At 39.9% G+C, this 253,976-nt stretch overlaps 1 protein-coding gene, 1 non-coding gene and 1 pseudogene across 5 annotated transcripts; all 3 read left to right on the forward strand.

Moving 5' to 3' along the window:
• The first annotated feature begins 5,549 nt into the window (after positions 1 to 5,549).
• Positions 5,550 to 235,994, forward strand: DIP2B (disco interacting protein 2 homolog B). Of its 4 annotated transcripts, none has more exons than XM_068560083.1 (38): positions 5,550 to 5,796; positions 122,374 to 122,445; positions 145,443 to 145,571; positions 161,858 to 161,983; positions 172,099 to 172,311; positions 175,062 to 175,217; positions 175,700 to 175,822; positions 179,733 to 179,930; positions 181,376 to 181,467; positions 183,174 to 183,284; positions 184,937 to 185,060; positions 185,673 to 185,782; positions 188,946 to 189,048; positions 190,230 to 190,294; positions 192,366 to 192,459; positions 192,929 to 193,048; positions 194,508 to 194,622; positions 195,441 to 195,580; positions 196,231 to 196,367; positions 199,587 to 199,667; positions 202,231 to 202,358; positions 204,101 to 204,215; positions 208,367 to 208,568; positions 214,416 to 214,525; positions 214,663 to 214,743; positions 217,985 to 218,108; positions 219,681 to 219,802; positions 221,006 to 221,117; positions 223,445 to 223,554; positions 224,045 to 224,175; positions 225,786 to 225,954; positions 226,768 to 226,938; positions 227,954 to 228,015; positions 229,242 to 229,299; positions 229,838 to 229,912; positions 231,658 to 231,835; positions 233,713 to 233,836; positions 235,466 to 235,994. In XM_068560083.1, the coding sequence occupies exons 1-38, from the start codon at positions 5,697 to 5,699 to the stop codon at positions 235,716 to 235,718; spliced, it is 4,734 nt and encodes a 1,577-aa protein (XP_068416184.1). In that variant the 5' UTR covers positions 5,550 to 5,696; the 3' UTR covers positions 235,719 to 235,994. The 4 variants fall into 4 exon arrangements, with proteins under 4 accessions (XP_068416184.1, XP_068416186.1, XP_068416185.1 ...); XM_068560085.1 differs by having other exon boundaries at positions 183,174 to 183,266; XM_068560084.1 differs by having other exon boundaries at positions 175,700 to 175,819.
• LOC137775141 (small ribosomal subunit protein uS5 pseudogene) lies at positions 27,191 to 78,408 on the forward strand (annotated as a pseudogene).
• TRNAD-GUC (transfer RNA aspartic acid (anticodon GUC)) lies at positions 124,472 to 124,543 on the forward strand. Its single transcript has one exon. It is a non-coding gene; the product is annotated as a tRNA-Asp (tRNA).
• Positions 235,995 to 253,976: the final 17,982 nt, after the last annotated feature.

Raw genomic sequence — 253,976 nt, forward strand, 5'->3', positions numbered from 1 at the left:
AAAATATTACTATGAAGTGTTATGAATGTTTTGATGGTATTAGGAATACACATTCAATGGTGGTCAGCTCTGCTGGGGTTGGGGAGATAGGCATTAACTTCCAAAAGGATTCATGATCAATATGTGTTGGCTAGGTAGGTGAAGGAAGAATGAGCAGCATACTGACAGAGTGCAAGTAAAGGCAAAGAGGCATGACCATGGGGCAAATTCAGTATAATTTGGAATGGGTGGAGTGTAGGTTTCAGTAGAGTACGGCAAGAGAAAAGCTGAATTTACTTTGCAGTCAAATCATGACCAATCGTATGCTAAGAAAATGACTTCACTTGATTCTGTAGGGAATGCAGAACCACTGAAAGTCTTAAGGAGAGGATTATGGTCAGATTCGAAATTGAGAACACAAAGCTGGTGGCTATGTAAATAGTTTGGGAATTGTCCAGGTGAGAAAGATGTTTGGAATTAAGGGAGCAGTAGTTAAAACAGTATGAGAGGTTGAATAATCTCTCCCACAAAGATGTCCACATCCTAATCTCCAGAACCTGTGAAAGTTATTTATCCTGCAAAGGGGATTTTGCAGATGTGATAAAGTTAAAGATTTGGAATGAGGTTTTCCTGGATTGTCCAGGTGGGCCCAATATATTCACAAAGGTAAGTCTAAGAGGCAGGAGATGAGTCAGTAGTACTATAGTTATGTCTTGTGATGAAATACTATATATCACTTAAAGTGAATGAACTGGAAACAGCTCTTATGTGTCAAAATGTTGAAAGAGCAAGTTAGATTGACATGTAGAGTTTGATACCTTTTATTTATCGTTTTTAAATTACTGTTGTTTATGGATACATCTAGTAAAAGTATAAAAATGTAATAATATACTTGGGAATGATACCAGCTGCAAGATGGTGGATACCTTTTAAATAACCATCTTTGGGGAAGGAGGAAGGGAGGTAAATAATACTAGGGATGCATGTATAGGGCCTTCAAATGTATCTATAATGTCTTTAAAGTTCTGAAGCAGAAATAAATGGTGAGATAGGTACATAGGTATAATTCTCTATACTTGGAAATATTTTCAAGTAAAAACACTTTTTAAAAATGTAAAAGAAGGCAGAGGAAAAGGAGTTCCCAAACAATACTGGCATTAAATGTTCTAACAAGAGAAGCAGGAGAAAGAGATGTTAAAGAAATTAAAGGAGGAGAAAATTTCAAGATGTAAAGTATAAATGCCACGTAAGTGAGATGACTGGAGTCCATTGGATTTGACAGTTGGACGGCTACTGGTAACCATTACCAAACTGATTCAATAGACTAGTAGTGGAGGCCTGATAATAGAGGGTTGAGAATAGGTTGGAAAATAAGTAGAGGGAAGCCAGTGGCTTACTTTAAACGTTCAGTGATGGAGCTGGATCCAAGTGCATGATCAATCTTAATCTAATCCCTCTCTCTCCTCTTCCCTCACCTTTTTCCCACACCTTTCCCTCCCATGCCCAATCTACTAGCTGTATGTTGGCTTCTTCCTCAAGTGCGTTCTCTATGTGACAGGAAAGATTGGTCAGTAGCAGTTACAGGTTTACGAGGTCCTTGCAGCAATTTCCAGATGAGGAAAGAAGTCTCTTCCCCTGTGTCCAAATCTTTCACACAACAGGACAAATCACCCTCAAGAGTTTTGGGCTTTTATGATCCTGTAGCTTATGATCCTCAGCCATCAAGGGAAGGGATACACCCAGTATCTATATATAATTTAGGTACTTCTTATCTGTTATTGCTAAAATTATATTTCTTTGATTGCTGGTAAGTTTTTTAATGTTTTTATATCCTTATTAGTTACTTTTTCATTAGGTGGTCAATTTTTATTTACTGGTAGGGCTCTTTTTTTGTAATCTATTTTTGTTTGTTTTTTATAATTTATTATTTATATTTGGCTGCGTTGGGTCTTTGCTGCTGCGCAAGGGCTTTCTCTAGTTGCGGCGAGTGGGGGCTACTCATTGCAGTGCGTGGGCTTCTCATTGCGGTGGCTTCTTTTGTTGCGGAGCACGGGCTCTAGGCGCGCGGGCTTCAGTAGTTGTGGCTCGCGAGCTCTAGAGCGCAGGCTCAGTAGTTGTGGCGCGCAGGCTTAGTTGCTCCGCGGCATGTGGGATCTTCCACGACCAGGGCACGAACCTGTGTCCCGTGCATTGGCAGGCGGATTCTTATCCACTGCGCCACCAGGGAAGTCCAGGGCTCTTTTTTATGTTCTGGATATTTCACTGTCTGTTAAATATACTGGAAATACATTCTTATTTGTAATTTAAAAAAATTTTAACGTGTATATCAGCGGTCCCCAACCTTTTTTGACACCAGGGACTGGCTTCGTGGAAGACAATTTTTCCACGGACTGTGGCGGGGGGGATGGTTCAGGCAGCTTGGGGACCTCTGTTGTATATGGTTTCTTGCATTTTAATTGTTTTGGGGGCCATATCTATCAACATTCACCTGTACAACTTGCTTAGAAAGCCCTGCCTATGCTGAAGTTATTAAATATTTTTCCGCTCTTCTAATACCTTAATTTTTTTCTTTAAATTTTAACTTTTAAATACATTCAGTTTCTTTTGGTGCATTATGAAGTGTCACTCTTATTTCTTCTAAATAGTCATTTGTTAAAAGGCAATTTGTTAGATACTTGATCTTTTCTCCTTGATTTGAGGTGCCGCCGTTATCATAAAGGAAATTCCTAGTTATGCGTAAGTCTGTTTCTTCAGTATTTATCAAATTCCTTCTATCCTCTTCCTGCACTAATAACACCCTGTTTTAACTCCAGTAGCTTTTTAGCATATTTTGTTATTTGAAAGGACAAATTGTTCCCATGGTTTTAAAATTTAGAATGTTTGGCCATTCTTGTGAATTTTTTTCTTTAATATGAGCTTTAGAATCACCTAACAAATTTTGTTAAAAAAAACAAAACATTCTGTTGAGGATTTTATGGATATTGCATTGTACTTACAGGAAATTTTGGGAGAACAGACTCGACAAAAATTATGAGTCTTGCCATGAAAGAACATGCATGTTTGTCTTATCTTTCATTATTCACAATCAGTATTCCTTCATGACTTTTTGGTTTTGAGGCTTGTTGATTTTTAGTGTGTTTTGATATCTGGTCAGGCAAATTCCTCTTCTAAATTTTTTATTTTTAATTTTTCTTGACTTTCCTTGAGCATTTAATCTATTTAAACTTTAGAATCTGCTTGTCAAGATTTAGAAAATTACAGTAATATTTTGATGAAGATTGCATTAACTTTTATAGATTAATTTTTGGAGTATTGATATCCTTATGATATTGTGTCTTCCCATCTGGGAATAGGAACTGTTATTTAGGTTTACAGTTTTCTTCATATAAATCGTACACATTTCTTGTTAGGTTTATTCCTACTTATGTTTTGCTGTGACCGAATGGATTTTTCTTTGAATTGTCTATTGCTCTAAGACAGGAAAGTTATTTATATTTATATGTTGGCCTAATCTTAAGCCACTTCATAAAACTAATAATAATTCTGATAGAACTAAACTAAGCTCCGTGAGAGTATAGACCTTTTTCAAACACTGTATTCCTAGCACCTAGACAGTTCCTAACATGTTACATTAACTCAGTATGATTGAATGAAAGAATGAGTGAATGATAGTATTTTAGTTGATTCTCTTGGATTTCTGGGTAGACAATATTTCCAGTTTTTCAACTGTTATAATTATGAAACTTTTAGTAAAGATTGCTTTGTAGATTCATGTTTTAAAGTACCCATTCTCTTACATATATATCAATATTAGAAAAAATAGAAAAAGATACAATTACAAAGTTATGATCTCCTGCAGAAATATTCCCCTGTACTTAAAAAAATGTTTATTTATGGAAATTTTAAAATATATACAAAAGTAGAATAGTATAATCAAGCTGCATATTCCCGTCACCCAACTCCTTCTATGATCTCGGCCAATATTCCTTCAGATATACCTCTACCTTCTTCTCACCCCACCTTGCATTGGGTTATTATGAAGCAAATCTCAGGCATACCATTTCATCCATAAGTATTTGAGTATGTTTTCCCATTAAAAAGTACTATTTTAAAGTTATATAATCACAATGTCATTACCATATGTAAAAATATGACCATAATTCCTAAATATCTAGTGTTCAAATTTTCCTGATCCTCATAAATTTTTTCTTTCCTTTAAAAATCTCTTATTTAAGGGCTTCCCTGGTGGCGCAGTGGTTAAGAATCTGCCTGCCAATGCAGGGGACACAGGTTCGAGCCCTGGTCCGGCAAGATCCCACATGCCGCGGAGCAATTAAGCCCATGCGCCACAGCTACTAAGCCTGAGCTCTAGAGCCCCCGAGCCACAACTACTGAGCCTGCACACCACAACTACTGAAACCCACGCACCTAGAGCCCGTGCTCCGCAACAAGAGAAGCCGCTGCAATGAGAAGCCTGCGCGCTGCAATGAAGAGTAGCCCCCGCTCGCCCCAACTAGAGAAAGCCCGCGCTCCGCAATGAACGCGCATCGTAGCCATAATTTAATAAATAAAATAAAATTTAAAAACTGCCATAGTCCTCATGTAAACCAGAAGACATACATACATATATTCCCACAGATTCTCCTTACATTGTTGCAGTTAAACGGAAATTTCAAAGTCTACTTCCCAGTCAGCCATGATATTACATTCCTTTTTTAAGCTGAAATTCTTTCCTCAACCTAAAAGAAAAATTTTTTTCCTTTCCAGCGCATGAATGATATAATACTGTCTGGGAACTACTAAAGAACAGATGCTGAGGCCTTACTCTCAAAGGACCAATTTTGGATCAGAATGGAAGGGAAGGAAAAACACTGGAATTCCCTCTAATTCTGCAGGGGACTTTTGGCGTTTAAAAAAAGATTCAATACTACTAAAGAAAGACTATGAATGACAGTTTAAGGCATCTTCCCCAGTAGTTCCTGGTAAAAACACACACATGTGTGGATCCTTATACTGAATTAAAATATTAATACTTTTGGAACACCTATTAAGTCATACACCGAGGAGGATAAAAAGATAAAGAAGACGAAGTTCTCCTGTAAGTGGTTAGACGTCTAGGAAGGGGGAGGCAGATTCTCCCTCCTTTGTCTTAAATGCTAGAACTGAAATACAAAAAAAAGAGCTCCTGGTAAATGCAATCGGGAAGCCCCAGTGAAAGAACGGGCCTGAGTTCAAATCTTTATGAATCGGAGGTGTCAATCAGGAGGAAACGGAAGAAGTGACAAGACAAAGGGATACACTACTAAGTGAAGAGAACTGGAAAAAGCAAGGCCTGGGGCCCCTGAAAACTGCTTGGTCGTGAGTTCGTAAAAGGTAAAGGCTACGTGTCCCGGTGGACACCAACACCGTTAGCGTATTTCGCGTTGGAGAAATCGGGGCGGCGGGCTTGGAGTCGTCGTTTCAGAAGTTTCCCAGTAGAGGGCGCCATCAGACCGCGAGTGCTCAGCCTGACTCGGCTTCGGAGGCGGTGCATCCTCGGCCCGGGGGCGGGGTTGCCGCGCTCACGTGACCCTCGCTCATGGCGGCGGCGGCAGCGGAGTCGCTGGCGGCGCTCGGCGGCCGGAGCCGGATCCTGTAGCCGGGGTGTGGGCTCGCGTCAGTCCGTCCCTCTTTCGGCCCCCTCGGTTGTCTTCCGGAGTGTGGCTGACAGAGCCGGGATGGCGGAGCGAGGCCTGGAACCCTCGCCGGCTGCGGTGGCGGCGCTGCCGCCCGAAGTGCGGGCGCAGCTGGCGGAGCTGGAGCTGGAGCTCTCGGAGGGTAGGAGACGGGCGGGGGAGCGGGCGCCCGGGCGCCGCTGCGGATCGCGGCGAGGGGAGACCAGGTCCTCGCCGCGCGCCCTGGTGGCCGTGCGGGCAGAGTGGAGGAGGGTGCCGGAAATCTGGCCCGGGCTCTGAAGGGTCGCTCCCCTTCTCTCTCAGCCCGGGAAGTGGGTTTCCGTGTGATTCATTGTGTTCCCTGGGAGGGGGTGAGCAGAGGCTTGGAGGAGAGGTCCTCCCCAGGCCCGGGCTGCTTCTGCGCTCCCTGCCCCCCAAAACCCGAGACAAAGCTGTGTCCTCCCGCTTCAGGCTTCTGCCCGGGCGCCGGGGCACGGTGGGGGCGGGGCGGCGGTGAGGCCGCCAGCAGGGTGGCTGACAGCTTTCTCCTGTCCTCCTCTACCCTTTTCCAGGGGAGGGCCCTAGCCTGTTTCAGCTACCCTTCCCCCCGTTCAGAAAAAGAGAAAGACAGGGGAAATCCGCCAACATTTCTTCTTCCTTCTTTAACAATGCGAGATGCCTCCCCAGTGACAGGAGAGAGATGGAAGCGGGTTGGGCCGTAGAGGGTCCTAGGGAGGCCAGAAGCAGTGGCATTAACACACAGACACACAGGGCTGCTTTTAGACCACCTTTATCATAAGGGTTTTTTTCCTGGTGCCTGTATTCGGGCTGAATTGTCCGCATCTGATCACCTTGTGCAGTCTTTGAAGAGGGAAGGAGAGAGGTGGCTACCGGTTACATGGAAATCCTGGCCGGCACCGTCTTTCTTTTGTTAATGGGTTGCTACAAGGAGGGTTGGATTGGTATTGAGAATTAAAAGAATGGAATAAGTCGAGCCACTATTATTAGAGAAGTCCCTGGACAACAATGAGAGAAACGTTGCTCTGTTGTGGGCATGTGATCAGGCTTCTTGTGCAGTTGTGATCAGTTCTCCACAAAGTTCCTGTTTTTATCACAGCCTGCCTCTGAGACAAAAGCAGCATTTTCTCCAAGCTTGATGTCAGTACTGTGGTGGTGTCCCCTGAGTTGCATATTCTTATTGAGTTCTTTGCCAAAGGCCCTCTTCGCTAGCATTTTTCAAGTGGATTAAAAACTGTTGGTTGGAAAAGAAGAACGTGATAAGTTCCCAGGAGAGTTCTGACTTTGTTTACTTATCAAGGCATTCTCTCTCCCACCCCGCAATCCTTTACAATGAAAAACCAGAAGTAGATTTGAGTGTTATAAAGCCAGTTGGGCATGGAGGGAAATAATTATTTTTAATAACCCTGTTAGGTTTTCTCAATGTATAGGGAGGTGCTGTTTTCATTTGCACTTAATTATCAACATATTTTTTTTCAGTTAACCAGTTGGGAAGTTATTCTTTGTCCAGTCCCCAGAATCAGTTGTGGTGGGTGAGTTTGTTTCTGTGAAATGTTTAGGGCATTGCCATCTTGGTTCTGCCTCTCAAAAAAACTCATTCTTCTAGACTAAAGCATTGTCATTCAATCTGTGATGATTTGCATTCAAGTCAGACTTTTAAAAGTTACTTTATAGTATCACATCAGCTATCTTTGATTAGCCAGAAGGAGAGAAGTTTGGCTGGATGTTTGCATCAGAATGAGATTAAAAATAGGAGTTGATTGCTTTTACATGGAGAGGGAAATCCTGGAAGCTCTTTATTCTTGATATATCTACTTCCAGCTGATTATCGTTTACTTCTCTGGGTGTTTCTAGAGATGATTCCAAGGAACTATTTCTAGGACTCACACTGATTAGCTCACTTTTGTCTCCTTCAAGAAAGTGTGAAACTCCTACAAACTGTATTGCCAAGCCTTCAGCATTTTTAAGGACAAGTGCATGGTTTGTTTTCCGATGCAGGGTTGTTTTGGTTTGGCGTGTAACTGAGTTTGAATTGGTTTCTTAAAGGTTTATACTACATTATCCTGTATTTCATCTCTTTTAGCGATGGAAAAAATATAGTTGAAAAACCTCGGGCCTGCAGTGTCAGCATCTTGGCCATCTGTCTGTCTCTCTTGCTTAAAGTACAGAGGATGGTTGACTGGAGGAGTAGGTAGACATTTTTAGGAATTCAAGTGAAGTTGAAACCACCAACAACCCCCAGATCTATAGCATGCTATTTGTGATGTCTGTATCATATTTTGAAGGGACCTTTGTTTGTTTAAAATTTTCTCTACAGTTACTGCTCTGACAAAAGTACTTTTTTCTTCTGGAAAAAAAAAGGTGCTTTTAACTATGTGTTCATTGTGTGTTGTTGGCTTTGATGCACTCATTCCTCCATTTTATTCATTTTTTTAGGTTCAGGCTGTAGTTGGTCCTAATTATAGCGATCGTCTGAGCTGTATGCCATTAAAGAATTTTCTTTGTGCTCGCCTGTATTTTCAGCTGCAGGCTCTGGTCGCAGATGAGCCAGCTGTGCGCTGGAACGCAGGTTGTGCCACCCTGGGCTGTTTGCCGCAGAGTGCGTTGCAGAACCCAGTGCTGTGGCTGGTGCTTCATTCAGGCAGGTCACCGTGGACTTGGTGCTTAAAGCTGCCTGCTTTTGCACCAAAAAGAACAGCCCAGCACTGTCCAGAGAATCATTTAAAATTGAAATGACACCTAATCATAAGCTTTTCTGTAGACTAATTGAATAGGCAGGAGGTTTCTGCAAGTATTCCCATAACTGAAAATTTTTTCATGATTCACATGTGTTATTATATTTATTATGTATTTGGTAATAAGCTCTGTTGTCTGAACTTGAGTCATATGTTTTAGTCAAGTGTATGCACATAAAATAACACTAATGAGGGGAATTTGTTTAAATCTGTCTGATAATTCATTGTATTTGTGTCATGATCTTATGCATTATGTCATTTGAGTCTCACTGCAACTTTGTGATTAGGTAGTACAGATGTTATTAACACCTATTAATAGTTTTTTGTTGTTGTTTTAGTTTAACAGAAGGGAAAACTAAGACTCAGAAAGGTTAAGTATTTTGTCTAAAGTTGCTCACTAATAAGTGCTGTTATCTTAAGCTGACATGTAATTATGGCATCTGTTACCATCGAATGATTTAAATATCTTTACGGTTATTGCACAAGCTATTAACTCTAATTTTTACTCTAAGCAAATTCTATGAAATAGTTGTATGCCACAATTCCAAAGAGTCTTGTTGATTCTCTTTCTGAAATCTTTTTTAAATCTATCGTTCATTTATTTGATTCAGCAGACATTTATTTTCTGCTTACTATGTGCTAGGGATACAGAGGTGAGCATGGTACTGTGTTAGCTTTCAAGGAGCTCTGAGTCCGGTAGGGAAATCACTTAAAAATACCAACAAAACAGTCCATGAGACAAAACAGTACATGAGGGTTCTGTACAGAAACTGCCTTCTAAGAAAAGAGGAAGCTGTCTGCTTTGTCGTTGTGAAAAAGGAACAGCAGAGAACCTTAAATACAAAACTGGATGCTGGTAGAGAGGGCTGTGATTTAGCTCGTGCAGTTCAGTCATTAAGTGTGAAGGAAAGAAGGCAGTCTGTGGCAAATTAGAAGGGGTGCAAGTCTTTCAGTGCCTGAAAACAGTCCCAAGATGACAACTGGAAAGGTATTTAAGATAAAATAACACTTACAGGAAGGGATCCTCCCTTTTCTTGTTTGAACACTTCTCTGACCACAAACACAACAAACCCAGTCACATCCTCCCTTTCTCCTGTCTATTTCATCACGTATCTCAGGGTCCTCAAAGAGTGGTACAGGTCTACCTTGAAGGTGGAGGGGAAAGAGGCAGCTGCTTCCTAGGAGTTGAAGTGAATCCTCTTTAGGAGTTGGGCAGAGGTGGGGGAGTTGAAGAGGAAAAGGGGGAGATGCTGAATTGAGATTGTATTTCACAGTGTTCAAAGTGGGCAATTGGAATTAAGCCACCAGAAAACTGGTAAATCCTTCTTACTTTACTTATAATGGGAAAGTGGGCCACTTCCCCCCAAATATGTAGCATAGTCATTAATTCATAAGAAACACCTTTATCAGAAAATTATGTCTAAGCAGTTGTCATTCCTAGTGTTAGGAGTATTAAGGAAAACAGGTGTGTGGGTTTTTGAAAAACCAAAACTGGGCATTATTTGAGTGATTTATTCTCTGAAAGTTGCATATCTATATTTTTGGTGGGCTATACCCGCCTTATGTTGGAACTCATCTTTAGGAATTGCTTGTCAGAGCCTGTGACACATTCCTTTGAAAATCCTCATAGTGGCAAATTTTAATTCTTTGAGGGTAGAGTTTCATTTTATAGGTTACTTGGTGTCAAGTAGAGAAAAGCTGTTTGATGTTCTTCTGGAGTCCAGACTAGCTGTGAATGAAAAAATTAGAGTGATTATAAATGTGTTTTATTTGTGACTGTCAAAAAATTAGAATGATGGTAAACTGGTTTTGAGGGTAGTTCCAGAAGAGTAGTGACAGGCAAATTCACTGGAAGAATGATTCACTTTACTGTAAAGGATAGCGCTTGTTTGGACACCCTAGTTCTATGTATTTTGAAAAATTAATCTTGTTGTTTGACAGTCCATAACACTGAGCTGGATTTTTTTTTAATATAAATTTGTTTATCTATCTATTTATTTATTTATTTATGGCTGCGTTGTGTCTTCCTTGCGGTGCGTGGGCTTCTCATTGCGGTGGCTTCTCCTGTTTTGGAGTTTGGGCTCTAGGTGCGCGGGCTCAGTAGTTGTGGCTCATGGGCTTAGTTGCTCCACGGCATGTGGGATCTTCCCGGACCAGGGCATGAACCTGTGTCCCCTGTTTTGGCAGGCGGATTCTTAACCACTGCACCACCGGGGAAGTCCCTGGATTTTTGAATAAGAGAAATCTTTAACCCTTCACTCTCAGTCCAGCCCTTGGTGGCTGCTTTCTTTCCTGGCCTGTGTGAGGATTAGCACTTCAGGGTTGAAAGTTCAGATGATTGGCTAAAAAGGGCCTTCACATGTATTTGTATTTTAATGATTATAGTTCTTCATGGTTCTCTCTCATGATTAATCAGGAATGGTCTTTGAAACACTCCTTCCTGCTTGTCTGCACCATTTCTCACAATTCTTTAAGAGTTAGTTGAAGTTCTACCTTTTTTCTAAACCTGCCCCTGAACACTGTGAGCTCTCTTTCTCCAAACCTTATAGCATTTACAGTTTATATCATTTTTACCATTCATAGATTTTGTAAATATTTAAATTGTTTTTCATTTCACCTCCATGTAAGCTCCTACAGAGGTCATTCTTTAAGTCCTTTAAACAACTGCTCAACAATTTCTTTCTTGTATTGTTTTAGGAGTGCAATAAATTTTTGTTCACTTCAGATTTCAATTGAAGCAAAGTCTCTGTCTTCGGGATTTGATTTTGGCACAAGGGGTGGGGTTGTATGATCATTTGAGGAGCATAGGTTTTGGCATCTGGTGGGCTTGGGTCCAAGTCCTGGTGTCACTTAGCCCTGTGACCTTGGATGGACTGCCTAACCTCCCTGGTTTTAGTTCTTCAGTTCTTAAAAAAGGAAGGACAACCTTATTAGAGTTGTAAGGAGGTTTAAAATGAGATCGTAGGAGAACAGCTGAGTGTGGTGTGTGCGTGTAGTAAGTGCTTGGTATGTGTAATCTTTATTGTTTCTGATAGTGAATGGATGCATAGTGACTTGGCTGTTTTTAATATCTTGTTTTACTTAGCAGAATATGATTACATATGACGTGATGAATGGAATCAATTAGTGTAATTCTTTTTTGCAAGTAATACTTGACTCCTCCATCAGTTGCTCCTGTCGGCACCCTCTACCCTAGTTCAACACGTGTTGGGTCAGTGCAAGCAGTTGACTAGAGCAGAAAAGAGTAGCTGGTTTGTTTCACATAGACATCTGGCATGTGTGCATTTCTAAGCCTGTAGGTTCCGGCAAATGGCTCTGAAATTTAAGCATGGTTTCTTAGACTCAAGCATCTTCAAGCTTTGTATGAAAAGGCACATGTGGATGCTCAACCTTCACATGGTTTTTGACTCTTCCTTTTCCCCCATTTGTCCTTAGTGAACAACTCCTTTTGGCTCCTCGTTCAAAAGTTTTCTTGCATCCGTTTTTCCTTTAAGTTGCATTTACCACCAGCCTTGTTCAGTCCTCTATCTTTAGACCTAAGGGTCAGCTCTAGATTGATAAAGATCTTTTAAAAATACTATTTTTATCTAAAGGCGTTGCTAAATCCAAGGCTCTGTCACTCATTGTCTTTATTTTATTTTTTATTTTTTAAAATATTTATTTATTTATTTATTTTTGGCTGCGTTGGGTCTTCGTTGCTGTGCGCGGGCTTTCTCTAGTTGTGGTGAGCGGGGGCTACTCTTTGTTGTGGTGTGCGGGCTTCTCATTGCGGTGACTTCTTTTGTTGTGGAGCACGGGCTCTAGGTGCGCAGCTTCAGTAGTTGTGGTGTGCGGGCTCAGCAGTTGTGGCTCGCGGGCTCTAGAGCGCAGGCTCAGTAGTTGTGGCACACGGGCTTAGTTGCTCCGCGGCATGTGGGATCTTCCTGGACCAGGGCTCGAACTCGTGTCCCCTTCATTGGCAGGCTGATTCTTAACCACTGCACCACCAGTGAAGTCTAGTCTAGCTTCTTTTGGACTATGTCATGGACATTTAAGTAAGGGTTTTTGTATATTTGTGTTTATAATGAATAAGTTGCCTTCCGTTGTGGATGCTCTTCTGTGAACAAAATATTTTCTGAAAGGCCATTTCTTTGGAATTTTATAGCATCACAACTGACAGAATCTTTGGATACATGGGTTGGCTTTAGTGGACCTGGAAACTCTAAAGTCGTGTGTAGAATTTTGAGTGTGAGTGCTTATGTGCCTTTTTGGGGAGGAGAGTCTCCAGCTTTCATCAGTTTCTCAAAGAGGACTCTGAAGCAAGAACCAAATCTGTGTATTACCACTTTTCATTCTTACTAGCTTGTAAGGAAAGCCAGACTCCCTCAGCGTCCCTCCTCAACACTCACAAACTTACCTATATCAGTTCCCACCCTTATCCTCTTTCCTTCTTTTCTCAGAGGAAGAACTATCCCCCTCCTGTTCCGCAGTGCGTCCCTGTGACTATGATCTCAGTCCCATCCCTTCTCCTCTTCTGGGATCTTGGGATCTTACTTGATTGATCCATCTATTCATTTGTAGTCTTTTGTCTTTTTTTTCCCTCTCATCTTTAGCCTCTCACTTAACACTTGGCTCTTGGCCCCCTCCCTTCAGCCTATAGGTACGCTGAAGTTTCTCCCATCTTAAGAAAAGTATCTTCCCGCGATCTTGTATTGGAACCTGTTTGCTTTCGTGTGCTAGCGTTCACTCCCTCTCATAGATCCTAGAAAGTAGAGCCTACATTTCCTTTATTTTATTTCTTACCTTTGCTCACTCCTCAGTCCGTTGCTTCTGTCTCATCAAGCCTCTGAAAAAAACGTCTCCAAGGCCACCAGTGACTTCTGATTTCAGACTGAAAAGTACCCACATCTTTCTCTGCATCTTTCTCTGCAGCATTGGATACTGTGGGCCAATATCTTTATAAACTCCCTCCTTCCTTAGCGTTTATGGTATCATTTCCTTCCAGCTCCCTACCTATTCCTTCTGCTCTCCCTTGGGCTTCTTTTTCTCTTTCTTCCTCCTGGTGTGGGTGTTCCTGGTATCTGTCATTAGCCTTCATCTCACTTCACAGACACTTGCTAAATGATCTCATCTGTGCCCAGGGCCTCAGCTGTCAAGGCTGGGAGACGACTCCCTAGTCTGTATCTCTAGCCCTGACTCCTCTCTGCTCCAGACATCCCATTTATTCTCCCCAGACAACTGTAACTTAGTAGGTCCAAAACTGTACTCCTTGTTTCTGCTCTGCAAATACTTGGGGGTCATCCTTAACTTCTAATGGGTCACTGAGTTCTGTTGATTCTGCTTCCTCCCCTCCATTCACATTGTTTCAGCCTTTGTTTAAGCTCTTACCATCTTTTGCTGAGACCATTACAGTAGTCTCCTAACTCGTCTGCCTGCCTTCAGTCTCTTCTCTCTGCAGTTCATCCTTCTCTATTCTGTGATGGAATGATCATTCTGAAACACAGATCTAATTGTGTCCTTTTCCCTGTTGAAAAATTTTCACTGGCTTCCCCTATCCACAGGATAAATTCCAGGCATCCTTTGTGTAACAAGACCTGCCTGCCTTTTTAGCCCCGCTTCCCGCGCCTTCCATGTTTTTGCTGTCTTCTCTAGCCATGCCGAATGACTTGTATTTCCCTGAATGCATGGTGCTTTTTCACTTCCCTGCCTTTGTACATGTTGCCTTTCTCTGAGAAATGCCCACTCTGGCATGTTCTTCCCCTTTTTCTGCGTCTTTAACTTCTGTTCCACTCAATTTCCTGTAAGAAGCCAGCCTTTCCTAAGCTCTCTTAAGAAGTTAAGATCTCTGTATAAGTAGCCATCAATTATTGAGTGCTTATTATGTAACAGGCCCTGTGCTTAGCACTTTGTATATCCTGCCTGACCAGTAAGTAGGTGCTGAATAAATTGCTCCTATTATCATGATGATGAGGGAACTGAGCTAGCAAAAAGCAACTGAACCTTGAGTGGAACAAAGGGTGTGCCAGATCCTGCCCGTCACACATGACCTGATCTTTCCCTTTTTCCCTACCAGGAACAGTAACGTTCTGAAGTGAATGGCAAAGGGGAGAGAACACACTTGAATCATTTAGAACTGTTTCTGCTGCTTACTGTATGATCTTGGACAAGTCTTTGAAGTGTGCTTCTAATCCTAACAACTCCTAAAGATAGGTGTGTCATTTCCATTCTGTAGAGACTTGTTAAGGAACGTGAAGCCTGAAAGTAAAGTGTGCTAGGGTTGGAAGCCACCTCAACTTGGCTCCAAACCCCACGGTGTTTCCACACTGCCTCCATCTCCCTGAATCACGTTTCAAGTAATTTCAGCAAAATTCTTTTCCATCTTAACTATTGGGCCCCACTTTTCTTAGGATACAGCTTCTGTCTTTGGAGTTTTGGAGGTAGGGCTCCCTGGAGAGAAAAGAATGGGAATGTTCTATCCTATTCTAAGAGAAATGGCTAGCAATTGGAGTGAGGTTGGTTTTTTTGACCTCGCTTTGCCAGAACCAGCACTCCAACATATATTTGGAGGATTTCATTTATATCAGCTTAACTTCTGGAAGGGTGTGACTTCTTTTTTTCTAAAAAGAACAAGATATTGGGTAAAATCCTTTAAGACTGTGTATCTGTAAAGTAAGAGATAATTTTATGTACTTACATTTTGATGTGAAATTAATTTTTCTTCCTTGAATTGAGATGGGGTTGATGAGAAGCTGAAAGGGGAAAATCCAGAAGGATAATATCTTGGATGCTACACAGGACAGCCCTAAATGAAAATGCACAGGTCTGGTGTCTTTGAAAGGTCCTTGCTGTGCCCTGGACTTGAGCTTCTGGGCTACAGATAGAGTATTGTGGTTACATTCTGGTTCAGAAAGAGTTTTTTGTTTGTTTTGTTTTTTCCTTAGGATATTTAATGTTTAATTTAAAAATTAATGTTTAAATTAATGTAGATATTTCTGTAAATGACATTTACTTTAGTTGATTTTTCTTGGAGTTATTTTTTGTCAAAGAGTAGTACTCTCATCTCTCTTTTTTTTTTCCAGAGGACTCTTGCTTTTAGGGGTAAACTAAAACAGCTGTAGAATTTTTTTCTTTCTTTTTAAGGACCTTGGGTTATGTTTCAATTTATTCATAAACTGGAACCTTGTGGGTTTTAATTCAGGTCAGGCATGAATGCATTACAGTGCTGGCCAGTCTTGTCACTGAATCTCCTTTTTAAAAATGAACCCAGGGGCTTCCCTCGTGGCGCAGTGGTTGAGAATCCGCCTGCCAATGCAGGGGACATGGGTTCGAGCCCTGGTCTGGGAAGATCCCACGTGCCGCGGAGCAACTAAGCCTGTGAGCCACAACTGCTGAGCCCACGTGCCACAACTACTGAAGCCCGTGTGCCTAGAGCCCATGCTCTGCAACAAGAGAAGCGACTGCAATGAGAAGCCCTCGCACCTCAACAAAGAGTAGTCCCTGCTCGGCGCAACCAGAGAAAAGCCCACATGCAGCAGCGAAGACACAACACAGCCAAAAAAATAAAAAATGAAAATGAACCTAGCAGGAATTGTGAGGAGAAGTTTCTGATAGTTTCTTGCTTAGTAAATCTGTGACTGAGGCAAGCAGGCTGTCTTAGATTTTTTTTTTTAATCAAAGTATAATTGACATACAACGTTATATTAGTTTCCGGAGTATGACATAATGATTTGATATTTCTATATGTTGGGAAATGATCACCTCAATAAATCTCATTAACATCTGTCACCATACATAGTTACAATTTTTTTCCTGTCTTAAAATTGTAAAGAGTTGTCATTCTTTTTTTGGCCGCTTTGCATGGCATGCGGGATCTTAGTTCCCTGACCAGGGATTGAACCCGTGCCCCCTGCAGTGGAAATACAGAGTTTTAACCACTGGACCGCTAGGGAAGTCCCAAGAGTTGTCATTCTTACTTTATTGGACTTCCTTTCTGGTTTGGAGAAACTTTCATTTTTAAATTGAATGTGTAGCAAAAGCATTTGTGAGTTTTCCTCCCATGGTTCTTTGCTTATCGTTTTCTTCAAGGAGACCAAGGGGAGTCCTAGAAGAGAAGTTCCTGTTAAAAAAAAAGACAACTTCCTCATTTGTTGGTTCTCTGAGCTCTAATCTCTAATGTTACTCCCATATTATAGTTATTTTTCAAATGACCTTAAAGTTATTATATGATCATTTGCATAAATATTCTCATCTCCCTTTGTAAGCTGCTTGAGGACAGCACGCAGCATCCTTCAGCATAAGTGCTTTTCAGTACTTATTCAACCAGTGAATGAATCTAGACTCTTGTCATCAACCTCCTTATCTATTCTTATTTCCTTAGTAGTATCTGACAGACTCTTCTATTACAGTCAGACTGGTTTCCTCACTTTTTCCTGACTGGCTCATTCTCATCTGTTTGCCTTGGCAGCGATTGTTTTCTTTGTCAGGACTACCTTTTCTCCTAGTAAAATTTACCTGTGGTTTCATGGCCTGGTTGATGTCCTTTGATCATGAAACCAACTGACTACTTTAGTCCTTATTAATCTCTTCTATTTTTAAGCTATTGTTGTATTCAGTAACAGTTTAACACTTAACTGACAGCTGTTTATTTGTTTTGTTTATGTTGTTTTTGCCTCCTCAGTTAGACTTTAGATTTTGTGAGTGTAATGACAAGGTCTTCTACCTTTGGGAACTTGTACGGTGCTAAACATATCAATATAGCAATAAAGGTGTATTGAGCACATTTATTTACAAGATCTATTGAGAGGGTGAGAGATGCATAGAAGGCAGATACCCTGCTCTCAAGGAGCTTTCAGTCTAGTAACTTCTCAACAAATAGCTGTTTGGGCTTTAAAAATATTAATTTAAAGTAATTGTCTTTTGAGTGAGCACTTAGAAACTATTTTATACTTGAGTGATAAGATAGCCTTTAAACAGTCCCATTTGAAATGATTCTGGGAAAATGGCAGTTTGAGCACATCTCTGCTGCCCTCTTTTTTTAAAACTCAGTTCAAGTAAAATAACAATTTCAAAGCTGAACAAAAATACTAAGAGTTGGAAGGGGAACTTATGAAAGTCGAAGGACTTGGAGGATAGATCCAGGAAACCAAAAATGCAGATAACAGGAATTTTAGAAGGAGGAATAAGTAATAGAAGAAAAATTCCCTGCGCCAAAAAAAGATTGCAGATTGAAAAAGACTGAAGATTGAATGAGTTCACTGTGTTCCAGGCAAGATCGATGAGAAAAGGCACAAACCTAGGCATATTCTGATAAAATTCTTGAATTCAGTGATAAAGAAAAAAAAAAAAAACTTACAAGTAAGTTCCTAGATAGAAAGATAAAGATACAAAAGAAAAGAAAAGGTTAGAAAGAGTCAAAAGAAGATAAAGATACAAAAGAAAAAGTTAAAACTACCACAAAACAGACTGTTCTCATTTGCAACACTATAGTGTTAGTGTAAGAAGCAGACTCTTTAGAGAAAAGGTCCACTCCAAAAAACTTATAGGCAGCCTAGATACTATTCACCTTTCAGGGAAAAGAAAGCTCTGTGTGGGTGTGCAAGGATTCATATTATATCACCCATAGACTCTAATCTGGACAGTATACTCTAATCAAACAAATAATATTTCCTCTCCTCCTTCCAAAGTAGGAAGAGGAGAGGAAACAGTGATAGACAAAGGACTTTGAAATATATATATATATCATATATTATTGTTACTCTATGTTACATGTAATATGTATATCGATATAATTACATATATTGAGAGTGACAAGGAATGTGTGATATAAATGCTAAGTAAGGATCTTTGAAATTGAAGACACATATTCAAAGAGAAAACCTTGCTGTCTGAAGGAAATATTCTAAATGATTCCAGCAAAACCTGGACATCGCAGGACAGGGTAGTGTGTGGGTGAGTGGGAACTAAAAGCATTCTTTGGTATCATTGGGATGTTGGCAGGGGAGGTATGGCAATGAACTGCCTTTGTGAGGAGAAAAATACTTCATTTATAATAGTGCTAAAAAAATTGTAAAATACTTAAGGGAAAGTATCACAAGAAAGGCACAGGATCTGTGTGAAGAAAATTGTAAAAGATTAAGGATGATCTGAAAAAAATGGAAATATATACCATGTTCCTGGATGGGAAAACTAAAAATATGTAAATTTAATGGAAATTAATTATAACTCCAGTGGAGAATTCTTTTGGGGGTGGGGAAATAGGTAAAACAATCTGTGTTCAGATAGAAGAATAAATGTTTTAGAATAGCCAAGAAAATTTAGGCACAGAATAGTGAGGTGGTCCTTGCTTTACCATGTATTGAAACAGATTCTAAAATGATCATACTCAAAGCAGTGTGGTATCAGCATGTGAATAAGGATGAGCAAACAATAAAGTACCCCAATCCTTGTATATGTAAGAAAAATAATTGTAGAAACATGAAGGTTTTGCAAGCTTAGACTCTTTCTTTCCAATTGTCTCAAATTAAAAAAAGATCTTAAAATAAGTTGGCCAGGGCTCCATAGGACATCAGAAATACTGATATTGTATTTATCCTTGATACTCTATTTATCCTGCCAAGAGGAGCACACTGGAACCATTCCTCCTGCAGTGTCTTTCCAGTGCCTCTACAAACAAAGCTTAATATTGTGGCATCTGGCAAAGGAAAAATATTTAAAGGGTTCATCTTAATTTTCACAGAGTAGGCAGTGAAGGGGAGATTTGGAGCTGAGAAGCAATAAATTGTTAACTGACACATTCTTGATTCCTCTCTTTTCTTCAATCCAACGGCCCATATCTAGTCCATCAGTAAGTCTTTTTGGTGCTACCTTGAGAAATACCCTTGCATCTGCTTCTCTCCATCATTGATCACTGCCGATCATCACCTTGCCTCTGTTACCTCATCTGTAGCTTCATAGCGCCTTATCTAGTGTCCCTGCTTTTTTCTCTCTAACCTATTTTCCATACAGCAGCTACAGTCAGCTCTGTAAAATACAAATTAGATCATGTCGCTTCCCTGCCATTGAATTTCCTTCAGTGGACTTCTGTCTTTTAAATAAAATTCCAGGGACTTCACTGGTGGCACAGTGGTTAAGAATCCACCTGCCAATTCAGGGGACATGGGTTTGATCCCTGGTCCAGGAAGATCCCACATGCCGCGGAGCAACTAACCCTGCGAGCCACAACTACTGAGCCCGCGCACCACAACTACCGAGCCTGTGCTCTAGAGCCCACGAGCTACAGCTACTGAGCCCATGCGCTGCAACAGCTGAAGCCCGCGTACCTAGAGCCCGTGCTCTGCAACAAGAGAAGCCACCTCAATGAGAAGCCCGCGCACCGCAACAAAGAGTAGCCCCCACTCGCTGCAACTAGAGAAAGCCTGCACGCAGCAATGAAGACCCAATGTAGCCAAAAATAAATAAAATTAAAATTTAAAAAAAAGTAAAATAAAATTGCAGCTCCTGTTCCATGGTCTACAAGGCCAGCACTCCTGTTCCCCCATCTACTTTGCTTCAGCCACACTGGCTGACTCTTCTTTCCCTCCTTTCTCTTTTCCTCCCTCTCTCCTTTTCTTTTTTCCCTCTCATTCCTTTCCTCTCTTCCTTCTTTCTCTTCCTCCCTCCCTTTCTCTTTTCTTTTCCTTTTTACTTATTTAGCTACTATTTACTGAGCGCCTACTTTATGCCACATAGGTACAGGCAATACAGCAGTGATTAAAATAACAAAAATCCCTGCCCTTAAGGGGCTTACATTCTGTAGGAATAGACAGAAATGAATAAGTAATTTATATTGCCTGTCAGATGGTAACAATTTTAGTGGAGAAAAATCATGAAGAGCAATAGAGAATACTGGGGCCGGTCAGTGGATACAATTTAAAGTAGGGAGTCAAGGATGACTTCATCATAAGATGGCACTCAAACAGAAACCTGAGGATGGTGAGGCTTTTTCTCTCCTTTGAGCTCACCGTGCTTGTTCCTGCCTCCAGACCTTGTTCCTTGCTTTTCTTCTGCTGAGAATGCTCTGCTCCAAGTGCTGTGCTTGGCTGGCAACTTTGCCTCCTTTCTGTCTCAGCTCAAAAGTGACCTTCTCAGAGATGCCTTCCCTGACTGCTGAGTTTAAATGAGCAGCTCCTCCCCACTTTCTCCATCTCATCTTTTTATTTATTTATTTTGAAGTCAAAGTGATTATTTATTTATTTATTTTTGGCTGTGTTGGGTCTTCATTGCTGTGTGCGGCCTTTCTCTAGTTGTGGTGAGCGAGGCTACTCTTCGTTATGGTGCGCGGGCTTCTCATTGCGGTGGCTTCTCTTGTGGAGCACAGGCTCTAGGTGTGAGGGCTTCAGTAGTTGTGACCAGTGGGCTTCAGTAGTTGTGGCTTGCGGGCTCTAGAGCACAGACTCAGTAGTTGTGGCACACAGGCTTAGTTGCTCCGTGGCATGTGGGATCTTCCCGGACCAGGGCTTGAACCCGTGTCCCCTGCATTGGCAGGCAGATTCTCAACCACTGCACCACCAGGGAAGCCCTCATCTTTTTTTTTTTTTCTGTTTAAAATTTTCTATTTAATACCACCATTTGAAATGATCTTGTTCGTGTATTTATTATCTGATTCCAGTAAAATGTTAGTTCTGTGAGAGACCTTGCTGCCTTGCTTCCTGCTGGATGCCAGGACCTAGAATAGAAGACACTCAGTAGACACTTGTTCGCGAATAGATGGACTTTGCAGGGAGAAGATTCCAACAGGATTCCTTAGATGGTGATAGCTTTACAGAGTAAAGAAATGTCGGCTCTGTCCCAGGGCCTCTGCTGGGAAGGGACAGGGACCACTGTGGAAGCTGGCCAGGGCTGGAACTCAGGGGCCCATGATGTTTCCTGGCATTTGGTTAGTTTCTCATGTTTGTTTTTCTTTTGTTTCCTTCACCTATTTATCTGCACGCTCTGATTTTCCATGTGACTTTTACAGTTGGGTGGTGTGTGACAACTTTCCATTTTATCAGCCTACCTGGCTATTTGGCTCATACATTTCAGTTCAGCTGATATTTATTATGCAGAAGTGTATAGAAGACACAGTGCCGAGCCTGGTAGAGCGCTTGCATGAGAGCCAGAGCTGGAGCCAGGCCGCTGAGTACCTCTGCTCCCCTCATGGAGGGACGTCAACTTCTGTGTTGCCTTGTACTTGCCTGTGCGTTGATTCCCTTTTCCTCTACCTTGACCAACTGTATTACTCACAGGATCTGATCTGAGGTGTAAGCTCATTGGGTGAGTTTTTCTTTAGAATAGATAGTGTAAGCAACCTTGTTTTGGTTTAACTGGTCAGTCCTGGTTGGGAAAAACTAAATATTTCCCATGTTTGGTTTTCCAACATCTTTTCTTGGCCACATTACATCTTTTCCAAAATGTTGGAAAACCAGGGAAGTGAAATATTTAGCCATATGGTAAATATTTGGTTTGTTGAACTGTCACACCTTTGGACAATTTATCGTAGTTTATGCAAATTGTGTGGCCAGCTAGACTTCTGAGGGCATTCACAGGCCACCCATAATGTGTCCACCTGTATGCATACAACACTTTTATTTTAGGTCCTAATGTTTTCTCTCAGGTGCCTCTTTGAGTACCTGTGTCCAAGATGTTGTTCAGACACTAAATTTATTGTAGTTTTACACATAGGATAAATATAATAAAAATCTCAAATATTCCATTTATTTATTATTCTGTCATCAACTTGAAGTTTATCTTTGTGGCTGAGAAACAGAACTTGTGAAACATCTTAATAATTAAGATTATCCTATTTCAGCAAAGGTTGAAAGAAATATGACTTAGATGATTATGTTGAAAACAAGACTAAAGTATTATATGTTTATCAACCAGAGATCACCATTGCCAGAAGTAGTAAATTGCTCAGAATTCTGAATTTGATTTGGTTATCTTCTAACTTTTCCTTACAATTGTAGAAAAAAGAGTTTTTCATCAGAGGTGGAGATTCTTTCCTGCCTTCCCCCCAACCCCCCCGCCCCAGTCAGTTTTAGTTGTCTGTTTCCTTACCTATAAAATGTGGCTAAGAATGCTATCAACCTTATAGGATTGATGTGAGAATTAAATCAGTTAATACATAAAAATACAGTGATTAGAACAGTGCCCAGCCAGGAAGTCCCTGACAGTAGTTTTTTGTAGTTATTTGCAGAGATAAGATATTGCAAACAGTATCTTTATTGCATAATAAATGCCATAAGGAAGGCATGTACAAATACTGAGGGTGCTCAGGCGAAGGGCGTTCATGTACCTGTGGTGTTTCTGGGGAGGAGTATCACTCAGGCTCAGAGTCATCAGTTGAATAGGAGTTCGGTGGGAGGACAGACCAGGGAGGAGGATAGTTTAGGTTTGGAGAAAGACATGGGTTTGTGAATCACTGGAGTATGTTGGAGGAATTACGATTATGTAGTAGTCATTGCTAGAGCATAAAGAGTAAGCTCAGTAGGTCCAATAGCCTGGACAGGTGGGTAGGTCTTAGAATCTTAAATTTTATCTCGTAGGTTCTTGCTTCTCAGTAGGAAATGTGCCAGGGTACTCAAAACTGTAGGATAAACATGGTACATCTTCTTGGGGTATCCATTTAATTGAATTTGGGGGAAATTATTGCTATATTAAAACATGAATATATTATAATACAGGATTTAAAATCCAAGGTAAAATATAATTTTAACATTTTAAATAAAAAAATAATACATTTTGCCTTAGTTGCTGGCTTCTTCAGGCTGTGCCTCTTCTAGACCCTCCATCCCCCCCATCACTTTCTTCAGGTGAAAGTTTAAAGAGCACCCATATAGGTCATGGGGAATCATTGAGGAATTGTAAGCAGGAGTGGATGACATCTGTATTTGGTGGAGATCAGCCTAGAGGAGGATGGTTTCAGGCTCCTGTGTCACACAGTCAAGGGTCACCATTCACAAAGAATACAATGCGAAATACCTTAAGTAGATAAGGACAGGGCAAGAGGGCAAGACAGGACATGGAGAGTTATAAGGTGGCTACTGAAATGAGCTGGTGGCTTCTGCAGTGGGATTGGGGAAGAGGGAATGAAAAGAGGTGTTTTAGGAGATAGAATCGAAGAGACTCGTGTAGAAGAGGAGAGCGTGTGATGTGTTGGAAGAACCTAACTTGACACCTAAGAAACTTAAATTTCTGGCTTAGCATCTTGAGGGAAAGAGGGCACCATTTTCTAGTACAAGGAATAGCAGAAGAACAGTTTGGAGTACAGGAGGAGATAAATTCAGTGTTCCTGAATTAGAGGGGTCTTTGGGCCATGCGGGTGAAGGTGCGTAGCGGGCAGTTGGCTATGTGTGTGTGGAGCTCTTTAGAAAGGCCTGTCCTGATGACACACCTTCAGTTTTCCTGAGTGGCCATCACTGGCAGTGAGGCCCACGGGCATGACTGAGGTGGTCCGAGGGAAGCACAGCGAGTGAGAAGAGGCTAAACAGAGAGCTCTGGAAGTGCTGCCATTTAAGGGAGGAGGCTGAGGGAAAGGAACCTGAGAAACTCAGAGGTATGTGTGGCCAAAGAGGGAGAAGAGCAAAGCAGCAGGGAATTTCAAGAAGTGCCTGTCGCTGCAAGAGAGTTTAAGAGTAGACTGGGAAACGCTGTCCAGATTTACCGGTGGAGGAGGCCACTGCTGGTGACCTTTGCCTGAGCTGTTTCAGTGGTGTTGGGGGTGGGGACTGCAAACCTGTCCGGAGAGGGTGAGGCATCCAAGGCGGGAGAGGAAGTAGAGGCAGGCTGCACACGCTGCTCTTGGGAGCCTGGATCTGTGAAGTGGAGGAGAGGACAGTAGCTAGGATGCTTATACATTCACCTCCTCTTTCTCTCCCACTGGAAAGTAAGTTGCACGAGGGCAGGAACTTCGTTTTATTTACTGCTATATCTCCAGGGTAGAAGAGAGCTCCTGGCACCTAGTAGGTGCTCAATAAATATTTGGTGGCTGAATTAATGTTGTTAAGATGGGAGAGACTTGAGCATGTTCATTTGTAGGGTGGAAGGGTAAGAGGTCTTGGAGAAGAAGGTTTGAAGGTCTAGAGGAGAAAGGATGTGATGGAACATGGTCTCCATGAGTCAGGAAAGTTTGAGATTCCAAGCCCCTCTGGAGTGACTATCCAGGATACCAGGAGTGACTCCTTTTCTGCTGAAACTGAAGGAAAGGAGGAACGGATGGGAGCAGAGGCAAATGTTTACAGGTGGTGGAGGAGGAAGTTGAGGGAGTTCTCTCCTGATGGTCTTATGAGTATTCTCTAAGTTAAAAATAAATTAAGAATGAGTATCATGTGTGTATCCTTGGAAAACATTTTGTGAAGACATACAAAAAAGCCACCCCTATTTAAGCAGCTGTGCTTGTGGGGAGAGTCATAGACAGGTAATTGTAGGCACACACAAGGTTGTGGTCAGTGATATAAAGGGTAGATGAGGTAAGGATGCGCCCAGGGGATGAGTAAGTAGGTGAGACAAGCGGTCTCAAGTTTCAGACGGGAATGCAGGGAGTGCCTGGGAGCTGGGAGGAGGGATCCATACGCAGTGTGCACGCCGTTTCATCCTGCCCCAGGAACCTTCTGTCAGTAGGAGACTGTCCTTGGATCATGGGGAAGTGGGAGGAGAGGCAGTGCATGAAGCTCGGTCTTTCCTCTTTGAGATAAAATGAACTGAAACCTGAGCCTTGAGGGAAGTAGAGTCACTCATTGTTAGTAACTCTTCTGGTTCTAACCAGGCTGGTTTTCCAGTGATTTATTTCTGATTCATTTGATAGGAAACTGCTTTCCCAACTTTTGACAAACCTGTTATCTTAAATGATTTGTCTGTTTAGAAGCACAGGTAGTAGTGAGAAAGGATATGAGAGTGTCGCAGTGAGTCATTAAGAACAAGACATGACCATATTTATTTACTACATCAGGCTTTAGCTAGAACTAATTTAGAGAATATTAAAGTGTCCATTTTATTTTAATTAGCAATTGTTTAGTAATAAAGTTTCACTTGTTCAGAATTCTCTATTTTCAGTCTATTCGAGTTCAAGACTACTTACTTCTCAGAAACTTTCTGAAAGGGAAACTAGAGTAGTAAGGATGGGTCTTTTAGTCTTCTAGACTTTCGTTGAAATTAAATTACCCAGTGAAGCAAATTTTGTTTTTATCTTTTGCTATTAACCTTAATGGCCATTATTGCAAATCAGTCTCTGACAGCTAAGCAGTATGAGGCAGGGTAGAGTTGAACTTGAGTCCTGGCTACTTCTGTTCTTGCATTTCTCACATGTTAAAACACGTTCCCTATAAAATGAGCAGAGGATCTTTCAGAAAGGGATCTGATTCTAAGAGTTAAAGGGGTTTTGCTTAGAACAAGTTGCAAATTCTAATCACTTATTTAACTGCCCTATCAGGGAAGGCAGGTTTATGGTGTAAAAAGCACCTGTCAATTTTTGGAGATGGAGAGAAGTACCTTTTTTTCTCTTGACAGGAGGTGAAATCAGAGTTTGACTAAGACATACTAATTGGAACTTGGTATCGTCTCAGTTGGCTCAGTACTTAGAATTCATTTTCTCTAAGCCAGTGGTCCCCAATCTTTCTGACACCAGGGACTGGTTTCGTGGAAGACAATTTTTCCACAGATGGGGTGGGGGAGGGTTCAGGTGGAATGGGGGCGACGGGGAGCAGCAGAGGAAGCTTCGCTCGCTTGCCCGCCCCTCACCTCCTGCTTGCGTCCCGGTTCCTAACAGGCCGTGGACCGGAACCAGTCAGCAAGGGCTGGGGACCCTTGCTGCAAGCCATCCCAGTTCTGATGGGGAATGGGGGGGAACCCTATGTGCCTCCACCTCATTCCCCCCAATTCTAAGTTTTTTAGCCATTAGTTGAATAGTTAGAACTCCAGTTAGGCCTTTATTTGGGGAAAGAAGAATGACTTTATCAGCATTTGGGGGAGAACCTAGGGGACAAGAGAGTCTTCAGGTCAATTTGGCATCAACAAGCTGAGGACCTATTTCTCATTTTTACAGAGAACTAAGTTATAGCCAGATCCCTATTTTCCTGGAATTTATGTTCTGTGTGTGTGTGTGTCTAAGAGAACATGTTGAAGACTTTTGAAAGAGACCTGACGTCTGGACCCTCTTTACAGATTCTCATTTTTGTTGCCTTTTACAGGAATCAACTGGGAAAGCATTCTGAGATGAGGCATGTCAGAGGCAGTGAGTGAGGTAACAGGGAAAAAGGTCACTGGGTTCTGGTCCCATTTCTGCTATTTACAAGCTTTGTGACCTCAGGCAAATCATTTAACCTTTCCTGGCCTCTGGGAGATGAAGTGGCTAGATGAGGGAATCTAGTTCTTTCCAGCTCTTAATTCCTGAGATGACCTGTGAGTATGGTTTAGGAAAATGTATGAAGAAAAAATCATATATATATATATATATATATATATTTTTCCCCCCCTTGGCCGTGCCACACCACGCAGCATGTGGGATCTTAGTTCCCCGACTAGGGATCGAACCCGGATCGAACCCATGTCCCCTGCATTGTAAGGCGGATTCTTAACCACTGCACCACCAGGGAAGTCCCCCCTTACATTTCTGTTTATCCTTCCCAGAGGCTGGAAATCATGTCTTATTCGTCTTTACTTTCCTTATTGTAAAACATTGAGGGGAAGAAAGGTAATATGTGAGGAAATAGGTAACAGCAGGGTCAAAGATGGCCCAGATTTTAATTTGGGGTAATGGGAGAATGTTTATGTTATACGTAGAAATACCTGAGGTGCTGGTTTGGGGAGAAGACGATGAATATAATTTTGGACATGATGGAATCTGTGGCACTGGCAGGACATTCAGGTAGACTGTCCAATAGGCAGTTAGAGATGGTGAATTATATCCTGGAGCGGTTGGAGGATTTGAGCACCATCTTCATGAGGTTCATCAGGGTGAGTCAGATCTTTGAAAGGGAAAGTGAAAAATGAAGCTAAGGGGGAATGCCTGTATTTAGGAAGCTAGAGGAGAAAGAAGAGTCATCCAGGCCGCCAGAGGTGATCGCAGAAATAGGAGGTGTACTGGGGTGCGTAGTAAGTGGCTTTTATGGAGGTAAATACTCAACTATGTTAAAGCTACAGAGAGGTTAGGAGGATTAGATGAGGGAATACAGATGATTGGATTAGTCAGTTCCAGTCCTGTGGCTGGACCAGAGGCTACATTAAAAAGCGATGAGGACACAGAAACAATGAGTCTGTAGGCTTCTTAGTTTGAAGTTGGGAAAAATGAATTAAAGAACAAGGGCAGGTTCAAAGGAGTGCTTATTTCTTTTACTTTATTCTTATTTTTTAATAATAGAGGATACTGAGAAATCTTTATAGGCCTGGGAGGCTAAGAATGGAGGCTAAGAAAAGATTGTGTTGGCTAGGGAGATTTGGACACAGATTAGATCCCTGGAGGGTAGATGAGGGTGAATTTGAGAGCAGGCTGCCATCCAGTTGGAGGAGGAGCATCTCTCTGAGACAGGAAGAATGGTTTGGTTGAAAAAAATGATTTAGGGAGAGGAAATTGGTGTGGGTTTAAAGGGAAAAGAATATTCAGAAAGATGGAAGCATGGGGTTTTGAGAAATGTGAAAAGAATTAGAGCAGCAGCGGCAGGGGAGTTTGGGAGGAATTAATGAAACAATGAAAGCAGTGCTGGTGCTCGTAGGCAGACAGAGTGTGGTCAGCATGAATTTGGAGGGGACACAGTTGTGATGCTTGCGTCCAACTGTGAGATCAGGGTGTCATACAGGTCGTCAGTGTGAATGACGCTGGCTACAAGGACAGTGACAGGACCTGGGGTCTGGGGGGAAGCAAAAGAAACCAGCGGTAAAGATGGAATGTGCTCTGGGGGCTTCAGGACTTCAGTGCCCTAACCTGGGCTTCATAGTTCAGAGCAGCAGCATTCCTGAGTCCCTGTGTGTTTGTGTTTATGAAGCAGGAAAAAAGATGGTCTTATTTAAGGTTTATTGAGGTGGAAATGAGGTATGAGAATACTTGTAAGAATACTGTGCATATTTTTCCTATTAAATTAAAAAAAATGGCATGGGAACATTGTTGAAAAACTCCATGAAATGGAAAAATAGCCTCCCTCCTCCCCCCGCCCAGCCCCATCCCACTTCCCAAGGTGCAGCCATTTTTTATCAGTTAGTAGTATAACTTTCAATATGTTAAGTCACCTTTAGGAAGCATGTCTTGATTCTCCGCTATGAACAGTTGAGAAGTGTACTCATTTCCAGTACTCTTTCCTTCTGAGTTTTTTCAGTCATATTAGTGTTCTTTTTTAAAAAAAAAAACCTTTTTTTTTTTTTAAGTCTTTATTGAATATGTTACAGTATTGCTTCTGTTTTTTGTTTTGGTTTTTTGGCCTCCAGGCATGTGGGATCTTAGCTCCCCAACCAGGGATTGAACCCACATCCCCTGCATTGGAAGGTGAAATCTTAACCACTGGACCACCAGGGAAGTCCCTACTGGATCTACTTTTACTTTCGTCTCTGCTTTCTATGTTCCTTCTCGGTCTTACTCAGCTGCTGTTGTTTCTCATACTTTGTCATTTTTCTTGTATTCTTCTTAAAATTTGGAGTAGTTAGTTTTGATATGGGGTGCAAGAGAGTTAAACTTTTAAGTCCTTGCCTTTCAGTAACGTCTTTATCTCTCATTTGATTGTCATTTCTGTGAATGTAACTTGTTTTTATACTCTGGACGGTTTTAGGGTTTGCTTTTCGTCTTTGGAGTTCTGATGTTTTCCTTAGAGTGTGTCTAGGTGCCTGTCTTCTCCATCATCCTGTTTGGGAGTTAGAAGACTCTTTGAATTTACTGGCTGTCTTTCTGGAGCTCAGGGAGAATTTTGTTTTATTACTTCTTCCCTTCCATGTGCTGTGTTTTAAAATCTGTTTTGTGTTTGCTGTCTTTCCTCTCTCTCTTTTACTTACCTTCCGTTTTAACAGCAGGTTTATTCTTAATTTTTATAGATGTGATATCCTCTTGAATCTCTCTGAGCATGCTAATTAGCATTTTTTTAAAGTTCTCTTTTAATTCCTGAAATAACTCATATTTCCTTTGGGGCATGTTTTTCCAGAGGTCCATCTTGGTCTACTTTTCCTGTTCTGTTGGGTTTCCTCAGATGTCATTCGTGGTTGTTCACAGTTAATGTGTGACTAGGTTGGTTAGGTAGTTGGTGTGGTTTTCTTCTGGAGTTGAATAGGTCTTACTAGCTATTTACATTTTTATTATGGAATATCACATACAAAAGAGTATATGTTATGTGTGTGCACAGTTTAAGGAAAAACAGCAAATTGTCCATGATCTAGTTTAAGAACTGAAACCTTAAAATACCTCTGAAGGCCCGTTGGGCCTGTCCTGTTACTTTCGCCTCACTCTCAAATGTAGCCATCATCCTGAATTTTGTTACTCATTCCCTATTTCTGCTTTATAGTTTGTATGTATCCCAAACAAAGTATTATTTAGTTTTGTAAGTTTATGAACTTTAGGAGTGGAATCATGCTGTGTATATTCTTCTGTGACTTGCTTTTTTTTTTTTTCTTTTGCTCAGCATTGTTTACGAGGTTCATTCTTGCTGATGCAGGTTACTGTAGTTCTTTTTATGTTTTCCTGCTGCTCTAGCATTCCATTGCATGAATTCACCTCATTTTATTAGTTCATTCACCAATTGGCAGATATTTTAGTTGTTTCTAGTTTTTTGCTGTTGCAAATGTCATTGCTATGAACATTCCTGTGTATGCCTTCTACATTTAAATATATATATATGTTTATACCTTTAGTCATGGATTCGCAAATGCATATATAAAAGTCTAGAATTAAACAGAACAAAATCTCTGGATAGGAAATTGTGAATGATTAAAAATGCTTTTATAACCTTTGTATTTTCCATAGTTCCTTACATGCCCTTAATTTTATGGTCTGGAATTTAAAAAAAATCAACTGAACATACACACTATTTTTCTTTGGAAAACACAGAAAAGGATAAGAGTTGGTAAGAGAAATTTGCATTAATAAATGTGGAAAAATTCAGTGCCACTTTCATAATGTTAACTATGGTTTTTTGCATGCTTAAAGGTTTTGTAGAGTCATTAACAATGCCATCTATATCAAGTTAGTCTATTTGTAAGTACTTCCAGGCTTGAATTATAGTGTTTATGTCAAGTTTGTAACCTTTTAAACTTCTTTTCTGTTACTTTCCTTTTCATCTACCATCAGTCACTCACATTTCCTTTTTCAGCATCATGCAGGATAAAGGAGACCTATCAAAAACATTTGCTATCCAAGGACAAAGAATATTTTTGAAAGCATTCAAATAATTTAAGAGATTTATTATAGGTTAATTGAACTTTTGAATTGTGAAGATTTTGGTTTTGGTTTTTGTTTTAGTGGTAAGGTTTCTCAGAATGAAGCGTGCCAGGCTTTTGATAATGATTTTTGATACTCTAAACAACACATACTCACTTGGGGTAACAGTTTTTCTATATTGCCTCACTGACTCAGAGCACCAGGTGATTGAGCAAATAGATCATTCAAAACAACTGATCAGGACTTCCCTAGTGGCGCAGTGGTTAAGAATCCGCCTGCCAATGCAGGGGACACGGGTTCGATCCCTGGTCTGGGAAGATCCCACATGCCGTGGAGCAACTAAGCCCGTGTGGCACAACTACTGAGGCTGTGTGCCACAACTACTGAAGCCCTTGCGCCTAGAGCCCGTGCTCCGCAACAAGAGAAGCCACCGCAATGAGAAGCCCGGGCACCGCAACGAAGAGTAACCCCCGCTCACCACAACAAGAGAAAGCCTGCGCACAGCAATGGAGACCCAACGCAGCCAAAAATAAATTAAAAAATAATAATAACAAATAAAAATTTTAAAAAAACCCAACTGATCACAGAGCTTGGGAAATTTGTGTTCAATTTTCATTGATTGGCAATAGAACTGATAAACTTGGCCTCAGACATAAGGAAAAATCCATTTTATATACCAGTAAACTTTGTGGAACAGTTTTGTTTGACCTTCCTTTAAAGATGCACCTCCTCTGATAAACATCACTCACAGGCCTCTGGAGTTCTTACTCTAAGACAAGTGTCATTCTTTGAGTGCTTCCTGAAGTACAAAACATGGTAATACATCCATTTAAACATATTATGGGAGTTGGTTGAAAATTTCTGATGATCACCATGGTATTAAATTTGGATAATGGAACTTGCTTGATGTAAGCAGTTTTCCTCAGTTGGTTTATGAAAGGACCTAAACCTCAAGTTTTGGAGGAATCCCAGAGGTCCTCCTCACTCGCACCACCTCTTTGCAGCAACATGTGCTGTACAAACTTGAGAAAAATTGGCCGTGATGCCAGTTTTAATTCAGGAAGGTCAAGTTTCAGAGTTGAGTGGAAGAAGAAAGTTGATAATAGCTTAGACTTGTGTATGGCTTAGGAGATTAGAAAGTGAAAATTGGGGTTGATGCAACAACCTACTTAATGTCCATATTAACTCCTAAAATGTGAGCACTTTGTTTCTTATATCATCTCCTTTTCATATTTCACCAAACAAAATACTTCATGATCTCTGTGCCCTACCATGGGAAAGCCTTTTAGAAATTTTATTTTGGTCTTGGATGATTTAAAATATTTGTGAATGTATTGTAGAGAAATGTTAGTTTTTCCCATACAGAATGTGATGCTCTTATTTATTGATTAGTCCCATCTTAACAAGATTTATAGAGTCTGGAGGAAAAGATGGGGAGAAAATGACCCAAATATTGTATTTAATATTTTAGTTATTTTTAAGGTAAGTTAGTAAGGGAAAGGGATCCATGTGTACTTGGTTTGAATGAGAGTCAAAATCCCTAAAAGTGCTTAGGGTGTTAGTAATAGTTGTAATTCCGGTTTGAAATTTGCATCATCGCAGTATAAAAACTGAACTGATGTACTGACAGTTGGAGGGGAAATTTCTTTTTTTTTTAATCCGTGGTCACAGACAACTTCTGTTTGGAGAACAGAGAGAAAGGCAGGCTAAGAGAAATACAAATAGAAAATGTTTAATCCTGTGTTGTGGCTTACTGTAGCATTTCTTATTGCCTTAAATTTTGGACTAGACTTCTACTAGAGTTCTGTGAACTTGAGTGGTATGTGTGATTGCCAGCTGTGTGACCTTTTGAAGTTTGGAACTTTCTGGAATCTTAATTCCTTGTACTCTCCAACCTGTAGTGTGGGAAGGTAACACGCATACACACACACACACACAATTAGGGCAAGCTAGAGAATCTCATAAATAAAATGGTAAAAGGTGACAGTTGTCTTGGAATTCATAAACATGTTTAAAAGTTCATTTTTTCATCTTCGTAGATGTGTATTTCAGTAAGTTTTTCCTCTCTTCATTTTCCTTCATAAAAGGAAAAGATTTTTTATTCCTGAGTTATCACTCTCCTAAAATCTACTGTTTTGCTCAGATCTGTGCTATGTATAGAGTGTTATATTCCTGCCCACGTCTGATGTGGAAGGAGAGACACAGAGAGGAGAGTGGTGACTGACTCAGAGAGATGTAAATGATCTTATTATACTTGAGCTGCAACCACACCTAGAAACCTTGACAATAACAGGGTCTGTGTTTGATATTCCTTACTTGTTAAATCCTGTCTGGATTTTATTATGTCACATGTGTGTTCATCAGCAAAGTCGAACGGGTGCTAGAACAATTGCAAAGCCTTTATCAGACTCATGATTACACTGTTTCTCACTTTGGCCGTACAAAGAAAATGAAACACATAACCAAAACAAATTTCTAGTTGTTTCTGGTATTGTTGGTCTGGTTCAGTGGTTTCAGTGCTACAGATCCTATACCAAGATAGATTTTCATGGGTAAATTCATTAAGGTTAAGATAGTCTCAATGTCTGTGGCAAGCCGTTAATGTTTTTAAAATAACTTTTCCCTCATTATAAAAATAACACATGCTTTTTAAAAAAAAAAATTATTTATTTTTGGCTGCATGGGGTCTTCGCTGCTGCGTGCAGGCTTTCTCTAGTTGCGGAGAGCGGGGGCTACTCTTCCTTGCAGTGCGCGGGCTTCTCAATGCAGTGGCTTCTCTTGTTGTGGAGCACAGGCTCTAGGAGTGCGGGCTTCAGTAGTTGTGGTGTGCAGGCTCAGTAGTTGTGGCTCGTGGGCTCTAGAGCACAGGCCCAGTAGTTGTGCACGGGCTTAGTTGTTCCAAGGCATGTGGGACCTTCCCGGACCAGGGCTTGAACCTGTGTCCCCTGCATTGGCAGGCAGATTCTTAACCACTGAACCACCTGGGAAGTCCCACACATGCTTAATTTAAAAAAAAAAAAAAAAAAGGAAACTAAAGAAGAAAATGACTATTTCCTTAAACCTAACACCCAAATATAAACACTAATACTATTAAGTAAATCTCCTTCCAGTCACTTTTCTATTTACATATCTTTTTAAAAAATCGAGGTACTACAGTAAATTCAGTTTAGTTAACTTAAAAAAAAAAACTATTTTGAACATTTCCTATTTCATCATTCTTTAAAAACATGACTAAGTAATATTCCATGGGTTTGGATATACCATAATATTTGGATATTCACCTACTGTTGGAATTATAGGTAGCTTTCAGTTTTTTCCAGTAAACTGCTTTCAAAGTAAACTTTCAGGGAATTTCCTGGTGGTCCAGTGGTTAGGACTCAGCGCCTTCACTGCCAAGGGCTGCGTTCAATCCCTGGTCAGGGAACTAAGATCCTGCAAGCCTCGCAGTGCGGTCAAAAAAAAAAAAATTATAAAGTAAACTTTTAAATTGAAGTATAACTTATACAAAAAAAGAGTCCAAATGATAAACATATAGCTTAGAGAATTTGTAGTGAATTTTTATAACATGAACACACCCATGAAACCACCCAGATCAAGAAAGAGAAAGTTAATTACCAGCATCCAGAAGTTGTGCCCCTTCCCGGTTATTACCTCCCCAAAGTTAACCACTACTCTGGCTCCTTTCATCATTGATTGGTTTTGCCTGATACGAATTTTACATAAATGGAGTCATATATATGTTCTCCTTAGTTCCTGGCTTCTGTTACTCAACATTGTATCTGTGAATTTCATCATGTTGTTACTTACAGCAGTAGCTAATTCTTTTTATTCTGTACAGTATTTAATTGCATGACTATACTACAATTTATTATTCATTCTGCTGTTTGTGGACATTTGGTTTATTTCCAGTTTTGGCTCTTATGAATGTTCTTCTGTATGTCTTTTGGTGCCGTACATTGGATATATACCTGGTAGTGGAAATGCGTGGTCATAGGTTCATACGTTCAGTTTTCATAGATATTATCAAACGGTTTCCCAAAGTGATTATACCAAATTCCCATCAGCAATGTATGAGAGTTCCGTTTGGTCCTATACTTACCAGCACTTGGTATTGTTAGTTTTCTTACTTTTAACCATTCTAGTAGATACATAGTAGTAGTATTTCCTAGTGGTTTTGATAGTGAGCACCTTTTCATATATTTATCAGCCTTTTGGATATGCTCTTCTGTGAAGTACTTGTTCAGATGTTTTGGCAGTTTTTAAATTGTGTTTGTCTTTTTATTGATTTATAGGCATTCTTTATATATGCTGGGGATGAGTTCATTGGTTGCGTACATTGCAAATATCTTCTCTCTGTGGCTTGATGTTTTACTCTCTTAATGGTCTCTCTTGATTACACAGTAAACTTTAAAAAATTGACAGTGTTATTTTGGTAAAAATGTAGACACATCGTGCCTTGCCAGAGGTTACTTACTTGGAGGACAGTGCATAAGGGGGTAATAAAATCAGAAGTTCTGTTATAGTTAGCTTTGTCCAGCATAATGGCCATGGTTTGCCTCCCCAGCAGTGCCAGCTCTCTTACAAATAAATGTGGGCCCTTCGTTGCAGGGGGAAGCAGCTGAGCACGTGGATGGATCGGTGAAATTTCTCTCTAACCCTGGGAGACTACTAAAAGCTCAATTCCTTTTATTATTGGCTTAGTAGAACCATGTTTTTATACTAAGTATTGAACATACAAGTTAATGCTTAAATTGCACACAGTGGCATAGGATCTTGATATGTTTTAATCTATCCATTTGAAAAGTAGGGATTATATAAAAGAGTAAAAGTTGACTTTATTTTTCTCCAGAGTTAGAAGAAAATAAGAGCTGCAAATCAAAAGTTAAAAATATAGGTACCGAGGGCAAAAAGACAGAAAGGAAGTATTATTTAGTGGTTAAGAACTCAGGTTGGAATTCTAGCTCTTCTGTTTACTAGTTTGGCAATTTTGGTATGGTATTTAGCTTCCTTCAACTTTAGTTTCCTCATATTTGAAATGCGGGTAATAGTGAACCCACCTGGTAAGGCTTTTGTGAGGATTAAATGAGATAATTGATGGCAGGTGTCTGTGGCCCATAGAGCTCAATATATGTTTCTTTACTATTATTAGGAAGTAAAGGATAAAAAATAAGATTAAAAACATTTATTTATTTGTAAGGACAAACTGAATTTACATATGCTTTTGGGAAACCAGAATTTTTTTTTTTTTTGGCTGTACCACGCAGCTTGCGGGATCTTAGTTCCCCCACCAGGGATCAAACCGAGGCCTACGGCAGTGAAAGCACAGAATCCTAATCACTGGACCGCCAGGGAATTCCCGAGAAACCAGAATTTTTAAGAGAGCTAGAATAAAGATATAAGTGATCCTAAAGGTTTATAAATGCATATATTCAAAGATTGTTTTATCCCACTTTTCTCCTTTTGGGTTCAGAGTCATATCTGGATTTGAAACTGCCTCTCCTGTTTAAGCTTTTGTCCTCTGGAGGTAACTCTTCCAATCAGTGTTTGGCAGTAGACACGAGGGGTTCAGTTTATACAGCTCAACCACTTGCACTTTTTAAAAAAAATAATTGATTTTTTAAAAAACACATAATACTTGAATTGTTTTTTAAAAAGTTTTTCTTTGCTAAAAAATTAATCTCCCTCTAAGAATATAGTCATAATTTTCTGTGTTAAACCATCCTTTGATTCCTTCGGAAGACAATGAGGGAATCCTAAAATGAATTCTCTTCTTTAAGGGTAGAGAAGTAACACATAGGCATTGTCTCCTGGTTAAGAATTCATTCTATCCTTTCTGTGATTTGAGGTTCCAAAAAGAAAACAAGATATATCTGTAATATCTTATAAAAACAAAGGGAACTGGAGACTAGGTAGGTTTTAAAATATTTCTTCTGCCTTGGATTTCTAAACGAACAAAAGGAAAGAATAAACTTCATGAATATTATTCTCTACTGTTATAGACTGTCTAGGTTAGTGCTTAGTAAAAAAACATTTTTTATTATGGAATATCTCATTCATAAGAACAGAAAGAATAGTATAACAAATCCCTATGTACCCATCACCCAGTTTAACAATGATCAGTTTATGACCAGTCTTATTTCATTTATAACTCTATTGTCTTCCCCCTGCCCCATACTATTTTAAAGCAAATCCCAGCTATATCATTTTATCCATAAATATTTTAGTACATATCTCTAGAAAATAAAAACAAAAACAAAAAGCTCTTAACCAAAAACAAAAAAAAAAAACAAAAAACCTCTTAAAAACAAAACAAAAAAACCCCATTATACCATTATCACCTAAAAAAAAAAATTTTAGTTTTGTCAAGTATACAGGCATGTGTTCAGAATTTCCCCAATTGGCCCATTGATTTTTCGTCTTTTTTAACTGTTTGTTTGAATTGGGTGCTTTTTGGCAGCTGTCCTGTTCCCAGTGTGCTGTATTTTGACATTGTATTTCATGTGTGGATGTTTTATAACCCTAGGATGTGAAGGACGGTGGGGTAGGGGACTAACAGAAGTTTAAGAATCTTACACGAGTGTGTGAGTTAGTAGGCCAGTCTGTGGCTCTGATTATTTGAACAGGAGGAACGTAATCAGTGCAAATTGGCCAATAGGCAGCTGCCGTTCTCCTTTAAATTTCACAAAGGTGTCTCTACATTTGCTGTTGCCACTCCATTCTCCCTACTGTGCCTTCTGCCTTCCTCCTTCCCTGGACATGTTCAATCTGTATCTAAAATATTTTATGCTCTTTTGTTTTAAAACTTGTTTTTAACCTGTGTTTGGGTCCTTGCCTCACTCTATTGTGATTATCTTTCTACTTGCTTTCTTCCTTATCTCAATGAAAACCCCTTGAGGACAGGTACTTCCTTGTTTACAGTTAACAATTCCAGTACCTAGCACAACTTAGAGTTAGTGCTCAGTAAATGTTGTGGAACTGTAACTAGGTTTTCCTTATTAATATTAATTGTTATAATTTATTACAAGACTTCAGATCTATTATAATATTTACCTCTTTGTATTAAAATAAGTCATGATGACTGACAGTCTTCTGTGTTGGGCATTGCCCTTGGCCCTTTACATGAATTTTCTTTAATCCTTATAGTAACTAATGGATAGATAGAATCCCCATTTTATATTTGAAGAAACTGAAGCTCGAGAGGTTTATTAGTTTTCTTAAGGCCATACACGTCCATGCCTCTCTGGCTTTTAAGCCAGTGCTCTTTCCATTACATCACATCCCCAAAAGGGTTGATGTGTCTGCATGGGGGAGAGAGGGAGAGACTGATATGAAACTTAGGACACTGCCTTTGCCTCCTGAAATAGTATTCAAGAAGAGTAGGCAGGACTTCCCTGGTGGCGCAGTGGTTAAGAATCCGCCTGCCAATACAGGGGACACGGGTTCTAGCCCTGGTCTGGGAAGATCCCACATGCCACGGAGCAACTAAGCCCACACGCCACAGCTGCTGAGCCTGCGCTCTAAAGCCAGCGAACCACAACTACCAAGCCCACGTGCCACAACTACTGAGCCCATGTGCCACAACTACTGAAGTCCACACACCTAGAGCCCATGCTGTGCCGCAAGAGAGCCACCGCAATGAGAAGCCTGCTCGCTGCAACTAGAGAAAGCCTGCGTGCAGCAACAAAGACCCAATGCAGCCAAAAATAAATAAATAAATAAATTTTTTTTTTTAAAAAAAAAAGAAGAGTAGGCAGGACCAAGTCAGAGGTCAGTTATCAAGAGGCTGTATAAAAAGTTTCCATGAAGGGACTAGGGAGATAGGAAGTAGACCAGGAAATAAATTGGGAGGGTCAGAGCAGGAAAAGCTGCTTAGTTAGACATCAGACTGAAAGGCCTGGAGGAGATAGGAGGCTGGAGAGGCAAAGAGAGAGACAGAGAAGGGACAGGGTACAGGCATGTCACAAACTGGTTTGAGTCAAATCTCACAAACGTGGAGTCCTTTAGCGTAAGTCCCCTTAAAGCACAGTTTGACATTTCTTGCTGGGCTAGGGGTGGGTCCTCAATGTGAAAGACCAGACTGAACAGAGCATGAGAGCCAGGAACCAGGGATGCCTAATTAATATTCTAAGCTGCTTTTATGGTGCTGACACATAGTAAATACTTAATACAGGCTTTTAAATCAATGATGAATTTATTTCTAATCTTTTAGAGTTGCTGACATGGAAGAGATGCTGAGAACACTGTAATTTTGTAAAAATACATTTTACGTTCAACCAACAATGTTCAAAAAGGAAAAAAATAGCTCAGTTTGAGATTTGGGGCAGAAATTTGGGAGAAATACTGAGTGACATGTTCAGAAAAGGAAGACCTGTCATACTTGGACTGAAAATAAAGAAGGGGCAAGGTAGCTGAAGTTAATGACTTGGTACTTGGTTATCAATATAATTGAATTCAGTGAATGCCTTTTGAACACCTATTAATGTGCCAAGACAGTGTGCCAGATATTATGCCAGGCTAGGGATAAATTAGATAGCCCTCTCTTTGGGAACTCCCAGTCTAGACTAGAGGAAGACAGAAAAAACAGTGACAACGCTTATCATCAGTTCTATTGTGAGACATATGTCACAGGAAGTAAGGGAACACAGGGAAGTTCTGTATTAGAGTTGCGTTCAGCTGAGATAGACAGAAAGCCCAAATTAACAGTGGTTTATGTGAGGTAGAAGTTTGCTTCCCTCTCACATAAATGCTTACTTAGGTGGACTGGGGGGTGGTGTGGTATTTCATGGTGTCAGAGTATCCATGCTAGTGCTCCACCATGTGTGGCCCCAACCTCACGGTCTGAGATGGCAGCCTCTTCATTCAGGCAGTAGGATGGGGAAAGGAATGAAGAAGAAAAGGCATAGAGCTGTCTCTTAAAGAAGGTCCATGGACACTTGTGCTTATATTACATTGGTGAGAGCTTCATTATATAACTACCCCTGTAGTTAGCTAAAAACGGGGGTCCTACCCAAGTGCTTAGCTAAAAATGGGGGTCCCCTAACTTAGAAGAGGAGGATGAATTTTGCAGAACAGCTAACAGTCTCTGTCACTAGAACCAAATTTTACCTTTCGGAGAAAGTGATGCTTAACCTGAGACCCGAAGACGGTGGGAGTTAGCCAGGTGGACAAGATCAAGGAGGGCAGAAGGAGGCATGGCGATGGAAGAGACATTGGCAGTTTGTGGAACTTCAGGTCTTAGGTTTAATTCAGCATTGGGTAGGTAAAGGGGAGCAGCCTCAGATGAGCCTGAAGAATCATTAAGAGCTGTGTTAGTCATTTTAATAAGTTTGTATTTTATTTTGTAGTCAGTCAGAGCCATTGACCAGTTTTAACCGAAGGAGTGACTTGATGAAATTTCTATATTAGAAGGGTAGCACATGTTATTTGAAAGACAGATTTTGGGTGTGGTGAGCCCACTTTAGCTCCAAGACCACTTAGAGAGTTGTTACAGTGGTCTAGGGGAGAACTAGTGGTCTACTTTTAGTTCCCCAAGCATGCCAAAATATTCCCTTCCCTTCCCCCTCTTCCCTTCCCTCCCTCCCTTCCTTCTTCCTTTTTTTTTTGTTCCTCAATTTAAAAAGAATCAAGTTCACATACCATAAAATTCACTCTTTTAAAGTGTACAAATCAGTGGTCTTTAGTATGTTCACAAAGTTGTACAACCATCAGCACTACCTAATTCCAGAACATTTTCATCACTCCAAAAGAAACCCTTACCCGTTAGCAATCACTCCCTGTTCACCCAGCCAGCCCCTGGCAACCACTAATTACTTTCTGTCTTCATGGATTTGCCTATTCTGGACATTTCATATAAACAGAGTCATATGATATGTGGCCTTTGTGTCTGGCTTCTTTCACTTAATATGTTTTCCATGTTCATCCATGTTGTAGCATGTATCAGTACTTCATTATTTTTTTGGTTGAATAATATTCCATTGTGTAGATATACCATATTTTGTTTATCAGTTTATCAGTTGAACGTTTGGGTTGTGTCTACTTTTTGGCTATTATGAATAGTACTGCTGTGAACATTAATGTGCAAATTTTTGTGTGGACATGTATTTTTAGCTCTCTTTGGTATATATCTAGGAGTGGAATTGCTGGGTCATATGGTAACTCTGTGTTTAGCTTTTTGAGGAATTGGTAGACTTTTTCCCAAGTGGCTGCACCGTTTTACATTCCCACCAGCAACGTATGAGGGTTCTAATTTCTCCACATCCTTGCTAACATTTATTATCTGTCTTTTTGTTGATAGCCACCCTAGTAGGTACGTAAATGGGTTGTTCGTCTCTTTATTGTTGAATTGTACGTTTATTTTATATTGTGGATAGTAGACTCTTTTCAGATACATGATTTGCGATTATTTTCTCCCACTTCGTGGGTTCTTTCTTGATAGAACAAAGAGTTGTGAACACAAAAGTTTTTTATTTTGATGAAGTCCGGTTTATTTCTTCTTTGGCTGCATGTGCTGTTGGTGTCATATCTAAAAAAAATGGTTGCCTAATCCAAGGTCATGAAGATTTACACCTATGTTTTTCCTCTAAGAGTTACATAGTTTTAGCTCTTACCTTTAGGTCTCTAGTCTGTTTGAGTTCATTTTTGTATATGGTGTAAGGTAGGGGTCCATATTTATTCTTTTGCAGATGGACATCCAGTTGTCACAGCACCATTTTTTGAAAATTCTTCTTTCCTCCACTAAATTGTCTTGGCACCTTTGTCAAAAATCAGTTTTGAAATTGGAAAGTGTGAGTCCTCCAACCTTTGTTCTTTTTTTTCAGGGTTGTTTTGACTGCCAAATTGTTTCTTGCTTTCTATGCCAAATTGTTTCTTGCTTTCTAGCTATCTATTCTCTTTGTCTAAAAGACTTATCTTGCCCTTGTTCTCCTGGAGAATTTTACTTATCCTCCAAGATTCAAATCAGCACAACATCTCTGTGAAGCATTTTGTTTTTGCCTTTGCAAAACTGATTGCTCTCTCCTTCAAGCCACTACTTTATTTATCTCAGTCTTCCCAAATGCAGGAAATGAGCAAACTAGGGCCAGAAGACCAAATCCAGTCAGTTACCTTTTTTTTTTTTTTTTTTAACTGACCCAGGAGTGAAGAATGGTTTTTCAGTTATCAGTGTTACATTTTAAATGGTTATATGAGTACCTACATAATAGTCTTGATTTTGCCTTTGGCCAGTAAAGCCTAAAATATTTCCTATCTGACCCTTTAGGAAAAAGTTTGCTAACCCCTGTATTTATCGTGCAAAGCATATGTAATATTTTACATGTCTTTCATACTAGAATGAGCTTTTTAAGGACAGGACTGAATCTTGTTCATTTTTCTGTTCCTATTGTCTACGAAAATACTTGGTATATGGTAGGGGTTTAGTGAATGTTTTTTCGATGGATAAATAGTGTGACACCAAGTTATTTTTAAATTATAATTTAATTACTCTTATAATATCTTGCTTTTTTGGGCTTTATGTACTTAAGTTTTATATACAAGTGTGAATTGTGTAGATTTCAGAATTCCTTTACACCTTAAGAAAGACTTACAGAATATAGTTATGGAACACCTTTTTAACAGAGAGAAAAATTGGAGTACAGATAAAGTAAGATTTATTGAGGAATTTATTAGCAACGAAAGCAGGATTCCTCCTCTTGATTTTACAGTTCCTTCTATGGAAACGATATGAGTACAATTGAATATAGCAGGCTGCTATGCCTGTCAGCTTTGTTTCCACTCTGCACTGATTCCATCATCTTACCCTATCCTAGGCCAACCAGATGTGCTTCCTTTCTCAAATAAGATGAAAACGGTTCATTGTTTATGCACACTTGTGCAAATATGCACAAATATAGCAAAAGCTAGTCCTGCCCTTTGGGAAATCCAATGAACTAGTGTTAAGTGAGAAGCAGCATGGTTTACTCCAGGGATGGCATATAGTTTTAGGTGCTTACTCCTTCCTGTTGGTTGGAGGTATGCGCTGTGGAGAATCTGAGGCCATGCCTGAGATCACTGAATAGAAACCTCTGCTTTTGTTGCAGGAAGAGGACATGTAGGCCACATATTTACCTTCCATAGGTGGTGGAATAAGGCACAGTGTGGAACCTGACTGATTCAGATATTTCCAACACTTATTTTTAGACAAGCTATTTTGTTCTTTGAGAGTCTCAATTTTCTTATTTGGAAATGAGTCCAGTAATACCTTCTTCACATACTTGTTAGGATTAAATAGGGTAATGCATGTGAAGCATCTACCCACTGTTTTGCAAATAATAGGTGCCTAACAAGTGTTAGCTCTCAAATAGGGATACTTCTGAACCAAGAATGATCACATCACGGCCCTATGTCTCAATTTGCAGGGGCTAATGTAGTAGGCAGTGGAGAAAGAATTTTTAAATGAGATGTCTCTTTTGAACTTATAACTGGTTTTATGTATAAATAATTTAGAAATGCATTATTTACAAAACAATTAAAAAAGATACCACTTCCCATTAGGCTTTATTCCCTTTACTGAAGCTGCTTATTCAAAGGTTAACAATTTACCTTGGCTTATTTTTACTCCCCTTCCTCCTTGACATTCACAGCACTGTTAATCACAAACTTAGATGAAGCCCTTTCATCCCTTGGCTTTAGTGAAAATACCACTTTCTAAACAATTTCACTCTTTTTTGGGGAGGAAGGGACAAACTTTTATGTTTAACTTTAACCATTGATTATTGATTCGATTGGTAGTTAAAATTAAAGTTTGTCTCAAAAGATTGAAAGCTATCTAGGAAGTAATAATTTCCCTGTGTAATTTTTTTAAAATTAATTAATTAATTATTTTGGCTGCATCGGGTCTTAGTTGCGGCATGCCGGATCTTTTTTTGCAGCTTGCGGACTTCTCTAGTTGCAGCACGTGGGCTTAGTTGCCCCGCGGCATGTGGGATCTTAGTTCCCTGACCAGGGATCGAACTTGCATCACCTGCATTGCAAGACGGATTCTTAACCACTGGACCACCAGGGAAGTCCTCCTGTGTAATTTAATGATGACTACAACCCTAGACAAAGAGTCATTTAAAATGCTTAATGGAAATATTAATTGGTACCATCTTTTCAAGAAGATAATTTGGCAGTAACTCAGAGCAGGGTTAACATTCTGTAATTTGGGATCCAGCACATTCCATGTCTAGCAATCTCTCGCACAAAAATAATAGCAAGAACGGTAAAAATATATATCGTGAGATGTTAATCTAAGCATTAGTCTAAGAGCAAAAGTGGGAAACAAACTAAATGCTTGTCAGTAGAAAAATAGTGAAATTGTGATTCATCTTTACTATTCATTCATTTAAAAAAATGAGCTATACATGTACTGAGCTAAAAAATGTCTGATATATTAAATGAAAATAATCAGGCTGTGACACAGTATGTATAGCATGATTTCATTTTTGTTTTAAGAGAAGTGTGTATATGTTAAATTTTGTGTAAGCGTAGGAAAAAACTCATTAATCTTAATGATTTCCATTGGAATTGGGTTTAGAGAGGCAGAGTAAGGAGCTTTCACTTCTTACTATGGCTGATAATTATGGGTGACTTTTACATTTTTTGTGTGTACTTTTCTGTGATTTTTCAAATAAAGCAACCTTAAGAAAAAAGAAAAATTGATGGAGAACAGTAAGGGGGAGATATGGATCCAGCTAGCTACTCTTAACAAGGGTGCCCTTTAAAATTGTATGTATTTATATGCATACTCCTGTATGTATGTATTGATACATAAATTTATGTATACACACACAAACACACATACAGAGTGAGTACAGTTGGTCATTCAGTTAAGCTGCATGATGCATTGTATTGACATGCATTTTAAAGTGCAGGACACAAAGAAGTGTTTTTTCAAACATCACAGTGTACAATAATAGTTCTTAAGTTCTTTAAGAAGTGATAGGATTTGTTCTGGGAGTGTACAGTTTTCTAGTGTTGCAGTAATGTGTGTTCACGTTTCCTCAGTGCAGGTTACAGCTTGTTCATGTCTCTTAGTTAAAGTTTAAATTTTATGGTAATTAACCAACTGCATGACCTTTGAAACGGAGCAAAGAAAGTACTCCAGAGCAATGGAACTCTCAGTACAACCACTCTGGGTTTGGACTGTAAGTTGGAATTCTCTTCCAGTGACCAAGTCAGGGATGAGAGTGGGGTCTGTTAAGAAAGCTGTGTGTTGTTCATGATTTCCTGTTTAAATTTATTTTATAATGATCTCCTTTACATGTAGAAATATTTAGCTTATGTCTCTGTGCTCTTAATTTTGTTTTCTTCTGAATAATTTTTAAAGAATTGAATCTTGTGACTTGTTCTTTTTTAGATATGGAAATTTAAGCCCCGCATGTAACAAAGGAAAAGTCCTATTCCAGATTTAATAATAAAAATACCTAGTTGTATCAGATTTGGAAATTTTCTTAACCTTCCCTTCAGTGTCACTGGCAATTTTAGATTTTCTAGAGACTCTTCAGTTTGCAGGTTATCTGTGCTTCTGTTTTCCTCCTTCATTCCCCCGCCTGCCCCCTGGAACAGCAGCCATATGCTCTGTGTTAGTTGTTTGCCTAGTGAAGGCAAAGGAGATGCCTAGAAACTGTGGATTTTGTTTTTTTAGGCCTGACTAGTTTTGTGTGTAATAGATAACATTAAGTTTTGAAAATTTCGATGAGATCTCTTGGGTTTTAAATTTGGGATTAATACCAGCTTGCTTTTTGAGACTTGAAGTTTCCTGAAGATTTGGCCAGTTTCTTCATTGATATTTTTCTCCGTCCATCTTTCTCATGAGACTGTGACATTCACAAGTGAATTGAGAAATTGAACTACTCGGAATCTAAGTATGAATATTTCATGAGAGACACCCTGTCTAAAAGAACGATTAGCCTCTAAGATATTCTTTATAACCATTGGTATATTACTAGGTCTGTAACAGTTTACCATATTTCAGGATTCCTGAGGGGAATGGTCTGGAGAACCTAACAGGCTTTTCCATCTCTCACGATTCATTTTACTTTATTGAAAAATTACCTTAAACATAAGGAAGTGAATAGCTGGTAGAACTGGATTCTGAACTGTGCAGCTTCAGTGGGAAGGGAGTGGTTTGTCAGTCAGTGCTTGCGCTGGCTGTTAATCTACAGGCAACACACTGGCCAACTTCTGTGCAGTTGGTAAACACTGCTGTAGGCTGGTGACAGGTGCTGCTTACACACATCTCAAAGCAAGTGACAAATTGCTCTTCTTCTAGGGATTCTATTTAGCCACAGATTTAAGGTTTATCAGTAGTGTTTACGGAACACAGTATTTTGAGGACCAGATTCTGTCAGTTCTTTGTTTTGAAGTCTGTAGTCAAAGCAGCTTACATAATGTATACATTAACAATAGCTTCCATTTATTGAGTACCGCTTTGTGCCAGGCACTGTGCTAAGTGCTTTACATGTATTATTTACGCAAAAACCCTGCAAGATAGGTATTGTTATTTTCATTTACACATGAGAATTAAACACGTGAACCTTTTTTTTTTTTTTTTTTTTAATTAAAAATTTTTGGCTGCGCCACATAGCTTGCAGTATCTTAGTTTCCCCGATCCGGGATTGAACCTGGTGGGCCCACGGCAGTGAAAGTGCCAAGTTCTACTGCTGGACTGCCAGGGAATTCCCAACACTTGGACCTTTTATCACACTTCCTTTTGGTCAACTTTTTCATTCTTTCCTTTACCTCTTTTTTTTTAAAATAACAGTGTTATTGAGATATAATTTACATGCCACAAAAGTTCACACTTTTATAGTAAGTGTACAGTGAATTTAGTGGTATTTACTCCCTTTACAAAGTTGTGCAACCATCACCACTATCTAATTTTAACATAGTTTCATCATCCCATAAAGAAACCCCAAACCCATTAAAAATCACTCCTCATTTCCCTCTTGCCCTGCCGTAGGCAACCACTAAACTTCTGTCTCTATGGATTTGCTTATTCTGGATTTTTCATATAAATGAAATCATATAATGATATGTGGTCTTTTGTGACTTCTTTCACTTAACACCTTTTCTTTTTAAGGTATCAAATATTACATCAGTCAGGGTAGTTGATTCAAAAGAATAAAGCAGTAATAATATGGTAATAATTCTTTTATTATTGTTGAGTAACATGGTATTTTGAATACGTAGATTTCCCAGATGACTGATACTTACCATAAGCACATTTGAAGAGCAGAAGCTATTCAAATTTGAGTCAGGGATGATGGAAGTCAACCTAAATTGCATGATATATTTTCTCTAATTTCTTAAACATAGCATAGTTAATAACCTGGGGTTCATTATTTTGAATGTTTATTGCCCTGTACTATATTGCTGTGGTGTCCTTGGGCATTGGAGCTGTGAAAGACTGTTCATCTCTATACTGAATGGCTTCTGATTGTTTTGCTTTAACGGTTTCTGATACTTCTGTGTGAGATCAGTTCATTTATTTTAAATTTGAATTTGATTAAAATTTGTTCTTTTTCCCATACTGAGCAATATATACTCATTGTAGGAGAAGTAAAAAATCATAGCTAAGAAAAAACAAGATGAAAAATTACCCATGTACCACAGAGCTAACCATCGTGAATATTTTGGTATGTATCCCTAAAGTCATACACACATGCACACACCCACGCTTGCACATGCACAGGGATGTATACGTGTATGTAAGGACTTGATATAATTCTATATCTTTTTTTCTTTTTCTTCCTTTTTTTCTTTTTGCCAAATGGAATCATACTCTTTTGTAATCTTCTCTTTACATTTCAATAAATATATTTTCACAACTTAAAAAAAATTAAATGAATTTATGTCAAAGAATTTTACAACCTAGTCAAAAGAGAATCCAAAGAGCAGGCACTTGTATAGGCAATCAGGAATGCTGAAATAAATTTACTAATAGATACAACACTGGTGTTTTGGGGGGCAGAGTGGCGAGAGTATCAGTTACATTACATTTTCTCTGGACAGAATTCATTTTCATCCTTATCAGTTTTATACAAGTTACAGAGTTGTGAAATAGCTGTCAGTGACTGTGAAAGCCCCAGACTCCAGTAGTTTCAGATAACCCTGGAAGGGTGTGCCTCTATTCTATTGAAAGGACACTGAGTAGTCTTTTTTACAGAATCATTTTTACTTATTTATTTAAAAAATTTTTTAAAAAAAATTCTTACTCATTTTTTTATACAGTAGGTTCTTATTAGTTATCCATTTTATACATATTAGTGTATATATGTCAATCCCAATCTCCCAGTTCATCACACCACCCCCTCCCCCCCCCGCCAGTTTCCCCCCTTGGTGTCCATACATTTGTTCTCTACATCTGTGTCTCAGTTTCTGCCCTGCAAACCGGTTCATCTGTACCATTTTTCTACGTTCCACATATATGCGTTAACATACGGTATTTGTGTTTCTCTTTCTGACTCACTTCACTCTGTGTGACAGTCTCTAGATTCATCCACATCTCTACAAATAACCCATTTTGTTCCTTTTTATGGCTGAGTAATATTACATTGTATATATGTACCACATCTTCTTTATCCATTCGTCTGTCGATAGGCATTTAGGTTACTTCCATGACCTGGCTACTGTAAATAGTGCTGCAATGAACATTTGGGGTGCATGTGTCTTTTTGAATTATGGTTTTCTCTGGGTATATGCCCAATAGTGGGATTGCTGGGTCATATGGTAGTTCTATTTTTAGTTTTTTAAGGAACCTCCATACTGTTCTCCGTAGTGGCTATATCAGTTTACATTCCCACCAGCAGTGCAAGAGGGTTCCCTTTTCTCCACACCCTCTCCAGCATTTGTTGTTTGTAGATTTTCTGATGATGCCCATTCTAACAGGTGTGAGGTGATACCTCATTGTAGTTTTGATTTGCATTTCTCTAATAATTTGTGATGTTGAGCAGCTTTTCATGTGCTTCTTGGCTATCTGTATGTCTTCTTTTGAGAAATGTCTATTTAGGTCTCCTGCCCATTTTTGGATTGGGTTGTTTGCTTTTTTGATATTGCGCTGCATGAGCTGTTTACATATTTTGGAGATTAATCCTTTGTCCGTTGATTCATTTGCAAATATTTTCTCCCATTCTGAGGGTTGTCTTTTTGTCTTGTTTATGGTTTCCTTTGCTGTGCAAAAGCTTTGAAGTTTCATTAGGTCCCATTTGTTTATTTTTGTTTTTATTTCCATTACTCTAGGAGGTGGGTCAAAAAAGATCTTGATGTGATTTATGTCAAAGAGTGTTCTTCCTGGGTTTTCCTATAAGAGTTTTATAGTGTCCAGTCTTACATTTAGGTCTCTAATCCATTTTGAGTTTATTTTTGTGTATGGTGTTAGGGAGTGTTCTAATTTCATTCTTTTACATGTAGCTGTCCAGTTTTCCCAGCTCCACTCACTGAAGAGACTGTCTTTTCTCCATTGTATATCCTTGCCTTCTTTGTCATAGATTAGTTGACCATAGGTGCATGGGTTTATCTCTGGGCTTTCTATCCTGTTCCATTGATCTATGTTTCTGTTTTTGTGCCACTACCATATTGTCTTGATTACTGTAGCTTTGTAGTATAGTCTGAAGTCAGGGAGTCTGATTCCTCCAGCTCCATTTTTTCCCTCAAGACTGCTTTGGCTATTCGGGGTCTTTTGTGTCTCCATACAAATTTTAAGATTTTTTGTTCTAGTTCTGTAAAAAATGCCATTGGTAATTTGATAGGGATTGCATTGAATCTGTAGATTGCTTTGGGCGGTGTAGTCATTTTCACAATATTGATTCTTCCAATCCAAGAACATGGTATATCTCTCCATCTGTTTCTATCAGCTTTAATTTCTTTCATCAGTGTTTTATAGCTTTCTGCATACAGGTCTTTTGTCACCCTAGGTAGGTTTATTCCTAGGTATTTTATTCTTTTTGTTGCAGTGGTAAATGGGAGTGTTTCCTTAATTTCTCTTTCAGATTTTTCATCATTAGTGTATAGGAATACAAGAGATTTCTGTGCATTAATTTTGTATCCTGCAACTTTACCAAATTCATTGATTAGCTCTAGTAGTTTCCTGGTGGCATCTTTAGAATTCTCTATGTATAGTATCATGTCATCTGCAAACAGTGACAGTTTTACTTCTTTTCCAATTTGTATTCCTTTTATTTTTCTTCTCTGATTGCCATGGCTAGGACTTCCAAAAGTATGTTGAATAATAGTGGTGAGAATGGACATCCTTGTCTCGTTCCTGATCTTAGAGGAAATGCTTTCAGTTTTTCACCATTGAGAATGATGTTTGCTGTGCGTTTGTCGTATATGGCCTTTATTATGTTGAGGTAGGTTCCCTCTGTGCCCATTTTCTGGAGAGTTTTTATCATAAATGGGTGTTGAATTTTGTCAAAAGCTTTTTCTGCATCTATTGAGATGATCATATGGTTTTTATTCTTCAGTTTGTTAATACGGTGTATCACATTGATTGGATTGCTTATATTGAAGAATCCTTGCATCCCTGGGATAAATCCCACTTGATCATGGTGTATGATCCTTTTAATGTGTTGTTGGATTCTATTTGCTAGTATTTTGTTGAGGATTTTTGCATCTATATTCATCAGTGATACTGGTCTGTAATTTTCTTTTTTGTAGTGTCTTTGTCTGGTTTTGGTATCAGGGTGATGGTGGCCTCATAGAATGAGTTTGGGAGTGTTCCTTCCTCTGCAATGTTTTGGATAAGTTTGAGAAGGATGGGTGTTAGCTCTTCTCTAAATGTTTGATAGAATTCACCTGTGAAGCCATCTGGTCCTGGACTTTTGTTTGTTGTAAGATTTTTAATCACAGTTTCAATTTCATTACTTGTGATTGATCTGTTCCTATTTTCTATTTCTTCCTGGTTCAGTCTTGGAAGGTTATACCTTTGTAAGAATTTTTCCATTTCTTCCAGGTTGTCCATTTTATTGGCATAGAGTTGCTGGTAGTAGTCTCTTAGGATGCTTTGTATTTCTGCAGTGTCTGTTGTAACTTCTCCTATTTCATTTTTAATTTTATTGATTTGAGTCCTCTCCCTCTTTTTCTTGATGAGTCTGGCTAATGGTTTATCAGTTTTGTTTATCTTCTCAAAGAACCAGCTTTTAGTTTTACTGATCTTTGCTATTGTTTTCTTTGTTCCTATTTCATTTATTTCTGCTCTCATCTTTATGATTTCTTTCCTTCTGCTAACTTTGGGTTTTGTTTGTTCTTCTTTCTCTAGTTCCTTTAAGTGTAAGGTTATATTGTTTGAGATTTTTCTTGTTTCTTGAGGTAGGATTGTATTGCTATAAACTTCCCTCTTAGAACTGCTTTTGCTGCATCCCATAGGTTTTGGATCGTCGTGTTTTCATTGTCATTTGTCTCTAGGTAGTTTTTGATCTCCTCTTTGATTTCTTTAGTGATCTCTTGGTTATTTAGTAACGTATTGTTTAGCCTCCATGTGTTTGTGTTTTTTACGTTTTCTTCCCTGTAATTGATTTCTAATCTCATAGTGTTGTGGTCAGAAAAGATGCTTGATATGATTTCAGTTTTCTTAAATTTACTGAGGCTTGATTTGTGACCCAAGATGTGATCTATTCTGGAGAATGTTCCGTGCGCACTTGAGAAGAAAGTGTCATCTGCTGTTTTGGGGTGGAATGTCCTATAAATATCAATTAAATCTGTCTGGTCTATTGTGTCATTTAAAGCTTGTATTTCCATATTAATTTTCATTTTGGATGATCTGTCCATTGGTGTAAGTGAGGTGTTAAAGTCCTCTACTATTATTGTGTTACTGTCCATTTCCTCTTTTATAGCTGTTAGCAGTTGCCTTATGTATTGTGATGCTCCTGTGTTGGGTGCATATATATTTATAATTGTTAAATCTTCTTCTTGGATTGATCCCTTGATCATTATGTAGTGTCCTTCCTTGTCTCTTGTAACATTTTTTATTTTAAAGTCTATTTTATCTGATATGAATATTGCTACTCCAGCTTTCTTTTGATTTCCATTTGCACGGAATATCTTTTTCCATCCCCTCACTTTCAGTCTGTATGTGTCCCTAGGTCTGAAGAGGGTCTCTTGTAGACAGCATATACATGGGTCTTGTTTTTGTATCCATTCAGCGAGCCTGTGTCTTTTGGTTGGAGCATTTAATCCATTCACGTTTAAGGTAACTATCGATATGTATGTTCCTATTATCATTTTCTTAATTGTTTTGGGTTTGTTTTTGTAGGTCCTTTTCTTCTCTTGTGTTTCCCACTTTGAGAAGTTCCTTTAGCATTTGTTGTAGAGCTGGTTTGTTGGTGCTGAATTCTCTTAGCTTTTGCTTGTCTGTAAAGCTTTTGATTTCTCCATCGAATCTGCATGAGATCCTTGCCGGGTAGAGTAATCTTGGTTGTAGGTTCTTTCCTTTCATCACTTTAAATATGTCATGCCACTCCCTTCTGGCTTGTAGAGTTTCTGCTGAGAAATCAGCTGTTAACCTTTTGGGAGTTCCCTTGTATGTTATTTGTCATTTTTCCCTTGCTGCTTTCAGTAATTTTTCTTTGTCTTTAATTTTTGCCAATTTGATTACCATGTGTCTCGGCGTGTTTCTCCTTGGCTTTATCCTGTATGGGACTCTCTGCGCTTCCTGGACTTGGGTGGCTATTTCCTTTCCGACGTTAGGGAAGTTTTTGACTATAATCTCTTCAGATATTTTCTCGGGTCCTTTCTCTCTCTCTTCTCCTTCTGGGACCCCTATAATGCGAATGTTGTTGCATTTAATGTTGTCCCAGGGGTCTCTTAGGCTGTCTTCATTTCTTTGCATTCTTTTTTCTTCATTCTGTTCCGCAGCAGTGAATTCCACCATTCTGTCTTCCAGGTCCCTTATCCGTTCTTCTGCCTCAGTTATTCTGCTATTGATTCCTTCTAGTGTATTTTTCATTTCAGTTATTGTATTATTCATCCCTGTTTGTTTGTTCTTTAATTCTTCTAGGTCTTTGTTAAACATTTCTTGCATCTTCTCGATCTTTGCCTCCATTCTTTTTCCAAGGTCCTGGATCATCTTCACTATCATTATTCTGAATTCTTTTTCTGGAAGGTTGCCTATCTCCACTTCACTTAGTTGTTTTTCTGGGGTTTTATCTTGTTCCTTCATCTGGGACATAGCCCTCTGCCTTTTCATCTTGTCTATCTTTCTTTGAATGTGGTTTTTGTTCCACAGGCTGCAGGATTGTAGTTCTTCTTGCTTCTGCTCTCTGCCCTCTGGTGGATGAGGCTATCTAAGAGGTTTGTGCAAGTTTCCTGATGGGAGGGACTGGTAGTGGGTAGAGCTGGCTGTTGCTCTGGTGGGCAGAGTTCAGTCAGAATCATTTTTAATAATTGCATGCTGTTTCATAGTATGCTTTAACATAATATATTTAACCCATCCCCCATTCTTGGACATTTAGGCTCTTCCTGTTTTTTCAACTTTATACACCATGTGCATTGCATAGTCTTAAACACTGTATCTTTTCTTTATTTCTTTAGAATCAGTTCCTGCCCCCTGCCTGCCTGCTTCTCTAGTCCTGTAGTAACATTTGTGGGTCCTGTAACAAGTTGTGTATTTTACATCTCTTTTCTTTTACACAATTCACTTTTCTTGCCAGTGTTATCTTTTATGTCACAGTTCAGGTGACTCCTTCCCTTATCACTCACTCCCAGGGCTGGGTTCTAGGTGCCTTTCATATGCCACCTCTTAGTTCCTTTTCTCAACCCTCTTGTAGCATTTCCCACACTGTTTTGTGTGTTACTTATCTGCCTCTTCCGTTAGACTATGAACTATGGACTATAAGCTCATTGTGGGCAGTGTTGGCATCTTCTCTCTCCTGCATTGAAACATTGCCTGACACATGATATATCTCTTTGCATTTTTATGCAGGTGTTTTTTCTATCTTCATTTTAGGAATCAAATTCTATCTTCTCTATTCCAGTACAGCACTTTTACACTTACAGTCTAGAGTTTACCATATACTGCTTGGTATTATGGTTCAGAGCCCAGTAAGTCTTCCCCAGCGATTGTCAGTTATTAGGGCAGTCCCACTCATCTTTGTCACCTCCAGAGAACCTAGGGCAGTGCCTTGTAAGCAGCCATAAATGTTTACATTGAATTGATTCATATGCTATTCATTAGGCCTCTCTTCCACTCATGTTTCCTGTTAACCACTTGTTTCCTTGTTTCTCACCTAAGCTTTTTTTTCTTCTTAATTGTGGTAAAAAACACGTCTCATAAAATTTATCATCCTAACCATTTTTAAGCGTACATTTCAGTAGTGTTAGGTGTATTCCACTGTTGTGAAACGGATCACCGTAACTTTTTCATCTTGCAAATCTGAAACTCTGTACCCATGAAACAACTCCCCCTTTTCCCCCTCCTCCTGGTTACCGGCTCCTGGTTACCAGCCTCTGGTAACGACCATTCTACTTCCTGTTTCTATGGGTTTGACTAGGTACCTCATATAAGTAAAATCATACAATATTTGTCTTTTTGTGACAGGCTTCTTTCACTTAACATAATGTCCTCAGGGTTCATCCATGTTTTAGTATGTGTCACAATTTCCTTCCTTTTTAAGGCTGAATGATATTCCATTTTATACACACACACACACACACACATCACACTTTATTCATTCATCAGTGGACATTTAGGTTGCTTCCACATCTTGGCTATTGTGAATAATGCTGCAGTCAACATGGGAGTGCACATATCTCTTCTTCGAGACCCTGCTTTCAGTTCTTTTGCATATATACCCAGAAGTAGAATTGTTGTATCATATGGTAGTTCTATGTGTAATTTTTTGAGTAATCGCCATGCTGTTTTTCATAGCAGTCACACTATTTTACACTCCCATGAACAGTGCACAAGGATTCCAGTTTCTCTGCATCATTGCCAGCACTTATTTTCTGTTTTGTTTGTTTTTGATAGTAGCCATCCTGATGCGTGTGAGGTGATAAGTCACTGTGTGGTTGTTTTTAATTGAACTGTAGTTGATTTAAATATTGTTTTAGCTTCAGGTGTATAGGAAAGTGATTCAGTTATATATATATATATATATATATATATTCTTTTTCAGATTCTTTTCTGTTATAGGTTATTACAAGATATCAGATATAGTTCCCTATGCTATACAGTAAATCCTTGTTGTTTATTTTATAGTGGTGTTTTTGAAGTCACTGTGTTTTTGATTTGCATTTTCCTGATAATTAGTGATGCTGAGCCTGTTTTCATATCCTTGTTGGCCATTTATATATCATCTTTAGAGAAATGTCTAATCAAGTCCTTTGCTCATTTTTTGATCAGGTTATTTGCTTTTTTAATTGTTGAGTTGTGGGAGTCCTTTATATAGTCTGGATATTAACTCCTTATCAGATCTGTGATTTGTAAATACTTTAAAAATTTTATCTTGGGGCTTCCCTGGTGGCGCAGTGGTTGAGAATCTGCCTGCCAATGCAGGGGACACGGGTTCAAGCCCTGGTCTGGGAAGATCCCACATGCCTCAGAGCAACTGGGCCCGTGAGCCACATTACTGAGCCTGCGCGTCTGGAGCCTGTGCTCTGCAGCAGGAGAGGCCGCGATGGTGAGAGGCCCGCGCACCGCAATGAAGAGTGGCCCCTGCTTGCCACAACTAGAGAAAGCCCTCGCACAGAAACGAAGACCCAACACAGCCATAAATAAATAAATAAATAAATTTAATAATTAGAGAAGTGACATCAGGCCTCTATTTAAAAAAAAAAAATTTACCTTTATTGAGTTATAATTGACATATAAAATTGTAGGATATTTAAAGTATACGTTGTAGTAATTTGGAAGCATACACATTGTGAAAGGATTTCCCCCTCTGGTTAATTTTTTTTTAAATAAATAAATAAATTTACTTACTTATTTGTTTATTTATGGCTGCATTGGGTCTTTGTTGCTGCACGTGGGCGTTCTCTAGTTGCGGCAAGTGGGGGCTACTCTTCGTTGCAGTGCGCGGTCTTCTCATTGTGGTGGTTTCTCTTGTTGAGGAGCATGGGTTCTAGGCGTGCAAGCTTCAGTAGTTGTGGCACATGGCCTCAGTAGTTGTGGCTCGTGGGCTCTAGAGCACAGGCTCTGTAGTTATGGCACACGGGCTTAGTTGCTCCGCGGCATGTGGGATCTTCCTGGCCCAGGGCTCGAACCCATGTCACGTGCATTGGCAGGTGGATTCTTAACCACTGCACCACCAGGAAAGTCCCCCTCTGGTTAATTTTAACACACTTATCACCTCACATATGCATGTATGAATTTAATTAATTAATTAATTATTTTTTTCTGACGAGAACATTTAAATTCTCTTTTAGCTACTTTAGTTATACAATAGAGTGTTACTAGATACAGTCACCAGGTTTTACATTAGATCCTCAGACCTTATTCATCTTACAGCTGAAAGTTTTTATCCTTTTACCACCTCTTTTTTTTTCTAGCCCACAGCCCCTGGCAATCACTTTTTTACTGTTTCTATGAGTTTGACTTTTTAAAAAAATTCCACATATAAGTAATACCATGCAGTATTTGTGTTTCTGTCTGACTTATTTCATTTAACATAATGCCCTCAAGGTTCATCCATGTAGTTGCAAAGGGAGATTTGTAAATATTTTCTCCTGTTCTGTAGGTTGCCTTGTTACTCTGTTGATTGTGTCCTTTGATACATGGAAGTTTTTAAGTTTGATGCAGTCCCGTTTGTCTACTTTTGCTTTTGTTTCCTGGGCTTTTGGTGTTATATCCAAGAAATCATTCTCCATTCCAATGTCGTAAAGCTTCTCCCCTATGTTTTTCTTCTAAGAGTTTTATAGTTTCAGGTCTTACGTTTAGGTCTTCAGTTATTTGGGGTTGGTTTTTGCAGATGGTGTAAGGTAAGAGTCCAACATCATTCACTTCCATGTAAATATCCAGTTTTCCTGGCACCATTTGTTGAAGAGATTGTCCTTTCTCCATTGAGTAGCCTTGGTACCCTTTCACTCAAGCTGTTTTTTAAACTGTCATTTTATTTGCGAGATCATTTGATTAAATCTCTCTCCTACTATACTGAAGTATCATGAAGGCAGGGATTGTGACTGTTTTGCTGACCTTTGTACCCCAGCATGCAGCACAGTGCCTCACACTTAGTATAGGCACTCAACATTCATTTATTGAGTAAATGAGTTAAGCAGTTTAGCAAGAGCCAGCACGTATATTGCAGGTCAGTTTGAGAAATATTGCCAGAAATGTTGCCAGGTAGGACTGCATTACATATCTGATAGCACTGTCCATTTTATCTAAATAGGATTGTTATTCTGACAGCCAATATACAGTCTTTTAAAAAAATCTCCTAAAAGAGGCCTTTGGTTCATTTCTCTTTTCCTTTATAATTGAATTTTTACTGAAATTTTATTTGTATTGAAATTTTATATGCACGTATTTCAAAGTTAAATAATTTTATAAGATTTCACCACAAACAGGAGTCTTCTGCTCATCCCATTCACCCATTTTCTTTCTCCCTAGAGCTTTTAGCTGATTCTTTTAGGTTTTACTTTTATGCTTTTATGTAACATGCAGACATTACTTCTTTTTGATTTTCAGTTTTGGTTTTTTTTTTTTGCGTTATATATTAGTTCCCACCTCAGGCACCCACCTACACTTTCTGTACCACCTTCCTCTCCATATAGCATAATTGTGGTTAAATGTTAGGTTGATATTAAATGTTCACATTATTATGACTATGTAAATGCTATTGACACTAAATATTGTGGTACACCATTAATATTTCTTCTTTCCTGCTTAAATTTGTTTTCTTTGGAATTGTTCGATTTTTTAATTTGCTTATTTTCTATGTATATATCATTCATATGTCTCCAAACTCTCCCAGTTGCCTGAGTCTCCCCTTTATGTGATCGTTTACATTAAGTATTCTGTCGGTTTCACCTTCTCGAACAGGTCCATCCTGGAGTCTTCTGACCCACTCTGGTGTAGATGGGTTGATCTGGTTGTGTGGCACAGCTGTAGAGGGGATCACCTTTCTCTAGCTACCTCGGGATTGCACTTGCTTTTTGTGTTGCATCCTCTGGTTTCTGGGTTCCATGTCTTTACCTTGGGGTTTACTCCTTCACTTTGGCTGAGTGCATCTCTGAAAGACATCTCTACATGCCTCTTACTTTTTCAATACGGGGTCCATCTCCTCAACTGTGCTGGTTTCCCCCATTCTAAAGATGCTCTATTTTATCTTCTAGATAATAAATCTGTAGTCTTCTGCTAGGGTGAGGAAAGGGCATTCTCTTGGCTGCATGGAGGAAGGGAGAACATCTGCGAGTCTAACTTTTCTTAAACAAACTTTCAACAAATCTTCCTATTTGTAACCTACTTTCACCCCCATTTCCAGAAGGAACTGGTCCAGCCCATTCCTGAGCCTTTTGGATTTTCACAGTGTAAATTACCCTGCTTCCCCATTGCCACTTAGGATTCAGCTTTCTTGGGTCTGCTCAGTCAGCTATCACTTTATCCTGCTTCATGTCTCTTCAACTTCTCATCGACTTCTCATCTTTATACTAACTACTCATCTATTGATATGTCCTCCTCCTTGCAGTTTTTGCCACTAGGAAAACAGGTGTTTACTTGTTATGTAGAATAAACATGAATAATAGAACAAACATATTAGGAAGGCTGAGTTTATTATCCTAAATGATAATACATATTGTGAGACTTTCTGAATTGCTAAGTCTTGGTTCTTTGTGTATAAAATGGGGATAATAATCTCTTCCTACTTTACGGGACTTTGAGAGGCAAATGAGATAGATGGAGCGAAAGTGTTTGGGAAGCTCTGAAATGGTATGTAATTTTTGTGCTCGTCTTGCTTTCTACACGTGGTTCAGGCAGAGGTCCGGGAGGTGCTTTCCGAGTGTGGTGTGTGTGCAACAGTGGGACTTAGTAGATCCCTGGGGGACATGGCTGTGACTTGGGTGGTATCTCCACTTTTGGGTGGAAGCCATCGCTGCTCTGTCCTCTTAGCTTGGTAGATCTGAAGCATTGGTTATACCATTCCTGGTAGGGACACTGATGTTCTCACAGCAGTTGCAGGGCCTCCCTAGGCAGAGGACACTGCAAAGATGCATGATGGTGGCTGCCCCCTGCTGAACTGTGGCTTATGGGCTGCTCTGGGGGAGATACTCCCTGAGGGATCTGCTGGAGCCCATAGTGGGCAAAAGCCAGCGAAAATTTATTACCATTACTGTGACTACATCTATATGCATGGCCAGCGTAGCCCTGGAAGAATTTAAGTTACATAAGCTTTGTGAATCTTAGTAAATAGAGTCTAGCATTCTTGTTGTTCCTCCTAAGGTTGAGCTTCCGTCTCTGCCATATGATTGGCATACTTCCTTGTTTAACTAACCATGTTTCCTTTTCAAAATAAGGAAAACTAAGTACATAAATGATAGTGTTATAGATAGTAAAGAGTGAACATTGGGACTTACCTGGAGGTCCAGTGGTTAAGACTTCGCCTTCTAATGCATGGGGTTCAGGTTCGATCCTTGGTCGGGGAGCTAGGATCCCACATGCCTCGGGGCCAAAAAGCCAAAACATAAAACAGAAGCAGTATTGTAACAAATTCAGTAAAGACTTTAAAAATGGTCCACATCAAAAACAGAAAAAAAAACAGTGAACATCAACACAATCCAATGTAAATTGTCACAAATTTCAAGATTTATAGGGTTTTATTAAGTAAATTAACTCAATCTAGTTCAAAAATTTTTAGAGATTGCATTGTTTTGATCAATCTCCTTTACCCTTAGAGATAACACAAATAATAGAAAAAATTAAATAGTTCCAGATACAGCAGTGCTGGCTGAGGATATCAAGGTGATTTAAAAGTTTCTGTGCTTCTGCCAAGGGTATCATTGAGAACCCTACACTCTAGGATTGAAAGGAACCTTAGGAATTCTCTGTTCTGACATTTTTTATAGATGTGGAAATTGGGGTCCTGAGAGGTGGGGTAGTTTGCTTGAGGTCACGGAGTTGGCAACACTGTATTTCTGAACTTGTTTGTTACCAACAAGGAGCATCTCAACAACAGTTCAGAGAGCTTCCAGTCAGAAATGGCCAAATTAATATGCCTAACAACCTCTATTCTTTCTCATACTTCAATTAATGTCAGTAAAGAAAAAAAAGTTGGGCTTCCCTGGTGGCGCAGTGGTTAAGAATCCGCCTGCCAATGCAGGGGACACGGGTTTGAGCCCTGGTCCGGGAAGATCCACATGCTGCAGAGCAACTAAGCTCGTGCACCACAACTACTAAGCCTGTGCTCTAAAGCCCGCGAGCCACAACTACTGAGCCCACACGCCACAACTACTGAAACCCACGTGCCTAGAGCTCGTGCTCCACAACAAGAGAAGCCACCGCAATGAGAAGCCCGCGCACCGCAATGAAGAGTAGCCCCCACTCACCGCAACTAGAGAGAAAGCCCACGTGCAGCAACGAAGACCCAAAGCAGCCAAAAAAATTAATTAATTAATTTTTAAAAAAAAAGAAAAAAAAAGTTAAACATTACCTCACAAGGGTAAAACAGAAGTGCAGAAGAGACAACAGCAACAAAGTTCTGAAATTTGCAGAGCAAGTGGATAAGTGATAGCTGACTGAGCAGACGCAAGAAAGCTGAACCTTGGGGCTTCCCTGGTGGCGCAGTGGTTGAGAATCTGCCTGCCAATGCAGGGGACACGGGTTCGTGCCCCGGTCCGGGAAGATCCCACATGCCGCGAAGCAACTAGGCCCGTGAGCCACAATTACTGAGCCTGCGCGTCTGGAGCCTGTGCTCCGCAACAAGAGAGGCCGCGATAGTGAGAGGCCCACGCACCGCGATGAAGAGTGGCCCCCACTCACCGCAACTAGAGAAAGCCCTCACACAGAAACGAAGACCCAACACAGCCATAAATAAATAAATTAATTAATTAAAACAACAACAACAACACAGGCATGCCCTGGAAACACGTTAGGAAAAAAAAAAAAAAAAAAGGAAAGCTGAACCTTAGTGGCAATGGGGAAGCAAGGCGACTGTGTAAATCCAAAAAGCTCAGGAATGGGCTAGACCAGTTCTCTCTGGTGATGGGAGTAAAAGCAGGTTACAAACAAAGGTTCATTGAAAGTTTGTTTAAGAAAAGTTAAGACTCGCGTATACTCCCTCCATGCAGCCATGAGAATTCCTCATCCTAGCAGAAGACTGCAGATTTATTTTCTAAAGAGGGTGAAATAGAGGATCTCTAGAATGGGGGACACCAGGCACAGTTGAGGGCAAAGAGGGCATGCTGTCAAGGCACTTTCTACTCATGTGTAATTTCTCTCCATACCTAGTATCATATATCAAAGTTGATTTAGTTCCAAATTTGCGACACAGGTGATTAGGTGACCCCCCACCCCCCCCACCCCAGAAAGGGACAGACTTCTTACTAACCATTCTCCCACTGAGTGAATCCTTTAGGGTTTTGGATAACATTTCATTTTACCTTTTCTTTCCTCTCCTGTAATTTAGAAGTTAATCCTCACAGAAAAGAAGAGGATGATATAATGAAGTTTAAAAAGTCGAAGGGTAAATATTTTCTTGGTATTATACCAGTTTTGTCCTAACAATTGGACTAATCAGCAGTTGGTGCTTTAGAAAAATATTATTTTATTAGTCCATAGATGTTGCAAGTCACCTTAGATGTTTTGGCCACGGAGGTGGGGATGGCGTACAAAGAATCCTAAGATGTATTCTTTGCTCTTGTAGAAGGGATGAGATTCAGCACACCAAGTTCAATCTAGTTGTCATTGTGTAAAGTGTAAGACTGGGTAAAAAGTTTAAAAAAAATCTCGTTCCCTACCCTCAAAGGGTAAACGGTCTTTCTGCCATTTGCAGGAACATGGATGGACCTAGAGAATATCATGCTAAGTGAAGTAAGTCAGAGAGAAAGGCAAATATTATATGATATCGCTTATACATGGAATCTAAAAAATAATACAAATGAATCTATATGCACAACAGAAACAGACTCACAGACATAGAAAACAAACTTATGGTTACTAAAGAGGAAATGGCAGGAGGGATAAATTAGGAATATGGGATTAATAGGTACAAACTAATATATAAAAAATAGGTAAGCAACAAGGGAACACAGGGAACTATATTCAGTATCTTGTAATAACCTATAATGGAAAACAATCTGAAAAAATATATAAAATGGAATCATGTTGCTATATACCTGAAACTAACAATATTGTAAGTCAACTATACTTCTATTTTAAAAAATAAATTTAAAAATAAAATTGTCTTTCTTATTATATTCTAATATCTCTTAATCTCAGGTATTCCATCTCTAAAAGATTCAGTGGTTTGAGATTCACATAAAACAGTATCATATTAAAGTGTTAGGCAGGTGTCTGGCAAATAAACTGTTTCAACATTTTTATGGCTCAGTATTCCCTAAATTTATTCTATAGAATAAAACTTTTAGGAAATAGCAACCCATGTAAGAGCACATACCTTTAACTGCTGTGCAAATTAGATTGGCGCTGAATTGTATTTCATTCATCAGCCATTTCCCCCCTATTTACTCAATATAGATTGTTTATGAAAAGTTAGACACCCCATATCCTTTTCCTTCCTCCACTCAGCCAAGGGAATTAATATTGGTGAATATTTGAGATTTTATTTTCATTGTCCTTCATTAACTATGCTTAGGGGCCATCATTTTGAATTGGAGACGTTTCCAGGTTCTTAAAGAAGGCTGATGAGTGTGTTTTTTGTTTGTTTTGTTTTTTTAATATAAATTTATTTCTTTTTGGCTGCGTTGGGTCTTCGTTGCTGCACGCGGGCTTTCTCTAGTTGCGGCGAGTGTGGGCTACTCTTCGTTGTGGTGCGCGGGCTTGTCATTGTGGTGGCTTCTCTTGTTGCGGAGCACGGGCTCTAGGGCTCTAGGCGCGCGGGCTTCAGGGGTTGTGGCTCGCGGGCTTAGTTGCTCCGCTGCATGTGGGATCTTCCTGGACCAGGGCTCGAACCCGTGTCCCCTGCATTGGCAGGTGGATTCTTAACCACTGTGCCATCAGCGAAGTCTGAGTGTGTTTTCATATTATGTATTCTACAGTTTGTCATTGTATTTCCAGATTCATTAAAAGGCAGGGAATCTTCTGTGGACATTTTCTAATGCTTCCATATGCAGACCTTTATTTTTCATCCCCACACATCTCCAGTTGCGACTTTTACATAGTTAAATTTTTTTGTTTAAAGAGAGCTACACATCTGTCCGTCTGTTTTTGTTGTTGCTGTTTTTCAAAGAGAGCTACCAGTAGCTTCTGTGGAACTCTTCAGAGTAAATAAGTTAAATTAGCATACCCATGAACACATTGCATCTAAGATGACAGAGTACCTTGGTTTATGGAAATGATATTCCTGAGAGGTTGTCTATAAAGTAATTTTTGTATATATATATTTGTTTTTGTTTGTTTGTTTGTTTGTTTTTTGACTGTGCTGCGTGGCATGCAGGATCTTAGTTCCCCGACCAGGGATCAAACCCATGCCCCCTGCAGGGGAAGCATGGAGTTCTAATCACTGGACCTCCAGGGAAGTCCCTATATATATTTGTTTTATTATATAACTGAAGAAATTAATTGATTCTAACGTAATACTGTTCAATCTCTTTTGTAATTATTGGTCTGTTTCCCTTTGAGGGATTCTTAATCTACTAGTAAGCGACCAAGTTTTATCTCTGTATTGTGAGATAAGTCCTTCTTGATTGAATGAAAGAAAATAAAATAATATAGTGTCGTAATTCAGATATTTGGAATCACTTTCCAAAGTGACATGTGAATTGTTTAGTTATCTCAACTGACCTTGACTGCTGGGTACAAGCTTCTGAATAAAAAGAGGTGGTAGAGGAAGGGAAAGTGTCATGAACTGTTCTTCCAGATTTTGGATCAGGTCTTAAATAGTGGTTATACCTGATTCTAGAATAAAAAGACTATAGGGCATAGTAAGGGAGTATAGATGGTAATAAGGACAGGAAGGAAGTTAGCATTTAGGTCTCTTCTGTACATAGGGTTGGAGCAAATGCTTAAAAGCATAGCTTTTCCATCCCTTTCAGCAGTGCTATTTGTTTGTTTGCTTATTCATTCATTCATGCATGCATGCATGCATGCTGCACTGTGCAGCATGCAGGATCTTAGTTCCCTGACCGGTGATCGAACACTCGCCCCCTGCAGTGGAAGTGCGGAGTCTTAGCCACTGGATTGCCAGAGAAGTCCCAGCAATGCTATTTATATTGAAAGTTATGGAGTTAATTTTCTTTAAAAATATCCTCAGGTTATTTTATGGTCAGATTAATTTGTCACCTAAATACAATTCATTAGTATGACTTTATGGCCTTTGGGTGGCCGGGGGTGGGGTAGGGACAGACTGATTGTAGTACAATATGAAATGTAAGCCAAATAAATACTTAGTCATGTTGGTACCAAGGGAATAATTGTAACTCTTACGAACCGCCAGATCCATTTTAACTACCTTGTAAAATCAATATCTCAGTTGACTTAGCTGCCACAAAGAAACCTATAATACTTTAATAAAATTAGGTATAAAATAATTCTTAAAAATTTTAAGGTTATAAAGCATAGCTTTATTTACTCATGGAACCAGAAAACCAGTGCACCAATTTTCATTCAGTTCATTTGTTTGGGAGCTGCTGGTTGTTTGGTTTCAACATATGCTGAAGTCTTGTTGAGATGTAATTTCTTACACTTTGTTTCCTTTCCTTTTTTTTTTTTTAAGCTCTTGTTCTTTGTACCTTCTTTGATCCTTAAGTCTTGAAGCATTGACATGACATGTGGCAAATTTATTTTTCAGTCCTTAGGTGGCGAGGATTGAGTTAATCATGTATCCCAGTTCATGGCACACCATTAGCACTGGTCTGTGCAAGTCTTCTCTCTTAGCTTTCAGAATTAATTAGAATTAATTAATTTCTCTTTTGCCTCCACTTTCCACTTCTGTTCTCAGTCCCCCATAGTTAACTGTTCTAATGTGTTTGATGTATTTTTGTAAATACATAGTAGGGTTTTTTTTGGTGTGTGTTGTTAAATTTACCTAAACGGTGTGCTGTAGTCTTTGTTCTGCTTCTTATCCCCCTCAACCCCTGCCTCCCTTCCCCCCTTTAAGGACTATTTTTGTTGCTGTGTATATATCTAGTTCTTTGTTTCTAACTGCCATCTACTGTCTATAAATGATTTGTTCTCTCAGTAATAGACACCCAGATTACTTTCAACTCCCCACCACCACAGACAATGGGATAAACAGCCTTGCACTTGTTCTCCTGTGGTCCTGCGGGAGAATTTTCTGGACATCTGCATAAGAGTGGATTGCTGCACGTACTTTGATTAAGCACTGCCAGATTTGGGCTCTTTGTCAGTGTGCACAGTGGATCCTGTTTCTCCATCTTCCTGCCAGCACTTGGCTTTATCTACCTTTCTAAGTTTTGCCTATCTGATAGGGGTAAAGTGGTATCTTAATGTTGTTTTAATTTGCATTCTCCAATTACTAATGACTTGCAGCATCTCTTTGTATACAGTTAATCCATTTTGAATGCCCCTTCAGTGAATTACCTGTTCATATCTTTCGCCCATTTCTTTAATTAGAGTTTCTGTCTTTTCTTGGTTGATTTGCAGAAGTCTTTTATCTAGTTTAGAATATTAGCCTGGTATTTGCCTCTTCCCAGTCTGTGATAATACGTTAATTTTGTCAGTGGTGCACTTTGTTGAGCAGAAGCTAACCTTGATGTAATAAGTCTATAATTTTTTTTACCTTATGGCTTTCTGGGTCTTGTTAAATATAATAAAGATATTCTGTAGTTTTAATTATATATTTTTATAATTCAGCTTTTTACATGAGGTCTTTAATCTGTCTGAGTCCATCTTTGTATATGGCTTAGAATAGTAATTTTTTCTGCATGTAGTAAGACTGTTTCCCCAACCCCGTGAACTAATTTGTGGTACCACTGTCCTTATATATCACATTCCTATGTTTTCATGGCTCTCTTTTTTAATAGTCTTTGTTTTTTAAGATATATTTGTTTTTTCTCACATGAGTACCAACTGGTTGTTTTTTTTTTTCTTTCACTCAGCTTTGTGCTGTCTTAAAAACTCATACGGTACATAAATTAAAAAGATGTCATTTCTTTCTCAAATTAATCTGTAAAATCAGTGTAGTCCCAATTAAATTCCATCTGTTTTTTCCCTTTAGATTTGGCAGACATTTACAAATTTGAATGGAAAAGTAGAGGTCTTTTTCAAAATTGATCTACCACTTTCTGGTCCTCTTAATGCTTAGTCTGTCTAAGCTCACAACTTTTCTTGTGCCAACTTTGGCATTTTATATTTTTCTGGCAATGTATCCATTTCATTTCTTTTTTTAAGAATAAAATTTTTATTTTAGAACAAGTTTAGTTTTACAGAAAAATTGTGGAGATAGTACAGAAAGTTCCCATTACTACTGACAAATTCTCTTAGCCTTTCTTCATCTTTTTTTCACCTTCATTCCTGAAGGATATCTTCACTGAATTTATTATAGAATTCTGAATGACAGTACTTTTCTCTGAGCACTTTAAAATTATTGTTCCACCATCTACTGGCTTCTATAGTTTCTGATGAGAAGTCTGCATTTATTTAGATTATTGTTCCCCTATGTGTAATATGACTTTTTTTTTTTCTGGGTACTTTTAAGATTTTTTTTCAGCTGTTTGATTATGATGTGTTTGGATATGATTTTCTTTAAATTCCTCCTGTTTGGGTTTTCTTCAATCTCTAAATTTATGTCTTTCACCAAATTTGGGAAGTGTATAGCCATTATTTCTTCAATTATTTTTTCTACACCAAGCAATTTCTTCTCTCCTTCTGTGATTCCAATGACATGGATGATAGTGTTTCATAGTTCTCTGAGGCTGTGTTAACTTTTTTCAGTCTCTTTCCTTTTTGGTCTTCATATTGAATCATAATATTCATTTGTCTTTATGGTCATTGAGTTTTCCCCCTGTTATCTCAATTCTGCTATCCTATCCAGCCCATACTGTGATCTTTTTATTTGACGTACTTACTTTTCTGTTGTAAAATTTCCATTTGGTTCTCTTAAAAACACTTTAGAAAAATATTTTATTTTATTTTTATTTATTTATTTTGGCTGTGTTGGGTCCTCATTGCTGTGTGTGGGCTTTCTCTAGTTGCAGTGCGCGGACTTCTCACTGCAGTGGCTTCTCTTGTTACGGAGCATGGGCTCTAGGCACGCGGGCTTCAGTAGTTGTGGCGCACGGGCTTAGTTGCTCTGCGGCATGTGGGATCTTCCTGGAGCAGGGCTTGAACCCATGTCTCCTGCATTGGCAGGTGGATTCTTAACCACTGCACCACCAGGGAAGCCCTTAAAAACACTTTTATTTTGAAATAATTATAGATTTATAGGAAGTTGCAAAGAAACGTGCAGAAAAGTTCCATGCACTCTTTTCCTAGCCTCTCTCAGTGTTAACATTTTGTGTAACTATCATACGTTATTAATAATAAGAAATTGACATTGGTACAATCCATAGAGCTTATTCAGATTTTTCCAGTTACACATGCACTCGTGTGTGTGGGTACATGTATGTGGGTATGGTTTTATGCAATTTTATCATGTGTTGTATCATGTAACTACCACCACAGTCAAACTGCAGAACTGTATCATCATCCATTTGGATTTTTTTCATTGTTTCTACTTTTCTGTTGAGAACATCAGAAGCAGAACACCTTTCAAGAGTGTTTACCTTTACCTCATGGAGCATGGTTATAATAACTGCTTTAAATTCTCTGATAATTCTAATATTGAATATCTGTTTAATTTTGGTTTTGGAATCTATTGATTTTTTTTCCCCAAAGAATCAGTTACATTTTCTTCCTTCTTTGTATGTCGAGTAATTTTGAATTGTGTCATGGACATATTGAATATTATGTTGTGAGATTTTGGGTGCTGTTAAAATCCTCTGGAGAATGTTGAGATTTTTTTGTTTTAGCTGACAGTTGACTTGGTTAGGTTCAGATCTTAAGTTTGGTTTCACCTTCTGTGAGTGGTGGTTCCAGTGTCATTTCAGTTCTCAGCATTTGCTATGCTCTTTGGAACTACACTGCCCATGCACGCACTAATCAGACTTGGGCAATGTCATATTGTAGTTCAGGCTCAAAGCATTTGCTGTCCTTCTTTGGATTTATTCGACACATGTGAACTTGGAGAGCAGACAGACACCGTAGGGGATGGACGCAGGGGAGAAGGACTTAGCCCAAGACTTAACATTTGTTTATATGTAGAATTGGGGGTCCTCTTTCCAGTTTTTTCTTGTTTGGTATATCCCTACATTCTTGGGCTTCCAGGGGCCCCTTTCCCATGTAGTTCTGTGGAGAAGGAAAAAAGGAAAAAATTTACAGTGTACTCTGGCTTGCTTTGGCTCTTTTTCCCAGTCCTCTGGCCAGAACAAGAAAGTTTCTCTCAGCACTTTTAGAGAGTGTGTGTGTGTGTGCACGCGCGCATGCGCCGTGCCATTGTGAATTGGCTACCTGGACAAAGCCATTCTTGGGTCAAAGCTGGGTGGTGAAGGAATTTAAAAAGAAAGAAAAAAAAAAAGGCAAGGAAATTCACTGGTACAGTAATTTTTCAAGTTTTTACTTCCCTTCCCTACTTGCCTGTTATTTATGTACTTTTCTCCATCCTCGGGTAGTTAATGGCATGGATTTGTGAAAGCAGAGAACTATCGGGTACTGAATATAATTTTTCCATGGAACTGCTTCTCAGTCTGGGAAGAGTGTTGAGCTGTTAGAATCCATCAATGTGTTAAACCTTGTGGGGGAATTTGAGTAGTGAGCTGGGGGTGCAGTTATGCTTTGTCCATTTTTTTGTAGACCAAACATATTAGGTTGAAGCATATGCAATTGACAATATTTGACTGTCTTTGACTTACAAAAACAGCATTTTCTCATGATTTAACCTATATTTAACTCTCAGTTCTGCAATTTGAAGAAAGAAAATGAAACCTCAAGTTTAAATATGATCTGTATTGTTAAGGTGATGCTTGATGCTTTAACAGACAAATCCAAAATCTCAGAGGCATAACACAGTCCAAAATGGACATTCCTGTTGTTGGACAGCGAGTGGGGGAAGCTGCTCAGTGAGGTCATGTAGAGACTCAGGATGATGAAGGCTCCTCCATTGTTCATACATGGCTTCCAGATGTCCTGGGGGTTGATATCCAGCCAGGAGACTGGGAAAGGGAAAGGGTGACAAAAAGAGAGGGTAACAGAACTTCTTAATCTTAGCCCAAAGTGGGTATGGTGTGTTGGATTGGTGAGAACCAACCTAGATGTGGGGTGGGGGGTGGGGTGGGGGGTGGGGTGGGAGGGCACGAAATGTATTCTGTATTTGTCAGCTGCTTTCCAGCACCAGTTGTGATGGGAAACATGAAACTCTGGTGGGCAGCTGGCCATCTCTGCCATACTACTTCTTGATCACTTGGAGAACATCTTTTTGCTGTGTGCATTAGTTTGCTAGGGCTGCTGTAACAAAGACTAACAAAGACCACAGACTGGGTGGCTTAAACAGTAGGAATTAATTTTCTCACAGTTCTGGAGGCTAGAAGTCCAAGGCCAGTGTGTCAGCAGGTTTCATTTTTTCTGAGGTCTCTCCCCTTGGCTTGCACACAGTGCCTTCTCACTGTGTCCTCACCTGGTCTTTTCTCTGTGTGTGCTCATCCCTGGTGTCTCAGTGTGTCCAAATTTCCTCTTTTAACAAGAAACCAGTTCGATTGGATTAGGGCCCATCCTAAGGGCCTCATTTTAACTTACTTACCTCTTTAAAGGCTCTGTCTCCAAATACATTCACATTCTGAGGTACCGGGGGTTAGGGCTTCAATGTATGAGTTTTAAGGGGACAGAATTCAGCCCATAACACACATTACTCTACATTTATAACAAATGAATACGTTTTTACTAAAAGTAGTCATACTCCATTAAATAAAAGAAGAAAGTAATGTTAGATATATGTTATAATTATACTTTTACTGGATCTGTAATAAATTTTAAATTATACACATTAATGAAGATTGCCAGTGTCTCAAAGGCATTTTTCCTTATTTATTAATCAAGGAAAAAAGTTTAGTGATGAAGATAGTTTAGTTTTTAGCAAACGTGATCGTTTTTCTCTTCCAGAGTTTGTAAGTGATCAGTTCTTATTGCAGCTTATCCAAGGGGTATGTTAATTACTGAGATAGTAAAGAGAGTTACTAAACATGTCTCCTATAAGAAAATCACCACCCTCTACAGCGTAAAAGTAAATCTCTAAGTGTATATTGGACATTTTAGAATTTTGTCTTGTTGTGACTTGCTAAATGACATTTTGTTACTGAAAACCAAGGCGATGTTACGTGGTTGGTAATATCCTTTTTAGCCTACCGGACACTTGAAGGTGGAAGAGAATGTGCTTGTGAATTCCACCATCCGAACTGTTGGACCCCTTCCCTTGGTCTGCTGTTTTGTCACTATTTCCAGTGTGTTGGAGATGAAGCTCTAAGGCAACATTCCCCAACCACCTTTTTGGCACCAGGGACCGGTTTCGTGGAAGGCGACTTTTCCACAGATGGTGGGGGGCGGGGTGGTGGGGATTGTTCAGGTGGTAGTGCTAGTGTTGGGGAGTGATGGGGAGTGGCAGATGAAGCTTGGCTTGCTCGCCCACTGCGCACCTCCTGCTGTGTGACCTGGTCCGCAGCCTGGGGGTTGGGGACCCCTGCTCTAAGGGAAGGATGAGGCTCTTAACCCTTTATGTAGGTGGCGATTAAAGATTGTGTAGCCTCACTGTCGACTGTCAGACCCTTTTTTTGACTTCTCAGGGTTACCTTTTACCAAATAGTGGCTTGAGATTCAGCTCTCTTTTATAAAACTATACTCCACCTTTATAGATTTCTTTTCTTTTTCTTTCTTTCTTCCTTCCTTCCTTCCTTTCTTTCTCTCTTTCTCTTTCTTTCTCTCTTTTTCTCTCTCTTTCCTTCTTTCCTTCCTCCCTCCCTCCCTGCCCTCCCTCCTTCCCTCCCTGCCCTCCCTCCCTCCCTCCCTCCGTGTGGCTTGCATGATCTTAGTTCCCCAACCAGGGATTGAACCCAGGCCCATGGCAGTGAAAGCGCCAAGTCCTAACCCCTGGACCTCTGGGGAATTCCCTACTCCACCTTTAAAGGAACTATAATTATGATTTGAAAAGTTATTATATAAATATCAGGTAAACATTGGTCTCTTTAGAGATTTTGCTTTTATACTTGTTTTCGTAATTACTATTTTAAAAGTTATATAGATATCAGATGAATACTGGTTTTTAAAAAGATTTTGTTTTTACATGTTTTTATATTTATTGTGAAACTAATAAGTTTAAAAATCTTCTAGCTTCCAAGAAGGAGTAACAACTCAGCTTCTGTGTTGACATTTGCTGCTAGTTGTTAAAGTGAGAAATCTTTTGCAGTTTGGTGTAGAAACTTGTCACCTCTATGAATGAAGTTATCCGATTCCTTTGTGAGAAATTCAGTAGTCAGACTGGTTTTTTGCTGTGTCATGATTCCTTTATCACTTCTGAAAATCAACTCTAGAAGATTGTCCAAGTCTTGGTTAAAAATGAGAAAGTTCCATAATTTTCCCTTATATGTTATTTAACATGTTCGTATCTTGAAAACAGATCTAGGGAATTCTGTAGTATATAATATATATATTTCCTCTCTCTCTCTTTTGCTTTCTCTCCCCCACCTCTCCCCGACCCTGCCTCTCTTTATATATATATGTATTTAAACACCTACAGTGTTCTACATGTATTAATTGGACCAGTAAATATTTGAGCACCTACTAGGGTCAAACATTGTTCTGCATGAGACAGTTGCTGACTGCCTAAAGATATAGGCAGCAATATGTGGCTATAGGATGTGTTAACAATTTTTTTCAATACCTTGAGTTACTTGAGGTCTTCCTTTCAGTGAGCAGCCTTAAATTTGTAAAATGATAGTCTCAGAAGTTTTGATTTCATTCTTTCAACAAAACTTTTATTAACTGCTTTACTATTTTAGTAGATTGTAGGGATAGCTAAATGACTCTGACCCAGTTCTTGTCCACAAAGAGCTCATAGTCTAATCAGGAGCTGACTTGTAATGAAAAGGAAATTAAAGTTTGATTCTATGTTGAGGTAAATGATAATAGAGGTATGAAAAGAAAATGCCATGGCAACATAGGGGAGGGGTTGGGGAAAGGGTTTGCCAGGAAAAGCCTCACAGAGAATATATTATTGTTGGCAGCCCGGTGAATGACTTTGGCTGTAAGTAGATGGGAGTTCAATTCTCTGTGACCCTTGGAACCTAGGCCTTTTAATTATTCATAAATAACTTAAGCATACATCTAGGACTGGGAATTTAAAAGATGCATCTGTCTTTCTAGTTTAAGCTTTAGTTTAACTAGTCCTTTAGGAATAGGCATTTATGGATGCAGCTGTATGGCAGCATTACAGATGTTTGCTCTTTCGAGTCCTTATAACACAGTTATAGTTATCCTGCTTTGCTTAGGTTGCCCTTTCCTTTTTAACAAAAAATATTTCTCATTTGTCTTCATTCAGTCCGTATAAACAAAGCAAAACTTTTTAAAAAAATCACAAACTTGGATCTACTCTACTTTAACATCCTCATGTGTCTTCCTTTTCTCTTCAACACTGAGATGTCCATCACAGGCTGATGCACAGACATTACCCCCAGACTAAGATCGTAGTCGTGTCAAACTTTGCTGAGTAATATATGGCTCCTTTTTAAAAGAAATATACCTTTACAAAGGAGATTCTGGTTTTTTTCATTTATATATTATGAAGTTAAGATATATTTCCTAGAAAAAATATTTTGCTGTAAGCAGAACTGAAAGCATTTGCTAGGAGAGAGTTAAGGGTTGCTAAACTCGAGGCATGCAGGGTTAGTGGTGAGCCGAGAATGCTTTCACAACAATTTGATTCAGCAAACATTTACTGAATGCTGTGGTCAAAGCACTGCTGCTAGACCCTCTGACGGGTAAGAAAATGAACATAGGCTCTGTTTTGAAGGATCTTCCAATTTACTGCACTGTTTCTGAGTCTCCTCTGTTCCATTCTCCATCTTTGCCATTTCCCAGATAATGAAAATTAGAGCTCTGATTTATCAATTCTGTAAGCTGGAAAGGCTATAAAATTAGTTTGCTTAAAATGTTGGTTGCTGGTTCTCCGTAGTGCTGCCAGTATTTAAAATAATGGAAAATATTTGGTGTCTCCTTCCGCAAATTAACATTTCCATGAGTGGCTGCTTTTCATAGAGCATCTTGAGCCAGCCCCTCTCGTGCTGTGAGTCTTCATTGACAGTATTAAATCAGATCTGAGCAGCTCTAGGAGACAGTTGAGAGTTTGAGAATATGCCCAGTGTCAGCATCTTGGCTAGAGTGTGCTGTGAAACAAAGAAAACTCTTGGCACCCAGTAAGTGGTTAGGCATGTACCATTCTGTGTGTGAGCTCCAATAAATAAAGCAACGTAGGGCATTCCGTGCTTTCATTTGGGCAGAACTAAATGGTTAAGTGTCCTTTTAGGCTTTCCCCTAAGTCTGTCCCAGACAGTCAGCACATAATCCAGAAGATGTAAAATCTTCAAATACAGTCACTTATCTTTATTATGTAGAGCTCTGTGCTGGGTGCTTCAGGCTGTAAAGAGACAAGACTGAGTACCTGTCAAGTAGCTTACAGATTGAGTAGCACCCTGCTCTAGCTGTTCCACCTGTCATCCCACTGCAGGTCCATTTCTTCCTGGACTACCCTGGTCTGTAGCCACCTACCACTTGGTGTTGACCCATCCTCATTCAGTATGGTTATTCCAACACAATCTCTGTAACCTATCCTGAATGTAGAGTGGATATTGGAAACAGTAGAAGAGATGGGCCTTGATCCCTGGACAGGGTCTGCAGTGATTGGTGAAGCCCATTGTAGTGCTAATCACTTGAGGTACTGCTTCAAGGCCATTTTATTTTTCTGATTGAGTCCCATGATTGTCATAGAACAGGCAGACCCCAGATAGGAAGCAGTCTTTAAAAATGGTTAGCCCAATTTTGTTTGCGTTTCCTTTTTCTACAGAGTGTGTGTTTTTCCTTCCTCAGACTAAAAATGGCACAATGTAGTGTATAATAGTGTGGGGTTATTTGCATGCAATCACTAAATTCATTTATTCAAATAATTTGTCTTCTCAAGTATTTTTAAAGTGACCAGGGATAAATATTTATGAATTACATTTAAGTACTTGGAGGGTATTTTGGAAATGTGTTTTTCTTAAGAATAGATTTGTGCTATGATTTCCTTGACTATGTTTGATGATATTAAGAGTTCTTGGAAATTTTTTCCGAAATCTTGCAATCTGAAAGTGGATGGAGCGTTTGGAATTAATTTCAGCTGTAATTATATCTTTAATGGTGGTAGTTTCTCGCCTGTTTCATATTATAACAAATGAGAAGTGCAGCACCCTCATCATCAAAATACTTGAGAAACTTCCATCTAAAAGGAAGATGGGGAACTAATACAACCTGTTTAAAAGTCTTGAGTTATTTTACTATGATTACACTAAATTAGATTAATTAGATTATATTTATCTAAAGTTAGGTTGTTGTTTACTTAAACCTGGTGTTAAGATCTAGAAGGGAGGGGAGAGCAATAAAAGCACCTTTCTCCCCCACCCAAATTTTGAATAAATTGAATAAAAACTAAAAGATTAGCAAATGGGGGCCATAATATTACCTTTATTATTGATAAAGGTGAAGGTAAAGGAAGCAGCTTAATATTAGAGCCAAATTGGCTTGCTAACTAAGTTCCAAAATTAGGCAGACCTACCCCCTGGTCACAAGTAGTGCTGGATTACAGAAGGCAGTATGTGGTATACAAAGCCTCCACCCAACCCATTTCCTATAGGCAGCTCACTCATATGAGGAAGAAGGGCACAACTGGACCATTTATTTTTCCCAAATTTGCCAATCAGGTCAGTTGCTTCCCTCCCCAGGACAGAAGCATCTAAGTGGCAAAGAAATGCCAGAGATGTTACAACTGGTAGGGCTCCGTTCACAGAAGGGGACTTCAGAAATGAGGAATAAGCACTCCCCAACAGCATTTGGCTTCTTCTCCTATGCATGGTTTCTATGAAGAATGGGTTGGTGCCAGGTTGGAAATGGTAGCATAACTAGGCCAGGAGCAAACCTTTGTTTTGGGGAAGAGGCCTTATAACAATTGCCCTCTTGAAAATTATAGCAAACGTTTGTTTACCAGAATCATAGAAATTGTCTGTCCTTAGGCAGCCCTTGCTGCCTTTCTGAAACATCTGTGATTTAGCATTCTTTCCTGGGCATTAAATGAAGGCCCACAACTTAGTTTTCTGCTGTCCTTTAGCATTTTAAAATATACTTGCTGTCTGTCTCTTCTTTGAGTTTTCTTCACAGACTCATTTTGTCTCCTCCCCCAAACCCTAGTGTTTCCCATGATCGTAGCCAACTTTCTTCTCACTTGACACTCTCACCTTGGCTGTCAGCCATTTACACAGTTTTAACTGTTTAGTATCTTGATGATTTCCGAATCTTTATCTCCACCCAGACCTCTGTTCTGAGCTCCATATTTATACGTCCAGCACTCTATTTAACAGTTCCACCTGAGTCATGTAAAACTGACTTATTCTTCCCACACACTCTCAACTACCACCAGTCAGAAATCCTTGTCTTTTGTGTTGTGTCCACAGTCTTTGTGAGTGGCATCTCAGCCTATCCACTAGGTTAGGCCAGAAACCTGGGTGTCACCTCAGCAGGCTCTTCCTCTCCTTTATTGCTTACCTCCCAGGTCAGGGGTCAGCATCTGGCCAGAGACCTGTGAGCCAAGAATGGTTTTTACATTTTTAAGTGGTTGTTTAAAACAAGCGTATATGTGTATTTGTTACAGAGACCCTATGTTGTCTGCAAAGACTAAGTATTTACTATCTGACCCCTGTCCGAGGCCAGCAAGTCTTATCAGTTCTCCCTCCAAAACATCACTTTTAATTGATTCTTTCTATCCCCCCCTGCCCCCCAAAATCTCACCTGCCCTGTTTCTCCCTTGGCCTCCTAACTAAGTGTTGTCATATTTCTTTATAAAACACAGAACCTAATGATGTCCTCTCTTGTTTAAAATCCTGCTGTGTATTTTGCCCTTTTCTCCTCTGTTTTCTGCCTGCAACCTCTTCAGCCTGTAGGACTCTGCTCAGTTGTCACCTTTTCCTTAAGCCCACCTGCCTTCTTATGGAGTTATGCCCCCATTCCACCTGGTCTGTACTTCTGTTATTACACATTCTAGATTGTGTCCTGAGAATCCATTTGCCATTCGGTCATCCCTACAACACTGTGCATACCTGGAGGACAGGTTCCATTTCCTTTTTCATTTCTATGTCTTCTTTACCTAGCTGTATGTGGCATGTCAGAGGACTGTAATGAATTAATGGGTGCTTTGAGAAATAGTTCTTATTCCTAAGATATGAAAAAATATTAGTAGTCTAAAGATATCATTAATCAGTTTGAGTTGGTAGGCAGGATTTATAACGTCTAGACTTTTGATAGAGTCATGCTACATTCTCTTGATTTCTGTTTCATAGCTTTCTCAGTATTAAATTTTTTATTTTGAGATAGCTGTAGATTCACATGCAGTTATGAAGAAATAATACCAAGCTATCCCAGTTATCTTTTACCCAGTTCCCCCAATGGTAACATATTGCAAAACTGTAGTACAAGGTCACAACCAGGATATTGGCATTGATGCAGTCAAGATACAGAACATTTCCATGAACAAGGATCCCTCCTGTTCCCTTTTATAGCCACACCCACTTCCCCTCCCACGGCAGCTCGCCCCTCCCCCAGGGCAATCACTAACCTGTTCTCCATTTCTGTAATTGTCATTTCAAGAATGCTATCTAAGTGGAATCAGAGTATGTAACCTTTTGGGGTTGGATTTTTTTCACTCAGCATAATTCTCTAGAGATTCATCCAGGTTGTTCTGCGTATCGGTAGTTTTCCTTTTTGTTTCTTTTTGTTGCTGAATTTTCATAACTTTTAAAAGATGAAACTCTCCCCTATTTATATATCACTGCAGTTTTTTTTTTAAGGCTATTTACATTTTTTTCCTCTTGTTCTTTATCTGTAACAGTGGTTTTAAAACTTTGTACTCTTAAATTGAGACTCAAAGAGGCTTTGTTTATATGTGTATTGCATCCATCATTATTTACTTACTACATTATAAATTAAAACTGAAATATTTTAAAAATATTTAATTCACTTAAAATAACAACAATAAATCTATTACGTTCTCATAAGTAATATATTTTTATGAGAAACAACTGTTTTCGTAAACAAAAAATATTTAATGAAAAGAAAAGCACTGTTTTACATTTTTTGTGGCTCTAATGTCTGGATTCTCATATCTACTTATTCATTTAATCTGTTATGATAAATTGTTTTGGTTTAAGTATATGAAGAAAATCTGGCCTCACATAGCTATGTAGTTAGAAAAACCAGGAGTATTTTAATAGTCTTATCATATAACTGTGGATAGTCTTCTTTGGTACTACACCCAAACTCAAGTGATAGTTTATTAAAGATTAGTTACAATGTAGGATGTGAAACCAATAACTTTTCATACTGTTACATTAAAATTATAGTTTGAATGGATCATTAACTTGTGTATGTTTTTTTTTTTTTAACATCATGCATTGGTCATTTGGAAAATATTGAATCGCTGTGTTAGGTACATCTTCCAAATTATGACACATTTCATTATACATTGTCAAAAATTATATTTGTTAATCTCACCTTCAGTCTCATAAGAAAAAATGCTAAGTATGGGGAAGCTGTCAATCTCAAGTTTTCTAAAATTTCGATTTTTGCTTTGAAATCACTGTCAGTTCACTGAAGTTTATGATTGTCAATGCTGCCAGTAACAGTCTCACTTCGTTAATTTTTAAGAAAATGTCTGCCAGATACTCAAGTCTGAAAACCATAGTTTGTTCATCATTTCAAATAGAAATGGTGTTAAAGTAGAAATGGTGTTTGGGTGTTAAGTGCTCAACGGAGGTAGCCACTGACATTTGTGGGGCCATTTTTCTGGCCAAGCTCTCCACCATCCCCATGCGGTGAGGCTGCTGGGGGAACAAGGTCGGCAAGCCCCACACTGTCCCTTGCAAGGTGACTGGCCACTGTGGCTCTGTGCTGGTGCGCCTCATCCCTGCCCCCAGGGGCACTGGCATTGTCTCAGTCCCTATGCCCAAGAAGCTACTGATGATGGCCGGAATTGACTACTGCTACACCTCTGCCAGGGGCTGCACCACCACCCTGGGCAACTTCACCAAGGTCGCTTTTGATGCCATTCCCAAGACCTACAGTTATCTCACTCCTGATTTCTGGAAAGAGACGGTGTTCACCAAGTCTCCATATCAGGAATTCACTGACCATCTTGTAAAGGCCCACACCAGAGTTTCTGTGCAGAGGACCCAGGCTCCAGCTGTAGCGATCACAGAGTTTTATATGAGAAAAATAAAGTGAATGTAGCTGGTTTTAAAAAAAAAAGGCAGTCAGTTCAGCTCACAACTCAGTTGTGTAAGTGCTCTTCTTTGAGACATCACAGAATATTAGAAAGATGTGGACTCGGGTCAAAATGTAATAACACCAGTAACTTCCACTGTGAGTGCGTGGCTTAAATCATCAACTGTCTTGATTTGTGCTAAGGCTCCAGCCATTTTATTCTCCATTGCTTTTATACCATCAGAGCAAATAATTTAAAAGTGTAAAGTTTGAAATCCATTGTTATAGATAAAGAACAAGAGGTAAAAATTTAAAATAGACTTTCACACAGTAAAAATGGCAAATAATGTCTTAATATATTATTAAACTATTTTATACTTTGTGGACCTTCGTAAGTTCTTGGGGGACCCCCAGAAGCCCATGGACCACATTTTGGAGGACTGCTGATTTACAGTAATTTGTGACGACTTATTTCTTTCTCTTTTCTCAGATTTCTTCTGTTTGCCTTTACTTTTGCTGAGATAGACCCTATAGATGCACTGATCTGGGTTGAATACCATTACTGGTCAGAGCTCCACTCTGGACTGGCAGTCTCAGCACGGGCGCTAGGCCGATGCTAGGCCTGACCCTGGGCACAGAAGAGAAGACTAGTTCACAGCCTCACCTTGGCCTTAAGGGACACAAGCAACAATGAAGGGCCATAAACCTGCTAGCCTTGTTGGCTTGCTGTGTGTGCATTCAGAAACTGGTCACATCACATGGACCTGAGTCCAGAGGGAGACATTAACTATGACTCAAGTGCTTTCCTTCTGAAGGAGTCTTTCAGGCTCCAGGGCGGGAGAGATTCTCAGGCTAAAAAGGGCCCTCCATAGGTCTGTCAGACCTACACACTCTAGTCCCAAATCTTCTGAGTCATATCACAGCCTTTTCATTCTAATTATCTCCAGGAAAGGGCCTCAAGGTTTCCTGGCTGTAATAAACCTTAGGAGTTAAGAAGTTTTTCCTTATGAGTACTCTAGATGCTCCCTTGTATAACTTAAGTCCATTTCCTTTAGTTTTGTTTTTAATAAAAATAAAGAACTAATAACAGTGTTCCTCATGCTATTGCTTTATATTTTGAAGACAGTTTAACTGTCTGTATCTTCAGTCTACTTTTGCAATTTTTTTCTTCCATTTTTAACCCAGTTCCTTTAATCCAGTGGTCCTGAACTGGGGTGATTTTGCCCCCAGGGGACGTTTGGCAATGTCTAGAGACATTTTTGATTGTCACAACTTGGGGGGATGCTTCTATCATTCTAGTAGATAGAAATCAGAGAGCTCGCCTTCATTTCAGCAAAATCACTCATTGTGTTGTTACAGTAAGATTTTCACTGAATTTATATTCAGATGATAGGAGCATCCTACCATCCTACAGGACAGCCTCTATCAACTAAGAATCATCCAGTCCAAAATGTCAATAATACCAGTCTTAAAAGACTGTGCGTTAGTCCTTCCTTGTAATTTGTTAGCTTTTTATTAATTTATTTTTGCTGAATTAACAATTTGATTTTACTTTGCCTATTATCTAGAATTGTGGTTTTATTCAGAGAAAATATTTTGATTATGTTCAGAATAATTAAAGATTTTAGAGGTAGGTTACTCTTTTGAATATGACTTATGTTTGTACCTCAGGTTGTAATACATCATTAGTTTCTATACCTGAGTACACAACTACCTGATGACTTTAAAAAATTTTTATGGGCCCCAACCAAATCTTAAAAGAACTCTTCTAGAAATTCCTGTAATTAACCAGATTTGGGAACCACTGAAACAGATATGTATTGATAAGCTAAGAAACTTTTAGGACAGCTAGTGCAAAGAGAAGACGTTCTTTGTGGCTCTCAGAGATAATATCCACCCTCCTGGGCAACCAGTTCTGTCAGTGAAACCAGTCACGTAACCCTCAGATTGACAAGGCAGAACTGGAGCAGCGGTGTCCAATAGGATTTTGGTTCTTTCCAGTCATATGGTGTCCAGTTCATTTTATTTGCCACAAGTTTGGTTTTAGAAGGGGGTGGTGGTGAAAAGAGATGAGGGAGGCGATAGAGGAGAATTGCTAGTAGAATCGAAGAAATATGATCTACCTTATATCCCAGGAGGGGAATTACTCAGTGCTGACTTCTCCTCCGTAGCATTCATTTGCTACCCACATTCACCACAGTGGTTAAGTGTTCTTAAAAGCTACTTCTGGTATAAATTAACCTGACCAAGGCAGCAGGGGCACTGGGAAGCACAGAGGGCTGTCTAGTCCTCTAGTCCAGAGGACCGGCAAGGATCCTCTGGTCTTGGTCCTTTACTTCTTTTGGCTAAAAGAGAAGTTAATGAAGGTGAGCTTGTTTGTTGGGGTGGTTCCAAGAGCTGTGGAGATGAGACAGTTGTTGAGGAAGGAAAGAAAAGATGGTCACTTTTATTTTACTTTTTTCTTTTTCTTTTCATTTTTGAGACCGAAATGTTGCCTTTAATAGTGATCGAGGCAGAGCTTAGTGTGGGAGCCGGTGAGCCTGAAGCTGAACCCCCAAGTCGGGCAGTAGTGTACAGGCTGTACAGGGGGACCTGGGCAGTGGGGCAGGCTTGATCCAACAAAACAGACAAGAGAGAAAGGTGGTGACTTTTGAAATAAAGCGAATTTTGTTTGGAAGGATAATAGCTTCTTTTCCTGATTAGTTAGTTGTTAAGCAAACTAGAATTTTGGAAATGAAAAAAAAAAAACTATGAAACTTTGGAATATTAGTTTATATTGGAAGCATAAAATAAATATTGGTTGTATTTTAGTGTTCTGGATTTCTTTTACTATTTGTTTTTACTTTTTTAATTGGAGATTTTCAAACACATACCAGAGTAGAGAGACTAGTATAGGGAATCTCCATGTACCAATCACCCCAATATCAACAGTTACCAACACATGGCTAATCTAATCTCATCTATACCCTTACCTGCTTTCTCCCACCCCCTCCAATTATTTTAAAGCGTATCAAGCATCAGTATGTAATTTTGTCCAGAAATATGTAAGATATTCAGTCTGTGGTCACATTTCCCCTGATTATATAATTTTTTTTGTCTGTTTGGTTTGTTGTCTGGTCTGTTTTTTAAAGATGCTGGTGATCAGATGATTGAATCAAATCCTGGGAATGTGTAGAGAGTCCATAATATTCTATTTTGGTGAGGAGGGGCGGCATTTACTTATATTAGATCAGTGATTTCCAAAGATGATATTACAAATCTAATTCCTGGTATAAATTTGAATAATAAAATTGATTGAAGGAAATATTTACCATGTACAGAAAATGTTACTAAAATTCCATGTAGACATAACCCCAGCTTGAAATGGGCTTCATCACTGCTAGGAAGCCCAGCTGTTAAGTTTGCTTTCTCAGGTTCTAAGAAGACTATTTCGTACCTTTCCCTCAAACCTCATAGACTTCTGTTCTCTCAGCTGATGGCTTTGTTTGATGCTTCTCTGAGAAAATAGAAATCTGTCCAGAGGGACACCCTCATCTGCCCTCCACCACATCTAGAGATTTTTTGGCAGCTGGGCCCCTCTTCTCTCATTTCCCTCCAGCTGATTATAATGTAGCAAGCACTTGTTTCTCCCCCTGCCCCCGCCCCCCCCCCCCCCCCCCGCCATTACAGTCCTTTCCTTTGTGCTGAGTGTCCCACCTCCTTCACAGGGACCTTACCGCTTCTGTGGTCCCCCATCTCCCTCTTCCATCTTCAGGCTCTCCCTGTCTGCTAGAGCATCCCTGTTAGTGTACAGATACGCTCTGGTGCACTCTGTCTCTAGAAAGAAATTGTCCCTTGTTAAATCCACCTCTGTCGATACTTCGTGACCCGCTTTCTCTCCCCTTCAACAGCTCTTTTCAAAAGAGTTGTCTATTCTCTCTTCTACTTTTTTTTCTCTTCCATTCACTCTTTAAACCACACATTACTGGCTCCATTCCTCACTACTTCACTGAAACCATTCTTGCCAAGAGCACCCAGGTCCTCTGCGATGGAATCTAGTTGTTTTCTTTCTGTCTCATAGACCAGTCCTCCTTCTCTTTTACTGCCTCCCCTTGCTCTGTGTGACCTCTAAGTGCTGGAATGCCTCCAGGTTCAGTTTCGGGCCTTGCTTCTCTTTATTTTTACTCCTTCCCGCGGTGATTTCACTCACTCCCGTGGCTTTAAATACCATCTTTATGCTGATGACTCCTGAGTATGTATCTGCAGCCCAGACCTGTCCTCTGAATTCCACCTAGAGATCGGTAACCTATGACTCAGGCTTCATGGGTGCAAAAGACAGTTCTGGCTTTTCCCCTTCAATCCTTTTTCATTTCAGTAAGTAGATCCTGATACACCCAATTGCACAAGTCAGAAACTTGGGAATCATCTTAAATCCTCCCTGTCTCCATCCAGCCAATCAGCATGTCTTATCAAGTCTACCTTAGTACATATCTCAAGTACATTCACCTCTCTCCATCTGTGTTTCACCACTAAATCACTGTTATTTCTCAACTGGAAAACTACTTGAGTTTCCTAATTGGTTCTTCTGCTTTCATTTTTGTCTTCTATACACTATTCTCCTCACAGCAGGTACAGTGCTCTATAAAAAACACTTAACCACATCATGTAACTCCTTGCTTAGTCCTTAATGATGGCATTTCATGTAGAGTAAATTATTGACTCCTCACCATAGCCTTCAGGGTCCTGCCTGCTTCTCCAGCCTCATCTACTGCTTTCCCCTCCTTCATTATGTAGGGCTACCTTGTCCCTTTCACACCAGGATCTTTCATGCCCCAGGGCCTTGACACTCACTGTTCCTTCTGCATGGACTAATCTGTTGCTGGCTCTTGTCCTTACTGTTCTTCAAGATGCAGCTTAAATGTCACCTCGTCTGAGAGCCCTTTTCTGATCACCCTTCCCAAAGTGGCTACTTTCCCACCTCAGTTTCTTCTTTATCTGTTTTTTCCAGCAATATTTATTGAGTGCCTACTCTGTGCCTGACACTGTTCTAGGCACTGGGGAGATAGCAGTGAGTGAGGTAGACACACTCAGGAAGCTTCCATCTAGTGGGAAAACAGACAAACCACAAATATATCATATTCTGACTGTGATCTGTGCTGTGTAGACAAATGAAGCAGGTGGAGTGAAGTGAGGAATGCTGTTCTAGACAGTGGTTAGAGGAGGAGACATTTTGATAGGGATTCCAATGAAGTGAGAGAGTATCATCTTGGGTATTTACTTGCTTCTTTTCTGGAAGTATATCTAGAAATATAAGCTCTAAGAAGTCAGGGACCTCACCTGTTCACCGCAGTTCCTGAAACCTAGCACGGTGCCTGGCCTTCGACGAATACTTATCAATGAATGAATGACCTTTAGGTTCCCACATAATCATGGCATTCTGTGAACCAGTGCATTCTAGATGTGGCCCACTTACTTTGTCTCTGTGGGCTTCAGTCTTTTCATGTGTTCAGTGAGGGAATCCAACTCAGGGAGTGATCTCTAAAGACTGCCAACCTCACTGTGGATGCTGTGGATGATCATGTACTCTGTTCCTGCTTTCACCGAAATGGTAAAAAGATTGCAAAAGAGTTGATCATTCACATAAAAACAAGATTTGCATTTAAAAAGTTATGTCAGCTACAGTCCTGAGTAGAATGGCCTAGAGGAGGCAAGAGGGTGGATTATTTGGAGGATGTGGAGGGGCTGGGGCAGGTCCAGGCAGGAGCTGATGGTGGCCTGGACTCAAGAGGTGGCCACAGAGAGAAGGGAGAATGCTGAAGAAATGGTGGGACTTTCCCAAACTTGCACAGAATTGAGGCAAGAACCCAGACTTCATAATCCAGAACTTTCACTCTTCTCTTGATACTTAAAAAAAAAAAAAAGTCTTCGGGAATTCCCCGGTGGTTCAGTGGTTAGGACTCCATGCGTTCACTGCCGAGGGCCTGAGGTCAACCCCTGGTCGGGGAACTCAGAGCCCGCAAGCCGCGCTGATCGGCCGAAAAGAAAACAGTCTTGAAGTCAGCCTCATAGAAAAGTTGGAATGTATGAATATGTGTGATGCCAGTGAGTTATTTAAAACAAAGACTGCTTTTAAAAAAATATTATTATAAACATCTAGATCAGAATTTGCCTACATGAAAATGTGCTTTTGCTTATAGTATGTGCATCTTTGGGCAAATTCTCAGGAAAGAATTTGACTGGAAAACAGGAGAGGGAATGATATTTTCACTGTATGTATATCTTTTGTATCTTTGGATTTTGAACCATGGGTGAATGTATGATAAAAGTAAGTAGTAAGGCTTCCATGGTGGCACAGTGGTTAAGAATCCGCCTGCCAGTGCAAGGGACACGGGTTCGAGCCCTGGTCTGGGAAGATCCTACATGCGGCAGAGCAACTAAGCCTGTGCGCCACAACTACTGAGCCTGCGCTCTAGAGCCCGCGAGCCACAACTACTGAGCCCACATGCCACAACTACTGAAGCCCAGGCGCCTAGAGCCCATACTCCGCAACAAGAGAAGCCACCGCAGTGAGAAGCCCGAGTACTGTAATGAAGAGTAGCCCCCGCTCACCACAACTAGAGAAAAGCCTGTGTGCAACAACAAAGACCCAGTGCAGCCATAAATAAATAAACAAATAGATGGATAGATAAATAAATAAAAAGTAAGTAGTATACATTAGGTAAAACTGAAGCCTGTCTGCTCTGAGGTTTTTCTCTTCCAGATGCAGACACTTTGTTTTCACACGTGTGCACCTTCACTCCATTATTCACTCCAGTTGGAAGTATATGTAAAGCCAGCTGGCTTCTAGGTAAAATTGGAGCTTGACACAAAGTCAGGGGCCCCTTCTCTTTTCTCGTACCCTTTTCCTGTCCTCATATTAATGCATTTATTTAGCATGTACAGCGTGATGGTTTAATATATGTATTCCCTTGTCCTTTTAGGTTCTGTGGATGTTCTGTTATTGACTCTGCACAGCCTTTAGACCACCCTCTTGTTTCACCCTTCACTTGCTTATATGGACCTTATTAAAATATTTACATGATGACTAATTAAAGTTGCTTTTTACACCTTCTTATGACTTGGTAGGTCACCCCTCTCACCTCTTCCCTCTCCCACAGAGACCATCAGAACCTTGGCAGGTAGCTAGGGATTCCCTGGGATTTCGGGCAGCAGTGGGAGAGGGGGTGCCCGACCTAGGGTAGTGCTGACTCCCTGCTTTCAGCTCGCAGTTCAGCTCTGCTCCCCAGATCCCAGTGCCCCCGGTACCAGCTCTCCCCTCTTCATCCTTTTTTAAAAAAATTAATTAATTAATTAATTAATTTTGACTGCATTGGGTCTTCATTGCTGCATGCAGGCTATCTCTAGTTGCAGTGAGTGGGGGCTACTCTTCGTTGCAGTGCGCGAGCTTCTCCTTGCGGTGGCTTCTCTTGTTGCGGAGCACGGGCTCTAGGCGTGTGGGCTTCAGTAGTTATGGCACGTGGGCTCAGTAGTTGTGGCACACAGGCTTAGTTGCTCTGTGGCATGTGGGATCTTCCCAGACCAGGGCTCGAACCCATGTCCCCTGCATTGGCAGGTGGATTCTTAACCACTCCACCACCAGGGAAGTCCCTCTTCATCCTTGATGTGAAGGCAAAAGTGACTCCAGGCTTTCCACCAGTTCTTCCTGGTCCCTCCCACCGGGCCCTTTGTTCCTTATGTCCCCGTGTTTCTCTTCCTCTGCATCTTGGCACCTTTCTTCTGTTCAAAAGTTTTCTGTAAATTTTCTCTTTTTTCTTTCTTTCTTTAAAAAATTAAATAATTTGCTCTCAGTTCCAAAAAATGAACGAATGAAGAAAGAAAGGAAGGAAGGAAGAAAAAGAAAGAAGGAAAGAGAAAGAAAGGAAGGAAGAAAGGAGGAAAGAAAGTTACTTACTTTTTGCCCCCCCCCCCTTCTTTTGGATACCTGCCCTATTAGAGGTTATGGAGGTATCTTTGATGAGGAGGGAATATTTTTCATGGGACAGCTTGTTAGGTTCTGTCCAAAATAAGACTAACATCTTATTTTAATTAACAGAGGTGCCTAGAAGTGATTTATGCCAGATTGTGATCACCTAGGAAGTTGCCAATACTGTAGTACTAGTTCAGTCCAAGTCTCTCTGTTTTCAAGTTTTCTTCCTCTCCGTAGTGTCTCCTGTACTCTGAGATCTTATGTGGAAGCAACAACTCTAAAAATACTTTAACCGTTTCCAGTTCCTTTTTGAAAGCTAGAAATCCACATAAACCTTGCCTGCCACTTGTGCTTCTCTATTCTGCTCTTCCCACCGGTTCTCTTAAGTTTTCCAATTACTTGTCACATACTGCAAGCATTCTGCCTGCATTTCTGTTTTGAGGTCCATCAGAGAGTAGAAGGACAAGCTGTATTATACTTTAAACTCTGTCCTAGTTGTGTTTGAAAACAAAGTATAGGAAAGAAATTTTGAAGAAAATTATCTCTTGGGACCATGGGCTTTTATAAAAATGTAATCTATAGGCTTAGAATTTATTTTGGTAGCTACAGAATACTGATGAATGAAAGCAAAGCTAGACTTATATGTTCAGTTACCCTGACCCACCCCTCCCCCAAGAAAACCAACCTTGAAATAATACATTGGTGAAACAGCTTTAGAAATTGTTTTGTTAGTATTTCTACTGTATTGTGCTTACACAAGATATTCAGACTTCCAAATGGATGTACAGTAGTTATTTCCTTACTCGTCACTTCACTGAAGATCAGGAGGACCTTTTTTAGGGAATGCTATCTGAATGAGATACCTTTCTGTCCCCTGGGTTGTATACCTCTACTCTGTGGGGAACAGGCACCTGTAACAAGACCATGATAGCTAGAATTCCATCTTAACCCAGCTGCTGGGTTATATGTGTATGGCCTCTACTGTCCATCTGGATGTTGTGCCTGTTTCTATAGAATGTTTTAAGTGTAGAGGGTGGAGTGGGGACTGGTGAAGTCAAGTGATGTATAAGGGAAAATCTCTTAATGTTCAAAATTAGTATTACTTGTATTAAAGGTGAGGACCTTTAAAGTCATTTGATTTAATGAAGTGATTGGTAAGTGTCTTATTGATTTAAAATTGTGATAATCCTGCTGGTTGCCTTAAAATGACAAGTAATTGCTGTAGTGCGCTATTTTCCATGACATAAGGTAAAACTGATGGGTTATAGAGTGCTGTTTTCTCTAGGGTGATAAGAAACATTGTTTCTGAAAACGTGATAAGAGACTGAGCTGAGACTTGGAACGATGAGAGGGAACCATGTTATGAGAAAGTCTAGGGAAGGTGTGTTTCAGGCACAGGAAATGATTGGTGCAGGGATCCTCAGAATCGATGTATTTGAGGAACTGCAAAGGGTGTGAGGTTGGTGACTTAGAAGAGTGGTGATGGGATCCGTAGATACGGGTGAACAGGGGGCAGATATTGTAGGCTCTTTTGGGCCAGAGGAGGATTCTTCATGTTACCTAAATTTTAAACAGTTGAGTGATTTAAGACCTCCAGGAAGAAAAATTAGAAGAGGTTAAGAGGAGAAACTTGAATATTACAGTGCAAATATGTGCTAATCAGGAGCTAATTATTTTCTAAGATTCTCATGCTGCTCTTTTTTCTCTCTTTTCTTCCTTGCAACTGTTGAAAGTAAGGTGGTGGCGTAGATGGGCAGAGTAACATTTACAGCATGGTTTCCTTCTCTCTTTAAAGATGGCATTTGTCGCCCCACTGGAGGAATGATTGAGGTTCACGGTTGTGGCCCAAGGAGTGACTCATTGGGTTAATTGTTACAGCAGCTGCTACTAGAGGATCATTATTGTGATCATCATTTCCAGTGAAAGCATTTTCTTTAAAACAGGAATTTAGGCTTTAAAAGTATAGATTGATCAAGTTTTGATGTTATAAAATTTTAGCTTGTTTATGGACCAGAACTCACATAGGAAATTCCTTTTACAAGTTAGGTATACCATCTTTTCAAATAGTAGGAACTAAATCATTTGTCTCATTTCTCCATGAAGGCCAAGAAGCTGGGGGCTAAATTTAATGCCCAGTTGTTGAACCTGAAGCTATTCTAAGATTTTATTATATTGATTTTTTTTTCTTTCTGTGTATCCATCTGGTGTGTGTTATTTTAAATCTTTTTTTTTTTTAAGTGTTCTTTTTTTTTTAAATTTTTATTTATTTATTTATTATTTTATTTTTGGCTGTGTTGGGTCTTCGTTTCTGTGCGAGGGCTTTCTCCAGTTGCGGCGAGCGGGGGCCACTCTTCATCGCGGTGCGCGGGCCTCTCTTGTTGCGGAGCACAGGCTCCAGATGCGCAGGCTCAGTAGTTGTGGCTCACGGGCCTAGTTGCTCCGCGGCATGTGGGATCTTCCCAGACCAGGGCTCGAACCCGTGTCCCCTGCATTGGCAGGCAGATTCTTAACCACTGTGCCACCAGGCAAGCCCTCTTTTTTTTTTTTTCCCCCTTTCTCTCTTTAGCAGGCAACTAAATTTCAGTCTGAGCTAAACCTGAGTTTTACACTTCTCCTACAACCTTTCTCAACCTTTCTACTCTTGCTGGAATTAAAACCCATACACTAAGTAGAACTTATGTATAGCTCTAGACTTAATGCCCTGGCATAAGACCAGAGCTGAGTTTAGTCTTCTAGAAAGATCAAACATGTTGACTTTATGTTAAACTCAAAGCAGCAGCTCATTAAATATATGTCCCAATTTTACAAATGATTCCACCCATTTTGCATATGAAAAAAAGCCAGTCAGAGATTAGTGAATCGCCTAAGGTCACAAATGGAGATGATGTGAAGGCTACCCCTTTGTTTCAAGTATGAGATGCTGGAACACAAGCAACCTTCTCTGCTGCCTTATTAATTAAAATTAGAGCACAGAAGCAAATGTCATCCTAAGCTTGAATCTGAACCATGATATCTTTTGCTCTTTTCCATTTGGTCTGATTCTCACACCTGTAAAGATAGTGTTTACCTCAAGGGATTTTGTGAGAATTAATTTAGGTTTAATTTTTAAGTGATGAGGCCTCTAGATGGAAAGAAACTTCCCTTTTTTATTTGGCTGATGTTTAGACCAATTTTAGAACTTAGTAGAGTTTTCTTTAATTATATGAAGTAAACTCAGTGTATGTTAACGTGAAGCTTGGTACATATATTACCTCGTCACATGTATTACCTCGTGATATAGATTAAGATTCATATACTCAATCATTATAAGGCTTTATGGTAAGTGTGAAGCGGTTTAGTGATTGGATTATTGATCTAAGAACTCAACATTAATTGTCAAATAGGAAAAGGACATTAGAAATATTAAAATAATGTATTTAAGAAGTTGGCCCAGCTCAAATGTAACATAGGTATTTATAGTTTGATATGTGATAAAATGTTTTGTCTATCTTGGTCTTATATCAACTTAGGTGTTTTGCTGTTTTTATTTGCCTGACTGGTTTTTAGATTATCTGGTTTATTTTAACAATGGTAGAATAACTTAATGGTGTCAGCCCTGGGTGTCTTAAAGGGCTTGTCTTTCAGAATTGGTGACCCACCTTTCAGCTTTTTTGGGGGAGGGGGGGCCGCACCGTGCGGCTTGCAGGATCTTAGTTCCCTGACCAGGCATCAAACCCGGGCTCCGGCAGTGAAAATGCCAAGTCCTAACCACTGGACCTCCAGGAAATTCCCCCATCTTTCAGCTTTTAGCTGTCATTCGATTCTTTTAGTTTACTTTGACATTTTTCTCTTATTGAGAGGGAGGAGCTCTACTTTGAATAACTTGATATGTTAAAAGAATTATTTTATTAATACCATTAAGTTACACTGGCCGCATAAATTATCACAGAGCTTGGGTTCAAGGTCTAAAAGGATTAACACTTTGGCAGCTGTTGGCTCTAATGAGAGTAAAACCATGCCGACTCTGGAAACGCAGGTTAGCAAGATAGTGGTGCACACAGCTAGTAGGTTTCCTGTCCCTTTGTGTATTGGTAAATATATTTAGAACTGGAGAGTGAACTGGTAAGGTTTTTTTTTTTTTTTAATGTTATTTATTTATTTTTGGCTGCATTGGGTCTTTGTTGCTATGCGCGTGCTTTCTCTAATTGTGGCGAGCAGGGGCTACTCTTCATTGCAGTGTGTGGGCTCCTCATTGAGGTGGCTTCTCTTGTTGCGGAGCACAGGCTCTAGGTGCGCGGGCTTTAGTAGTTGCGGCATGTGGGCTCAGTAGTTGTGGCTCATGGGCTCTAGAGTGTAGGCTCAGTAGTCGTGGCGCACAGGCTTCATTGCTCCGTGGCATGTGGGATCTTCGCAGACCAGGGCTCGAACCCGTGTCCCCTGCATTGGCAGGTGGATTCTTAACCACTGTGCCACCAGGGAAGTACTGACTGGTAAGGTTTTATTAACAGAAAGCTTCAAGTACACCAAGATTATACTTAATGTGGCCATTGAGGAGAATACTACATCCATGTCTCTCAAGTATAGTTTTTTCTTTCTTTGTGACAATTAAATGTATTAACCAAAAGTCTGTGTATTGATTTACATTATAAAATAAGCCATTTATTCACAGAAGAAGAATCTCCAGATGGACTAAAGTAAAAATGAGAAAAGAAATAAGTGGCCTCTGGCACATGGCCTCCTGGGAATGTATTGAAGGGCTCCTCCCTTCTCCCGCTTTACTCTCACCCTTCCTTCTTCTACCCTCAAGGTGGGATTTCTTTGTGCCTTTGTGATCTCATAACTCCAGGTCAGCTTCTGGAACATGGTTTCTTTCCTTCTGTGTTTTTTAGGTATTTACAGTGTTCAGTAAAGCTGAATAATTCTATAGTACATTGCCAGTAGGTGCTACCATCTTATACACAGTATTCCAGCCTGATAGCTCCATGGCTTTAAGACTTTGGTTCATGTAAGAAGAATCTAATCTCATTTATCAGTGCTTTATATAACTTAGTATATAAAAGAAGACCTTTGGCAGGGATAGAGTTTGTTTTAGAAATATAAAATAAGAATCATAAGTAGAAATGAAAAAGGGAGAAATTGGGAGAGGGTCTTAAAGACAAAGTTTTGACCATATGAGTTGGATTGTGTCTGTTTTGCATGGTGGTAAAACAGGTTAACAAAAGCCATATATATATAGATAGTTGAGGATGATCATTACTGTGCATAGCCAGTCTGGGGCTAATTGAATCTTAGAGCTTTGACTGTGTCCAAGACCAGGAGACTTTCAGAGTGTTGACCTGGTTTGGATGATCCTGAAAAACACGGCTTTCAATTGGCACTAAAGTAGACTGAAGATTCACTAACTAAGGAGTTCAGTTACCCAAAGTATTTAGATAAATATGATTTGCATGTTTTAAAAATAGCTATGACTTGTCTCAGTTTTATTTCTTTGAAACTTGGTTACTTCTACTTTTTATGCTAGAATAGGTAATATTTGCTTTAAATATAGTCAGATATTTATACAAGATCAGTAAAAATTTCCATTAACTTCTTTTAAAAATTATCTAAGCTAGTTTTTTTGTTATATATTTAAAAACTCACATATTTCTCCAGTCTTTGTGAATCCTTCTATTAATTTGCCCTTTAGGCAAACTAGCATATACACACAGAGATGTACTCTTCATATGGAGGGGCTCCACTGTACAAAGTTTTCGGCACTTTGTTTTTCACTTAGTTACTCTCAGAGCACTTTCCATATCAACATATATTGATTTACTTCATTTTTTTTAAAGGCCTGCATAGTGCATATTGGAATGGGAAATCCATCATTTATTTGACAACATAACTTCTTAAATCACTGTAAAAGTTATTTTAATTTAAGCAAAGGTGGTTGAAAATCTGGCATCTAATTTAAAAAAAATTTTTTATTGGAGTATAGTTGATTTACAGTGTTGTGTTAGTTTCAGGTGTACAGCAAAGTGAATCAGTTATACATATATCCACTCTTTTTTTTTTTTAGATTCTTTTCCCATATAGGCCATTGAGTAGAGTTCCCTGTGCTATACAGCAGGTTCTTATTAGTTATCTGTTTTATATATAGTGGTGTGTATATGTCAGTACCAATCTCCCAATTTATCTCGCCCCACCAATCCCCTGGTAACCACAAGTTTGTTTTCTACATCTGTGACTCTACTTCTGTTTTGTAAATAAGTTTATTTGTACCTGGCATCTAATATTGAAATGTCTGGATTCTTTGTCAGCAGTATGGAATTTCATATAAATGATTTTTTAATTTATCCATTGTCCTCAGAGTTTACAGACAGAAGCTCCCTCACTATTCTGATTACTCTAGAGAGGGAAAAGGTTGAAAGTGAGAATGTTATCTTAATATAACAATATTAGGTAGTGCTGTGGCCTCCTGTTCCTGGAGGAGTATGATTAATAAATGAGCATCTCTTCTTTGAGTCAGTGGGCGGCACTGGGATGCATGATGACTGAGGGCGTCTGAGAGGAGGGAGGTCAGGAGAACTCGCCCTGGAATCAGGGAGCAGGGCTCTCAGACCTCTCCTGCGCAGTCCTGGACTTTGTCAAAGTAGCATGTATGAATGAATGCTGACTCCTGTTTAGCTGAAACAGTAGGGTGCTTTAATAATATTTTAGAGCTTCTCTTTTATAGTTATCTTTTCAGTCTTCTTTGTGAATATAAAGTTATGTTATATTAAAGTGAATGCTCACATTTAAGGGAGAAGGTTACAAATGAACAGTAAGGTTCTTTGGATGGTTTTACTCATTGGTTTAGTTGTTTTCAGCCCTTCAGAGTTTTCTTTATCACATTTGGCAAGTATATTTTTCTACCTCCCACTGGCATGAAGTGAACGCTCTTGCAGAACATGGTCACACTTAATTCTGTCAGGTTGGGTCCAAAGCAGACATGTGACTGACTGATGTAAGATGCAGAAATAACTTAAGTAATTTCTAAATATGAGTTTGGTTTATTCTCCTTTCTTTAATGCCATCAAGTTATCCACACCTACCTATTTCTGCATTAATGAGCAAAGGACTTTTTCTTTTTTCTTTAAAGGAGGGACAAACTGGGAATCCTGATGATGTACTGGGTAAATCACTTAAGGTAATGATAACGGTAGTGTCATGGGAACAGTGGATATAACTTACAACACAAGTTGTACTCTTCTTGAACAGAATTTTGTTAAGTAGTCTTAATCCTGGCCTTAAGCTCTTCAGGAGAATCTTAACACAAGTTCTTCTGTCATCCTGCCTCCCATCCCTCACATACATACCTTTCTTCTCCATGCCCATTCCCACCCCACATCCTCCCCTTCTTAGAGACTTTTGGAACATATTATTTTACGTGGCTTTTCAGCTGCTTCTCATTGCTCTAAAATGTATCCTTGTCCAGCTCCAGATTCTTCGTGAATGCCACCACTTTACCTCTCTGGTCATCCATAAGTGGGTAATTCTACAAGGCATCCTGCTTTCCTTTTCTCCCTTGTCTACCGAGAATAAAAATACCTCCTTTTCCTTTTTTATCCTTTCCTTCAGATGCAGCTTTGATGATAATGAGGATAATGATCCTTTACTAACAACTTTCAAAAGGTTTTCAGATTTATTACTTTCCTTTGCTCACACATGCACACACACAAATTACTGTGAGGAAGGTAAGTTGGATATTTACATCCCTGTTTTGCAGATGAGGACACTAACAGAGGGCTGGAAATGACTGGCTTAAAGTCACATAGCTAGTTAAGAATAGAACCAGATCACTAACCAGATCATTTTATTCCAGAACCAATGCTTTTTACACTGTACTGTACTGTCTACTTTGTATATTTAAAAAGTTTTTTCCTAAACAAAAATAGTTCCTTTTTGCTAGAGGAGTTCTTTTTTTCTTTTTTTAACCCATGTTTATAGCAGCAGCATCATTATTATTTTTTAACATCTTTATTGGAGTATAATTGCTTTACAATGCTGTGTTAGTTTCTGCTGTATAACAAAGTGATTCAGCTATATGCATTCATATATCCCCATATCCCCTCCCTCCCACCCTCCCTATCCCACCCCTCTAGGGGCTCACAAAGCACCGAGCTGATCTCCCTGTGCTATGCAGCTGCTTCCCACTAGCTAGCTATTTTACATTTAGTAGTGTGTATATGTCAGTGCCACTCTCTCATGTCGTCCCACCTTACCCTTCCCCCTCCCCATGTCCTCAAGTCCATTCTCTACGTCTGTGTCTTTATTCCTGTCCTGTTCCTAGGTTCATGAACCTTTTTTTTTTTTTTTTTAGATTCCATATATATGTGTTAGCATACAGTATTTGTTTTGCTCTTTCTGACTTACTTCACTCTGTAGGACAGACTCTAGGTCCATCCACCTCACTACAAATATCTCAATTTCGTTTCTTTTTAAAGCTGAATAATATTCTACTGTTTATGTGTGCCACATCTTCTTTATCTATTCATCTGTCGATGGACACTTAGTTGCTTCCATGTCCTGGCTATTGTAAATAGTGCTGCAGTGAACATTGTGGTACATGACTCTTTTGAATAATGGTTTTCTCAGGGTATATGCCCAGTAGTGAGATTGCTGGGTCATATGGTAGTTCTATTTTTAGTTTTTTAAGGAACCTCCATTCTTTTCTCCATAGTGGCTGTATCAATTTGCATTCCCACCAGCAGTGCAAGAGGGTTCCCTTTTCTCCACACCCTCTCCAGCATTTATTGTTTGTAGATTTTTTGATGATGGCCATTCTGAGTGCTGTGAGGTGATACCTCATTGTAGTTTTGATTTGCTTTTCTCTAATGATTAGTGATGTTGAGCATCCTTTCATGTGTTTGTTGGCAATCTGTATATCTTCTTTGGAGAAATGTCTATTTAGGTCTTCTGCCCATTTTTGGATTGGGTTGTTTTTTTGATATTGAGCTGCATGAGCTGCTTGTATATTTTGGAGATTAATCCTTTGTCAGTTGCTTTGTTTGCAAATATTTTCTCCCATTCTGAGGGTTGTCTTTTCATCTTGTTTATGGTTTCCTTTGCTGTGCAAAAGCTTTGAAGTTTCATTAGGTCCCATTTGTTTATTTTTGTTTTTATTTCCATTTCTCTAGGAAGTGGGTCAAAAAGGATCTTGCTGTGACTTGTGTCATAGAGTGCTCTGCCTACGTTTTCCTCTAAGAGTTTTATAGTGTCTGGCCTTACACTTTGGTCTTTAATCCATTTTGAGTTTATTTTTGTGTATGGTGTTAGGAAGTGTTCTAATTTCATTGTTTTACATGTAGCTGTCCAGTTTTCCCAGCACCACTTATTGAAGAGGCTGTCTTTTCTCCATTGTATACTCTTGCCTTCTTTATCAAAGATAAGGTGACCATACGTGTGTGAGTTTACCTCTGGGCTTTCTATCCTGTTCCATTGATCTGTATTTCTGTTTTTGTGCCACTACCATTCTGTCTTGATTACTGTAGCTTTGTAATATAGTCTGAAGTCAGGGAGCCTGATTCCTCCAGCTCCGTTTTTCTTTCTCAAGATTGCTTTGGCTATTCGGGGTGTTTTGGGTTTCCATACAGATTGTGAAATTTTTTTGTTCTAGTTCTGTGGAAAATGCCATTGGTAGTTTCATAGCTATTGCATTGAATCTGTAGATTGCTTTGGGTAGTATAGTCATTTTCACAGTGTTGATTCTTCCAATCCAAGAACATGGTATATCTCTCCATCTGTTTGTATCATCTTTAGTTTCTTTCATCAGTGTCTTATAGTTTTCTCCATACAGGTCTTTTGTCTCCTTAGGTAGGTTTATTGCTAGGTACTTTATTCTTTTTGTTGCAATGGTAAATGGGAGTGTTTCCTTAATTTCTCTTTCAGGGTTTTCATCATTAGTGTATAGGAATGCAACAGATTTCTGTACATTAATTTTGTATCCTGCAACTTTACCAAATTCATTGATTAGCTCTAGTAGTTTTCTGGTAGCATCTTTAGGATTCTCTACGTATAGTTTCATGTCATCTGCAAACAGTGACAGTTTTACTTCTTCCTTTCCAATTTGGATTCCTTTTATTTCTTTTTCTTCTTTGATTGCTGTGGCTAAAACTTCCAAAACTATGTTGAATAATAGTGGTGAGAGTGGGCAACCTTGTCTTGTTCCTCATCCTAGAGGAAATGCTTTCAGTTTTTCATCACTGAGAGCAATGTTGGCTGTGGATTTGTCATATGTGACCTTTATTATGTTGACGTAGGTTCCCTTTGTGCCTACTTTCTGGAGAGTTTTTATCATAAATGGGTGTTGAATTTTGTCAAAAGCTTTTTCTGCATCTGTTGAGATTATCATATGCTTTTTATCCTTCAGTTTGTTAATATGGTGTATCACATTGATTGATTTGCATATATTGAAGAATCCTTGCATTCCTGGGATAAACCTCACGTGATCATGGTGTATGATCCTTTTAATGTGCTGTTGGATTCTGTTTGCTAGTAATTTGTTGAGGAATTTTGCATCTGTGTTCATCAGTGCTATTGGCCTGTAGTTTTCTTTTTTTGTGACATCTTTGTCTGGTTTTGGTATCAGGGTGATGGTGGCCTCATAGAATGAGTTTGGGAGTGTTCCTCCCTCTGCTGTATTTTGGAAGAGATTGAGAAGGGTAGGTGTTAGCTCTTCTATAAATGTTTGATGGAATTCACCTGTGAAGCCATCTGGTCCTGGGCTTTTGTTTGTTGAAAGATTTTTAATCACAGTGTCCATTTCATTGCTTGTGATTGGCCTGTTTATGTTTTCTATTTCTTCCTGGTTCAGTCTCAGAATGTTGTGCTTTTTTCAGAATTTGTCCATTTCTTCCAGGTTGTCCATTTTATTGGCATATAGTTGCTTGTGGTAATCTCTCATGATCCTTTGTATTTCTGCAGTGTCAGTTGTTACTTCTCTTTTTTCATTTCTAATTCTGTTGATTTGAGTCTTCTCCCTTTTTTTCTTGATGAGTCTAGCTAATGGTTTATCAATTTTGTTTATCTTCTCAAAGAACCAGCTTTTACTTTTATTGATCTTAGCTATTGTTTCCTTCATTTCTTTTTCATTTATTTCTGATCTGATCTTTATGACTTCTTTCCTTCTGCTAACTTTGGGTTTTTTTTGTTCTTCTTTCTCTAATTGCTTTAGGTGTAAGGTTAGGTTGTTTATTTGAGATGTTTCTTGTTTCTTGAGGTAGGATTGTATTGCTGTAAACTTCCCTCTTAGAACTGCTTTTCTGCATCCCATAAGTTTTGGGTTGTCATGTTTTCATTGTCATTTATTTCTAGGTTTTTTTTTGATTTCCTGTTTGATTTCTTCAGTGATCTCTTGGTTATTTAGTAGCTTATTGTTTAGCCTTCATGTGTTTGTATTTTTTACAGTTTTTTTTCTGTAATTGATATCTAGTCTCTTAGTGTTGTGGCCAGAAAAGAGACTTGATATGATTTCAATTTTCTTAAATTTACCAAAGCTTGATTTGTGACCCAAGATATGGTCTATCCTCAAGAATGTTCTATGAGCCCTTGAGAAGAAAGTGTATTCTGTTGTTTTTGGATGGAATGTCCTATAAATATCAATTAAGTTCATCTTGTTTAATGTGTCATTTAAAACTCGTGTTTCCTTATTCTGTCTGGATGATCTGTCCATTGGTGTAAGTGGGGTGTTAAAGTCCCCCATTATTATTGTGTTATGGCTGATTTCCCCTTTTATGGCTGTTAGCATTTGCCTTATGTATTGATGTGCTCCTATGTTGGGTGCATAAATATTTACAATTGTTATATCTTGTTCTTGGATTGATCCCTTGATCATTATGTAGTGTCCTTCCTTATCTCTTGTATCAGTCTTTATTTTAAAGTGTATTTTATCTGATATGAGTATTGCTACTCCAGCTTTCTTTTGATTTCCATTTGCACAGAATATCTTTTTTCTATCCCCTCACTTTCAGTCTGTATGTGTCCCTAGGTCTGAAGTGGGTCTCTTGTAGACAGCATATATACGGGTCTTGTTTTTGTATCCATTCAGCCAGTCTATGTCTTTTGGTTGGAGCATTTAATCCATTTACATTTAAGGTAATTATCAATATGTATGTTCCTATTACCATTTTCTTAAATTGTTTTGGGTTTGTTTTTGTAGGTGTTTTCCTTCTCTTGTGTTTCCTGCCTAGAGAAGTTCCTTTAGCATTTGTTGCAAAGCTGGTTTGGTGGTGCTGAATTCTCTTAACTTTTGCTTGTTTGTAAAGGTTTTAATTTCTCCATCTCATCGAATCTGAGTGAGATCCTTGCTGGGTAGAGTAATCTTGGTTGTAGGTTTTTCCCTTTCATCATGTTAAATATATCCTGCTACTCCCTTCTGGCTTGCAGAGTTTCTGCTGAAAGATCAGCTGTTAACCTTATGGGGATTCCCTTATGTGTTACTTGTTGTTTTTCCCTTTCTGCTTTTAATATTTTTTCTTTGTGTTTAATTTTTGATAGTTTGATTAATATGTGTCTTGGCGTGTTTCTCCTTGGATTTATCCTCTGTGGGACTCTCTGTGCTTCCTGGACTTGATTGACTATTTCCTTTCCCGTGTTAGGAAGTTTTCGACTATATTCTCTTCAAATATTTTCGCAGACCCTTTCTTTTTCTCTTCTTCTGGGACCCCTATAAGTCAAATGTTGGCGCATTTAATGTTGTCCCAGAGGTCTCTGAGACTGTCCTCAATTCTTTTCATTCTTTTTTCTTTATTCTGCTCCCTGGCAGTTATTTCCATCATTTTATCTTCCAGCTCACTTTTCCATTCTTCTGCATCAGTTATTCTGCTATTGATTCCTTCAGAGTACTTTTAATTTCAGTTATTGTGTTGTTCATCACTGTTTCTTTGCTGTTTAGTTCTTCTAGATCCTCGTTAAACGTTTCTTGTACTTTCTCCATTCTGTTTCTGAGATTTTGGATCATCTTTACTATCATTACTCTGAATTATTTTTCAGGTAGCTTGTCTATTTCATCTTCATTTATTTGGTCTTGTAGGTTTTTACCTTGCTCCTTTGTCTATAACATATTTTTTTTGTCGTTTCTTTCTTTTTTTTTTTCTTCTCTTTTTGATGGGCGGGGCTGTATTCCTGTCTTACTGGTTGTTTGGCCTGAGGCGTCCAGCACTGGAGTTTGCAGGCAGTTGGATAGAGCTGAGTCTTGGTGCTGAGATGAGGACCTCCGGGAGGCCTCACTCTCATTAGTATTCCCTGGGGTCTGAGGTTCTCTGTTAGTCCAGCGGTTTGGGCTCGGAGCTCCCACCACAGGAGATCAGGCCCGACCTCCGGCCTGGGAACCAAGATCCCACAAGCAGGTCGCTGGGGGTTCTTCCCATCCCCTAGGTGTCCGTGGTTCCCCACCGGTGCCTGGTAGGTGCCCTAGTTGTGTGGAGATGCGAATTCCACGTCCTCCTAGTCCACCATCTTGACTCCCCGCTTGCTAGAGGAATTCTTAGTGGACATCTTTTTTTGCTGGGTATATAATATTCTAAAATACTTTTTTAAACTTTTCACAGTCACTGTAAAAATAACATTGAGTGGACAAATTTTTGTTATCCTTTTGGGTAGATTCCTAGAAGAAGTATTGGGTCGAAACATAAATGTTTTACAGACTTGTGAACACTGCACAACTGTTTCCCCTGAAAGGATGTTCTGATTTCATTGTTTCTTCATATTAACCAGATAGCTGTATAATATAACAGAAAGCTTGACAGAGAGTAATTATAGCCTTTGCCTAGGGGGACTGGAGTCACTGGTGGTTATTTATTAGTTTAACTGTTATCATCAACACCATTTCTATAAAAATGGCCTGTTTTCTGTGATGGCAGTAGGAGATTTTGAGATTATGATCTTTCGTATTGTTTTGCTCTTTTCCTGATCATGTAATTTATGACAGCAGTTCTGTAAGGACATCCGTATTTACATTCACATTCAACTGCTTCCATTTCCTGCAGCTCAACTGAACAGGAAAAAAAATTGAAATATTGGGAACCTTTGTTTTTAATTAGTAAGCCACCTCAAATGGCTGGGAGATGGTGTCAGTTTATAGAACCAGAAAGAGCTATTTTCATGATGGTTAGTAGTTAACATTTACTTACTCAGGTTAGTAAATAAATACAAATAAATTCAGGAATGGTATATGTTTGAATTAAATACGTCTCTGCCCTTCAGTTTTGTACATGTGACTAGGATAGTTAATTTAGACATCTTTTGATGTTTCAAATGATTTCCAAAACCTCCCTTTGCTTCCTACTAGCTAGTACCTGATGAGGACAAAATATTTTCTTAAGAATTTACTGTTTTAGTTATTCGCAGTATTAATACTAGAATATATTGATTGCTATTTTCCACAGAAAAGCTGTTGTTGTAGTATGAATAAGTGTGGGTGTAAATAACACTTTACAAATGAGAAAAACAAATCTCTCTCGTCAGTCCCGAACTAGATGTGCTTCCTGTGTGGGGGGAGCAGCCTGATAGTAGGGTGGGGAAAGTCTACTCCCTGGAAGCACAGGCTGTAACAGGCCTGACAGAGGAATGAGGAGGTGGGGCCCTGCAAGCCTGGCCTGGTATTAGCTGCCCATGGGCTCTCTTCTTTCCCCCACTGGATAGTTCAGGAGAATATTCACTTACCTCTTCAGATAACCATTTTAATTGATTAGTTTTTAAATCAGTGGGTTACTTTAAAAATATTTCTGTAAAATCTGGACACTCCTATTTATCTTTTTTAACCCCTTCAGAAAAGTTTTTTCCAAAGATGATTGTTTTGGAGAAGCCTGATATTTGCTTCTAGTGTTAAAGCTTGAAACATGTTCATATTTCTCAATTCATTGATTTGCATAGCTGTTTCCTCTTCCTGGAAGTTTCCTACCAGAAGGCTCTTCTCAAGATGTCTGTATGGCTAACTCCTCCCTCAGGTTTTGCTCAAACCTCACATTCTCAAATGAGTTCTGCCTGATTGCCCTATTTAATGCTACAGCCTGATGAACATCCCCCCATACCCTGCTCTCCTTCTTCTAAATTTTTCTTTTTCCAAAGCATTTTCCACCTTCTAACATTCTATATAACATATCCACCTGTTATGTTTATAGTTTACTGCCTATCTCTTCCCTCAGATCTAAGCTCCACAAGGGAATCTTTGTCTGCTCTGGCACACCCCAAGCACCTAGACCAGTGCCTGACTCCTAGCAGGCCATCAGCACTGGCTGAATGAGAGATTAGTAACACACACTTATGTATGTGCATGCTTATGTATGTTTATGTGGACAGTACAAGATGTGTGGAACAGGCTGACCAGGGGAGGCTTTTAACTTAAAAGTATGTTTGCTTTTCATGTTTTATATATTTTATGATTTATACATTGGGTTTTTACATCTTAGCCAGGAATTAAACCCAAGCATCTGGCTCCAGATTTGGGACACTAACCAGTATCCCACACTGCCTCACAGTAGGATGTTTTTGTTGGCCTTTGTAATGTTTCTGTGCATTCTTACTACACCTTGTTTCCTATTTAAACTGTTACTTTTATTCTAGCACTTAAATATTACCCTGTCTCATCCCCAGTCTCTAAAGAGCCCAAATCTGTTTGCATATGATTTTGTTCTAGGCACCATCTTCACCCCTGTGTTTTCTGCTCTGTCTTCTCCTGGTTCCACAGTTACTGATCCTATTATGTAAGTCAACATAATGATCCTGTGATCAGAGAGCAAAAGTTCTCTCACTCTTGCTATTAGCCACTCAGGGCTGGATCACAAAGGAGCTTTTGGAGTTCTGGAAATCCCCCTTGTCAGCCTTGAGCAGGTTCATATGTTTCAAATTTAAAGCTTGTATATTAATTTACTAAAGTAGTTTCCATCTTCCCTTCTAGGAATCTATTAGTAGAAAGAAATGAGGTAGGACTAGAGCAGCAATTTGCACACTCACAAATGGTATGGTAGTATCAAAGTTTATGTAATTTAATACATACATTATTTAGCAATATAATTGGTATCTAAGTTAAAATTCAGTATTTAATATTTGCAGTAACTATTTTTCTCAAGCAAATAATCAAGTGATGTCAATTTAAAGAGGCAATAGACAAGATTGACAAGATCATGCCTTTTTATAAATTAGCAAAGAATATAGTGTTGCCTTTGATATGTCCAGGTCTGAAAAGAGGACTAGGCAGGGTGGGGGAACCCACCTGAGAAGAGAGCATCACAGTCCAAGAAATGAGCACTTAGTTTTGTCTTCATCTGAAGACTGCCTAGTCTAATAAAAAGCAAGCAGTTGGGAGGAATTGGGTCTTTCAAAAGAGGTTCAAGTGGTTCAGTGACATTAGCCTGGAAAGGAGAGGGGAGAGCTATGACTTGGCTTGCCATTTTAGTGATGAGGAAGATCATTGGCTGTCTTTCGGATTTTTAAGCTAGTTTTTCACCTGAAGTGATTGAAGCTTGGTCCCATTTTTCTGCCAAGATAGGACCCAGTGGAGGTCTTTTCTCAGGAACTGCTCAAGGATAAATCCACAATGATGATAAAGCCATGGACTGGTTCCAGGCCTTGGCTTGCTGAATTAGAAGAACGCTTTGGGGAAATGTTGACCTTGGCACTGACCAGAGCACCAAATTCCTTTCTCTGCATTGTTTTGCATCTCATGCAAGCTCCTGATGGATTGTATTCTCCCAGATAGTGATAGTGTACCGAATTCTCTGCTAAATACAGAATAAGCTTTTGAAAGAATTAAGTGCAGATGAGTTAGGCAATAATTATTTATAGTACAAAAAGATTTATTCCATGAATGCTTTAAATAGCAAATTCCCAAATGCTCCTAAATATGATTGATTATATACATTTTTTGAGAAACAAATGTGTTAAGTATAACAAGGAGGTCTGTTGGCAGTATGCAAACATACACCCAACCTCAGCCCATTTCCTTATGAACTAACATTATCAAGTGGCAGTATATATATATTACGTGCACAGTATATAATACAAGTAAATGGCACAGTAGACTATTTTTTATAGCCGGCCTTTAAAAAAAGTTATCTTTTATTGATTTGTATTGTATTGTTGACAGATGAAGTGGTCTGTAGGATAGCAGTTCTTTGACATGTTTATACCTTACTTTGTGGTCTAGTAAGTGGTCAGTTTTCATAAATGTTCTATTTGTTTAAAACAAATGTATATCAATTAGAATTCCACAAGAGATTTAAGCTGAGTGGCTCTTCTCAGTTTTCTCAAGTATGGTACATAGCTGGTATCATTTGAGGTGCACAGGAGATAAGGCATCCATTGTATATAATGAGTAGAAAGAAATAAACATGATGAACTGGTAAAGACATTATAAAATGACTGAGGTTTATATACACATACCCACCAATGTAGTCTATTTTCTAGATGATAGTATATTTTGAATAGCCGTGATTTGATTTATTACATTTTAGATGCAATGAGGTGGGTTTTTAAATTTTTTTTAATTTATTTTTTAAATTTATTTTATTTTTGGCTGCACTGGGTCTTCATTGCTGCACACGGGCTTTCTCTAGTTGCTGTGAGCAGGGGCTTCTCTTCATTGCCATGCACAGACTTATTGCGGTGGCTTCTCTTTGTTGCGGAGCACGGGCTCTAGGCGCGTGGGCTTCAGTAGTTGTGGCTCGTGGGCTTTAGAGCGCAGGCTCAGAAGTTGTGGCGCACGGGCTTAGTTGCTCCGCGGCATGTGGGATCTTTCCGGACCAGGGCTCGAACCCGTGTCCCCTGCATTGGCAGGTGGATTCTTAACCACTGCGCCACCAGGAAAGTCCCGCAATGAGGTTTTTTTAAAGCTTCATTGAGGTATAATTCACATGCCACATAATTTACCCATTTAAAGTATGTAATTCAGTGTTTTTTAGTAAGTTCACAGTGTTGTGCAACCATCATTACAATCTAATTTGAAAGCACTTTCCTCACCCCCAAAGGAAACCCCGTACCCGTCAGCTGTCACTTTCCATCCACTCCACCCCTTCTACTTTCTATCTCTATGGATTTGACTCTTCTGGACATTTCATGTAAATGGAATCATACAAAATTCAGTCTTTTGTGACTGGCTTCTTTCACTTACCATAATGTTTTCAAGGTTCATCCGTGTTGTAACATGTACCAGTACTTTATTCCTTTTTATTGCTGGATAATATTCTGTGTTTGGACATATCATATTTTGTTTATCCATTCGTCAGTTGTTGGACATTTGAGTTGTTTCTACTTTTTGGTTGTGAATAATGCTATCAACATGCATGTACAAATTTTTGTGTGAATGTATGGTTTCATCCAGGGAAGTGTTTTTAGCTGATCTCCAACATAAATATCACTCATTGCAAAAAGGCATACAACCCACATAGAACCCTTTCATTTGCAATTTGCTCTGAGATTTTGATGTTTCGTGGCAGGGGCACAGTGGGCGGAGAGGGGAAGTAACATTTATTGATTGTCTACTCTGAACTAAGCACACTGCTAGGAGCTTTGTATACGTTCTCAATCCTGTTAACAGTCCTGTGAGACAAGTACAGGTTTCCTCATTTTACAGATGGAGAAAACAAGGACCCAGGAAACTTAAGTAATTTGTCCAAAGAGACAAAGCTGATAAGTGATGAGCTAGGCTTACAACCGAGATCTGTTTGACTTTTGGAGCATCACACAGACTTGGAATATCCAAAAAATTTTAAACATTAAAAAAAATTTTTTTAATGAAATCTCATTACTTCTTTTCATCAAATCAGGTCTTTCCAATGATTTATCTTTCTTCCTTTACTTGACAGCTTTTTTTTCAGTAGTAGCTATATGCTTATTGCTCTATGTCTATTAGCTATATATTAGGTAGTTTTAAAATCTTTTGGCTAAGGTGAGGGGTTTTTGTTCAAACACAGTCTTACACTGAAGCATGATTGAGTGTTATCAGTAAAAGCAGAGTTGCTCTTGTTGAAGCTCAGAATTTCCTGGAATTACTAATGGCTCTGGTATAGCAAGCTCTTAGTCTGAAAACATCATTCCTCAAACAGCTTGCTTATTTCCAGGCTGTAGTCCTTCAACAGTTGGCAAATTGGTAATTGGAATTTGTGTTCAAGCGTCTGTTTTTAACTGGGAGTTTATTTAGGTAATATTTTGATGGGGAGCTCAGCATATCAAATGATTGCTGTTTTACCTTTAAGAATAAAAGTAGGGCTTCCCTGGTGGCACAGTGGTTATGAATCTGCCTGCCAATGCAGGGGACACGGGTTCGAGCCCTGGTCTGGGAAGATCCCACATGCCGCGGAGCGACTAAGCCCGTGCGCCACAACTACTGAGCCTGCGCATCTGGAGCCTGGGCTCCGCAACGGGAGAGGCCGCGACAGTGAGAGGCCCGCGCACCGCGATGAAGAGTGGCCCCCGCTCGCCGCAACTGGAGAAAGCCCTCGCACAGAAACGAAGACCCAACACAGCCAAAAATAAATAAATTAATTAATTTAAAAAAAGAAAGAATAAAAGCAAACACAAGCACAGTGTAGAAATGCCATCCTGATTGTGCTAAAAACCTGTCATGGAAACAGCATCTATCAGAAATATTTAACACGCACAGTGTATTGACGAGCCCAGTTCAAGACTCTTAATGTGTGTTCTTAGATAATTTTACAAAGAGTTGCTGTGTAATATTTTGATTTCAGATAAGTAAACCAGATTTACTATATAAGAATTCAGCCTGGATCAAAATCACATTTACATAAAACTGGTTGTGAAAAAAGATTTATCAAGAGGATTAACGGTGAGAAGTTTATGAGGGTATGTCTCACCTATGTAACAGTTAAATTAGCTTTTAACAGTTTTAGTGCCATGGTTTGTGGTTCTGGTGGGGGCACAAGTAGCAGCAATTATTTGCTGCCACAGACTGGAAATCACTTCATTTACTATATATTTGTCGAATTATGGGTTTACTGTATGTAACAGAGATACCAAATAACAGGTACTTAAACCCAATAGAAGTTGATTTCTATGTTATGTAATAGTCTGCACTAGTGTGGCCACTCTGCTCCATGAGGTCGTCGGTCTCTGGGCTCTTTCTGTCCTGAACTTCACTGTCCTTGGATCTGGCCGTCAGCCCGTGTCCAAGATGACTGATCGCCACAATCCCATTTCAGCTGTCAGGAAGGGAGAAAAAGGGAGGACGTGCTTTTTCCCTTAAAGAGCAGGACCTGGAAGTTGCACACATTCTTTCTGTCCAGACCACATTGGCCAGAACTTAGCTATTTGACCACACCTAGCTGTGAGGGGACTGCGAAATGTGCTTTTTATCCTGAGGGTTGTTTTACCCAGCTAAAAATTCTCTTCTGGAGAAGAAAAGAAGAGTTGATGGGGGCACTTGTCTGTCTTTAAACTCCTTGGCACACAAACTGCTTATGCTTGGCTTTTCTTTCTTTTATACTTGGTTTTTTATACTGTTTCCTCCCCTTTCATGTTCTGTTAAAATATCAAAATTGCATTCTGAAAAAACTACATTGCAAAAACACTTATTTCAAATGGGAAAGGTAATAAGGAAATAGTATTTCAAATTCACAATGACAAAATACTTTTATTTTTTATTTTTTATTTATTTATTTATTTTTTTTTTCCCGGCTGTGTTGGGTCTTCGTTTCTGTGTGAGGGCTTCCTCTAGTTGCGGCAAGTGGGGGCCACTCTTCATCGCGGTCCGCGGGCCTCTCACTGTCGCGGCCTCTCCCGTTGCGGAGCACAGGCTCCAGACGCGCAGGCTCAGTAGTTGTGGCTCACGGGCTTAGTTGCTCCGCGGCATGTGGGATCCTCCCAGACCAGGGCTCGAACCCGTGTCCCCTGCACTGGCAGGCAGATTCTTAACCACTGCGCCACCAGGGAAGCCCCAACAAAATACTTTTAATGAAAGAATTTTAGTAGTAAAGTTTTTTAAAAAATCTAAGTATACAGCTACTAATTGAACAAATCCAACTTTCGATTATTTCTAGCTTTTATTCTAGAATCGTAGCTTTTCTCATTACTTACACTACTGTTATTATGAAGAATGTTTATCCTGCTTAATATTCACATTTCCATGTATTGACAACTCTCAAAGTTTATTTTTGTAATATTATATTCAGACATGTAGCAAGCAGTGTCTTGTTGTTTTGGGGGGGGGTGATGAGGGTAGGGCAAGAATGGTGTACTGGGTATTTTGTTATTGAGCGTTAAGTGTCAGTAGTGGTGTTTTTTTCCTTTTAATTCCTAATTTTGATCGTGATTAGTACCTCGAGTGAAGTACAGGAAATATCTGTTCAGACTCTGAAGTATTATTCCTCGCATTGTTGTCTTTGCTATTTTAGGAAGGAATTTGTTGTTGTTGTTTTTTTCTCCAAGTGAAACTGCGGGAAAGAAGTAGATTTTTTAGTAATGGTATTGGAGATTTAAATATCTCCAGGGAAACAAGAGGCACACACATTACAGAAAGAAAGAAACCATTCTTTGTCAGCCAAACCAAAAGTTACAGCTCCTAAACACTGGGGAATGGTGTATACAAAATTACAAGTCATTTGTAAAAATCCTTAAGCCGTTTATCCCATTTCTTTCTTTCACTCTACTTTTTTTTTTACCTGCTAAGGATATCATCTCCTGGACCAGTCAAAAGCCACTGGGCACCTTTCTATTACCAATTGTGTAGCTGCAAGATCATTTTTATTCTTTTTGCTTGTTTCCCTACCCTTGCTCAGGGAGCCTCTATTCCTGAGAGTATTATTAACATTTAACATTTATTCTTTTTGCTGAGGCTGCATTGAGGGGTGTGGATTGTTTTTATTTAATCTTTAAAAACAGTGACCACCAGCTAGTTATTTTAAATTTTGCCATGGTGTGAAGAGGAACTGGCAGCAGCATCTGGCCATCTTTTATGGAAGTCTGATTCAGGATGGACCCCGTTGGATTTAGGAACTCCCTTTTCCTCTTCTGATAGCTTTATCCTCTCCCTTCCTCTAGTAACCCATCCCTCAGTCACTCTTTCACCAGACCTGATCCCCTTCTCAGTTTCTACCAATTCTCACAAAGCTGCTGCCTGCACCAGCAATTTATCTCTTCATTTATAGACTCTACCCCTGCCCCCCAGGCCTTTTAGGAGGAAATGCTGAAGAACATTTCAATTTTTAGTGTTTCTTCTACAACATAAACTAATCTTCAGTCTTCCTTATCACTTCTTTCATGGCTTTTGTCTTTAATCGTTTTTTTTTGTTTTTTGGTTTCGTTTTTTTGGTTGTTGCTTTTTTTTGTTGTTTTTTGGTCTTTAGTAGGTTCAAAGTGAGAAATGAAAAACAGGTATGGGGGGCGGGAAAGGAGAATTAGCCTAGCAGGGAACCTTTATATATCTTCCTGATCTCCCTTCTCCAATTCCTTTTGGTACTGTCTCCTTTTGGAATCCTGCTGTTTCTTCTGGAGGGTGATGTATTCTGCTATCTCAAGGTGAATTGAGTGCTTTTCCCATAGAAACTGTAAAAAGTTATAGAAGTTAGGTTGATAGTATTACAAATCATTTATTCAACGAGTATTTATTATTGATTGATTGTTAATAAATACTTGCTAGCCTGGATCCCATCATCCTCCTTCCCTTCCATTCTCCTTTCCTGTTAAAACCCAGCTCTCAGTTATTCAGACCATCAGCCTTCTCCCAGGGGTTATTGGAGAAAATCACAAAACTGGAAATTGGTGCCACTAAAAGTTCCTTTCCTCCTCTCTCCCTGGACTCTCGGCAGTGCCTGACACACTCTCATTTCTTTAGTTAACCCCCTCTGCCATTAGAGTAGCAGATGTTATTAAGTGCTAGGAACTAAGAACTTTGCACGTATTATCGCTTTAATCCTCACAAAGTGTATATTCTATTATCTTTGTTTTATAGTTGAGGAAATTGAGGCTTAGAGAGATTAACTTTTTTCAGACACAACTGGCAGAGCTGGGACTACACGCTATATCAACTTCAGAGCATGTGCCTCCTCTTCTTATAGTGGCAACTCAATATCTTTACCAAAACCCTCTCTTCCAGCTCTTTGGTCCTTCTCAGCAAAGAGCCTTAGCAAGGCAGTGTTGAGTAGTGGTTAAGAGCTTGGACCCTGGAGCCAGACCGTCTAGTTTGAAGCCGGCTCTCTCACAGTATTGTGTCCTGTGAAGGTAACTTAATCTCCCTGTGCCTCACTTTGTCACCTGAAAACTGGGACTAATAATACTACCACTTATGGGATTGTTTTGAAGATTAAGTGAGTTAACACATGTGAATGTTTGTTTGTTTGTTTATTTATTTATTTATTTGGTTGGTTGGTTGTGCCGGGTCTTAGTTGCAACAGGTGGGCTCCTTGGTTGTGGCTTGCTGGCTCCTTAGTTGTGGCACATGGGCTCCTTTAGTTGCAGCAGGCGGGCTCCTTAGTTGTGGCATGCAAACTCTTAGTTGCGGCATGCATGTGTGATCTAGTTCCCTGGCCAGGGATCGAACCCGGGTCCCCTGAATTGGGAGCACGGAGTCTTAACCACTGAGCTACCAGGGAAGTCCCTACATGGTGAATGTTTTGATGAATAGTACCTGGCATGAGATAAGTACTAAATGAAAGTAGGGGGGAAAATAGATCAAAAACCTTTACTCTGATTCCTACGCAGAAAGAAATTTAGAGATCATCTGACCAGAGTCCCTTTGTCTTCTGCCCCCCATCCCACCCCCGCACCCAGTGCTCCCTCAACAACTGTACTGCCTTATCCATCCTTATCTCCTTTCTCCGAGAAAGGGATATCATTAAAGTCCTACAGCACTTCCAATCTTTCATGCATCCTGACAGACACGGAAAATGATAATATTTGTTCAGTACAGTGGGATTAAAAAGGCTGTTTGCCTGCTTGAGGTGACTGCTCCAGGGTTTCCAGCTTCTCTAAGCTCTGCCAGGCAGCCCAAGGGCTAAGGATAAACGGTTCCACACCCAGGAAGCACTCACAGATCAAGGACACAGACCACATTCCCAGCATAGGTTGACCCATGAGGTACCCCTTCCCCCAGCTCTGGATCTTACTCCCTCTAATCTTTTCAGGAACTTCAGCCCTTGTCAGTTACCTTGTTCCTTGGCTATGTTTCATCATGTTACTCTCCTGCTTAAAGCCCTTCAAAGGCTTCCTCTCTCATTTATAATGAAATCCCTAAACCTTTGCATGGTCTCCAGGACCCCGCAGGATCTGGGCCCCTGCTGCCTCCCCTACCTCATCTCACCCCACTGGCCGTGCTGGCTTTCAGCTGTGCTCCCTCGCAGACCTGTCCCCCTCAAGGCCTTCTCAGGGGATGAGCTTAGCACCACTGCAGGCCCACTGCCCCTGCCCCCAGCTCCTGTGTCGTTTTCAAAATATTTAAATGTATTCATTTTTTTTTAAGGTCTCAGCTTAAATGTCACCCACTTCCTCAGAACAGCCTTACCCAGCTAGCTGCCCAGAACCTGCCTGCAGGTTTGCGCTGAGCAACGTGTCTGCTGACGTCTGTCAGAGCCCTCTCAGCCCCTGGACAGCTTCTGTGCAGCCCTTATCAAACTTGTATTTAAGTCATTCATTATATGATTGTCATTATAAGGATGTCTCTGTGCTGGAAAACTCAATGACCATGACTATAAATTTTGGGACCAAGTCCATCCTCTTCTGTTCTGTACCTCTAAAGTAGTGCTTTGCAGGCAGCAAGTTCTTAGTTCTTGTTGGTTGAATCAGTGTTTCACCCTCTTTCTAATAGCTCTTTCTCTGTAATACATAAATTTGTCCATCTTCAAGACAAAGAAAAGAAGACTCATTCTCCTTGACTCTGTAGCCTTCTGGAGATACTGCCCCATATCTCGTTCACTTTATAACAAAACATATGGAAAGAAAAAAACCTGTTACTCTCATATCACCACTTATCTGTGCTTTAGTACTGTAGATAATCTGCCTTCTTCCTCAAGTTCCTTTAAAACTGTTCTTAACTGGGCCACTGGTGATCTAGCTGCCAAATCTAGCCGGTGTTTTTCGATTCTGTTTTTACGTTTGTGACAGTGTACATCATTCATCGTCTCCTCACTTTCCCTCTCCCTCTCCTCTCCTCCGTCCCCCTGTGCCCTCCTGGTCTCCCTGCTGGGTCCCAGTATCATCTCTTTTTCTTCTGCCCATTCTTTAAATGTTAGTTTTCTCTAGGATTTCTTTTCTGGCCTTCTTCTCTTTTCACACTGCACTCCCTCTGATGATATCATTCACACCCAAGCTTTCAGCTCCCACCTTCTACAGTGATGGAGAGAATGTATGTATCTTTCCCAGAGCTCATCTGTCCTGTTGCCTACTGGATACCTTCCCTTGGTTTTTGCCTTGTCACACACAGCAGTGCCAGGCAAGTGGCATTCATCAAACATTGACCAAAAGCAGCCTTAGAACTCATTTGATCCTTATTTCTACAGATATGGAAACCGAGGCCCAGAGAAGTATAGTGGCTTGCCCAGGATCAGAGACCTAGTTTGGAGCAAAACAGAGAAGAAAACATAAGTCTTCTGACACCTGGAATCTGAGATCAAACAAGTTGCATATTTTGTGATCCACATACTACAACAGTGGTGGTATTCTCCCTACTTATATTTTTCCCTGAGCATCTTTGGTTTCCAGAGCAGTAATGAATTGGCTACCAAGAAAATTCTTCCTGTGTTTAAAAATTTTCACTTGATTTCTGTACTTGCGAGAGGACATACTTAGATTTTTGATTCATTGTTAATTTCATCTGCACCATTGACAAAGAATGCCTGGCACCATGCACTGTTCAATTCAGATTCGATGAATGGTATAGATGTTATTACATACTGCCTAGTTTAAAAAAATTATTCTGATGGATGCTAGAATAAAGGCAGAGTAATTGAATATACCTAGCTGTTCTTGTAAGAAACGGTTTTCTAATTTTCTGAGGAAAATTAAAGATAAGAATCAGGGAGAAGAAGAAGCTGTAAAGAAAATTACCTTTTTTTTTCTTTTTTCTGTTTTTTTTTTTTTTTTTCCATTCCCCACCCACCCGAGGCGTTTGCAGTTTTAGCCCTAAATTAAAACTACAGCATCCATAGTCAGATGCATGTAATCCTGTTTTGTGCGTAATGGCACTGTTTTATTTACAGACATTTACATATATTTATTTGAACTAATCTGCTCATTTCTGGTTTAGATATTCGTTCTTCTCTTTGATATGCTTTCCCTCTTTTAGACTCTTAACACCCAAAGGTACTAACTTCACTGGCTCCTACTGCTAAGGATCTAGAACTGTGCCATGATGTGTCATTAGAGACAATGCACTCTCTCCTCTTTTAAATAATTTTTTTTTTTTAAAGAGAACCTACCAACCCAGAATTTTCTAAATAACCCTTTTAAGGATAAAGTTAATGTTAGGACTTAAGGGTGGGACTGGGGCTGGGGTGGTGTCAAATAAAACTAGTCGAGTGTGTGCTACGTGCCAGGAACGTTTGTATGTATTCTCTCATTCAAGACTCATCATAAGCACTCAAGGCAGGAGTTATTCCAATTTTACCTATTATGAAACTGAAGTAGAGTTGTTCAGTAACTTGTCCAGGAGCCAGTAAATGGCAGACTGAGGGTCCAAACCCAAGTCCAGGTCTGCCTGGTGCTAAACCCTATGCTTTTTCTACTGGCTGAACCATATCAGGGATTCCTCCTGTCCTGGTTAAACATTCAGGTCATTTGTATAGCAGATCTCTTATTTGCAGGCACAGTTTTTTCTAATGGACACATGAACATACCTTTTGCATTAGGTGAATTAGTTTAGCCAGCTGCCTGATGATGTAGTAGACTTAGAGTTCGGTTTCTCCGTGTGTTTCAAGTGTTTTACTCTGTTGCTTTTTATTCGTTTGAACTTGCTTGGTGCCTTAGGTGAAATACCATCTGTAAGAATTCATATATATTTGACCTAGAAAACAGAATGGTGCAGCCAAAGCAATTCTATGATTTGAGTTTTGGGAGAAAGCAGTCTGGGCTTACTCTCAAGTTCTTGATGTGGAAAATGTCTAGTGATTGTCCTAAATGAGGTGAGAGGACATCTACAGAGAATGGAAATTTGAATGTCTTGAAGTTAAATTCTCTTGAAAATCTTTTGTAAGATTAGCAAAGTTAAAAGAAGAGAAGACCGTAGCTTTTATAGGCTGCCAGTTGAATACTTTAGAATCACTGATTTTTTCCAAAAGAAAAATTAGATAAAATAAAAATTCTCATCTTTCAGCAGATTGAAGTATTTTAACAGAGGTTTACTTCTGCTAGACTATGAAAATATTGTATCTTTTCACCCTTCTTTCAACATAAGATTAGTCCTATCTATGTGCAGAAAGAAACTTCGAGAGTTTTAAAAGTAATTCAAGGTTTCAAATTCTTTGGAGTCCTCTTGGCTACTTTTAGTTCAGATAAGGGAAGAAAAATAGGTAGGAAAAGACAAAGGCCAAAATGCCTCTATATCTGGCTTAAGGGTAAGGCCATTGTTTTCTGTGACGATGAGCTTTTATTTTGTGTGTTTGTGAACCTTTATATATCACCTGTGGAAGGAGGATGTTTGGGGGATCCGTGGCTGATACATGTAATTCATTGAATGGAATTGTCATTGTAAGGAGAACGTGGTAAAATTTAACGATAGATAACTTTCTTTGTCTTCTAGCCCATGTCTCCTGGGTATGATCCAAATCCTCTGCCTTTTTCAGTTTTGCTAAGATTGACCCCATTCACATTCTCAGCTATATTTTGGCTCTTTCTCTCTATGTGTGTATCTATATTCCTAACGTACGAATAGCCATAAGCCCCAGTCCTACTCCCCATCTCCAGTCACAGCCAACGTGTCCCACCTTCCTGGTCTAACATTTACATGTAGAGGATAGAATCGGATTTAGATACAGGTATAGATTTGAAGGTGATGACTCTAGAACTTTTTCTTCTCAGTCTCTCATTTCTTTCCCTCCTAATTACTCCTTAACAAAACAGAGAGGCCACGTTCTCCCTTAGCTGAGTATTTAGTAATGATGTGTAATCACTTCTTGCTGACTGTTTTTTTTTACTGCACTTGGACATTTTCTACAGTTGGCTGTCTCATTTAAAAAATAGCTAGAAGAGACAATTCACCCAGAGCCCTATTGCAGGTAGGGTGGTAGTGGTGGTGCTGCTGGTGTTTAATGCCTTCTTGAAAATCATCTATATTTTGGGGTGAGTCATAAAAATTGTTTATCCCATGCTGTTCATTTTATGAACAATAGGTTAGTTTTATACTTTTATTGTGTCTGACTTGGGGGCCACTTACAAATGAACAGTGGACAAAGAACAATAAGAAAAGACCAAAGACCCAGATTCTAGTCTAGCCATGTATCCTTAAAAAAGACATTTATCTTGTTCTGTCATAAAGGTCATGCCTTTTCTGTTTATTGAAGAGGAGTTTTTGGCAGATTAAATGAATTGTTGTCAGAATATTTTGAAAATCTAGAATGGTGGCTGCATTATATAGAGGCATTTAATGAAGAGGGAAGTAAATTGATGACGCATGAGATTATATAAGCCCTAAACTTCAAGCCTCTGAGGATCCCATGTTGATCCTCCCCTTTGGCTGGACCTGCAGGAACAGTGGTAGGGCCAGTGTCCTGCCCTGTTCGTGGGAGACTGAATTTACAGCTTTCATATCTGCCTGTTGCTCCAAGCATGCCACTCTCTTTCACAGCTGAGGGTTTGAGAAATAGTGTCTTCACCCTCAGTGTCTCTCTCTCCTGACAGTCATCCTTCAAGACCCAACCCAAGAGCAACTTCTGTGAAGTCTTCCCAAAAATGTTTCTGAAGGTGAATTTGGAGCTTCTCTCTGAAGATGAATGCAGTGTAGTATTTAAGAGGAGGTGCCCTGGAGTCAGGTCTGCCTGGGTTCAGTTCTTGATCATAGCACTTACTAGGTATGACTGTGGGCAAGTTGCTTAAACTTCCTGTGCCTCACTATCCTCACCCTATAACATGGGAATGATGATAATGTCACCTGATAAGACTGCTGTGTGGCACTTCAACAGAGACTGATACATAGTAAGCCCTACATAGTAAGCCCTTGATAAGTGTTGTTGTTGTTTACTTATTTATTCTTATTGAATATTATAATTATCTTTTGTCACCATTATTTCCTTCATACTTACATTAGACTTTGTATATAATGTCTAATGTAGCACTTGTCACTTTTATTGTAGTTATTTTTTTAGACCTGAAACTTCTTGAAGACACGGATACTATTTTATTCATCTTTGCTTAACACTCTGTGTGTCATCCATTCAGTGCTCAAAAATGTTTTTTTGTGGCATCTTCCACATCCCCCCAGCCATTGCCCCCTCTGACTGAATAGGTGTGACTTTGAGGCAGAGCTGCAGTGACACATACCTTTTTATTTCCTTTGGAGCAGAAAGAGTTTATGGCTAGAGCTGTAATCCTTGCTCTCAACAAGCTGTAATCCTTGTCCAGCAACAACATACTTACATCCGACTTGGTGACCCTCCAGAATTTTCCAAACCCTGTGTTTATTTAGCACCTAATTGCTCAGGGTGCTGCACAAGGCCATCTGTGAGAATTACTTAACATTGCCTTACTTCTCTCTGGGAGAGGAGAATCATAAAGGAACTACCAAACATGGCCATACCCGTGCAGCAGAGGAAAACTAGTAAAGCACTAAGTGACTGCGTCAGTAGGAGTTCATGTCATAGCTCTGATATTAGAAAGGCCAGATCCAAACCAAATGTCACCACTCTGTAGAGCTTTCCTTTCGGTACCCAAGTAGAGAGCACGATACTTCCTTCTGGGCCCCACGCTGCAGTTGGTGTGCATCTCTCCGTGGCGCTTCATTGTGGAGTATTAGTGATGCTTGTTTGCCTTGTCGCCTCTCTCTGAACATAGTTGCCTGCCCTTGCCCCGCCCAGCCAGTAGGGTAGGGCTTCAGTAAATGTTTATGGCTACTGGAACTTTTGATATCCCAGAGCCCACGCTGAGTACTTTTATTTTTATATTTTTAATTTTTAAAATTTATTTTATTTATTTATTTATTTATTTTTGGCTACGTTGGGTCTTTGTTGCTGTGAGCAGGCTTTCTTGTGGCGAGCGGGGGCTACTCCTTGTTGTGGTGCACGGGCTTCTCATTGCGGTGGCTTCTCTTGTTGCAGAGCACGGGCTCTAGGCGCGCGGGCTTCAGTAGTTGCAGCACGCAGGCTCAGTAGTTGTGGCGCACGGGCTTAGTTGCTCCGCGGCATGTGGGATCATCCCGGACCAGGGCTTGAACCCGTGTCCCCTGCATTGGGAGGTGGATTCTTAACCACTGTGCCACCAGGGAAGTCCCCCCACTAAGTACTTTTAATCACAAATAAAAACTTTGCAACGTAGATATTATTGTTCCGCATTTTGCAGACATGGAAACCGAGACTTATCAAGAGGTTAAGTGAAACTTGTCTAGAGTCAGATAGCCAGGAAGTGATAAGGCTGTGCTCCAGGTGCAGCTGTGTCTAGCTCTTAGGTTCTGAACCACAGCATGGTGCCACTCCTCCAGTGTAAGCATACACTCCCCGAACTGCTAACTGACTTGTGGGACTATTCCTCCTATCATCGCTGACCTTTAAGAGGCTGGGTTGGCTGGCAGGCTCGCACCCACCTCCTCCCAGGCGCTCTGTCAGTCTGCTGGGAGATGAGTTGCGGGCTGCCTGAGCCAAGCCACTTTCATTGATCCCAGGTGGCGAGGAGAGAAGTTGGGAACACACTTCCTTTCTCTTCTGACCCACACACCCATCTCTCCATAGGTCTGGTGTGGCTCTTCAAGATTGTGGTGGTACTGAAGCATCTAGACAGTCTTGGGTCACGTGGGTCTCCGACTGCTCAGGGCTGGTCTCTTGGGTCCCTGTCTCATCAGGCCAGGCGCCTTCACACCTGCTGGGTGCTACAGACCCCTGGAAGTGGCTACTCTTCTAAGTGTTCACTAAGTGGGTGAAGAAATACGTTACCCCAGTGGGAGGGGAAGGCTAATCCTCCCTGTATTTGTTTACTTCTCAAAAAACTTGAACAACAGGTTTAACTTAGCTCTATGCCATTTTAATGTAAATTTTATACAGGTATAGTTACGGCACTCCTTTTTGTTTTATATGCCAGATGGCAAAAAATCTGTTGTGAGTAAGAACGCCTGTGGTGTGACTTAGTGTCTGTGAGCTCCCGAAGCTCCGTGCTCTCCCTGGAGGCCGTGTCGCCGAGACAACCTTCTCACGCACCCTCCTCACATTAAGTCAGCAGAACTGTCCGGCACACTCCAGACAGGATTCTTTAGTGCAGCGATTTCCAAACTTCCTGAATTTTGAGACTCATTGGAAGGAAGTTGTTAGAAACACAGGTATCTGGATCTTAATCCAAACTTAGTGAATCAGCATCTTCATGGGAGGGGCCTGGGAATTTGTATTTTTACAAGTTCCTCGGGTGATTCTTAAAAATTGGGCAAGTTTAGAAAGCATTGCTTTAGTGCAGCAAAAAGTGCTTAACTACAGGTGGTAAGAGTGATAAGAGCACAGACCGTAGGAGGCAATGACAGAAATGTGGATAACAAATTCAGTTATGTGGGATAAGTAAACTCCTTCTGTCTGGTCTTGCTCTCTGACTAAGGGATACCTCGCTATCTGGTGGGAGTTCCTTCCGATTTTAGTGCCCAGTGGTTGACGTACTATTCCTCTCTTACTTTTCTGGCCACCTTCGAGGTCTAGCTGTCGAATTTCAGTAAACGTTTGGTTCACTAAATTTCTCTCCCTGGGCGTTTCAGCTCCTGCTAATGTAAAGACCCATTCCCCATTCATTCTCCCATTTCCAGTTTTCCACCCAAGCACATGTGTCTCGTTGATTTATTGTTCTTTCACTGCCTTCATTTTACCAATTCATTCAGTCACTCATTCAATAAGTGTCTATTGTGCCGGGCTGTAGGCGGGCTACAGAGATGAACAAGACACAGGCCCTGCCCTCAAGTGCACAGTCTAGTAGGGACATAGATGTGTAAACAAATAATTAAAATACCAGTGATGTGCTGAGTGCTATCACAGAAGTGTGTGCAGAGTTGTAGGGGCACCAGGAGGAAGTGACTAACAAGTGGTGGCAAGTGTCACAGAGGAGGTGACTTTTGAGCAGGGTCTTGTACTCAGAGAAAAGGGAGGGGGCATTTGTAAGTTATATCACCGTACTCCTCACTTCTCTTTGCAGTGCATCTTCTCCTAGGGCTCTTCAGTGTCTTTGCTCTTTTATGGAACAAATGGAGCTAATTGGCATGGCTGAATCAGACTCTCTTTATTGACCTTTTTCAAAACCCGAGATGGTTGGTAGTTGAGTAATGTCCAAGATACCAAGTCTAGCAGTTTGTCCCACGATCATTTACTGACAGTGAATAGTTGATACTCTAAACACTGAAGAAAGCTTTTAAAGGCCTTTCACTTTATCAGATGTGTTCTGAGCCAGCAGAAGTGGTCTTTGTGCTTTTCAGGGAGTGGCATGTGTGCGCGTGTGTGTGCACATGTGTGTGCGCGCGAGTGTGCTTGCGTGCGTGTGTGTGCGTGTGGTGAAGGTAGGGGAGCTTGTGAGTGGGGAATGGGACAGGAGAATGCTTGTTTCTTTTGCAATAAAAGACATGATTTCCTGTTTCTCAGGAATGTTTCCTTGGTAGGCTCCCCTGTCTCTATTAGTTTTGTGTGTTGTTAGAGATTACCTAAACTCTGCAGTTTGCTAATTTGACAGGGCTTGGTTTTTATTTCCAAAAATGCACTGTGGGTTTCTCTTACTTCACTAGGAAAACAGAGATGAAGGGCCATTGTGATTAAATTTGTACAGTCTAGTAAGTAGTCATGATTGCACTTTTAAAATGTTTGTTTCTTGAAATAATGGATGCTTATTGTAGAAAACTTATAAAATACAGGCAAGCAAAATTGAAAAGAAGCTAAAACCAATCCATAATCTTGCAAGCCATAACTAACCACTCAATATTTTGGTGTATAAAAATCCAGAATTTTTTCTATGCATATACATGTATGTATAAAAATGCTGTTATTCCAGAAATTGAATATATTGTGTAAACTGTTTCGTATCTTGCCTTTTTTTTCCTGTTACATAATTTGACCATCTTATGTTAACAAATACATATCTACAGAACCATTCATTCTTAATGAAAAAAAACTTTATTGTTGAGATTATATAAGTCATTCAGGCTTTTTTTTTTTTTTTTAAATCAAACTCTGTTAAAGTACATAAAACAAATGAAAATCCCCCATAATCTCATTCCCCCAAGGATAAACATTTAATATGTATATACATATAGCCTTCTAGACTATTTTCTTTATATATGCAAACATTTCTATTACCTTTTGGTTTTTTTTTTTTTTTTTACAAAATTAGTTCCTATTATACCTACTGTTCTGCAACTTGCCTTTTACCCTTAATATATTTTATTTTATTTTTTAAAAGTTTTTTAATATTTTTACTTATTTATTTATTTGGTTGCGCCAGGTCTCAGTTGTGGCTTGCCGGTTCCCCAGTTGCGGCACATGGGCTCCTTAAGGCGGACTCCTTAGTTGTGGCACATGGGCTCCTTAGTTGTGGCAGGCGGGCTCCCTAGTTGTGGCACATGGGCTCCTTAGTTGTGGCATGTGAACTCTTAGCCGCAGCATGCACGTGGGATCCAGTTCCCTGACCAGGTATCGAACCCGGGCCCCCTGAATTGGGAGTGTGGAGTCTCAACCACTGCGCCACCAGGGAAGTCCCCCCTTAATATATTTTAGATAGCTTCCTGTGCCAGTACATTTGGAATACCTGCATAATATTATGTGGATCAGGGTTTCTTGTCCTCAACACTACTGACATTTTACACTGGTTAATTCTTTGTCGTGGGCCTGTCCTGTGCATTGCAGGATGCTTAGCAGCGTCCTGGCCTCTATCTTTTAAATGCTAGTAGCATCCCTTCCTCTAGTTGTGACAAAAATGTCTCCAGATGTTGTCACTTGTCCCCTGGAGGGCAAAGTCATTCCTAGTTGAAAGCCACTGATACAGATGGTCTATAATGTAAGCATCTAGAGTCCTTCCAGTTTTTCCATGACAAAGAATGGGTCAGGGAATATTCTTATATTGATTTTTGTGCACCTCTGTGAATTTTATCGTTGAATAAATTCCTAGAAGTGCAGTTGGTGAATCAGAATTTTGATAGAAATTGCCAAATTATTCCAGAGATTGTATCGATTTATTTTTCAACTATATCCTGATGGTTCCAAATCAATATCTCTTTCTGAAGTTCTAGGTTCAGGTAGCCAACTGTTGATTGGACATCTCCTCCTGTGTGTCTCATAACCCTTTCCTAAGCTCAACTCTCATCTTCTTCAACCCACCAAACATGCACTTCTTGCTGTATTTCTCTGCCAGAGAATATCATGACCATCTGCCTGGTTGCTCAAGCCAGAAACCTTCTCCATCCTACACTGAACCAGTCATCAGATCCTATCTAGTCTTCCTCCCTAACGTCTCTCTTAATCCATTCACTTCTTTTCATCCCTTCTACCTCTATCTTTAATTTAAGCTACTAGTAACCAGCCCAGATCACTATAGTAGCACTGGGGCAAGAACTAGCCTCTCTGGCTTTTACCCTTGGTTCCACGCTCCTCAGGAAGAGTAAACTTGCTGCACTCTGTGATATGCACGTGTTACTCCCCTGCTTAAGCCCTTCAGTGAGCCCCGCTGCCTCTCCCCCGTCTGCTCCATCAGTCAGATGCTGAGGCCAACACATCTAACGTTCATCACCCATGATTTCAAATCTCTGTATCCATCAGAATAGGCTTTTTTCTCCCCACCACATATATTTATTCACCAGATATATTTATTCCCCCAGCTTTGAATTACTCGCTGTCCCTTAAATGTCCCTTTGTTCTCCTGCTGCATTTCCTGGTCCTTTTATTTTTATTTTTATTTTTTTTTATTTTTAAAAGTATTTGTTTATTTATTTATTTATGGCTGTGTTGGGTGGGTCTTCGTTTCTGTGCGAGGGCTTTCTCTAGTTGTGGCAAGTGGGGGCCACTCTTCATCGCGGTGCGCGGGCCTCTCCCTATCGTGGCCTCTCTTGTTGCGGAGCACAGGCTCCAGACGCGCAGGCTCAGTAATTGTGGCTCACGGGCCTAGTTGCTCCGCGGCATGTGGGATCTTCCCAGACCAGGGCTCGAACCCGTGTCCCCTGCATTGGCAGGCAGATTCTCAACCACTGCGCCACCAGGGAAGCCCCTCCTGGTCCTTTTAACCCTGCTCTCTGCCCATCCATTTTCTACCCTTTCTTTAGGACCAAGCATATTTCTTGAACTCTTCAGCCACATAGTTTCTCCTCTCTTAATCAGTTTTATCCTTACTGCATTTATTGTATATGTACTTTTTCATTTAACCTTGTGAAAAAGACATACATGAATAGAAATAAAACAAACCAGTGAACCAAGTGGAGAGGATATGGGAATTCCAGCTCCAAGTTCCAGCACAGGTCCTAGGGTGCAAAAGGGCGTTTCAAAAATCCCATCCCAGTGCGTGAACCTAGACTTCTCCCCTTAACTGGACTTTTGATTTTTATGTGGTTCTGTAGAGCAATGTAATTGAATACCTCCCAAGTCAATTGCATTCATTTGGTCAAACTAAAACCTTGGAGAGAAGTTCATTTGTCTGCCAGCCTTGCCACGTTCCATTTTGGTATATCTTAAATACCACGGAAACAAGGGTGCCTAGGAACTTGGGAATCTCTGACATGGAATGCAGCATACTGCTCTGCTAGATTGGTGTAGGGACAAGCCCTGCAATTTTCCACGAGAAGTCAGCTCCAATCCTGTGGGAAATCACACATAGCAAAATCCTTGGCAAAGAACTACACATTTTTTCCCTACTCTCTATGTAGTAATTCTGTAACACTGTAAATTAATTTTATTTCTACAGTGAACAACCACAGAGTAAGAATAATGCATAACCTGTTTCTGTTCTTGCTATTTTAGGGGACATCACACAGAAGGGATATGAAAAGAAAAGGTCAAAACTCCTGTCTCCTTACATCCCGCAGACACAAGGTAGGCAATGAGAAGTGGTTTAAACCTTTTCAGTAAGAATGCTGTCTTACAGGAGATCTGTCTTTTTTGTTGGTTCCTGTTTTTTCCCCCCCTCACCAGGGAAGAGAAAAAACAGAAGGAAGGAAAGGAGGAAATGAATCTTAATTGAGCATCTGCTGTGTGGTAGGCACTTTTAAAATACCCAAAGTCATCAAATCATTTATACAGAACTTGGGTGGTAGCGTGTCTATGCGTAGCTGACATGATTCAATGGCAGAAAATTCCAGGTCATGGAAAAACTGCATCTTATTAATGCCTGAGCATGAACTGTAATGGAGAGGAGCAAGTGGGGCAAAGACAAGAAGGAGGGACAAATCTAGTATTGCAAGGCAACCCAAGGATTGCAGTCCCTGAGCATTTGGGGGTAAGAACCCTAAATAAACTTTTACACTATTTCACAGCCTGACTTATTCCTTCTGCAAAGAGACTGGCGTGTTCTTTATATATCAGAAAGTTCTGAGTCACTTCTGTGCTTAATTCCAGGCGGGTTGCTGGAACCTTTGCCTCCAGGCAAGGCTGTCTGTTTCTAAGTCATCATATTTTTAAAGTTACTCAGCCTCCAGGATTTCCTTTGATAGCCTGTTTCTATTTAATCACTTTTACTATAAAGAGTTTTTTCTTTATTTCTAATTTCCCCCCTGCAATCAGAGTCCATTTCCACAAGACTGTGTTTTGTGGAACTAATAATTGCTCTTATTTCTGGATTATAATACCTCGAGGACTTTGGATCCCCCATGGTTCTAATATCAAGCCTTGCACAAGGTTTATAGTCTGTAAATATTTGTTGAATGGATAATGGAATAAATAAATGAGCAATGGTGGTATACCAATAGATTTCACTGAAGTCCTTGTTTTATTTCGTGCATTATTCTTGGAAATTCCTCCCTGCAAAAACTAGTAGGTCAATTCAGTGATAGCCAGTTTAAAATATCTTAATGAACAGATGGATGTAGAAATGAACTGAGAGAAAAGAGGTGGAAATCAGGCCAGTGACAGCTAATGAAAAGCCAGCTTTTGCTGAGCAAGGCATGGCAGAAAAGGGGAGTCCTCTGATTGGCTGCTTAATTATGGATCTGGTCCATGCCTCTGTAGGCCCAGAGATTTACTGTAGTCACTTTGTGCAAAAGCAATCAGATCCTGAGAAAATAACTCAGTAAGGAATGTAACGATAAAAAGGACCATGATCTGTCTCTTATCTGTTGTCAGGCTACGAAGAAACCAAATCATGTTCAAAAACCAGTTTATCAATTTACTGTGAGAAACCACTGAGGCACTTCAAGTCTGTGTGGCCAGCACATTCTTGCCCCACGGGCAGGCCTACGAGAGGAGCTTGATCACACATAGAAGGTTGCTTAGTGAGAATGGATATGACGAAGCAGACATTTAGTCGCAGCAGGCCAAGAGAATGTGACATAGCATCTCACAGTAGGGCTGGTCTTGCATGTGACCTCATGGGGGAAATGGAAACCATTTGATGGCAGCTCCTTCAGCTTCCTGCTATCAGACTTCAAACTCACCACATCAGTGCCCGTCATGTTTATTACCTCCTCCCTTCTGGTTGAAGAGGTGATCTGCCCCTCCTAGCCAAGGGCAGTCCTTTCACCTGGGCTTTTGATCCCATCTCCTCCTCCCTTTTCAGAAACCTTATACTATCATCCCGTGACACCAAGGACAGGGCAGTGGGAGCGGGCCACCCCAGTGCAGGCAGTGAGGGGTGCAGTATCTGTAGAAATTTTAAAAGCAGTAATAAAACCAACAAAAAGTTGGTCTGCTTTTTCTTATCAGCGTGGATAGCAATTCTAAATGCTGTAAGTAGTAAAATCTCCTCCCGCTGAGGCAGACAGCTGCACTGCCCCCTCGGTATGCCACTGCAGTCAGCTCCCTGTGTCTCTTGTACTGTCACTCTCTCCCTCTCAACCAGATTATTCCCCCAGCAGTTCATCATACTCATTACTGTTCTTTAAAAAAAAAATCCTCCCTTGGGAATTCCCTGGTGGTCCAGTGGTTAGGACTCGGCGCTGTCACTGCCGGGGCCCAGGTTCAATGCCTGGTCGGGGAGCTAAGATCCTGCAAGCTGTGTGGCATGGCCAAAAAAGAAATCCTCCCTTGTCGACCACTTCCATCTCTACCCTGTCTGTCTCCCCTTTATGATCAGACTGCTGAGAACTGTCTATATTTACTATCCCTGTTTTCTCAGCACCTTCTCACTTCTCAGCCCATTCCAGCCCCTTCTGAAGCTGCCATAAGTGATATCTCAGTACTGTTTGCCACTCTACCTCTTGAAATACTCTCCGCATTTTCTTACTCCTCTCTTCATGTTGCTCCTAGTCATCTTTGCAGGCTCCTTCTCCTTTGTTAAATGTTGGAATTCCCAAGGCAAGACCTCAAGCCCTCTTGACATCTCACTCTATATCAGTGGTTCTCACATTTTAGCCTACATCAGAATCACTGGAGGACTTGTTAATATACAGATTGCAGGACCCCGTTCTCAGGGTTTCTGATTCAGTAGGTCCAGGTTGGGGTTCGAGAATTTGCATTTCTGTCAAGTTCCCAGGTGATGGTGCTGGCATGGAGAACCAATGCCCTGTCTCCCTAGAGCTTTTCAGCCATCCCTATGGCTTTAATTGTCATTTAAATACAGGTAACTCCCAAATATGTGTCTTCAACCCAGATCTCTCCTGAGCTCCTGATCATAGACCCGACTGCATACTTAACATCTCCATTTATACGTCTTAAAGGAACCTTCATTTCAGCCAATCCAAACATATCCTTTAAATTTATGACTTCTGCACACCACCCCTACCACCAGCACCAACCCCTCCCTACACGAGTGCATTCACACAAAACTATGACATGCAACATGCCCCCAGGCTTCTCTTCTAGTTTTCCCCTTCTGAGTGAATAGAACTCACATCCATAAGCCCAGCAACTAGGGATTTAAAAGTCATCTCAGCATCCCCTTCATTTCCCATCTCTTGTCTGTTACCAAGTTCTGTTTTCTGTTTCTTCATAAGCCAGTTTTGGTAAGTTTAATTTTTCTAGGAAATTGTCTATTTTGTATAAGTTTTCAAATTTATTGTTCATGACATTCACAGTATTCTCTTTATTTTTAAAGCCTTTGCTTTGTTTATGTTTTACCCTTATCTCTTCTCTTTTTTCTCTTGATCAGTCTTCCTAGAAGTTAGTCTTTTCAAGGAACAAGCTTTTGATTTTGTTGATCTTTTTAATATCTCTTTATTTTCTGATTTCTCATTTTCGGCTCCTGTATATTTTTCCTTCCTTGCACTCTTTTTGTTTACCATTTTGTACTTTTTCCTAAAATTCCTGAGTTGGACGCTTAGGTTTTCTGTCTTCTTTACTAAGCTGAGTGTTTCTCAGTTTGACTGTGGTCAGAGAACATGCCTGTTCAAAACCAAGTTACAATTATAATCTTTATTTTCCTCCCAAACAAAATGAGGACTTTAAGAACAAATGCATTTTTAGTACCACCTTGTCTACGTACCCCCTCAATTATTAGTTATTATTGTTTTAAGTAGTTAATAATAGTTAATATCTGTTTCTTTGTTCACTGTTCCTTTGTATATCTCACTCCTTCCTCTCAGTTCAATTCGTTCTTCCTTAAGTCCATGCTACAGTAGTTACGTACTTTAATGACGGTTTCTTAGTGGTGAAAAGTCTTTCAATTTGTGTTTGTCACTTTCTTTTCCCACCTTTGTTCTTGAATCTATTCATGTCTTTCCCAGAAATGGATTGTTTGTAGGGCTGGGCTATATTATACAGATTCTGTAGCAAAAGAAGAGATTACACCTTGACATTTTTACCCCATATGTCTTTGTAGATTTTGAAGAAGGCACTTAGTTTGATTTTTTTTAATGGCATTGGATTTAATGCAGATTTTAAACTTACTGAATTGTATTAATGCTTTATATAGGATTAAATGAAATGAAAGTCATTTTAACACTTTTAGTAGGAGTTTCCTACTTCTAGAGGGATTCAACCTCTTTCAAACTCTTTCTGTTACCTTGTTAGATTTCATCCCCTCCAGTTGTGAGGTGTGCTTCATTGTGAGGGTGGCTCCTTGAGTGTAGTATATAAAAATAACATTCTCCACCAATCTCTCTTGAAAGAAAAAAGTAATACTGCTTGCATCATTGTACTACTAGAACAATTACATGCACATGCTTATCTAAAAATTCAGTGAGTGATTTTCCATACAGAATTGATTTGGAGTTATCTTAGGTTGCATATTTATGTATATTTTAGATTTCTTTTCTCAAATGTTACATAAATCTTTAAAATAGGACTTCAGAAAAAAATTAACAATGTAACAGGGAAAATGGGGAAATGTGGAAGAGAACACAAGGTTGAAGAAAATACTTAGTGGAAATTGAGTAAGGACAGTTTGGGGTAATAATAAACATAGCTTGTTAGTTCACTAACATCACAGGGGTTAGATTCTAAACTTACTGTATGACAAAAATCTGATGTCTCAAAATTACCCTTGAAAATCACTTAAACCTAGCAACATTGGAACTGATTGTTGTTTCTTTAGTTTCTACAAAACCCAAACTTTATCTGGTATTTAAGGGCATGCCGTATGAAATTCATATCTTGATAAAGGTTAAAACCATACTCAAGGGCCGCAAGATGCTCTCACTATGAGAGGCAAGGGAGAAATGAGGATGTGGCAGGTTCGTATCTCCTCGTTCTGAGCCATATGCTCTTCGAAAGGAATGACCCATAGAACATCTTTCAGTGGCTTGGAAGCTACGAGAGCCTGGATATCAAGCTTCCCACACACCTCAGTTAGCAGCTTTGCAAGGAGAAGAGGCCAGAAATTAACTCTCTTTTGGCAAGGCCCAAAGAATTGATTATTCAAACCACATACACTCTTAACTCCTCTGTAAATTAGTCGCTCTTGGCCACTCTTGGAGTTAGAAGAAAATGGAAGGTTTTGTGCAGGGAGGCAACTTCCTGGACTGATCCTGTAATCTAATCCTTAAGATGTTTTGCATACAAGTAACTGATTAATTCCAAATAGCTTTAATAGAAAAGAGTTTATTCTGATGATGCCATTTATGAACATTTATTCTGATGTTTATTCTGACCTCAGGTCAGCACGTATTTACTATGTGCTTTCTGTGCTCCAAGTACTGTTACGACATCAGGAGGCAGCCAGCGTTGGACAAGACTGCCTGGGACCCCCTGGCTTGCTCCCTCAGTCTACTAGGGGTTTGCTCAGCTACGACTAACACTAAGAAGGCGTCCTTGACCAGCTTTATCACAAACAGTCCCCACTCCCATGATCTGCGCTGCATTTATAAAAAGCTCTCTCTGACTGTCCCATAGATTATGGTTTGTTCGTGTGTCTTATTCCCCTACTGGACTCTTAAGGTCTTTATAATCAGGAACATTCTTTTTTTATTATTATTTCTTCATGTCCCCAGTTTCTAGCATTAGTACCTGGCACATAGTAGAATTCTATAAATGTTTATGGAACTAAACAGAAGGAACATTTAGAATTTAGAAATATTTCCTTTCGTAAACATCTGTGAAGATGGAAGTGTCAGATAATGAAAAAAGCAGATTACTCTACAGATTGGAGAGTGATTGGTCCTGGCAACTTGTCTCTACCTTCAATAGATCTTTTGATTTAGAACTACTAAATCTCAAGAGACTGTGCACAGCATATTGATTCTCATCAATATTATATTATAACATTATACCAATATTAGCATTCCTCTTTACTTAACTTTTATTTTTAAATGAAATTAATGAATCTATTTTACAGAGTCAAATGCTACTACGAGGTTTGTAACAACAACAAAAATAAGCAGTGTCCTCTTCTTCCCCAGAGACAGCTTCTTTCAACTGTTTTAACTGTTTCTTCTGGCATTTACCTCTGTAGGTAAAAGATTAGAATTTTTCTCTCTTACACATTCTTCCCCCAACCACCTGGACACCACACACTCCCTTTCCCTTTACCCCTTCCTTCACATCTCCCATCTCATACTCATTGTGGGCTGTCTGTTCAATGTATTACTTTTGTTGTTGCTAAGTCAGCATTCAGTGTTTGCATTATTTTGATTATGTAAATATTATTCACAGCTAAGTCACTTGGTTTACTAGGATTACATTTCCTTTCTTTCTCTCTCTCTCTCTCTCTTTTTTTTTTACAGTTAATCCATCATTTTATTATTATTATTATTATTATTATTATTTTTGTAGAGACAACTCTTGATGCTGTCTCTCTTCCTGAACTGATTGTTTCCTTGTCCTGCTACAGGCCTTTATTATCATTCTAGTGGTGTTTTGGGAAGGAGTGGGGATAGATAGATGTGTTATTCTGCCATGTTTAATCAGGATTCTTTATCCTAACATCTCTATTTAAGGATTGTTCAAAACTTGTACAAAGATCATTTCTATCAGTCTAAAAGATCTCAAAGACGTCAGTACCTCATTTGCTGGTTGTTCACCAGCAAGCTGATCAAATGGTCTCTACCACAGCCTGATTAAAGTGTTGAAACTGGGGAGGCCTCCCTCCTTTGGATGGTTCTGAGAACGAGCCTGGCCTCAGCTCTGTTTTGCAACTCTCCGCTATTTAAAACTGCCCTTGAAGTTCAACGGTGGCATCTTCTCTTGGACCCACATCCTTTGCTTTAGGACATTACTGCAGCTTCTGTTTTTCATGGCATTGATGTACACATTCCATTCTGTCTTCGTGTATTTGAGATCATTTGTGATCTTTGTATATTTGTTTTTCTTCCTTCATCCATTGACTTTGTCCTACTGTCTTTCACTTCATTTAATTGTGTTTGTCTTCTGCTTCAGAATAGGATCTCGCCTTTTATATATTCCTTCCTGGGCTAGGTTTCCACATTATTTTTCCCCTGGGCCCTTACCTGCTGCCCTTTTAGGGGTAAGACATGTCAGTTTATGAATACGCTTACGTGTTGGCATTTTCTAGCTTGTCTTGGTAAGAAGTGCTGGTGGCCCAAAGGTTCTTTCCAAACTTGGATTCCTTTTGTGGTTGCTGCCTATTTTGCTGCAGGGTATTTGCTCACCAGTGTTTCAGTGTATGTACATATGCTGCACTTGCCAGTTGTTCCCCACCCCTTTCGTCCCAGCTCTTCTGAGTTCAGTCCTGCCTTTGAGATTGTGCAAATGTGTATATAACCGAGTGAAAATGAAACAAAAGAAAGCCTTGTAAGTTTTATCTTCTCTCTCTAAAGGCTCTGATAACTCCTCTCAAGGATAGTCTGTGATCCTGTTATTCTTACTGACCTCATGTAGTTGTAAGAAAATTGTGAGAGGCACAAATTTTTGCATAAAATGTTTGCGGCTTAGAGATACACAAATAAGCAGCCTTCTCAGATTAACAGTTAACCATATCCTTTAAGTTGGTATCTCTTCATTTTTGTCTTTGTTTTTCCCAGCCACCCACTCTCATTGGTGGAAGTGAGAAGACAGAGAAGATCTTAATTTCTTTATTTTAACTAAAATTTTGGGTGCCTGCAGTGTAAGACCCAGAGCTAATTACTGCAGGAGATAAAAGATGAATTAAGACCAGCCTCTGACCTCAAGTTTATTTATACTATAAAATAGGAAAGATAGGTATACAAATGAGAATCATAAAAGATAGAGTGAAATAAGCACTGTAAGAAAGTTCTAAACAAAATATTATGGAAATTCAAAGGGACGTGAACCTAAAACTAGCTACTGAAATCAAGAACAGCATTTTGGAATGCTGTAGAACATTCCCAACCATATGAATGTTAAGTAGACAGAGTGCCTCTTTGTGTGCTGGGGGTGGGATCGATTGTATTTTCTCTATCACGTTTTGATGTAAAAGTTCCTTCCCAAGTGAGGGTCACAGAATAATGGAAAGAACATGGAATTTTTTATTCCAGTCCCAGTTCTGCCCTTTCATTAGCTAGGTTTGGACACTTTTATCGTCGCTATGAACTGGAGCACGCATTGCAATCTTATCTGTACCCACATGCCTCATTGGAAGGAAGTCCACTGTCTTTTGGGGCTTCTCTTTCCTCCTGAATTGTCCAAGAACCCCCTGGGATATAGGTAGTGCAGGAGGAGAGGTGGTCAGTGCAGCCTCCACACCCAAATGGGAAGAACCCCATTGTCTGCTGCTGCTCCTCAGTGCCTCATGGGGCGCCACTGAAAACCGCCCCTTGCCTTGTGACCAGCAGTGCTGTCCCACTGCTAACCCTGGGTCCTGCATCAGTCACTCTGAGGAAGGAGCCCACTCTGCTCGGCTCAGCCAAGGTACCCCCACTTGGATTCTCAGGGCAAAGCTCTTGGTATTGTGTTCTTTTAGTCCACGCACAGCCATTTTCCTGATGCCAAGCGGCCCAGGAAGCTTCAGATTTACCCTAGGCAGGTGGCCCCTTTCCAGACTGTGAATGCGGACTCTTTCTTTCCTCCCTTCCCCCAGGCAGTGAGGCAGGTTAATCACCCATCCTTCTGAGGAAAACTCTCCTCAGTGAGCTCCCAGGGAAGAGTCTCTGAGTGATTCAAGGTACCTTCACCCAGGGTGGAGGGTGGAGATGGGAGTGGAGGCTCTGTTTATAATGATTCAACGTGATTATGGACACACTCTCACTGTAGAAAAACAAATTTAATCTGTTGTAGGTGTCCTGCCTCCTTAATGGTATCTATCAGACAGTGTTAATTGCGAAGGTAAAATGAGATGGTGTTATGAGTTTAAAGAGCTGTGGAACTGTATTATCATTGTTATTCTGTCATTCCCTTTCTAAAGCCCTTTAAAGGCCGCCCGTTTGGTTAGGAGAAGTGACCTGACCCTGCTTTTCTTCTACGGCCTCATTTTGTCTCATTCCACCTCTTTCACTGTGCTTCAGCCCCACCAGTCTTTCTTAGACTTGTCAAGGCTCTTCTCCCTCACGCGACTTCTACAAATGCCGCGTTGCTGTGTAAACTAGCACTCCCCACAACCCTCACCCCCAAGCTGAAGCCCGAGTCAGCCTCTCCTTTAACAGGCTCTTCCTGAAACTCTAGTACAAATTAAATTCCTCATTACTTGGGCTCAGAGATCCTTGTCTTTTTCCTTCTCAGCACCTATCACGTTGTAAAAGATACACGTGACTGGGTGATCACTTATTTAATATATTTCTTCTCTGACACCAGCCCCGAGACCAGTGACCATGTCTGCTTAAAATGTTGAAGCATTATGTTCGCTGGTTCTCAGAGCACGTCCTCCTTCCCTCTATTACTCTTACAGGTGAAAATTCCTGTTTAATCATTGGCAGAGTTGAAAGATAAGAAGCCAAGGTTGGCTGTCCTCCATGTTCCTGATTTGGAGATTTTGCATGGTTTTATACTAAAGATCAGCTTCTTTTCCAGGTTATCGCTGTTATTATGTTCAAACAGTAGAATCATGCAAGACTCTGATGTCTCTTTCTGCCAGAGAACCATAAATTGTGTACATGCTGACCATTGAGAAAGGAGGCTTTGTGTTGTAGAAGAAATGAAAATTTGTCTAAACTTATTGTTAATAAACATTGTAATGTAACATCATCACTATTTAAACATAATGGTGACCCCTAGTGGATATTCTGTATAACAGACTGAAGGATCTGGGAACTCCCAAACTGAAGCGGTCACTGTGTGTAGTGATCAGCGAGTAATTTTTTTCTTTGAATATCAAGTATGTTTCACAATAGAATTTAGGAGTTTTGAAGAAGGCTTGATTTATGAGGTTCACAGCTCTCCTTATAGCTGTCTCCTTACCTAACCTATATTTAGGGTCTTTTAAAATTAATTTGATTTTATACATAACTCTTTCAGTAAACAAAATGGTAAAGAAATGGTAAAGTTCTCCAGAGTACCTCATCCCTACCTCATCCCAACTACTTAGGGGATTTTATATCCCCTCCAATCCATATAATTGTATGTGAATAGTTTTTACGTGCACAATTGTAATTATATACATAATATTTTGTGTTCTTTTATTACTTGAGACCTTTTCATGTGTCTGCATAGTCAACAGTTTTTCACTTTTCCTGGCGTAAAATATGTATCTCATCATGTTGATACATAAGTTAATTCTGTCTTTGCTTTTAGCTTCTTACTGTGGTAATGAAACTGTGCACATCTTATTCAAAATATAGAAATCTCTACTTTTGGGCCCCAGGTAGTTCCTGAGATCTGGTTGGAGTGTGAAACCATGGCCAGGGAACGATTCATCTTTAAGCAGCACCTTGCCTGCCCAGCTGACATTGGACATGCTGTTAAATAATGCCCTGCTGGGCCCCTATGTCCTCAGACCTCTTCCTCCTCTTTCAGGAGACCTGAGGTCCATGTTTCCTGCTTCCTTCTGTGATGAATTGGTGCCCTGGCAAGTAAGCTAAATAAGCAAGTAAGCGTTCCAAGATTTTTTTAATCCAACCAGGACATAGTTTCCTCCTTCTCACCTCCAGATATGCATTGAATTACCAATTGCTTTGGGGGAAAGAAAAAGAAGACAATTGATTTTAGAAGATTGGAAAATCCTGCTCACAATGTCATAATTTATCTAGGAAACTGAAAACTGGGCATTATTTTAACTTATTTTGTTAAGAATCTGCTCTCTGTGGTATGGCCTTCAAATTAAGAAAATCCAATATCATTTTTATTTTCTTCTTTATACTTAACTGTTACTCTGTTAACTGATATTCTATAATGAACATATATTATTTTTATATCCTGAAAAAGAGAACTTCTCTAAATTATGGAAACCCAGTAAAGCTATGGAATAATATATAAAACATCCAATCTCATCACCTAGAAATAATGGCTATTAACAGTTTACTGTATTTGCTTTCCATTTTTTTCAGCGCACATATAAAATATATCTGTAAGTCTTATGTTTTAAAAAATAAAACTCCAATACATGGAAATAAAAATTTATAAAGTAAAATTGGAGAGTGATTATTAACAATCAAACAGATTAGCTAGAGAGTTTCATCATTAAGCTTCCCTGTTATTCTTTCTTTCTTCCTTCCTAAAATTTATTTATTTATTTATTTATTTATTTTTGGCTGCTTTGGTTCTTCATTACTGTGCGCGGCTTTCTCTAGTTGTGGCGAGCGGGGGCTACTCTTAGTTGTGGTGTGCGGGCTTCTCATTGCGGTGGCTTCTCTTGTTGCAGATCACGGGTTCTAGGCACGCGGGCTTCAGTAGATGTGGCACGCGGGCTCAGTAGTTGTGGCTCACGGGCTATAGAGCGCAGGCTCAGTAGTTGTGGCGCACGGGCTTAGTTGCTCCGCGGCATGTGGGATCTTCCCAGACCACTGCTCGAACCTGTGTCCCCTGCATTGGCAGATGGGTTCTTAATCACTGCGCCACCAGGGAAGTGCCCTCTTTATTTATTTATTTTTGGCTGCTTTGGGTCTTCGTTGCTGCATGTGGGCTTTCTCTAGTTGCAGTGAGCACGGGCTATTCTCATTGCTGTGTGCATGCTTCTCATTATGGTGGCGTCCCTTGTTGCAGAGCATGGGCTCCAGGGTGCGCGGGCTTCAGTAATTGAGGCGCGTGGGCTCAGTAGTTGTGGCTCGCGGGCTATAGAGCGCAGGCTCAGTAGTTGTGACGCATGGGCTTAGTTGCTCCGCAGCATGTGGGATCTTCCCGGACCAGGGCTTGAACCATGTTCCTTGCATTGGCAGGCGGATTCTTAACCACTGTGCCACCAGGGAAGCCCTTCCCTATTATACTTAAAGTATATTCCTAGGATTCAGTTCCTAGGAATTCATTTTATTCTTTTTTTGTTTCTTTTATGTCACCTCTCTTGAACCTAAAGCAAGTGTATTAAACATTTGAACCAGGCTTGTTCTGTCAGAAATCCATGTTTTTGTGGCATTGTGCTTTGGGCACCCGAGGAATGCTCACTGAACAAACTTGTCAGCCACTTACTGAAACTGCAAGTTGACCTTTTGGTTTCATTTCTGGCAAGCTACCTTGAAATGTCTGTCATGATTTTAGACCCAAAGAGACCTGGTCTGCTTGGATGACTAAATACCCGAGGGGACCGAGAAAAACTTTGCAGAGCATCATACTAATGTTGCTTGGTGAATAGCGTGTTGTGAGGCTTTTTTTTTTTTTTTTTTTCGGTACCAGTTCAGTAGATCTCTTGGCTAAGTGTCATCTGACTCTCAGTTCTCATCAGATGTCTGTATTTATGTTACATTTCCTTGTGGTTTGTTCTTTGATAACCTCTAGATAATCCTGAGTGGAAATGTTCATTCTTCCTAATTCTTCCTCAAATTTATCAACTCCCAGTTCCCCTATCACCTCCTGATCATTTCTTGGTAAAATTTTTTACTTAGTCCACATTATCTTCTTTTTCCTAATTAATTACATTGAAAAATACAAAATAAAAGCAGAGTGAGGGAGGAATCAGAAAAAATACATCAGCCTTTTGTTTCCATCCTTTGTGAAGTGAGAATCCATGTTCCTTCTTTTTATCCTTTGGATTATTAGCTATCTAATTTGAAAGCGCCATGTTTCTTAGCAGGGTAGTTTGGTTCATCCTAGCAAATCTGCTTACTTAATTAAAAAAAAAGAAATTAGTGACAGGTAATTCAGTTTTATTTTCACTATAACCCTCCAAAAAGTAATACAAAGCTAGTGTTTTAAAATGGTGCTTTATCTGTGTAAGTCAAACCATTTCTCTGTGCATGTTTACAGGCAAAGTAGCTCATGTGTGCTAATCTGATTTCCTTCCTGTACGTATCATCTGACCATACAAATAAAAATAGCCCCTTTCTATTTTTTGTTCTCTATTTAAAGTTAATTGAAATATGTTTTAAATAATTTCTCTAGTGAATGGCTGAAAACTTTATTTGGAGGGGCTTTTTGCAGTATCTTTCACATGAAGGGAGATGATTTAAAAAAAAAAAAAAAATTAGCTCCTGACTGTAAAACCTGAAGCATTTAGATGCTCCTAAGCTAAATTATTAATTCTGATTGCTTTCCTCTTAAGAGCCTTGGGAGAATTTTCATAACCTTTTCAGGTTGAGAACCTGTGGAGTTAGACCTGATTTGAATCTTGCCTCTGCCATCCCCTGGCTCTGCCATCCCCTGGCTCTGTAACCCTAATCCCTGTCTCTCTTTTCTTTTCTGTAAAAAGTTGATAGTGATAGTCTGGCTTTGTAGGGTTGTTGTGAGGAATAAATAAGATAAAATGTGCGAACTTCTAAATTCACAGTGCCTCGCACAAAGCAAACACTTAAATGTTAGGTTTTTTTGTTTTTTTTTTAACATCTTTTTTGGAGTATAATTGCTTTACAATGGTGTGTTAGTTTCTGCTGTATAACAAAGTGAATCAGCTATACCTAAACATATATCCCCATATCTCCTCCCTCTTGCGTCTCCCTCCCACCCTCCCTATCCCACCCCTCTAGGTGGTCACAGAGCACCAACCTGATCTCCCAGTGCTATGTGGCTGCTTCCCACTAGCTATCTGTTTTACATTTGGTAGTGTATATATGTCCATGCCACTCTCTCACTTCGTCCCAGCTTCCCCTTCCCCGTGTCCTCAAGTCCATTCTCTACGTCTGCGTCTTTATTCCTGTCCTGCCCCTAGGTTCTTCAGAACCATTTTTTTTTTTAGATTCCATAAATATGTGTTACCATACTGTATTTGTTTTTCTCTTTCTGACTTACTTCACTCTGTATGACAGTCTCTAGGTCCATCTACCTCACTACCAGTAACTCAATTTCGTTTCTTTTTGAAGCTGAGTAATATTGCATTGTATATATGTACCACATATTCTTTATCCATTCACCTGTCGACAGACACTTAGGTTGCTTCCGTGTCCTGGCTGTTGTAAATAGAGCTGCAGTGAACATTGTTGTACATGACTCTTTTTGAATTATGGTTTTCTCAGGGTATATGCCCAGTAATGGGACTGCTGGGTCATATGGTAGTTCTGATTTTAGTTTTTCAAGGAAACTCCATACTGTTCTCCATAGTGGCTGTATCAATTTACATTCCCACCAACAGTGCAAGAGGGTTCCCTTTTCTCCACACCCTCTCCAGCATTTATTGTTTGTAGATTTTTTGATGATGGCCATTCTGACTGGTGTGAGATGATACCTCATTGTAGTTTTTGATTTGCATTTCTCTAATGATTAGTGATGTTGAGCATCCTTTCATGTGTTTGTTGGCAATCTGTATATCTTCTTTGGAGAAATGTCTATTTAGGTCTTCTGCCCATTTTTGGATTGGGTTGTTTGTTTTTTTGATATTGAGCTGCATGAACTGCTTGTAAATTTTGGAGATTAATCCTTTGTCAGTTGCTTCATTTGCAAATATTTCTCCCATTCCGAGGGTTGTCTATTCATCTTGTTTATGGTTTCCTTTACTGTGCAAAGGCTTTTAAGTTTCATTAGGTCCCATTTGTTCATTTTTGTTTTTATTTCCATTTCTCTAGGAGGTGGGTCAAAAAGGATCTTGCTGTGATTTATGTCATAGAGTGTTCTGCCTATGTTTTCCTCTAAGAGTTTTACAGTGTCCGGTCTTACATTTAGGTCTTTTATCCATTTTGAGTTTATCTTTGTGTATGGTGTTAGGGAGTGTTCTAATTTCATTGTTTTACATGTAGCTGTCCAGTTTTCCCAGCACCACTTATTGAAGAGGCTGTCTTTTCTCCGCTCTATATTCTTGCCTCCTTTATCAAAAATTAAGGTGACCATATGTGCGTGGGTTTATCTCTGGGCTTTCTAGCCTGTTTCATTGATCTATATTTCTGTTTTTGTGCCAGTACCATGCTGTCTTGATTACTGTAGCTTTGTAGTATAGTCTGAAGTCCAGGAGCCTGATTCCTCCAGCTCCATTTTTCTTTCTCAAGATTGCTTTGGCTATTCAGGGTCTTTTGTGTTTCCATACAAATTGTGAAATTTTTTGTTCTAGTTCTGTGGAAAATGCCATTGGTAGTTTGATAGGGATTGCATTGAATCTGTAGATTGCTTTGGGTAGTAGAGTCATTTTCAAAATGTTGATTCTTCCAATCCAAGTGCATGGTATATCTCTCCATCTGTTTGTATCATCTTTAATTTCTTTCATCAGTGTCTTATAGTTTTCTCCATACAGGTCTTTTGTCTCCTTAGGTAGATTTATTCCTAGGTATTTTATTCTTTTTGTTGCATTGGTAAATGGGAGTGTTTCCTTAATTTCTCTTTCAGATTTTTTGTTGTTAGTGTATAGGAATGTGAGAGATTTCTGTGCATTAATTTTGTATCCTGCTACTTTACCAAATTCACTGATTAGCTCTAGTAGTTTTCTGGTGGCATCTTTAGGATTCTCTATGTATAGTATCATGTCATCTGCGAACAGTGACAGTTTTACTTCTTCTTTTCCGATTTGGATTCCTTTTATTTCTTTTTCTTCTCTGATTGCTGTGGCTAAAAATTCCAAAACTGTGTTGAATAATAGTGGTGAGAGTGGACAACCTTGTCTTGTTCCTCATCTTAGAGGAAATGCTTTCTGTTTTTCACCATTGAGAACGATGTTGGCTGTGGTTTTGTCATATATGGCCTTTATTATGTTGAGGAAAGTTCCCTCTATGCCTACTTTCTGGAGGGTTTTTATCATAATGGGAGTTGAATTTTGTCGAAAGCTTTCTCTGCATCTATTAAGGTGATCATATGGTTTTTCTCCTTCAGTTTGTTAATATGGTGTATCACGTTGATTGATTTGCGTATATAGAAGAAACCTTGCATTCCTGGGATAAACCCCGCTTGATCATGGTGTATGATCCTTTTAATGTGCTGTTGGATTCTGTTTGCTAGTATTTTGTTGAGGATTTTTGCATCTATGTTTGTCAGTGCTATTGGCCTGTAGTTTTCTTTTTTTGTGACATTTTTGTCTGGGTTTGGTATCATGGTGATGGTGGCCTCGTAGAATGAGTTTGGGAGTGTTTCTTCCTCTGCTATATTTTGGAAGAGTTTGAGAAGGATAGGTGTTAGCTCTTCTCTAAATGTTTGATAGAATTCGCCTGTGAATCCATCTGATCCTGGACTTTTGTCTGTTGGAAGATTTTTAATCGCAATGTCAATTTCAGTGCTTGTGGTTGCTTTGTTTATATTTTCTGTTTCTTCCTGGTTCAGTCTCAGGAGGTTGTGCTTTTCTAAGAATTTGTCCATTTCTTCCAGGTTGTCCGTTTTATTGGCATGTAATTGTCTGTAGTAATCTCTCATGATCCTTTGTATTTATGCAGTGTCAGTGGTTGCTTCTCCTTTTTCATTTCTAATTCTATTGATTTGAGTTGTCTCCCTTTTTTTCTTGATGGGTCTGGCTAGTGGTTTATCAATTTTGTTTATCTTCTCAAAGAACCAGCTTTTAGTTTTATTGATCTTTGCTATTGTGTCCTTCATTTCTTTTTCATTTATTTCTGATCTGATCTTTATGATTTCCTTCCTTCTGCTAATGTTGGGGTTTTTTTGTTCCTCTTTCTCTAAGTGCTTCAGGTGTAAGATTAGGCTGTTTATTTGAGATTTTTCTTGTTTCTTGAGGTAGGGTTGTATTGCTATAAACGTCCCTCTTAGAACTGCTTTTGCTGCATCCTATAGGTTTTGGGTCATTGTGTTTTCATTGTCACTTGTTTCTAGGTATTTTTAAATTTCCTCTTTGATTTCTTCAGTGATCTCTTGGTTATTTAGTAGTGTATTGTTTAGCCTCCATGTGTTTCTATTTTTCACAGATGTTTTCCTGTAATTGATATCTAGTCTCATAGCATTGTGGTCGGAAAAGATACTTTATACGATTTCCATCTTCTTAAATTTACCAAGGCTTGATTTGTGACCCAAGATATGATCTATCCTGGAAAATGTTCCATGAGCACTTGAGAAGAAAGTGTACTCTGTTGTTTTTGGATGGAATGTCCTATAAATATCAACTAAGTCCATCTTGTTTAATGTATCATTTAAAGCTTGTGTTTCCTTATTTATTTTCATTTTGGATGATCTGTGCATTGGTGAAAGTGGGGTGTTAAAGTCCCCTGCTATGATTGTGTTACTGTCGATTTCCCCTTTTATGGCTGTTAGTATTTGCCTTATGTACTGAGGTGCTCCTATGTTGGGTGCATAAATATTTACAATTGTTATATCTTCTTCTTGGATTGATCCCTTGATCATTATGTAGTGTCCTTCTTTGTCTCTTGTAATAGTCTTTGTTTTAAGGTCTATTTTGTCTGATATGAGAATTGCTATCCAGCTTTCTTTTGATTTCCGTTTGCATGGAATATCTTGTTCCATCCCCTCACTTTCAGTCTGTATGTGTCCCTAGGTCTGAAGTGGGTCTCCTGTAGACAACATATATACGGGTCTTGTTTTTGTATCCATTCAGCCAGTCTGTGTCTTTTGGTTGGAGCATTTAATCCATTTACACTTGAGGTAATTATTGATATGTATGTTCCTATTACCATCTTCTTAATTGTTTTGGGTTTGTTATTGTAGGTGTTTTCCTTCTCTTGTGTTTCCTGCCTAGAGAAGTTCCTTTAACATTTGTTGTAAAGCTGGTTTGGTGGTGCTGAATTCTCTTAGCTTTTGCTTGTCTGTAAAGGTTTTAATTTCTCCATCAAATCTGAATGAGATCTTTGCTGGGTAAAGTAATCTTGATTGTAGGTTTTTCTCTTTCATCACTTTAAATATGTCCAGCTACTCCCTTCTGTCTTGCAGTTTCTGCTGAAGGATCAGCTGTTAACCTTATGAGGATTCCCTTGTATGTTATTTGTTGCTTTTCTCTTCCTGCTTTTTATATTTTTTCTTTGTATTTAACTTTTGATAGTTTGATTAATATGTGTCTTGGCGTGTTTCTCCTTGGATTTATCCTGTATGGGACTCTCTGTGCTTCCTGGACTTGATTGACTGTCTTCTTCCCCATATTAGGGATGTTTTCAACTATAATCTCTTCAAATATTTTCTCTGTCCCTTTTTTTTTTCTCTTCTTCTTCTGGGACACCTATAATTCAAATGTTGGTGCATTTAATGTTGTCCCAGAGGTCTCTGAGACTGTCCTCAATTCTTTTCTTTCTTTTTTCTTTATTCTGCTCTGTGGTAGTTATTTCCACTATTTTATCTTCCAGGTCACTTATCCGTTCTTCCGCCTCAGTTATTCTGCTATTGATTCCTTCTAGAGAATTTTTAATTTCATTTATTGTGTTGTTCATCATTGTTTGTTTGCTCTTTAGTTCTTCTAGGTCCTTGTTAAACGTTTCTTGTATTTTCTCCATTCTATTTCCAAAATTTGGAATCATCTTTACTATCATTACACTGAATTCTTTTTCAGGTAGACTGCCTATTTCCTCTTCATTTGTTTGGTCTGGTGGGTTTTTACCTTGCTCCTTCATCTGCTGTGTGTTCCTTTGTCTTCTCATTTTGCTTAACTTACTGTGTTTGAGGTCTCCTTTTTGCAGGCTGCAGGTTCATAGTTCCCATTGTTTTTGGTGTCTGCCCCCAGTGGGTAAGGTTGGTTCAGTGGGTTGTGTAGGCTTCCTGGTGGAGGGGACTAGTGCCTGTGTTCTGGTGGATGAGGCTGGATCTTGTCTTTCTGGTAGGCAGGACCACGTCCGGTGGTGTGTTTTGGGGTGTCTGTGAACTTATTATGATTTTAGGCAGCCACTCTGCTAATGAGTGGGGTTGTGTTCCTGTCTTGCTAGTTGTTTGCCATAGGGTGTCCAGCACTGTAGCTTGCTGGTCGTTGAGTGGAGCTGGGTCTTTGCATTGAGATGGAGATCTCTGAGAGAGCTTTCGCCATTTGATATTGCGTGGGGCTGGGAGGTCTCTGGTGGACCAATGTCCTGAATTCGGCCCTCCTCCCTCAAAGGCACAGGCCTGACGCCTGGCTGGAGCACCAAGAGCCTGGCGTCCACACAGCTCAGAAGAAAAGGGAGGGAGGGTGGGAGGAATGAAGGAAGGAAGGGAAGGAAGAAAGAATAAAATAAAGTTATTAAAATAAAAAATATATTATTAAAAATAAAAAAGTAATTAAAAAAAAAGAAAGAAGAGAGCAACCAAATGAAAAAACAAATCCACCAATGATAACAAGTGCTAAAAACTATAGTAAAAAAACAAACAAACAAAAAAAACGGACAGGCAGAACCCTAGGACAAATGGTAAAGGCAAAGCTATACAGGCAAAATCACAGAAAGTAGCATATACATACACACTCACAAAAGGAGAAAAAGGAAAAATATATATATTAAAGAAAAAAAAGGAAGAGAGCAACCAAATCAATAAACAAATCTACCAATGATAATAAGCTCTAAATACTAAACTAAGATAAACATAAAACCAGAAACAAGTTAGATGCAGAAAGCAAACCCCAAGTCTACAGTTGTTCCCAAAGTCCACCCCCTCAATTTTGGGATGATTCGTTGTCTATTCAGGTATTCCACAGATGCTGGGTACATCAGGTTGATTGTGGAGATTTAATCCGCTGCTCCTGAGGCTGCTGGGAGAGATTTCCCTTTCTCTTCTTTTTTCGCACAGCTCCTGGGGTTCACCTTTGGTTTTGGCCCTGCCTCTGCGTGTAGGTCACCTGAGGGCGTCTACTCTTCGCCCAGACAGGATGGGGTTAAAGTAGCAGCTGATTAGGGGGCTCTGGCTCACTCAGGCCAGGGGAGGGAGGGGTACGGAGTGTGGGGCGAGCCTTCGTTGGCGGAGGCCAGAGTGACGTTGCAACAGCCTGAGGCGTGCCGTGCGTTCTCCCGGGGAAGTTGTCCCTGGATCACGGGACCCTGGCAGTGGCGGCTGCGCAGGCTCCGGAAGAGGAGGTGTGGAGAGTGACCTGTGCTTGCACACAGGCCTCTTGGTGGCTGCAGCAGCAGTCTTAGCGTTTCATGCCAGTCTCTGGTGTCTGCACTGGTAGCCGCAGCTCACGCCCGTCTCTGGAGCTCATTTAGGCGGTGCTCTGAATCCCCTCTCCTCGCGCACCCCAAAAGCATGGTCTCTTGCCTCTTAGGCAGGTCCAGACTTTTTCCCGGACTCCCTCCTGGCTAGCTGTGGCACACTAGCCCCCTCAGGCTGTGTTCACGCTGCTAACCCCAGTCCTCTCCCTGGGATCTGACCTCTGAAGAAGCTGGAGCCTCAGCTCCCAGTCCCCACCCGCCCCAGCGGGTGAGCAGACAAGCCTCTCAGGCTGGTGAGTGCTGGTCGGCACTGATCCTCTATGCAGGAATCTCTCAGCTTTGCCCTCTGCACCCCTGTTGCTGCACTCTCCTCTGTGGCTCCAAAGCTTCCCTCCCGCCCACCCCCTGTCTCCGCCAGTGAAGGGGCTTCCTAGTGTGTGGAAACTTTTCCTCCTTCACAGCTCCCTCCCAGAGGTGCAGGTCCCATCCCTATTCTTTGTCTCTGTTTTTTCTTTTTTCTTTTGCCCTACCCAGGTATGTGGGGAGTTTCTTGCCTTTTGGGAAGTCTGAGGTCTTCTGCCAGTGTTCAGTAGGTGTTCTGTAGGAGCTGTTCCTCATGTAGATGTATTTTTGATGTATTTGTGGGGAGGAAGGTGATCTCCACGTCTTACTCCTCCCCCATCTTTTTTTTTTTTAATTTATTTATTTATTTATTTATTTTTGGCTGTGTTGGGTCTTCGTTTCTGTGCGAGGGCTTTCTCTAGTTGCAGCAAGCAGGGGCCACTCTTCATCGCAGTACGCGGGCCTCTCACTATCGCGGCCTCTCTTGTTGTGGAGCACAGGCTCCAGACGCGCAGGCTCAGTAGTTGTGGCTCACGGGACCAGTTGCTCTGCGGCATGTGGGATCTTCCCAGACCAGGGCTTGAACCCGTGTCCCCTGCATTGGCAGGCAGATTCTCAACCACTGCGCCACCAGGGAAGCCCTCCTCCCCCATCTTGAAGCTATCTCTCTAGCTTTTATTATTATAGACCAGGTCCTGGAAAGCTTTTTCTTTAAAGGGCCAGACAGTAAATATTTTAGACTTTGAGGACCATACAGTCTCTGTCACAACTACTCAACTCTGCCTTTACAGAGTGAAAGCAGCCATAGGCTAACAGATGCATGTGGCTGTGTTCTGATAAAACTGTTTATAAAAACAGGCATGGGCTATATAGTTTGTTGCCCCCTGTTCTAGAGAAATAAGACTTAACAAATGAAACAAGGTATGACTATATCAAGAATCAGTACAGGTCTTCTGAGAAATGGCTTATCAAGAGGATTTAGGTTGGTTAAAAACTTCCATTTATAACCCCAGACATTACACTTAAAAGTCTCAGTGTTGAAATTGTTCTGCTCAGATACTTTATAATAAAAATCTCAGCTACTAGGAACCATCAAAAATAAACATTTCTAGATCCATAAAAGCGCTTTAATAGGGAGCACCCTAAAATATACTATTCCTTGCCTTCTTAAAAACAGTATATAAAAAATAATCTTTTTTTAAAAAAGGAAACCTTTTTTTATTACATCTTCTGACTTCATGGGTCAGGAAGTTGGGCAGGGCTCAGTGGGGTGATTCTTATGCTCCACATGGTGTCAACTGGGGTCAGTCACTAAGTGCTTTTCACCTGGTCTGAAAGGTCCAAGATGGCTTCAATGACATGTCTGCTGTTTTGGCAGAGGCACGTGGAAGGCTGGGCTCAGCTGGGACTGTGGACTAGAGCTCCTACACCTGGCTTCTCTAGCATGCTAACCATTTTTTAAAATTGATATGACTTTGTCATTAAACATCTCAGTTCCTGTAGTACTGTGATTCCGTCAGCCTTTGCTGAGGTTTGTGGGGCTGTTGCTTGCACTCCCCAGACCACTGTGCTTTCAGTCTGCTTTTTTCTTTTTGGGCTTCATAAGCCAATTCTTAGCTGTGGTCTGGAGCAATGCATTTGCTGGATAGGTGACATCTTCCTATAGTGGGCACTTAATTTGCCATGTGAAGGTACCTTTCTGGGTACAGCTAAATGATATTTAAGAAACTTAAAATACTCCTTAAAAGAAGAAGCAAATTCCTGCAATATGCGACAACATGGATGAACCTGGAGGACATGATACTGAGTGAATTAAGCCAATCACAGAAGGACAAATACTGTATGATTCCACTTATATGAGGAATCTAAAATAGTCAAACTCATAGAAGCAGAGAGGAGAATGGTGGTTGCCAGGGCTTTGGGAGTGGGGGAAATGGGGAGTTGCTACTCAGTGGGTAAAAAGTTTTAGTTATGCAGGATGAATAAGTTCTGGAGATCTGCTGTATGACATCATGCCTATAGTTTACAATGCTGTATTGTACACTTAACAGCTTGTTAAAAGATTATACCTCATGTTAAATATTCTTACCACAATTTTAAAAAAATATGACTTAGGAGCTAACACCATTTGAAAAAAAAGGCAGTAAAGTATCAGAACTTAAAGTGTTTTTCTTCTGCTTATTTTACTGCTTATTTTCTCTTCCCCATATTCTTGATAAAACAGTAAATGTTGGGAGGACAGACTATAGGGACAGGCCAGGGACTAGAAAGGGATAAGTTCAATGGTGATTCCAGTTGGAAGAGGGGCTAGTAAGACTTGACTTGAAGGTGTGTTTACACAATAACCACCCTAGTTTTGTTTTAATGATGTTTATTTGGAGTAACTTATCATGGGGAGGCTAAAGCTCCCCAAGCTATGCTTTGTACAGCTATGCAGGATTTAGGGGGTCATGTACACCCAACCCCACCTGCCATTCTCCCACTTGACCAGTCCTTGGAGTCTCTGGAATGACCTTTTCACTTACTTATATTTCCCATCGCCTGTTGACAATTACAGCTCCAAGATGATTTTTTTTTTAGCCTGGATGCCTTTGTATCTTTTTAACGTATGTATATTAAATAAAGCTCTCTGACCCTTTACTGGAGATGGGGTGATAGTACCTACCTCAAAGTGTTGTGGAAATGCTGTAAAGTGCTCAGAAAACATCAGCTATTATTGTCATCTGATAACCATCGTCCAAACTTCCTTTTTAGAAACTGATACAGCAGTACAGAAAGAACATAGAAACCAGACGCCTGCTCCGTCTGCAGCTCAAACTTCCGCTCCTTCTAAGTACCACCGAAGTCGATCTGGGGGAGCTAGGGATGAACGATACCGATCAGGTGAGAGGGAACTGAAAATTACCAGTGGAACAGTTTTTACTAACTGTAGTGTGAACTGTATATCCTGAGATATATGTTTATTTTTTTTCCCTTGAAGTGCCATCAGGTGTATATTAACTAGTACCTGTTACGTGCCAGGTGTAGTAGATACTCTTATTTGCTGGGGATACAGCCCCAAATAAGACATTTCTGCCCTCAAGATCAGAGGAGGAGCCAGGCAAGTACAAAGGCACTGTGAATAAATAAGAAGGCAGAGGGCTAGGGTCTCATGGGATGGTACTGGGAGAACTCAGTAGGCTCTGTTTGAAGAGACATGTCCTTCTGTGTTTGCCAGAGCTGTTGATTAGTCTGTTGACTGAGGGAGCTGGAACAAAAACTCGACAGTGAAATTTCAGATTGGTAAATTCTTAAACTTTATTTCTTCTCACCCAGGAAAAACCCATGGGAAAGGAAAAGGTGATGTGCTGTGGCTGGCAGTGGGGGCATGCTCCTGCCACACCATGTCCAGCACTGATGAGCAAATATGAATCATAGACCCTCAGCGGGACGTGTGGCATAGTGAGCTCATCCCATGCCCACCTACTGTCCACTGCACTAGGATAGTCTCTGCAGCATGCTTATTGTTTTAAGAACTAGCAGAATTAAGCCAGAAGACTGACTGGAATGTTGTTTTACCCTCTCCAGATTTTTGTCTCCCTTATACCAGCCATGGTTACCTTATCCTTTTCTTGAATTGAAAAACAGGGTGTATATCAACCCTCTCAGAAACTGCTCTAGAGGAAACGAGGAAAAGGACATGGTTATTTTGTGAGCAGATATTATTAGATATATATTTTCACACACTGGAAGGAAGGAAGGAATGAGAAGTGTTCAATCAGAAAGATAGAGGTTGCATGCCACAACAGAATTTCACCTTGTACCAAACCTGGTGTTGAGTGATCAGAGGAGGCTTTCTCAGAGAATAAGACATCTGAACTATGTCATGGCAGCCAGACAGAGTTAGGGAAATAGCATCAGATAGTAAACCTGAAAGTAGTTCATTATGACTGAAACTTAGAAAGCAAGGGCCCAGAACGAGGTGGGAGATGAGGCTAGAAAGATGATCAGAGACAAAATCTTGAGGAATCTTGAATACCGTTGAAGGATTTTCAGCAGAGCAGTAACACAGATTTGTAATCTGTTCTAGTAGCTTGTGCCAGCTGCACAGGGCCTAACATACATAAGAGGTAAATAAATATTTTGGAGAAAGGAAGGAATAAAAGTAGTATTAGTTAGGGAATGGATTAGAGGGAGGTAAGGCTAGATTTGGAAAAACATATCAGGAGGTCCTGTTTGTCACCAAGACCCCAGTCCGATTTCCCAGCACCTGGTGTTGCTTTTAGAGGCTGGGGCTCGGGTGCAGCAGCAGCAGGTTCTAACCAGTCCAGAAGGGCTCTAGCCTCTACAGCTCTCATCCCTGGCCTTCTGGGAAGATGTTTGGTTTTTGTTTTAACTTTGACTTTCTCTTTGTTTTTACAGCAGATAACAAAAGGATTAGTAAGGAACCCCAAAGAGGATTCTCTACACTATAGGTCCAAGCTGATCACATAGAGAAAAAAGGCTTTAGCCAGCTGATTCAATAGTGTAAAACTTTGATGTACACCTACCAAAACCCAACTATCCTTTTTTTCTTTAATATCCTTATTTATTTATTTGTTTGTTTGTTTGTTTATTTATTTATTTATGGCTGCATAAGGTCTTCGTTGCGTGCAGGCTTTCTCTAGTTTTGGCGAGCGGGGGCTACTCTTTGTTGCAGTGTGCGGGCTTCTCATTGCGGTGGCTTCTCTCTTGCGGAGCACGGACTCTAGGCATGCGGGCTTCGGTAGTTGTGGCGCACGGGCTCTAGAGCACGGGCTCAGTAGTTGTGACGCACAGGCTTAGTTGCTCCACGGCATGTGGGATCTTCCCGGACCAGGGATTGAACCAGTGTCCCCTGCATTGGCAGGTGGATTCTTAACCACTGCGCCACCAGGGAAGCCCCAACTATCTTTTATACCAATTCTTTCATATTTACCCCCCAATATTAGAAAGTATAGTCTGTGAATCAAACACTGGTTAGCAGACTGTGGAGTCTCTTGGTTAGGTGCAGGGGTATTGAAGAGGGTTTAATAGTTGGGTCTCGGATATTTGTCTCACTGGGACTTTTTTTTTAGGGTAGTAGCGAGAAGAAGGCCAGAGAGGAGGTAAAGTAGGGAACAGAGGTGATTTAAAAACCCCGAAGATATTGAAAGTTATGAGAGTTCTGCAATACTGTCATGAGAGCGGAACATGAAAGAGGAGGCCTGCAAGCATGAATCTTGGCCAAAAATCACATTTTTCCATATGTTAGGATGTGCCCAACTAAATAACAAAGCAAAGCTGAGCACACGCTGAGAATTCTGGCTTCCGTGAGTAAGAAGAAACCAACAGTAGCCGCAGAAGTAGAGCAAATAAGTTGTAGAAATCTATGGGACTTAAACTTCGCCTCTTTGCCACTCCATTCATACGAAGGGTTACGTTTACATGTCATATGCAAAAATAGCTTAAGAATGGAGGGTATGTTTAGAAAAAATTACAAGCATTCAGATTAAAGTGATAGGTACACAGAAAGGGTTTAATATTGATTTCAGTGAGTGTAACTTGAAAATCCTCTCTTATTTGATGGAGGCTTATTAATACCTACAACATTTCAACTAATCATAATCAAATCTAAATAGACTTAGTGTTTCATGTTTCAGACATGGTGTAAAGAGCTTTTATTTATTCGGAGTTTAGATTATCTGCCCTTATTCTGTTCTTTGTGCTTAGCCAAGAGGGTCTGACATTTCAAATACACTCATTTAGTACCTCCTTTACCTGCCCATCAAAGCATGATACACTTTTCTACACACGTGTTATGGTCACAAGTGTACACTTTTCTACACACATGTGTTATGGTCACACGTGTAGAAAATACACAGTCAGTGCCTGAGATGGAAAGTCGCTCTGACAACTTCTTTAATGTTAATCTTTTGAGCAACTAGTCACCTCAAACAAAGCAACAAAAACAAAAAAAGGACTTTAAAGGCGCAGTTGTATCACCTTATTCAGCTCAAACATTAGTGCTGGAAAATGAAACCCAGCTTTCTGGTGCTCCTGGCAGAGATGTACAAAGTCAGCCGCGTCTGGGGACTGAACTTCAGAAGTGATTTCTTTATCAAAGATCAAGATGAATTGTATACTGCTGGATGAGTCAAATCCAGCTACAAGAGCTGCCTGTTCTTATCGATAAAGAGGCTTTGCTAACACAGGAACTGTGAACATCTCCTTTTGACACACGTGTATGGGCCAGGGCTTCTCATGTCAGGAAATAAATGGGTGGTTTGATTTGTTCTGTGGTCGATGCTAAGAATCCTTATGGCAGAGAAGAACATGCTCTGTAATTATTACTTATCCAGATATCATGGGCCTTCTAAAGCTTGACTAATGTGAACAAGTCCCTAGTTTTCGCAGGTTTGCTCTCGCATGTTTCGTGTCTCGTGCAGCAGTACTTTTGACTAAAAAGTATGAGCATTTGATGTGCCGTCTTTCTGTTGAGAAAGTGCTTTTTCTCAGTATAAGCGACTATTCATTGGTTTTCCAAGACAGCTAAGTACCATAGTTTCATTTATAAGAAGGACACTTTTCACATTCTAGCATACCTGAAGGCAGGATATCTTTTAAACATTTTTTTTTTTGGCTGCGCCATGTGTCTTGTGGGATCTCAGTTCCCTGACCAGGGATTGAACCTGGTCCCTCAGCAGTGAGAGCACGGAGTCCTAACCACTGGACTGCCAGGGAATTCCCTCAGGATATTTTTTTTTTTTTTTAATCCTGGAAGATATCTTTTATTTAAGGTGGCATCATAGATTCAATAAAATAACAATCTTGATTCAACTAAGTAAAGCTCAGGGACACTAAAATAGTATAATAAATATAAATGCAGTATAAAATTATTTCATTTCAGAGGCAAAAGTAAGTTGGTACTGTGGCCTTAAAAGTAACAGCACAACAGTTTGGCACTATCTTTTAAACTTTAAGTATTCATACACTTTGACCCAGAAATTCTCCTTCTAGGAATTTGCACCTACGTATGTACACAAAAATATATATATACGAAAATGTTTGTTACCGTATTGTTCATAATAAATACAATGATTAAATAAGTTATAGTAGGTCCACACAATGGAATTCTGTGAAAGCTAGTTTAAAACTTCTGTGAAGGCTTGTGGAAAAACAATGAGGTTATTAGATTTATTTGTGCAGATATGGAGAGATGTACAAAATACATTTTTAAGTAATAAGTACAAGACAGTATGTAGCATATGATCTAAATTTTGTAAATATTAATACTAATAATTACATATATTATTATGTACACAGATACAGAAATCTGGAAAAATATATACCAAACTATTGAGGTGGGATTATTTCTGGGAAGTGATGAGTCTAGGGAAAATTTTCACTGCAGCATTATATGTGTTTAGGTCTTTAGGTCTTTCCCCAATATGTATATTAATTTTTTCCAGGATTTTTGTTGTGGTGGTAAAATACAAAATGCATATAACAAAATTTATGTATATTAATTTTAAACAAAAAATAACAAAGATTGTTTTCTTTTTTAAAATCGAGGTATAATTGACATATAACAAGACATTAGTTTCAGGTATATACCATAATGACTTAATATTTGTATGTATTGTGAAGTGATCACCACAATAGGTTTCATTAACATCTGTCGCCTTTCATAGTTACAAAAATTTCTTTTTCTTGTGATGACAACTTTTAAGATGTTCTCTCTTAGCAACTTTCAAATGTGCAATACAGTATCATTAACTATAGTCACCATTCCAGCCCATGACTTATTTATTTTATAATTGGAAGTTTGTAAAAGATAGTTTTTAAGGTGATATCCCTGGGTAAAATATTTAAAGCCTTACATCAGTTGTTCTTAGTGATTTTTACTCTAAGTGTGGATTCTTCTGACTTAATTTTGAGAGCTAAATGCAACAATAACTACCTCTGTCACCTTGAGAACTTTCTTACTCTGTGCAAATATGATCTCTGTTATGGTGACATTTGCCAAGGTGGCTGCCACTGACACACCAGGACCATTTTATTTCTTTAGTAATACACTTCCTCGTACCAAGGAAGATAAATAGAGTTCAGTTCAGATAAGCAAGCATTTATTATAGATCTCCTATGAGTTGAGCACAGTTTAGATGCTAGAGAAACACAGAAGAAAACACAGGACTCCTTTCTTAAACACAGGAATCCTTTATACAAGGTAGAGGCAGCATAGAAGAGGGGGTGACAGGGGAAGGAGCCCCTGGGCACCAGGCACTGTCAACGGCAGGCTTCGTGGAGGTGGTGAAGTCCGAGCCATTTTGTAGAATGAATAACTGTTTGCTATATAGATATTCCAGGCTAAAGAAACATAATTTGTAAAGGCAGGGGAATGTGAAATGCAAAATTAAAATTTCACTGCCCCTCCCCACCAGCACATAGAGTAGTGCCAAAATTAATGTGATATCCTAATGTTCCAGAACTTAATAGTTGCTGCCTCTGCCATAATTAAAGATGTGAAAGTGATCAGTACCTTAGAAATTGGTAAAAATGGCATGACTACTAATTGGCTTACAGGTAACTCCTTGAACTCTACTTCTCTACTTCAATGACTCAACCCGCCCACACATCTGCCTTTCAATCTGTCCTCATCTATCTGTCTGTCTGTCTGTCTATAGTAGTGTCCTAGCAGGTAAGGGCACTTGGTGTCTGTTCTGCCTCTGGTCCTTAAAGCCCAGCTGTGCCACTTATGTACCATGTCTCAACCACTTCATAACAACAAGCCAAGGATAGGAGCAGCTACTTAAAAAATGTAAAATAACATTTTCCACTTACCTTTTTGGGAAAGATGACAAAACATGGCCCAATGTTGTCCACAGATGTGGGGAAATGGACATTCTGTCACCTCGTTGGTAGAAGTGTTATTTCTTTTATTACTAATGAGACTGGACATTTTAGAATGTTTATTTTCCATTTGTGCTGCCTCTGTAAACTACCTGTCCATTGCCTACGCCTATTTTTTTCTAAGTTGGGTTCTTTTTTTTTTCTTATTTATTTGTAAGAGTTTGTCTAATCCTAGGGATGCTAACATTTAAATTTACTAGAGGTATTAACCAACACAAATAGAAAAGAGAAATCAATTAGAGGTGTAAGAATTAGAAAAGAAGTGAAGCTGTATTTGCAGTTGGTATGATAATTCATTTTAAAAACCCAGGAGAATTGATGACAGAATTAATTTAATGAAATAATTTAGTCAAGTAGCAAGATCTGAAACTAGTATAGAAACCAGTAGCCTTCCTATATGCAAACAATAACTGGTCAAAAGATATAATGGTAGAGCAAACCTCATTTACAAAAGCAATAAAGAAAATAAAACGTATTTAGGAATAAACTTCAGGACTGTGTAAAATCTTTATAAAGGAAACTTTAAAACACCCTGAATGACACAGAGTAGACATGATAAATGGAAAGGCATCCCTTGTTCTTAGATAGGATGATGCAACATCACAAAGATGTTAGGGCTCCAAAAATTAGTTTATAAGTTTAATCCAATTCCAATAAAAACACTATCAAATTTATTTATGGAGCTAGAAAAGATATTTTTGAAGTTCATTTGGAACAATAAACATGTAAGGATAGCTGGGAAACACTGAGAAAGAAATCCTACAAGATATTAAAACATACTCCAAAGCCTGTATAATTAAAACAGTGTGGTATGGCATACAAATTGGCAGACAGACCATTGGAATAGAATAACAAGTTCAGAAATAGACCAAAGTACATCTGGGATTTATTATATGATAAAGATAGCATTGTGAATCACTTGGGTGAAAAAGTACTTTTTAGTAAATGATGCTAGGACAACTGGAAAAAGATGAGGTAAATCCATACCTCACACCACATACAAGCAAAAACTTCAAATGGATCAGAGATCTACATGTAAAAAAGAAACCATATAAGTACCTAAAGAAAATATTAGTCAATTTTTTAATAATCTAAGGTTATGGAAAGTCTATGGGAAGGCTTTCTGAGACTCAAAATCGAGATGTGATACAACGACACAAAAATTTTTTTACTGAGGTAAAAACACATAACATAAATTTACCCTCTTAAAATTTTTAAGTGTACATTATATTGTTAACCATATGCACATTGTTGTACAACAGCTCTTTAGAACCTTTTCATCTTGCATGACCGAAACTTTATACCCATTGATCAACAACTCTGTTTCTCCCTCCCGCAGCCAACCACCATTCTACTTCCTACATCTATGAATTTGAGTACTTTAGATACTTCTTATATGTGGTATATATTTGTTTTGTGTGTGTGTGTGACTGGCTTATTTCACTTAGCATGTCAATGTTGTGGCATATGACAGGATTTTCTTCTTTTTTAAAGCTGAGTAATATTCTATTGTATGTATATACCACATTTCCTTTATTCATTCATCCACTCATGAACATTTAGGTTGCTTCCACATCTTGGCTATTGTGAATATGCTGCAATGAACATGGTTCTGCAAATATCTCTTCAAGACCCTGCTTTCAGTTCTTTTGGATATATACCTCAAAAGTAGGATTGTTTTGGGTAGTTCTATTTTTAATTTTTTTGTGGAACCTCCATACTGTTTTCCATAGCAACTGTAACATTACAGTCGCACCAACAGTGCACAAAGTTTCCAATTTCTCCACCTCCCTGCCAACATTTGTGATTTTCTGTTTTTTTGGTTTTTTTTAAAGTGGCCATTTTGTCTTCTTTGGAGAAATATCTGTTCAAGTCCCTTGCCCATTTAAAATTGGGTTATTTGAGATTTTGTTGTTGTTATTGAGTTGTAGGAGTTCTTTACATATTCTACTTATTAACTCCTTATCGAGTATATGGTTTGCAAATATGTTCTCTGATTCAATAGGTTGCCTTTTCACTCTGTTGTTTCCTTTGTTGTGCAGAAGTTTTAAAGTTTGGTGTAGTCCTATTTCTATTTTTTGCTTGGATGTCCAAGCAAATTATTACCCATTCCAAGGTCATGAAGTTTTTTCCCCTGTGTTTTCTTCTAGGAGTTTTATAGTTTCAGGTCTTATGTTTAGGTCTTTAATTCATTTTGATTAATTTTTGTATATGGTGAAAGATAAGGGTCCAACTTCATTCTTTTACATATGGATATTCCAGTTTCTCCAGCACCATTTGTTTCTATCAAGACTATCATTTCCCCATTGTATAGTCTTGACACCCTTGTTGAAGACTGTTTGACCATATACACCAGGGTAATTTCTGGGCTCTCCGTTCGTTCCATTGTTCTACATGTCTGTCATGATGCCAATATCATGGTCTTGGTTACTGTAACTTTGTAATATGTTTTGAAATCAGGAAGGGTGAAGCCTTTAGCTTTGTTTTTCTTTCTCAAGATTGTTTTGGTTATTTGGAGTCTTTTGAGATTCCATATGCATTTGGGAATTTTGTTTTTTTATTTCTTCAAAAAGTGCCACTGGGATTTTGATAGAAATTGCATTAAATCTCTAGATTGCTTTGGGTAATATGGACATTTTAACAATATTAAGTCTTCTAACCCATGAACATGGGATGTCTTTCCATTTATTTTTGTCTCCTTTTATTTCTTTCATCAATGTTTCATAGTGTACACATCTTTCACCTCCTTGGTTATGTTTATTCCTAACTGTTTTAATCTTTTTGATGCTATAGTAAATAAGATTTTTTTTTTACTTCCTTTTCAGATGATTTGTTTTTAGTGTTCAGAAATACAACTGATTTTTGTATGTTGATTTTCTATCCTGCAATTGCGGAATTTGTTTATTAGTTCTAACAGTTTTTTTTTTTTCTAACAGTTTTTTTATATGTGAGATCTTAAGGGTTTCCTACATATAACATCATGTCCTCCACAAACAGAAACAGTTTTACTTCTTCTTTTCCAATTTGGATGCATTTTATTTCTTTTTCTTACCTAACTGTTCTGGCTATGATGTCCAGTACTGTGTTGAAAGACTGTGAGAGTGGGCATCCTTGCCTTATTCCTGATCTTAGGAGGAAAAGCTTTCAGCTTTTCACTGTTGAATATGATGTTGACTGTGGGCTTTTCATGTATGATCATTATTATCTTGAGCTAATTTCCTTCTCTTCCTGGTTTGTTGCATGTTTTTACCATGAAAGGATGTTAATTTTGTCAAATACTTTTTCTGCATCTGTTGAGATGGTCATATGAGTTTTGTCCTTTGTTCTATTAGAGTTTTACAGTTATTGAGTTGAATTTGTTCACATTTGTTTAATCAGCTTAGGTATGGTATGTACGGTCTTTTTAATGGTCATGCTGTATGGTCCTTTAAATATGCTGTTGAATTTGGTTTGTTAGTATTTTGTTCAGGATTTTTCCATTAATATTCAGGGATATTGGTGTGTAGTTTTCTTTTCTTGTAGTATCTTTGCCTGGCTTTGGTATCAGGATAAGGCTGGCCTTATAAAATGAATTTGGAAGTGTTCCCTCCTCTTCAGGTTTTTGGAAGAGTTTGAGAAGAATTGGTGTTAATTCTTCTTAAAGTGTTTTGTAGAATTCTCCAGTGAGACCTGGGCTTTTCTTTTTTGGAACGTTTTTGATTACAGAGTCAGTCTCCTTATTAGTAATTGGTCTGTTCCGATCTTCTGTTTCTTCATGATTTAATCTTGGTAGGTTATATGTTTTCTAGGGACTTGTCCATTTCTTTTAGGTTATCCAATTTATGGTGCATAATTATTCAGTGTCTTATAATCTTTTTTATTTCTATGGCATCAGTTGAAGTATTTCCTCTTTCATTTCTGATTTTAGTTATTTGTCGTCTCTCTTTTTTCTTAATCTAGCTAAAATTTAGTCAACTTTGTTCATCTTTTCAAAAAATTAACTCTTATTTTTGTTGATTGTTTTCAATTGTTTTTTTTTATGCTCTATTTTGTTTATTTCTACTCAAATCCTTGTTATTTCCTCCTTTTGCTAACTTTGGTTTTAGTTTGGTCTTTTTTGAGTTCCTGCAGTTGTGCATTTAGGTTGCTAATTTGAAATCTTCCATAAATTTTTTTTAAAAAAACGTTTACATGGCAATAAGCCACTGCAAACAATATCAAAAGACAAATGACAAACTGAAAGAAAATATTTCTAACATATCTCAGAGATAAAGGGCTAATATCCTTTATATATGAAAAACTTTTAAAAATCAAGGGAAAATAAACTGAGAATCCCAATGGAAAAATGGTAAAGTGACATGAACATCCACTTCACTTTCAAACAAACAAATATTAAATGGCTCTAAAATCCTCTGTAAAGATGTTTAATCTCACTAATGATAAAAGAGGTGCAAATTTAAAGTATACTGAGGGAATTTCCCTGGCAGTCCAGTGGTTAGGACTCCACGCTTCCACTGCAGGGGGCATGGGTTCGATCCCCGGTTGGGGAACTAAGGTCTTGCATGCCGCACAGTGCAGCCAAAAAAACAAAAAATAAAATAAAATAGTACCATTTCTCAGCCACTGAACTGGCAACAGTGAAAAGGTAGATAACAACACTCTGAAGGTGAGGCTATGGGGAAACAGGCACACCTATACATTGCTGATAGTACTACAATACGACAAAGCTCTTTCAGAGGGGAATTTGGCAAGATGTAACAAAATGTAAAATGTATTCAATTTTTGATTTAGGAGTCTCACTTGTAAGACTTTATCCTGAAGATATATTGTCATCAGTATAAAAATACATTTGCACAAGGCTGTTTGTTGTATCATTATTTGTAATTGTAAAATATTGGAAACACTTAAATGCTCACACATAGGATAGTAGTAGAATAAACTGTGGTATACAATGGAGTGCTATCTATGCTGCTTTAAAGAATGAAAAAGATCTCTAGTAGCTGATACAGAATGAATTCCAGGATATATTGTTAAGTGAAAAAAGCATAGTGCAAAAAAAGTATATATTGTATGCTACCTTTTGTGTATGAAAGACAGGGATATGAGAAAATATGGTTATTTGTTGCAAAAAGAAATATAGGCAGGATAAATCAAGAAGGAGATTGGTTACCTGTAGAGAAGGTGGAATTGGGGTAGAAGTAGTTATTGGGGGTAGTGACACATCTTTAAGTTTACCTTTTGGTATAGTTTTGACTTTTGGAACCATGTTAATTAAAGAAAAACTGTATCTTTACTCACACTATTCCTGACATCTAGTGTGTGGGTTTTCCACACTGAGCAATTCTCCAGTTCTCTGCAGACACCAACTAAGTATCCTACAATTTAATTCAATTTTGACATTAGCTACCTGGAGTTAGTGCAGACCCCACAGGCTCATTCCCACAAGACTCTCCCCAACTTTAGACGCCAATCACAAGTACAGATTTTCCTCGACTTACAATGGGGTTACATCCCCATAAACCTATCATAAGTTGAAAATATTGTAAGTTGAAATGCATTTAATCCATCTAACCTACCGAACGTCATAGCTTAGCCTGATCTGCCTTAAACGTGCTCAGAGCACTTACGTTAGCCTACAGTTGGGCAAATGGAATGGCTGTATGGTTACAGAATCGTTGTAAGTGTATCAGTTGTTTACCTTTGTGATCTTGTAGCTTGCTGCCACTGCCTAGCATCACGAGAGAGAATCATACCCAGGAAAAGATAATTCAGAATTCGAAGTATGGTTTCTATTGAATGCATATTGCTTTTATACCGTTGTAAAGTCAAAAAATCATAAGTTGAATTATCATAAGTTGGGGACTGTTTGTAGTGGGTGCTCACATTACCCGTACTTCTGTCCATCTTGGCTACAGGTGAAGATTCCCACAACCCCCTCCTCAGGTTTGATTATTTGTTATAACGGCTCACCGAACCCAGGGAAATACTTCACTTAATGTTACCAGTTTATTATAAAGGATACAAATGATCAACCAGCTAAAGAGGTACATAGGGCAAGGTCCAGAAGGGTCCCAAACCCAAGAGCTTCCATCCCTGTGGAGTTTAGGGTACACCACCCTACTGGCACAAGCATGTGTTCACCAACCGAGAAGCTCTCCAAACCCCTTACTTCAGGGTTTTTTATGAAGGCTCCATTACCTAGGCATGCTTGACTAAATAATTGGCCATTGGTGATTAGCTCAATCCCAAGTCCCTTTCCTCTCCCCAGAGGATGGAGCGTGGGGCTGAAAGTTCTAAGCTTCTAATCATGACGTAGTCTGTCTGGTGACCAGCCCCCACCCTGAAGCGATCGAGGAGCCCACCAAGAGTTGCCTCATTAGAACAAAAGACATTCCTGTCACTCGGGAAATTACAGGATTTTAGGAACTCAGTGTCAGGAACCCAGGCAGATACCAAATGTATATTTCTTATTGTGTCACATAATGTTTAATCCACACTTTGGAAAGGACCTGTGGGATACAAAGAAAAACAAATGAACCTAACAGTATTACTCAACAGAATAATATAACCACCAAAGGGGGGAGGGGTGAGAACTAACCCAAATAGCTGCTTTTTTTTTTTTTTTTAATATTTATTTATCTTTGACTGCATTGGGTCTTCGCTGCTGCGCGTGGGCTTTCTCTAGTTGCGACGAGTGGGGGCTACTCTTCATTGCGGTGTGCGGGCTTCTCATTGCGGTGGCTTCTCTTGTTGCGGAGCATGGGCTCTAGGCGCGTGGTCTTCAGTAGTTGTGGCTTGCGGGCTCTAGAGCGCAGGCTCAGTAATTGTGGTGCATGGGCTTAGTTGCTCTGCAGCATGTGGGATCTTCCCAGACCAGGGCTCAAACCTGTGTTCCCTGCATTGGCAGGCAGATTCTTAACCACTGCACCACCAGGGAAGCCCCCCAAATAGCTTTTTGAACACAGTACTTTAACTTAGTCTAAAGACAAAAAGAACTCAAACAGATATTGAACTCTAGTTAGATTTCTTTCACAGGAATTTTGAAACTACTTTCTGTGTATTGTGGCATTGAATGAATGAGTAAAATATATTGATTATACTGTGAACCAGGTGTTTTACTGTTAGAGAAGGAAGTTTACAAATGGAAAGGGGAAGATTGGAATGAATTCTGTGGTGTTGAATTGGAATTGTAGGTATTAATGTGAACTCATGGTTTTTAATATAGATGAAAATAGATATAGATACATATGTGTGTATATTGGTTTATGTTTATATTCCTTTATCCACTGAAAGGGCTTAGAAGAAAGACCCCAATAGCAGTGAGCACTCCTAGTTCTAGGATCTTGGTTTCTAAATACCATTCTTCACTAAGAGGAGCCAGAGCTCCCTGGAGAAATGTATAATTCCAGTGCTGGAACAGGGAACATACCAGATGAGCATGTATCATCTTGTACCACGAAACAAAGAACATTCAAAGTGACCAGAATACATCAAAAGGACATAAGAAGTGGTTTGAAGGGGCTTCTGTTGGCCAAAGCTGGGATATATGAGCATCATAATAAGTAACGATAGTAACAGACTAGTCATGGAATAAAATGAGAATTGATAGGTCCAAATATAAATAAATAAATGGTGGTATAAATAAATAAATAGTGGAGAAAGGAAAGCTTTTTCTTATAAGGGAATACCAGCTAATAAATACAGAAGGAATGATGGAGTTATGAAACCACCATTTTGTAACCATTATAATAATTGATTCAGCCAAGAATTATCAATGAATGCTGAAACTAGTGGGTGAAAGTTTACGGAAGTATGTAACATTTACATAGTCTCAAAAGTATTAACCCATAAATTATTTATTAATTACACAAAGGAAAGAATAGTAACTTACAGTAGATTAACTTAGCAGACACCATCTTAACTAAGTAAAGTCATTATTACCAGTAACAGGGCAGATGCATCTTGATATCTTGTTTCAGGAAGATACATTACTTCTGTGGTATTCCTGCCAAAATGCATAACCTGAATCTAATTATGAGGAAATATCAACAAACCAAAATTAAGGGACATTCTACAGTATAACTAGTCTGTATAAAAATGTTAAGGTAATACAAGACAAAAGTTGAGAAACTGTTACAGATTATAGGATGATAAAGAGACATGACAACTAAATGTAATGTGTGATTCTGTATAGTGTCCCGGATCAGGAAAAAAGGGGGAAAATTGTAGATGACATTATTGGGACAGTTGACTAAGTTGGACTATGGGTTATGGGTTAGGTAATAGTTTGTATCAATTTTGAATTTCTGGATTTTGATAAGTGCACTGTGGCTATATAAGAAAAAAATCCTTCTTCTTAGGAAATACGTCTCAGCAGTTGTTGGAATTAATCCTAAAGAAATAGGATTAGACATATGTGCTAAAATGAAAATACTGAATTATTCTTATGGATAGTTGTATGAATAGTAGCAAAAATTTGGAAACACAGTTACTTAAATAAATCATGGCACATTTATACAGTGAAATACTACACAGCCCTTTAAAATTATGTTGTAGATCTGCATTTACATAGAAAGATGTTTCTAGTTATATTAGTGAAGGTTTTTGGGTTGCATGAAATAGGATAACTCAGTCTAGCTTAAATGGCTGGGGTAGTTTATAGAAGCAAAGGAACAGCTGAGAAATCCCTAGGAAAGGAGAGAGAGCTCTGGGGATCTCAACCTTGAAGTTCAAGAACTTTCCTTCTTTCTAGGGCACTGCCATTCAAGTGACTCCACTCTAGGAGCTGTGGTTTCTTTCTTTTTTTTTTTTTTTTTTTAAATAACACCTAGATCAGAACTTGAATTTTTTTTTTTAATTTTTTTTCTGTGAGAGTGATTCTTTTTTTTTTTTTAATTTAATTAATTAATTTATTTATTTTTGGCTGTGTTGAGTCTTCGTTTCTGTGCGAGGGCTTTCTCTAGTTGTGGCAAGCGGGGGTCACTCTTCATTGCGGTGCGCGGGCCTTTCACTGTCGCGGCCTCTCGTTGCGGGGCACAGGCTCCAGACGCGCAGGCTCAGTAGTTGTGGCTCACGGGCCTAGCCGCTCCGCGGCATGTGGGATCTTCCCAGACCAGGGCTCGAACCCGTGTCCCCTGCATTGGCAGGCAGATTCTCAACCACTGCGCCACCAGGGAAGCCCCAGAACTTGAATTTTCATACTTTTTTCGTTTCTGTGCGAGGGCTTCCCCCAGCTGTGGCAAGCGGGGGCCACTCTTCATCGCGGTGCGCGGGCCTCTCACCAGCACGGCCTCTCTTGTTGCGGAGCACAGGCTCCAGACGCGCAGGCTCAGTAATTGTGGCTCACGGGCCCAGTCGCTCCGCGGCATGTGGGATCTTCCCAGACCAGGGCTCGAACCCGTGTTCCCTGCATTGGCAGGCAGATTCTCAACCACTGCGCCACCAGCGAAGCCCAGAGCTGTGGTTTCTTGATTCAGAGTTTCAATTCCCCCCCTCCCCAAAATGATCCGATTGGTCCAGCTCTTACAAGGGACAGGCTTTTAAAAGTCATTTGCTTATGTAGATTGGGCCCATTCCATGAGAATAGGAAATCACTGTGATCCAGGAAGCAACCTCAGATGTTATCTACCTCGGTAGGATTTTATGAGTTAAAAAATCAAAGCACAGTACAAAATACTGTGTATAGTATGATCCTATTTTGTACAAGCGTAGATTGAGTTTTGGGATGGGAGTGGAGAATCAGAGGAGTTCTGCCTGGATATGCTATTTTGCGATTCCTATTAGACATTCAAGGGGAGAGCTGAATTCTTTTGTGGCCAGAGTGGCAAACAAGTACCATCAGCCCTTATATTTTCTAGATCAAAATCAGCCCTCTCTTCCTGTGGTATAGAACTGAGGAGTCTCAGCCCCTTTTCAGACGGCTAAGCAAATCCTAAGCTTGAAGAACAGAGAGTGTCCTGTAGGCACCTGCACAGCACGCATTCCGTTCAGAGGTCGGGTCCCCACCTGGCCCAGATCCGTGTTAGACTTTTCTTCTCTCTCCACCCCCACCCCCATCTCCATCAGCTCCTTTTCTGCTGTGTTAAGCAGTCTCATTATCATTCTCGGCTTCATTTTCCTCCCCTGTAAATTATCCTTGACTACTTCTTTTGTCTCTTTTTCATATTCATTTTTGTTATAACGCAAATGATAAAAGTCACCTAAATATCCCTTTTTAACGATTGAGGCAGTGATAGTTCAGCTCACAGAAGTAAACACTTTGAGAACCAGGACCTAATAAATGCAAATGTTTAATCTTTCAGATATCCACACAGAAGCAGTTCAAGCTGCACTGGCAAAGCATAAAGAACAGAAAATGGCTTTGCCCATGCCAACCAAAAGGCGGTCCACATTTGTCCAGTCTCCTGCAGATGCCTGCACACCTCCTGGTAGGTTTATCAGAAGCTTTCTGTCTGACAGTTAACTACTTTGATGTTTCTCAAATGACTTCTGCCTTTTCTTTTCTGAGGTAGGAGCCAGAACTCTTCTCCTGTCATCAGAGGTGTATGAGAGTACACACTGAAGGTGACAGGTTTTGATTGTTGCATCATAAACCACACACAAAGAGAGGCCTCAAGAGTAAAGCTATTTTTTAAAATAATTTCCTTCTGAGTTTTCAGCATTTCCTTGCTGTAATCTCCAAACTCATATAGTCATAAATAAATAAAGCCAAAGCTTAAGGTCTAAAAAATATCCTTCTGTGGTTAAATATAATAGTTACTCTCATTGACATCCAAAATATGACCCAGAGTCATATATGTCTTTAACAAATTTATACTCCTAAATCAGATGCTTTTTCTCTGCAACAATCACAGGAATATGTGGTCTTGGGACAAAATTTTTTTGTGTCATGAGAGAGAGAAGTCATGCAAAGTTATAATAAATCTGGAAGACGTATGTAAGTGTGTTTATATGTGTTAATATATTTTGTATATGTTTATGTGTTTTTAAGAATCCACTTTCTTTAATAGGATCAGGAGATCAGCGGGAACTAAGAGGCCCATCCCCATCCCCTAGGCTTGGAAGCCTTACCCCCCACCCCCATAAATTCATATTCGAGGAGCAACTGGAACAACTTCAAGTTGTCTTTTCTATTCAGAATCTTTCCCAAAGCTTTAAAAAAAATTTTAGATGAAATCACAGACAGAATCTCAATGTAGGCCTCTGAGACTAAACATAGGAAATCTGTTTCACAGCCTCAGTATAGTGTCTGTCTCGCTACCGTCATGTTACTGGTAGTGAAATCTTCGGGGAAAAATGTTTCCTGTACTGTTTTGGTCTCAGCGACTTACCCTGTCTTTTGGGGGAGCTTCCCAGGAAGGTTACCTTTGTTGTGGTTGACTTTGATTCACAGCTGTCCAGTTGAGCTGTTCACGCTGATCCTATTCCCTGGCCTGGGTTTATATTAATAGTCTTCTCCTAGGTTTTGGCTAACTTCTCAGAGCATTTGGGTGTGCTGTGGGCTCATTAACTGTGTGTGCTTTTTTTTTTCTTTACATCTGTGGTGTCAATATGTTCAAAAGAGAAATAGCTCTGTGGCTTCAAGTGTTTCTCAAAACGTAACACAGGATACCTCTTGCAGACCATCACAGTGAGACATTTGGTGTCTATAGTGGCGCATACTTCCAGCCCACTCTTTCAGAATCTTGGCTGGCTTCCCTTCCGCATTAGTACAGCACCAGTTGGGTCCTCGTGGACAAAGGGGGCTCTCAGTTTCATAGCTATTCCTTCCTGGCAGATTCTGCTGCAGCGCGGCGGAGGGTTCAGTTGTAGTAAATGGCAAAGGGTAGGGAGCAATGTGACTGGGGGTTCTTAGAAACAATCCTCTCCAGAACTGTACTAAAGAAATGCAGTTTCACAGCAAATAGTCTGCTCCCATGGCCTCGGGTGAAATGTGAGAGTGCAGCAGAGGATCTTAAGAATGCTCGGAAGGAATGGAAGCCTTTTCTATCCCCTTACAAAAGTCATCGCCTGAGGGGAATTTACCAACTCTAAATCACGGCTATTCATTGCTGAATGAGACTATAGTCCTTTGGAATTCACCACAGGCCTCTGTATTTCTAAACAGTAATGTTCTCCTCTGTCTGCAGCCTTGAAGATGTGTCATCATTTTCTTGATCACCTTGTGGTTTTAATAATTTCATGACTGTAAAGATTCAGTCCTCTCTCCTAAGACCTTTATTCAGCAGAGCAGAGAAATAACAAGGTTTCCTATCCATTTATGTCCTCTTCCGGGAGCTCTGAATAGTGCATGAGAGATGTTAATATGCTCTTAGAGACATCAGTGTTGTCAAATAGAAGAGGAATTCTCTCCCAGCATGAGCACTGAGAGTACCCCACATAGCGGTTTCTAACATGGCCCCCACATAGAGCTGGGTCTTGATGCTCTTGTTCAACAATTACGCACGTGTCTGGGACAAATCCTGTGCTCCAGTGTGAGCGAATGTGTGGGAAGGACTGTATCCTAAGGCTTCCGTTAGCACCTTTCATGTGGGGGGATAGAATTTGCTCTTCGTAGGTTAGGATTTGGATTCCATTCTCTCCAAGCATCGGAGAACCACCGGTTAGAGACTTGGCTGTTGCACTTTAACCCTTTATCGCTATCTCCCAGAACCTGTTACAGCCTAACCCAGGGATGGCAGGTAGGTTTCATCTTGCATATTTACTCTGATAGCCCCCCAAACCCTGAAGTTGAGAGGAAACGCTGAAGCTGCGCTCAAGGGGTGGGGAGGAAGAGGAGAATTGACATTAATTATTGCTGGTTATAGACTGATTTTTTAAAAAACCGATTCTAGGCAGCTATAAAAGTGACCTTGCTATGACTTTCTTTCTAGAAAAGTTGTGCCAGTCTTGCAGAGCAAAATTAACCTCAGATTTCACAGTATTTTAGTTGTGTTTTCCTTTGCACACTGAGAAGCCGCACCACACACACATCACAAAACATGTTTCCAGTCAGAGCCCTTACTCTGCACGTGCTGTGCCAGGTGAACCTAGTTTCTGGGATACCTGCTAGAGCACGCTGGCCAGTCGGCTTCTTTGGGAGGCACCCAACACATAACTATCGGAATTACTGAATTGATGGAAATTTAGAGCCGTTTTTGGAGAGATTTAACAAAAAGGATTTAAGGAGTAAACTATGTCATAAGTCTTGGCTTTATTCATAGTATCATATAGTCTGGAAAATATGGTAAACAGCATGAGAAATCATTTGTCTTTTGTTCATAAATCCTTCTCAAATAATAAAATGTCAGTCAGCCTAAAATTTGCTTATTGATATGTGCACTGCTTTCTGTCTTGTGGATTGGAAAATTTAAATTCTCCAAGTTGGTAGCGATCTATGGTTCTTTTAGTGCCTGTGGCCTTTTACATAGTCTTTTAGACTGCTTCAATTACTGCCATCCAGTTCCCTTTATGTGCTGAAACCATTTACTAATGTCATGAGGCAATTACCTCAGCTCTTTCTGTGTAGGGGTTCTTTGTGTAACACTATTACTCATTCATACAGATAAACACAATGCAAAAACTACAGCATATATTTTTTCTCCTCTAAGCTTTTTCTGCACCCGTGTGGACTTACCCTACACTGCGTTCTGAGGGTACACAGATGAACAAATAGACCACATAATGACCCCAAAGCACAGTAAGGTATTTTGACTGACTTGTGTAGAATGAAGCTTAAAATTTAGAGGTCTATGTCCACAGGTCTCTGCTTGAAAGTGCCTATAGTAGTAATTCATAGGGCCGGACAAAAGAGAAATTCACCTCTCTGCATTTCTGTATATGAAAATGATGCCCATGAACAGACTGGGATATTGTTATACTTTTAACACACTTTAATGATGCTTTATAGAATTATACTATGTAAAGGACTTTCATATACCAGTGGCTGCACTGCCTCATTTGTTCCTCATAGCCAACTACTCTGAGAATTGCCAAGTCCAGATTTCTTTAGAGATGAGGAAACAAACAACCTTATAGTCACGAAGTGATTTGCCCCAGGTCATTCAGCAATTATGTGTCAGACTCCTTTCTTGATTTTCTTTTTTCTCTACTAAAGTGTCAGGTTTGGGAAGTCCTTTTTTACTTAATAGATACTCCTGTATGCGTGGTCCTGGAATGGGTATTATTCCAAACAAATTGAATAGCTGTTGCCTTCTGAGAGCTTATAGTCCAAAACACATAATAGATAGTTACCAACTTGGAGAGTTTCCCCGAAATATTCTAATTTTATTCAAAACCACAAAGTAAACAGAGATGGCAAATCAGACCTCTATAAACGTGGTCTAATTAATAGATTTGGATCTTTTAATAGCATACTTTCATTATTGGTATGGGTTATGAGCAAAGCTCCATAATTACTTGGACGATTAGTATTCAATATTCTTTAAGCCAAAGCACAATAAAAACCCACTCTATCAGATTGAATTTGTTTATTTCAATAGGTTATTGTAAAATTTAAGGTTTTCCAATAAAAGTAATTTCATAGTTACCATTTCTTGAGTACCTCTGTGTACTGGTCAAAGGGCTAAGTGCTTAACATATATATTTTTTATCATTTGTTCTCTCAACAATTCTCTGTACCATTTTACAGATGAGAAAACAGATTTAAAGAGACTCAATAACTTGCTCAGACATCTGTTTCTAGCTATGTAGTCAGTTAGATAACCTGAAAGTCCTCTCCTAGAAAGAGAGGAAAGAAAATTTCTCTTTCGAAATGCTAGGTAGACTATAACCAGCTTCCTTTTAAATACAAACAGGAGCAAGAGGAAGAGAATGATCACTGAAAATCAGTGTGATGAGATGGAGCTGACTTTGGCTGCCCGGGGAGAGGGGAGACAGTAAACAAGGAGCCTAAATTTTAATTACTATAAGGGTAGAAAAGATAAAACCTTGGACCTGTGTAAGGTTGGAAGCTGGAATTGAGACCCCAAGAGGGATTCACATCTTTAGCAGAAGGGGGAACTAGAAAAAATTAACCTGCCAGCAAAAGAAGACCTTGTCGAGAAAGCTTGCCTGTTGCCTGGCCTCAGAATTATGGGGTCAGGGACCTTCCCTAACAATTTGTCGTCAGTAGGTACAAGAATGGAATTTCAGTGTCCTGCCTGGTAAGAACTAACATTAGAAAGTGGTCCTAGGCTGATGATAACCTGGGGCACAAATGGTTTCTGGAAGGATACAGCATCAATCCAGGGACTTAACGATCCCCACAGATGAAGATCCACTGAATTTTTTTTTTCTTTTTCTTTTTTTTTTTTTTTTCTTTCTTTAAGATCCACCATGAAAGAGAATCAATAGAAAAAGAACAACAACAGCAAACAGTAGAATTAAGACCTGTAAGAACTGATTTGCCCAACAGCTATCAGTGGGGCAGAGCTAAGGTTGGACTTCAGAGCAGTCTGATTTTAAAAGCCTATTCTCCCACTTGGCATATTGCCTCGCATTCTGCCATACTGTCAAGTAAATGTTTTCTGGTAATTTTGGAGCTCTGACAATTGCTGCATGTTTGGTCTAACTTTTCAAGTAGGCAATAAATTTAAAAAAAAACTCTCTTCTCACCCCAATATTAATTGTAATATTAGTTCATTTTGTGAGATGTTTTTTCATAGACCTAGGACAATACCTAGAAAAACTGGAGATCTCTTATAGGTAGAGTGACCCCGGAGTAATTATTACTAGTGAGTGCCCCTCCCTCATAAGTATCCCTGTTTGGACGTTAATGGTCGGGCAATGCATGGGCCGCTGCTGATTAGGCTCTACATAGTGATTTTCAGCCCCAGCCAGCTCTCTGTCCACACAGGTTACTGTGGGATGCTGGAAAATCTCTTGAGTAGCTCTGAACATCTCCCTAAGCCTTGTCTGGTGAATCAGTACTCACCCTTGTTGAGTTTAGTGCTAGATTAATCTGTTCAGAATTTGTAGCCCAACGTAAATTCAGAATGGACTGCTTCCCGAACTAACCTTTTAATCTTCTCTTCCATATATGCTTTTACTCCCAGACTGCCCCTTCTTGGGTCTCTAAAGCTTTTCCCTCCTAAGCTTCAAACTCTATCTTTGCCTACATGGAAACTTCCTTTGCCTCTCTTGAAGGTTCTGGAAGTCCTTTGATTTCCCTGACCCACCAATGCAAGAGAACATGACACTTTCCTGCCTGATACCACCCCTTCCCGCCTGCCAACCCCAAACACACACAAAAATTTCTTTTCATGGGCTCCAGAATATTGTACACTAACTGTACAATGGTTAACAGTTAATGGTTGTTTCCTTTATTTGTTCTTTGAAGCTCCCATTTTCTGGCCTAGTTTATGTGGCATATTTTGGAATAGTTGTTAGGATGAGGTCTTTTTTTCAGTGAATCTTGACTTACCTGCTGTTCTAAGCTGGTATCTGGGCCTAATTTGGATATCAGCTGTCAGAACCCAGTGGCAAGCGCTGTCTTTCCAGGAACTTTTGCAGCTTGCACTATACCCTCAGGTTGTATAGACTAACCTTCAGATGTTACCATCCTCTCACCAAGGCATCTTTTTCACCCCTACAAACCTGTGTAATCGACATACAATAAGTTGCACATATTTAAAGCATATGCTTTGCTATGTTTGACATAGCAAAACTGTGAAACCATCACCACAATTAAGATAATGAACATATCTATCACCCCCCAAAAGTTTCCTCATAATTCCCTTGTAATCTCAGCTCTCCCCATCCCCATGAGGTAACCACTGATCTGTTTTTTCTGTCACTATACATTAGTTTGCATTTTCTAGAATTTCATGTTTTTGTATAAATAGAATCACACAGTTGTTCTTCTTTTTGGTGGGTGGAAGGTCTGACTTCTTTAGCTCAGCATAGTTATATTGAGATTCATCCATGTTGTTGTGTGTATCAGTAGTTCATTCCTTTTTATTGCTGGGTAGTATTCCATCATAAAGATATGCCACAATTTGTTTATCCTTTCAGTTGTTGATGGACATTTGAGTTGTTTCCCATTTTTAGCTATTACAAATAAAGCACCTATGAACATTCATGTACAAGTCCTTGTACAGATAGATATATGCTTTCATTTCTCTTGGGTAGATACCCAGGAGTGGGATGGAAAGATAATATGGTAGGTATTTAAAATTTTAAGATGAACATTTTTAGATATAATAGATATATTTTCTACCAAGAATAAGGTAGTCATTTCCACAAATGGCTAAAGAGTGCTACAGCAGTTAAGAACAGTTAGTAAATTCAGGACTTTTCTTCCCTTAAAGTCCACAAACTAATTGTTTATATGTTTCCTAATTGGTTATAAATGGATTTTAGGCTTCTGGTGATCAGTATTAAATGATACTGTGTTAAAATCACATCAGTTATAACCTGAAGGTCAAACTGTGTTTCCAAAATAGTTTTCTGTTGTGTAGACCTATTATATTCATAATATACAAGAAGTTAGGCAAGGACTTTAGTTACGATGGATAAGAGTTGTGAGTTCCTGTTCAGCCAGAGCAGAATCAGTGGGAAAATGATAGCTTTATTTCTATTAATATTAATTTAATCTTGCCCAATTTCCTACTAATCCATAACAATTTCATGGGTGACAGTTACTTTAAAAAAAAGGTACCAAATAAATGTATGAATATTTAAGGGAGCTTGTTTTTATCTTTAAAAAGACATAGTCCTAGAGCAGTGCTTACGTTTTGTGTGATCTTAACATGCGATCAGTTGTAAGCTTTTCACAGCCACAGTTTTTTGTCTGTGAGGTAACATAGGGTGGGTTTTTCAGGGCAGAAGGGGACTTGATGTTTATTGGCCACCTGCTATATGCTGGCACTGCTGGTGCTTTCTGTAGCTTGTCTCGTTTCGTGGTCTCACACAGCAGTTAGCACAGAGGCGAGTTTCCTTAGCTGACTTATGTGGCCCTTAGCAACCCAGTGCTGTCTACTCGTCCAGCCTCATCTCTCGTCAGTACCAGCTTTGCATCCTGTGCTTCAGCTGGTCTCATTTCTTCCAGATCTACAAATGTGCTTTGTTTCCTGTCCCCTCCCAGGTTTCTCACATGCTGTTCCCTCTACCTGACTCTCCTCTCTCCTCTCATAAGTAATTCCTGCTTACCGTTCCCACCCTGGTTGAGGTCTCACTTCCTTGGGTGCCTGCCTCGAACTCCTTTAAGACTCTAAGTCCTGTTAGAGCAGGGACTGTGTCTTCTTGCTTACCATTTTATTCCTACCAACTAGTGTAGTACTTAGAGTATTTGTTGAATGGATGAACAAGCAAACAACCTTCTCAGATGGGTAATTTTGTCCCCAAGTCACATAGCTAGTAAGTGATGGACCCCAGAGTTCAAATGGAAGGTGGACACCAAAGCCATGTTTTTTCCACTGCGCTAAGCCTCCCCGCAGATGTAGTCACTAAACACTCTGAGGAGGACTGGCAGGCAAATGGGGTAATTGAATTGAAACAATATACCTAATTACATGTTGATCCAATATAGGAACATAATGAAGCCAATTTTCCATAAACCTAATCATGAAAATACTGGTTTTACTATCTTTTTAAAATTGAGTTATTCTGATTTTAGACTTAACACAGATTACAATAAATGATTCAGTAAAGACAGCCTGCAAATACAGTGGAGTTTGTGGGATCCTGAGATGTATCACCCCGAAAATACTTTATTCTTAGGGTCAGATTCACCTGTCCCATTCCTCCCACATGTACTTTTTTTTTTTTTTAAGCATATTTGCAAAGACAGAAATCTCTGCCTCCCAAGGTACAGATGAAATGTTAGAATATTTTCTTGGAGATTATGCAAAAATGTTTTCCTTAAGTAAAAGGTTACAGATTCTGTTACTTTTCTTTCTCTGTATTTTCCTTTAATCACCCTCTGTTTAATTATAAATCTCTTTTCCTTTTAAAGAACCTCATCGCTTTATCCCTTTGGAGGCTGGTCACTGTTTACCTCTCCAGCCTCATCTTTTGCCCTTCCTTCCCTCCTCAAAGTGTGCTCCATTTACATGGAAGTACTTCAGATCCCTGACTGAGATTGGTGCCCCTCCTGTGAAACCCTTTGCTCACCCCATTTCTTAGCATCTGTTATGTTCGTATGAAATAGTCTGAGGAGTTGTGTATCTCCTATATTAGATGGTAAGCCTTCTTAGGGCATTTACTGTCTCAGAAGAATTCATACATCTCAGAATCCCCAGAACCTGACAGTTCCCAGCACATATTACGTAGCTAAGTAGTACATTGTAAAAAATAAATAAGTAAGTAAGTAAGTCAGTCTTGGGCTTCAGATCTCCTTCAGTATGAGAGAATGAGTCAGAGGTAGTTCAGAGCAGGAAGCAAGGATGTAGTCATTATTCTAACTTTCTTACTCCGGATCTGCACAATCTGACTTCTAGATTAAATTAGTCTTTTATTGTTCGAATTTCCATTGTCAGGTTTTAGCAGTGTTCTAGCCCTGTTAGTTATCTGTTTGGCTCTCTGAACCGAAGTAATAGAACATGGACCCACAGTTTCACCTGAGTTAGAGGAAAGAGTTCAGCAGGACTAACCACAGAATATTTAATTTTTAAAAAATTGAATGAAATTCCATCCACAGGCCATAAATTATAACCCTCAAAATCATTTAGAAGGGTTTATCTGACATCAGACTAAATGCCACTCTAACTTGTATGACTCGTAAGCTCGGAGCCCTGGAATAAATTCCTGACTTCTGCTTCCCTTGGCTATCCTATATTTGGTTGAATTTTTCTTTTTTTTTTTTTCTTTTTTTCAACATGCTTTTCTAATTTAGACCTTATTTTCCTGAAGTCAGAGCCAGTCTAAATACAGACATCAGTGAATTTCTCACAGTTCTCTGACTGGGAATCAAGGAGAGAAATACAGATCTGTGACCTCTCCAGTCACGTTTGGAGAGCTCACCTGTGCCCTGTGACCAGCTAGCTTTTACACTAAAACCATGAATGCCTCCAGGCTGAGCACTGTTTCTTATTCCACATAAGAATAAGTCAGTTCCTCAACACCTAGTTCACTATTTGACACTTTAGTTGTTGTTACCAAAAATAAGTGTTTATATTTCCCATCAAGATCATTTTCTTTTAAGTAGACTCTAATTAGTAAGTACTTACGAAAATCAGTATAGCAGCCTATCACAAGGCTCTCTAATAAAGAGACTGAGGAAGATATAGAAGCACTTCAGCATTATTTGAACATAAGGAGATAAGCCAGAAGAATTTAGATACTGATTAAGCTCAGAACAGAAAAACAGTGAAGTTTAAATGTTCTAAAATGGGTTTTTTAAAAGAGCTTAAAATTACCTCTAAAATTTGGCTGCTTTATTTTTGCAGACTTTGGTTCATAAACCTTTCCTTGAGATTCTCAAGAAACTTTACATATTAATCTACCTTAAGAATATGAATGTTCTTTGCTGCTGTCAAAATTGAATGTGTGATCGATGAGAAAGATCTGAAAGCCCTCTGTTCTAGGCAGGATCGAGAACTTCTTTTTTTCTAATTCCACACAGACACGTCTTCGGCCTCTGAGGATGAGGGCTCTCTGAGACGCCAAGCTGCGCTCTCTGCTGCCTTGCAACAGAGCTTACAGAACGCTGAGTCCTGGATCAACCGTTCAATTCAGGGATCGTCCACTTCTTCATCCGCATCTTCTACGCTGTCCCATGGAGAGGTCAAAGGAACCAGTGGGTCTCTAGCTGATGTATTTGCCAATACTCGAATAGGTAGGAGCTGGATCTACCCGAGAAGCCCAAATTATGTTCCATTTGGCTCCCAGTATCCAGGAAATAGGTTATGATTTGTATTAGGTTTTTCAGGGTGGCCTAAAAAAAATAGAATCAGAAAGAACATGACAGTTAATGAGGCAAAGAAGGAAACACGAGCATTACACTTGGAATGATAGAGAGCGTCTGCATTATTGGTACATAGTATTGCCCACCTGAAGCCATAGCTATTTCGATAAGCAATACTCAAGCTGCAAGATATAACACCAGTCTTAGTGTGGTTTATCCCTATTGGAGAATATTCCATCAAGTAAAAGGTGTTAAAAGATGTAACGTATTAGATTTTCCCAGGATTGTTGTCTACATTCTCTCAAACAAAAAAAATTAAACCTGAGCAAATTCTGAGCTAAGACAATATCAATAAGACCCTTTTGTCTTTAGCATAAAGACTGGATTTATTGTCCTTGCTGCTGTGCTATTGCTACAACGGAGTGTGCGGGCTGAGAATGTTGGTGCTCTGTGAGCCGCTACCTGCTGCCAATGCTCCTCTATGGAGTATAGCTTTCGCTTGGCTCTGCTTTGTGTGTGTGTGTGTGTGTGTGTGTGTGTGTGTGTGTGTGTGTGTGTGTGTGTGTGTGTGTGTTCTAAGAGTCTGTGACATCTGCAGATAAAGATACAGTTCAGATCTCTGCTTTTGCTTAATTAGTTGGTACACATGGCACTAAGTAATGTATATGAACATCATGTGTCTGTGATACTTTTCCTTGCTTTTTAACAATCCACTTGCATTTTGGTGTCTTAATTTTTATATCACTGACCTTCCTGTTTCACCTTATGTATATCTTTATTCTATTAATTGATTTCTGAAAAGAAGAACTTGGAAACCTTTCAATTTAAGCCTATAATTGTTAAAGAAAACAGCTACCTTGAGGGTATGCTTGCCTACATTAAAAGGCCAAGTGCCAACAACTGAAGGCTTGTCCTGCACTCTGAGCTGTGCCCTTAATCGACTGAAGCTCCCGAAGCAGCTGCAGATGAGCATGCTCACCCCTCTTCTGCTGGGAGGGTAAGACCAGCAGAGCCATGTGGGGTCAGGCTTTATTCCCACATTGTCTGAAAGAGAGCACTTTCACTTGTTAAAAATATTTTCCTGATACCCAGTTAACTTTACCTGAATTTTTGTTAACAAGATGATTTCCTCTGACCTCATATCTCATATTGCTTCCACTCTGTGAAAAGTTATTGGTTCAGGTACCCACAGGAACCGTTTTATCCAACATTATTGCCTTTTGGATGTCTGCTCTAACAGAAGTAATTTCATGTTTCTAAAAGAAAAATTTGAAAGTGCAGATAAAAGGAAAAATAATCTACAAACACACTTCGTATGGATAACACTTCAGTGTTATCACTTTCCTGTATATCCTTCTAGACCGTATTTGCATCTAAATATGTAAGGTTTTGTTTTTGTTTTTACAGAAGTGAAATTGTACTAAATATAATGTTCATAACCTGCTTTTATTAGCAGTGTATCACAGGCATCTTTTATATCATTAATACAGAATTATACTGTTTTTTTTAATGGTTTCAAAATATGCAACTGTATGGCTATGCCCTAGCTTATTTTAGCCGTTTCCCTATTTTGGACATTTAAGTAGTATCCAGTTTTTTGTCATTATGAAACTGGAATGAACATCCTTGAACACACAACTTTGTGCATTTGTTTGATTATTTCCTCTTAGGATGTATTCCTATAAGTGGAATTGCTGGGTCAAATAAAAATGTCTATTTTTAAAGCTTTGTTATCACATTATCCTATAGAAAGAATATACTGCAATATACTTGTGCAAAGTATTTAAAGCTTTTAAAAATATTAAACTAGTAATTTTAGACTTTTGGGGCATGGAAAGCTTACTCCCAAATTGATTTTAGAAATTGTTTATATTATGCTTTTCCCCTCTTTCATAGTTACGAGTGACCTTTCATTATTCTTACGAATTGTGTATTTTGCTTCCTCTAATTTTCGTTTTCTTCTTCTAAGTTTTTTGTAACACATCCCTGTTGAATGGCTCTCTTCCAACTATATCATTATTTCTTTATAGTAAGAATCCCTACATGAAGCAGAATATAACAACACTGTTTAATCATGCTTAGAGCAAGGGAAGAACCTTTTCTGTCAAGTAGATCCAAGTAACCTATTGGTTATTTTATAAAAATTAAAAGCGGATTTTATCTGGTTTTCTTCATTTGGGAACTTGAGCAATCTGACTCCCAAGACACAATTTCTGTCTTCAGTGAAAGAAGAAACATAGATAAACCAACATAAACATGAAGAAATGCTCGGAAGACTAGACTGTTAGTAGCCGTAATGATCATACTTTGATTTCATTTTGAAGTCACTTGCAATTTTTATTTTATTATGGTTATTTCTATAACATTGGATTTCTACCAGACTTTCTGTGTAGAAAACAACGTTTTTGAGAAATATTTGATATGTGATTTGATCTTACTAAGGCTGCTCAAGTTCTCAAGAGTAATAATTTTAGAAAGCTGATATGTCCTGGCTTAACCTCTTCCTCTCTCATTATATCTTGCTAGTAAAATGTGATTTTAAAGGTTGTTTTATTGGAGCTAGTGTCCCATTTATGTAGTTTTCTTTCTTTAAAACCAAACCAAAAAAAAAAAAGATTTAAAGATTCTTATTTTTACTGCTAATGTAATATAATTCTAAATTTTGGTTTCTTCCCTCTTAGAGAATTTCTCTGCTCCCCCTGACGTCACTACAACTACCTCTTCTTCGTCATCATCTTCCTCAATACGCCCAGCAAATATTGATCTACCCCCATCGGGGATAGTTAAAGGCATGCACAAAGGATCCAACAGGTCCAGCCTCATGGATACGGCTGATGGTAGGCATTTCTGTTTGATAGCTAAATAGGGCATATTAGTTAAACAGAAAAAATTCGAATTATAAATAGCAGTGCCTGATGTCCAGCAGTGGCAGAACTATACTGCGATTGACCTACTCACACAGATCATCTTGAGCTCCCTCTTTTCAACATCTGCACTGTAGCAGCACTAACACTTGTTCACACTTAGTCTGTACTTTCAGAAAGATACTCTGAACAAAAAGTATGGAAAAAGAAAAGAATGCTATGAGAGAAAAGGAATGTTAGATGAAATATTTAAACAGTATTAATAATAGCATATTTTTTCTCTGTTGTCATAAAAATGATAATGTACGTATTTGTACCTATTTGGCCCAGTTGAAATAGAATGAGACTGTGGACAAAGGCCAAACATCATTAGAAATAAAAGCTCCTAAGAGAATTGAGGAACTGAAATATCCCTAAAATCAATTAATTTTAACTTACCATTTTTTCCCTTATAGGTGTTCCTGTCAGTAGCAGAGTATCCACAAAAATCCAGCAGCTTCTCAACACTCTGAAACGACCCAAAAGGCCTCCCTTAAAAGAATTTTTTGTGGATGACTCTGAAGAAATTGTGGAAGGTAGTGGTAATATTAACAAACACGTATATTCCTTAGAAATTTCATAAGCAGTTACTACATGTTAGGTGTTATAGGATTTAAGGATGAACAAGGCATCGTTTTTGGTTGAAAGAGTTCATAGCTTTCTGCTCTTTATATTTTAAATCTCAGATGAAAAGTAAAGAGGGAGGGGAGAGAAAAACAAAGAGATAACTATGGAACACAGAAATATGCTCTTTGAAATTAGGAACAAACACATAATTTTTAAAATTGTTTATATTTGGCATTATCCTAGAACAGGAGTGTCAAATTCGATCTCAAAAGTTTGCCCATTCTTTTTTTTTTTTTTTGGCCGTGTTGGGTCTTAGTTGCTGCACGTGGGCTTTCTCTAGCTGCGGCGAGCGGGGACTACTCTTCGTTGCAGTGCACAGGCTTCTCATTGTGGTGGCATCTCTTGTTGTGGAGCAGGGGCTCTAGGCGCGCAAGCTTCAGTAGTTGCAGCATGCGCGCTCAGTAGTTGTGGCTCACGGGCTCTAGAGCACAGGCTCAGTAGTTGTGGCACACGGGCTTAGTTGCTCCAAGGCATGTGGGATCTTCCCAGACCAGGGATTGAACCCGTGTCCCCTGCATTGGCAGGCAGATTCTTAACTACTGCGCCACCAGGGAAGTCCTGCCCATTCTTTTCTGATATAACCCAGTCGTTTTGTTAAATCAACCAGTCAACACATATATGTATCTGCTTTAACATGGTAGATCGTGAAATAGGTTCACGAAAATACAGTCACTTCCTTCTTCCTTCATGTTGTTGTTTGCAATTTAGTCAAAACACATACTATAGGTGAAAGCTGAGTTTAGTCAATAAGTATGTATCAACTGGTACAGGCAGTTTGGAGAAGGGAAGAATTCCGTTTCATCTGTGTGGTTAGGGAAGGCTCCCTAGAGGAAGTGATAAGAGTGATTTATTCATTCAATAATTGAAAAAATATTTAGGGATAAAATAATATGATGTCTAGAATTTAACAGAAGGATTGGGAGGGGACTATATGGCGGCATAGATGGAATGAGGGTGGCCATTTGATAGTTCTACCTAACAAAAGCTTTCGTCCAAAGAACTAAGCCTCGGTAGCTTTGCAGTCCATTTTTACGTCCTGAGGCTAAGAGTAGGCTTTGATCACATCAGACCTTAATGGAACTAGGCATGTTGGTAGACCAAATCCAGTCTTAGCCCACTTTGTACAGCAGGAAGCAACAAGCAACCTGACGTATGAGGTTAAGATGAATTTCTGTTTCTTTAGGAGTCACTAAACTCATTGAACTATGGTCATCTTTCTTGATGGACTGATATTTTCAAGGTGTCTGTGCCAGTAATATTCTCTTCAGTCTTTTTAGTACTGTGTATTGACTAGGCAAGTGAAGGTCAAGGTTTAATAGAGTCATACTTGAGCAATATTCATACTTGAGCTCAATTAGAATAGAGCTAACAGCTTTCCACTAATTTTAAATAGGCAACAATTTTTTATTTGAATGACAATTACCTTTGGAAAAGAAAAATACCTATATGTCTTTGGAAGTCTGGAAGAGTGTGCCCCAGGGTCTGCATTGAGGCCTAATGGATGGCAATAATATACAGACTTTTATGACCAGAACTATGCCTACCATATATACAATCTGTCCATAAAAAGAAAACTATTTATTTAGAATCACCCATGTTTATTTTTATACTTAATCTGGTGGTTTAGGGCCTGAGAATATGCAAATGTTATTTACCTAGGGCAGTGAGTGGGGAAGTAAAACTGTTAGTTTTGTATCAGTAGAAAAATGAATGACATTTTAAGTAAGTTTCCCCAACCTGTCATTAAATTGAGCTGTAAAATAAAATTTATTTCATATTTCATTTGCCCTTCTAATACTTGCTGCTCGTTCCATCTGTTCTCTCTTCTATAATGCTTCTCTCATCTCCTACTCACCTGGCTAATCCCTACCCTTCCCCTCCCTTTAAGACTCAGCTCAGGCATTACCTCCTCCAGGTGGGAGACCCCATCCCCTAAGTTGGGTGGCATGGCCCTCTTCTGCCCTCTCTGTACCTGTCTCTGTCATGCACTGGTCATGTTTACTTAGCTCTGTGTATGAGTGTGTCCCCACTGTACTCTGGATACTCCTAGAGGGCATGGGCCCTGTATTCCTTGTACCCGGTATTATTAGAAGCAATAAATGTTTGTTCAAAGAATGATATGTGCAGCATTTATCTTCTCAATATTTATCACATCTTGTGCACATAATTGGCACTCAGTGAATACTTGGCCTTTTGTTCCATATGTAAGTTATCTTTCCTGCTATGAAAATACAGGATTTTTTTTTTTAATTTTTATTTATTTATTTATTTATGGCTGCATTGGGTCTTTGTTTCTGTGCGAGGGCTTTCTCTTGTTGCGGCAAGTGGGGGCCACTCTTCATCGCGGTGCACGGGCCTCTCACTATCGTGGCCTCTCTTGTTGTGGAGCACAGGCTCCAGACGCGCAGGCTCAGTAATTGTGGTTCACGGGCCTAGTTGCTCCGCGGCATGTGGGATCTTCCCAGACCAGGGCTCGAACCCGTGTGCCCTGCATTGGCAGGCAGATTCTCAACCACTGCGCCACCAGGGAAGCCCTTTTTTTTGCTTTTTAATGTTTGAATAATACTTGTTTATTGTAGAAAAATTAATAGGACTTAAGTTTTGTCTATATGAAAGAATATGAAATATTAGTCACCTCCAGTTTCTGGAATTGCCCAAGTTAATGATCTAGTGCTTTTCTTTCTTGTCCCCCAAGTTCAGTTCAATTTAATTAACATTGATTGAACAACCATTATGTATTAGGCACTATAGGCAATAAGAGGAATATGAACCATGTCTTCTCTCAAAAAGCTCTCAGTCAAGGGACTTCCCTGGTCGTCCAGTGGTTAAGACTCCACGCTTCCAATGCAGGGGGGCCTGGGTTCAATCCCTGGTTAGGGAACTAGATCCCACATGTCGCAACTAAGGGTTCGCACACCGCACCTAAAGATCCCATGTGCCACAACGAAGATCCTGTGTGCCACAACTAACACCCAGAGCAGCCAAATAAATAAATAAATATTTTTTAAAAAAAGAGCTCTCAGTCAAAGGGGGAGAAAAAATTATAGAGTAGTAGAAGCTCTTGAGCATCCTCAGTGCTTTAATAAGGGTGCACTAGCACACAGTGTGGAAGCACTAAGGAAGGAATGGCCCCGGGCGGCTTTCCAGGGAAGGTACCATTAGAGCTGCATCCTGAGAAGGATGAATGCAAGTTCACCAGGAGGCAAAGGGATTGGCCATATGAGATGTGCACAGAGGTATAGAGACATGGAAGGAACATTGTCATTCATGCCCATTGTCTGCCTGAGTCCAATATGACCCTGTTCTATCCCCATTTTATAGATGAGGAAAACTGAGGCTGGGGTAACTCATTTTGCCTCAGGTCACACTAGTAAAAAGTGAATGTAAGCTTGGGTTTTCTGATTCATAGTTCAATGCTTTATCATTAAACATAACCTGGTGAGGTGGAACCTGGCTTTCTAACATTGGACACAAACTAAAGGTGTAAAAACAAGCTTACTAAAAATTGTAAAATTGCTAAACAGAAATGTATGCTTTGTGTTTTTTTGAACGTTCAGGGATTTGCTTTGTCAGGGTCAGGATTTGTTGCATAAAATATATTAAATATGATTTTACGATTATGTGGGGAAAATGAATTAAGGCCCAGTTTGTGGGTTACTATTTCTAACGATGTCCTTTATTTTCTCAGAGTGAGTTTAAGCCAGATAAAGATAAAGGGAAAGGGGAAATATATTTGAGATTAGAGACCTAAGTTGTGTTAGTTGGTATTTGTACTTACTTCAGATCTTACTTTCATAACCTGTTGGGGTTGTTTTGGTACAGTACCTCAGCCAGACCCCAACCAACCCAAGCCTGAGGGACGGCAGATGACCCCTGTAAAGGGAGAGCCATTAGGAGTCATCTGTAACTGGCCTCCTGCTCTTGAGTCGGCCCTGCAGCGCTGGGGCACCACTCAGGCAAAATGCCCCTGTCTGACTGCACTGGACGTAACAGGGAAACCAATTTACACTCTGACTTATGGTGAGTTTCAGGAGTCCAGTTCCTTCCTTTTCTCCTAATAGTTCTTCAGATTATCATGGGTAATGTTATCTTGCTATTTAGCAGTTACTGGTCATTGTGTTTCAATAGATCTTTTAAATTATTTTAATAGGATCCTAAGTTCTAAGTACAGCTGTTGCCAAATATTTTCTTTTGCTAGAGGGACTGTTGCAAGCCAGCTGATATTTAAAAGAAGAAAGAGACTTTTTAGATTCACTGATGTTTAAACATTAGGAGAGGATTTTAGGAAGACATTTGGGCAGGATTAATGGCGTATGGTAAAAATCAGGTGGTTTTATCTAAAAATTGAAATTGGTTACTTTTTAGATCTTTGTCATTTACTTCATCCTGCCTGTTGCGTGTAATAGGCACAAAATTCTATAATGAACAAAGAATCAGTACTTTTCCATCTAGTTTTGTTTTATAAATTTTTAAAATAACTTTATTTTTATTATTTCTTTTTTTAAATAACAAGAAGAATGGATTCAACTTGGGCTGTGAGATTTTGTACTAGTTTATTCAGACAGATTCCTTTTTACCTTCACAAGTGGTATACATTGTCCATAGATCTCCATATAGAATATTTTAGAGAAATAGTTTTTATTTAAAGAATTGTACAGATTGACATGAGTTTCCATCTTCAATGCCCCTCTGCATGAGTTGTGTGTAAAACTAACATATCTTTGCAAAATAAAATGATTTCACTTTCTTCATAATCTAAAATAAGAATTTCTAAGGGTGGTTGGGGAAAGGAGCAGGAAGAGGGGAACAATAGGCTTTTCCCCCTAAAATTGTTTTTAGCATTCATTTCAGAAGCTGTACATTAATCTCATCCATGTACCCTTTAAGAAAGCAGTCAGCTAGCCAAATCTTTACATGTTTATTTAACATCTTTGACTATATCCACGTTTCACATAGTTAATTTCCATTTTATTGTCTGTTTTCACTGAAATACAGTGGTATGGAATGCTCAATCATTTGAGTCATACTTTTACTTTGCACTTAACTTCAGGTATCCAGTATCATATGTGTAAGTGTTTCTTCAGAAAAAGCTAAGAAAGAAGCTGTCTTCTGATTTTCAGTCCTGTGATAAAAACTTGTTTCCTTCCCTTTAAATCTGATCAGCTCACATCAAATTATTTCTAAAGATATTCATATTACTTCAGAGAAGAATTTGAAATATTATCTAAATCAGAGTGAGCTTTCGGTGATGTTTCATGTTTGCTTGAAGGCAGCACTGGCTTTCGTAAACTAGAGTGACTGTAAAGCAGTTTTTGTGGTGGAGGGCCTCTCTGTGTGTTGAGGGTGATGCTTGTCTAATGTATCATTTGCTAGTGGCCGTTATCTCATTCGGTGTGCTGATGAACTGAATGCCCTCTTGCTGAAGTAGGCCTGTGTTTTTCTATATGACTGTTTTCTTTTTCCAGGAAAGTTGTGGAGCAGAAGTTTAAAGTTGGCCTACACACTGCTTAATAAACTGGGGACCAAAAATGAACCTGTATTAAAACCTGGAGACAGGGTAATTGGTTTTTTTGTTTGGTTGGTTGGCTTTTGGGGGTTTGTTTGTTTGTTTGTTTTAGGGAGGTGATGTATATTGTTTTCTAGCATGCACATTCTGGATTTTTAATGTACAACAGCACAATTTATATAACTCTTACTCTTAGAAAATGAAAATGGTTTGGTTCCAACCCAGGTTATAATTCTTGCATTTATAGTTTGAAGGATATTCACATGTCTCTTTACTAATGAAAATAAAGAGAAACCTAAGTCTTTCTGTAAATAAATATTTCAATATTTAGAAAACAGAAATAGCAATCAAGTTTACTCTTGGATTTTTTTCTTTGAAAAATGCCCCATAAAACTTTCAAAACAATATTCTGGGGTTTTGTGTGGACAGGGAGGGAGACTTATGTTACTTCTAAGAAGAAACAAATTGACATCATTAATTTCTTTTTAAATTAGAGGTGACATTAAAATTTTTTTCAATAGTCAAAGGTTTTATTCACTTTATAAATAAAATTACTTCTAATCATCAAACATTACTTTTCATTTGGACTTGTAGAATGAAACACCAGCTACATACACAACAGAATTCATTTTAGTAGGCTCATGATTACAAAATTTCCTAAACTAGCCTTCTAAAGATTTTAATACTTCTGCATTTTGGCAAAGGGCATCTGAAGTATGGCTTTTACTTTTATGTATGACTTGTGAGTGTATCATAATCTTCACTGAACCCTAAGAAGGTAATTTCGTGTCTTCCTAACAACATGGACACTTGTGTGCAGAAAGGAAATGGGTTGTTTAAATGTCTTGTGGATTTAGTATTTTTTTGAGAACTCTAGAAGGTTCAGAACTGAACTTATCTTGGGAGTGAGTTAAGAGATTTGTAAGTGAGAGAAGGAAAGGGAAAAACAAAAGTCCAGTGACATAATTAAGTTTCAAATATTAATCTGTGAATATCCAAGCCAAGTAACAAACTCCACAACAATCGTGACTTCTGTGTTTTTGCATTCCTTGAGGAAATTAGGATGGGTCAGTTACCTCTGATGCATTACAGGTGAGATCACAGGTTTGAACATATTATGGAGGTTTCACTGTTTATCTTTTGTAAATGAGTTAACTTTATATTCATAATGGTTTCTGCCAGTATTGCTTATACCTATTACCAAATGCCTTCTTGCTAGTATACTTGCATTGTTGGTTAAGTGAGTAAGGATTAATGCAATGAATTTGTTAAAAAGTAAGAAACCTTAGGTTTGCCCTAAAGTGGTCATTGAGTCCATCAATTCTTGTAGGTTCTCTCTGAGAGATATAAGGCTTATTCTTTAATATGTTAGTCTATCTAGAGAGATCCATCACATTAATTTTATTGCTTTAGCCCTGCACTAAAGTAAATTGCCTTAGGTTTTCTAAGTAATTAACTTACTACTGAAGGTGAGTTGTTTACTGCTAAATCACCAATAGAATTAAATGAAAAATTCGTATGGTGATGATGATGAATTGCATTAATAGTCCCCGAATTGTGCCTAGTATAATCATGGGAATAACAGAGATCTTTTTAGATTTGTGCATCCTTCTCAATAACTTAATTTTCTTTAGGCCATTAAATAGTCTGATGTATTGTGTTCGTGATAAATGTCATATATAAATCTATCACTTAGTGGCATTGAAAGCGTTAGTCTCCTCTTATTCCTCTGTATTGAATGTCATTATGTACTACAGGTAGCCCTGGTTTACCCCAACAATGATCCAGTCATGTTTATGGTGGCTTTTTATGGATGTCTCTTGGCCGAAGTGATTCCAGTGCCTATAGAGGTACCTCTTACCAGAAAGGTAACATTGCTAAATTTAAGAGAAGTGTAGCCTGATGCGACATGGCAGGCATTGGGTTCTTGGATCAGTTGACTCAGTTACAACATTAAAAAATAGTCTGACCATTTTCTTAAGTACTTAGCTTCACTTTCTAAAAACATGAAAGCTGTAGAAAATTTATTTATGAATATTTATAAGTTTCATGAAAATAACCTGTTTTCAACCAAGATAGAATTTTTCTAGTATTATATATCACTTAAAAGTTATGGGGACATACTTGACTTTTCAGCGATTACCATTTATAAAGCGTACCACTCGGGAATTTCCTGGCGGTCCAGTGGTTAAAACTCGGGCTTTCAGTGCCGTGGACCTGGGTTCAATCCCTGGTCGAGGAACCCACAAGCCACGTGGTACAGCCAACAACAACAAAAAAAGTACCACTCTCGGGACTTCCCTGGTGGTGCACTGGTTAAGATTTCGCCTTCCAGTGCAGGGGGTGTGGGTTTGATCCCTGGTCGGGGAGCTAAGATCCCACATGCCTCGGGGCCAAAAAAACAAAACATAAAACAGAAGCGATATTGTAACAAATTCAATAAAGACTTTAAAAATGGTCCACATCAAAAAAAAAAGTACCACTCTTGCTTCAGAGACTACAGATAATCCACATTTGCAATAGGTGAAACCTTTCTGTGAAGGGATTTCCCTTAACTGTATCATAACATCTGGGGCCTCCATTAAGTCGAAGGGCAACGCAGTGATGTTGTGTTACTACTCGGGGGTACAGAATTCACTTTGACCGCACATCTGTCCTACTAAAATAAGCATATGTGGCAGATGTCAAAGTTTAACTGAATGATTTCTCCATGAGCTGTTTGACCCTAATTTTCTCGTGCAGTTTATTATTGGGAGTTGATGGTGAAGACAAATATGGTGGAGACTATGGATTTATAAGAAAAAAATTATTTTCTGAAAGGAATAAAAAAATTGGTAGCATGCCTGAAACTCTGGTTGATGGGTATAGTATCTTTAGATTGGTCAGGAAATCATAGGGTTGTTCTTAAATTATTAAGTTGGCAGTGTTTATGTGGTTTCATAATGATACTTTTAAGATGAAATTTTCATGGAAATGCTTTAGGCTCTCTCTTTTGGTTTTTTCCTCGGCTATTGCTGTAAGGCTTAAATCTACCTCCTTTAAAATAGAATAATAAGGAGTATATGGACTTGGATATAACCGTCCATTCACTTTCATTGTAAATTTGGACATTTGGTGTCCATTTACATTATTTATTTTGTTCTGAGCTGAATTGCTTTGCTTTTGGATTTGGGGGTATGGCTAGGTCAAGACAGCTTAACTATGTTCACTTTTATTTCCTTTCCTGAGATTAATCTAAAAGAGGAGTGTTGCTGACCATTGACTAAAATGGTCACATTTGGCTGGTGGCATTCATCGTTAGCAATGTCAGATTAATAAAATGTGATTTGCACTCAGGAAATCATTGTGTTGTAGAAATTATTTGGAAGAACATATTGTCACTGGATTTTGACAATTGCCAGATATCAGGGGGTTCCATGAATGTGTCACACAAGTGCCAGAGTGTTACTAAGTGTCAGGTTTTGGGCTTGAGTATGCTCACGTTCACTCCCCTACCTTGCTCATTATCTTTTCTCCACAGGATGCTGGAGGGCAGCAGATTGGCTTCTTGCTGGGAAGCTGTGGTATTGCCTTAGCTCTTACCAGTGAAGTTTGTCTAAAGGGATTGCCAAAAACCCAGAATGGAGAAATTGTACAGTTTAAAGGTTAGTAATATTTGTACCTGAATTATCAGTTAAAAATTAAAGCTGAGTGCTTTAATTAGTGTTTTAATTTAATAATAGCTAAGTACTTAACATATATTTTCTTATTTAATTCTCACAATCTTATGAAGTAGGTACCATTATTATCCCCGTTTTACAGGTGAGGAAACTGAGACACAAAGAGGTTAAGTAAGTTGCCCAAAGTCACAGCTAATATATGGCAGAGCAGCGATTTGAACCCAAATCTGTCTGATTCCACAGCCCACACCCTTAACCTTTATGCTGATGGTTGGAAAAGCTACCACTCTGTTCACTAAAGCTAAATGCTACATGTAGAGACAGAGGATAGACCACTAACCTCAGTGGACTTCCACTGCCAAATGGACCTCCCAGTTGTTGAGGTAATGTCAAGGCCTGGAATTAGCATGTGGAACGATTGTACTTTTGAAAGAAGGTATAATTGTCTGGTGATTTATCACTAAACACTAATAAAGATATTTTACTGATTATAAAATGACCTTGATTTGGTCTCTTGATATTTAAAATGACCAATTCATTGTGAACTCCTTTCCTGATGGCTTAGGCAATTCAATCTTTATTTTGGGTTTGATTTAGGTTGGCCCCGGCTCAAATGGGTTGTAACAGATTCCAAGTACCTTTCAAAGCCACCTAAAGACTGGCAACCCCACATCTCACCTGCTGGTACAGAACCAGCATACATTGAGGTAAGTCCTGAGACTAGGATGTACATTCTGGCTTTTCCTTTGGCTTCAATTGCTGTCCCACAAAATTTAAAACTAACTTTTGTAGTTTTAATGTTAGTAGATCCTCCTGGTTTGTTAGATTTCCATCTTTTGGCTTGTAAAATGCCTTATAGTGGCCCTTCTTTTCTAATTATTTTGAACATAAATATATATTCAAGAGAAAGACAACAAAGAAATTGATCCTTGTCATATAAGAAAGTTACAAAAGACTTAGAGAAGTTCAGAGGTTAAGAAATGCTTTACTGGCAGAGATATTTTTCTGCTGCTTTGGGGATAGGAGTGGTGGGGGGTAATGGGAAGCAAGAGACTGGAGAAATGAGGAGGACAAATAGCTGTGCTTGAAAAGAACAAATTTAACAGATAAAGAGCAAGAAGAAACAGATGGCTAGAGGGTTTGGTATTGAAGGTTAGTGTAGGAACTTGATTGATTGATAACATAATTCAGTTGAGGGATTAAGTCCTACTGCATACCAGGCACCAGGCCAAGTGCTTTATTTTTTTTTATTTTTATTTTTTTTAATTTATTTATTTTTGGCTGTGTTGGGTCTTCGTTGCTGCGCGTGGGGCTTTCTCTAGTTGCGGCGAGCGGGGGCTACTCTTTGTTGCAGTGCACGGGCTTCTCATTGCGGTGGCTTCTCTTGTTGCAGAGCATGGGCTCTAGGCACGCAGGCTTCAGTAGTTGCAGCACACGGGCTCAGTAGTTGTGGCTCACGGGGCTTAGTTGCTCCGCAGCATGTGGAATCTTCCCGGACCAGGGCTCCAACCTGTATCGCCTGCATTGGCAGGCAGATTCTAAACCACTGCCCCACCAGGGAAACCCAGGCCAAGTGCTTTATATGCATTATCTCAGTCAGTCCTCACAAGTACCCTGTGAGGTGGGGGGCTGTTATTAAACCTGCTTAGTAACTGAGGAGACTAAGACTTTAACTTGAGTAACCAACCAAAGGTTTGTCTAAAACCTTTGACTCAAAGTTGACAGAGCTGGGACTCAAACTCATATCTGTTTCACTCTAAAAGCTGTGCCCTTGAGTACGCTGCATCTTGCTTGAGACATATTAGTAAATGCTCACCAACTGTTTGCTAAATTAATGAATAAACATCCATAAATTTAAAAAAAAATTTGGGGAAAAAAATCCACCCAACTTGAGCCCTGTAGTGATAACTTTGGCTACAAAAGGGAAGAGAGTGGGCAGTAGCTTTGAGGTAACGTGGTGATGTTGGATAGAAGGAGGATTGCTTTTAAAGTTGGAAGGGATCTGGGTACATTTAAATGACAAGTAAACAGGTGAATAAAATACCAGATTTAGCTCTCAATCCATATCATCTCCCAGTGATGACATGGTTCACCCCTTCATCCCCCTTAAAACTGCTCACTGGCTTCCCTGACTACTCAGCTCACCACTCCTTTTCAGTCTTCTTTATTGGTTCTTCCTAAAAGGTGAAGTGCCCTTCATTATGTGGCCCCTGCTTAGCTCTCTGATCTCATGTAGAGCCACTGTCCTCTACATTTCTAAGCTTCTGCTATTCTGAATTAACTTGCAGTTTTCACTTGGGACCCTCTTGTTACCCACAGGACATTGCTAGTGAGTTTCAAGTATCCTGTGAGTAATAAGGAGCTTTTAAAGGGTTGTCAGCAGAAGAGAGATAATAATAAATATGTTGTTAAAAGATTTATCTGTTTGGTGGGGTTAAGAAGGGAAACAGGGAGCTTTTATAGTTATCCAGGTGAGCCCAAGTTCATGGTGATGGGGTTGGAGAAAAGTGGTTGGATGGAATTGAGATACAGTAAGAAATAGAAGAGGCAGGACTTAGTGACTAACTCTGGAGAGGGCAGAGGCAAGAAAGACACTTGGGTTTCTGACTTGGGCAACTGGATAGATGATGGATGGCATCCTTCGCTAAGATAGGAAGTACAGCAAGAAAAGTTTTCATGGGCGAAAGGTAGAGGGGTGGTGTTGGCTGCGTTTCACAGGACTACGGGTCATTCGAGGGGAAGGGTTGACCCACTGAGTCTGGATCTCTGGAGAGAGGTCTGGGCTGGAAGTAGAGAATTGGGAGTCATCAGGAATGTGGTACCCTGATGAATTAAAGTGAAAAGAGAAGAGGAAGGACAGAACGTTCAGGGAATGCCAACATTCAAGGGATGGGCAGAGAAAGTGGAGGGAAAGGAAAGAGAGAGAGAATATTGAATAGGAAAGAGGAGTATCACAAAAGCCAAGGAGGGAGAAAGTGTCAAGAAAGGAGGTGTCAGATATTGCAGAAAGGTCTGATAAAGTACCGTATGCAATATGTGCTTTTTTTTTTTTTTAAATTATTTATTTATTATGTTTATTTTTGGCTGTGTTGGGTCTTCGTTTCTGTGTGAGGGCTTTCTCCAGTTGCGGCCAGCGGGAGCCACTCTTCATCGCGGTGCGCGGGCCTCTCACTATCGCGGCCTCTCTTGTTGCGGAGCACAGGCTCCAGACGCTCAGGCTCAGTAGTTGTGGCTCACGGGCCCAGTTGCTCCGCGGCATGTGGGATCTTCCCAGACCAGGGCTCGAACCCGTGTCCCCTGCATTGGCAGGCAGATTCTCAACCACTGCGCCACCAGGGAAGCCCACAATATGTGCTTTTGATTTAACAATAAAAACATGACTGATCTTGGTAAAAAGCAACTTGAATGGAGCATCGAGGTAAAAGCAAAATTATAGTTGATTGATTTGGAGGAGTGAATAGGCCATTTCCCAGTCTCCCCTCCCAGCCGGGAGCTGCTGATAGACAGGGACCACAGCTTCCACACCTTCAGCTCTTGCTCTTGCCGTGTAGTTGATACTGTGCTTCTGTTAACCCAGCTGAAGTCACATGTTTGTTTTAGCTTCTTTAGCAGCCACTTCACACTGACAACTAATTAAACTTTTAAGAATTTTTCACACATACTTTTGTTGAGCTTTGACATTACCCAGTCCTATCTTTGTGTGATTAGAGTTTGGGGCCCAAGTGCACAGCCTCAGATATTTATATGAAACATTAAATTCAGCCCATCGTCATGGCTTTTCGGGGTTTCGTTTCTGGATTCTAGTTTTGTCATTTGAAATAACCCATTTTGTTGTTTCTTGTGTTTTTGTTTTTGTGGTTTTTTTTCTAGTATAAAACAAGCAAAGAAGGGAGTGTCATGGGAGTTACAGTGTCCCGCCTTGCAATGCTGTCTCACTGCCAAGCTCTGTCCCAGGCCTGCAATTATTCTGAAGGTCAGACTTCACCCCGTGACTGCCTGCACTGTGAGCTCAGATCTGTGTGACTACGAGCAGCGTGCTCGGTGACCGGACTCCAGTTAATGACCGCATTCAGAGGGAAATGCTCTAAGACACATTCTTGGCTTGCTTTCTTCTTTTTCACAAATATGCTGTAATTTAAAGGAACTAAAATTCTGGGCAAAGCAAATATGTAAAGCATGATTTCTAGAGTGCAGAAATAGAAAACTAATTAAAACCATGTGCTTATTAGCTGTGGAATGTCAGGTACCTCCATCTCCCCATGCATTAGAGCTGCCACCAGCTGTATGGAGTTAGAGTCAAAGAAATTCTGCTACCAAAAAACAAAACACAAAAATGTATTCTGGGTTGTTGGAGTTTAGATGTATTGATATATATTGTGTAATGACTATTTCCCTTAGAATGTTCTTCACAATATTAATTTTTTTAGTGTTTTATTTTCCTTTCATAGAATGAAACAAGTTAATACATGCTCATTATAGCAGCATTATAGAGCTGCATTCTTGTCTGGTTAAAAATATATATGTGCGTGTGTGTAATGAAATCAATCAAAATGCCAACAAATGCAGTTGATTATTATATAATACATTCATATAATGGGTTATACGCTGAGGTATTAAAACTCATGTTCTTGAATATTAAAGATTGTTTCAGTATATCATTAAGTGGAAACAAATTAGATACAGAGCAGTATGTGCCAATTTTGCTAATCAAGTATCTATCTCTATGTAAGCATTATAAGTATATAAGCTTAGAATTATATGTGCATGTATGTAGATATAATATATAGATATATATACATACACCAACATTTTTTGTTTTCTCTAGGAAGTATAATTTTTTACATATGCTTGTGAAACTTCCAAAGTTTCTAAAACAAACATGTGTTCCTTATATAATTAGGAAAAAATTATCTCGAAGACAGTGCCAAAGTCAAGGAATTCCAAACTCATTGTTTCTTCTGTGACCACGTCACCCTGTGATCAGTCCCCCAGCCAATTTGAGGGGACCCTCAAGTAATTAGAAGACCCTGAGAACTTTTAGTGGTTTCTTTAAAAGTACCAAATCAGTTGTTTAATAGAGGCAAGTGACATAATTTTGCTACTTAACACTAAAGATGATTTCCTTGTGTTTTTTCCTATTTTTTTCTCTTTTAGGGGAAACAGTAGTAAATGTTTTAGACTTTAAGAAGGATGCTGGGCTATGGCATGGCATGTTTGCGGTAAGCTACACAGAATCAAGGCCTTTAGTGTAAATTGTACTTATGATTCGGGTCACTGTGTGTGCTATGTAACCACAGCATCACTCAGTGCTTGTTTGAAATTTAAGCCCCTAAAAGATCAATAGTATTTTCCAGGGGAATTTGATTTTGTGATACGAATGGTAATTTTTTTAAAGGAGAATGTAATTCTGTTTTTTCTTCATTGTGTGGTTGGGCATATCTTTCACATAATAGTATGTAGGAGAACTTAGGATCAAAAATCTTTTAAATATCTGCTATGATGACTCAAAGCTTAAAAAGTTCTACAGATGACTATATGTTTATTTATAATTTTCAAAAAACTATGAGAGTCACCTCTTCTCTTTTCTGAAGAAAAGATTACTTAAATATATCTGGAAGTTTGCAACTGTGTTTAATAATATCTAACCTTTCCATTGGACAGAATGTCTTGAATGAGTCCATGCTGCAATGAAAGAGTAGAATAACAAGGTAGATGAGACTGCTTTCCATAACAGAGGAACAGGTACCATCCTAAGGGAGTTAGAAAAAGGTGACTTCCTCCCAGCTGTGGCCTCAATTTTTATGGAAGAGGTGACAGTTGAGTTGGACTAAAAAATGGGTAAGATGTAGCCATATAGAGATATTTGGGGGGTGGAAGTAGAAGGGGGGACATTTCAAGTGGGAAAAGCTACATATGGAGTGTGCTGATTAGGAGGGGAGAGAGAAGAGATACAGTATCCTGCAGTTGAAAGGACCTTTGAGAGTATCTCATCACACATTGCAGGAGTCAGAGAAAGAGTAGGAAATGAAGCATGGGGAAGAGGAGCGGATTCCCTTTTCTCCCAGGACCCCTCAAATTATTTTTTTAAAAAACCTTATTCCTTGAGCATACATGCTTTCTAGCTCTTTTCTAAAGTCCTTCCCATTTTGTTTTTTTTATCAGCGGTTAAGAAACCCTTGTAAGGAGTTAGAGGGAATCTTCTCTCTCTGCTACACAGAGCAAGATAGGGGCACGTGTGAAGAAGTAGTTATACACACCATTCTTTCCCTGAAATCCAAAAGTTTGTCACCATAGCTAGAAACTTGGGGGAGGGAGGAAAAAGAGGTTTACAGTGGTATTTTGGTATCCTTGGGCCACTTGGGTGGTGAACAAAATGGCTAGTCTAAGTACCAAGACTTAACTACTCTGTCAGGCTGGGTCTCTTTGGGAACAGGGGGTCCTGGGTATGTTTGGTTTGGGTGGCAGGAGAGACACCAGATTGCATGACCCCCTCAGGTTCCTCAGCTTTATCTACCCAAACACCTAACAGGTCTAGGCAGGATCTACGGTAAGCGACAGGGAAATGTTGATTTCTTGCTGTGTAAGACCCAGCCCTTTGTGGTATGTGGCAAGCATAAACATGATGAAAGCACTTAGAGGGTTGGAGAGCAGTTTGGCAGTTATCTGTTCAGTGGTAAAAGCACACATCCTATGACTCAGCAGTACAAATTTTCTGTACCTACCCTAGAGAAACACTTACACACACGTGCCAGGGAAATGAGTATAAATATGTTCCTTGAAACACTGTTTGTAATTGCAAAAAAAAATTGTCAATAATAGGGAAATGCCCAAATAAATTGTGGTACAGTCATACTATAGAATACTATGCAGCAGGTCAAAAAAATTGTATAGATCTCTTATACTGATGTACATAGATTTAGCTCTGGAACAATTTAAGTGAAAAAAAAGCAAGTTGTAGATATATGTATAGTGTGATGCCTTTTATGTTAAAAATACTTTTATGTTTCTCTGGGGATGAATATATATGTAAGTACATGGGAAAAAGACTGGAAGGATCCATGGCAGATTCATAACAATGATTATCTCTGAGGAAGAAAGAAGGGAACCAGGTTTGAGAATAGGTAGCAAAGGAGGCTTCAACCTTATAGTTAATATTTTCATTTTTTTTTTTTCAAAGAGCATGTGTTTGAGTATTGTATGGTTAAAATTGTTAACAAAATATCAGTTCAGTTTTAAAATGCTAAGTATGTATTAGGTATTGATTACTTTTTATCTTTCTTTGCTTTTCAGAATGTAATGAATAAGATGCATACAATTAGTGTACCCTACTCTGTTATGAAGACTTGCCCTCTCTCTTGGGTCCAAAGAGTACATGCCCACAAAGGTAGTTACACACAGCATCTAAGCTTTGATTATGTGACTGTTTGCAATTTCAGGGATTTTCAAATTGCTCTTCTAGAGACATAATTCTATGCCTTGGTGCCTTGACAGATTTTAGAGTTTGGTTATTAAAAAATTAGATATGTTGTCTAGTTCATCTCAGTTGATGTCCATTCTTAAGAATTGTGCCTGAATCTGGGCCCTGAATTAGATTTATTGGGTGCTTTGGTGTTCGAAGCTTCCTTGGCTAGGATACGAGGCCTGCCTGCAGGTTACAGTGAGCAAGGCAGTCGTGTGTCCAGTCAGTCGCCGCTGCCTTGGAGCACCTGGAACAATTTCTTTGAAACCTTTTTTTATTTTCTCTAAGTGAAAATCATGATTCCTAAAATAAGTAAAAATGTTTTTATTATAATATATTAATATCTACCAAATTTAACATGTGTGTATTGACTTTATCTCTTTTGCATTTATAGCCAAGGTTGCTTTAGTAAAATGCCGAGACTTGCACTGGGCTATGATGGCACATCGGGACCAGAGAGATGTGAGCTTGAGCTCCCTCCGCATGTTGATTGTGACTGACGGAGCTAATCCCTGTGAGTATTTCTAGAGTGTCAGTCTGGGAATATCCTTTCCTTTGGTAGTCTGAGGTTTTCATCCCCTTTCTGTAAGCATTTTTTTTTAATATCTGTATTGAGAGATAATTCACATACCATAAAACTTGCCCATTTAAAGTACCCTTCCATGGGGGACTTCCCTGGCAGTCCAGTGGTTAAGAATTTGCCTTCCAATGCAGGGGGTGTGGGTTCGATCCCTGGTTGGGGAGCTAAGATCCCACATGCCTCCTGGCCAAAAAACTAAAACATAAAACAACAGAAGCAATATTGTAGCAAATTCAATAAAGACTTTAAAAATGGTCCACATCAAAAAAAATCTTTTAAAAAATTAAAAAAAAATAAAGTACAGTTCAATGGTTTCAGTATATTCACAGAGTTAGTTGTACAACTATCACCATTGACCTGAATTTAGAACATCATCATCCCAAAAGAAACCCCATACCCATTAGCAGTCACTCCCCATTTCCCATCCTCTGTCCCCTAGCCCTAGGCAACTGCTAATCTACTCCCTGTCTCTATATGTTTATCTATTCTGGACATTTCACATAAATGTAGTCATGCTATATGTGGTACTTTGTGGCCGGCTCCTTTCACTTAGCATGTTTCAAGGTCCCTCCATGTTGTAGCCTGTGTCTGTACTTTATTCCTTTATATTGCCATATAATATTCTATTGTATAGATATACTACATTTTATATAGTCATTCATCATTTGATGGACCTGTAAGCTTTTAAAACCACTCCACGCTCACTCATTTAGGTCCTTTCTCTATCATGTAACTAAAAAGAGCTATGAGAAGGTAACTTGATATAGCCAAGTGTCTGGACTTTATGTAAATTCCCTGTCACCAAATCTAAGGAGTTTGTAAAAGCTTTTAGAGACCTTACCGTGTTGCCTGCTTTTCCTGACAAGCACAAACATCTTGAGGCTCCACAGGGTAGAATCAGGTAAAGCATTAGATACTACTGTGTTCTTTGTCATCAGTGGATTTTTGTCAGTAGTCACAATGATCATCTTGGTATAAAACACAGACCTGGGACTGACCTTAATAAGAAACAAGTCAGAGAATATATGAACAGGATGGAACTAAGCCAGAGTATTAGTAATGCACTGGCTAAACTACAGTAGTTACTTCAGGAAGAGTTGCTTGCTTCCAAACTGGCTACCTGTTGCCTGCAGTGCATCTCTGCTATTGGTTGGGCAGTTTGGTAGGAGCAGCCTTATTTTAAGTTGTAACTTTCGATAGTGTCACTGACCTTTCATGGGCTAGATGAGCATTTGTTTGTCCTTGAAACCTATCAACCATTTCACAGGCACAGTAAAATATTTGCATGGAATTGATGATGTCCAGATGTGTCGGCTTTCTATTCTTTACCAGTTTCCTGCAATAATGAAAATCATATTTTTGGCTTTCAAGTTGATCTGTTTCAACTCCTCAGGGTCTGTGTCATCCTGTGATGCCTTCCTGAGTCTGTTCCAAAGCCATGGTCTGAAAACTGAGGCCATCTGTCCGTGTGCTACTTCTGCCGAAGCCATGACTGTCGCAATCCGCAGGTATCGTTCAGAATGTTGGTGCTCTTGATGTATGTTACAACTTTGATCAAATGTGCAGAATTGACCAGGTGATGACAAGGGGTGTGATCTAATTTTCTGCTTCATAATCCTGAAAGTGAAAATGACTTTGTAAAGCAGTTTGAAGCATCTCATTTATTTTTCCCACTCTTGCCCTGAGTGTAACTGGTAAACTGAAATTTTACTTTAGGTATTATCATCTCGTATTTGTGAATTAGTTCTTTTTCTGTCTTGTTTTGCCCTTCAGAATCCTTAGTTAGCATCTTAGACTACAAGTAGACTGTTCTTGCAAAGTCTACTTTGCAAGAACTTATATATATGCAAAGTACCTGTATAGAGAGTACACCCAAGCCAGTATATTCCTTTTATTTATTTATTTTTTAATTGAAGTATAGTTGATTTAGTGTTGTGCCAGTCTCTGCTGTACAGCAAAGTGACTTGGTTATACACATATATACCTTCTTTTTTTTTTTATACAGTAGAACCTTGTTGTTTATCCATTCTAAATGTAATAGTTTGCATCTACCAACCCCAAACTCCCAGTCCATCCCGCTCCCTCCCCCTCCCCCTTGCAAGCCAGTATATTCTTAACAACTGATTAAAATTTACTTTTTCCATCTGAATGAAAGTTCACCATGTTTTGCACATGTAAATTTGATTAATTTGGCATGTTTTGGGTAGAGAAAAATGCGGATTTTTGTGTGTGTGGTAGCCAGAGGAAATTACCTTTCCCACATGTTCATACTTTTCTCTTAGTATCATTTAATTTGCCAAATTTCATGAGCTTATTTTGTTTTCAGGCCTGGAGTTCCAGGGGCGCCTTTGCCGGGAAGAGCCATTCTCTCCATGAATGGATTGAGCTATGGGGTAATACGGGTCAATACTGAAGATAAAAATTCAGCACTGACGGTTCAGGATGTGGGACATGTAATGCCTGGGGGTGAGTTCTCAGGAGCACCATTTGGTGTTTCATGAAGATTCGTCTTTAGAGATAGTGGAGCCTGATAAAATATGAGATCCAAAACCAGGAATCCAAAATTTAGTACTAAGTCACTTAATTTCTCAAAGCCTCTCTAAGAGTTAAGTGATTCTAATCATACTTATTTCCAGCAGAAATTGGATAATTTAATTGTGAATGTTTCAGTTACAGTTGTTCACATGGAAAGCTAAGTACTGAGTGATACTAAAGTTGTCCGGTATTCACTGTAATTGCCAAGACGATGGGCTGGCAGAAAGTTAAGAGTACATTGCTTCCTGCCTGTTTGAATTTGATCTGTGTAAGGGTAAATTAATTTAACCTGTTTCTTTGGACTTTGCAGTCATTTTTAATAAGTTACTGTCTTTAAAAGCTTCGGTCTGCATCTATTGTATGTTTTATTTGCTGGATTTAAAAAATTCTTTATTATCAGGGATGAAAGATGGAAATTTCAGATATACCTATGTAGCGTCAGGTCTGTTTTTAACATTCCTGTTTGGTATTCTTACTTAATGCCACTCAGTGAATGCAAAACTTTCGTGGGTTCACAAGGATGAGGCTGTATTTTTGAAGGTTTTCCAGACTGTCCCTTGACTATACTTTCTGTACACTAGGGACGATGTGCATTGTGAGGCCCGATGGACCTCCCCAGCTCTGCAAAACAGATGAAATTGGCGAAATCTGTGTCAGCTCCAGAACAGGAGGCATGATGTACTTTGGGCTTGCTGGTGTGACAAAAAATACATTTGAGGTACGTGACGTTAAAGTTTCACGGGGAATGTGCTGCATGAGGTCAGTGTCACTAGGGCAGCTGAGCTGGCTGATGGGAAATAGCACAGTGTAGCTGTTGGGAGTGTGTGCTCCAGAGTTAGACTGCCCGAGGTCCAGCCCTGACTGCCGTGCACTAGTTGAGCTGCTTAACCTCTCTGTGCCCCAATTTCCTTCTTTTTAAAATGTGAGTAATGATAGTATCTACCATAGGAATGTTGTGAGAACTAAATGAGTTAATGTTTATAGAGTGCTTAGACCAGTACCTGGCACACAGGAAGTGCCCTTGTTTATCTCTTACATATATAAAGAGTAGGAGGCCTCACAGAAATTCACCCTGGTGAATGTGCCATGGTTTGAGCGTTATAAGACCCAAAATTTAATTCTGAGAGTGCAGTGAGAATGGATCCATCTCTCAAGAGTAGACTCGAGTTAACCATGCTTGTAAAGACTGATGTAAACCAGAATGCCAGCTTCCTAATGAAAAATGAAAACCTGGCTTGTCACGGGGGCAGATTGTTGCCATTATTCAGTCTTTCAGTGAGAGAAATATTTATTGAGCACCTTCTGCATGTCTGGCACTATTCTCCATGCTTGTGGTACATCAGGAAAATACATAAAACTCAAATAGCTCATATTTCAGTGGAACTAGCACATCGTTTTTCTGCAGGCAGTTCTGCATGTGAAGCCAAATTGTAATGAAAGTTTGCCTGGTGAGCCTGGAAATCAGAACAGGCATAATTAATTGTCTGTATTTCCTAATTGGGATTAACCTGCCACAGGGTACCTTTTAGGGAAAAGAGAACTCCAGTTTATGGGCCATGTCCCCTTCACACTAGACAGGGCTTATATGACCACTGCCAATTTTCAGTCTTTGAGCTTTCCTTTTCTATAACCTAGACTAGTGGTTCTCGGTCTCAATATGGCAGGGCACATCTGTCTACCATCCCATTTGAAAGTCAGTGCATGTAATTATGTAATAATAGATGTAAATGGCAGGAGAGTGTTATCTGTATGTGTGGTGTGATGTGGTGGCTGAAAAAGGCTCCATCATCTATGTTTATACAGCCTAAAATGGTATAATATAAATTACTAAATGTCTATTATTACCACCACCACCATCATCATCATCATCATCACCATCACCATCACCATCACTATCACTACTACATTCTTGGCGTACCTTCAAAAGTTGTGACCGATTCATAAACTCTTAAAGCACATGTTTACTGCCGTTCTCTTGGTTTACTTTCACAGGTGACTAGTTATCTCTGCTGAGTTTTTATACATTTTACTAATTTAAATCTCACCTTATTTCTCTTACTTTTAAGTGCTTGGACTACATATGTTTCCAATATCTGAGTTTTTCTTCATTGCTTTTCCTTATATAAATAAGATCTTCAAGCAGTGTTTGAAGATACTAATAATATTTTATTACGTTGCCTCCCCTGGGAGGGCAAGTGCCTAGCTAAAATTCTCAGATTTGTTACTAAGCTGCTAGGTCCATAGTGATGAAGAAATTTTGAAATCTGCAGGATAAATTTAATGACAGTGAAGTACAATAATAATACTAACCAAAAAAGGAGAAGAAAACTGTTGCACTGGTTTTGCAAATTAAAGTTTCTAATATTTTTCTTACTGGATTCTTATATTTAAACCCTGAGAGAATTTTTCAATGTGGTTAACACTTCACTAGAACAAAAGATCTAAAAATAGCTGCTTAGAAAATAAAAGTGTATTTTAAAAATAAGCTACTGGTAGGGAATTCCCTGGCGGTCCAGTGGTTAGGACTCCTTGCTTTCACTGCTGAGGGCCCAGGTTCATTCCCTGGTTGGGGAACTAAGATCTCACAAGCCGTGTGGTGCAGCCAGAAAAAAAAAAAAAAAAAAAAAAGCTTCTGGTGAGAAAAACTTTGCAACACATATGAATGCAAAGAGCTAATTTTCCATTGTTATCTCTTACTAGCTATTTGATATGAGGCAAATGAAACTCTGTGCCTTTCTCATCTGTGAAATGAAAATATTAATTCTGTTTCATAGGGTTTTCTTGAGAATTAACTGTATTTACACCCGTGCCTGGCACATGATAGCCATTTTATAAATGTTAGCTCTTGTTATAGTTGTTCCCTGTGTTAAAAAAAAGAAGTCTTAAAAATTAAAGGGAAAAATCCAATCAAATAGAAATAATAGACAGGAGGTATGACCAGTCTATTCACAAAAGAAATACAAATGGCCGGTAGACAAAGGAAAAGAAATTCATCCATGTTAGTAATAAAGAAATGCAACTAAAATAACAGTGGGATTTCTTTTTTTGCCTACCAGATGGGCAAAGTTTAGAAAAATTGATAACATGTAATATTAGCCAGAGTATGGGAAAAACATTCTAATACGGTATTGGTGGAGTGTAAATTGCTATAATAATTTCATAGGACAGACTGTTAAAATTGAAAAGACTCATGCCTTTTGTACAAATGCACAGAAATATGTACAGCAGTATTCAGTAAAGCACTGTTCGTAATAGTGAAAAATTAGAATGACCTACCTAGCCAGAAAGACTGGTTACATTCTAATAGTGCTAATTCTGATGGTTTCCTGAGTACCGACTCTAGGCCAGGCACTGTGCTTGCATCTACAAATCTATTTATATTCCCTTGATCTTTACCCTAAGGCTGTGATAGGCATTGAGAGTTCCATTTTATGGCTAAAGAAACTGAGGTTTAGAGAAATGCAGGAACCTTCCCAAGGCCCACATTACTAGTAAGTGGCAGAGACAGACATTGAACTTACATCTGACTCCAAGGGCTATGTTATCTCATCCCCCCATGTGATGGTATATTATAGAATTCTTGTACAAAGAGAGCTAGATTGACTATTACCAACTTGTAAAGCTATCCAAAATAACATATACTATACGAAACACATATAATATGTGAAAAAGCAAGTTACAAAATAGTATATATAATATGATCCCTTAAAAAAATTCTTAGTATGTTAATATGTGAATCTAAAAAAGTCTGGAGAGATAAACAACAAATTATAAATGTTTGTTATGTCTTAAGCAGGTGGGATTACTGGATTCACTATTTTTTATAATTTTAGTTTTCAACAAGCATGTATTACTGTTTTATTTTTTTTTTAAGACTTTTTAAAAATCAAATACTTTTTTTTTTAAGCTAACATTTTCACTTTCTGCTGTCTTTTAGGTGATTCCACTGAATTCCGCAGGCTCTCCTGTTGGGGATGTACCGTTCATCCGGTCGGGATTACTGGGGTTTGTAGGGCCAGTAAGTGACACTTTCATATTTGTTTTGGGGCATCTGATCCAAATATTTGTGCTTTAGTTCACAGAACAAATTCTTATTAGTCCAAGAGTATTACAGGGCCGCTTAACTTATATTTAGAGCAGTTCCTGTAAAAATGTCATAAAATGAGTAATGTTTATTGCTCCAGTTACCCAAATTCATTTTATTCCTTCAAACTAAGACATTATCTTTTATTTTCAAAACGCTTTTCACTTCTTCTTCCTACGTTGCATTGATTTGATTAATATATTTCAGTAAGTTAGAAGAGTGCTGAAAAAGTTACCTTCAATAGCAAAGGGAAACCATAATAGTGTACAAATCATTTTCATACAGATTATCAGTACTACACCAGGTGTAACAGTAAATTCTCTGAATGAAAACAATTCATTTCTCAGCAGATGGTATTTACAGGCATTGGGTTTACAGAGACAATTAGGTTACAAAACCTGTTCTCAAAGAGCTCACAGTTAGTTTCATGAGCCGGTGAGGAAGGCAGAGAGGCAGAGCATGAAGGGCTTTGCATGACATAATGGGAAGTTTGGATTTTATTTTGTAAGTAATAGACCTTCATTATCATAGTTGAGCCCACATACCTCCCTCCATCTCTTAATTACCTCCTTACCCTCTCTTTTTTCTCCTCATAACAGTTCAAGTTCTATAAGAAAAGATCTAATTTTATTTTATTTCTTCCCCACCATTTATGGGTGACAGTGGGGTTGAGGACATACCTCTAAGAGAATCACTCTCCTAGAAAGGGACATCTACACCTACTGTCTTGACTTCTTCACTCAGCACCAAGAAATTCTCAGAGACCCGGCTCCTTTTAGCTTCCACTCCACTATTGAGGTCCAAGATGGAGCTCCAGCCATCACATCTGCATTCCAGGAAACAGGACAGAAGAAAGGGTGTAGTCCTACTATTTCTTAAGAGAAATTCCCTGAAGCTGCTGAGCAACACTTCTACTTATATCTCGTTGTTCTGAACTAGTCACCTGGCCACACATAGCTGCAAGGGAGGCTGAAATGCAGGCTTTGTTTTGGTCAGCCATGCCCAGCTAGAAATTCTACTACTGTGAAAGAAATGGAAAAATAGATGTTGGAGGACTAGCAGTGACTGTCTTGTTCTCTTTATTCACTTCCACCGTAGGACTTTTCAGACTGTGTTGAAAATGGCTGATTTTCTTCTGTCTTCTGGGATGACAGAAGGATGGGCCAGTAGCTTCTTGAGACTAGAGATTATGTCTTACTTACAAAGCCTAGTCAGTGTACGGCCTAGTCAGTGTATGGCACTACATTGTGCTTAGTAAATCAATTAGTGACATTCAAATGGAGATGACTACTAGATAATTCAATATATGTAGATGGTCCAAAAACTTAGAAATTCTATAATGAATGGGAAAAGTTAATTTATTGCAAATGGGTCTGGGAAAATTATTGATAAAAATTATATGAAATAATAAATAATAGAATTATTTATACAGTGATGCTTTGAGGACAGCAGACTTTGACAGCAGACTTTCCTGCAGCTCGGTTATTTTTTTGGAAAGGAGAGGCTCCTACAATTCCTTAGACCTTTCTTTATTAACTTATTTCTAATATTACCGGGTGGAAACGTTACCCTTATAAATCTGAGACATTCATTCTCACATTACAACTGTTTTACTCTCTTCCTAATTCCAGTGTTAAATGGTCTAACAATTTTCCCCTCTGCATCCATCCCATGAATAAGTACAGAAAATGAACTAATACATAATCATGGCTGGGAAAATGAACTGTGCTCATTTGGCATCCTAGTTGCTTTCTTATAAAATTCCTCCCTGGGACTTCCCTGGTGGTCCAGTGGTTAGGACTCCACACTTCCACTGCAAGGGGCACAGGTTCGATCCCTGGTCGGGGAACTAGGATCCCAACGTGCCTTGCAGTGCGGCAAAAAAATGAAATAAAATTCCTCCCTAAGAATGAATATGGGGCTTCCCTGGTGGCACAGTGGTTAAGAATCCGCCTGCCAATGCAGGAGACACGGGTTTGAGCCCTGGTCCGGGAAGATCCCAACATGCCGCGGAGCAACTAAGCCCGTGAACCACAATTACTGAGCCTGCGCTCTGGAGCCTGCGAGCCACAACTACTGAGCCTGCGCGCCTCAACTACTGAAGCCCGTACGCCTAGAGCCCATGCTCCGCAACAAGAGAAGCCACCCCAATGAGAAGCCTGCACACTGCAACGAAGAGTAGCCCCCGCTCGCCGCAACTAGAGAAAAGCCTGCGCACAGCAATGAAGACCCAGTGCAGTCAAAAATAAATAAATAAATAAATTAATTAATTAATTAAAAAAGAATGAATATGAATGGATTCCCTTCTTATACACTATTAAGACCGCATTAATTGTAAGATGCCACTGATTCTGAGATGTCGAGATGTGAAACACTTTTTTAGAATCCATAAAATACGATATTTTCTTTCCTACAGTTTTTATGAGATTTATTTCAAGGCAGGAAGTAAAATGTCTGTTTTGCTATTTAAATTATGTAAATCATTGTTACCTTTCAGGGCAGCTTGGTTTTCGTGGTTGGAAAAATGGATGGGTTACTGATGGTTAGTGGTCGAAGACATAATGCTGATGACATTGTTGCTACTGGATTGGCTGTTGAATCAATAAAGACTGTTTACAGAGGAAGGTGAGTAGTACAGAGTTCAAAGGTTAGCACTTCCGGTGGAATCTAAAGATACCTTTCTAGGGTGATTTGAGTGGTGTTCTGTAGATGCTCTAGATTAGGCTGTTTTTGATTAAGTGTAGCAGAAACCAGGCTTTGATTATTTATCTTAAAATGTCTGGTTCTTTGGCTGTAATTGAGAAGCTGTAACCATATCCTGTATTTCAGTTTTTAATTACTACTGTTTGTTGAATCCTGAAGACTGAGGAGATTTCTGAAACACTGAACTTCCTACATTCCTTCAATACAGAAGTCGCCCCATTCAGTCTAATTGAGATAGATGCTACTCTGTAGGAGTTTACATCTAAGAATTGTTCTCTTACTTCACTCTAAATTATTACCATTTTAATGTAGAGACTGACATAGTACATAAGTGCTAATTTCAAATTCCATGGATGAAGTCAATTAGATATCCTTTTTTCTCTGCTTATTAACTCAAGAAAAGATATTTGGCATATATTTGAGTAACTGATGTCCTGTTCAGTAGTTTTCAGTCACGGATATATGTCTTTAAAGCAATCCTGGTGTCCCTTAGTTTTTCAAACAGTAGAAAAATTAAACCACTAGAGAACCAGTTCCTGAAATGTATAGTTTTTTGTAATGGTGTGGCTTCCTGTGAGATGTAAACTCCATGGGGCACTGGACCTTCTGTCTTTGGTCACAGTCACATCCCCAGCACTCAGCACAGCCCCTGGCACGCAGTAGGTGTTCATTAAATATGTGTGGATGAAAGGAAAGAAGGAAGGGAGGTGGTCAGGCTTGCTGGCGTTCCCAGCCCTCCAGTGCCTTCGCATTACTTCATACATTCATTCAGCAAGCCTTTATTGGGTGCCAGCTGTGTGCCGCTGTTCTGGATGCTCAGGGTGTGGCAGTGAACAGCACAGGCCGCGTCTCTGCCCGCGGGAACTCACATTCTCGTTGGGGGAAGAGCAGGTAACCACACAGGGAGACAGATACTACGTGAGCTGGTGATGAGTGCCGTGCAGGAAGGACACACCGGGTGGTGGCGCCTGCAGGTTATACGGGGAGTCTGGGAATGCCTCACTAGCAGGGGGACGTTTGAGCCGAGACCTCACTCAGAGCATCCCCCTCCCCCCGCCTCCAGGTCCTCCGTGACCACCCGGGCGGGTCTGACCTCTCCCCACCACTCTCTGCTTCACCACCCTGCTCCAGGCACACTGGCCTTCTTGCTGTTCCTCAAACCTGCCAAGCTCGTTCCTACCTCAGAACCTTTTCGCTTTCCGTTCCTTCTGCCCGGAAACCTCTTCCTCCAGATCTCCGCGCGGCTCGCGTCCTCACCTCATTCAGGTCTCTGCTCCAATGTCCGCTCCTCAGGGAGGCGCTGCCCGCCCCCCACCCCCCACCCCAACCCACACACTGCTCCGCCCCCGCCCTGCCTCGGTCCCCCGGTGTATAGCGCGACGTGACATTATTTCATATTGTTTGTTCTGTCTCTGACACGCAAGCTCCACAAAGACAGGGACTTCGGCTTATTTATCGCTACGTCCCAATATTCACGACAGTGGCGCTTAGTACACGTTTTTTGAGTCCTCGTTTTGATGGTAATGATTATGACGTTTTCTTTTCTAAACTACTCCTTCCTGGGCAGTGCGGTGGGGATGTCTCCTCTCTGTAATTCCAACTGAGCAAAGCAAATAGGACTGGTTGTGAAGGGAGTCCTGATGTGTTTGATCTGTCTCTCTTAGAATTGCTGTGTTTTCTGTGTCTGTATTTTATGATGAGCGCATCGTGGTGGTTGCGGAACAAAGACCTGACGCTTCCGAGGAAGATAGTTTCCAGTGGATGAGCCGTGTGCTACAGGTGAGCGTACCTGGGGTCTCTGTCGGGGAGGTTGATGTTGCTGTCAAAGGCAGCAGAAGCCACTGCTGAAGCATTTTCTTCAGTGGACCAGTTATGTTGCCTTGTTTTTTTTCCTGCCACTAGCTACTCAAATATTCTAGCTACTGTTAGCAAAAGCAGATAATACCACACCTCCCTGTGTACCACAAAGTATTTTTCTGCTCAGGTTGCCAAAACCAATTGAATTTGACTTGCCTCAGCAAGTTCTTTCACTCTTTTGTGCCTGAGTGTTAACTACCCATGAACATTTTAACTGTCCAAATGTGGAACACATCTTTGACATAATCAGTCCCCATGTCAACAACTGCAGTCTTACTGCATGCTACAAGTGGTGCCTAGAGTGTGAGGAATCCAATATGAGCTGCTGTTCTTACTTTGAAGGAGCTTTACTGTGGAGTTAGAGATCTAGGTGAAGTAAACCACTAGGGAAGGAGAAAGATTTGGGCTCAGTATAAGGGAAATGTTTCTAGGGGAACAGGCTAGAATGATGAAGAGAGCCTAGTATTCATTTAGAATCATACTTTGAATTCCAGCTCCACTCCCCACCACATAAGTGCCTTTAGGCAACTTACTTAACCTTACTGAGTTTATTTTCTCATCTGTAAAGTGGGGATAAAATTATCTATATTACAGAGCTATTGGAAGGTTAATTGATGGTAGTTAGATAATGAATTGAAATATTTAGTGCCTGCCTTCAGTAAAAGATGATGGTGATTATTATTAATATAAAAAGGAATAATCATAAGCATATCTCCCAATAAGGAGTTTAGGGAGGCCCACTCTATCTTAAATAACATTCCCTTTCACTCTCTGTCCCCTCACTCTTCTCTATTTTCTGCTTAGTATTTATCAGCATGTAAGTGTCTTTATATTTATTGTTTTCTACATCCACTATAATAGAAGACCCATGAAAGCCAAGAGTTACTCTCTCTTGTTCCTATTAGTCCAGAACCAGATAGCTATGCCAGCACATCATCAGTGTAGGCTCAGTAAATATTTGTTGGATAAATGGATGGTCCAGAGAAAGCATGGACTGTCCTTACCATTCAACTTATATGTATTGGGATTGTTCCCAATGTCTGTAACTTGTCTGCTTGGGGCATTGGGATTTATTTACTGCCAGTTAGTAGTAATGTAGAAATGTTGTAAGCATGAGATGAGTGATAGCACTAGATGACTTTTAAGATTCTTCCTATCTGCAGGGTCTGTGATTCTGAATTATCAGTTGGTATAGCATAGGCTGTTGATAGTGCAAAATCAGAGAAAGGAAAGAGAATACTGAAGATAGACTAGATAGAAAAAACTGTGAAGAAAGTGGGACTGGGTGATCTCTGAAAGATGGTTAATAATCAGACCTGCAAAGAGAATTTTTTTATACTGTTCATACTTTCAAACACACTGCTTATTTCATTCAGAAAGAACTTTGGAGGATAGTGGTAGAATCTTGTGGTGAATTATGTATTTTTTCCAGTTACAGGAAGCAAATTTCCCAGGTTATTTGTTATTTTTCCCTGGAAAGCAACTATAGGAATTAAATGCAGTGCTAACTTACTAATCCAAATTTTTGTTAAAGTCATTTGGGGTCTGATTTGGGTGTGAAATAAGAAGGCATTATCTTTTTTTGTTTGTTTGTTTGTTTGTTTCTTTAATTTTTGGCTGTGTTGGGTCTTTGTTGCTGCATGCGGGCTTTCTCTAGTTGCGGCGAGCGGGGCCTACTCTTCGTTGCAGTGCACGGGCTTCTCATTGCGGTGGCTTCTCTTGTTGCAAAGCACGGGCTCCAGGCGCACAGGCTTCAGTAGTTGTGGCACGTGGGCTCAGTAGTTGTGGCACGTGGGCTCAGTAGTTGTTGCACACAGTAGTTGTTGCACACGTGGGCTCAGTAGTAGTTGCTCTGCCGCATGTGGGCTCTTCCCAGGCCAGGGCTCAAACCCATGTTCCTTGCATTGGCAGGCAGATTCTTAACCACTGCACCACCAGGGAAGCCCAAGAAGGCATTATCTTATATGTAGCTTCTCTGCTTGGGGTACTTGGATCCATAGTAGAACATTAAGAACTCCATATGTTCTGGTAGGTTAGAGCCCAGAGGTTGTTTAATTCCAGGTCTGTGTATGATATAAACTAAACACCTAACTCAACACCTTCTAAGGAACGTTGTCAGTGGATGACTTACTCGGTGGCGTATTTTCAGTGAGGAATCCAGGCTACACATGATACATTTGCTAACTTCCTGTATATTCTAAGATACCCAAGACTTAGGAACTCTTCCAGACTTCCCATTTCCTAGTTATCTCTGTTGGTTAGTGGATTAGTCTGAAGAATATGCTTTTCAAGTTTATTCCTCTGCCCTTTTAAGTCATTTTAATAAAAGGCCTTGTCTGTCTTTTATGACTCTTGGTCCATTCGTCTTCTCAGGCTGGATCTCCTTTTCAGTAAGATTTGTGGGTATTACAAAAGAACCCTCTCAACTGGCATGTTTAGAAATGGTATTGATAGTTGGTCAGTTAGTTTTCAAAGGTGACTGAAGCAGAAAACCATAACAATGAGAAATTCTTCAAGTATTAAATTTTAACACAAAACATAACAAGTGTGCCTTCATTTGATGCAGAGGCGTGTGAGTGTGAGTTATACCAGTTTGAGTTCCAGGTCAGCTTACTTCCATAAACTACATCCAAAAGCATTGTCTTTGGTTTCTGGTTTCATTTCCTTTAAGTTAGACTAGAACGTGAGTATTTGAAAAGAAACTTACCTTTTAGAATTAACTTGCCCATTCCTATCAACAGTAGGAGTTCACCTCTAATGAGTCTTTCAAAAGCATAACTCTTCCTATTTTGCATTCATATTTTATCAGTGGATATAATAGTTAATTATATGAGCACAGTAACAAGAACAGCAGCTGTAAAAGGTATAGAAGCAGGCACAGCTGACACTCAGTGAACACACAGGTGTGTGGCTGGGAACAGGGGTGCACTGAGGGAGCTGTTGGCCTCCAGGACTCGGTGTGCAGTGGGCCTCACCTGGATGTTTTGCAGAGGGGATGCCTAGTAACCTGGTGAACCACTTAAGCAAGGGCTTACTTACAGAGCTTCTGTTTTGTTCATGATAAAAATACTGAGACTTCCCTGGTGGCGCAGTGGTTAAGAATCCGCCTGCCAACGCAGGGGACACGGGTTCGAGCCCTGGTCCGGGAAGATCCCACATGCCGCGGAGCAGCTAAGCCCGTGTGCCACAACTACTGAGCCCGCGTGCCACAATTACTGAAGCTCGCGCGCCTAGAGCCCATGGTCCGCAACAAGCCACTGCAATGAGAAGCCTGTGCACCGCAACGAAGAGTAGCCCCCACTCGCCGCAACTAGAGAAAGCCCGCACGCAGCAACGAAGACCCAGTGCAGCCAAAATTAAATAAATTTATAAAAAATAAATAAATAAAATTTTAAAATTTTTAAAAATTTAAAAATAAAAATACTTTGCCTCTGTTTAATTGAGCTATGTTGGACAGCTAAAATATTAAAAGAACCGAAACAAATTTCTAGGTTTTGGGCATTATCAATCAAGAGAGAACATACTGAGGCTTGCAAATCAGTATCCACCTCTGTCCATTTAGATTGTACTGGGTTGGCCAGTACTTCACCACTCTGCCATCACTGGAAGGATTAGGTACCTTTAGATGTATGGGATCCTAATAATCTACCAGATTCTAGACCTAGAATGGAGAGAGAAAGAAAATCTCTAGGGCTTCCCTGGTGGCGCAGTGGTTAAGAATCCGCCTGCTAATGCAAGGGACATGGGTTCGAGCCCTGGTCCGCGAAGATCCCACATGCCACGGAGCAACTAAGCCTGTGTGCCACAACTACTGAAGCCCGCGCGCTTAGAGCCCCTGCTCCGCAACAAGAGAAGCCACCACAATGAGAAGCCCGCGCACCGCAACGAAGAGTAACCCCCGCTCACTGCAACTAGAGAAAGCCCACGCGCAGCAACGAAGACCCAAGCAGCCAAAAATAAAATAAAATAAAACATGAAAAACTCTTAGAGTAGAATAATGCATTGTGTTAGGAGGATGTCAAATGTTGTAAAATTAATCTCACTGAGTATTTTTTTTGTTTGCATTTTTCTAGGCAATCGATAGCATTCATCAAGTGGGGGTTTATTGTCTTGCTCTGGTGCCTGCCAATACTCTGCCCAAAACTCCACTGGGAGGGATCCACATATCTCAGACGAAACAGCTCTTTCTGGAGGGATCGCTACATCCTTGTAATATCCTCATGTGCCCACATACATGCGTGACGAATTTGCCAAAACCCCGGCAAAAGCAACCAGGTAAGAATGCTGGCTTTGAAGACATGACATTAAAACTGTAACTTGAAGAAGCTGAATTCTCTCAGCATGATTTTTTTCTCTAGAGTTGGACTTTACAAAGATTAGTAAGTAGCATGAGAATAGTATCAGCTGACCAAAAGCAGGAAGGATTGAGATTTTGTAAAATAGCTTTTCCAGGTTTACTGTTGGCTCAGTCTTCTGAGTAATTCTCAGTAGAGTGCCTCCATTTTCCCTGGATGTAAGGTATGGGGTCAAGGTGATCAGAATCCCACTGGTGGAGGTAGAATAAAGCAAGTCCTGTAAGGGAAGGTTCTGATAATAAGAATAGCTAGTTATTAGTTATTGAGGCTTACTAAAAGCCAAATATTAGCTATACATTTTACAAATATGATCCTAGAGCTTTGCCCTCAGCTGTGGAAAGTAAAGTTCAGAAAAGTTAAGAATTGTACCCAAAGTCATATAGCTGGTTAGTGACAGAGGTGAGATAAATAGCATGTTTTGCATTTGCCATATTCCTATGAATTCAAGATGCAAATAGAAGTATGTGAATTGCCATATGAAACAAGGAAAAAACCAAATAGTCAATTTCACCATTTTGCCTAATTTCTGAACAAACCTAGGTTGTAGGGCAAATGAGTAGGAGACTAAAGGCAGGAGTAATTGATTGATGGTCAGTCATGTTAAAATATCTATTCAATCCAACATGAAGTCATTAAGTTTTATTGATGCTTTTTCATTTTAATTGAGAAGTTAATGAGAGCCTCCCAGTTTCTTGTATGCCTGGAAACACATGAGAGCCAAAACCTGGCCTTTACAGTTCCCACTGCTACCACATACACTCACACACACATACACATAGTGGGAAGATTAGGAAGGCAAAGGAAAGTATGGCATTTAATTATATTTCCATTAAGAACGCTTTTGCTGAAAGGTAAATATGATGTACAATAATAAAAGGTAAGCCTCTGACTCTCTAGGATATTTTTATTACAATATTACAATGTTAATCTGCTCTGCTTTGCAGTAGTTTTTACTTCAGTGATCTGGTGGCCGAAGATCATATCACATTTGGTTATATAGATGTTACTGTCAACTCGCCAAGTAACCTTATCTTAGTAACAGTGTGTATAGAGCTAAAGTATATATGATATTTATCAGTTTCTGCTAGTGGAAGTGAGAGTTTATGGAGGCTAATATTCTAAAGGGGCAGTTAGAATCAAGTCTGTACTAATCAAGTATATAAAAAGAAGTATCTTCATATTTCCTGCCTAAGTATCTGATGGATATGTAAAACATACAAATCCTTCCCCATCTCGTATTCTGTTATACTGAAGTCCTACATTCGTCATATGAGTAAAATCCTATTTTAAATAGCATTTAATCTAGAATTCCTTTAACAAAGCTTTCATTTCAGTAGATGCTTAAAGGATGCAACTCAGAGACATAGTAGTTGCTTAAAACATTGCTTTTGCTAGCCAGATTTCACCCAGTTTTACTAAATGATGAAACCTGTATAAAAAGTTTGTTCCTAAGTCCTCATAGGCATAGCATCCACCTGTCTGATGAAAGCATTAGGTTTGGATTCTGTGTTTTTGCTGTCTGTTGTGATGGTCTGCTGAGATCTTAGTGGAATGCGTATGGGTCAGACCAAAGCAGCTTGAAAATTGTGGCATAGGTGGAGCAGACATGATGTGGGGATAGCATGAGAGGTTGGGGTTTAAGAAGAACACAGGAGCGTGGAGATGGTTGGGAGTGAGGTAAAAAAGGAAAGGAGAGGAAAAGGAAGATAGAAACTGTGTTAAGGTAGCCCAGTGACAAAAATCTCATTGAGATGTCTGTTAAGCTATCGTGTAAAGAATGGGAATGTGTTAGGACTGGTTTTGGCTGCACGTTTCAGAACATAACAGCTGCTTAAACGAGACAAGTTTTTTCTTTCTCAGGTGAAAGAGATCCAGAGCTAGGCAGTCCAAGGCTAGGATGGAACTGGCTAGGAACCCTCAGTCACTGTTGGTCCAGCTTCCCATCTTATTGCGCTGGCATTGTTATCAGTTAACTGTTGTTATAGATGTGCTGCATAACAAATAATCCTAAAACTCAGTGATTTAAAGTAAGAAGCATTTATTTTTCACTCATGGAATGTGGATCTGCTGAACCTGGCTGGGATCAGCTGGCCTTGGCTTGGCTCCAGGCTGTAGGTTGGGTTCAGACCTGTTCCATGTGTCTCCTCATCATGAGACCGGCAGCTTACCTGTGCCATATTTTCCTCAAGGCAGATGGCAAAAGCAAGAAGCAAGCCAAACCATACAAGCATACTTAAAGCTTCTGTTTGCTTCATGTTTCCTAACATTTTATTGTCCAAAACAAGTCAGACCATGCCCAAAGTCAATGGAGCAGAGAGGTATATACTCCTCTCATATAATCACAGCAAGGAAGAGTTGTAAGAAAATAAAACAATCTGCCACAGCGAGCCTTAGCATACTGCCTCAGGGTTCCTTTAAGCTCCTGACCTCCAGCCATCAGTTCTACATTCCAGCTAGCAGGTGGGAGAAAAAGACAAGGGAATACCCTTCCCCTTTAAACATATCTTCTAGAAATTGCACATATTACTTACTCTTACCTATTATTCTCCCACACTAAAGAATATAGTCTTTATTCCAGGCATTTGCCCAGCTAAAAACTGGGGGTTGTGTTTTTAAGGAAAAAGAGGAGAATAGGGGTTGATGACTAGCAGTCTTTGCCACTGGAAATTTACAGAATTTTGTGGAGAAAATAAGAAGACATATTACGGGTACAGCACAGTATCAGCAATTAGCCTCCTAGATGTTATTACTTTCAGTAATTTTTCACTCTTTGACTCATAGTTTCAAGAAATTCACACAGAAGGACCTCAAGAAATTACTGCTGAATTATTTTTGTCATTTTAAATTACTCTGAAAAATTCACTTTTTAAAATGTCACGCCTTTATTAACTTTACAGTGTGAGTCCAGGAATGGGCAACTTACAGTCATATATACTCTTGAGTCCTGCCTATATAAAAAAGGCTGTCTCCAACATAATATATCTGTTAACGTATTATGCAGTCTCTTGGGAAAGAATTTTGCATATTGTATTGGATTGGCCAAAAAGTTCCTTCAGTTTTTAAGTAAAAATAAAAGACATTTTTCATTTTCACCAAGAACTTTATTGAACAGCATATTCACCATTTTGTTCCACTACCTTCTGCCATTTTTCAGGCAACTTCATAATTCCATCTTCCCAAACCTTTTTCTTTTGAGCAAAGAACGGTTCCAGGTGCCTTTTACAGTCTTCCAGGGAATTGAAATTTTTTCCATTAAGAGAATTTTGTTAAGACCGAAATAAATGGAAATCTGAAGGTGCAATGTCTGGTGAATACGGCGGGTGAATCAGAACCTCCCAGCCAAGCTGTAACAGTTTTTGCCTGGTCATCAAAGAAACATGTGTTCTTGCGTTATCCTGATGGAAGATGATGCGTTTTCTGACTAATTCCACTTTTCGTCGAGTGCTGCTTTCACCTGGTCAAATTGGAAGCAGTACTTGTTGGAATTAGTCATTTGGTTTTCCAGAAGGAGCTCATAATAGAGGACTCCCTTCCAATCCCACCATATACACAACATCACCTTTGGATGAAGACTAGCCTGTAGTGTGGTTGGTGGTGGTTCATTTCGCTTGCCCCACGATCTCTTCTGTTCCACATTATTGTACAGTATCCACTTTTCATCTCCTGTCACGATTTGTTTTAAAAACGGAACGTTTTCATGACATTTCAGTAGAGAATCGCGTGCAGAAATACGGTCAAGAAGGTTTTTTTTGCTTAACTTATGTGGAACGCAAACATCAAAGCAATTAACATAACCAAGCTGGTGCAAATGATTTTCAGTGCTTGATTTGGATATTTTGAGTATGTCGGCTATCTCCCGCGTGGTATAATGTTGACTGTTCTCAATTAATGACTCGATTTGATCGCTATCAACTTCAACTGGTTTACTCAACCGCGGAGCATCGTCCAGCGAGAAATCTCCAGCACGAAACTCCACAAACCACTTCTGACATATTCGATCAGTCACAGCACCTTCTCCATACACTGCACAAATCTTTTTATGCATTTCAGTTGCGTTTTTACCTTTTTTGAAATAATAAAGCATTATACGCCAAAAATGTTGCTTTTTTTCCTTCTATCTTCAATATTAAAATGGCTACACAAAAATTCACCAATTTTGATAAGTTTTTTTTAAATGCACACTGATATGACAGCTGTCATAATACAGTCTAACAAAATTGTTTCGAATGAAGTTAAAAGACAGCTAAGCGCTACTAGAGCCATCTTACGGAAAAAACCAAACGAACCTTTTGGCCACCCAATACTTAAAATTTCAGTGGACATACACTTTGTAGATGAAAACTGTTTAGCAGAGTATTGGAGTACTTTACCCTTAGGGTGTGTTTTTTTTAGTTTAAAATTTTTCTTTAACTTTTCATTTTGAAGTAATTTCACTTACAAAAAAGTTGCCAAATAGTAAAAGAATTGCCTTACACTCTTTACCCAACTTCCCCACATATTTAAAAGTGATTCCATGATTTAAGTGATTTTGTTCCAGCTATTTCAGTACATTCATAATCAACAGATTTTGGCAATAAACATTATTTAATATTAATCGAAGCATAGCATCAGCATTATTCAAAACTCAGCTGGCAATAAATTTTGTTATATTTTAGCCGTCTTCTTAGTTTCATATGTTGGAGTCTAATCTAAGTGACCATCAGGAAAGGCATACAAAGCCCTAGTATTATTGAGAAAGGGAGAGTTTTCCTTTTTTATCTTGAGAAAGGGAGAGTTTTCACTTTTTTTCCCCCCAAGTGGCAAGCCTCTGGAAAAGTTGAAAGAATACTGTAATGAACACCCATATACCTTCCCCTAGATTTAGCAATTGTTAACTTTTTTTTTAACTGAACTCTTTGAAAGGAAATTGCAGACATCGTGACACTTCGCCCCCAAATATTTCAGCAGTGTATCTCTACAGAACAAAAACATTCTCCTAAAATTTTCCTAATCAGCCACAATGCCATTATCCTATTAAGAAAGTTAGCATTAATATAATGCTATCATTTAATAATACACAGTCTATGTTCATATTTCTCCACTTGTTTATTATAGTAGCTGATTTTTTTTTTTAATCCAGTATCTAAAGTCACACATTGCTTTTGGCTGTCATGTCCTTTAACTTGAAAGCTCCCAAATCTGTTGTGTCTTCAAGACACGGACCTTTTTGAAGAATCCAGGCCAGTTGTCTTGTAGAATGTCCTACAGTCTGGATTTCGTTGCTCACTTAAAATAAAGCCCTTCTGATTTTCCTGAAGAACTCATTCTCAGTCCTCATAGATGGCAGATTTCTTTTCAGACCAGATATTTATTACTGTTAAGCCCCCTGTTAGGGTTTTATCCATGATTGGAGCAGATGAAATGTATCAGTAGGAACCAGTGCAACCAACTGTCACCTCCTCAGAGTGAATGCTTCCCTCTATGCACAGTCCCTCCACCCCCCCAATCCGTGTCTCTCCTGCGGTCCTATTTGCTTTTTTTTCCAGCACTTCCTGCTACCTGACATTATTTGTATACGTGTTTACTGGTTGCCTTTCCCCGCTAGAATACAAGCTGTATGTCTTGTTTGCTACTTTGTCCCAGTGCCTAGAAGGGTGCTCAGTCAGTATTGGTTGAATGAACGTTTGAACCAGCTTTGGTCAGTCTGGAAATGCTTGGGGGTGGCGCGGGGGTGGTATGTAGCTTGAATCGCCATCTCCAGAGAGCTGATTTTTGCTTTTACTTACAGGTGTAGGCCCTGCTTCTGTGATGGTTGGGAATCTGGTTGCAGGAAAACGCATAGCACAAGCTGCAGGAAGGGATCTTGGACAAATTGAAGAGAATGATTTAGTGAAGAAGGTAAGTGTTCCAGAAGTGTTGATATTTACAAACAAGTCAAGGACAGAACCTACGCTTCAGGTAACAGATGGCAGATGCATTGTCCAGCTTTTTAAAAGTTGCTGACCATGATTCTTTTTTCTGCTTTATGACTTCAGCACCAATTTCTGGCGGAGATTTTACAGTGGCGAGCCCAGGCAACTCCTGACCACGTACTCTTCATGCTGTTAAATGCCAAGGTATTAAAAATGCAATTGTATGTCTAATCAGCTGGCTATTGTGAGAGTATCTTAGGCACTCTTGATCTCTTTCTTTCATCAGAAAAGTTCTATTGCCAACTCAGAGGAAGGAGTTGTTGCTTTCTCCTTGTTTTGATATATGAGGATAAATTGTGCAGTTATTTCAAGGTTGAAATGAGACCTCCTGGAGTGTTATTCAATACTGTCTCTTTTTTGTCACAATCAAGTTGTCTTTATTCAGTTCTGATAGGAACCGTAGGACAACCATGTAATTACATAATCTACAGATAGACAGAATGCATTGTGTCAATGTAATTTTTAACCCAGTTTGACTTTTAATTCTTTGATTTCCACCAGAAATAAAATGACTTTAGATCAACATTTTAAAAACCAGTTGTTTCTAGTACATACTTAAATGATTTATTGCTAACATAAAAAGCAAATTGAAAATTATTCAAGAGTATGTTTAACTATTGCTTTCTAATGGATGGTTCGCCAGAATATTGTATTTTTTAAGTTATGCATTCCATGGGAGTCTGTTGAGATTTGTTTGTTTTAATGGCTGAGTCCGAAGCTGAAAGTACTGTGACCACAGTACTGTGACCACAGCATAGAACAGTATTTGTCACCAGCAGGGGGAAGACTGGAGGGCCTATTGGAGTCCCTTAGGGGACTTACCCAGATGGCCCCCTTCTGCCCCAGGTCCTAGATTCTGATAGACTCTCTCTCTCTCTCTCTCTCTCTCTCTCTCTCTCTCTCTCTTTCTCTCTCTCTCTCTCTCTCTCTCTCTCTCTCTCTCACACACACACACACACACACACACACACACACACACACACACACACACACACCCCACACACATACACAGCTTTGAGAATTTATGCAGTGATAGAACCTGAGAGGAATATGCTGTGCATCTTAGTGAAAAGTCAGTTAAAATCTTAAGAACCATTGCTCTATGGTAGAAAACTTTGGGACTTCCTTGCTCCACCTCTGCATGAAGTGGGCTTCTCTTCAAGCCCATGGATTGATTAGGGTCCTTCAATTTCAGTAAGAAGATGTCAATCCAGCTTGTTCCCCACTCCACTCCCAAGCTTGGCTACAGTTAAACTTATGGCCCTGTCAAATCATACTTCAGATCTATTTGTTAGTAAACGTAAGTTGAAATTTGCTTCTTGGTTAGAGAAATAATATATATGGATGACTAAAGGACATGTAGTCCATCTATTCTTCTGCATATTCTAACATTTTACCTTGGATTAGCCCAGGCCACCAGAAAGCTTAGGAACCATACAACATTGTTCTCTTATGCCCAGAAAATGCTTCTTACTGAAGTTTAGTTTACTGCCGTACCAAGGACCAAAAAGAGAGCTATTGTAAGAAATGGCCTTATGAATTTAACCCTGATTTTAGCCAAAGGAATATTCATTTTAGTGTTATAACCTTAATGTCCAACAATAGACAATTGCCTAACAAATTATGGCATATAAACATGAAATACTATGCAGTCATTGAAAATAATGTTATAGAATAGTTGATGACCCAGAAAATAGTCATAATGTGGAAGTAGGAAAAGTAGGATATAAAACTTTAATAATAACTGAGTACTTACTGAAGACCCTGTCCTGGGTGCTTTCCATTTCATAGTTCATTTTAAGGTTAGGGGAACGGAGGCATAGAGACATAAAATCACTTGCCTGAGGTCGCAGGGCCCTAAGTGGTAGGACTAGGAAGTTAGCTCCTTCATTTGAACCCACACTAGCTTCAGAGCCCACATTCTTAGCCAATGCACTATACAGCCTCTGGCATAATATAGTATGATACCTTTTTTTTTTTTAAATGTTGCATGTGAATTTATCTATAATACATACTCATTTGTTAAAAACCAGGAAAATATACAGCAAAAGTTAATAGTGGTTACATCTCATATTTACTAATCTATATTTTCCAAATTTTCTATATTGAACTTGTACTACTTTATATTAATGAAATTTAAGTTATTTTTAAAAGAAACAGGTCAGTAAACTTGTTTTTATCGTGAGTTTTTTAAAGTTAAGTTACAATAATTAAAACAGTGTGGTATTGGCACGATATAGACAAATAACAGTTCGGTTTTATCTGGTAAAGTTGAAGGTAGGCATACCCAATGACCCAGCAATTCCATTTCTAGGGCTATACCTGACCAAAACTCATATATTTATGCACCAGGATATATGTATTAGAATGAATTGTCCATCAGCAGTAGAATGGATGAATAAATTGTGGTATGTTCATGCAGTTAAATACTGTGCAGCAACAAAAGCAAATGAACTATACACCTAAGCACGAGAGGCTAGATGACGCTTAATAGAATGTTGAGAGAAAGAAGCAAATCACAAAAATATATATGTACAGCACAACTCTATGAAAATCAAATATTTCATAGGTGGTAAAAATATAAAGAAAAAGAAATTAGCCACTAACATTAAAAAGTCACGATAGTGGTCCCCTATGGAGGGAAGGAGAAGGCACCCATGAGGGTGCTTTTAAGCTGCTGGCAGTGGTCTTTTTCACATCAGGCTGGTTCTTACACAGATGCTTGTTGTATAATTTTTTATTAAGCTACACATTCATATCTTATGCACTTTCACACTCGTGTGTTGTATTTTACAAAGGCACAGGGGTTCAAAAAGCCCAGCTCGGTGAAACTTGAATTGGACAATAAGGATATTTATGAAGACCCTCAGGAGAAATTATTCTCAGGACCAGGAATAACTGGCCATCTTCTAATCTGCTAACCTTTGTTAATTCACTGTTTGTGTTTTTGTTTACATCTCTGCTGTTAGAATACTCACAGCCTAACTCGTGTTTTACGCAAGTGTACTTGACCACATAGCCAGCGTCCTGACCTCACTCCTGCCCTCATCCTGCTTTCATTTCTTTTATTTTCCCCTCTTCTCTTATTTCTTCATTTAAATATAAAATTGCTATGTATTTTTAAAGCTACCTTAAATAAGAGAGACTGTAAATACATACGTTGGATTTAAGTTAATGTTGTTAGTCCCTAAGTACCTTCAAACATTGAGAAAGAAAAGGAATACCACACATGTGTTTTGGTGCTTGGGGAATTTTCACTCAACTTGATAACTTGCTACAGATAATCTAGCAAGGCACAAGCCTTCCATATAATGTCAAATTGGCTCTGTTTGTTACTGTTTTCCTTACTGAGTGTCAACCTGCTTATACTTTCTTCTATTAACAGGGAACTACGGTGTGCACGGCCAGCTGCCTTCAGCTTCATAAGCGAGCAGAGAAGATTGCGGCAGTTCTTGGTGACAAGGGACATCTAAATGCAGGAGACAACGTTGTGTTACTCTATCCACCTGGTAAGTGCTGCATTGGTAGACTAGACAAGCTCCATTGCTAGACTACAGGCTCTAAGAGGACAGGAGCTGCTGTACATGACCACGTGGGCTGTTCACACAGGCTCATGCCATGGGAACAGACCTCTCCCCTCAGAGTTGTGCAGTGTGAGGGCTCTGCCAGGACCGAGTCTGTTGTATTTACTCTTGTATTTCCACTGTCTAGCTCAGTGCCTGGCACTATAGTAAATATTGAATGAGTGAATGACAACTTCTTGACTTTTGGAAATGCTCAAAAGAGACCCTTATTTTTAGGAGTGCTCAGGAACGGGACTGTTTCACCCAGTTTTCAAAAGCATGTTGTGTGTGAACTCTGACTTCACATTCTCCACATCGTAATTGGTGCTTACTGTCCCTCGATTATTACTGCGTTCATCTTCCACGCTCTAATTCAGCAACCTGTTTACGTCAAGAGGGACTCTGGGACTTCCCTGGTGGTGCAGTGGATGGGAATCCGCCTGCCAGTGCAGGGGGCACGGGTTCAATCCCTGGTCTGGGAAGATCCCACATGCCGTGGAGCAACTAAGCCTGTGCACCACAACTACTGAGCCCGAGTGCCACAACTACTGAAGCCCGCATGCCTAGAACCCGTGGACTGCTACGAAGAGTAGCCCCCGCTTGCCACAACTAGAGAAAGCCCATGCGCAGCAACGAAGACCCAGTGCAGCCAAAAATAAAGTTAAAGAAAAAAAAAGAGGGACTCAGAATTACTTGATGAGTTTGGTGTAAATATTCAAAATTTTAGGTGAAATATTTCAGTTGTCCCTTTCTTTAGTCTTCTGTCACCTAACTCATACATCCAGCCTTCTGTGGTCTTTTATCCCTTTTACCTCATTTTACTGTGATTCTCACTTTGCTCTTTTATTTACATTGATACTAAGATTTCTTAGAAGGTCATCTGGTAAAGGAATTCCTCCAACCTTGTTCCTGGGAGATTGTCTTCCATCTACCAGTTAATCATGGTGATGGACCACAGCACTTCCCAAGGAGGCCGCCCTTCGAGTCCTCATATTGCAGAGGCTTCGTATCAAGTGATGCTTTGCCTCCCTAAAACCTGCACTCACTGGGGGAGTGACATCTCAGGGGTCCAATTGCTGTTCACATAGTGACCTTCTAAAGAGTGAAAGAAAGCTCAGGTGTTCCTCATCTCTCCTTTTCCCATTCTTTTATTTTCCAAGTGGAGCAGCCCTAATTTTTGCAGTTATTTCTCCTAAGTAATGTCAAGTAATGATGTCAAAATACCTTCATCAGGTATCTTTCAAGAGTTTACTTCTGACCTCCTTTCTTGTTATTTATTCTTGGCTTCTCTATATATTTCTTTAAAGTTGTTTTATATGCGTCCTTCTTTACCTTCAGTTTCTTCTAAATTTAAAAATTTTCTTCTGATAATGTCTCTGTTAAATTACGGTCTAATGAACCCATCTGGCACATGATTTAATAAACTGGTTTTGGAATAAATAAATAAATTGGTTTTGGAAGCTCTGGCTTTTGCTTTCTCGGTGACAAACCAGGCAGCTAAGTGGCTATGTCTTGCAGGCATCGAGTTAATCACTGCGTTCTATGGCTGCCTGTATGCCGGGTGCATACCTGTGACCGTCCGACCTCCTCATGCTCAGAACCTCACAGCCACATTGCCCACCGTCCGCATGATTGTTGATGTAAGTACCAGGTATAGCTTGCCTTGTCCTCATCTCATAAAACCCAGAGTCAGACAACTAAGGATCCTTACTCATTTTCCAGTCTAATTGAGTCAGGAAGTCAAATCTGTCTCCTGCAAACTACCTCCTTTTCCTTTATCTGATCAAAGTGACCAGCATTTTCCAGTGAAGGAATGTGGGAAAGCAGTTTTTGGTGAGATACAGGATTGTGTTTTTATCATGAACATTAAGGAAGTGAAGCTGTCATTAGTATTTCTCCATGAAACTTATTTTTTCCCCTCTTCTTAAAAAAGTCCTAATATTTTTTCTGCACAGTAACCAAGGTAATTTTAAATGCCAAACTGAATTCCCCCCGTGTCAGGTCACTTTTTGGGGGGTTAGTCTTATAAATTCACTTGGTATAGTATTAAAGTATACTATAGTAAGAAAGTAAGATAAATCTTATTCTAAGCATATCCTAATGGACTTTAAAGCAAAGAGTTACAAAGTTCCAATTTATGTAACATTTGTTTCTCTAAGGACTGCTGCTCCATCCCCAACTGGAGCCTGCAGTATAAAAGCAGCATTCGCCACAGATGATTTTACTACAAAGTTCAGTTTGGCAAAACGCCCTTGTTATATTCTGCAAAGTAGGCCGGAGCAGCAGGGAGGGGAGTTTCCTTCCACTGACACAGTTTGCGGGGTGAGGGAAGTTGGTCCCCATGCACTTCCACGTGCGGCTGTGTGGGAGAGCATGTTCCTCTGAGTGCACAGAGTCCCTCAAGTTCAGGGTATGTTCTAGGTCCGGTGTGTTTCACCATATTCCCTGGACTGTTGCAAACACTACCTCCTTCAGAGATGATCCTCCGACACCTCTCATTCCCTGAGTACTACGAAGTCCATGTTTTTATTTTATTATGGTCTTCGTGACATCAAGAGATCTGGGGATCCATCCTGAGGTTATAACCATGGAATATTTGAGAATCACTGTTGTAAACAGTAACTTGTGTCATGAACAAGTCCATCATTCTAATTCAGTGTTATGCATTTTTCAGGACAAACGTAAGAGGAACACTGACCTCCACTGTCCTGTGTGTATTCTTTGAAAAGCTGGTACTGCCCTGTCCCAGGATGATGTGCGAGTTGCTTTTAGCAGCAGCCAGAGCCTATGGTGCTACACGGGGCTAAGCCTCGTGGTGCTTATTTTTGTCCATTTGTTCCTAGGTCAGCAAAGCAGCCTGCATTCTCACCACGCAGACCCTAATGAGGTTACTGAGGTCCCGAGAGGCAGCAGCAGCTGTGGATGTGAAAACCTGGCCAACTATCATTGACACAGGTGAAAGGGAGATTTCTCCAGAGGCATTGAGGGGGCAAGAACATTCAGTCCCCGAGATTTCCTAGATTCTCATGCCAAAGGTGTTTACACAGCTTTTCTGTTACAGCCCATTCCACCTGCTAAGACAGAGGCAAAACTTAATATCCACTCAGTTTTGAGTTACCAAAGGACTGGATACTGCAACATCCAGATCCAAAGAAGCAGATCACAGTGTGCCAGAACTCTGGAAACAAAACGTGGCTTGCTGTTACTCTTGGCATCGTCAAACAGTGGTTAGGTGTTTGTGCCAGATGTGACCATAGACATGTAGGGCTACGTAAAGTATGGGGAAGATCTGACCCTTGACTTCCAGACGTGATAGAGCTGGAACAGCATTGGACTAGGACTCAGAAGACCTGGTTCTGGTTCAAGCTTCAGTCCTTATTTTCTGTATAACCTTGTCTGAGATTACCCTTTCCTAAAATACTATCTACCCTGGCCTGACTCACATATTTATTGAGAATATCAAATGCAACATAATATGAAAATACTTTGAAAACCATAAAGTGTATGAATTTTAGATGGTGTTCATACTAAAGAAGGGGGTAAGACATTGGGATAGCTGGAGATGGTGGTGGAGGGGAGAGTGTGGGTTTTGGAGTTGGGCAGACAGGTGTAAATCCTCATCCTCTGTTACTCGTAACTACTTCATGGGGTCATAAAGGTTAAATGACATAATGTAAAGCACCGGCATACAATCATAGTAATAACAACATCTAACTTTTTATTGAGCCCTTACCATGTGGCAGTCGTCTAACATGTGTTACCTAATTTCCTCCTTCTACCAACCCTATTAGATAGGTGCCAGTTTTAGCCTCATTTTACAGATGAGAAGACTGATGCACAGGGAGGTTAAGTAAGTAGCAGAACTGAAATTCAGACCCAGTCAGTTTGGCTCCCCTCCCAGCCCCTTAACCATTAATTTCCTCCCTACCAGTTTTCAGTAAGTATCACGTAGTGTCCACTTCAGGGACATTTATGTGGATTTAAATACAGGGATGACATCTATTTATGGTTATTGTGTCCAGATGCTGAGCTACATTTTTTTACATTTGTTACTTAAGGATATAGATGAAGTCATTTATAATATGTAACACAAGTGGATTGTGTTGGTGTTAATGATGTAGGTAGATCTACTGTGGTTACTGGACTCAATCACGTTTCAGGAAGACCTGGAATGTGGTCTGTGATACAGACAACAGAAAGGTTTCTTTAGGTACTTGAGTAGCCCTTCCCTACACAGAGGTGGGTTGAAGGTGATAGAGCAAGTCTTTGGTTTGACCAGAGATGAGTGCCCAATGATACAGAGATTGAAAAGTCAGAGTCAGAATCGTTTCTTGATCTGGAAAGCCAAAGGAGCCATTGAGGAGGCATGTCTGGGGACAGAGACATCCTTGATATCTTTGGATATGACATACTTATAAAGCAAATTTGGAGGGAAGGGAGAGGTTATCATAAAAGAGCAAAGGAAAATAATTCCCAATTCTAGATTATCATTCTTAAAATCAGTCATGTTACCTTGGAGGAAAACTGTCCGACTTTTAAAGCAGTCCATGATTACTGTGACATGTACTAAACTGTAAATAATGAACTTTAACTTGAAACCAGCATAACAACAAGTAAAGCTTCTTGAGAGTTGTCTTAAAGTGCTTTATATGAATTAACTTCCTAACAGTTCTGGGAGGGCAGGTATTATTACCACTTTAGAGAAAAGGAAACAGACACAAAGAGGTTAAATAACATCAAGATGACATCACTGAGAAATGGCAGAGCTGGGATTTGAACACTGGCAGTCTGCTTCTTTAGCCTGTGTTTTCAGCTACTATGTTATATTACCCCTCACTAATCGTCTAGTAAATACATCTGCCTGATGTAGTTTCCTTGTTTATATTGTCTATTGGTGCCCTCAACCCCAACCCTCCTCCAGGAGTGACATATGTGAGCTGGTTGGTTAAACACGAGAAGCCTAAGCTTTAGCAAATCCCAGAAGCCAAGTGTGGCCATAGCAAAGCCACAGAAGACCGGTTGAAGAGCAATGATTTTCGAGTTCCAACGTGTCTGATTTTTTTTTTTTTTTTATTGAAGTGTAGTTGACTTACCATGTTGTGTTAAATCTCTGCTGTACAGCAAAGTGACTCAGTTATACATATATATATATATATATTCTTTTTCACATTCTTTTCCATTATGGTTTATCAGAGGATATTGAATATAGTTCCCTGTGCTATACAGTAGGATCTTGTTGTCGACGTGTCTGATTGACATCGGGTTTCTTCTTTTCCTTGCAGATGATTTACCCAGGAAAAGGTTACCTCAGCTGTACAAACCACCCACTCCTGAGATGCTGGCGTACCTTGATTTTAGTGTCTCCACAACTGGCATGCTTACGGGAGTGAAGGTAGAGTAGTCGGGTTGTATTTACTCTCTAGCTGGATGCTGGTAAAGTGCCAGGTCTGCAAAAAATAGAGATGACCACTGCCCCAGGGACTTCAGATGGAGAGGCCAGCTGGTTGTACCAGAGACCAGTAGGCAGAGGATCAAGGGCCACTGCTATATTTAAATAAAAGCATTGGCTCTTCCGGAATAAGTTATCCCAAGGAATTTGTGTTATGAAGTGTTCTGAACCTAGCATAGAAGCTAACAGATAACACGAGTTAGTTCAAGCCAGTATGAAGTCATAGATTCGTATTTCATAAAACTCAATATTGAGAAGTTAACAGATAGACTTACCCTTCAGTTAGACTTAGATTAGGCCTTTTGAAGCGATGAAAAATATACATCATTTTGAGGAGTTGGAGGGAGTGGAAGCCTCTCAAAACTGTCATTAGAGCTGCTTTTCTGCCTGTGGGATGCCAGTTCCATCCTGTTCCATGTTCCTTACCTTCCAGATGTCCCACTCTGCGGTCAATGCTCTCTGTAGAGCCATCAAGCTCCAGTGTGAGTTGTATTCCTCTCGGCAGATCGCCATCTGCCTTGACCCTTACTGTGGACTTGGCTTTGCACTCTGGTGTCTCTGCAGGTAGGCATGGAAAAGCAAAGAAACAGAATGCATGGGAATATCTTTGAGACTATGACCATCTCATCCTTCCGTTTGCTCCCTTAATTTGGTAAAGTTTCAATAAAATGCTGATGTTTTCCAGAATTTGTGCATCTAATGTATCTTCGATGTTTGTCTGGTTTTGTTTGTATTCCCTCTTTCTGTTAGTTTTATGCCTCAGACAAAAGGGCAGTGATCTTACTACCTCTTCTGTGCTCCATCCCGTCATCCTCATTTTAGAAGCAGAGCCAAGTAGAAGGATGACACTTGTGTGAAATGTCGTACTGTGTCAGCCAGAATGCACCCACTAGGCTTGGCAGGAAGGAATGTAATGAGATGGGTGACAGCATGTGGCTGGAAAGTAGCACATTGGCCACATTGTTACTTGTGGGATAGCAGATCCCAACTCCTTCTACTCTCCTCCCAGAGGACCTCATCTCAGCCTGCATTTTCACCTCCTTGATGGGCATCTTCATGAATGCTTCAACTCAACATCTTCCTTCTGTGTTCCCATTCTTCTTAGGATGGGGTCGTCCACCTAGGGGCCCACACTAGGAACTTGGGCTTTATCTTCAACTCTATATCTTTATGTCACACTTCCAATTAAATGTCATATCCTTTGGCTCCATTATTCTTAAACCTATCTATATAAGAATCACCTAGGGGTCTATGAAAAAAAAAAAATAATGGGGCTTCCCTAGACATACTAACCTAGATCTCCAGAGGTGGAGACCACAATTCCAGTGTTTTTTTTTAATACAGGATTCCTGGGCTCCTAGTTATTCTGGTCTATATTCAAGGTTTAGGAAGTTGAGGATTCATGGCTGGAGATTGTACATACGATATAGGACTCTGACATTCCTTCCTTTTTATCCTGGGTGTACTGTCAGGGTTCAAGCCCTCATCCTCTCTCACCTGGACTATTGCAGCCTCTCCTAACTGTCTCTCAGCCTTCAGTGACTCGTGTCTCCAATCCCCCCTCCGTGTAACTAGCTTTACCCCAACTTCAAGCTATAGTGACAGCCTGCTGGGTAAATTCTAAACTCCTTCATATCATAATAGATCAGTGATTTCACAGTTTGGCCCTGACCCTTCTGGCTTCACTTCTCACCACTCCCCAGGCATTCTATGCTTTAGTATTTCACTCTGGAATCCTATTTCTGACAACCTTACACACACCATGTAATTTTATATCTCCGTGCCTTTGCATATGCTCTTCCTCTGCCTGGAATGCCCTCACCAGGTTCCCCATTTTTCCAGCCACTGTCAAATTCCTACTCATTCTTCAAGCCCGAGCTCAACTGTCGCCGACTCAGTGAAACACCTGCAGCCCCTTGCGTTCCCAGTTTGAATGACTTGCTCGTCATTCTGTGATCTTGATGGCCTTTATTCACATCTCAGTTACCACCTTCCACAGTCTGCTTTATTCTGTAGTTATTGTATCTTGTGAGTTGCATAGGAACAAGGCTGATTCTTAGACCTTTATATCTAATATGACCCAACCCTGTCCTTCATGCTCAGTAAATATTTGCTGAATTGATGGTGTTCTAGGATGAATTGATAATGTCATCTCTTGCCATTTTTCATTGCAGTGTCTATTCAGGTCATCAGTCCGTCTTAATTCCTCCTATGGAGTTGGAAAACAACCTTTTCCTCTGGCTCTCCACGGTCAACCAGTACAAAATAAGAGACACTTTCTGCTCCTATTCAGTAATGGAGCTCTGCACCAAGGGGCTTGGAAACCAAGTGGAGGTGCTGAAGGTAAGAAGCAGCTGTAACCAGGAGACAGTCCTAAGAGAAATGGGCCAGGCGTGATGATACCCCACCTTGGGCTGGCCAGACATATCTGCCTGCTTTTTTTCTAGGCAAACAGCTGTTTGTAAACCTCAGGAAGTTTCTCTCTTTCACTTTCTAATTTAATGCACTCTTTCAGAGTTTACTCTGATTCTTACATTGTGGAGAAGAAGGTAAAACTGGTTAGGAGGCTGAATAGAAATGACTTTATGTGAAGATGAACAGAAACTGTGACCTCCAAGAGGATTTTTCCCAATAGAATTTGCAGCCTGAGAATCTCAGAGATTGGTGACTGCCCCAGAGATAAGGTCGCTCATTCATGAGTGTATCCAACGATCATATGTCTAACTGGCATATGAGAGTCAAAAAACACTGAATTTTCTTTAGTAGAGAAATGTGACCTTAAGAATGAAAAAAAGAGATAAGAGGTTAGATATCTATGTTGCTAAATTTGTTTTTCTGTCAGTCCCATCTCTGCATTTGAAATAGAGAGAGATCTAAGGTACAGAAATGAAGAGGGATTAAAAATATATTGCTGAAAACCTAAGATTTTTAGGTGAAAGAGGAAAGAAACAGAGAATGAGCAGGTTGACCAGTTGGTAATGACTTTAGTGGAATTCCTTGGCATTTTCTGAAAATGCATACCTTTTCTCTGGGTGTCTGAGGTGAGAACACATAGTTCCTTGGCTTTTCCTGACCAAAGAGATAGAGCAGTGGCCCTGCTTATTCAGCACTTCTGTGATCCTGCTGACCTCAGCTCCCGTGCGTGGTGTCTTACAGACCAGGGGAATCAACCTCTCCTGCATCCGGACGTGTGTGGTGGTGGCTGAGGAGCGGCCCCGCATTGCTCTCCAGCAGTCCTTCTCCAAGCTCTTCAAGGACATCGGTCTGTCCCCTCGGGCTGTCAGCACCACTTTTGGATCAAGAGTCAATGTAGCGATATGTTTGCAGGTGACTATCATGAAATCTTGCTTGTGTGGGAGGCTCAGAGCACAGGCTGCCACTTAGTTGCTGTAGGCCTCTGGGCTTTTTATTTGGACTTCCCTGCACCTTATTTTGCCCATCTGTAGAGTGAACATGGTAGCATCGTCCTTCACAGGGTCGTTCTGTAGAACCACTGAGTTTCTAGGTGCCAAGCACTTGGAGCCGTGCCCGGCAATTGAGCGCTAATGTAAATGTTTACCCTCAGTAGTGGTTTTATGGTCCGAGACGATGAGTCGAGAAGGTTTCTGAGTCCGATTTGAATTTTATTTATATGTTGCCCTTTGTTTTCTGTCTCCTGCATCTTTTACGCCTCTTTTTTTTTTTTTTTTTTTTTTTTTGCAAAAGAAGTACAAATAAGCCTGCGTTCTTTTCTCCAGGCAGATGGCAATTTTGCCACGTTATCTGGGTGGGCAAATAACAGAAAAGAGGCTGAAATAACAGGCAAGAACTGAGTCTGATTTTATGTAGCTTGGGAGCTCGTAAGGCAAATACAGACATGGGCAAGCGTGAGAGTCAAAGAAGGCGGCGTAAATGGGCGGATGCTTGCAGGTCCTCTGTGTCTGTGGTCGGATGACTTCGGAGCAGCATCATGACACTTTGACTTTGGAGCCCGTTGCGGGCCCCTGGCTGCCAGCTTGGGCCAGTGCTGGTTTTGAAAGTCCCATGGATGCTGGTCTGTCTCATCCCTGCCCTGAGTCCAGGGCTGAGGACCCTCCTCAGCCTGGTAACCTTTCAGCGCTGCTTCGGCCCCCAGCCTGCTCTCCTGGGGGCGGAAAGGAAAGAAAGATGAGAAGAAAGCTGGGCCAGGAGTCTCTTTCGTTATAGCCCTGCCTCATCTGGTTGAAGACAGGGTGAGCGTTCAAAATAGAGTTTGGATCTTTCACGTACCTGACTGAATTATCTGTTTCTCGATTTGAAAATGTAGAGTGTGGAAATGCCGTTCAGTTAATTTTAAATAAACAATACATCTGTTTTTCTTTAGGGAACCTCAGGGCCTGATCCAACTACTGTGTATGTAGATCTGAAATCATTAAGACACGACAGGTACAGTAGATTGGTTGTGCTTATTTTCTTTTTTTTAAGAAATTCACGTTCTTTTATTTATTTATTTATTTATTTATTTATTTATTTATTTATTTATGACTGTGTTGAGTCTTCGTTTCTGTGCGAGGGCTTTCTCCAGTTGCGGCGAGCGGGGGCCACTCTTCATCGCGGTGCGCGGGCCTCTCACCATCGCGGCCTCTCTTGCTGCGGAGCACAGGCTCCAGACGCGCAGGCTCAGCAATTGTGGCTCACGGGCCCAGTCGCTCCGTGGCATGTGGGATCCTCCCGGACCAGGGCTCGAACCCGCGTCCCCTGCATTGGCAGGCAGACTCTCAACCACTGCGCCACCAGGGAAGCCCAATTATGCTTATTTTCTATTAGCATTCCTAAGCATATAAAGTTCTGAGCCTCAAGAAAGCCAGCTCTCCCCACTCCTTCCTTTTGTTGGTGTCTTCCGGGGGGATGGGAGAAGGGAAGGAGTTCATTTTCATTATTAAATACCTAATAAGGTTTACATTTATAAGAAGAAAGCTTTAATTCTCACAGTTGCTGCACTGTTCTCTGATATTAAAATGTAATACTGGTAGTTTGTAACATTTGACATAAATTAGACTAAAATGGATAGACTCTTTCCTCTGGAAATTTAAAAATAACTGAGACAGACAGAATAAATGAGGCAGAGTAGGGTTTTTGAAACAACACTTTCTCTGAGCCCCAGGAGTAAAAGCCTTCCTCCTCATCAGCTCACAGGTGAGTTGTAGCTATGCCCCAAGGGGAGCTCCTGGCGGAGGGCTCTGGGACCTTTTCCTGAGTCCCACTGACTTGGGCTGTGTTCACGGTGTGGCCCGTGGCAGTGACCCAGGCTGCACAGGTAGAGCGTCTCTAGTGCTGTGATTTTCAGCCTGGGGAGAGTTTGTCCTCCAAAGGACATTTGACAGTGTCTGGAGAAATATGTATTGTCACAACAAGGGGATGCTGCTGACATCTAGTGGGTAGAGGCCTGGGATGTTGCTAAACATCCTGCAGTGCACAGGATAGTGCCTCACAAAGAATTCGACCAAAATATCCGACTCAAAATGTCAGTAATGCTGAGTTTGACAAGCTCTGCTCTAATGTGAGGAGAGATAGATTAGAGGTTTGGGGAGGCAGTGTATATAGCTGTGGTAGATGCGGTGCAGTCGTTTTTTTTTTAAGGCTCTTAGGTTGTAAATATTGTTTTTCTGCAGGGTTCGTCTTGTGGAACGGGGTGCCCCCCAGAGTCTGCTCCTCTCAGAGTCTGGAAAGGTAATTTGTTCTGTTAACCATTGGGAAGGTGGTCTGTGTGTAGAAGTAGTTAGTTTTTGTTTTTTTGTGGGGTGTTTTTGTTTTGTTTTGTTTTTGGCCGTGTTGGGTTTTCGTTGCTGCGCACGGGCTTTCTCTAGTTGTGGCAAGCGGGGGCTACTCTTCGTTCCATTGCGTGGGCTTCAGTAGTTGTGGCTCGCGGGCTCTAGAGTGCAGGCTCAGTAGTTGTGGCGCACGGGCTTAGTTGCCCTGAGGCATGGCACGTGGGATCTTCCCAGACCAGGGCTCGGACCCATGTCCCCTGCATTGGCAGGCGGATTCTTAACCACTGCGCCACCAGGGGAGTCCCTCCGGTTTATTTTTGAGGCTGAATCTTGTTATACCTCTGTCTCCACTGAGCACGATCGCATGAGCGCCGTCTCAGCTCCTGCCTTTGTACACTCCCTCACCTCACTGAAGAGATGGGGGCGGGGAACTGCATTTCCTAGAGGTCATTAGATTTAATTGAACCCAGTCTTTGTGTTTTCTCTTTGATTCTTAGATTTTACCTGGAGTGAAAGTAGTTATTGTTAATCCAGAGACCAAAGGACCTGTTGGAGACTCTCACCTGGGAGAGGTATGTATAATTTTCCCCTTTACTCTGAAAAGTCAGCAGTGAAAGACTTTAGGGTTCATATTTTAGAAGTCAGGAAACTGTGGATATAGCTTTTCCCTCATGGTGAATTTTCGAGGGTTTTCATCTTTCTCTGTAAGGCTCAAAACTGAAATGGACAGAGGGGAGATTGAGACCAAGATGGAGTGAAGATTTAGGCACCCAAACTAGAACTAGTCCCAGATTGGTCCACTGACATAACCTTAGCTGAAAAGGAAAATGGACAAATCCCACCTGTTCCCACCTATTAAGGAGTGGAACTAAAAGGAGCCACAAATTTTAAATTTTTAAAATTTATACAAATTTTATATTTTATTCCAAAATGTATCCATTTTTGTATTAGTATAAAGACATTTAAGACTTAATTTTTCTTCCCCCCAAATCTCTGAGAGACACTGATATCTCATCTCATAGCTCACTGGGAGCAGTGTTGTGGGTGCACGAGGCAGATGACCCGGGCTCTGCCAGTTACCAGCTTCTTGTGATCGGGCAAGTTACTTAACCTCTCTGGGCCTCAGTTTCCTCAACCATAAGTAATAATGGCACCCACCTAAGTAGAATTGTGTGACAATTAAATGCATTAATACCTGTATCTGTCATACATTTGGAACAGTGCCTGTCACACAGTGAATACTAGTTTTATTACCATTGTTGGCTATTGCTGTGTTTACATTATAAATTCAGATAGCCTGTAGTATTTTCCTGCGGTCTTTGTAACTTAGTTTCAGAGCACAGAAATGATCCCTTGATGCATTTGTGAGACTCTGAAAGAGGCTGAGAAATGAGCCAGGGAGGGCTTCCCTGGTGGCGCAGTGGTTAAGAATCCGCCTGCCAATGTAGGGGACACGGGTTTGAGCCCTGGTCCGGGAAGATCCCACATGCCGCGGAGCAACCATGCCCGTGCGCCACAACTACTGAGCCTGCGCTCTAGAGTCTGTGCGCCACAACTGCTGAGCCCACGTGCCACAACTACTGAAGCACGTGCACCTAGAGCCCATGCTCCTCAACAAGAAAAGCCACAGCAATGAGAAGCCCGTGCACCACAACAAAGAGTAGCCCCTGTTCGCTGCAACTAGAGAAAGCCCGTGCGCGGCAACAAAGACCCAACGCAGCCAAAGATAAATAAATAAATAAATTTATTTTTAAAAAAAGGAAGAAATGAGCCAGGGAGGCAATGTAGCCTCAAGGTTAAGAGCACGGCCTCTGTGGCCACCCAGGCTTGGGTGTGGGTTTCCTAGTTTCTGCATCTTAGGCAAGTTACTTAACTCCTTTTTTTTTCATCTGTAAAATGGGAATAACAGTAGTACAAACTGTATTGCCATGTCATATATGTCAGGATTGATGGAGGTAAGGCATATAATACTGTTCAGCACATGGTAAACACTTGATAACTGACAGCTGCCTTTATTGTTGCAGCTGTGTTGTTACTATAAAAATGAGATTAAAAAACCAAAAGAGGGACTTCCCTGGTAGTCCAGTGGGTAAGACTCCGTGCTCCCTGTGCAGGGGGCCCAGGTTCAATCCCTGGTCAGGGACCCCACGTGCTGTAACTAAGATCCCATCCCAACTAAGAGTCCACATGCCGCAACTAAAAGATCCCACAACTGAGACCCAGTGCAGCCAAAATTAATTAATTAAGCCAAAATCATCTGTCCCAGAGAACTGAATTGATTCTGGCGAAATGTGACCAGTGCTTTTTCTCATTGTAGATTTGGGTGAACAGTCCCCATACAGCCAGTGGCTATTACACCATCTATGACAGCGAGACTCTTCAAGCTGACCATTTCAACACCCGCCTCAGCTTTGGGGATCCTGCTCAGACCCTCTGGGCTCGAACAGGATACCTGGGTTTTGTCCGCCGGACCGAGCTCACAGCAGCCACCGGAGGTATCTTCACCAGCTCCTCACCCTCGTCCTGCTGTGCTTTTCCGCCCCTAGCACGGGCTGGCCTTCCGCAGCCTGCCTTTGGATGTGGAGTGTGTGTATTGAATTATTCCCTTCTCCGACTCTTGAACCCATACATGAATTTGTTTTCATTTGAAGTAAGACTTTGCCCTCAAAGAGGACCCAGGAAGTAAGCACTGGCGCCCCGTGTCAGCATCCCTGAACTGTGGGTTGGCTCGGCCAGGCAGTTGTAGAGATGTGCCTAGTGATGGGTAGATGCCTCTGGCAGGACTCAGCCCTCAGCAAGCTCCTGGGACAGGTATCCCATCTTTAGTCCCTTGCTCCTAAGCCTTGCGAGCGGGAGGCAGTGCAGAGGAGCCAACCTGCCGAAGCTCTCTGTCCCTTCGGCGGCTCACGTTGGACACGAGCCTGCTTGGCAGGGCTCTCGTGTAAGCAGCCCCCAGTCATCCTCTGCCCACTGGGCAGTCACAGTGAAGCCGTGACTTCAACCTTCCTGACGGCATGAATGGCCATTTTAAAATACCCAGCACTGATTGCATCATACACACCCAGAACTGACACAGATCACTCACTGGACTTGAACAGCTGGAACTGAGCCAAGTCATTTCTCCTTCACCCCTTGCATCTGTTCCCCACTGACCAGCTCCAGAGTGTCTCCATATTTCACAGGGAAGTAGAATAACATACTGGTGGTGAGGGAAGCATCCCTAGCCAGGTGCCTTGGTTTTGAAGCCTACCTCTGTCATTTGCTGTGTGACCTTGAGCACTCACTCAACCTCTCAGTTTCCTACCTGGAAAATGGGAGTGATAACGTTTCCTGCCTTGTGGAAATGATGTGAGATTAAATGACATAATGCCTTCAGGTGCCTGGAACAGTGACTGGCACACAGAAAACACTCGATAGTCATTAGCTACTCTTTCTGTTGTTCTTGTTACTACAGTCTTCAGCTCTTGTGTGATGGGACTCTGCTGGCCTTCCTCATCCTTCTCTCTCCAACAGCTCCTGGCAGTTTGTTTAGCTAAATTTTTCAGAAATCTTTCTTTTCCTGAAAATACAACATTCTGTAGACCTAGCTAAATCATCTCTCTTCTTTTCAGTATCTGTACAGACATAAACCATGTAGCCTTGTGTATGCAGTGTGTGCATAAAATCTTTAAAAAAAGATTTCTGCAACGTCCTGCTGGATTACAAGCCTATTAATAACCAGGACTAGTCTCTCCATGGAGTCCTTGAAGATGTCCAGAAACAGTGACATATGTTCACTTCTTTTCCATCTCAAATCCTCTCCCCTCCTCCCCTCCCCAGCCATCATCTGGCTAATTCCTATTTATCCTTACAAGCTCAGCGTGGCTTCAGCTTTTCCCTTTCTGAACCCTTGAGCTGAGCTCGGGGAAGGGGGGCCCTAGTGCACACTCGGGTCGCTGGGCTGACCTCATCCCACCTGATGTCCAGCCATAGGACATCTGTTGTGTGTGTGTTTCCCCCACTAGACAGCAAGTATCTTCAGAGCAGGAATCGTGTTACATCATCTTTGTCTCCGCAGCACTAGGCACAATTCCTGGCACGTGGTAATAATAATAATAACAATAGCTAATGTTTTCAGCACTTACAGTGTACCAGGCATCATATTAAATCCCTTATATGAATTTAATCCTCACAGCAGCCATTTATTATTACCCCTGTCTCACAGACGGGAAGCACGACTCAGAGACTTAAGTTAATTGCTCCACGTTACAGAGCTGGTGAGTGGTGGCGCCAGGTGACGTGGCAGGCAGTCTGGACCCTGTGCTCTTAACTCCAACGATGTATTACACTCAGTGCATCTGATGAACCAGGTTCCTCTTTCTCTCCCCGTCAGAGCGTCACGACGCCTTGTACGTGGTGGGAGCTCTGGACGAGACACTGGAGCTGCGAGGCCTGCGGTACCACCCCATCGACATCGAGACCTCGGTGTCTCGGATCCACAGGAGCATGGCCGAATGGTAAATCCCCTGCACAGCATAGGTCCCCCCTCAGCTGCGGTACCAGTTGCTCTGTAGTCAGCCGTCTGTACTAGACCACCTACGGCTGTGGAACTCCAGGGGAGCCAGAAAATAAACGGACTGATCCTTGTCTGGCAGTGTGCCGTCTGCTGAGGCAGACGAGGCCGCGGAGACACGGAGACAGGCTCCGTGGACTCGCTGTGGGGCTGGGTCCTTTTTGATGGTAGGCGCTTACCATTGGAAGGGACCTAACTGATCATCCGCCTCTAGGAAGTCGGTAGAGGGTGGTGGGAAGAACCATGACTTTCAGGTCAAAAGACCCAGCTGGAAGGCCCAGCGCTCCCACGGAGGCTGCTTTCCTCATCTGAAAAGGCCTCCTCTGCTCCTTCCTGATTATCAGGATGATCAAGTGAGAATGTACTTTGTAAACTATCAAATGGTAAGCAGATGAAAAGGACTGTTATTATTATCTGGTCCAGTTTCCCTCTTAGTGCGGGAATTCCCCCTACATTATCCCTGACAAAGGATCATCCAACCTCACATTGACTAAAAAATTCTTACAATTAAAACTCTGTAGTTTTTACCTATTTGCTTTCATCGTGGATTCTTAACAGTACAGAATCCATCCAGTTTCTTTTTGTACATGTTTAAGTCATTGTGTCCTTCTCAGGTTTGTTTTTTTTTTTTTTTTCATGCAAGGTAGCCACAGTTCTTTTAATGGTTTGTTCATGCTTTCCAGATGCTTCTCTGTCTTGCTTTTGTCAGAGTCTCTCCTCTGAACAGACCTGAACAATGCCCATGAGGTGTAAGAACAACGCAGAGAAGTTGGGTGCCATGGTTACCCCCTAATTGTAACCATTTGACTTTTGATGCTACCAAATATTGTGTACATTTTTCTGAACGACTGAGTCTGTTTTTTAAAGCAGTTCAACACTGCAAAACACAAGTCAGGTCATACCTTCTAACCCAGCAACCCCACTGAATGTAAGGCAACTTTCTACCTTATAGCAAGCACAATAGGAGAGAGCGTGTATGGGGCACTGAGTTCAGATGAGGCCAGGCCAACTCCCTTCCTGTTTGGTGTTATAATATAGATAATAATCTTAGTCAAAGCTCTTACGTTGCAAATATCAAGAATTCTCTTCAAAACAACTTAAGCAAAAGAGAGTTCATGGACAGAATACCTGGTTATCTCAGAGGTTCCTAGAAGTCTCTGACCAGCTCTGGATCTCAAGAAAGGTAGAAACAAGGAACGGGAAGGCCATCAGGAACCACCATCTTCTCGCTTTCTAGAGCCATGTGGGCATCCACTTCATTCTTTCTCTCCTCCCTGAAGAGCCATTCTCTGTACTTCTCTGCACACCTGCTACCCCAGAACGTTCCAGTCCACATGTCCTCAGTTCAGGTGACCAGCTAACAACTTTCATTCCCACTTCCAAACTCCCAAGAGATTTTAAATGGCTCAGCTAATCAGCTGTGATCATAGGGGCAAGGTCATGTATTCAAGACATAGCTGAGAGCCTTCTGGTTGGATCCAAGCGAGAAGGCAGTTCTCAGGGAAAATGGGGTGAAGTCTTGGGCAGACACTGTAAAAGATGACATGTTAACTGAATGTCATTGAAATTTCAGTGCCGTGTTCACGTGGACCAACTTGCTCGTGGTGGTTGTGGAACTGTGTGGCTCTGAACAGGAGGCCCTAGATCTGGTTCCTTTAGTGACAAATGTGGTCCTGGAGGAGCATTACCTCATCGTGGGCGTCGTAGTTGTGGTGGACCCAGGCGTTATCCCCATCAACTCCAGAGGAGAGAAGCAGAGGATGCACCTCCGTGACAGCTTCCTCGCTGACCAGCTGGACCCCATCTATGTGGCATATAACATGTAACCAGCCTTGTGGGGATTGCAGGGGCCATCCTGCAAAAACCACAGGACCAAAGACCCGTGACTAGGAGGAAGCTTTCCTGTGGTGTGAAATAAGCTGAGATGGCTACATTATATCCTTCATCTCATCCTGTGGGATTCTGCAATCACATGGCACACAGGAAAGGGGAATTCTGTGGTAGCAAATGAAAAAAACGTTAACAGTCTATTAGTCATGAGCTTTGACGTAGTGTGAGCAGCACGTTACTAAAGCAATTACATCCATGTTGCATTTTTTTCATCTGTTGTATATAGTTGTATTTTTATCTAATGCTGTTTTAGAATTTTGTAAGGGAGTTTAATGAATTCACATGAAGGGGGTAGTCTGAGTTACACAGTTCCCCGCTCTGTACTGTATTTTGCCATCTTACCATAGTTAAGACATTCTGCGGGTTTTGTTAACACGGAACTACTTGGCTTACTTTCAGTTGACCCATAAGCAAATCAGATAACCCACTGAATATGAGAATTACTTTATATATATAAAATTCTTGATGGTAAAACATTTTGACCGGTGTTTTAAACATGTAAATAAGAATACACATAATTCAGCTAAAAATTGAAGAATTGGCTTGTATAGTTGTAACAACTAAAGTAGAAACATGTCTACTTTGAGAGAATCTCAGTATTCTCTGGATGCAGTGTAATTGAATAGGTGACTAAAAAGTGCAAACTGTTTGCAGGTTTTGCTGCACATTGTACCGTGTCTCTGTTGGCTGGTGTATTTTATAAAATGAAGCTGCCTATGTTTGTTTTTTAAGCTTGCATTCCCAGAATCAGCTTAAGCTTTTAAGAATTCAGCCTGTTTCTACAAACTGAATAATCTCAGTTGAAAAATCAAAGTGTTAGGAAAAGCTAAGATTCATTAGATCCCACCCAATTCTAAGGAACCGGAAAAACTCACTCTGGCCCCCAGTGTTGAAACCGTCTTTCACGTTTAGAATGACTACATAAGAATTTAGAATTTCCTCTTTTCCAGGCCCATTGTACACTGTGTCGGCAGTTATACATCTAGCTTTTCTCTTCTGAGAACTGAAGAGCATCCTCTGTTCTTCCAGTTCACGAGGGCGGGGATTTTAAGAACAAGAGCAATAGGCTGGGAAGGCAGTGGGATCGATAGTCACGCGAAGGCATAAGGCCTCGTAACCGCATGTCTCAGAACTGACCGATTTGGGTTGCCAAAATAGCCAGGCTTATGCTGAAATAGGGGAAGTCTGATGTATGCAAGAAACGCTTTTGAAATAACTGTGGTGCCCAGGCCAAGCGGACAGAGCCTGGGACTGAGTTTGGCCTCTGGCTCGGTTTCCTTTCTTTGGTCTGATACTTCACGTATTTGAATATAGTTGAATTTTATTATTTTTTTCTTACAGAAATATTTTTTAAAATTAAAAAAAAAAAAAACTCAAAGTGAACAGAGTTAACTTGTTAAATCAGAATGGTTCTCTTTGACCCACTCTGGTCTATTGTGTAAATATTTATTTAGACTATTTTAATAATACATATTATTTACCCCACTGTAACATCATGTAAACTAAATATGTTTTTAAACAATTTTTTAGACTTGTAATTACCCTGAAAATAAGGTTTATAATGCAAAGACCAGACCCTTCGCCACGGCAGCACTCCTGGGGGGCTGCCCTTACACAGTCTCATGACTCAAAGCCACTTTATTGACTCCCTTTTACATAATCCTCTTTTCCTCCCAACTCATTCTCCACAGAGGGAAGACCTCAAGACATTTTCCAGTTCCAGATCTCTTTTTCAACATTTTGGATGACGTTAACTTACACATGATGGGAGAGGTTCTAGGATGTACAGGAAAAAAGCACTTGCATTGGGGTAAGAAATCCAGTGACTAGCAGAGGAAACAGCCTGCTTATTTGGAAAGTAATTTTCTTAAGACAGTTTTAAATGATTCACTAATCAAAGCAAGGGATCCTGAGGATCTTCTATCTCCGTAATCCACAAGTTCTAAGAAAAAGGTGCAAGGCAGAGTCTATCCTATGGGTCGCTTTCATAATTCTTATTACACAAGTTAGGGTGTCGGCTAGAAATACACTGTGAGCCACACCTGTCATTTTAAAATTTCTAGTAACCACATTTTAAAAAGTAAAAAGAACAGGTGAAATTGATTTTAATATATTATTTAGCACAACATGTCAAAAATACTATCATTTCAACATGGGATCAATATAAAAAATTAATGAGATATTTTACTTTCTTTTTTTCATATTATGTCTTTGTAATCCAGTGTGTATTAAGCACATCTCAATTCGGACTAGCCATATTTAAAGTTTTCAGTAGCCACACATGGCTGTTGGCTACCATATTGGACAGTGCAGATTATACTCATTCCTTCAAATAAAGTATTCCGTTAATCTCATGGTATGGCCAACTCCCAGTTATTTAGGGGCTGATTATCTAGTTTTGTAGTTCCTGAGGCCTCTGATTTATTGGGGTTTTTTTGCTTTCTGCCTTGTGGCTGCTTTATTTATCTTTTGCCTGTCCCCCAAAGCCAGAATAAGCTGGTGGAGGAAAGAAAACTAAGATGCTAAGATGTGTCTTTGGGGAACTTCACCAGTAACTCTGGTAAAGTATCCTCTGGAAGGGGAAGAGAGTCAGTCATTAGTTTAGAGGTGTTTGTGGGATCATCTACAGATCTAATGCCTAGTCTGTTGCAGACTTGGTAAGAAAACTTCCTCTTGGTGACACAATGCTCTTAGTCTTTCCACATTACGTAGAACCTTTGTTGTAGAACTGACTCTTAAGAGAGGCCCCAAAGGCCATTATTAATAGAAACAGCCTTGCCAAAACTTGGAAACACATTGTGTCTGGGTTTTTATGCCTGTGGGGAGCGCGGGGCGGGGGGGGGGGGGGACGACGGACTAAAGAATAGCAAGCCCTCATTTCAGATAAGAGAAACCTATTCATCTGAAAGTTTTTGAACCTCTTTCTGCCTCTCAGCAGAAGTAATGAGGTAGATCAGGAAGGGGCTGCCTCAGAACAAATGCCATCTCCTGCATCAGTGAGACCTTGGGAATGACCAGCATGCTAATGGGCATCAGTGAATCCACACTCTTGATTTCCTTCCTGCCTCATAAAGCACCCCTGCTTCCCCAGTACCAGGTCCTCCTGAAGTTGTGCTGCCTCAGGCTGTTTAGGGACCATTGCCTGTCTATTGGTCATCGGAGTGTCTCCTTAACTTTAGTCCCTGGGCAATGCTTGCTTAATGCTTTTGTTGAATCAACAGAGGGCCCGAGGCCTTAGGCTTTTTTGTTAAGGTCTGTGCCCCAGGCATGGTGCTCAATATCTTGGCCAAATAAATTACTTTCCTTGAATATCCAGGAATCTTTAGACTTAAGCAATGAGGAGTTATCACCTCACCCTCAAACTCCAACATGATCTATGCCTTAGAGTTGTTTTTGTTGTCTGCTTTCGTGTAAAAACAAGAGTATTTGGAGCAAGCTGCAGTACTCCAAATACACAATAGGCCTTTTCTTTATCATTCATTCAACATTTCTGGTTTAGGTATATGTAGATGGGCCATGTTATTTGTCCAGAGGAAGAGAGTGTAAAGATATAAGAATAATTTTTTAGTCCTAAATGCTGTTTTGTTTATTTTTTGTCAAGATATTTACCAGTGTCAGATTCAAACTATAGTACTGTGTAATTATGTATAAAGGTTTTTTTTATTTATTTGAAATTAGACTAGATATACATTTTTAAATTTAACATCTGGCTGGACAGTGTTCTATTAACTCATTGAATGTGTTTCCTTTGTCTTGTGTTAATAAATATTGATGCCTGATTATGTTTAATGCTTCACACATTGGGAGAATTGATAAATTGGAATTAATAAATTTTAAATTTAACTTCAGATGGTTAAGACCCAAGGATACCTGGAGAGGTCTAAGGAAAATGAACACAGAGATCCGAAGTTATAGCAAATCAGTTCTATAAAAGGAGGCCAGATTGAGGAACAGTAGAGAGTCATTTTGAAAACTAATAAGCCTTTTGTCCAGACCAATTATAACTTAGTTTTCCTCCTACCCCTGTAGCATTTGGCAGTCTTAAACTATTGATCATACATGTTATTATTATTTTTTAAAATCTGTAATTGGACTGGGTTTCAGCTTTTCTAAGGTAGTACCTCATTTGCTCTCCCATTTCCTGGTTTCAAGAAACTTGATGGGAGTTTTTATCAAATTGAGCATATTCTCAGACACTGAAACTGGTCCTTGAATTACAGTCCAAGCTATTCAGGCAGCTGAGAATTTTTTTTAACTTAATACACATTTATTGAGTGCCTACCCACTAGGCACAAGTCACTCTGATAACAACTGAAGCTAGAGAGAGAGAAACTCAAGTCACTGCCCTCAAGAAGATACAGGAAAACAATACACTACATTAAGGGTTAACTAGTAGAGGTGGACTGTGGGAGCAGGTCGGATAGGCACCCAATCCAATGATGAGGGAGGATAATGAGGAATTCGGGCTGGAGGAGGTAACATCTGAACTGAGTTTTGAAGGATCAGCTAGCCAAATAAAGGCAGCAACTGGGGAGGCAGAGTTGCATATTCTGGAAACTGCAATTCATTATTAGGATGTAGGGTTTAAAGGGAGAAAAGTAAAAGATAAGTATCTGTGGAGGTCTGAGCCAAGGACAGATCACTAAGGGCCTTAATGTGTCAAGCTAAGAATTTTGGACTTTTATCCAGAAGGCCAAAGAGAGCCAATGAGGTGTTTATAGCAAGGAAATAACATGCTCAGATTTGCAACATAGAAGATTATTCTGGTAGTCATGTAGAAAATGGATTGGTGCAGGTAGGGAAAGAAAGGTAAAACCTGGGACAGCGAGATCAGTTGAGAGGCCTTTGCAGAAACTGCAGTGATAGAGCAAAGCACTTTAACCAACGCAGTGACAGGATGGAGACCAGAGACACTGCATGTAAACTTGGGAGAGAGTAAGATGTCAATCGCTGAACATTCAGGATAAGGAAGGAGGAATCCAAAATAACCTGCAGATTTCTGACTTCGGGAGTTAGGTAGTAGTGGAGTCATTTACCAAGATAGGGAAAAAAGAGGAGGAATAGATTTAGGAAAGAAGATGCTGTGTTCCATTTTGGTCACGTTCATTTGAGGTGCTGTGGAGGTCCAACAGGCTGCTAAATATTTAGGTCTCTGCCTCAGGAGAGGTCTGGCCCAGAAATACACATTTCGGAGACATTCTTTTAAAAGTGGTAGTTGAAGCCATGGAACCAGATGATAGTGCCAAGAAAGATCATGTAGAGTGAGAAAAGGCCCAATGATGGAGCCGTAGGGAACACGAGCATTCAAAGCCTGAGGGAGGAAGAAGAATCCACAAGAGGGAGAAGGAATGACTGGAGAGATAGCGTCAAAACCAAGAAGGAGCTTGGGCAAAGAAATCGAAGGACGAGTTTTGAAGAGGAGGGAGTGCCCAGCAGTGCCGAAAGCTACAATGAAGCTGAGAAAACAGGGACTGGCTAGCGTCTGTGGTATCTGGCAACCAGGCGGTCACTGGTAACCTTGGTCAGAGCAGAAGCAGTGGCAGTTATGGGGGCAGGAGGCAGAACACTGGTTCTGGAGAGGTGTGATGGGAAGTGTGACCGAACAGAGGCTACTCTTTCTAGAAGCCGTATCTATACATAGAAAGGAAAGAGATGGGATAGTAGTTAAATGAGGGATGTAGAATTGACGGAGACTTTTTTCAAGACAGAAGAAATAAAATATTCCTGAGTAGAGGGAAAGTTTCCAAATAAAGCAATGAGGGATAATGGACAAAACGAGGTCACTGAGAAAGCAGGAGGGGTGGGGATCCAGAGAACAGGTGGAACGATTAGCCTTTGAGGGGAGGAAGCACATTTTTTCAAATAAAACTGGGAAGAGGCAAGATCCTGATAGTAGGAAGTTAGTAGAGGCCTACTGATGACCTCCTTCACTTCTCTGAACCTCCATTCTCAGTCTACAGAGATGAATATTCATTTCTGAGATAATCTCTAAAATAAATATGATAGAGCTGACAGAAAATAACATGGAATCTGCAAATAATAGGAATTCCTAAGAAGCAGATGTAAGAGGGAAATTTACATGAAACTCATAGAAACAAAGACTAAAAATAAAATAGTTGTATTCAACTAAAAAAAGAAAAAAAGGGCCCTCTACAAAAGTAGAAGGAAGGAAATAATGAAAAGAAAGGCAGAAATTAATAAATACAAAATAAAGGAAATGTAAAAGGTTCAACAAAACCAGAAGCTGATTTCTTAAAAATAACCTAATCTCTAGTAAAACTTGTGTATGCACATGCACACACACACACACACACAAAAACTAGTAGGAAACACAAAGGAGAATATAACTACAGCTACAGTATTTTTTTAATCTTGAGGGATTATTATAATATTGCAGTAAATTTGAATTTTAAATGAAACATAATTTTCTAGAAACTATGCGATTTGAAAATTTCACTCAAGAAATAGAAAAATCTGATTTTTACCAAACCCACAAGGAACAGGTAATCCTTTTTTCATATATAAAATAAAAAGCCACCCAATTCATCGTACAAAGTTAGTATAACCTTGATACCAAAATCAGACTAAGGCAGTGTTTTAAAATTCTAAATAATCTCACTTGTGAAAAGATGCAAAATTATAAAATCTAGCTGTTTCGGTTATCTGCTGCTATGTAGTACACTGCCCCAACTTGGTGGCATAAAACAAAGTCATGCATATATACATTCTGTGCATCATGAATTAGGGCACAGTGGGAACATCTCATATCTGTCCCAAAATGTCTGGCCTCAGCTATGAGAACTCATATGTCTGGGGGGGATGATTTGAAAAGCTTGGGGCCAGAATCATCTAGACTTCTTTGCTCACATATCTGAAGCCCAGGCTGGGATAACTGGAAGACTGGACTCAACTGGGACTGTTGACCGAAGCACTTCAATGTAGCCTTTCCTCATAGCTTGGACCTCTTACAGCATGGCAATTGGGTTCTGAAAAGGAGCATCAGAAAAGGATCATGTTAAGCTGTAAACGTCTTATCCACTCTTGGAAGGCATACATGTTCCTTCTGTTGCATTCTACTGCTCAGCCCAGATTCAAGAGAGATGACTGTACATCTTGATGAGAGAGAAGCAAAGTCACATTGCAAAGGAGCATGTGGTTTGGCAGATACCTTTGTGTATATGTCTGGAGATATTATATTGGAAAATTCAAACTTCCACACTAGCAAACCAAACCCAGTAGTGTATAAGAAATAATACATGAAAATCAAAGAGGGTCAAATCAAGGATGCTTCAATATTAGAGAAATCTGTTTATATAATGCTTCTTATCAACAGCTTAAAAGAGAAAGCCATATGATTATCTCATCTCAATAGATTCAGGGGGAAAAAAAGATAAACTTCAACATTGACTAATAGAAAAAATTCAAAAAGCAAGGAATAGAAGAAGACTTTTTAAAATTTTTTTATTGAAATATAGTGGATTTACAATGTGTTAGTTTCAGGTGTACAGCAAAGTGATTAAGTTACATATATATGTATATATTCTTTTTTAGATTCTTTTCCATTATAGGTTATTATAAGATATTGAGTATAGTTCCCTGTGCTATACAGCTACACAGTAGGTCCTTGTTGGTTATCTATTTTTTGTATATAGTAGTGTGTATATTTTAATCCTAAACTCCTAATTTATTCCTACCCGCCCCTTCCCCTTTGGTAACCATAAGTTTGTTTTCTATGTCTGTGAGTCTATTTTTGTTTTGTAAATAAGTTCATTTGTATTATGTTTTTAGATTCCACATACAAGCAATATTATATGATACTTTTCTTTCTCTCTCTGACTTACTTCACTCAGTATGATAATCTCTAGGTCCATCCATGTTGCTGCAAATGGAATTTTTTCAATTTTTTTTATGGCTGAGTAATATTCCATTATACATATGTATGTATATGCCATATCTTCTTTATCCATTCATCTGTCGATGGAGACTTAGGTTGCTTCCACGTCTTGGCTATTGTAAATAGTGCTGCTATGGCGCATGTATCTTTTCAAATTATAGTTTTCTCTGGATATATATGCCCAGGAATGGGATCACTGGATCATATGGTAACTCTATTTTTAGTTTTTGAAGGAACCTCCATAGTGTTCTCCATAGTGGTTGTACCAATTTACATTCCCACCAGTTGTGTAGGAAGGTTCCTCTCCAGCATTTATTATTTGTAGACTTCTTGATAATGGCCATTATGGTCAGTGTGAGGTGGTACCTCTTTGGAGTTTTGATTTGCATTTCTCTAATAATTAGAAAGATGAACATCTTATTTGCCTATTGACCATCTGTATGTCTTTGGAGAAATGTCTATTTAGATATTCTGCCCAATTTTTAATTTGGTTGTTTTTTTTTTATATTGAGCTGTATGAGCTGTTTGTGTATTTTGGAAATTAATCCCTTGTGGGTCACATCATTTGCAAATATTTTCTCCCATTCTGAGGGTTGTCTTTTCATCTTGTTTATGGTTTCCTTTGCTGTGCAAAAGCTTTTAAGTTTAATTAGGTCCCATTTGTTTATTTTTGTTTTTATATCCATTACTCTAGGAGACGGATCCAAAAAAATATTTCTGTGATTTACGTCAAAGAGTGTTGTGCCTACTACGTTTTCCTCTAGGACTTTTATAGTATCCATTCTTACATTTAGGTCTTTAATCCATTTTGAGTTTATTTTTGTACATGGTGTTAGAAAATGTTCTAATTTCATTCTTTTACATGTAGCTGTCCAGTTTTCCCAGCACCACTTATTGAAGAGACTGTCTTTTCTCCATTGTATATACTTGCCTCCTTTGTTGTAGATTAATTGACCATAGGTGCTTGGGTCTATTTTCTGGGCTTTCTATCCTGTTCCATTGATCTATATGTCTGCTTTTGTGCCAGTACCATACTGTTTTGATTACTGTAGCTTTGTAGTATAGTCTGAAGTCAGGGAGCCTGATTCCTCTAGCTTCGTTTTTCTTTCTCAAGATTGCTTTGGCTATTTGGGGTCTTTTGTGTTTCCATACAAATTTTTTTAATTTTTGGGAATTCCCTGGCAGTCGAGTGGTTAGAGCTTTCACTGAAGTGGGCCTGGGTTCAATCCCTGGTCAGGGAACTAAGATCCAGCAAGCTGTGTGGCATGGCCAAAAAAATTTTTTTGTAATTAAAAAATAATAATAAAATTTTTTTTGTTTTAGTTCTGTGGAAAATGCCTTTGGAATTTGATAGGGATTGCACTGAATCTATAGATTGCCTTGGTAGTATGGTCATTTTAATAGTATTGATTCTTCCAATCCAAGAACATGGTATATCTTTCCGTCTGTTTGTGTTGTCAGCAATTTCTTTAAGCAGCGTCTTCTAGTTTTCAGAGTACAGGACTTTCGCCTCCTTAGGTAGGTTTAGTCTTCGGTGTTTTATTCTTTTTTGATGTGATGGTAAGTAGGATTGTTTCCTGTTTGCAGATGACACGGTACTATACATAGAAAATCCTAAAGACTCTACCAGAAAACTACTAGACCTCATCAATGAATTCGGTAAAGTTTCAGGATACAAAATTAATATACAGAAATCTATTGCATTTCTATAAACTAACAATGGAATAGCAGAAAGAAAAATTAAGACTTCTTTGATAGATCATCTATTACAAAACTACAGTAAAAAATACTTAATGGTGATACTTTAGAAGCACTACCATGAAAGTCAAGATTATGATGAGGATGCTTACTGTCTATCACTGTTTCTATTCAGCATTGTACTTAATGTTATAGCTAGCATAATTAGGGGAAAGAGAATGAGCTGTATGAATTGGATACAAAGGAAGAAAAACATTAATATTTGTAGACAGTATGATAGTCTATGTTGAAAATACAAGAGAATCTACAAATTTTTTTTTTTAAAGTTTTTGTTTTGTTTTGTTTTTTATTTATTTATTTTTACTTTTGGCTGTGTTGGGTCTTTGTTTCTGTGCGAGGGCTTTCTCTAGTTGCGGCAAGCGGGGGCCACTCTTCATCGCGGTACGCGGGCCTCTCACTACCGCGGCCTCTCTTGTTGCGGGGCACAGGCTCCAGACGCGCAGGCTCAGTTGTTGTGGCTCACGGGCTTAGTTGCTCCGCGGCATGTGGGATCTTCCCAGAGCAGGGCTCGAACCCGTGTCCCCTGCATTGGCAGGCAGATTCTCAACCACTGCGCCACCAGGGAAGCCCGAGAATCTACAAATTTAAATAAGAATTTAGCAAGATTGCTGAATACAAGATAAACATATAAAAATCAATAGCATATGTCTCTAGTTTATGCTAATGGTGGAGTTAACTTGGTCAGATTAACCCTCCCAAAGATAGAAATAACTACATTTAAAAATTAAATGCAGTAGGTGACATTTGTGTGTTTGTGACTTTTTGTCTGAGGACATCCCCATAACTCCAAATAGCTTAAGTGGTAGAGACCCACACCCTATTGGCTTAAGGTGTAAAACGACAGAGTTTCAGGTTGGCAGAGCAGCCAGAGAGTAGTTAGGTGAGAAATCTATGCAGGGAGAAAGCCCCAGAAGATATAAGTCCCCAAATCTGCATATAGAATCTGTCAAAATCTTTGACTAATAGCTAAACTAAATTATGTGGGAAAAAACCCAGAGTTCCTGGTGAAACAGAGCATCAGATAGAAGCTGAAAGAGTTAAGCAGAGATTTCAGCCATTGTCCATGACAGAGGAAAATGAGATGGGAAGTTAAGCCCTCTCAAATTAACTGCCTTCTGGAATAAAAATCACTCTGTAAAAGAGTATAATCCATCCCAATGATAAAACTACTAGAAATCTGAAGAAACAGAAAAATATGACCCATACTTAAGGAAAAAGAAAATCAGTCAATAGATACCAACTGCAAGATCACTCAGATGTTGCAATTAGTAGTCAAGAGCTTTAAATCAGCCATTTTATATATATATATATATATATATATATATATATATATATATATATACACACACACACACACACACACACATACATATATACATATATATATATACACATACTGGGACTTAAAGGGAAATATACACACAGTGGATAAACAGGGAATCTAGCAAAGAAATAGGAACTATAAAAAAAGAATCAAATGTAAATTCCAGGACTGAAAAGTACAATATTGAAATGAAAAATTGAGGAACTTAATGAGCTTAACAACAGATTGAAGATGGTATAATAAAGAATAAGCGGGGCTTCCCTGGTGGCACAGTGGTTGAGAATCTGCCTGCCAATGCAGGGGACACGGGTTCGAGCCCTGGTCTGGGAAGATCCCACATGCCGCGGAGCAACTAAGCCCGTGCGCCACAACTACCTAGCCCACGTGCCACAACTTCTGAAGCCCACGCTCCTAGAGCCTGTGCTCTGCAGCAAAAGCCACTGCAGTAAGAAGCCCATGCACCGCAACAAAGAGTAGCCCCTGCTCTCCACAACTAGAGAAAGCCTGCGTGCAGCAACACAGCCAAAAATAAATAAATAAAACAGATAAATTTATTAAAAAAAAAAAAAAAGAATAAGTGGACTTGATGACTGATTATCAGCCTGAAGAACAAAGAGAAAAAAGACTGAAGAAAAAAAATAATGAAGAAAGCTTTAGAGTCCTTTGGAGTTCCAGGTGGGAAAGAGAATGGGACATAAAAAAATATGTGCAGAGGACTTCCCTGGCAGTCCAGTGGTTAAGACTCCCTGCTCCCAATGCAGGGGGCATGGGTTCAATCCCTGGTCAGGGAACTAAGATCCCGCATGCCGCACGGTGCGGCCAAAACAAATAAAAAATGTGCAGAAATAGTGGCAAAGCTCCCCAAATTTGGAAAGACATATATTTACAAACTGAAGAAACTCCAGGAACCCCAAGTGGTATATAGAAAACCACACTTAAACATGATCAAGGGCAAACAGCTAAACTTCAATAAAGCAAAAGTCTTAAAAGTAGCCTAGGGGAAGTGACACATTATATACAGGAGAACAATGATACAATTAATAGCCAACTTCTCATTAGTAATAACAGAAGCCAGAAGAACACAGAATGATATATTTAGAGTGCTGGAAGGAAAAAAAAAAAGCTGTCCGGTTCTATACCTCATCAGACTATCCTTCAAACATGAAGGTGAAACCTCAATCTGATAAAGACCATCTATGAAAAAATTCACTGCTTACACCACACTTAATAGTGAAAAACTGGATGATTTCTCCCTAAGGTTGGGAACAAGGCAAGAAAGTCTGTTCTCACCACTTTTATTCAACACTGAATAAAAGGCAATTAGGCAAGAAAAGGAAAGAAAAGGCATCCAGATTGAACAAGAAAAATTAAGGCTATCTCTAGTCCCAGAGGAAATGACTTGTATATATGAAATCCTAAGGAATACACACACCCAAACTATTAAACAAGTCCAGCAAGGTTGCAGAATACAAGATCAATAAAAAATATATTATTTCTATTTACTAGCCATGAACATTCCAAAAATGAAATTTAAAAACCAATTCTAGGACTTCCCTGGTGGCGCAGTGGTTAAGAATCTGCCTGCCGGGCTTCCCTGGTGGCGCAGTGGTTGAGAATCTGCCTGCCAATGCAGGGGACACGGGTTCGAGCCCTGATCTGGGAAGATCCCACATGCCGCGGAGCAACTAGGCCCGCGAGCCACAACTACTGAGCCTGCGCGTCTGGAGCCTGTGCCCCGCAACAAGAGAGGCCGCGATAGTGAGAGGCCCGCGCACCGCGATGAAGAGTGGCCCCCGCTTGCCGCAACTACAGAAAGCCCTCGCACAGAAACGAAGACCCAACACAGCCATAAATAAATAAATAAATAAATAAATAAATAAAGGAGTTCCTTTAAAAAAAAAGAATCCACCTGCCAATGCAGGGGACACGGGTTTGAGCCCTGGTCTGGGAAGATCCCAAGTGCCGCGGAGGAACGAAGCCCATTCACCATGACTACTGAGCCTGCACTCTAGAGCCCACGAGCCACAACTACTGGAGCCCACATGCCACAACTACTGAAGCCCACACGCCTAGAGCCCATGCTCCGCAACAAGAGAAGCCAGCAAGATGAGAAGCCTGCACACTGCAACGAAGAGTGGCCCCTGCTCGCCGCAACTAGAGAAAGCCCACGTGCAGCAACGAAGACCCAACACAGCCAAAAATACATAAAATAATTTTTTTAAATTCTATTTAAAATAGCATCAAAAGGAATAAAATATTACTTATTATAACCAAAGTGCAAACTTGTATACTAAAAACTATGAAATCATTGATAGAAACTAAAGAAGACCTAAACAAACGGAAGGTCATCCCCATGTTCATGGATTGGAAGATTTAATATTGTTAGGATGGCAATATTCCCCAAATTGATCTACAGATTCAATGCAATCTCTATCAAAATCCCAGCTGACTATTTTGCAGAAATGGATAGAGTGATCCTAGAATTCATCTGGAAGTGTAAGGGACTCAGAGTAGTCAAAACAATCTTGAAAAAGAATAATTAAGTTGGAGCACTTACACGTCCATATTTCAAAACCTACTACAAAGCTATAATAAGGAGAGTGTGATACTGGCATAGGGATAGACCTATCAGTCAGTGGAACAGAATTGAAAGTCCAGAAATGGGAAAACCTCTGAAACTGTCCCCAACCCAGCCAAGTTAATAAAACAATAACAATATTAATATTGTATCTCAGGGGGGGAATGGTGGAGATTATTGCCATTCATAAGGATGTCAGATTCAGAGGTGTTGGTCCTTGTTTATTAAGCTCTTTTTAAATTCACCAGTCTGGTCCCTGCAGAAATTCTTGGATCCTGGGGGATGGCAGTGCACTACTGCAAACTCAACCAGATAGTAGACCCAATTATAGCTGTTGCACTTGTATCTTTGCTAGATCAGATTAATAAGGTCTCAGGTACATGGTATGTAGCCATTGATTTGACAAATGTGTCTTTTTGTATTCCAATCAAGAAAGAGAATCAGTTCTCATAACAAGGAAAATAATTTGCAACTATGTGTGGTGATGGATATTAACTAGACTTATTGTGGCGATCATTTTGTAATATATACATATATTGAATCTGAAAACTAATATAATGCTATATGTCAATTATATCTAATTTTTTTTTAATTTTTTAAAGAATCAGAAGTAGTTCACATTCACATAGAAGGGACAGGAACATACATTTATAGTTTTGCCCCAGAATTACATTACGTGACATCACTCTGATCACACAGACAGAACAAGAAGTGGTTAGTACACTGAAGGTCTTGGTAAGCTGCATGCAATCCAGAGGATGGGAAATAAACTCTATGAAAGATTCAGAGGTCTAGTGCTCAGGGGCATGCTGACATATCCCCGAAGACAGAAATAAACAAATTACTGAATCTTGCATTCCCTTTCTCGAAGGAAGCACAGTCTTTGGTAAGCAGGCCTCTTCAGGTTCTGGGGACAATACATTCTATGCCTAGTAATACTGCTCTGGACAGTATACCAGGTGACAGCTTTAAGTAAGGTTTGGAGTCATATGGTGTTGCAGATTCCATGGAGGTGACAGTCGTGGAAAAAGAAGCAGTGGGAAGTTTATGGCAAGACCCAGTGGGAGAATCACAATGCAAGCTATTGAAATCCAGGAGCAAGAATATGCCAGTTGTAGCAGAGAATTGTAAGCCTTTTGAAAATAGCGACTGGTGTGCTACTGGGCCATGATAGAGATGGAAAACTTGACCAGGGGACCCCAAGTGACTATGCATTTGGAACTGGCCATCATTGGCTGGATTCTGTCAAATGCACCAAGTCGTAAAGTCAGATGGGCTCAACACCAAGACATCATAAGACAGGAACATTACACCTAGGACCAAGCCTAAGCAGAATCAGAGGACACAAGCAATATGCGTGCAGAGACAACCCAGAACCCGCTGTTACCCACTGCAGTTGCACCTAAGTGTTCCTCACTCAGCTCATACCTATGGCCATAGTGGTGCATGGGGGTGACTCCAGCTGAAGCAGGTGTAAAAAGCCCGTTTGGGGGGCTTCCCTGGTGGCGCAAGTGGTTGAGAATCTGCCTGCCAATGCAGGGGACACGGGTTCGAGCCCTGGTCTGGGAGGATCCCACATGCCGTGGAGCAACTAGGCCCGTGAGCCACAACTACTGAGCCTGCGCGTCTGGAGCCTGTGCTCCGCAACAAGAGAGGCCGCGACAGTGAGAGGCCCGCGCACCGCGATGAAGAGATGGCCTCCACTTGCCGCAGCTAGAGAAAGCCCTCGCACAGAAACGAAGACCTAACACAGCCAAAAATTAAATAAATAAATAATAATTTAAAAGCCTGTTTGGCTTATGGGTGGGTTATGACCATTTTCAGGGGTAACTTTGAAAGGCAGTTGCAGCGGAAATCTTCCCAATTGGCAGATATTAATGTGATCACCCATTTTGTGTGGAAGGAGAAGTGGCTCAAAGTGAGAATATATATGAACTCATGGGCAGTGGCAAATGGCCTGGCCAGTTGGTCAGTGTCTTAAAAGGAAAAAGACTGGAAGATTGGCTGCAACAAGGTCTGGAGTAGAGGTATATGGATGGATATAGGGGAGGGAAGACAGAGTATGAAGATCTTTGCTTCATATATCAATGCCCATGAAAAAGAATTCACCATGGAAGAGACACTGAACATTCAAATAGACAGAATGACGTGGCTGGTTGATGTCAGCCACGTACTGGCCATCTCAGTATTGGCACAATAAGCACATGAATGGAATAGATACAGTGGCAGAGATGGAGGCTATGCAGAGGCCCAATGGCAAGGACTCCCACTTACCAAGGCTGACTTAGATACTGCTGTCTCTGAATCTTCACGTAAATATTGACAGAGACCAACACTGAGCTCCCAAGGTGGCACTATTTATTTAGGAGACTAATTGGCCACTTGATAGTAAGTTGACAACACTAGGCTTCCTCCATCCTAGAAGGGCTAGTGATTTGTTCTCATGTGAATAGACTTACCTTTTCTGGATAAGAATTTGACCATCCTGCCCTCTGAGCCTCACTCAGCATCATTCCCTGGGGGCTTACAAAGGGGCATGATACTTGGTCAGGCTGCTCTGACCAACATAAAGAAGTTTCCTCCAGTAAGCTGAATTTCATTTCCAAGCTGTCTTGTTACAACTCTGTAATCATAATCTTGAAGGTAAATAATTTGATTACTTATACACTCCAACTAGCACAATAACTAGTACTTGTCCATTGCAGGATTTTTCTAGCAGAACCAGCTAGGAGTCTACTGCAATTCACAATGCAAGAAATAATGATAGGTTGGACTTAGGGGGTAGTGGTGAGGTACACAGAAAGGGAGGAGGTCACATGGAAATAATTTCTCCTGTATCCAGGTGTATTAGTTAGGATTCTAGAAATTATAGTAATCAAAGTAAGCCAGTTTAAATAGAAAAGTGCTATTCATTAGAAGGACAAAAGGTGGCTCATGGAACCTAAGGGCTGAGGCAGGCAGCAGGTTCTAGAACTGGGGCCTACAAAGCCACTGGGTAGCTCTCTCAGCTCATCTGCATCGTTCACAGATGGAAGAGGCTCATTACAAAGCTCCTAAGCTTTAGGATCATGTAACTAGAGAAAGATTAATTTTTGTCCAAAGACAAATTTCTATAGGGGAGACTCTGATGGCCCAGCTTGGGTCAGGTGCCCACTGTTGGTAAGATATGGATGACTGTGAGAAGTTCCCATAAAAAGGAGGAGGGATAGATGGACAGCCCTGTAGTTGTCCACTACTCCAAGGGCCTCATAGACTAGTTCTAGGAGGTCAATTCAAAGTTTCAGAGCTAAGTTTCAGAGCTAAGTTATCTGGGAAAAGTTTCAGAGCAAAGTTTCAGAGCTAAGTTATCTGGGACAACCCTGTTTTAGGAGTGTTAGCTGAGACAGTACGATTGTAGTTCATAAAATCCCTGCAGGCATTTAGGACCTATCCTTAGTTAGGTTTTTAATTTTTGTATTTTTTAATTTTTGGCTGCATTGGGTCTTTGTTGCTGCACGTGGGCTTTCTCTAGTTGCAGCAAGCGGGGGCTACTCTTCATTGCAGTGCACGGGCTTCTCACTGCGGTGGCTTCTCTTGTTCCTGAGCATAGGCTCTAGGCAGCATGGGCTTCAGTAGTTGTGGCACGCGGGCCCTAGAGCACACGGGCTTCAGTAGTTGGGGCTCACGGGCTATACAGCACAGGCTCAGTAGTTGTGGCGCACAGGCTTAGTTGCTCCGCAGCACGTGGGAACTTCCCGGACCAGGGACTGCCCCCTGCATTGGCAGGCAGATTCTTAACCACTGTGCCACCAGGGAAGTCCCCTTAGTTAGGTTTTCCTGCGAGTTTAGACTTGAGTATTGAAAAAGGACAAAACAACAACAAAAAAATTAAACCTATTTTTAGACCACAAGGCCTACATTTACTAGCTTTAAATAATTTCTGCCCTTTGAGGGCTACCCTGTTCCAGATACTGTTTCACAGCTCTCAAGTCCTCCACTCCAGCTCAGTCCTTTTGTTAACCCATGAGGCTTCTCAGGGTGTGCAGCCAATTAATGTTTTTAGCTAAGTTTCCAGCAGTTATATTGCAGTATCTTCCATACTAACATCCAACATTTATTTAGTGCTTACTCTGTGTCAGGCACTGGCTCTAACTTTACAGGTGTTAAACTCATTCAATCTACAAAACTGCATGGGATAGGTAGTACTGTTACACGCATTTCATTATAATGTCCCTCTCTCCTAACTAGAAAACAGTACTCCAGGAGAGCCCATGAGGTGTCACCACTGGCTTGACCAGTTTATTTTCAAACAGTTACCTTTGAAAGGTAATTGAAAGTTAAATTTCTTTGTTTCACTCTACTTCCTCCCTTCTGAAGTCAAAGACCTGCCCATCTGGTTTATAAAACTCTATTTGGATAGAACTATGTGCATCATAACCAAGACTTTTTTTTTTCTTCATCTTCAGTTATTCCTCAAGTTGCAGAAGAGTAGTAGGTACAGCTTGTGACACTTCCATGAGAAAGAAACAAGGCTGGTGGAAATACTTGTGAGTGGCAGTGTTGCACAGCATAATATTTGATTTAGACTTAAGATACTTTATGGGTGTTAGAGGAACTAAAGAAGGAGCAGTCCATGCACATTTTGAAGGTTTCAGTAATTT

The sequence above is a fragment of the Eschrichtius robustus genome, chromosome 13, assembly GCF_028021215.1.
Source record: "Eschrichtius robustus isolate mEscRob2 chromosome 13, mEscRob2.pri, whole genome shotgun sequence".
NCBI lineage: Eukaryota > Metazoa > Chordata > Mammalia > Artiodactyla > Eschrichtiidae > Eschrichtius > Eschrichtius robustus.

Excerpts from the sequence above, each read along its gene's own strand:
- DIP2B (XM_068560083.1), top strand. The coding sequence starts at position 5,697 with ATGGCGGAGCGAGGCCTGGAACCCTCGCCGGCTGCGGTGGCGGCGCTG. Across the intron at positions 175,218-175,699 it reads CCTCATGGATACGGCTGATG|GTGTTCCTGTCAGTAGCAGA; the intron begins GTAGGCATTTCT and ends TTTCCCTTATAG. Across the intron at positions 226,939-227,953 it reads ATGTAGCGATATGTTTGCAG|GGAACCTCAGGGCCTGATCC; the intron begins GTGACTATCATG and ends GTTTTTCTTTAG.